We start from the raw sequence: 288,358 nt of genomic DNA on the forward strand, positions 1-288,358 counted from the left end.
AAATTAAAATTAAAATAATCCCAAAGCTGTGCTGTCAGCACAAAAATAAATACATTTTAAAAAGTGCATGATGCATAGGAGTGCATGAGTCATTACACATGCATGGGTATTCGTTCTGCTGATACGGCAGCTCTAGAGTCAAACACGCATGACTGCGCATGCATCATGATGTGGCAATATTTTATTTTTTGCAGAAATTTACCACGAACACCCATCTTGGAATTGTAAATAAATAACACAAAAAAGTGCACCTAAGTGCATTTTTTTCTAGAAAGCAGTGGCCTGGTAAGAAATGACAGCTGCCAAGTCTTCCAAGAAAAGTTTTTTTTTTCTTTTTAGAAAATGAGATAGGAAGGGTGAAGAAATGCTGAAGTGGGCGGGGGATGGAGTGAATGATGGGAGAAGTGTGAGTAATGAAGGAGTTGGTTGGGGAAAATATAAAAATCAGAGAGGGTCGGGGGAGGCAGGTGAAGCAATGGGGGTCAGGCAAGGGAAAAGGGAGCAACAGCAGTGAGGGGAGAGGATAATGGAGGACAGGAAATACAACAGGTTTGATAGGAGGGGGAGAAGATTGAGGATGTCAGGAGGAAAGTAGAACACAAGAAAGGGAGGAAGAACACATGCATTTTTGTGGAGTGTTAAAAGAAGAAGACACAAATAGTTTTCTGAGTGCAAGGATACACGTCATCCACTCAGAAGTATGATAAATAAGCTCTGCTCCGGGGAGGGACAAACACAAGGGGAAGGAAAGCTATCAAGTAAGACACGAGTAAATGAAATTGACAAGGAAGCCAGCCAATGGTAAGCAATGGGCTGAGCAGAAGACCACAAAGTATCGATATTGTGCATAGCAATTCCTCCCACAAGCTGTCTGTAGGTGAGAAGTAATAGATATCTGGACTAGATTGGTTACTCACACATGGACCTGGGAATCGCAAGAGCTGTTCTCATCTTGAATACTGCATCCATTTCTAGATGTTCCATTTTTTGTACAATGTCCAGTTCTGGCAGCCTCCTCTGCATATTTATTGGTTGTGGAGGTCACTCATGTATCGTACGTTGTCCTGTTTGAGATTTATCTGAATGATTTGCTATAGTTCGAGAAGACACACAAGTAGTATTGCGTTCTTGGGACTGCTTCTGGGGTACTCTGTCTAATTTTGAAGATCTCATATGGAGTATCGGGTCTAGTTCTGGAGTTAATACCTGGAGTATTGTGTCCAGCTTTCAAGGTCAGCCTCGGGAGTATTGTGTCGAGTTCTGGAGATTGCATCCTCAGTACTGTATTAATTTCTGGTGGCCACGTATGTATAGGGTGTCTATTTCTGGAGGTTACATCCAGAGTCTTGCATCCATTTCTAGAGACCAGACTGGGATATAGAGTTGCGTTCTAGAGGTCACATTTGGGGAATTGTGTCCAGGTCTGATAGGAGCATTGTGTCCAGATCCAAAGGACTCCATCAATTTCTAGAGATCTCATTTTGATATTGTATCGAGTTCTGGAGGTCATATCCGGAGTGCTGTATCAATATCTGTTGCATAAGGAGAGGGTGTCCAGTACAGGAAGTCAGATCTGAAGCGTTGTGATCCGCTCTGGAGATCACGCCTGGTGTACAGTGTCAAGTTCTGGAGATCACATTTGGAGTGTTGCTTCAGCACCGGGAGGACACATCGGCATATTGTGTACAGTTCTATAGATCCCATTCTTAGTTTTGTGTCCAGGTCTGGAGATCACATCTCGAGCGCTGCATCTATTTGCATCTGGATGTTGTGAACCATTCTGGAGGTCACATCTGGGATGTTGTGACCAGCTCTGGAGATAATTTTGGGAGTATTGTGACCAGTTCCAGATATCACATCTAGAGTATTGTGTCCAGCTCTGGAAGTCATAACAGTAGCACTAAATCGATTTCTGGAGGTCCCACCATGACACTGTGTCCAGTTCTAGACTACTCATGTATTAAGCTGCACCCATGTCTGGCAGTCACATCATGGGGAGATTACTGATTGGAGGCAAATCATCAGGGCCAGACTAGCCGTAGCGGGCACCGGGCATTTTCCCGGTTAGCCGGAAGGGCGGGGCTGGTCTTCGAGCAGTGGGGGGCCAGTTTTGTTACTGGCCCACACCACCTGCCGGGGCCGGTCCAGATGAATTGCCAGGGCTGGTTTGTGTTCCCAGTCTGGCCCTGCAAAAGATAGAAAGGGGACGAACGTGTTTGGTTTAGATGAGGATGACAGGTCCTAGGAGGACAGGCTTGAGGCATGTGAAGCGGCACAAAGGGAGGAATAAAACTTACAAAACCGGCTCCAAAAACAGTAGACAGAGGACTTTGAGAAGTGGGCGGGTAAAGCGGGTGACAACGTTAGCACCCAGTAGTCAAGAATTTTCTGGGACATAGCTGCAGGATCTGATGTCACATTCTCTATATGGTCAACTGCAGTTGCTCTAAAAGAGGTAGTGTCATACAGACCTGCACAAGAGAACACAGATGGGCAGCAAGTAGCAGGAAATTGAGCACAGCTAGTCTGCCTTCCCTGTAAGGTAGGGGTTTTCAAACTAGGGGGCCTCAAGTGATCCCAGGGGGGGGCGTGAGGCTATGACCAAAAAGAAGCATTATGCTGATAACAGTGTTTTGTTTAAGATGAAAAAATGAGTGGCACCAAGGGGCTCTGTAATGGGCCAATACTAACATATTTTGCTATTTATATCCTGGCTGGGAGAAAGTGTCAAAAGGGAAGGGACTCCAAATATTCTTCAAACCCCCCACCCCCACTTTTAATAGTCACGCTGTGGATACCTGTACAGGTTAGCAAGGCCTGCCTGGCCAGAATAGTATGTTTGGCAATCATGTAAATGATTGCATTTTTAAAACAGTAACAGAAAGTAACTGCAATGTTTAAATATGTATAGACCTATTTAAACATTGCCAATTTAATAAAATTAATTGTGAAAAATTCAGAGGGAGGCTATAAAAAAGTTTGAAGACCACTGCTGTAAAGTTATACGGTGATTAATCATGTGCAGTGTGTCCTGTACAAAAACAAAGAGCTAAGAAATGATGACAGCTGGAGTCAAGGAATGATGAAATCTGGAACAAAGAGCTAATAAAACGAGGAGCAAAATAATTTGCAAAGCTGCTGGCAAGTGATGTAGCATTCTGAAACCAAGAAGAAAAACTAAAGTTAGAGCCAAGGATGAAGATACCCTCAGGCACGAAATGATGAAAGGCGAAGGCAATGGATGAGGAGTGCTGTAGAAACAAAGGGGCAAATGTACTATTTACTTCTCACAAAATACTCACTGCAATTTGCGACCAGTATTTTTGAGCCCCGTAAATAATTTTCTGAACCAACCTATGTACAAGTAAGTCGGTTCTCAAAATCTAGATTCAGAATGTGTCACAATCCAACCTAACTCATTAATGTTTATGACAGAGGTTGCAGACTGCAACTCACTCCAATTCTGGAGATAATTTTGGGAGTATTGTGTCCAGTTCCAGATATCACATCTAGAGTATTGTGTCCAGCTCTGGAAGTCATAACAGTAGCACTAAATCGATTTCTGGAGGTCACACCAGGATACTGTGTCCAGTTCTAGACTACTCCTGTATTAAGCTGCACCCATGCCTGGCAGTCACATCATGGGGAGATTACAGATTGGAGGCAAATCATCAGGGCCAGACTAGCCGTAGCGGGCACCGGGCATTTTGGGCATCCAAAGGATGGAAGCCTGCTGGGGTCAGCAGATCACCATTTCTGTGAATACTTTTCAATAAAGTAAAACATTTCTTTACCTTAAAGAAAACATAGATGCGTTTAAAAAGAAAAATTCATTTTATTTTTTGTTTGAGAGTTCGCAGTTGTCTCATAGACCACTGACAACTTCCCAACAAACTTTTTTTTAATTCATAAAGACCCCTTCTATTTTGCAAATGTACACACCTCCTTTGAGTTGACAGTAAATTGTCAATGTTTTGCAATCGGAATTTGGGGGCAAACTGATACCAAGTTGCTATTTAGAAGGGACGCCTACAACATCCCCCTTCCAAACACGAAATCAATATTAATTCAGAATTCCATTTTAGGACTTGTAAATCCTTTTCAGGCGCCTAAAATTGAATTAGTGCATAGCAAAAAGCATTTTAACCTCGAAAACACCGAATTGGAGCATATGCTAGTGTTAAAATGCTTCTCACGCCTAGTTCAAAATTTGGTAAAATTAGCGGCAGCTGATTAGCCTGGCTGAGACACAGCATAATGAAAGTCGCAGAAACCTCTGACAGCTGTGGGGAGACGAGACATGGAACAAGTGACGTCTGAGGCAGCTCTGTGCTCAGCTCGTGACAGCTGTGGGGAGAAGGGACGTGGGACAGGTGTTAATCTGACACAGTTTTGTGCTGAGCAGAAGCAAACCAGTTAGGCGGGCCTAAAAGACAGAGACTGGAGTTCCACTGTTACATGGCTGCCTTTTACTACCCCACCGAGGAACAAGAAGCCATTTTCCCTCCCTGGGACACATCCATGGTATTCTTGCTTCGCCACTGGGCCAGACCCGGTTACGACAGTCACTTAAGAAGCCCGCGCCTCCGAAAGCTTGAGAGTTTTTTTGGCAGCGTCAGACTCGCCTGCTCTTGGTGCCAATTATGGAGGCAGCAAAAGTACATTTTCGTCTCCCTTCCCTCGACCGTATATGGAGAAATAACAGAGAAACACAGAATTATCAGTTAAATATATCTTCCCCAGTGCAGGGGCGCCCTCTGCTGGTCGTTACTGGCAGTGTGGAGCTGATTCTGGTGACTGTACTAGTAGCTTACAGTGAGCCTCACCTCACAATCAAATATAATTGATAGAGATGACCATGCCCGAGACCCTTTCAGCCCCAGGGACCCCGTCTCATCGGGTCCAAAGCATTTTTTTATGGGAAGGTGGGGGGAGTGCGACCCTATCCGCCAGGGCTGAAACTTAACTTTAAAAGGAGGGAACAGCGCAGCCCTCCTCCCAGAGCCTTTAATGGCACTGGGAACCCCACTCCCCAGGGCCAGTTCACATGCTGTGTCCCGGGAAGCCCAGGACACAGTATTGCCCCGGTCTGCACCAGCACGGGCAGGGAAAGACGCGTTTGCTCCTGTTTGGCGGGAGCATTTTCAAATCTCCCGCCAAACAGGAGCAAGCACAAAATCTGCTCTCAGCAGGCAGGAGCTTTAAAAATGCAGACAGAAAAATATATATTGCCTTAGCCTGGATAGGGTGACCAGAATTTTAAAGCAAAAAAGCGGGACATTTCACAAAAATAGAAGGACTATAATTTTACGTCAAGCTAGCTCACAGAATGACAGCGCTCCTCAGCAGAGAATTACAAAACAGGCAGTAAGAATATACATAAGATGCTATTTTTAAACCCAGTAGCTTCCCTGTGAATTAAATTGCTTTCTTGGAACAACTGCTAACTATCCCCACTTTGTAAAACATAAAAAATACCTCCCCCCCGTTTTTAGTCGACCCTCTCCAAAAACCGGGACATGAGCTAAATTTCTCAAAATCTGCCCGCACAGCTGGTGAAAAACGGGGACCGCCCTGGCAAATCCGGGTCGCCTGGTCACCCTAAGACTGGAGGGAGCTGCATGAACCGCAGCTCCTTCTGAGCAATAGCAATGCCGGCTACTGCACCATGCGGGGGTCCCGGCTGGGGCTGTGGGGGCCTGCTTGGATAAAAGAGTTTCCACTCTAAACTGGTCCCTCTTTTCACTGGCCTTCCCTTCACTGCCCTGCCTTCTTCTCACACATGAAGAAATATCATGGTTCACTTTCCCGAGACATTTACCTATTGGTTTTGTTTTTATTTAACTGCATGAGGCTAGGGAACAAACTGCAGAGGCGTGCTCAGACCTCCGCCAAAGGTGCAGGATCAAGAGGTAGGACTACTGAAAACACAGTAGCCGGCCGCCCAGATCAGTAGCTTGTCAAATAGGCAGAGGCTGTTGTGTGTTGGAGTCTTCATGCCCCCATGTGCCCTGTCTGTATGTCTCCAGGCCCTCAATACTCATCTCTAGGATTCCTCTGCTTAACCCTCAGGGTCTCAAAGTTACTTAAATTTTCCAACACTTTTTTCATACCAGTCCCCTTAAGTCCTCAATGAACTTTCACTTCCACTTCCTTCCACTCAGTGGCCAAGAAAATTATCTGTTATTTCCCTGCATCAGTAGGTATGGATACGGGGGCTACAAGTATCTACCGGGTGGGATAAAACCATACTATTAGAAGTTGGACTCCCATGGGCCACTAAGACAAGAGAAATTATTGGGGAAATCAGTAATTTCAGGTCAGTTTCCTTGGCTAATTCCAGATTGTAACCCCAGACTTTCACCTGGAGTAACTCTTGTGTGAAAATAAACATGTTGTAATTCTACGAAGATAATTCCTGCTACCGGCCCCATCAGAATTAACTGAATATTTGCAATGAGGGTCTTAGAAGTCAAAGGAGCTGGACTGATTCACAAAGCTGTAGAGTCTCTCTCTCCTACCCCTTCCAACTCTGGCCAAAGCTCAGACAATCTGAGTAACAACTCACTCTACAACATTTATATTCCTTCATTTACCATCATCAATCTTTGCCTTTTGACTTTTTTGTTTGCACTATTAACCCCCTCGACTGCCAGTTTCCGTGCAGTCCTGTGACAACTTGTCATATTTGCACAGACTTAGCAGAAAACATCTCAAGATCAGTTTCCGTGACATTTTTGTCTTGTGTCATTCATATATATGTACGTCATAAGGGTGTACAGAGTACACACTTTTGATGACATCTCAATATGGTGGTACTAATGCATCCAATATAGGACCTGTGTTTGACATTATGATTTGCATCACAGCAGGTAAACCCAAGCCTTTTGTCCTTTCAAAGTCAATGACACGCGCAATATTAATTTGAGTACTATTTCTTATCAGTGCTAAGATGCCTTTAGGGGTGAACGCGTGCACCACAATACAAATGCACGTTTTTTATTGCAAAATATATATATACGTCAATAGGGAAATAAAAAAGTTAATGTAATATCAAGACCAGGCCTGCCTTTTTTGGCCTTTCCTTTTCAGCAGAAGTTGAATCCCCTGGTAACAAAGTCTTTCCAAGATTATTTTTTGTAGCATCTTCCTTGTCCTTGCAGCTGGGATATTTGACGGTAAGCTCCGGAATCTTAGCGAGCACAACAAACCATCATGAGCATTCAACTTGGCTTGGGTTAGGGTTTGTCATTCTGCGAGATGGTCTGCGAATCCTTCTCCCTCCGAGGCACTTGACATATTCAGGCAGTAATGAGTCATTACTTAGTTACTAATGCTTACTACCCCCTCCTGCCATCCCTGTCCTGGGCTTTTCTTTCAATCTGACTTCACCTGTAACCCATCTCCTTGCAGTCAGCCCAGAGGCCTCGGTGGCAGGTGTTTCTTGGCTTTCCTTTTCCTGATTTACTCACGGATTAACAGCTGGGGAGAGGGCTCATTTCATGCTCAGCATTTTTACTGGTGTCTTTGTCTATGACAGAGCTCTTGTCTCAGCTTTAATCCTGCTGCTGCCTGTGCCTTCGCCCTGACCCTTTCCACTGTCAACAGATATGATTTTGCCTCAAGGCTACCAGATGTTCAAGTGTCCACTTCAGGCTTCATGCTGTGCATCTTATTATCGGTATGAATCCAAAAAAGCAAAGGCACTGCAGAAGGCTAGAACTATCTATGGCCAACAGGTTTTAAAACGCCTGTGAGATGGAGCTAGAGGGAAAAATGCACGGCTACCCCACAGCACTCGCAGCTTCCCAGGTGTAGTACCAGGAATGCCATGTGCCCTCTGCTCTCCGTACCCAAATGTGGAGTTATAGACAGGGTATGACTTCTTGCTGAGGATATGAGGACTACAGAGCAAATTTACTTTTATTAACTTTTTTCTTCTCCACGGGTAAAACATTATTCGCCAAGGAGAAAGCTCTTCTCCTACACACCCACAACGCTTGTATTTTTATGGTCCCTATCCTATCCTGGAAGGGGAGTTATTCCAGTCCTTTGTTGGATTATTTTAGGTTGAGCCTGGGCAGCGCATGCGCTGCTCTGCGAGGCATGCTGTATTGATGTATGGCATAGAAGCTCCACCCATTTCCTGCCCATCTTTTCAATTGGCTACTGTTACTGTCCTTTCGAAATGGTTGTTTTTCATTTGTGAATAGGCTTAGTAGTCCCTCCTTGGTACTGCCTTGTCTGAATTTGTAACTTCACATAACTACTGGACGTTTTACTTGTGTTGTTACAAAGTCTGCTTTATCTAGTTGGTGAGCACTATTTTCTTTAATGATCTTCCCTATTCCACCCATGTCACAGCATGCCGGCACCTTTTATATTGTTATTAGTTATGTAGTTTTTACTTACTAGCGCGGTTCGCTTTAACTATAGCGGCCACGCTTATTTAATTTACGGCGCAGTCCGCTTTCACTTTAGCGGCAGCCCTACAAAAGCTTTCTTTATTTTTACACTTTGTGTAGAAGCACCCCAAACGCCCTTTCACTTTAATGTCGGCCGCGCCCCTTTCTTTAGCCACTGCTCACTGTAACCTGAATACGGCGAGCAGCGTCTAAAGAAAAGGGCGCGGCCACCATTAAAGTAGTCTCACATTTGTGAGAGTTTGAGCTATTAGCATTAGATAGGACAATGCATTTTATATGTGTTGCTTTGAAAAACACATAAATAAGCGGCATTATCATTTACAATGCCAATAGCTTACAATCTCGCAATTGCGAGACCTATTGCATTAAAAATACTTGTTGCACAAGTTACTACTTGTGTAACGATATAGCTGTAAGAGACATTAGTTTGTGATAGATTCCTTACCTTAGAATATCCCCAGGTGTCAGACTGGATCCAGAAAGTCTTTTTGTAGCAGTACCCCTGTGCGTCAGTAGGTGGCGTTGTGCGGCTCCACGTCCATCACTGGCATCATATGCACCTACATGACGTCACGGAGACTACTTAGGCGCCACCCATGCACGCTGACATCAGTTCTGTACACAACTTTCCGCGCCAGGAACGCAGAGCCATGCAAGAAATTGACCACTGGTGCCATGAAACTAGGGCCCTGAAAGGGATTACCTTAACCCTAGAAATCAGTTCGCGGAACAGGGAGGATGGGCGGGGCGGTAAGGAATCTATCACCAACTAATGTCTTTTACAGATATATCGTTACACACGTAACTTGTGCATCTGAAAGAGACACGTTAGTGATAGATTCCTTACCTTAGAATAGATTCCCCAGTAATACCAACCCCGGTGGTGGGTCTGCGAACAGATTACACCAGAAAGTCACGGAGAACAGAACAAAGAAGCCGTCTCTCCGGATCGGACTGTCAAGGCAGTAATGCTTGGTAAACGTGTGCAGCGAGGCCCACGTAGCTGCCTGACAAATGTCCTGCAAGGGGACGCCACGTCCCAAGGCAGTAGAGGCTGCTGTTGCCCTGGTAGAATGGGCACGCAGCCTCACAGGAGGCTCCTTCTTAGCCAACAAGTAACAGGCCTTGATGCAGAGAACGACCCCACCGAGAGATGGTCAGTTTGTGCACTGCCCGACCTCTTTTTGCGCCCACATAGCCAACAAAGAGCTGGTCATCCACCCGGAACTGTTGCGTGCGCTTCAGGTAGAACTAGAGCGCATGTTTTGGGTCCAGACGGTGGAGCCTCTCTTCCTCTTTAGAAGGATGCGGAAAGAAGGTGGGCAAAGTGATGGTCTGCCCGAGGTGGAAGGACGTGACAACCTTTGGCAAGAAAGAAGGACGGGTCCGTAAAACCACCTTGTCCGGATGAACAGAAAGGAAAGGAGGTTTAGAAGAAAGAGCCTGGAGCTCACTCACTCTTCTGGCAGAGGTGATAGCTACCAGGAAAGCCGTCTTGAGAGTGAGAAGACGCAAAGGACAGGTATGAAGGGGCTCGAAGGGAGCGCACATCAGATATGTCAAGACAAGGTTTAAGTCCCATTGAGGCATTATAAACGGTACGGGAGGAAACATGTGCGTAATGCCTTTCAGGAAACGGTTAACAACCGGGGACTTAAAAAGAGAAGGCTGAACAGGAAGCCGCAAAAAGGCGGAGATTGCCGAAAGATAACATTTGATAGTGCCCAGAGCAGAGCCCAGCTGGGCCAAAGAGAGAAGGAACAGAAGGGATTTGGAAAGAGGGGCAGAAAGGGGATCCACAGTCTTAGCTGTGCACCGTGCCACAAACTTGTTCCATCTGCAGGCGTATACCGTTTTAGTGGAGGGACGCCTGGCTGCCAGAATGACATCACAGACTTCGGGAGGAAGATCAAAAACTGTCAACTGTCGCCTCTCAATCTCCACGCATGGAGGTGGAGGCTGGACAGGTTCGGGTGAAGGACCGTCCCCTGCTGCTGCGACAGAAGATCCTCCCGAAGAGACAGTCGGAGCGGGGGAACAATCGCCATGCTGAGTAGCTCGGCATACCAGTATCTTCGTGCCCAATCCAGAGCCACAAGGATGTCTTGGGCCCGGTTGCGCATAATCTTCAGCACTCTGGGCAGAAGTGGTATAGGCGGAAAGGCGTACAACAGACCGCAACTCCACTTGTAACGAAAAGCGTCGCCGAGCGAGTGCCGCCTTGGAAATTCCAACGCGCAGAACTGATGACATTGCGCGTTCTCTTCGGTGGCGAATAGATCTAACCAAGGCTCTCCCTACTGCTGGAAGAGACCTTGCGCCTCGTCCGAGTTCAGACGCCATTCGTGATCCATCAAGCACCGGCGGCTGAGTTTGTCCGCCCTGGCGTTCAGAGAACCTGCCAGGTGTTGAACCACCAAGGTAATGCCTTGATGTTCCAGCCATGTCCAGAGGCGCAGAGCCTCCTGACAGAGTCCAGGACCCCACCCCACCCTGTTTGTTGCAATACCACATGGCGGTGGTGTTGTCCGTGAACACCTGCACCACACTTCCCTGGACAGAGGGAAGGAATGTTTTCAGTGCAAGACGGATCGCCCGAACCTCCAAAAGGTTGATATGGAGCCAGGACTCCGCCGGAGACCAGAGTCCTCTGACCTCCGCCTCTCCCAAGTGGCCTCCCCATCCCAGGAGGGACGCATCCGTCACCACTGTGTGCTCCGGTTGGGGAAGGGAGAGGAATCTGCCACTGACCCAATCGCGATTCGCCACTGACCCAATCGCGATTCGTGAGCCACCACTGCAATTGTTGTGCAGTGCCCTCCGAGATCTGGACATGATCGGACAGGTTGACCTGATGCTGCGCCTACTGGAACTTCAGGTCACACTGCAGAGCCCGCATAACCATCTGGCATGTTGCACTAGCAGGAAGCAGGAGGCCATCAGGCCCAGGAGCCGGAAGGTCATCCTGACTGAAACCCGGGACAGAGGCTGAAAGATCGGAATCATAGCCTGAATATCCTGGACTTGCTGCTTGGGAGGAAAAATCCGAAACAGCGTTGAATCCAGAACCGCTCCGATGAAGGGGAGCTTCTTAGAGGGACTCAGGTGCGACTTCGGCACGTTGATTGGGAACCCCAGCAAATGTAGGAGATCGGCCGTAGTTGGAAGGTGGTTGACCACTGCCTGTGGCGAGCTCGCCTTCAACAACCAGTCATCGAGGTAAGGGAAGACTGACACTCCCGACCTGCGCAGATGAGCTGCGACCACCACCATCACCTTCGTGAACACCCGAGGGGAGCTGGTAAGGCCGAATGGGAGCATGGCAAACTGAAAATGCTCCTGGCCTACCGTGAACCGCAGGTAACGCCGGTGGGCCGGCAGGACGGGGGAAGTGAAAATATGCGTCCTGCAAGTCCAACGCTACCATCCAGTCTCCAGGGTCGAGGGCAGCCAGGACCTGAGCTAGAGTCAGCATTTTGAACTTCTCCTTCCGGAGTAAGCGATTGACGTTCCGGAGGTCCAAGATGGGGCGCAGGTCCCTTTGTCCTTCTTGGGGACTAGAAAGTAGTGGGAATAACAACCACTCCCTACTTCTGGGCCAGGAACTCACTCGATGGCCCCCCGGCCAAGAGGGCAGTGACTTCCTGCTGGAGAAGTACCAAGTGATCCCCCGACATGCGGTGGCACCGAGGTAGCATGGCTGGAGGAGAGGGTTGAAAGGGAAGAGAGTAACCCCTGCGAATGATCCGCAACACCCACTTGTCCGATGTGATATCGCGCCAGTGGGGGAGGTGGTGGCGGATCCTGCCACCCACCGGCGTGGGGTGCTCCACAAAGCTCGGATTAGGAAGGTTTGGAGGTAGAAGCGGCAGGGGCAGAGGCGGACTGACCCCCACGCTGATTCCCAGACCCGCCCCTGCGGACTCCGCGTCCACTCTGAGGCTGGTTCTGCACAGGCTTGCTGAAGGAACATGCCTGGGCGCCTCTGCCGTGGCCACGAAAGGAACGAAACCCAGGAGTGGCCGGGCTTTTTGCGTAAAGACCCAAGGACTTGGCCGTGGCCCACGAGTCCTTAAAACGCTCCAGCGCACTGTCGGCCTTATCGCCAAACAGGCGAGTGCCATCAAAGGGCATGTCCATGAGCGAGCTCTGGACATCCGGCGAGATCCCGGTGGATCTCAGCCAGGCGTGGCGACGAAGCACCACAGTCGTAGAAATCGCCCTGCCCAGTGAGTCAGCGGTGTCCAAACCACACAGAATGGCAAACTTAGCCGCATCCTTACCCTCAGCAACTGCTTGGGACAGCACAGCGTGGACCTCTTCAGGACACTGAGGCAACATCTGAGCAACCATATCCCACACCGCGTGGGAATAGCGGCCCAATAAGCAGGCGGTGTTCACCGACCGCAGCCCTAAGCTGGCCGAAGAGAACAACCGCTTTCCAAACTGTTCCAGCTTCTTAGAGTCCTTATCCGGCGGAGCGGTGGGAAAGGCACTCTGCGACATCGAGGCTTGGATGACCAGGCTCTCAGGCGTAGGATGAGTGGTCAGAAACGTGGGGGCGCCGGGCGGTGACGCCTGGTGACATTCTTATCCACAGGGGCCCCTGTGGCCAGCCTCGACCAAGTGCCCAACAAGACGTCAGTGAGGGCGTCGTTAAGGGGAAGCAGGGGCTCCGACAAAGTGGACGCCGTCTGGAGCACCTCAATGAGGAGATTAGTCTTGAGGGCCACCGTAGGAAGATCGAGGTTGAGGACCTCAGCTGCCCGATGGAGCCCCATCGTGTAGGAGGTGCCCTCCTCCCTGGTAGGCGGGGGAGAGGCAAACCCTGGGTCAGAAGAGACATCAAGGTCACCCGCGTCCTCCAAGTCGTCCACCCAGTCCTGCTCGGAGTCACACTGACGGGCAAGAGGGTCCTCGGACCCCTCCCATTCATCCTCCACCTCTGTTGCATGGGGAACAGACCGCGGCAGCAGAGCCGGACAATGAACATACGGTGGCGGCCGGGGCAGAGCCAGTGCCGCGTCCCAATGCGGATCCCAGGTAGGAATGAAATGGTCCTGGACCTGGGGACAGGGCAGGACAAACGGCACCCACTGCAGCGCCGGAGGCAGCGCTGAATCTCGTGGCACCGGGGCCGGAGCCAACGGCGCAGGATCCTGTTGCGCCAAAGTTGGATCCGCCGGCGGCGCAACAGGATCTGGACACGGGACCACGGGCCCCGAAGGCACGCCGGCGGGAGCCCGAGGCCTAAAAAGGCAGTCCATGGTGGCAAGAAATTCTTGCACCTGTTCGGGAGTCGCCGACGGACCCGGGTAAGGTGGGTAGGCCGCGGGACTCCCAGGCTCCAAAGGAGCTGCAGGGGCAGAACCCCTGTCCCCCTCGTCCGCATCCGAGGACCGATGGGGAGACGGAGAGCGAACACGCTTCTTCGACTACTTTTTATGTCGTCGCTTACCGGAATCAGAGGGCGAAGACTTGGAGCCCGAGGAGCGACGGCTATGGCCCAACGAGCGTTCCCGGGAACAGTCCCTAGACCTGGAACGGCGTTGGGATGAGTGCCGGACCTCCAGCAGCTTCCGGCGCTGCTCCCTCAAGGCCTTCGGGGTCATGGCCCGACAGTCCCGGCAGGACCGGGAGTCATGGTCAGTCGCCAGGCAGTAGAGACAACCATTCGCGGGGGTCAACCACCGACATAATGCGACGGCAGGCCCCACAAGACTTAAATCCAGGCATCCCTACGTGCACCAAGGAGAAAAAGGGAGACAAAAGTCTCTAAAGTGTAGTCAAAAAGTGACAAAGGTACGTGCTCTAACCGGATCTGTGCTTGCTGGTGCGGAAAAAGAAAGAACTGACGTCAGCGCGCATGGTTGGCGCCTAAGTAGTCTCCGTGACATCATCTCGGCACATACGACGTCAGTGACGGACCTGGAGCCGCACGACGCCACCTACTGACGCACAGGGGTACTGCTACGAAAATACTTTACCGATCCAGTCTGACGCCTGCGGATATTCTAAGGTAAGGAATCTATCACTAACGTGTCTCTTTCAGATTATATTTTTTCCAGGGTGGAAAAGGGTCTGAGAGGAGTTTGTGAAATAAAAAAAGTTTGTCGGCATTCACAAACTCAGAAGACGAACCGTGCCTTGACCCATTACTCCACCCTTCTTGCATGGTGTTTATTACTGTGTAGTAGTATGAAGTTGTGGGGTACAATTATATACTCACAATACCCTTAACGTCTGATAGTAATTTGGAGGCTAGCAGACTACGGTAAATGGAGCAATTTTCAGACATAATTATACGTTTATGGTAGTGAACAGCTTTGTCAATCTAGTCATCGTTTATTCATTAGTGCCGAGATACCTCTTCAGAGGTGATTCACGTGCTATAGTAAGCTGTATTAACATAACATCGTTCTTAAGTGGACTTGCCACTCACACTAAAAGTAAAGATAGTACAGATGGATTTTGCAACAGAGTTCACATATGCACCTTTCTTGACAGTAGAAATGGGAGTAGTGGAAGGACAAAAACAAAGGACATTTCCTAGAATTACAAGAGAGTGGAGCAGCAACTGGTCACAAATAGCGATGCAACCAATGCACTAATCAGTCGCATGACATAATTTGCACTTGCAAAGAACAACCTGCCTAATTAATTAGAATGGTCTCTATGTGCAACCCCGTACAATTGGCTACAAATACAGGGATGGACATCCTGCAAGGATAGCAGAACGCCGACCATATGCCTGCATTCCCAAACAGGAAACTTTTTTAAATTCGTTTTTTTAAAGGCAGCCACATTACTTAAAGGAACTTGCGCTGTTCTTAAACATAAGAAAATATATATATTTTTTTAAAACGAATGTTTGGAAAAACATTTTTTTCCTCTGGGTGCTGTCTCCTCCCATGAAGGCTGGTAACACAATTCGCAAGGGAGAAGATAGCTCTAGGGGCCATCTCTTTGAAAAACAGTTGCCTTCAAAACTTTGTGGTTCACATGTCATTAATGGTTTATGATGGCAATTGTGGATAGGAGTGGAACGTTCCTTTCATGGTCCCCTCCTATCTGCGATTTGGAAAGCATTGCAAAAACCCGTTTAGGAGTCAGTAAAATATTGTCCAGCTCGTAAAGAGATAAGGTATATCAAGATATTTGGCGTCACAAACCTGGGTATTTTGCGTATCTCATGGTTTGCAATCACACAATGGCTTTGTACATTTGGCCCAAACATCCTGCTTATGGACCGCGTTATCGCCCTTGTGGGATGTACGGATTATGTCGTGGCCGGAGTAAAAACGAATCCATGGCAAGTTCCAGGACATCCAATACTAACGTGCGGAGGATAAGAGGGGTCTTAAGTCTTGGGTTCCAAAAATAAAAAAAACAGACGTCAGTTTGCAGAACCTAAAAACATTTCTTGAGCTTAATTGACCACAGCTCTAGTCATTCATTACTTTGTGGAACATTATACTGTAAATTTGTATAGCACTAAATGAACTGGCAGGGCCAACTCAAAGCACTATAGGGAACAGGAGAGATGGAACAGAGGAACCATATCAGAATAAAGGAAGTGGAATGGGAAGAAGGTAGAATGGGTCATATTCCAATTCCATGTTTTTTCCTTTTTATGGCAGACTTAAGTAAGAGGCAGTAATCAATCTTTGAATACCTTCGCTTTGCAACTGATTGGAAAGTGTGAAAAAATGCAGTATATGCGGTCTTAATTTAAATGATGAATGTTAAAAATTTAAAACAAGAGTTTTTTGTTTTTCTAAATTAGTCAAGGACTTTACGCATAGGTGGAGATATTCTGTTTAGGAGTGTGTATCACAGGAGAGACAACAACCTCACGTTCCCTGACCCAATTTCTGAAGAGGTGTGTTTATAAAGTAGAATACAAAAATATAAGTGGATATGCTTCCACTCAACTGCCCTAACTCTAAATGTTTGTTCAACATTATACACCTTTGTGACCACAATTTTCCCACATCTTTTACTTTGAAAGATCTCAAGATGGCTCTGCTAATGTGTGGATTCCAATGGTAAACAAGCATTTGCAAAGCCAATAGGTATGGCCTATGCAAGACCTACTGGCGTTGTCAATGTTTTTTTAAAGACGTTGCACAGTAGCGCAAGCTCCTATGCAACATAGCTCAAAGCAAATAAAAACAAAGCTGTATGGCGCAGCCAGGGTTGACCGCATCATAGCGCTTTGTTTACTTTACGCCATGTTTGCACAGCAGCCCGCGTTGTGGTCGTCTTTAAAAAAAAACATTAACAAAGCCAAATAGCTATGCGCAAATTGCAATGTACAAAAACCTTTGTGCGTTTGGTTTATTAGAATAGAATGTTGCTACATGTATGGGAATCTAGAGAAAATATAGGGTACAGAAGACAACTGACTTGCCTCTTCATTTACGAATGACACGGTCATCAGGGTAGGGAAGCATGAATTTCTAAGTTTATAGTTCTAAATAATCCATTTTATTAATTACCTCTCAATGCAGCTTTAATCTGATTTTATAAGGTAAAACGCTTCTGCATGTTGAACAAGTACACTTTAGAATTTTAAAGAGTTTTTAAAGACATTTTCACATGCCAACTATCTGCAAGGCTTGGCTTGCACACGGGCCCTTAGAGCCAAGCCATACCCCTGGCTCGACTCTGGCTCTTCCTGTTAATTTGTTAGCTCGCCCACCACTACAAAGTAGCGCATAAGGGCTTTTTTGACACCTAAAGTTTATAGAGCTCGTTCAGAAACTGACTGCAGTTGAGGTGGATAAACAAGAGGGTAAATAAAGAGTTTGATTAATGTGGAAAGGGGAGACTCCCTTTGGCAGAAAAGAGGGCAACCTGATCTCAGTTGTCTTGGATAAATGGCTTTTATGTGCAGAGAAATGACTGGCATGAGGAAGGGCAACTATCCAGGAAAGGAGCTATAGTGACATGAGTGTAGCAGCTCAAATGGAGACCCAGTTGTTTCAGAACAACATTTATGTCCCATGAGAGGAATTGAGACGTTCGAGGAGGGTTAACCCTTTTGAGAGGTTCCATAAATGTTTTAACAATGGGGATTTTAAAGACCCGGCTGCTTTTACTTCAAAGTAGGGAGCTACAACTGGTATCTCTAACTCTTATCAAGAGACGGCTAGTCCGGGCTTTTGAAGGTGCAACAAATAGCAGATGAGGTCTCACACCTTTGGCTTGTAAGGGCGGATTGTGAAGATGGTTACAATAGTGGACACATCTCTGAAAGTTAGCCTTCTATCATGCCCATGTAGTGAGCTTCTTTCAGGATTTCCATGGCATTCTTCAGATGCTGCAGAGAGACTACTTCTTCAATATTAGGGGCCAAATAAGATTGAACGACCTGGGGTGGGGCAACTTGCCTTGCTGCTACCTAAGAGATCTGAGTGCAGTGGCAGTGTTTCACGAGGAAGGATGGACATTTCCAGGAGTGGAGGGTACCACGTCTGCCGAGTCCAGGTGGAAACTATGAGGTTTAATCTCATTGGTGCTGGTTTAACTTCCTTATTCCATATAGAATGAGTGATTGTAGGAAAAGCCTAGGCAAATATCCCTGTCGGGTGATCCACAGAGCACAGCCTATGGTTTGTGAGTATGGAAACCTGGAGGTGATGCTTTGGCATTTTATGTTCTCGCGTGTGGCAAACAAGCTTAGTACTGGAAAGTATTGAGAGCCCATGTGTGCATAGAATTCATATTTGTGTCTTTGTTGATGTGGTCCGATGAGCCAGTCCGCAACATCATTGTCCACCCCAGAGAGATGTTCCTCCATGAGGAAGACTTGGTGACAAATGGCCCAGTGCCAAGTTGTTCACGCTAGTGCAGACCATTGTGGTGAGTTCTTACCCCCTTGCATTTGTGAATATAACCTGGTGACTATTTGAATAAGCATCTTGTGAAGGAGGTTGTAGAAGGCAGGGGTAGCAGAACTGCATCAGTTCCAGTATATTTATGGGCAGGTGATTTTGCTGAGGTGACAAAGGGCTGGGATTGTGAGCAAGTAATCACTGTTGAAGGTCGCTTAGGGTTGGGGTGTAGGGAACCGTCTGCGCTATAAGGAATATGCTACTTACCAGTATGCATCTGTTCTTGGCATGTAGAGCTGCAGAGTCACACACTGAGGATAAGATCGCCATCTGGTGTTGGGCTCGGATGATTGCAGGTTGTATTTGTCTTCGGAAGAAGCCTTTGGTCACGAGATAGGTGACTCCTCCCCTGGACAACAGTGCGCATGGGCATCCACTCCATCGTCAGATTGTTTTTCGCCATGATGGGAAAAGATGGAGTGTATAGGAATGAAAAGAAAGGATGTCCATGTGTAATGTCTAAGTAAGACAAATGCTGGAACAGATACAGGTCCCGGGGAGGCGGGTGGGCGTGTGTGACTCTGCAGCTCTACATGCCAAGAACAGATGCATACTGGTAAGTAGCATATTCCGTTCGAGGCATATGAGCTGCAGATCACACACTGAGGATAGACTATATAGCAGTGTCTCCCCTTAGCGGTGGTCACCTGTATCCGTTGCAGCAGTTTGAAATAAGGTTTTTAGGACAGCCTGGCCCACTGAGACCTGTTGTTTGGCTTGCACATCAACACAGTAGTGTTTAGTGAAGGTATGCGTGGTAGACCACGTGGCTGCCTTGCAAATATCTAAGGGAATGTTACCTAAGAAGGCCATAGAAGCCCCTATTTTACGCATGGAGTGCGCCCTAGGGGGAACTGTAAGAGTACGTTTAGCCTTTAGGTAGCAAATTTGGATACATTTAACTATCCACCGGGCGATACCTGATTTGGAGATAGGATTGCCTTTATGTGGTGGCGCGAAAGCAACAAAGAGTTGTTTTGTCTTTCGAAAAGGTTTTGTCCTGTCGATGTAATAAAGCAAAGCTCTTTTAACATCTAAGGTATGTAGGGCCCTTTCAGCTACGGAGTCTGGGTTAGGGAAAAAGACTGGTAGCTCTACTGATGATACTTAAGGTGGAAAGGGGAAATCACTTTTGGAAGAAACTTAGGGTTTGTCCTAAGAACTACTTTGTTACGGTGTAGTTGTAAGAAAGGTTCCTCCAGAGTTAGGGCTTGTATTTCACTTACTCTTCGTAGGGAAGTGATTGCGATAAGGAAAGCTACTTTCCATGTGAGGAACTGTAATTCACATTTGTGCATTGGTTCAAATGGGGGACCCATAAGTCTTGTTAGAACAACATTGAGATTCCACACTGGGGAAGGTGGTAATCTTGGAGGAAGAATTCTTTTAAGACCTTCCATAAACGCTTTGATGGCTGGTACCTTAAACAGGGACAGGTGTTGCCTATTTTGCAAGTAGGCTGCCAAGGCTGCTAAGTGTAAACGTATAGAGGAATACGCCAGATTGCATCTTTGTAAGTGTAATAGATAGCAAATGATGTTTTGGATGGAAGCATCCAATGGATGTATGTCATTATTAGCGCAGTAAATGGCGAATCGTTTCCATTTTGCGGCATAACATGCTCTAGTAGTAGGTCGTCTGGCTTCCTTTATGATATTCATACAGTCTGAAGGGAGGTTGAGGTACCCGAACTCTAAGACTTCAGGAGCCAGATCGCCAGATTCAGTGTTTGAGGATCTGGGTGTCTGATTTCTCCATGGTTCTGGGTTAATAGATCCGGGGAGAGGTGTAGTTTTTGATGTGGGATTAGAGATAGTTCCAGAAGTGTGGTGAACCACGGTTGGCGTGCCCAAGTGGGAGCTACTAGAATTAGTGTTAGCGACTGTTGCTTCAGTTTGCGTACCACAAATGGAATGAGTGGGAGAGGCGGAAAAGCGTATGCAAATCTGCCGGACCAGTTCATCCATGGGGCATTGCCCTTCGACTGCGGGTGTGGAAACCTGGCGGCGAAGGTTGGGCATTTTGTGTTTTCGGGAGTGGCGAACAGGTCTATGTCTGGTTGTCCCCATTTTTGGAAGAATGGGAGTAGAACCTTGGGGTGTAATTCCCATTCGTGGATCTGCTGTGTGTGGCGACTTAGGAGGTCGGCACCCTGGTTGTGGATCCCTGGGAGAGGTTCTGCTAACAGGTAGATGTTTTGGGGAATTGCCCATCTCCAGATTTGCTGTGCCAGTTGGGACAGTTGGAGAGAATGTGTCCCCACTTGCTTCTGTATATAATATATTGTCGTCATGTTGTCTGTGCGTATGAGGACAGTTTTGTTCTTTAGGTGTACCTGAAAGGATTTTAGTGCCAGGAACACTGCCAAGAGTTCTAGGTGATTGATGTGGAGCAGTTTTTGTTGACTGGTCCATCTGCCCTGAGTGGTATGTTGAAGGAGGTGAGCTCCCCACCCCGTGAGAGATGAGTCGGTAGTCAGCACAACTTGCGGAAGAGGCTCTAAGAACGGCCGCCCTTTGGACAGGTTGATGGTGTTCCACCATTTCAGTGAGCGACTATCCACCAACACCAGATCGGTAAGTTGTCCGTGAGCTTGGTTCCACTGTTGTGCTAGACATTCCTGTAAGGGACGCATTTGAAGTCGTGCGTGTGGGACTATGGAGATGCATGACGCCATCATGCCTAGGAGCTGCATGACCACTCTTGCTGGAAGAGATTGATGAGTTTGAAATTGAGAGATGAGATTTTGTATACTGGTTATCCTGGCAGTGCTGGGATAAGCTATGGCTTTGGATGTATCTATGGTTGCTCTTAGATACTGGTGTAAGTGGGAGGGCTGTAGATGGGATTTGGGGTAGTTGATAGTGAATCCCAAGTTGTGGAGGGTTTGAATAGTGCGATGAGTGTGGAGAACGCATTTTTGGTGAGTATTGGCTTTTATGAGCCAATCGTCCAGATAGGGGAAGACATGGATCTGTTGTCTTCTGAGGTGCGCTGCCACGACTGCTAAGCACTTGGTGAACACTCTGGGTGCTGTTGTTACTCCGAATGGGAGAACTGTAAATTGATAGTGTTGCCCGTCTACCACAAATCGTAGATATTTTCTGTGAGCGGGATGCATAGGAATGTGAAAGTATGCGTCCTTGAGGTCCAATGTGGCGAGAAAGTCTCCCTGTTGTAACAGTGGGAGGACTTGTTGGAGGGTGGTCATATGAAAATGATCTGATTGTATATACTGGTTTAGTAGTCTGAGATCCAGTATGGGCCTTAACGTTTTGTCCTTTTTGGGAATGAGGAAGTATAGGGAATATACTCCTGTTCCCTGATGTTGAAGAGGGACTGGTTCTATTGCATGTTTTTGTAACAGAGATTGAACTTCTTGTTTGAGGAGAGAGAGAGATGATGTGAGGACATCGGACGTTGTTTGGGCGGTATGTTGGGGGGGGGGGGGGGGGGATTGTATTAATTCGAGGCAGTAGCCAGACTGGATAATTTGTCTTACCCATCTGTCTGTGGTGATGGAAGTCCAGAGAGGTAGGAATTGTTGGAGCCGCCCACCGACCGGAGTGGAATGGTCTGGGGGGAGTGGTGGCAAGTCACTGTTTGGTGGCTGGGGAGGTGCGGGTGTTGTTGTTGTTGCCCCGCCCTCGACCTTTGTTATTGTTTCCCCTATAACCCCCTCGAAAATATCCTCTCTGTTAGGGGATGTTTGTCCAGAATTTTTGAAGGTGGACGTGGTCTCAGTTCCCAGATTTTTGGAGGCTCCTCTATAAAACAAGCGACGAAAGGAACCCCGGGTTTGAGGAGACTGCAGTGCTCCCATAGATTTGGCAGTCTCATTATCTTTCTTCATTTTTTCTAATGCAGTGTCCACTGCAGGACCAAATAGCTGCTCTTGGTTGAAAGGTTGAGCTAGAATTGTGGTTTGAACCTCCGGTTTAAACCCGGAAATACGGAGCCAGGCATGTCGTCTGAGTAAGAAGCTGGTATTGACCGCCCTAGAAGCCGTGTCTGCTGCATCTAAGGCGCATTTAATGGAGGCATTAGATATTAATTTGCCTTCTTGAATGAGGTCAGTAGCCTGGGATTTAAAGGGCTCAGGCAGATGTTGCATAAGGTCCTCAAGTTGGTCATAATGCGCTCTATCATACCGGGCTAACAGGGCTTGAGTATTGGCAATACGCCAGTGGTTTGCCGCCTGTGCGGCGACTCGTTTCCCTGAGGCCTCTAAAAGCTTAGACTCCTTGTCCGGGGGAGGCGTTTCTCCAGTTGTCTGTGAGTTAACACGCTTCCTGGCATTTGACACGACCAAGGAGTCTAAAGGGAGCTGAGCTTTAATGTATGCAGGGTCCTGCGGGGCTGGTCTGTATTTTTTTTCGATGCGGGGGTTGAGAACCCTAGCTCTAACAGGGTCTTTAAAGACTTCAGTGGCATGCTTTATAACCCCTTTAATCATGGGCAGTATGTGAACAGTTTTTTGTGACTGCTCAAAAGTATCGAGGAGAAAGTCCTCCTCAATCAATCAATCAATCAGTGACACTTATAAAGCGCGCTACATACCCGTAGGGTCTCAAGGCGCTGGGGGGGGGGGGGGGGGGTGCCGCTACTGCTCGAATAGCCAGGTCTTCAGCTTCTTCCTGAAGGAGAGGTGGTCTTGGGTCAGGCGCAGGTCGGGAGGGAGGGAGTTCCAGGTCTTGGCGACCAGGTAGGAGAAGGACCTTCCTCCTGTAGTCACTCTTCGGATGCGGGGGACGGCGGCGAGGGCGTGGTTGGCTGATCGGAGGTGGCGCGTGGGAGCGTAGAAGTTGACTCGGCTGTTGAGGTAGCTCGGGCCTTGGTCGTGTAGGGCTTTGTGTGCGTGGGTGAGGAGGCGGAAGGTGATTCTCTTGTTGACGGGGAGCCAGTGAAGGTCTCTCAGATGTCCGGAGATGTGGCTGGATCGTGGGATGTCGAGGATGAGTCTGGCTGAGGCGTTCTGGATCCGCTGGAGTCTCTTCTGGAGCTTGGCGGTGGTACCGGCGTAGAGGGCGTTACCGTAGTCCAGTCGGCTGGTGACGAGGGCCTGGGTGACGGTCTTCCTGGTCTCTGTGGGGATCCACCAGAAGATCTTCCGAAGTATGCGTAGGATGTTGAAGCACGCCGAGGAGACGTTGTTGACCTGCCTGGTCATGGAGAGGGAGGAGTCCAGGATGAAGCCCAGGTTGCGTGCATGGTCTGTCGGTTTGGGTGCGGTGCCCAGGGCGGGAGGCCACCAGGAGTCGTCCCAGGCGGAGGGTGAGGAGCCCAGGATGAGAACCTCCGTCTTGTCCGAGTTCAGTTTCAGGCGGCTGGTCGTCATCCACTCGGCTACCTCTTTCATCCCTTCGTGCAGGTTGGCTCTGGCGGCGGCGGGGTCGTTGGTCAGGGAGAGGATCAGCTGGGTGTCGTCGGCGTAGGAGATTATGCTGAGGTTGTGTTTGCGTACGATGGCCGCGAGGGGGCTCATGTAGACGTTGAAGAGGGTGGGGCTCAGAGATGATCCTTGGGGGACGCCGCAGATGACTTCGGAGGCCTCTGATTTGTACGGTGGTAGGCGGACTCTCTGTGTTCTTCCGTCGAGGAAGGAGATGATCCATTCCAGCGCCTTGTCCTTGATTCCGATGTTGCTGAGGCGCCGTACTAGGGTGCGGTGGCAGACCGTGTCGAATGCCGCGGAGAGGTCTAGGAGGATGAGGGCCGCTGTTTCTCCATTGTCCATCAGGGCTCGGATGTCATCGGTGGCGGCGATGAGGGCGGTCTCGGTGCTGTGTTTGGCTCGGAAGCCGGACTGTGAGGGGTCGAGGGATCCGTTCGTCTCGAGGAAGGCGGCCATCTGCTTGTTGACGGTCTTCTCGATGACTTTGGCTGGAAACGGGAGAAGCGAGATGGGGCGGTAATTCTTGAGGTCGGTGGGGTCCGCTGTTGGTTTCTTGAGTAGAGCGCTGAGTTCGGCGTGTTTCCAGCTCTCGGGGAAGATGGTGGTGTCGAAGGATGTGTTGATGATGTCTCGCAGGTGGGGTGCGATGACAGCGTCGGCCTTGTTGAAGACGTGGTGAGGGCAGGGGTCGGTCGGTGATCCGGAGTGGATGGAGTTCATCGTGCGGGTGGTGTCTTCGGTGCTGATCGGGGTCCAGGCATGGAGGGTGGTGGTGGGTGGGGGTGGTTGGTCGGTCATGGTGTGCGTTGGTTGGTTGTTGAAGCTACTGTGTATGTCCGTGATCTTGTTGTGGAAGTATGAGGCGAGGGAGTTGCAGAGGTCTTGCGATGGGGTGATGTCGTTTCCTGCGCTGGGGTTGGAGAGCTCTTTCACGATGTTGAAGAGTTCCTTGCCGTTGTGTGCGTGGTTGTCCAACCGGTCCTTGAATGCTGTTTTCTTGGCGGCGCGGATCAGCTGGTGGTGTTTCCGGGTGGCAAGTTTGTAGGAGGTCCTGTTGTCCGGTGTCGGTTCCCTTTTCCAGACTTTCTCGAGGGCTCGGAGGTTCTTCTTGGAGCACTTGAGTTCGTCGGTGAACCATGGGGCCTTCTTGCTGCCGGGTCTGCTAGGCGGGGTCCTCAGCGGGGCGAGCTCGTCCGCGCAGTTGCTGATCCACTTCGTGAGGTTGTCGGCGGCCTGGCTGGGGTTCGCTGAGCTGGCAGGAGGGTGCTGGCTCAGGGAGGTGGCGAGCTGGTCTGCTGTGATCTTGTTCCAACTTCTGCGGGCGGCTTGTTGCTGGTGTTGGTGGGTCGTCGTTCTCTTGAAGGTGAAGTGGACGCAGCTGTGGTCCGTCCATTGAAGCTCTGTGGCGTGGCTGAAGACGATGTCTGTGCTGGATGAGAAGACGGCGTCGAGTGTGTGTCCGGCGAGGTGGGTGGGGGTGGACACCAGTTGCTTGAGTCCCAGGTTGGCGAGGTTGTCGAGCAGGGTGCTGGTGTTGTGGTCGTTGTTGTTCTCCAGATGGAAGTTGAGGTCTCCCAGGAGGATGTAGTCAGCGGAGGGGAGGGCATGCGGGCTGACGAAGTCGGCGATGTCCTCGCTGAATTGCGTGCGTGGTCCAGGGGGTCGGTAGATCAGGGTGCCTCTGAGGGTGGTGTTCGGGTTGGTGTGGATCTGGAAGTGCAGGTGTTCGGCGCTGGTCAGGGTGTTGTCGGTGCTGGTCGTGAGACGGATGGCGTTCCTGTGGATGATGGCGATGCCTCCTCCCATCTGGTTGGCGTTTCGGTCCCTCCGGACGATCTTGTAGCCCTCTGGGATAGCGATGGCGATGTCGGGAGCTGAAGAGGCATTCATCCAGGTCTCCGTGAGGAAGGCAACGTCAGGGGCTGTGGCGTCTAGGAGGTTCCAGAGTTCGATGGCGTGTCTGTGGACGGAGCGGGTGTTGAGCAGGATGCACTTGAGGTGGGTGCTGCTGGTGTTCGACTTGGCGGGTGCTGGTGTGAGGCTGGTCTGGGTGCAGGAGAACTTGCAGGCGTGGCAGCTGAAAGGTCCGTGGGTGCATCTTGGTGTGGCTTGGTGGCAATCTGGGAGTCGGCCGGTGTTGAGAGCGATGAGGGTGGCGGCGGAGTACGTCAGGCGGGTAGGTCGGGGTCTTCGTGGGCCAGGGGTCCTGGCGCTGGACGCGATCCGGTCGCAGACGGGCTTACCTTCGGCGCTCCATCGGCGCACCCGCTGCGCGTGGCCGCTGCGCGTTCGCACGGTCGTCATTTAAGACGAAGTGCGCGGGTGGGCGGAGCAGCTGGGAGGCGGGAGCGGGGAGGGTTACAGAAGGCAAAGGGGGTGGGGACAGGCGGCGGGAGCGGGGAGGGTTTACAGAAGGCAAAACGGGGCGGAAAGCAAACACGGGGAAAATGAAAACAACAGAACAGGCAAAAATACGATAAACAAGGGAAAAAAAAGAGAGTTAGACCAAGCAGGCACAGATTCACGTCAAGACAAGGGCAAAAACAACTGCAGCGGCGGCAGCCGGCGGACGAGGCAGCAGCGAGGCAGAGGGCAGGCAAGGGGCACACGCAGCAGCTGGTGGCCGTGCGGCGCGGGGGTGTCCCACAAGTGGGTCACACTCACCTGCGTCGCACGGTCGCCATTTAAGGCCAAGTGCGCGGGTGGGCGGAGCAGCTGGGAGGCGGGAGCGGGGAGGGTTACAGAAGGCAAAGGGGGCGGGGACAGGCGGCGGTGGCGGGAGCGGGGAGGGTTTACAGAAGGCAAAACGGGGCGGAAAGCAAACACAGGGAAAATGAAATAACAACAGAACAGGCAAAAATACGATAAACAAGGGAAAAAAAAGAGAGTTAGACCAAGCAGGCACAGATTCACGTCAAGACAAGGGCAAAAACAACTGCAGCGGCGGCAGCCGGCGGACGAGGCAGCAGCGAGGCAGAGGGCAGGCAAGGGGCACACGCAGCAGCTGGTGGCCGTGCGGCGCGGGGGTGTCCCACAAGTGGGTCACACTCACCTGCGTCGCACGGTCGCCATTTAAGGCCAAGTGCGCGGGTGGGCGGAGCAGCTGGGAGGCGGGAGCGGGGAGGGTTACAGAAGGCAAAAGGGGCGGGGACAGGCGGCGGTGGCGGGAGCGGGGAGGGTTACAGAAGGCAAAGGGGGCGGGGACAGGCGGCGGTGGCGGGAGCGGGGAGGGTTTACAGAAGGCAAAACGGGGCCGAAAGCAAACACGGGGAAAATGAAATAACAACAGAACAGGCAAAAATACGATAAACAAGGGAAAAAAAAGAGAGTTAGACCAAGCAGGCACAGATTCACGTCAAGACAAGGGCAAAAACAACTGCAGCGGCGGCAGCCGGCGGACGAGGCAGAGGGCAGGCAAGGGGCACACGCAGCAGCTGGTGGCCGTGCGGCGCGGGGGTGTCCCACAAGTGGGTCACACTCACCTGCGTCGCACGGTCGCCATTTAAGGCCAAGTGCGCGGGTGGGCGGAGCAGCTGGGAGGCGGGAGCAGGGAGGGTTACAGAAGGCAAAAGGGGCGGGGACAGGCGGCGGTGGCGGGAGCGGGGAGGGTTACAGAAGGCAAAGGGGGCGGGGACAGGCGGCGGTGGCGGGAGCGGGGAGGGTTTACAGAAGGCAAAACGGGGCGGAAAGCAAACACGGGGAAAATGAAATAACAACAGAACAGGCAAAAATACGATAAACAAGGGAAAAAAAAGAGAGTTAGACCAAGCAGGCACAGATTCACGTCAAGACAAGGGCAAAAACAACTGCAGCGGCGGCAGCCGGCGGACGAGGCAGAGGGCAGGCAAGGGGCACACGCAGCAGCTGGTGGCCGTGCGGCGCGGGGGTGTCCCTCAAGGGCGTCTGTGTGCATTGTGACGCCATGGAATGTTGCTGCCGTATTTATGAGTTGGCCAATCCCCAAATGGTCATCAGGAGGGGAGGGCTTGGAAGGGTAGGTAGTGGGGTCAGGCATGTCAGGCACTGGATAAGACCAGTCATCTACTGGTGCTGTGTCTGGGAACGTAAAAGGGTCGTTTGGATCAAGAGGATCATTAAAGAAATCAGGGTCCGCCCCTCCCCCTAGATCATCAGTATCATCCTGTGGAGGAGGTGAATGAGAAGGAGATGGTAAAGGTAAAGGAGGAGGAGGAGGGGGGGATGGGTCAGGAGGTAACACAGGAGAGGAAGGACGAAGCGGTGAAGTAGCACAGTCCTTCTTCCTTATGGGAGCTGGAGGCGGTGTGATGTCCAGCTTCCGTTTTTTGTATGGGACTGCAGTCACATGTCCGGTTTCGGGGTTAATGTAGATCCGCTTTTGAGTAGGATCTGGGCGAAAAAGTTAATCCGGCTCCGAAAGTGGTGGTGGCGATGGCCGTTTCGGGTCTTTATGAACTTTTTTCGGTGTGGACGGAGTTTTCGGGGCCGATGGATTTTTCGGGCCGATGGATTTTTCGGTGCCGATGGAATCTTCGATGCAGATTTTTTCGGTGCCGATGGAATCTTCGGTGCCGAGGGACTTTTAGGCATCGGTGTCGAAGAACGTTTCGGTGCCGGTGGAGACTTCGGTGCCGAGGAACATTTTGGTGCCGAAGGAGATTTCGGTCTTGAAGCCTGTTTCGGTGCCGACAGTGGAGTTTTCGGTGCCGAAGGTATTGTAGGTACCATAACATGAGGTTTGCTCGAGCCCGAGCCACCTACAGGCTTAGATGTCTTCGGAGCCGGGCCCGAGGGCGGGGCTTCTGAAGAGGATTTTCGGTCGCGACTGGGCCCAGCTGGCGGAGTCTTGACCAATGTCTTTTTGGATTGGGTAGGGGCAGGGGGGGTGGTACTCACACGCTGCCCTGGAGTGATGAGGTCATCGGAATCGTCGGCCTCGGACACGATCTCGAGATCTTCGGTTTCATCTTCAGGAACATCCTGAGCAAAGATGTCCTCCGGTTCTGGAGCTGGTTTGGCCATAATATGGCGTCGAGCTCTTCGGTCCCGGAGGGTCTTCTTGGAACGGAAAGCGGCACAAGCTGGACAGTTCGATTGGTTGTGTTCCGGCGACAGGCAGAGGTTGCAAACCTCGTGGTGGTCACTGTGGGGGAACTTCGCTCCACACTGGGGGCATTTTTTAAAAGGTGTCCTGTCCATCAGCCGCTTCCGGAACCGGTCCGAGTTGATTTCGACGTCGATGGAATGAAGATTGAAGAGTTATTTTGATTGCTGGAAGTTTTCTGCTGGAGCGGAAAAAAGTTCATCCGAACCCAATGGCGGAAAAAAACAATCTGACGATGGAGTGGATGCCCATGCGCACTGTTGTCCAGGGGAGGAGTCACCTATCTCGTGACCAAAGGCTTCTTCCGAAGACAACAACAACCTGCAATCATCCGAGCCCAACACCAGATGGCAATCTTATCCTCAGTGTGTGATCTGCAGCTCATATGCCTCGAACCAAGTGTTTTGTTACACTATTGTAGTTTGTGCTGAGCACTGGGCTCCACCTATTACCAGGATTGCCCTACTTGCCAGTCACACGTAAATCATGGTCTTCCAAGGTGCTCTTGCGGAGGGCACAAGTGTAATCACATGTTTAGGACTAGCCCAATGCAAGACACAATCTTTTCCAACATGGATTCATTTTTCTTACTGTCAGGACACAATGACTGGTAAAGAGGAAGCACCTTTGAAACGCCATCACCATCGTGCCGGGGTGTGCTTTGCTAGCCATTGTACTGCATATAGCTACCAAGAATACTTTTGTGCATCGCTGGCAAAGATGAGATTTGTTTGGCATAGACAGTGAATCCTAACGTTTAGAGGTAGCTGCCTGGGTATGGAACGACAAATACCACTGCATTGCAGATTTGCCACTGCTACGGACAAGCATTTGGTAAACACTTGATGGGATGTTGCAACCCCGAAAGATAGTACCATTATAGTTAGGACAGAACTCAAAAGGTGCATTCTCTTTATCCTCCCTCCATGCAAGTCACTTCTATAAGACCTTATCCTGGGACTCTGGATACAATTCAGCTTTGAAGCGTTCGGCTGGGACACTTGCTCCTTGCATGCTGAAAGTCTGCGTTCTAGTGTCTTGGCTTCTGTAACTCGGTGGTACCTGAGCACTTGAAGATACATCCGAATCCGACAGCGGGAACAAAAACAATCTAAGTTGTAAACATACATAAACCTCCACCATGGAAGCAGCTACAGTTAGCTAACAAAGAAAACTTGACTCGGTGCTGCAATTGCCTTTATGATGGCTGCTTCATCATCCAGGGCCTATAAATGTGTACGGCTGCAGCCCTTCCCTAGAAACCACATTATACTACCAAAAAAAAAAAGACATGGAGAAGCTGATTTTCTTAAAGAAATACTGCCTTTAATATGCATTGTGTTTTTCCTTTGGTATAATCAAGGCCCATTAACAAATGAAATAGAAAAATACAAAGAAAAATAAAATAATACCAGTAAACAAACAATTCAAATTCATAAAATCAACTAATAGTCATTTAGAATATATTGTGAAGACAACTACAAAGTGCTGCTATGATATGTAAAGGCATGACAGCTACACTTTGGTATAAGGATGTGCATGCGAGAGAAGTATACAAACTGATTTACACTTCAAGAGGGAAGACGGATGGATGGATCAGGGGAGTGAGCGTGTGGAGAATGACAGTCCTCAAAGAAAATGAGTGTTTTTGCCTTCTGGCAAGCTGTAGACCGGTTCCTCTGGGACACCCCCCACGGCTCCAGTCACAGGGCTACCAAGGGGATGGCCTGAATATGAGTAAAGTGGCCCTTTTTCTTAGCTAGGTTATCGTAAAATGTAATATACTCTGTATGAGGAATGCGTCCCTTCCCTAACATAGAAAACTGGAGTGTAAGGTGATGTTCATATGTGGCAAAGAAAGGGAGGAGTGCATTGAAAGTGTCCTACAGGGTCAATGTCACAAGAGCGATTTTCAAAAGGAGGTGCAACACTAAAACATCCCCTCAGCGAACAACGTCTGAAACCACTCGCGACTGTCCACATCCAGAGACGGACAATGCTCAGCGTCAACTGGAGATTACCTGACCCTATAGCTCCATCTTCGCTTTTGTAGAGTTTACATAAAACAGCAAACCCCGAAGAGTTCCTTTTCGGATGTTGGTTACATCTACAAGTTGTGTAAATGCACATTTAACAAAATTAAAAAAATGAACAGTCAATATTGTGCTCACAACAGCGAGAGGACAACCTGCTGTTGGTTCACTGTGTTTAGATGTGGGGTCCAATGCTTGGGCACAACACCGAAGGGCTTAGGTTATGGAAAGCTTTATGCCAGCTGCTGAAGTAGTTGCACAGCCACCAAGAAAACAACACGTGCCTGCGGGATTGTGGCACGCAACTCTTGGATTCTATTGAACGCATGGTGACCGCTCCTTAGCTCATTCGTCACTATGCAGCTCCTGGTGGGTGACCAGGATGAAGGAGCAGCCACCTTCAGCCCCAAAGTCATCTTCACTGGTTTGCCACCTTCCTGATGAAGGCCACCATGTTGTTTCTTCTTATAGGATAAATCTAGTTTGCTAAAGTGGGACGCTTTTGTGAAAGTAACTGTGCAGGGAATAGCAAAGTCCTAGAGGAAAAAAAAGGCACATGATCTCAGTCACCAGTTGACAGAAATGAAGCAAAATGGGTTGTGCTTTTGGGAAACACATTGCTTTCTTCACACTCAGGAGTGCCCCTTGTACTCACCCAGGGTATACGCAACAAGAAGACCAACCAAGTAGGCATTCAAGGAAACTCAAAATAAGTAAATAAATGCCAGTGCACAGTGATCCACCGTGAAGCCAACAGTCCTGTTGTTCTTGCATACAGTAAGTCCACCGCTAAAACCTGGTGGCAAGTCGCCCACTGCAGAACCCAAAGATACAAGTTCTAATCCCAGCATCAAGTACTGTTGGTACCTACATCTGTCACTGATCCGCAAATGGAAAAGTCATTTAACTTTTCTCGTTTTGGTTTACACTCGCATGCAAGAACTTAGAGAAAAAAATCTCACAAACAAAAAAAGACAGTAGTGTCTTACATCTGGGCTGAGTGGACTCCACAGAGAAGTAAAAGATGCATTAGATGCAACCAAATATCCTGATCAAATTCAATAAAAATGAATGGACTTAACTGGATAATTCATGGATAAAGAGAAAATCTGCAAAGTAAAAGTTTGGCTAAAAGGTTGCAACCCAAATCAGCCCAATTAATTAATTTACACTGGATTCAAAACATAAGCAGCAAAGCAAGTTGGTAGAATTAAAAGGCCACATTGGTCACAAAAATCGACTAAAAAATAAAAACAATAATATCCAATTCGCTGATTAAATGCCTGCAAGCAAAATCGACCAGTCTACTATGCTGAATCAAAGCTTGCAGCGGACGCCAACTAATTGAGCCGATCCGGTTTTTACACTTTGTAGCAGCTTATTTTCATTGGTTTAAAACCAACATAAAAATATCTGAAAACGGCAAACATTTTGTTCAGATAATGGGAAAGGAAAAACAGTACTATCAGCCAGCTGGCAAAAACAGGGGGAATGAATGCCTAGATCTTAAGAAATTAGAATTTCAAACTCGTCTATAGCATGCAGACCAACCAAACACCTAAAAAGTGCCTTTGGATGAAGCTGTGTTGCCTCTGAAGAATCCAACACTTCCAGGCAAGGTTCCAAAGTGTGGAAAGCAGGTGCAACCCTAGTGACATGTGCTTGTGCTAATAACAGAACAGAACTGGTGCGGAGAGGAACGATTTAGTAATCGGAAGGCCTGACTTCCAAATCCATAGCGGGCTAGAGGGTACTCTTTCAATTCTCCCCAAGGTACAAGGATTCTTTCTTTTCTGGTGTTCCATCTCTGGCATTTGGGTTTGAAGCCTCCTTCCCTGGAAGAAGTGGTCTGTCTGGAACATTGTAGCAAGAGAGGCGCCTGGGCTGAGATATGTCCAAGGGCTTCCAACTCTGTGTTGCATCACTCTCTGTGAACAAAAGTCACAGCGGTTTTCTGAAGCGCACTAGAGACTCGGGTCGCTTCTTTCGAAGGAAGTGATCCCAAGAGGAAGATGTGCGAAACTTCTCAACGAGTGCAGGTGTGGCAGTAGAGTGCAAGAAACAGTGACAAGGAAAAAGCACCCAGGTGCACACAGTAAAGTGTCTGGACACAGAGCACTGCTGGGTAGAAGCCGATACTCTTAATCAGCAAAGAGATAGCCGTGGAAGTGTTCAATGAAGATCCCCGTTCCACCAGCCACAGGAGAAGCACACAATGGAGTCACTTCGGCTCAAGGATGGACAGATTCACAAACTCCGCTAGAGTTCATACTCTCCTCTCGACAGGCTGCTGAAGGCTCATTTCACTGCCAGACGAAATGATGGGCAAATGATTGTCCATGTGGTAGCTGATGAGATGACTGACGCTCTCAAACCGGTGATCCTTGGTCCGGACCTGTAATTGGAGAGAATGGAAGTAGTGAGCAGAAAAACCAAAAGGTATTGCAGCCGGACACAAGCCTTCGACACATGTTAGACTGACTCACCACTCCTTCAGGATCCACAAGAAGAAGGTGCTTGTGCTGAGAGTTCTGAAGCCCCGTCAAGACATACTGACCGGGGGTGGTGGTGCTCTCCCGCACCAGGAAATCCCCGTTTCCCTTAAGGAGCTTCTCAGCATCTTTCCGGCTCATCTTCCCGTGGTACCAGGGTTCACACTTTAGCTGTTCTTCCATGGAAGCCATTGCCTGCGCTACAGGGGGGACCCGCAGTGCATCTTCAAAAGGCTCTAAACAAAAAAGCAGGGTCAACAGCTAAAACATGCACACAAAAAAAGCACCAAACAGTAACATTGCCTACACCAGCGACATGTGTATAGCCCATTCTGAAACCAGCATCAAACCATGCATCATCTTTCAAACCTGTAGAATGAAAAAGATGCCCCAATCAAGGGTCTCTTTCAAAGACAAAGAATCGCAAGGATGTCCTCGTCTCAATGTGGAGGAATCGCAACGTTTCCATCCTTTTAATACAGAGGAGTCTCAGTGCATTCTCACCCTCCCCTGTTCAGTGCCGAGTGATCACTAACGGGGAGGGCCTTCTGCCTTTCAATAGTAAAACATCAGTAAGCTTTCCTACAATTTGAGGAGTCACAGACTCGCCTCATACTCCTCCCTCTAATGCCTACTAATCACACAGTGGTCCCACTCTCACTCACAAAACCGCCGGCACTCACTCATATCAAAGATATCCCGTTGTATATTGCCATTGGTGGCGCAGGCACCCCCAGGTGCGGCCTGGCGAGACTTCTCCAGGTTCTGCACGTTCACATAAGATGGATCATCGAACACTTCCCCACGATTAGGTGGTTTGTTAGCAGGCGTTGAGGTGACTGAATACTTCTCTCGCCCTATGCAGAAGAGAAAATGCAGATGTTTTCAGAAGGATCTTTTCAGATCTGTAGCATACACATAGAAACACTCTTAGTTTAGGCACCAATGACTTTTTGGGAGAATAGAACATGTGAAGAATATAAGCCACAAGCAGAAAATACCACTTCAATAGCAGCAGATTATTTCACCTACCATTCAACTGTGATAAAAAGCCATGCATTATACCACACTTCGGTCCAAGCAGAGGTAGTCTTTTCTCCATTTTACACGCCTGGAGTAGTTTCCTCCCTTCTAAACACCAGAGCTGAACAGCGCCTCCTTGAAAACAGGGTTGGAGCATCACCTACCCTACCAATAATTTACACTCCTAACAGCCAGGGGGTGAATGCAGTTTTCCTCCTGCAAACTAGGGCAGGATTTTGTCTCCCATTATCAAAGACACACCCTTCCGAAGACCAAGGTTCGAGTGACAGTCCCAGTCCTGCAGCCTAGAGCAGAGGAGGTAATCTTCCTGTACGCCATTTGATAGTGGTGCATTTCATCATACAAGCCCTTGGAGATATGTCTGGCTATCCCAAGGTGCCAGGCTCGATCCAGAAGCTTTCATAGCAGTGCTCTCGCACATGCCTGACTCCTTGCTGACTTGGTTCCACCCTGGAAGTGACCAGATGTGTTGCATATAAGCACCAACCCAGCCTTTTAATGTCAGTTTATTTCCTGACTGTTTGCAACCTCGAACTAGGACCCAAAAAACAATTAAAGGTTCAGGTCTCTAATTTTGAACCTTTTTAGATGGGAAAAGTGACCCCTCTACAGTGGCAAAGCACTGAGGAATCACCATTATATAGAATATCCATCAGAAAGAGCATTACCGAAGGTGAGCAACTTGAACTGCTGATGGATATATCTAACCTCAGATTCCTCACCTTTAGAATAGATACCAACGTAGTACCTGCCCAGGAAGGGTGGGAGATCTGTGGAATGGGCTCAGATCAAAAGTCCTCCCTTGCCCTCCTAGTCACACCTGGCTGTCAAGGAAGCAGTTAGCAATTTTTGAGCATGTGGAGTGACGCCCAGGTCGCAGTCTGAGAAATATCCACAAAAGGCATTCTACGTGCCAGCGCACTGGTATCAGCTTTGGCCCTGGTGGAATGGACCAAAGTCCTTCTGGAGGCTGCTTCTTGGCAAATTTGCAGTTCTTAATGCAGAGGACTATCCAAATTGATATTATCCACCCAATGGTCTTTGGTGCAATCGATGTATCAGCTAAAAGCTCTTTTGGTGTCCAACAAATGAAGTCTCTCCTCCTGTTTTTTCAGACAGGGGATGGCTTGCCCAATGTGAAAAGGAGTTCCGACTTTTGGCAAAAGGGCTGCCTTGGTCCTTACCAACAGTTTTATCTTGGAAAAAAAAAGGCGTTGTAGGGTGGCTGCACCGCGAGAGCCCAAAGCTCACTCATGTGACAAGCAGAGGTAATCACAACAAGGAAGACAGTCTTCGGAGTCAAAAGACGAAACTAACAGTTGTGCATCAGCTCGGAGGTGATCCACAGAAGGAAAGTCTAGTTCAAATTAAGATTTCCACTGTTGCATCAAAAAAGGTTCGAGAGGAAAAGACTATTAAACCTTATATGTACCTCATCACAACAGGTGATTTAAACAAGGACGGCTGGTCCATCAAAAGCAAAAAGGCATTGAGGGCCAACAAATAACATTTAATTGTAAGCAACCAGAGGCCTTGCTGGGCCGAAAACAAAAGAAAACAAAACATTGAGTTTGTCGTAAGGTGTCCTGTTGCATGCAGACTCATCAGGCCACAAATTTGTCCCAGCGTCTGTAATAAATAGACCTTGTAGAGGGGTGCAGCAAGGATAACATCCACAACCTCAGAAGGTAGATTGAATGCAGTCAACTGCCACCACTTAATCTTCACACATGAAGGTGTAAATTGTACATGTACTGGTGCAGAACCCTGTCCGCCTGCTGGGACAGAAGATTCTCCTGAAGTGGAAGCCTGATCAACGGGACAGATGCTCCTGCCCAGAAGATCCAGGTACCACACTCTCCTAGGCCAATCCGGAGACACAAGGATGACTGGGGCCAGGTCATTCTTGATCATTTTCAGAACTATGGGCTAAGAGGTAGAGGTAGTGGCAATAATGTATACAGGAGTCACATGCTCCACTCTAGCTGGAGTGCATCTCTCAGATAGAGCCTTCTTCGTAACTCCAGTGCATACATTTTTTGACACTGGTCGTTTGAGAGGAGGGGAGATCGAGCCAGGGTTCTCCCCATCATTGGAAGATGGCGGTGGATTATAGCGTTTATTGGCCACCTGCAAGTCTATGCATACTTGCTCATCATCATAACGTGGGGGTAAGTCATCCCAGTCATCTCCCCGGTGATCTCTAAGTGGTGGCAGGCTCTTGTCAGAATCTGAGCCAAAAAGCTGGCGGAGCACCTTCGAACAGCTATGCAGAAGAGGCAGTTTTTTACATAAATCCGACTGTGCTTAGGTCACATGCATCCGCATGGGACCTCAGTCAGAGCCAAGAAAAGTCTGTAAGGAGTCCGCAGCAGCATAGGTAAAAGGTCCTCTTTCAGTGCCAACAGCACATATGGTGCAAAGGACAGATCTGCAGGTGAGAACCCAAATAAAGGCCAAGGCGAATTCTTGGGGCCTGAAGGTACACAAGAGGGAATCGGAAGAGTGCCAAAGATGCAAAACATGGCCTCCCTAAAAGGCCTCGATCTGCTGCGTTGTTGGAGACGACCCAGGGAACTTAAGGTGTATTGCCACCAACTGTGGAATCAGCTCCTAGGTGGAAGATCGGGAGCAAGAAGAAGTAGCACATTGACGCCCTAGGGACTTCTCTGGAGATAGGGAGGGGCAGAATGGGGAAGTGCCCCACTTGGCCTTCTTGTGTTTCCAGTTCGAGTGTGACTTAACAGAAGACTTTGACCACAACAAGAACGTTTTGAAGAAATGGCCTCGGGAACGGGAAGGAGTCCGTGTCCTCGACTTTGAGCTGGAGCAGGACTTGCGCGATTTCTTCCAATGTTTGGAGACTTACAGCTTCGCTCGGGGTCCCAGATCGCCTTTTGGTTGAAGATTGTGCATTCCTCACACAACTTTGAAACATGCCCAGAGTTCAAACACCAAAGGCACTCCTCGTTAGGGGCTGCCACTGCCATTTGTTTAGGACAGTTACTGCATGGCTTGAACCATTAAGTGTCAGAAGGTGACACTGTTCCCTTGCACACACACTGGTTATCAAACCTTTTTGAAGAAAAAAATGTGTCAAACCTATGAGAAATAGGAAGAGCACATCCAAATCCACATTAGAGGGCGTGGAAAGAAAGGCACTGACGGAGCGCACTTGTATGCACCTCCGGTCATCTCTTCTATGTTGGAACAAAGTCAATGCAGTGCCGCACAGCGCCACATAGCAGCACACAGGAGCACCGCTATGAAAGCTTCTGACAAGATTCTAAAAGCTGAGGAATCTGCGGTTACAAGCATCATTCAGAATGCGTGATTTGTAACATACTATATATCTGTGTAGCTGTATATTACAGCTATAGTATTGTTTCTGGCCCATCACTAAATGGCAGGAGTGTGCAAAGCATGTGCTCTACAGCTGCACTTGCTACAAACACTGTGTACCACTGGTTTAGTTTCTCCACTACTGGTACTGGTGTGATTAAAAGCACAAATACATCTATTGCCTCTTTAGGTCTCCACAGACATAGCCTGCAAGGTTCAAGTTCCTCTGGATAACATTTCTGGTAGTAAAGATTTTCTGCTATTGTCAAACAACAAATGACCTGCCTCTCCTCAATGGAGAGTTATGCTACTGCAAGACCAGGATGAAAATATTTCAAGACCAGTGAGAAGTGGGTTGTATCTTTTTAATGGAAGCAGTCAAGCGGTCTCTCGGAGATCCTCATACCTGGCCATACTGAATTTGAACACACCTAGTAGGCTGCTGTGATCAAAAGGTCCCTTTTCAATCCAGCTGTCATTAAGTTAAAGAAAATCATCACCAATTAGGAGTTGTTTTAGACCAATATGATCAGAAACAAAGTAGGGGAACTTCTGAATGAGGCAGGATGCTGAATGGGCCAAAATGCCGATTATCGGTTTCTTTTTATGGCAAACAAATGTGCTTGAGCCGTGCCATCATAAGGGACTCTGAAATATGAAAACAATATTATACATCTGATCGACCAACTTTCAGCAATTACCCTGGGTCACATACCTTGCACAGGAGGGTGCTGCTTCCGGCTATCGTAATCTCCGCCAGACATCTGACCGACAGGCTGCAAAAAAGTAAGGAGTAAGATCATGATCCGTCTGAAACAAGCAATAGCCACTGGGGCCTTCAAATGTAATTGGGCCTAGCAGCAGGTCACACTCACCAGTGTGGCTCCCAGGTGATTGGGGAGCTGTCCAGACGCAGGGGGCCGTGCCTGCCCCACGCCTGGGCCATCTCGCAGCCGCATGTCGACCACACCCCCGATGGGAGGCTCCTTCCCAGGGAAGTCATTGTAGTACTGGTGATCTGGAGGTTCCTCCTCTTCCTCATCCCAGGCAGAACCATCGAAACCTGCCATTCTGGAGAGAAAACAGAATAAGGAATCCCTGAATGCATAAAGGGCTCCTCCTGTCCTGGCATAAAATTGCTTCTGCCACCCCATACATTACAAAACCAAATGCAGAGCCATCCTCAAAGTTTTAGGGCAATCCTTTTACCATCAGAAATGTACGCAATACCCCGAGAGCAAGGCCGCACATCCATCCACAAGTTTCTTATGAGCATATAGAACGGATTCCAACTCGAACTGGACCAAGAATTGCTTCTTTACCACTGTGTGCACAGCTCGCTTGTGAAGGTTGTTCGAGTGAATTCAAGGACATTGTCCAAGTTTCCATCTTAACTGACGGTGTACACCACTCAGCCAGTTATGCATGCTTATTTCTATCTGTGCGTACTTTGCAGAGTGCTGCCTCTTGGCTGTTGTACGCATTGTTTTTGGTACGCACATGTGGTTGCCTTATGTTATCTTTATCAGTGGGTACACCACACCATTCATCAGATAGCACACGAGCCCACATTCTGTGTGCATTTTTTGATGTGCTTGTAAACTGCAGGAAGACACCACGGTTTTCTCAACTGTGGGGATGCATGTCCATGTTTATTAGACCTAATGCTAGTATCTACAGCCTGCACAGCTGCTAGAATATTATGGTGTGCATGAATATGTCGGATGCAGGATATCCTATGCTCTCCCCTTGTGTGTATCAGAGTATGTGCAACTACTGGTACATGTTGCATCCTGTGCTAAGTGTGTCCTTATGTGTTTGCTCTTGTGGCTAGTCCCTATAGGCCTACTGCTTGGTCATGTGCAGCGGGGTGGCCACTATCTGTATGATTCTATGTGCCCCCCTGCAACACTGTGCTCTTTTGCATCCAGTGAGTGCACTGTGTACACTCTTCTGCTTGTGTACAAGCTCTCTGCTAATGAGTGCACACTCCTGAGTGAGTGTGTATGCCTTCCTGAACTGAAGCTGGAGCCTTAGATATGCAGGACATAGAATCCATTATAGCCCAACTCAGAGCCCATTCATGACATTCTGTGGCTATTCTATTACAGCCACCACAGGGAATGTATCAACCTTCTTAATAAAACTGCTCTCCGTGACATAGGACTCAAGCTGCACCCCTAATGTTGTGGCCCAAATAGGCAGGGACTGATCTGGAGCTGCAAGCGTTCGCCATCAGGGGGCATCTGGCTTGGCAGATTGCGCCGGACTCGTCCTATTGAAGCAGGACCAAGGCTGATGGAACTATAGCATAAATTCTCAATTGGTCTGTTTTTTTCCCAAAATGTTCTGAGGGACGAGGTTACTGCCCCGAACTCCCATAATCAAAACCAGCTTCACTCAGGGTAATCGGAGACTGGTATTTCCACCCTGCTGCTTTAAAATGTCATCTGCTATCACAAATGCACCCCTGCCCCTTTCAGTGTTAGTTGCTGTATTGAAGGCACCCCAACAGGCTTCCATTTCTGAATTTTCAGCCTTTGCTTGAAATCCTGCTTCATGAATATTAAAAAGCAGCATAGTTGTGAATCTTCTGAATACCACCGTTGCACGGTGCAGGCTTGGCACATCATTCACGGTGCAAGCAACTCGCCAGGTCGCATCACAAGAGCTGTGCAATTATTGCTCGGTAGTGCGACTCGGCTCAAAGTGTACCTAGGTCAAGTGTAAGTGTTATGAATAGAGGGACATCAGAATAGGGATAGGTCTGTATCCAGAGCCCCATATATCATTCAGCTGGCTCTGGAAGGAAAACTGTTCCAACAGGAACTGTTCCGCAGGTGGCTTCCTGGCTTTCCCACTCTTGCAAGCAAAGGAGCCGGGAGGACCAGTGCGTCTTGGAAACAAGAGTTTTGGAGGGGCTCCTGCATCAAACTTTGAGGTCATAAGCATCACTGCAATGTCACCGAAAAACACAACTGGATAAGGTTATGGTAACAGTGTGGTGAAGTAAGGTGGCCCAAAATTGAATGCACACATTCCAGCTCGCTGCTGGAAACAGGAATAGGACTTAATCGTAGAGGACTTCATAATTGCCTCAACCCGGAGCACACTACATTGTTGAGACAGCAAGAGTTACAGGCTGTTGGACCTGGATGCAGCTCTACTGTTTCCTGCTAAATTGTGATTTCAACATGACTGGAAGACTTCTATTTACCCATAGTGAAAATGGTCAAGAGTTTCTTAAACAGAGGAAAGACTATAATGGGGACTTAGCTGCTGAAACTTGATCTGAATTACTTTTTTTTGTTCAGTGTTACGGGTTACTGCTAGATTTTTGCAAAAACAGGCCCCATACATACCTGGAAAACACCAACAATTAGGCTGCAATGTTATACAGATCTCACAAATTTGGTTATTTTGCAATGCACGCATTACATTTATTTTGAATTTAATATTGTACTGCTCCTCCTTCCCTTAGCCTGCAAACTGGGACCAGACCTTTACTGGATGCCTGGGGCCACCGTGGCAAGGCACTTTATTCATCCGTGTTCCAACAATACCCAGTGCACTCGTCTTTGGTGTACTAATTTGCACATTTTGCAGTGGATTCCTCCTCCTGTTACTCTGATGTCACACACTACGGTTTGCTATTGCATCAATAAACATTGTACCATGGCATCTACAATTAATGCTTTTTTTTTCCTCTGTGAGAGCTTTTGCTATTATGTCACTGATGACCAAGAGAAGGTTTCTGAAGCGCATGCTTACTATTAGAATTCCAGCCCAACACCACTTTGCCTAGATTATATTTGACCGGAAAGCATTTATCATATTTTTTTTTTTAGAGTATTTACGGCAAGTTAAAAACAGCTGACTAGCTTTCTCAATGCAGTAATAAACCTTGACATTAAAAAAAAAAAAATGAAGAACTCCACTTCGGGATATATTAAATATATCGAACAAGTATTTATTAATTTTGTGTGGATTTTAACATGCCATAAAAAAGCAGAAAATATACGGATTCATACCGGCATGGTTACATGAAGGCGTTACTAATCACATATGCGATATTAGTTATGCAGGTATAGATATTAAAAACCAAATGATGCATTCTGTATGGCATGTGTGTTAATCTGCATATAATGAACAAATGTGATGAGAGATGCTGAATGGATTCTTCTGCAGCGCTTTTTGGTTTTAGAGAAGTTTTACTTGCATTTTAAGCTGGACACAAAACCAGAGAAACAAGGCAGCCTCCACACTATATGGTTCATACATATTTTTAAACCCCGGGAGTGTATGGGAGCTCTTCACTACAGGATAGACGCCCAATTCCATTCCAAGACAAGTCATTCACTATTCACATAATATCCTTTCATACGCAAGCATCGCCCTCGCGTCTACCTGTCGTGGGGCGTGACCAGCTTCGGTGGGTTCTTCAGGTACTGCTTGAACCGCAGCTCGAAGGCTTGTCCAATGGTGCTGATCACATCCTGAGCCAGGCCCTCCTGACACTCCAAAATATGGCACGCTGAAAACAGACACCGAACATCTTCATGAAAGACAGCGCCCAATGTTCCTCCTTTCTGGTACATTTAGTTCTTTCTACTGTCTCTTTAAAAATAAAGACTTGTGGCCCCAATCTGAACCCTTTTACCTCTCCCAAAAACTAGAAAATATGGGGAAGCCACAACTCTTTAGGACGGCTAAGGCACTAAAAGCCAAGAAAGTTTGTGCTTTCTATGACTCCTCTCTAAACACCTCTTCCCACCAGGCAGTGTACATCAAGCATCCACCATTCCTCCATTCTAAGCAGTCCATTTTAGGAGTACAAAAATATTAAAAAACCTTGAGCTAGCCGTTGTCGAACCCCCAAGCCCATCACTTATCAACGCACCTCTTTGATTCACTGGATCTTTGGCAACGTAGGCGACATATTCAGCAGTGTCCTAGATGATGAAACAGAAAAACAACATTTAATGCAAGCGTGGTGGAAAGAAGACTTTACTTTCACACTGTGGATAAGGGAATCGGTTGAAAATTGCTAGTATAGACATTTTGGAAGTCACAAATCGTGAACGACTGTCTAGCAAACGACTGGAATACGAATATTTGGCTATGAACATAACCCCCCACATGTAAAGCAAACTACTCAGCGACACACGAAGCCGACATCTTCTAAAGCCCGATACCTGCACCTCAGTTAAGACATACTGCAAAAATGTTAGTTCAGTAAAGGATTCAATGTGGGCACTTTTGGCCCTCCTGGCTCTCAAAACAAGTTGCAGATTATATTTTACATGCTTAAATTCAGTGGCCCACCAACTCATTAAACAAGCACTCGCATTGTGTGAAAGTAAGCAACCCGCATTTGGTGATGGCATATTGAAAAGCAAAACGTATTGACTTTGTCAATGCTTGCTTATCAGTTGATGTAGAGTGCACCAGTACGCAAAATGCAGGTCCCGACTAAAATATTAGTAAAAGACCTGCAGCAATGAAAAAAGCAAAACAAAAAAATAATTTGTTTGCTGTATACAATGTGATGTAGTATTGGTAACAATATGTAGAAGCAGAATGCTCTTAAGCCAGACCTAAAAAGAAGTAACCACAACAACTGAAGCCGGATTAAACACTTAGAAGGCAATCGCAATTCAGAAGAAATTAGAGATATTTTACATTCTCTCTAGCTATTACTTCATCACTCAAATGCAACCACATAGGATTAAGGAGTAAGCACTTGACATGCAACGCACTTTTAAAAAAAAAATCTTATCCCAATTATTCGTAAGACAGCTCAAAATGGCCTCTGGAAGACAAAGGGAACCAATCAGTGTAAGAGGAAATAGAGCAGAGTAGGAGGCTAAATAGAGTCGAAGGTAGCACAGCAGCAAGGAAAGAAAAAAATAAAGGGCTGTTGTGTCCTACTTTGTAGCCAACTAAGTAGACTGCATGGGCCGGTGGATCCTGCTCCAGATGGGAAAGGCAGACTGGACGAACCAGCAGTCCTTCCCTACAGGACATGTCCAGGGAGGGCGGATCCAAGATCCCACACTGGAGGGAATGTATAGACTGGATGGTCCTCAGGTTGTCTTTTGGAAGACATAGGCAGATCAAATGGGCCCGGGTGTTTTTATCACAAGGAAACTGGCAGACTCTCTGAACCTGGTAGTCTTTGAACAATTCCAAGAGTAGGGTCCACAGGTCTATGGCATTCAGACAGACTAGATGGATCTCCAGGGTCTTAACCCTTTTCAATAACCACAAATCCAAATTGTCTGCTCGTCACTGAAATGCTATAAAAACTAGTTGTTTTCACAAACTATTTAGTCTGATTAACTATTCTCCTTTTTACTCACTGTGCTTCTGCCGCTAAATCTGGAGCCTGAATCACTGCTGTTTTTGCATGGGGACATTACTCATTTTCCTGACCTACCATTAGGGCCCTGACAGAGTAGTGCCAAGGGAGGAGGTCTGTAGGGGAATACGTGAAGCGCGTGTCCCTAGCATACAGAGGGCAAGGGCCGGAGAGGCAGCCTCTGAAGTGAAAGTCCTCGAGCTCATCACTGGGCTCATGGGCAGCCAGCGTACAGCAATCGCCATCAGCAGCTGCAAGTATTGTAGCTATTGGTCAACTATAAACCCCTTAAGCCCACAATTAACATCACTATCTCAGACACAGAAGACCTTTATACTCAACAGAACATAACCGGTGTTGGGCTAAAGCAGCAGCAGAACACCCAAGCTCGCCTTATAGAACCAAAATTGTATCCGTAGATACAAAACGGAGGAATGGAGAGCACTCCAGCCACCATCTTGAAACAGCGAATATAAGCATCGAGTCACACAGGTACGTAACAGCAGCATTAAATTAAATTCAGGCAGTCTTGCTACAGCAGAGAGGTTTTCTAAGCACAGCTCTAGAGCATATTTCAAAGAGATAATACAAGTTTATAGACTATTTATAAATGCAAAATATACAAATATATCTTAAGTTCGAGAACGTAAGATTAACAAGACAGTTTACTACATACATTAGTAACAGCAGCCTAACGCTTATTGCAGTTTCTTTTATACGGCAGCCTCTGGAGATTGCAGAGTAGCCCAACTCGACCATAACATCAGAGAACTAGGATGGCGATGGGCAAGAGGCTCATACCATAAGGAAACCACTCGTCATCTATCTGCACAGCAGCTTGGAGAACTGGCTAAAGGTAACCCAGTAGTGGTGTTCAGGGTTACGCCTTACTTGATAACGTATTACTAAGGCCTATTATCAGGTAGTGCCAGGCAGCCCCTAGCACATACATACATTTTATTTGAACATTTGATCACATTGGTTTACTGGAGCCGGTGAGAAACTACACATCGGAGTGATCAAATGGTGTACTTACCGGGTCACCTCCTGAGGCAAAGGAGATGGACTGCATATGGTGGTTAGCAATGATCTGTCAAAGAAAACGCAGAACAAAAAAGTATAACTTGTAAGTTCTTGCATTTGAGAAAAGGGAGTGAAGAAGAAAACAGTCCATGCATTGAGAGGACAAATCACAGGACCTAATGGAACTCAATTTGGGAGGACTCAAACAAAAAATGTATGAACACTCTATGCAAAGGCAGTGGATTTATGAGCTAGCAAGTGGTCTAGGCTTGCCAGGAAAGTGCACAGACCTAAGAGTAAAAGTTGAGACGGATCTTATAGGTTAACACCCGGGCAGAGAGACCTGGTCGAATCACAGCAGGGTCCACTCATCCATCTAAAGTCACTAAAACATGTACCACAAAGTTTGATGAATGAGAATATGTATACAAGAGACAGGCACAGCTGCAGGAGTCCAAATTTGTAGTTTCACTTCAAACTTCCCACCCTCCCTCCACACAACCACCACCACGGCTCACCTGCTTGCAGTCAGAGGCCATAAGATTGAGGCTACTTGTGGAGATGGTGAGCGTGATTGGCATCCCAGCAAACTTCAAGTTACTCTTCCCCAGGATAGATGTGAGCGAGCGTCCGCAGGTCTACGAGGAAAGCAAGAATGTTGGTCAGAGAATAAAGGAAGAGAGAAAACCTGACATTGTTAGACAGAAGATGGAGAAGGTGAAAAAACACAGGACAAGATACTGGATGACTGGAGAATGGAGCAAAAAAAAAAAAAAAAACACACTTCTACAGTATAGAAAAATCAAAAGATGATCCCCGCAAGATTAAAGTGAGCAAGGTTTTGAGGGAACACAAGCACAACAGTCGCAGGTGGCACCGGGGATAGGGAAGGCAGGATCAGACTGGAAAGACAGAAGGATAACTTCAGATTGGAGGATAAAAAACAAAAAAAGAAACAGCTGTGCTTGGTTGAGAGGAGAGATTAAAGATGAAGAGTTAAAAACAGAACCTGGAGGGTGAAAGGAATGAAGTGACTGAAGGTCTACGAGAACAGCAAAACCGAACTCCTGTTCACCCAATGGAAAGAAAGGTCCTTTCCCGTATTTGGCTCGACAACCTCATTGCATTAAACTGCAAATTATCCATCTCCAACTCTGTCAAATCTCTGGGGATTACACTTGACAAAAACCTGAACATGAAAGAGCATATTAATGATTCAGCTAAAAGTGCCTTCTACATGTTGAAAAACCCCTAAAAAAAAAAAAAAAAAAACTTCATCCCCATTGAAGACCTAAAGACTGTGGTGCAATCCTTAGTCCTCTCCAAGCTGGACTATAGTAACGCAACATTCACAGGCGCTATAAACACACACTTAGCCCCTCTGAAAGCTACACTCCACGGAGTGGCCAGACTACACATGGAGAGCTGCTTTGACCACATCACGCCCACTCTCAAGAAACTCAACTGGCTACCAACAGAGGCAAGATGTATACTCAAAACTGCCTGCATAACAGACCAAGCTCTCTACACGGAATAACCAGTCTACCTTGAAAACAAACAATCAAAAACTGGACAAAAGAGGCCTCTTTGGAGCTCTAACAGTCCACTCCTAATTGTGCCCAAATTTAGGAAAGAACAATCTTGCACCTGCTCCTTCTACCCCACACCCTCCATGTAACTTTGTGCACCACTAACTCGGGGCCAAAACTGGGCAGGCCTCTACTCTCACCACCCATGTAACACCCAACCATAACTACCTCAGAACTATATCGTTTACATATCCACTGACTAATGTATACTTCTTTTATAGATGGTTAACACGTATTTTATTTACTTTTTTTGTAACTTGTGCTATTGCTGCTATATCGTTTTACATACCCTACTGTCTAATGTTTATGTATGTCTTTTTTATACCGTTACTATAGATTCTTATTTACTCTCTATGTAACTCGTGCAATTGCTGCAGTGCTAACTCTGTAAAGCGCTCTGATACCTTCGGGTCAAATTCGCCCTATAAAAAAACTTGATAAATAAATACATTTGTAAGAAAAATACACGGGAAAAGAGGAACTCTAGAATGCTAGAAAGGCATCATGAGGACTAGTGTGTAGTGATCAAGGGGACTAAAAGAGGAATTAATGTGGGTTGAAAGGGCAGAACGAGGAGTCCGCGCACGATTAAGGGGACAGGCCGGGGGTTGTTGTGAGAGAGAGGCAGAGGGAATCATTATGAAAGCTAGAGGGCAAAAAAAGCCCTGTACTGTGTGGAAGGGCACTGAATGGGACTTGAGAAGATGAACCAGTTGAAAGAGGATTCTGTGCTGGGTAAGGGTCAGCAAACTACCACAGTGCTGTAGGAAAAGAAAAGGCTGAATGAGGGCTCTATGCAAGGTGAAGGGGCAAAAGGGGGACCCATGAATGGCGAGTGGGCAGAAATAGGCCCTTTTCTGAGTAAAGAATCAGAAAGAAAGCTCCAAACAGGAAATGCTGAACTAAGAAAGGCCCTGTGATGGGTGTGGGGGTAAAATGAAGGCCTTATGCAGCGTATAGGGACAGCGAGAGGGTGATTTAAAAAAAATTTATAGGCATAAGGAGGGCTCTGCTTCGGCTTAAGAATGACGGCCCTATAGATGATCGAGTGGTACAATAAGGTCCAATGCTGGGTGAAAGAGCAGAAAGAATTAAGACACCTGTAGCATTAGTTTTGCTGTAGAACTATTTTCGAGAATCGTTGTTTAAAAAAAACCTTAAAGTACTTGCTGATAGCCATGGGTACAGAGCCATGGGTTCAGCCTAATGTAGGAGTGGAATAGGCTGGTTTTAAACTACTCTTCTGCTAATTTAAATCACAAGAAAAATCCATTTTTTTCATTAGAAAAATGACACAACAAACGGCACAATGACACATCTAAAGATTTAGTTGAGCGAGTAAGGCCACATGGTGCAAGACGAGACTTGTCATCACTTGAACACAGCAGCACCCCAGTCCTGGGTGCAGACTTTCCACGTACATGAAAATTATAGTCCCCCTCTCAAAGATTTATTTCACAAGTGAGCTCTGTAGGGTCCGGTCCTAATAACCCCCGAAATATAACATGCAATTGGTATCATGCGGATTCAGAGGGTAAAGAATTTGGCTCTGGCGTGCGGTCTTGGGAGAAAAAGCCAATCTAATTTCAGTACTGGTAAAAAGGGCCTTGTTCGGGAATAACCTGTCAGAGAGCGAATACTGGGTCCGAATGGGCTGAGAGGGATCAGTGACCCTCTGACACCACAGCATACGATTTGAGTTTAGGCGGGGAGCCGTGCTGTACGGGATTGTGGAGGAAGCTTACTATACTTCCTGAGGGCCTGAGACTTTGGCCCCTACTCAGCGACAAGTTCTGAGTTTTTCCTGCCTGTGTACGAATCAAGTGACCATCTGGCACTTTCTAATCCTACGACTCAAGCAAAGAATAGGAGTAGTTCTATGTTACTGACCTTAAGCACACCACTACGATGTTGACTTCGCCGAGAGTACACGCTTTTGACCGCTGCGTTCAAGCCTTAAAAAAGTCGTAATAACAACGAAACACGTGTCGGCTGTTCTGTTTCACCTACGTGAAAGACTGGGCTGTTCTGTTGTTTCACCTTCGTGTCAACAATCTGTTGAAACGACTCATCTATGATAAAGACTGTGCCATATTGACTGATCAGCGTTTGAAAATAAATCAATATCTGTTTGTCAGTCAGTTTGAACTCTTAAATGTGCTGTGCTCTGCTATTTCAATTTTAAACACCACAGGGAACACTGGACAACATAAATGAGTCGCAAAAAAGGACGCTCTTCCACCACCACAGTCTACCCAGAAAACTGGGCCAGTGCGAGATCCGCGGGAACAGTGCCTGCTACCATCAGTGAGCACTGTGCTACCTCCTTCTGGCTCGGAAGGATACTGAAACTACACTTCTAGGCACCATGCTGGGCACTGGGTCAATGCTGGCTGTTCATGAATGAAGTCCTTCTACCGACGCCGACTGCTGAGTTATATTGGCAGGTTTCCATAGGGCTGTTCTGAAGTAGTTCATCACCCTACCCCCATCACACACTCCTAAAGAAACCTGCATTAGACCACCAGCCCCTCATTTAACTACCTTTTATCAGCAAGATCACTGAAAAAGCAGTCTACGCTCAGCAAGATCACATCAACTTCAACAATCTCCTGCAAGACTGCCAGACTGGCTTTAGACCACGCTACAGCACTCGTTCACAACTCCCACCTGATCACAGATGAGGGGGATGTCTGGCTCCTGCTATTGCTGGATCTCTCAGCTGCCTTCAACACCGTCGATCATCCCACCTTTATCCACACCCTTCAGTCTCAAATGGGTTTCACGGTTAGGGTCTTTCAATGGTTCTCCTCTTACCCTTCCAACCAACATTAGTTTGTTCACATAGGCAAGTCCAGGTCTCAGAAGATCCCCATCACCAGCGGAGTCTCCAGGGGAACCGCTGGCAGCTTCAACTACTACGTGGTCCCCCTTTGGACTCCATTTACTGATGACAGCATCCACATTCATCAATACGCCAACGAAACCCAGCTTTACCTTAAAGTCTCCTCTGCTCCAAATATCAAACACAGCCTGAACCCCATTCAGACCTCGATGTCCAGCAACTACCGGACACTCATCCCAACCAAGACAGACTTCCACTTATTTGCCAAGACAACAAGAGGAAATAACACAAACCTGGATCAATGGTATGAACCTGGATGGCTTTGAATTCTAACTTTCCCCCCAGTGCCAAGTCACTTGTATCCATCCTAGACACCAACCTCACCCTCCAGGAACTTGCTGCCAAGAAAACAGACAGCCTGGTACCAACACTGTAATGATGAAAGTGCAAACGTTCCTCCCAGAAAACTGCTGCTCACGTCCTTGTACTCTCACATCTGGATGGTGGAAACACCCTGCTCCACTACCTCGCAGACAATACTGTTCCGCCTAAAGGTATTCTACATATTGGAACTAAAGAAATATGACCACATTGCCCACATCCTGATGGACCTCCACTGGCACCCCTTGCTGGAACATACCACCTTCAAAAGTAGCCATATAATTTACCAAAACATGGTGAAGTACACCAGGCGGGCAACTAGAGCCAAATTTCGGGGGGGGGGGGGGGGGGGGGGGGGCTGAAAAAGATTTCAGGGGGGTTAGGCGCTAGGTCTTCCAGCCATAGGCAGAGTGGCTGTAAGAAGGGGTGAAAACACAACAAAAGCCACATTAACGAGTAAATGGTCTTTTAAAGACCTGTGAAGTACTCTGGTCCGGCTGCAATTAGACGGACGCCAGCCCACGAGGCTGTCTCAGCCGGGCTGACACACATGACGGGGGGTCCACCATCTCCAGTGGCTTTCAGCACAGCCTTCAGCCAGAACACCATGAGATTGAAGATCAATAAACATTAAAAAAAAGCACACACAACTGTCCTATGCCTGTGAAAAGATCATTTATGTGTTACAATTAACTAAAGTAATGGTTCTTAACCTATAGTTTGGGGATCCCTGGGGGTCTGCCACAACTGCTTAAAAAAGAAGTAATATTAACAGATTAATACAGTGCATGTAAATAAAAAAGCAAAAAGTAAAACTGAACATTTAAAAAAGTTCCGTAAAGTTGAAGAAATTTGAAATTGGTGACTAAAAATGGAGTTGGCTTCCTCAGATTGATTGGTGGGAGCCGTGCAAGTGCATCAAACAGAATAGTATGGACAACCGGAGTCTCAAGTGAATTCCGAAAGCAGCCAGCACTCCCATTAAAATTAAATTTATACTTGCTTGTGAATTGAATAATATATTTCATCATTTTAATCTTTGTTTGATGAATGATTATCCCTGTTTTTGTGTATTGCTTTGCAATTCAAATCATGGAAACTGCTAAGGCTGTGGGCCCAGAATCAATCAATGAATCAGTGGGGTCGCTGGATTCCACTAATGAATTAGTGGGGGTCCTCTGATTCCAGTAATGGTTCAGTGGTGGTCCCCGGATTCCAATAATGATTCAGTGAAAGTTCCTGGATACCAGTAATGATTAGGGGGGGGGGGGGTCCAAAAAAGTCAAAGGTTTAAGGACTACTTATATCCAACTTCCGAAGTCCCATTGAAAACCTGCTTTTTCCCGTAGCTACCTATAGCAATGATGTGCCCAATCCCCTATTTCTCACCTAATTCACCAGCAAAAAAATATTGTAAAATATATAAATAAAATAATAACTTGATGAGCAGGGGGGTGCTAGAGGGCGCATAGCGAGATGGCTGTGTGAAAGCACAGCTCCGCTGGACGGAGCCTATAATCACTAAAAATCCTGCTGTTCCTGCTTTATCTATCGCCCACAAACCACGAGGCTCGGCTGGTAATCGCCCCAGACTGCTGAAGATCTGCAGGTATGGGCGCCGGCCGCCCAAAACAGGGAGAGAAACGAAAACTCATGATGCGGGCCTGTGGTCTCAAGATGGCGGCGCTGATCGACTAGAGCTCAGAGATGGGAGCTATGGCGGCTGCTGTACCCTGCGTTGGAGCTCAGTGAAGGATCCTAGTACCAGCACGCGGGGCTCAATCTGAATGGTAATCACCGCTGGGTAGGACTTGGTACGCACGACCACGGTGAGTGAAGCAGCAAATGTAACGCGACGGATTCGCCTCCGTACTGAAGAACCCCACGGGTGGGTGCAGCCAGAGGTCGTTCATATCGACTCGGGCTTTGGAGAGCGCACTCATAGGGAGAGAATTCCTTCGCGGGTGCTGCCGTAGATAGCCGAGACGCCGGATGTGCTGGGTGAAGCGCGGTCCAGCAGGAAGACTGCATCATAACGGTCACCCGGACTGCAGCCACAGAGCGGCATTCTTACAGTCATGGCCTACGTAAGAGGTGATAGCCAGTCCAGAAACTTGCATGCAATGTATTTGGTGATATACACTTTGCCATCCGCGGTGATGAAACCTAACGCGGGCTAACGGCTCAACGAGCCCAGTGAGAAACGTGGTGTGAAATACCTGGCAGTCCAGGAACTTGCATGCAATGTATTTGGTGATATACACTTTGCCATCCCGGTAATGAAACCTAACGCGGGCTGACTAACGGCTCAACGAGCCCAGTGAGAAACGTGGTGTGAAATACCTGGCAGGCCGGCGCGAACAGAGCCTGGCGGTCGCAGTGGGCGGCTTCTGGATCGGATTTAAGGACCTCGTCCCAGTCGCATCGTGAATAGAACACCTCATTGACTCACGCTGGGACTACGGCCCCTTCGGTGAATGTGGCAGTGCTGGGGCTCATTTAGGTGAGCCACGGAGCGGCTCTTGGCCTGCGAGATCGTATCAGAGCCGAGCGAGGTCGCTGCTAACACCACCCGCCTCCTCCGGATCCCAATCGTGCCGCAGTGATGCCCGGAACTGCTCACAGGTCCTGTGCTAACTAATGATTTACTGGTGCCACACAGCAGGGCATTGTGACACCACACGACCTACTGTCTATGCTGGACACTGAGACAGACCTGCCATCCGAGCCCTGATACTGCAGTGTGTCTGGGTCTGCTCTATAATTGTACCCTTTGCAACTGGCATGAAGCACGGTCGCGGTGAGCATCTGGACTGTTACCTGTTGCACAACTTTTCGTGCCTCTCAGTAACTTACTGCGGACAGGCTTGAAGATGGGAAAAACTGAGCGGAATCAGCCCAGCTTGACATTCGAGCCATACAAATCTAGCAAATCACAACAACAAGCTGCTTCGGATTCAGTAGTTAACGCTCCTTCAGACACCCTAGCTGCAATCGAAAAGACACTTCTTGCCATACAGACCAGTATGCACTCTATTGATGGCAAGATAAACAATCTGAAGCCAAGAATGGATCACATGTCCACAAAATTGGACAAGCACGCGGTGCGCCTGAGAGAAGCGTAAACCCGCATATGTGATGCTGGACTACAACAAACAGCCGAAAAAACCCTCGCCATGGAGAAGGTGCTGGCCGTGATACAGGCCAAGAACGAGGATTTGGAGGCTAGATCCAGGCGTAACAACATTCGCATCGCTGGATTGCCAGAATCCACCAACATTGGCCGTCTCGAGGCATACGTGGAGTCTCTGCTGCAGATGATCTTTGGGGCGGAGAGTTGATCACAGATGCAGACAGTAGAACGAGCGCACTGCTCGCTGGCTGGCCGTCCTCAGACAGGTGTTCCTCCGTGACCCATCAGTGTGCGGCTGCTGAATTAGAGACCGGAATACCATTTTATCCCTGACTAGGGAGAAAGATAACTTAACTCACGAGGGAAACTCTCTGGCCTTCTACCCGGATTTTACAGCGACAGTGCAAGCAGCACGGAAGGAATATCAACCGGCCCAAAAACGTATTGCCAAAAACATCCACTATGCAATGCTGTACCCCGCGAGACTTCGCATAGACATTGATGGCAAATCGAAGATTTTCACCACCCCAAGATCGGCGCTGGACTACGCGAAGACTCTCAAGCGGAAAAAACGTGAGGCCTCCCGCCCATCAAATGACGACATGGATGGGTCCTCGCAGCAAGGCCTGGAATGACAACCGTAACAAATCTGATAGGCATCTGGTACCGAGGCTCGGTTATTCTCTATTTCCGAACTGAGCACTGGTGATACAGACTTCACTACAATTGCAGCGGCTCTCTGATCTGCTGACCTGGACTCTGACTATGCAGATAAGATTTGATATTATTCTTGAGAATGTCCTGACATGCTTGTTGATTGTTGTTACGGGTGATTGGGCGGGAACAATGTCCAAAATGCTCTCGGTCCACCTCCTGTTCAATCTGGGAGGGTACTGGTGCCCCAGTGCTCCCCGATGGGTGTTCCCCAAAACTGTTTTTCAGATATGTTGTATCTTTGGGCGTTGCTTTGGGGGGTTCGGAATGGCTTTAGCAGGTTGGGGTTGCTGAAGTGGGTGTGGGGTGGGGTTCTAGGGTTTGTTTCATGTGGCTAAAATGTAATCAGACTTGGTATTACATGATGGGCAAGAATGCACAAATAACTTCACTATATATGCCGTTAGTGCTTTAAATAGGTCATACATAGACAGTGAAAAAATTGCATGTTTGACCTGGAATGTGCGGGGGATCAATTCGCCAAAAAAAATACGTCAAGTGCTAGCATATTTGGATCGTCACGAGATAAAAATCGCCTTTATACAAGAAACGCACCTTACACGTTCTAATGAAGGGAGCATAGGATCACATTGGGCCAATTATAGACTGGCCTCTTCATATTTATCTTATGCCAGGGGTGTACTCACGCTTGTCAAAAAAACTCTTTCACCATGATCAAGAGCTGCATAGATGCTGTAGGTCGATATGCCATAACTCATGGCTAATTAGCAGGGAAACTAGTCACCCTGGTGAATGTTTATGGCCTCAACTCGGAAGACCCTGAATTCTATGAAGAGATATTGGCCATATTGCGGACTTGGCCAGATGCGACGATAATATGGGCGGGTGACTTTAATACACACCTGGACCCCAGCAAGGACAAGTCAAGAGGGACGGGGGGGGGGGGGGGGGACAATCGCCGAAAGAGGCCAAAGTCATCAATGGTGGGAATGTCAGAGTTATGTCTGACAGATATATGGCGTCTCCACAATTCAGACAAACTAGAGGGCACACACATCTCCACCGCACATGTTAGCTGGTCCCGCCTAGACTACTGGTTAATGAGGGACTACGCAATGGACTGGGTTTCGGAGGTTGCGTGTTTACCCAGAACGCTCTCAGACCATAATCCAGTCAAACTTACACTGCGAATTCCACAGTCTGCGAGTCGGCAATTCACCTGGCGCTTCCACTCTGTGGCGTTACCAGACCCCTTATACACGCACACTATCCGTGAGGCCATCATCCAGTATTTTGCCCATAACAAGGGTTCGGTAGACAGCGCTGCAACTCTTTGGGAGGCGTTCAAAGTCACAATTGGGGATCAATGCATTAGCACGACAGCGGGGCTACTGAAGGACATTAGAGGTCAATTATCTAAGGTTGAGAACACCTCTTCCAATCTCGAAAGACAATACGAGACCTTACCCAGCGTCTCTCTTCTTGCGCAAATTAAGGAGTCACTATTAGAATATAAAGAACTAGCAGACAAAGATTCGCTACCACTCACGGAGACATGTTGCTCGAGCATACGGGGAGGGAGGACGCCCAGGTCACACCTTGGCTATGAAAATAAAGTTAAGGGAAGATAGGCACACCATGACAAAAATAACGGACGCTTCAGGCATGGACTATTACACCACATGTGATATAGTCTCACAATATAGAACAACTTATGCAGCTCTGTTCTTGTCGCAAACTGGGGCGCCTACAGTTGAAATGGACAAGTACATGTCGGACGTTGCCCTGGCATGGTTATCGGAGGGACACCGGGATTATTTAAACCAACCTGTATCAGTGGAAGACATTTGACAGGCTATAAAAACTCTTCCCAATAAGAAAGCCCCAGCCCTGATGGCCTCACTGGCGAGTTCTACAAAGAATAAGCGGAAGAATTATCGCCTTATTTACTTGAGGTTTATGCCGAGGCTTATGAGGCAGGCACCTTACCACCAAACCTAAGGGAGACTCTGATAATCACATTACTCAAAAAAGATAAACCATCCACTTGCTGCGACTCGTATCAACCGCTTTCGCTAAAAAACATTGACGCGAAGATACTCGCTGAAATATTAGTGGCTAGACAACAGCCATTAAGGCTAAGCTGGTCTTGCCGTATCAATCTGGATTTATTCCTGAACGATCTACCTCACATAATTTACGCACCCTTTTCGCAATGTATCATATTGTTGATCCGAAGTTAAAGGCGGCGGCCATGATGCTTGATGCGGCCAAAGCCTTCGACTCCATAGAATGGGGCTATCTTTTTTACATACTCCGCCGTATGGGGTTCCCTCTCATTTTTATTAACCGGATACAATTACTGTACACCGACACCGTCGCAAGGATACGCCTGGAAGGAATCACCTCAGACCCTATACAGATCAGTAGGGGAACTAGACAGGGCTGTCCCCTAACACCACTATTATTTGCGATCACGCTGGAACCATTTGCCTATATTATCAGACAATGACAGAGGCAGCGCTGCGCTTTGCTCACCTTCCAGTGAGCATATCACTTTGGGCAGATGACATGCTGCTGTTTATAAGAGAACCGCATGTCTTCATGGACCCAATACTAAGGGAATATATACGATTTGGGAGGTTTTCTGGTCTTCCCATCAATTGGTCCAAATCAGTGGTGGTGCCACTCATTGAAGTCACTTGTTCGTACGAGCTTGAATTCCCTCTGGTGTGGTCGGTGGAGCCTGTTAAGTGCTTTGGGGTGTGGGTCCATCGTGACCCCGAGATAGTTATTTGTGAGAATTATGAAACAGCCTGCACTCTCTTAGAACAGCAAGTGGAAAAGTGGATACAGTTACCACTGTCCTTGGCGGACCGCATAACGCTAATAAAAATGGTAGCCCTACCCAAGTTCCTTTATCTCTTTAGAAATATTCCAATACAGTTCTCCACTGCCTTTTTTAAAACGGTCCGTTCGTTATTAGTCAGGCTGATCTGGGGAGGCAAACCGGCCCGAGTGAGCTTGACGACGCTCATTTTGGACTATAAAGGCGGAGGGTTCAATGTACCGGACCTATACTTATACTATCTATGCGCTCAAGCTCACTATGCGTACTATTGGTATAATACACACTACTTTATCCCGCATGTGGCCATAGAGGATGGAGATGCGCATCCTATCCCTCTGCGTTCCACATTGACTCGCGCACAAAGAGGTACTCCCAAGATAGAAATGAATTCAATTGACTCCACAATTGCGTCTTGGCAGGCACTGGGCCATAGGGCGCCGAAACTGCCTCTAGACTCCCCACTTTTACCTCAGTCGCATCACGCAGCTGCCTCGGTCACACATGAACTGGGTGCTCTGCGCTTACTGGCGCTAGCAGGGATTGAAAAAATGCAGGACGTCTTTCCTAACGGGACCTTTTTAACGATAGATCTTAATTGTGTGCAAAATCAAACACCACTATTCATCTTCACTCTACACAGGCTGAAAGAGCCTTGCAAACACATTACCCGACATTCCCATCCGAACCACCCCACATTCAATTCCTTGCATGCCTTACTCATTAGCCCCACGAGACACAAAATGATAACTAAGATATAGGGTTGTGAGAGACGAAACACCGCTACCACACAACAGGGCCATGGAACTTGAAACTAGATCCGCAGCTAACGCAACAAGACTGGGAATATTGCAGCCAATTAACAAATTCACTCACACCTAACAGAAACCTACGCATCATAGATTTCCAGTATTTACATCAAATGTACCACACACCACATAGGCTATATAAATATGGCTTAAGAGAACATGACCATTGCAAACGATGTGGACGCACAGGTACGGACTTTTGGCATTTGGCGTGGGAATGTGGAAAGGTGAGGGCATACTGGGAAGGGGACATCAACACTTTACAAGAAATGACTACTTTCCTGCTTCATTGCACTCCTCAAGTATGCCTGCTACACCTGGTGTCATTTCTAAAGGGAAATCTGGGTAGACACTTGTGAAAACTACGTTACTACTAGCCAAAAGGAGGGTGGCCAGGTATGGGACAGCAAACTTAGCCCTACTTCAGAGCTATGGTATATTGTCGTGACACTTTAACGCTGTATGCTGAGGAGCTCCCGGCTACCTCCAGGCCCAAAGACATCTGGGAACCCCTGCTGCAACATCTACGTACGAAAGAGCACAACACACTGACTGGCTCTGCTTCCTCAGACGGATGCACTGAAACTGCCCAATGTATGAACATGTATCGCACTCTCCATCTGAGCTAGTCGGAAATTTAAGCACCACTGTACAAAATGGCCACGGGTGGTTTGTATGTTTTATATGCAAGTTGACATTCGATTGGGTCTATACTATTTGATAGGATGTATGCCATTTGCATAATCAACAATAAAAATTTGTTATAACTAAGAATTAAAAACACTCGATGAGCATTGATTTCCTAGGAAATTACAAACCACTGTTCATCATGAACAGTCGTCATTACCCAGCATGGACTACAAAACTAGGTGACTCATTAACGTTGGGTCAGGAACAGAGACTCTTACCTTCCCGACAGGGCCCTGCAGTCGGCTACCCACTAGTCTGGTAAATCCCATGCCTACTGAATGGAGGGGGGCACGCAAAAGATAGCAGGCAATGGTACACGTCAGCTGGAATCCAATATCCAGGCACTCCATGCTCGCAAATTTACCTGATGAACTTGGTACACTACCTCAAGTCTGTGTCGGCATATGAGGCGGTGTAGCTTCTCGGCTTGACCTTGACTATCAACATGACCACCTCCATTTGGAATTAATCTCGCTTACACCGTGGAAGTAACTGTAAGTAACTGAGTCATGACTGTTACTCTGCAACCCCCTCAGGGCGGGCCGCTTAGCCTACACCTACTTGAGACGCTACAAGACAAACCGGAGACTGCTTATGTAATGAGGAGGCATTAAGTCGACAAATATTGAAATATTGGGGTAAAACATCCTATCCTATCGCCACTGAATATAAGCACGCACATGATTGCCGCTATGTAAAACAGCTCCTGGAATTCCTTCAATCAATCAATCGGGGGTTTGTTAAGCACGCTCACCAGTGGGGGTCTCAAGACGCAACTTCACTCATGAACTAGACAATTTCCAAACTGCAATGTCATCAATCAAGCCCAGCACTCCAATAAGGCAACTAACGATACTTGTTAGGACGTCATCTCCTGGTGGCAGCAATTTATATCAAAGGTTAGAAAATGGCTCCTTTGCGGAGCACCCTAGTGCTTTAAAAGGGCAGGTACTGTCGGGTACGGAGCACTGGCACTTCTTTATTTTGAGAGAGGGGGGCGGGGGGGGGGAGGGGGGGGGGGGGGGGAGTACCTGCACTTCTCAGCAGAGGTGCAATGCTTTTAAGTGGAGAGTAGCGGCATTTCTCAGAAGCAAGAAGGCCCGATGGCACAGGGTACCTGCACTTTTATTTTTCCATGTAAAGCACTGGAGTACACCATAAGCAAAATGGTGGGCTCCCAAAATCATCGACTCCTTACACGCATCAAACGCGCACTTAAAAACAAGCATGGAGGCCCGATCAATAATCAATCGCCCACGAGTCGTATCCCTGCGACCTGGGTGCTATACACGACAAGCATAACACGGACTGAGCTCTTCTCTCCAAGTTCGGGTCCTTCCTCATTCCCCCACGCCATTAAGAGCAGCAACCCCACCCACGCTCGCCCCCACATTGGGTCAAGCCCTTGACAAGCCCCCTAGGCCCGGCCTTCCCGGAAGGCCCCGCCACGCGGCCCCACCCTGCAGTCACAGGGCCCGGGAGCAGGCTCTCCAGCCCCTTCCTTCCTCTAATTAAATCCCTGCTCTGCGTTTATGGCGCGGCCTGCTCGATGCGTCCTCCCCGGCTGCCAGGAGAGGCCATTTTATTACCAGGCCGATCCATTACCTCTCATTAGCCGGGGCCGGCGGGGGAGATGTCAGGGCCGCTTAGTGTCAGGCAGGCGCACGTAGCGCCCACAGGCCTTCCGAGGGGCCGGCTGCAGACACGAGGCGCACTGATGGCGGAATGAGAGCTATCGACCACGAGCTGCTTTATTAATCTAATCCCCGATTGCACGAGGGCGGGGCCGGCGACAAGGGGACGGCGGCGATGGGTGGCGCACCCCGATGCAGCCACGGGGGAGAATATAACTGGGGTGGCACCGATGTGGGGTTCAGACAAACCGGGTAATACATGCACAACCACCCCGCCCGTCATCGAGTAAAAGGAAATAACCGCGTGACGTGTAAATTAGCAAACAGTATGGGGGGGGGGGGGGGGGAGTATTGGTGGGCTCTCGTCAAGACACAAGGGGATTGTAGCTGAACACAAGGCATCAAAGTTAAGCGTCCAATGCAATTACTTGGCCATCCTCAGCGTTGAGAGAAACGCCGATATGTCGCACGAAGGCGTTTGAGAAGTGGCAATATCCAGCCAGAAGCGGAGGATGACCAAGTAATTGCATTGGACGCTTAAGTTTGATGCCTTGAGTTCAGATGCAATATTATACGAAGGTGAAAGAACAGGACTACTGCCTGTCTTTTGCGACAGAAATGGTTGTGCACTGGCATAGTGGGGGACATGCCCAGAGTCACCCTAGCTGGTGGACTCACTGTGTTTTCATATATTTGTGAAATAAACCGACTCAGATTAACCCTAACCAACACAACTTTTTGAAAAAATGTATGAATTACGATTGGTCCTGATGAAGGTGGTCTGCTCTATGGCCCACCGAAACGTGCGTTGACCTACCTGTCACAGACGGGAATCCGGTTTGAGATATAAAAATAAAAAAGAAACTACTGTGACGTATCAGCACATTGTAGTCACAAAGTTACTGATCCTACTCACTGGACCCCGCATATGTTTTAGAACGTCTATAGTACTATTTGTTGGTGTCGTATGTATGATAGTATGGATGAGGCATGTGATGTGGCTGAATGAATGTTTGATGATTGAGTGTGGGGTTATTCTCATTTTTATCGCTATACTTGGGTTGATGTCATGTTGTAATTATCTCTTTTTCATGTGTATGATTATTTGCTTATATTGAATCTGTGTTCTCTGTTCTATCCAATCAAGTTACAGTAATTGAGACACCAAGTCGTTCATGAAATTAAGTATATGAACTATACTGAGAGTGATATAACAGGACTATATTGCTTGTGTGTCTACTTTCAATGTTTGTGCTAAGTTATAATAATGGGAAGAAAAAAAAAATATAAAGAGAAAAAAAAATGTAAAATAATAAATATGGTTTTATGAAATATTCTGGTTGAGTAAATAATTTGGGGACATGTTTTATGCATGCGCCTGAGTGGCGAGCTACTAAGGTGATATAGGTCAGCTTAGAGGTTTTTGCAGACTTTTGTACATTTAAAACAAACCATTAATCATGCTGTCAGTTTGGTAACGTAATTATTTTGATAGTTAATTTAATTTGTATATAGAACATGGCCCCGTTTGACAGACACGACTCCTAAATCCGTGTTTTTCCTAGGGACACAAACCTCGACATGCACCTGCAGCACCCAGATGAATAACAAGCATTTACAATGCAATGGTCTCGGCATTGGTAAAGTTAGAGCTATTGGCATTGCTCATGACATTATTTTTGTTTATGTTTTTGTTTTTAAAACATTTAAAGAAACGGCATTGTCATGAGCAATGCCAATAGCTCTAACTTTACCAATGCCGAGACCATTGCATTGTAAAGGCTTGTTAATTTCACTTTCACGAGTTTAGTAACTGTAAAAACTATATCCTCCAGAATGCAAAGGGGCGCTTGTAACACCAATAGGAAATGAAGTAACAACCATTTGAATACTTAAAGGGGGTGGTTACAAGTGGTCAGCTGATCATGAACAAGACATTTGAAATACCAAAACGCATAGATCGTTGTCTTTGCCTATATCCCTGCAAATGAGGAAGTAAGAAAATCATAAAAATCGATCCATTTGTCCTCTTGGCTGGGAGGGTTGTGTGTAAATATTGAGCGGCGTGGTTCTGCCGCAGGTGACTGCACCAACAGTGAGCGCTGCATAAAACGGTGAACTGGAAACGCTTTGGAGGATTTAATCAAACCGGGAGCAGTGAACGCTGGCGGATTATTATATCTGGAGGTATCCGAAAACGACCTGTGAAACACACCATTCTGAGGCAAGAACCGAGGTAAGCGTGTGTACTGGTCGAGAGAATTGTATTCAATAAACGCATGAGAGCGGATAGCCAGCTAAGTATCGGGGGAGTGTGCAACTGCAGCAAGAAACCGCAATGATGTTTCAATGAGAGCACGCACGGTGTGAAAGCTGACTGGGATGGTTGCGAGCAAAACCTCGGCCGTAGTAAGCAAATTGAAATACTCGAACAGGGTGATCGGAGTAGGCAAAAAAACACTGGGTGACCACCGGGAGGGCAGTGCCGTGGAGGGGAGAGCGAGGAGGGGCCCTTGCCCACCAGCCTCCAGGCAGAAGCTGGATAGAAAGAGACGGAAGGGGAAGAGGCTGCGAAAGACGGAGAATGAGGAGACAGCCAGCGGGTGGAGGGACTGATGGGAAGAGGGAGGGCCCCGTCTGGCCGCAGCCTGGGCTGGGGATGGGGGCGGCGCTGCGTCTCTCCTCCCCTTGTTCCCGATGGGGGGGTTGGGGACCTCACACACCGGGAAGCCGAATCCTTTCGGAGGCTTGCACCCACCTTCTACAACGGGAGTAAAACATACAGGAACAAATAAATAAAAAAAAATGCTACTTTGTAACCAGCCTCAGCTTGAATGTAAAAAGTTTCTTGGAGTCTCCACAAACTTTTTCCTCGGTCACGTCCTGGGCCCCTGTGACGCTTAGAAGGAGGAGTTTAGCGCGGTTTGCGGGGAGGGGCGCCGCTGGGGCTGGGAAAGCAGGGAATGCTCCGGGTTGGGGGTGGTTTGTCCGGAGTAGGTGCTCCAAGTGCCCGATGAATGGCGGCTGTGTTGTTTGGAGCTGGAGTTAGGAGACTGTGGTACGGTCTGGTCCAGTGTGACCAAAACCGGCGGCGCGCGGTTTGAAGAGGCCTCTGGTGGATCGTCCCACAGCCTGCAACCCAGGAGATTAGTTTAAACTAGTCCTTAAAATCTGGTGCAGAGTTAAAATATGACTCATGAGGTCTTGGGCCATCCCACAATATCCGACACTGTTCATTCTCCTGGGCGTTCAGGGCCTGTGTTCGGGGGAAATGGGGTTCATCTTATTTCAGGACATTTCGGGATCTAGCGTGTTGAGCAGGGGGAGAGGACAATCACACCACCGCCTTTCTCCGAGGCACAGCAGAAATGCCTCGGAGAAAGGGAGCGTCCTTTTCGGATTCGGGGGCGTGTTTTGCTGTTGTCTCCTCCCTGAGACTTTTCGCAAAAAACACGCCCCCCGATCCGAAAAGGACGGGGCAGGATTGGAGTGACGGGACCTCTTCTCCAATGGCTGGCCAGCATTTACTAGGCCAGCCAATGGAGTACAGGGTAGAAGAGGGGCGGGTTCAAGCCCCTCTTCTCCGAAGTCATTATCTCTCGCGAGATAGACTGCGCAAGCGCAGCCATCGCTAGCCGAGACCTAAAAAGGTGCACGCACGCCTTTCCTTCCCCGTCGGCAGAGAGCACGTTCAAGCAGAGGCACACACAGAGGATATTAATTAGTGGGGACAATTCTTCGATGCATTTTTTCAGTTTCACTGACAGAAAAGGAAGATCATATATTACTTTAAATTATACGGAAGTACACATTTTAGAACTTGGCAAGTCCATATCTCAGAGTGTTAGACCCGGCCCTCGTAACGTAGTCAGACCTGACCCCTGCACCTCACACCAGCCCCGAGCCCACGGCCTAGCCGATCCTTCCCACCAGAACACACACACCCGACCCGGACTTCCCCCGTCCGTGGCCTTCCTCCTTCGGCCATCCCGGGCCCACTTCATGCACCAAGATGGCCGCCCGGCCCCAGCGCGACCCTAGCCTATAGGCGCCACTCCGGCTGGAGGACATCGCGCTCCCCTTGGGATGAGAAAGGGAGGAGCAGTTTCCATCACACCTCTGCGCTTCCCTGGGAAGGTGGGTTTCGATCGACCCGCCGGCCTCCCCGAGGGCTGGCTCCACGCCTGTTGGGTGTCTGGGACTCCTCCCGACCCGGCCCTGAAAGGATCAAAGGACAATGGCAGGAAACCCCCAACAAGCGACCCCCAGGTGACAAGACCCCTGCCTGCACAGACTCCGGACATCAAAGAGGAGTCGCCCTATAACAAGGGGTGCTCTGGGACTGTCCGGCAGATTCGCCTTGGAACACCTGAGCCCTGCTGAGTGACTCGCGGCTCCCCTGAAGATCGTAAGACCTCCGAACCTGTGCTTGAGCCCTGCTGAGTGACTCGCGGCTCCCCTGAAGATCGTAAGACCTCCGAACTTGTGCTTGAGCCCTGCTGAGTGACTCGCGGCTCCCTGAAGATCGTAAGACCTCCGAACTTGTGCTTGAGCCCTGCTGAGTGACTCGCGGCTCCCCGAAGATCGTAAGACCTCCGAACTTATACTCGAACCTGCTGAGTGACTCGCAGCTCCCACAGACTCTCTTGGTCCCGCCGGACCCCACGACGACAAGCGTATCCCCCAGCTCGAGGATTGTGAGCTGTGCGCCGGGTACGCTCCTGCATTTGATTCTTATCCCCAAAGACTGTCCCGCTACCTCCTAACCCCCCTCCAAGACTTTGTGAGCCCGCGCTCTACTTGTATATATTCTGCCTTGCTGATCATAAAGATCCTACAACTCCGATCTGATAAAGATTTGCTCTTAAGAACTTCTCGTGTACTGTCTCTCTGTCGTGTGGTGCAGAGTGTACGATCCTAGATACGAGGTTCCTCCCCTGAGGAGTTTCCCGCCAGTGCCCGGCTACAATACCTCGAGGGTGGGTCTCAGGGCAGTCAGGGCCCCTTCCGGGCCCCTCTGAGGTCGCCTTCTAACATTGGTGGCAAGCGACGGGATTCGGGCCCATAATCTAGAGATCGTACCGTGAATGGCTGACGCACTACCGACAAAGATGGCAGAAGGAAACGCCGCGGTTCTCATAGAAGACGACGCCAGTACCGTGTTCCAGGTGGAACAGCTGGAAGAGTACACTCACAAAGAACTAAAGCAATTCTGCAAGGAACTCAGAATCGCTACCACTGGTCTCAACACCAAAGAAGATATGCAAAAGGCACTGAAAGCTTGGGTGGATTCTGGAGCCTCCCGCCCAGAAGGAGCGGGGGAGCCCCACGACGAAGCTGGACCCTCCCAAGGAGAAAGCAGCAGCAACCAGGTGCGAGGCTTCGTACCAGACGGGGGCCTATCCCCGGAGGAACTCGCAGACAGAGAAAAAAGTCGCCATCACGAGCTCGAATTATCCAAACTCAAAATTGAGGGCGAGTTGAAATTAGCCGAGAAAATGCTAGCAGTAGAACAGTTGCGAGTACAAGGAGAACTAGAAGAGAAGAAACTCCAACGAGAACACGAGGGAAGGAGACTTCAACTGGAACATGAACGCAGCTTGAAGGAAATAGAACTGAAAGCAAGAAGCGAAGAAGCGTGGCCCCCGGGGAACCGGGAGGCGGCCGCCCCGACGGAGCAGAAGGTCCACATCCCCAAGGATGTGGTCAAAGAATATTACAAAAATGATGACATTCAGCAGTGGTTCCGGGCCTACGAGGTCGCCATGACCTCCCATCGGGTCCCACAGAAGGATTGGGGGGCTGGGTTATGGGGACGATTCCTGAGCGAAGGGAGAGACACCCTGCTCGACCTACCCACCTCCATGCAGACCTCCTATGAACACATGAAAGCGGCCCTCCTCACAAGGTACGGCTTCACCCCGGAGATGTACCGCCAGCGGTTCCGGGACTGCAGGAAGATCCCGGGTACCACCTGGGTGGAATATGTGAATTTCTTCAGCCGCGTCTTCGATGGGTGGATCAAGGGCAGCAAGGTAACCACCCTGGAAGAACTAACAGACCTTATGTTGTGGGAACACCTGGCGGCCAACTGCTTTGTAGAACTCCGCCAGCATCTGCTCGACAGCAAGCTCACGGACCCAAGGAAGCTGGCTGTCGAGGCGGATCGCTGGACCAACACCCGGGTCTCCCGGAGCCCTGTAGGAGAGTACCCCCGAGCCAGTCAGGGACCACCCCGCCAGAGAGGGGGGGGCGGGGGGGGGGGGGGGGGAACCAGGGAGGGCAGAGAATCCCAGGCTAGTCCCCCGAAGTCCCAACCTCCACCTTTCCCGGCACCCCCACCAGCTGTATCCGGCCCCCCCCTGAGACGGGGGCACCGGGTAACCATCACTTGTTTTCATTGCCAGAAGCCCGGGCATTACGCCAACGACCCTGAATGCCCCATGGCCCCACGCACCACCCAGGCAGCACCCCCCGCTAGACAGATAGCCAATGTAGCCCTGGGGGAGGAGGTTGAGGAGTGGGAACCCGCCGCTATGGCCCTAGTATCCTTAGGAGATAGAGAGATGGTCCCTGGGAGCCTCCTGCCCTCTAACACAAAGAAATATGGGCAGCTCGTAACGATCAATGGCCACCAAGTAGAAGCCCTCCGTGACACAGGGGCCAGCATCACCGGGGTCCTCAGCCATTTAGTCCACGAAGACCAGGTCCTCCCCAACGTATTTTGCCCTGTCATTTCAGCCGACAACACAGAAAGCCTATGTAAGGTAGCCCTGGTGCCCTTTGAGTGGGGAGGGGTGGTCGGCAAACTGAAGGTCGCAGTGAGAACCTCCCAGCCCGTCGACTGTCTCCTGGGGAACGACCTGGAAAGTTCCCCCTGGGGACAAGTTGAGCGCAAGACCCACCTAGGGATGATGGGCCTCCCTGAGTGGGTGTGCGCCACCACTCGATCCATGGCGGCTCGACTGACCCCCCCCTGAGGGACGTCGACGACGCCCCGGCCCCTGAAGATGGGATGGTCCCGGCCGAGGGTCCCCACATCCCCCCACCAGAAGAGTCGATCGCCAGTGACGAACCCCCGCCTTCCGACTCCACCCCAGACACCGAGTTAGGCGATCTGCCCGAATTAGCCCAGTGGCGCCACGAGGGGGGCCCCTCCCGGAAGGAGTTCTGCCGAGAGCAGGCTACCTGTCCCTCCCTGGTCAGGCCCCGGCAGCAGGCAGAGGCCCAGGCCGCAGGCGACCAGACGGGGACGCACCAGGTATATTGGGAGAATTACCTTTTGTACAGCGAACAGAAGTCGGTGGAGCTAGGGTCCGGCCGGGTGCTGGTGGTACCCCTACGCTTCCGAACCCTCCTCCTGGGCTTGGCCCACGACGTTCCCCTCGCAGGCCACTTGGGTCAGGACAAAACATAGTCGCCTCGTGACTCACTTCTACTGGCCCAGAATGAAAGCGGATGTGGAAGCCCACTGCAAGTCCTGTCCCACGTGCCAGGCCAGTGGGAAGAGTGGAGGGAAGCGCAAGGCTCCCCTCCAACCCTTCCCTGTCGTCAGTACCCCTTTTGAGCGGGTCGGGATCGACATTGTAGGACCTCTGGACCCCCCAACTTCCCAGGGGCACCGGTTCATCCTCGTCCTGGTGGACCATGCCACCAGTTACCCTGAGGCCATCCCCCTGCGTACCGTCACGGCCCCCGTGGTGGGCCGGGCGTCGATGGGAATCTTCTCCCGCATGGGTTTTCCCCGCGAGGTCGTGAGCGATCGCGGTACCAACTTTATCTCCCGATACATGAGGTCCTTATGGCAACAATGCGGGATGTCCTACAAGTTCACCACCCCGTACCACCCCCAAGGAAACGGCCTGGTAGAGCGGTTTAACCGGACTCTGAAGGGGATGATCGCGGGCCTGGAAGAGCCCCTCCGGCGTAAGTGGGACCTCCTGCTCCCCTGCCTCCTATTCGCATACCGAGAGGTTCCCCAGAAATCCTTGGGTTTCAGCCCATTTGAGTTACTCTACAGGCACCCCGTCAGGGGGCCCCTCAGCCTGGTCAAGGAAGAGTGGGAGGCGGCGCCCGAGGCCCCCCCCCCCCCGAGACGTGTTCCGTTACGTCCTGACCCTCCGAAATCAGACTAGGAGGTTCCGGGAGATGGCAGAGGCCAACCTGGAGGCGAGTCAGGAGGAGATGAAGCGCTGGTACAACCAGAACGCCGCGCTAGTCGAGTTTCAGCCGGGCCAGCTGGTGTGGGTCATGGCCCCCGTGAAACCCTGCGCTCTCCAGGATAAATGGACCGGGCCCTTCAAAGTAGTTGAGCGGAAGAGCCCGGTCACGTACTTGGTAGACGTCCAGTCACCCCGGGACCCCCTCCGGGTCCTCCACGTGAACCGCCTCAAGCCCCACTTTGTGCGGACGGAGCTGAGCCTCCTACTGGCCACTGACGACGGGTCCGAAGAAGAGTCAGATCCTCTCCCTGATCTTCTGTGCACCAAGGAGAAGGACGGCTCCGTAGAGGGAGTGAACCTCTCCCAGTCTCTCACTCCCCAGCAACGTGAGGATTGCCGCCAGCTCCTAGGGCAGTTTCCGGACCTTTTCTCCTTGGTCCCCAAGGTCACCGACTGGTGTGTCCATGATGTGGATACCGGGGACAGCCCGCCAGTAAGACACCAAGCCTACCGAGTCCCTGATCGGGTCCGGTCCTGTATCCAAGCCGAAGTCTCGAAAATGTTGACCCTAGGCGTGATCGAACCCTCAGACAGCCCCTGGGCCAGCCCCGTGGTCCTGGTCCCAAAAGCAGCTGCCCCCGGGGTCGCCCCAGAACTCCGCTTCTGCGTGGACTACCGGGGACTCAATGAAGTCACCCGAGCCGATGCCCACCCCATTCCCCGAGCCGACGAGCTCATTGACCGGCTCGGGGCTGCTCGGTTCCTCAGCACCTTCGATCTCACCTGCGGCTACTGGCAAATTGCGCTCACAGAGGGAGCCAAGGAGCGGTCCGCCTTCTCCAATCCGGATGGGCACTATCGCTTTCGCGTGATGCCCTTCGGGATGAAAAATGCCCCGGCCACCTTCCAGCGACTGGTAAATAGAGTCCTGGCCGGGCTGGAAAAATTCAGCGCTGCATATCTCGACGATATCGCAGTTTTTAGTTCCGAATGGAGTGAGCACCTCCAGCACCTCCGGAGGGTGCTAACCGCCCTACGCCAGGCGGGCCTCACCGTGAAAGCCAGCAAATGCCAGATTGGGCAAGGTTCGGTAACCTACCTGGGGCACCAGGTCGGAAGCGGGCAGGTCGCCCCTCTGCAGCCCAAAAGCGACGTCATCCTAGCCTGGGAACCCCCCACTACCCAAACAGAGGTCCGAGCCTTTCTGGGCCTCACGGGCTACTACCGGAGATTTATCCGGAAATACGGCAGCCTGGTCGGTCCCCTCACGGGACTCACGTCCAAGAAGCAGCCCAAGAAAGTACAGTGGTCCCCTGCCTGCCAAGAGGCGTTCAATGCCCTGAAAACGGCCATGTGTACGGCCCCCGTCCTCCAGGCCCCCGACTACTCCAAAGAGTTTGTGGTACAAACTGATGCCTCCGAGCATGGCATCGGGGCAGTCCTCTCCCAGGTAAATGACCAGGGTCTAGACCAGCCCGTGGCCTTCCTCAGCCGAAGGCTGTTGCCCCGGGAACAGAGATGGAATACCATCGAGCGCGAGGCGTTCGCCGTATTCTGGGCCCTCATGAAACTACGCCCTTACCTGTTCGGCACCCATTTCAGGGTCCAAACCGACCATCGCCCCTTGCGATGGCTCATGCAGATGCGAGGAGAAAACCCCAAGCTTCTGCGGTGGTCAATCTCCCTCCAGGGGATGGATTTCTCCGGTGAACATCGCCCTGGGACGGACCACGCCAACGCCGATGGCCTCTCCCGATTCTTCCGCCTCAGCGAAGAGAACCCCCAAGAAGATGGATAGTTCTCTCCGGCTTTCAGCTGGGGGGGGACGCGTGTTAGACCCGGCCCTCGTAACGTAGTCAGACCTGACCCCTGCACCTCACACCAGCCCAGAGCCCACGGCCTAGCCGATCCTTCCCACCAGAACACACACACCCGACCCGGACTTCCCCCGTCCGTGGCCTTCCTCCTTCGGCCATCCCGGGCCCGCGTGCCCACTTCATGCACCAAGATGGCCACCCGGCCCCAGCGCGACCCTAGCCTATAGGCGCCACTCCGGCTGGAGGACATTGCGCGCCCCTTGGGATGAGAAAGGGAGGAGCAGTTTCCATCACACCTCTGCGCTTCCCTGGGAAGGTGGGTTTCGATCGACCCGCCGGCCTCCCCGAGGGCTGGCTCCACGCCTGCTGGGTGTCTGGGACTCCTCCCGACCCGGCCCTGAAAGGATCAAAGGACAATGGCAGGAAACCCCCAACAAGCGACCCCCAGGTGACAAGACCCCTGCCTGCACAGACTCCGGACATCAAAGAGGAGTCGCCCTATAACAAGGGGTGCTCTGGGACTGTCCGGCAGATTCGCCTTGGAACACCTGAGCCCTGCTGAGTGACTCGCGGCTCCCCTGAAGATCGTAAGACCTCCGAACCTGTGCTTGAGCCCTGCTGAGTGACTCGCGGCTCCCCTGAAGATCGTAAGACCTCCGAACTTGTGATTGAGCCCTGCTGAGTGACTCGCGGCTCCCTGAAGATCGTAAGACCTCCGAACTTGTGCTTGAGCCCTGCTGAGTGACTCGCGGCTCCCCGAAGATCGTAAGACCTCCGAACTTATACTCGAACCTGCTGAGTGACTCGCAGCTCCCACAGACTCTCTTGGTCCCGCCGGACCCCACGACGACAAGCGTATCCCCCAGCTCGAGGATTGTGAGCTGTGCGCCGGGTACGCTCCTGCATTTGATTCTTATCCCCAAAGACTGTCCCGCTACCTCCTAACCCCCCGCCAAGACTTTGTGAGCCCGCGCTCTACTTGTATATATTCTGCCTTGCTGATCATAAAGATACTACAACTCCGATCTGATAAAGATTTGCTCTTAAGAACTTCTCGTGTACTGTCTGTCGTGTGGTGCCGAGTGTACGATCCTAGATACGAGGTTCCTCCCCTGAGGAGTCTCCCGCCAGTGCCCGGCTACGATACCTCGAGGGTGGGTCTCAGGGCAGTCAGGGCCCCTTCCGGGCCCCTCTGAGGTCGCCTTCTAACACAGAGTAAACCTTTGAAAAGAAGCCGGGACATCCACACGCCTTTGGCCAATTGCGTACTGAAGCCAGACGCAAAGGCCAATAGCGTGTGAGCACAACATGCAGGCGCCTTGAAGAAAGCTGAAGTGATTCCAAGAGGTCAATTTCCTATGCAGCCCATGCGCGCCACCATAGGCTTGACCTAAAAAAACGTGGGCAGACCTTTGCCTGCATCACCCAAAAATGACGACATCAGACCATCCACTGATCTGCGAGACATTTTCATCTCATGCCATTCTCTTAGCGTGATTTTCCTAAGAAGGTTATGCGCACATGCAGTGTTCATACAGACATGCTAAAAGTATTTCATGTTAACACACATTATTTTCTTCAAAAGACAGGAAAATGTCCCTTCCTTGCCCACAATTAGTATGCAACTGGCCCCTCGTACTCTGGGGCCCCAAGAGTCACTGCTCCTCCTATATACTATTGATTGCCGATGCCAGCCACCCGACGCAAGAGATTCCTCGCCACACTGCTTTTCCAGTTCCTAGGCAGATAACCTTGAGTTAGGGTTGCCACCTGGCATGTTTTATACTGGCACGACCAGCATTTTAATGTCATGACTGGTACAAACATTTCAGGGGGGGGTAAGGGAGGGGGGGGGGGGGAAAATCACCTAGAGACGGTATTTGTTTCCCCTTATCAATATGCACTTTAAACAGTACATGTAATAAGAAAACATTTTAAAATGCCCTAATGAGCCCCGACTGGTAATTAAAGTAAACAAAGAGAGACAGGCCATGTTAGAATTGAACGAGGCTGACTTCATATAAAGTTCTACTAAAGAATCATGTCCAGGCCTTTGCAGAATGTTGAAACGTGAGCAGATGTCTGGTATTTTTCTCCGGGGAAGGTGGCAACCCTACCAGAGTCCACTCCGGTCTTAATGAGTGTTTAGGGTTGCATTAAACTGATGTGCCCGTTCAATCACTCTGTATGGAAACCTTGGTTAGGAGGGGACTTTAGACAACGCGTTATTTTTGGGGTACTTTCATGCAATTTAGGGGTAGCAGGAATAAGTACGGTATAGCTGGTAAGAGAAAGAGGAATATAGGAACAATTTCAACATGAATCCAATATGCCATTTTCTAAATTCGTGTTCGGAGGCATGTGTAACTATATAAACACAGTTGCGCCTGTAAAACATCGGCTCCTGGGGATTATACAATATTTAACGTAGTTAAGAAGCCACTCCCTTTAACTGAGACTTGGCTGCACAGACCAGAAAGTACTCTCTTTGAAGAATTTGCACCCTTGGCAAACAAACGCAGGCAAAAGTTACTTAACAACCAATAATCGCTACCACGGGCATTGCTGCAGGAAATGTACAGGGTGGAAAGTAAGAGCATTCATCGTGGGCGAGGGAGGACTTTTTTATATCCAAGGGCAGAATTCTCGCAACAACATTTGCAGACCAGTGCAGATTCCGGCTTTAACAACACAGTGTAAACAAGTCCACTGGGATATATATTGGAAGACAAAGTCATTAGAGGGTAGGTGGACTGGGAGGGGCAGGGGTGAGATACATCTAATGCCAAACTTCCACAATTAAGGGGGTGGGGAGGGGCGCTGTTGATTGGCAGGGTCTATTTGCTGAGGTCAGTGCTTAATTTGTAAAAAAAAAAAGTGCCAGGGCCCTTGTCAGGAGCTCCTCAACTTGCACCACCCATCGTCCCGGCCATCCCAGCGAATGACAGAACCAACACAACTACTAACCGTCACACTCCTACAAGTGTGACAATTCAGACTATTCCAGGCCCCCAAAGCTATAAGAATGGCTTAAGCAGCAGGTATTAGCCATTTTTAATGTATATTAAATTAATAAACAACTGTTCCGCTCATCTATAAATTTCATAGTCAACGCCACGGTTTGACAGACTGTCATAAGCTCCGGTGTTGAAAATGAAGTGCCAGTGTTGCGCACCAGAAACCACCGGCTCAAATTAAGGACTGGTTCTGGTAAAGTTCAATTTGGTGTATTTCAACCTCCTTTGCCGCTTATACTACGCCCACAAGTTCCAGGAAAAACAGTCCTTTTTCTCCATTTCATATCTAGTTATAGGAGCAGAAACATGCGTATAAGATGACTGGCAGGAACCAATCCCCTCACCACCACCACCACCCTCAAATTTTGTCTGAATAGTATCATCCTATTTGCTAAACAGTTTCCCACAATTTCGACCACTCCTAAACGGGACGCTCTTTTGGCTAAACATTGGCTACTCTGCCATGTAGCAGATGAATGTTTAATGTGTGTTTCTTTCAAGCCTTCCACCCAAGAAACGACAGCGTTTAATTGGCCACCCAAGACATTCCTGTAGAACAACCCAGGGGTCCCCGACTCACCTTTCTTCTGCGCAGAGCACCCTTGGCGCCAGGTACCGCCTCACACACCAGACTGATGGCTTCCCTAATATTGGAGACACAAGGTGGCACATGAGAGGTTTGTATGCATCCATGTAAATTCAACATTCAGCCTGACCCACCACAGCTTTCAAGGGAGTAGCCAGAAAATTTAAATACCCCCCACTTGAAACATACCTATAATCAGAGCGAGCATATTAAGTGAGAAAATGCGACCTTCCTAAGAAGAGTTCCTTTCACCCCCTTACCTATCCTTTCATCTTCATTCAATTTATCCATCCATCTGTCCATACTATCGCCTTTAGATGTGATGGTCCTTTTCACATAGGCAAGGAAAATGCCAACCTGAGCTCAGCGAATCCACTCCCAGGGCGGATACCACACCCAAAACTGCTGTACAAATCCATTTAATTTATAATCCCCTCCCAGGACTAGGGTGTAGAGCGTTTGACCAAGGAGGCCCAATCCACACCCTATTGTTCACACGATTCATTGAAGAGAACGCCGTCCTCGACCCGTCCCAATCCGGATTCCGAAGCAACCACAGCACAGAGACCGCCCTACTCGCTGCCACAGATGACATCCGCACCCTCCTGGACCAAGGCCACTCCGCAGCCCTCATCCTACTCGACCTATCAGCGGCCTTCGAAACCGTCTCCCACCGCACACTAGATACCCTTGTTTCGGTATACAAGGCTGTCAAGCAGCCTGAATGGAAATATATTTAATGCATGAATGAAACACTAAAAAAATACACAGATGAAGGGCGAGACCGCTTTTCCACTGTACATTACCCAACACTTTAACTCGCCACAGATTCAAATATGCAGAATACATGAATTATCTTGTCGCGAGGAAAGTATACGCCCCACGAAACTTACGCATAGCTCGCAAAACGTCACAGGGGCAGCGACTTATTTGATTTATTTAAAAATGTAACAGACCACACAACTTGCCAAGGCTACGTGAGAACTGTACAACTGAGGTGAAATAGAGTATGTCACACAATTAACATTACTTTTAAATTTTGAAATCCAATAATCAGGGGTGGAAGGGTAATGGATGCGTGAATTTGGACACTGCTTGAAAGGATGGCCCTCTCAAAGGCCTGCATGGCTGAAGCCGAGGCAAGCGGAGACTTCCAAACAGACCCTACTATTACATCAAATGGGGCCTTCTGTTCGCCAACTAATGGAAATTCCAAGGCCAACTCCAAGACTTAAAAAAAAAAAAAAAATTTAAAAACTATATGGGGGGGGGGGGGGGGGGGGGGGTAGAACAAGTATCAGTATACTGCTGTGCATCCAGAAAAGTTGTAAATCAACAGGTCATGAAAACTTACCATATAAAACACTAGGCCTGGATGGAATCTTTAATTAGCTATGGGCGCAGGTCTAGGATTATACCAAACTCCATACATTACAGAGGGAGGGAGGTGGGCGCTAAAAGACAAATACATAGCAGTACGGAGTGGGTGGGATTTGAATTAGTATGCAATGGTTGGGCGGGAGGCATTAAGTTGGTGGGCACGCCCACCTATTTGTATTGTACTTGATTACCTTGTGAAATATTTTTGTATTAAAAACTACTGAACCCATAAAAGTTCTATCTCCCTAAAATAAAAATAGTGTAATGGGTACTTAAGAGTCCTATGTCCATCACTCAGTCAAACTTTCACACAGTCTCAGGTTCCAGGCTCTCTTGGTGTATATATAGCTCAGGAGTATGCACCATGAATTCCAGAATACACACTGAGCCGTGGGGTGATCGAGAGACCATCAGAGATGGCTTAAGATCCTCCTTTCCACAGGATCCAGCTAGGAGGAAGTAGAAGGTGTTACATTGACATAACGTCTCCAGGTGGACTCTCTCATGAGGTTTGGATGCAAAAAAAACAAGCCTTGGCAAAGCCAAAAGGGGTCACCTTTGAGATCGATTGGTTCTACCAATGTAGTTTTTTCATGCTGTACAACATCAGTAAAAATGCTGATGCTAAGTAGAACAAAAGGAGAACGGTGAAAAAAAAAAAAAAAAAAAAAAAAGCTACGTCACTTTGTAGGTGCTGCTGCATCATTTTGTAGGTGAGTGCATGAGTTGTAACATAGCTGCCATCTAGGATCGGTCAATAAAACTATGAAAATGTAGTAGCACGAAAGCACCTTTAACTATAAAGCGGAATAGCCGGTGGCAATTTGCTGGCTGATCTGCAAAGCCCCCTCCCACCCCAAAAAAACAGCGAAAAATAATATTTATAAAGGTGCATTGGGGGAAAAGAGGGAGGGGGTCTGGCTAGGGGGAAGAAGGGAAAATAAGCACACAGGATAGGGAGTAACACAGGTGAAGGGAGAAGCAAAAGCAACATGGTGCAGGACGGAAAAGGCATGGACGAGAGAGAGCAACTCCGAGGGTGTGGGTGAGATGCACATGAGGGACACAGCTGGAAAACACATGCTCTTTCATGGAGTGTTGAAGTTAAAAAAAAATAAAAATAAAAAAAAAAAAAAAGGATTGTCCCAAAAAGGGAGTAGTGTATGGACACAAGTAAAGAGGATATAGTACAATGGAAAGAAACACAAGATGGACAAGAGGACATCGTCCTCTGCAGATGAGGTTTGAACAAGACTGTCATTACGCTGTCATTTTTCTATGGTATCAAACCTTCGTTGTGGTGGAGGAGACAGGTGGAAATTCAGAGAGCACCTTCAAATTCACTGGAAGCTCAACTACCATGAGCACTGGCCTTCGAGAAGCCAAAAGACACGTGTAAACATAAGAATGACTGCTGGCTCAACACCAGTGGTCCACTGATCTGTAGTAGTACATACTCAGGTGTTTTGTGAAGCAAAAATGTGTTCTGGGCTAATCAGCTTTATATCTGCACAAAATGTATGTACTGGAGGGAATGTACGCAAGAATTGGCCTTCTTATTGTACTGCAATTGTATTTACATAGCGTTTACTACCTCATACGAGGTGTCGAAGAGCTTTTTCAGCAAGTAGCACTCTACTCTGGAACCCATAAAGGATTAGTGGTGAATTAGTATAGTGAAATATGAAAGTAATTTGAGTGGTGGATAGGTTAGTCAGTTATTTGGATTGAGAAGGATAGCGGAGGGATAGAAAAGGGAAAATGGTTTGCATTTATAGAGCGCTTGTTACCCCTGACTGGGTGTTGAAGAGCTTTTTCGGCGAGTAGCACGCTACTCCGGAAACCATAAAGGATTAGAGGTGAATTAGTATAGTGAAATATGAAATTTATTTGAGTGGTGGACATGTTAGTATGTTATTTGGAATGAAAATGATATCGGAGGGATAGAAGAGGGAAGGATTAAAAAACATTGTGTTTGTTTTGGAGCTCATAGCAGTAGGAGGAGGGTTGGGATAAGTAAAAGGGAGGTGGAGGGAGAAAAGTCCGAGGGAAGGGTTGAGAAAGGCTCGTTTTGGGGGGAATCGGAATAGTTAGACGTATAAGATGATGCAAAGAGGGGCAGAGTAGGGAAGAGTCGAGAACGGGTTACTTTGGGGATCATAGCAGTGGTATGGGGTTTAGGATGAATGAGAGCAGAGGTAGAGGATACATTGATAGAGGTATAAGGTGAGAAATAGGGTAGTGCATTGGATATGCTTAATTAGAAAAAAAATAATAAGTATATAGATCCAATAAGTACATGGAAGGTATACAGGTATATACCGAAAACCACACCACCTACAAGGACGCCATGACTGACTACCACAACCAGATCAGAGCCACCAAGAGGAACTTCATCCACAACAAAATCCTGGCCAACTCCACCAACTCCAAGGAACTTTGAGTGTCATTCAAGAATCGACCAACCCACGCAGCAAAGCCACAGACATCAACCCATCCCAAGACCTCTGCGGCAAGCATGGAACCTATTTCCACCTCAAGATCAAAAACCTCTTCAATAACTTAATCGACCCTCCACCAGGCGCCACAGATGGCCCCCTTCCACCCAGAAACACCAGCCAGCCCACCATCTCCAACTGGACACTGTTCACGGCCGAAGACCCTGCCTCGACCATGAAAAGCATCCACTCGGGCCCCCCACTGACCCCTGCCCCCCCCTCACATCTACCACAGAGCCGCGGCTGCCACCACACCCGAACTACAACGCACCATCAACACCACCTTCAAAACAGGCACCTTCCCAGATGACTGGAAGTGCGCAGAAGTCAGACCTCTGCTCAAGAAGCCCACAGCTGACCCCACCAGCCTCAAGAACTACCGGCCCATCTCGCTCCTCCCCTTCGCAGCCAAAGTTGCAAAGAAAACAGTCAACAGGAAACTGACACGATTCATTGAAGAGAACGCCGTCCTCAACCTGTCCCAATCCGGATTCCGAAGCAACCACAGCACAGAGACCGCCCTACTCGCCACCACAAATGACATCCGCACCCTCCTGGACCAAGGCCACTCCGCAGCCCTCATCCTACTCGACCTATCAGCGGCCTTCGACACCGGCTCCCACCGCACACTAGTCGCCAGACTACACGACGCAGGCATACAAGGAACAGCCCTGGACTGGATCCGATCATTCTTCACCGGAAGAAGCCAAAGGATCAGACTCCCACCCTTCCTCTCTGACCCCACGAAAATCACCTGCGGAGTCCCACAGGGTTCATCCCTGAGCCTCACCCTCTTCGACATCTACATGGCCCCCTTCGCAACCATCGTTCGACAACATGGCCTCAACATCGTATCCTATGCCAATGACACCCAGCTTATCCTCTCCCTCATCAAAGATCCCACCACTGCCAAACTCAACTTCCAGAAAGGAATGCAAGACGTCGCAGTCTGGATGACCAACAGCAGCCTGAAGCTCAACGCCGAGAAGACAGAAGTCCTCATCACCACCCCTTCTGCATGGGACAGCACCTGGTGGCCGACCGCCCTCGGAAGCCCACCAACCCCCTCAGACTACGCCAAGAACCTCAGCATCGTATATACTCATCACTCACCATGAACCGACAGGTCAACGCCATCACCTCCAGCTGCTTCAACACCCTCCACAAGACCTTCAAGTGGATCCCCTCTGGGTCAAGGAAGACAGTCACCCATGCACTCATCACCAGCAGACTGGACTATGGAAAGGCACTCTACACCATCATCAACAAGTCCCTACTCCGCAAACTCCAGACAATACAGAACACCACCGCCAGACTCGTCCTCGACATCCCCGACACAAACACATCAGTTAACACCTATGAAGTCTTCACTGGCTTCCCTTGGAGAAAAGAGTTACTTTCAAAATCCTCACTCATGCCTACAAATGCCTACACAACAACAGACCCAAATACCTAAACGACTGAATCAACTACCACGTACCCAAAAGAAACCTCTGAACTTCCAACCACGCACTGGCCGAAACCCCACGCATACACCGAGCCAGAGCAGGTGGAAGATCCTTCTCACATTGCAGCCAAGACCTGGAACAAGCTACCGGCAGACATCAGACGCACCCCCTCCCTGAACACCTTCAGGAAGACCCTCAAGACCTGGCTCTTTGGCTAAACAGATCTGCGAACCCCCCCCTCAGCACCTTGAGAACCTCACGGGTGAGCAGCGTGCTTACAATTCCCTGATTGATTGATTCATAGAGGAAGGTGGTTGAAGATTTCCATAGTTTGGCTGCTTGAACAGAGAAGCATGTGCCACCCATGTGTTTTTTTCTTCTATCTTGGTATTTTGAGGCGAGGTGCCACTCTAGAGCGGAGGTTCCTTTGTTGAATGGGTTTAGTGATTTTATTCCTGATGAAGAGCAGTCCTGTTCCATGTATCGCTCTGTGGGTTATACAAAGCAGCTTGAACACGGATCTTTAGGCAACCGGTAACCAATGCAAGGCTTTCAAGGCAGGGGAAACGTGGTTTTATGGTTTTATATCAAGAGTAGTCAGGCAGCCGAGTTCTGAATCTGTTGTTGTCTTTTCATAGTGGTTAAAGGTGATCCGTGGTAGAGGATATTGGTGTAATCAAGTTTGGACAGAACAAGAGAGATGGTAGCCTGGACCTTGTGTGGAAATCCCAAATGGGGGAAGATTCGTCGCGGAGTTTTTATAGTAACAAAGCTTGATCTTGTTAGTTTGTCCACTCAGGCATTCATTGATAGCTTGGAGTCCATGTTAATTCTGAGGTTTCTTACTGCCTTCAATATTTTAGGCGGTGTTCCCAGATCATCAGGCCACATGGCGAGCGGGTCATAATGTTTCCAATTGCCACACCGGAGTATTTCTGTTTTGGAAGCATTCAATTTGAGATGGCTCCATGTCATCCGTTGATACGCAGCTCTGAGACAACTGAAAATTGGCGAGATTCCAATGTCTTTGGGGCATTCCAGTTGAAGGAGTATTTGCGTGTCATCTGCATAGTTAACGCACGGGAGGTGAACTTGATTGATCAGAACCAGTAATGACTTCACGTAGATGTTGAAAAGCATGGGTGAGATGATAGAGCCTTGAGGGACCCTTCCTTTTGTGGAGTATGGTTTGGACGAGAAAGGTAGAGTATGGATGACATTAGCTCGGTTTCAAAAGGTAGGATGCTCTGGAGTCTAGAGCAGTTCCCTCTATGCCGGCTTCATAGAGTCTTTGCATCAGGGTGTCATGGTCCACTGTGTGAAAGTCAGCAGAGAGGTCCAAGAGAAGTTGCGGTGAACTGTGTTCTTCAGGTTATCCCAGATGGCAAAGAGGGCAGATTCTGTACCTCTTTCTGGACAGAATCCTGTTTGGAAGTCTGAAACTATGGCATGATCTTCAATTATATGTGACATCTAGGCGAATCCTGCTCTTTCTATCAGTTTGCCCAGGAAAGGTCCATTTGTAATCGGTCTGTAGTTGTCAAGCTTCAGTGGGTCCAAGTTTGTTTTCTTCAGTAATGGGCGTATGTATGACTTCGTTCTTCTGGAAATATTCCAGTAGTTAAGGAGTAGTTGAGGATTCTTCATACTGGAGTGGCAGCAGAGGTCGTTAGAAGAATTGTCTTGAAGGTTGAGGTGGACACGGGTCAGAAGGGCTGCCAGCAGGCGTACTTGCTTTCTTTTGTTCTGTGGTTTTTAGGTTATCAAAAGATTCCTGTAGCCACTCATAGGTTTTTAACAGAATTTATCATTTCTAGATGTGTAATGGATGTTAGTTGTGTTTCTAAGTGTTCCAAGTTGAGTTTATGACGTTGCAATTGTACTATCCACTATATATTGAGGTCTGGTCATCTAGAGATTGCTTTAAGCTGAATCACTAGCCTTATGTAATGCAAAAATCATAATTAAAAAAAAAAAAAAAAAAAAGATCATGAATCAAATACTTGAGTACATACGAGGGGCTTCAGTTCAGACCTACCCATTGGTCTGCTTGCTTGTCTTTCACATTCTGCTTCCATCCAGCCAAGCATACAGCATGCAACAATGGATTAGCCCACTTCAGGCATTGGCTCTCCTGCACCTTTAGTGACTGCATTTTACTTGGCACATGTGCACATCCGCCTCAAAAGAAGCAAACTTCAGTGCAGGTGCAGAGATGAAAAATTTATTTTGCCATTTTTTTTCTTTTAATTATTTATGCTCTTTTAAAAAAAAAAAAAAAAAAAAAAAAACTAATTTTGGTGTTTAAACTACGTATTCAGGTTATACTAATGTAAAACCAAAAGTACCTTTTTATTGCGCCAAAATAAATCCCATTTTCCTGCAATGTGCATTAAAGCTAAGTTTTAAAGCTGCTCAAAGTACGCCTACATGCAAGAAAACTGTGCTCCATTAAAACTATATGAAATGGTAATGGTTTTGTTAATTCACAATTTTTATTGCAATTATTTGGCTGTCAGATTTAGGCGGTAGTGTTTCTTTTTCTTCTTGTTGCGTATGCATCAATAACAAACAAAACAAAAAATGAACATGCTTGGCAAGGTTAGACATCATGGCCTTGCCAAAGCCTGTTGACTATTTGCAGAAAGTTGTGTAAATGGATTGCCATGTGTTTCTTTTAAGAATACAGGAAATACCAGCTGTCTGTTTTGGAGAGATTTGAACAGAAGTGAACTGACTGAAACATTTTCCCAGTGTAGGGGCTTGAAGATTTTCCAGTGGCAAATTAATTTACCAGCAACCTACACTAAATTTCCTGGCTGCGCACGGGAAAAGTGACCATAAGGTTTTAAAACCCACAAGCGTAGAGACATTGAAGAGCAATCCATGCAGTGCTGTTAAGTGTCTCACATCCAATAGTTTAATATTTCATGATTTGTCTCTTCCTGTCTGGTAGACTTTGGACAAGTTGAGGCAGAGATGTTCTTACACCTCAGCTGCTTCCTGGAAACAGCAGCTCCAACAGACGGGAACATGTGGCACCAACCCAGGTCCCTACATCCGGTAACCGCGCTGCCTGCGGAAGATGGCTTAGAAAAGTGTAAGCGATATTCTACACATTGACGCACTTCAAGAGTTGCTTCTAAGAAAAGGATCACCAAAGAAGGCCAGCAGGGATTATATTAATTAGCTTTGCAATGTGGTGAAGCTCCCTTGACCAGTTTTCAAAACTTCTAGCGGTCTTCCATGATAATAAGATCATTTGTAAAGTGCTTGGTTACACCACAACGTTGTGTCCCTGCACTGATCCGTAGATCAAACTACAAGAGAGGAACCCTCAAAAGAAAACATGAGAACACGAGACAGCGGACCTGATTAGAATGGAGCAAGATTGCTAAAAAGTTTTCAGTTTTATCCTGAAGTCCATTTCCGATGGAGAATCACGGAGGGTCCTGGGAAGGGAGTTGTATAGTTTAGCCGCTATGTAGGCAAAAGATTTAGCTCCCATTCTCACCTTCCTGATCTTAGGAATAGCTGCCAGATTGGCAACAGAGGATTTGAGGTTCCGAGTAGGGACATAGGTTGAAACCAGAGAGTGAAGGTAGCTGGGACCTTGTTTCTTTAGAATGCGGCCGCATATGCATAGAGCTTCAAGGCAGATTCTTTTAGTTACTGGGAGCCAGTGTAGCTGGTCGAGGGCGCTAGAAGTTGACGATCTCTTGGGGAGATGCAGAATCAGTCTAGCTGCCATATTTTGGGCTCGTTGCAACAGTCTAAGATTCCCTTTGGAGGCACCCAAGTATAGTACATTCCTGTAGTCCAGCTGGGAGGTAATGAGTGCATGAACTATGGTTTTCCATGATCTGGTAGGAATTAGATCGAGGATTTTCCACAGAGTCTTTAGAGTGCCAAAACATTTCCCTGCAGTTTTTCTAATTTGATCTTCAACGGTTAGTTTTGAGTCAAAGATTACTGCCCGCCATGCGGATGTCAAAATTGAGGGAGTTATTCCAAATAGTAGAATCTCCATTTTGTTGGCATTCAGTTTTAAGCAGTTGTTAGTCATCCAAGATGCAACATCAGACAAACAGGGCTTAAACCTCTCGGCCGAGATGGCAGTGGAATCCAACAGATTTACTATTAGTTGGGTGTTGTCGGTATACAATACAACTTGAACAGAAGGACTTTTAATGATCTCCACCAGGGGTTTCATATATACATTAAATAAGGTGGGGCTCAAGATGGAGCCCTAAAGGACTCCTTCTGTTGAGTGAAACAGGTCAAAAACACAGGATTTGAGTGTAACATGGAAGGATCTGTCCTGTAAAAACGAACTAAACCATTCAAGGGCATTGCCTCTAATTACGGAATCCTGAAGCTTTTGCATCAATATGTCATGCGACACCATGTCGAAGTCTGCACTCAGATCGAGTAGTATCAGTGCAGAGGTCTAGCCCATGTCAGCATTCTGTCTCAGTGTTTCCTCAGATAGGAGGAGGGAAGATTCAGTGGAGTACGTTACCCAACAAACAGAACGCGTAGGGGGTCTAGCAAGTCATTGGATTCTAGGAAACTAGTGAGGCAGGTATTGACGTGCTTCTCCAATATTTTTGCCCCAAACGGGAGAAGCGAGGGGGGGGGGGGGGGGGGGAAGGGGGTCTTAGACTGTATAGTATGGAAGAGTTAATTGAGCGATTTGTCCTCCATCATGAACATATATATGGGGGGCTGATTCCTTAGCTTTTCTCCATCATGGGACAGTGATGTTATGCTTGCATAGACTTTGTTCAATCTAGGTTCTACCACTTTTTTTGTCCCCAGTTCCTTTAACCTGAACATTCTTGGTGGCTTGTGTTCACCGAACTAGGCTCTCTGGTGCTTCTGACCTAGGCAATTGACCCAAATTGGGGCGCGTCACCAATACAGATGAAATTCAATAACTATACTTCTCTAATTAACCCTAGAAGTACCACCTGCCACTCTTCACCTGAGACCCCCACAATTTACCTACCGACATTTGGGTACTCTAACCTTAATCCCCCACACCACCCCCCCACAGCCTTCAAGACCATGAACTAGGTGCACCATACCCACCATATGGAGGACAGCGATTCTATTTTTTAATGACAGTCCATCTAGGATAAACTGGATATAATCGGTCACAATATATCCTATACTAGTTCATTATCTGATCCCCCATTTTCAACGGGGCAGCAAATAATCCTTGAAAGGACCTGTGAAGTCTTCCAGACAGACACATCTAAACCAGCTTGATTAAATATAGACTTCACATTAACTAGATAAGCTTGCTGAGACCAAAGTGATCTGCACACATTCTTGGTCACTGGAGGACTTTAAAGATATTCCACCAGGCAGGTCTCAAATACTCACACACTCCAAGCACTGACATCCTATCATTACAAAAATGACAATAACAGTCCGCTTTGGCAAATCTCCTTCAGTGACATCTCATAATGGCAATCCTGTACAGGAGGACTGTAACAGTCTATTCAAACCGATCTTTTAATCCCGCATCACTCTTTTTCAACACGCATTACCTTTCTCAGATCCATAAGATCACAGAATAGGCAACTTCCCATCACACCCTGCATATGAAATTGATTGAGAACATAAAAGATCAACTACCAACTCAACAAAGAGACCTTCAGAGCTAATCCGTGCTGCCAGCACAACACACAATATAAAAATGCATGTCTGTCTCACACTTCCTCATCCACCACGCTACTAAGTGCTGCATCCAATAACACGATAACTGCACCTCCGCGGTCACCATGTACAACATGAAAACACTTCTCAAACATGCTTAAAGCAAGACAACACTTCCAACCACATGGTGTGGCATGCTAACCACATAGACATGCTCTTCAGCACCCCTCAGAACGGTAGTAAGTGCTATACAAACACAATAATAGAGTATAATGTGTGAATTGCCTTTTCCACACACAACTTGGCTCTTAGTACTCAGTGACAGTTTTGGAAGTGTGCATGCAAGAAGATTCCCAGGATGGGAGCACGACTGGGAGGTGGAGGCCAGTTTGCTGGGAGTGATATTAATGGCCTAGGATGGATAGAGTGCAAGAACCTTGGTGGACTATCCTTATGCCACTGTGGTAGAAGAAACGTGGTCATCCCTGCACTTCTGGCACACATTGATACTTGCTGGAGGTCCAGATAGTACTGTGTGAAACTTTTTGTAGTATGTCCTAGTGTGCAAATAATCATTTTGTAGATTAGTGGACATTTTTTAAACAGAACTGGTGTGTTTATTTTATTCTTTAGACATCGTTTAAAGCTCGTACACCTTGGTCAGTCATAAACCCTCAGGTAAATCTTGTGCTTGGCTGCTGGGCAAAAGCTGTGCAGTGTGAGAGGCTTAATCGCTATCGCTTCTCTTAGGGTTTCTCTAAGAAATCCTGGATTAGACCTACCCTTAAAACTAAATAGTTGTTGGGACTTCTGGTCAGCCCCTAGACAAGAATTACAGGTACTAAATGTGGAATTTAGGTGACCATACACAGTTTTCAGGGGGCGAATGATCATGCGGATCCGTTTTTATGTTGAAAAGTTTCATATCACTGTTAAATATTATGTAAGACATAAATGATAGATAACGGTGGCCCTAGTACCAGTTTTGGTCATCGCTGGTGCTATGAAAATTAATGGCCACCGTCCACCTCGACAATCTGCTGACAACCTAGTAGAGGGAGGACAACCGATTCCCACAAACCGCTTTACAGCAACAAAAAGTGTAAATGAAAACAGTCAGTTATTGGCTATGTTCCTAGCTTGCAATGGACTATTGTCTTTAGGTTTAGATAGAGACCGATCTTTCTTCAGAAATGGAAACAGCTAGTTGTGGATCAGGTAATGAACCCTTTGAGTTGCCTGTATTTTTTTTCTCTGATGAAGATGTGCATTGGGTGGGAGGGGCGTCGATCTATGGAGAAACCCTGGATACATTCCAGCAAAGTTGAAACACCACCTGAGAGGGCACTGGTTAAATACATTAGAGAGGCCTGCATAGAAAAGGAAAGAACTATACAAGTAAACATCTTTGTCCGTTTTTAGTAACACAAGCAAGATACAAGTAATATACATCTAGAACCATGCCACTTATTAGAACCTGTTCTAGCTCTCACTACCTTTTGCAGGTACTACCAAACAAACTGAAGAGGATGGTGTTGCTGAGATCATAGATTAGTTTTCATCCATTCCTCCTAGTTTTCCAAGTTGTGACTACACAGATCTTCTGGCCTATGATTTCGGGTGGATATTGAAGCCGTGGTTTGTTTTGAGTCTGGTGTATAAACCTACACCAGTAAGATCACTGATGGAAGGTCGTTCTTCAGTAAATGAAGCAAATGGGCTCAGCAGTGTGTCTCGAACGAGCTTCATTCAGTGGTAGACTCTACCTCTGACAACAAGCACTGGCAATGCCAACAGGACTGGCTTTAAAGGAGTGCTGCATGGTAATGCGAACCATTACAAGTAGTTAGCATGGAAATACATACGTATTTGACTGGAAGCAAAAAACGGTAGAATAATATTGATGTAGGTTAAAAGGTCAGGTGACAGCTGCACTGTCAAGCCAGACCTAAAAATCCATGAAGGTTTCAGACTGCCCTCCTCCCATCTTTACTGGTGTCAGAGAAAAACACCATAAATTATCTAGTTATCTAAGACACTTTAATAGCATTACAATGTGCTCCTGAAACTTCGAGCTCAGGCAGTTGGATAAATAAACAAAAGATCAGAGCTCTGTGGACAGCAAGCACTTTTTTTATGGCAGCACACAACATCTGCTCAATAAAAAGATGTACTTTGGTCTCCCAGCATGTGGAAGGAGCAAATAAATGCCCCTCTCTGGTGATGCATGCATAATTGGCTTGCGACAGCTGCGCTGTCAAACCAGACTATGAATAGGGTTACCATGCCTAGTCACAAGTTCAGTGCCAAAACTCTAAAACAGACACCCTTGAAGAATCACTTCTTTATGGGATGCCACGGTTATGTTTAGAGTGGTTGTGTCAGCTATACCAATGTGCAGCATCTTGGGGCTGGATAACAGATGTTTACTGTTACCCAACCTGATGGTAGTGTTTGTATCAACTTCCAAAGGGTCAAAGGCTCACTGAGGTTTGAACCTGTGACCAGAAGGCCAAACACAGCTTTCTGGAGTGGATACCCAGGCCACTGAGTCCCCTATTATTCCTCTCAGCCCTCATCACAAGCTATGTGCTGTATGAATTCTCTGCTGGTAACTGACCATTCTGCACCCTGTGTCAATTTTCTCTCATTTCAGATCAGTTCCAGGTCTGACAGTAAAGAGCACTGCAGATTGCACCACTTAAGACTGCTCCCCCCCCCCCCCATGCAACTGTGCTTCATCCAATGGCGTCTCTTCTGGTGGGCGGTTGTCCCTCTCAAAGAAGAGTCCTCAGATGGGAAGCGACCTCTTCAGCTTTATGTGCATTGGGAGGTATTAGCTTTGTGGTACCATGTTATCTTTTTAATTCGGTTTTACAGATATTGATGGCACGGTTTCTCCTGCATCCTGAGGCAGTTTTATTCCTGGAACAGATTAGGTGGTGTGCTTGCGGGTGTCCTGGAGAGTATGAATAATAAAAACATGTGGATGCTACTCAACAGCAATTAATGTCAAAGTATCTCTTGGAGTCCAGGCGACTGTTAGTCATGAACACTGCCCCCCTCGTATATCAAGCGGTAACAAGTCCACCAACATCAAAGCCTAAACACCAAAAGCAAAAAGTGTGTCTAAAGACAAACAGGAGATCTAAATACTTGTTCTGCAAGAACAAAAGAATATTTGTTCATTGAGCCTCGGCATCTTTAAATGTGGCTGATTCACTCCACAATGACACACTGGTGGAAGGGAGTAAAGGAAGGGATTCGTTTCAGAACTGAATCTCCAATGTGACCCAATGTGACCAATAACTCTGATACTAATGGCTTAAAAGTTAAATTAGTTTTGCCTGTGGAAGACTTATGAAATGGTTATTGCTTGCATTATGACTTCCACTGTGACCGCTGATGAGGGGTCAGGAACCGGTGCACCACGACAGCTTTGAGTGCTTTACGCTCATCTTTCGTTCCCTTTGATTTCTGCGTGGACCTCAGCTGGAGGGCTTTACAGTAGGTGCCTTTACATACAGGTTACTGGAGCATTGGGCAGATCATGTTGCATGCTAATACAGACCACTATTAACAATTTGAAAGCAAGAATACATATATTTACAGATGGTGCATCAGATATTATAGACGGTTGGAAGTTGGCTATATATGTAAAAAAAAAACGTACAGCTCCGATACAGGTTACCAACGAAGTATGAGCACAGTCAAGTTAGAGTTTTAAGGGAAAGCCAGCATATGGTGGCAAGAGGCGGGTGGATTGTGGGGAAGGGAGATTAACTTTAACTACATATAGCAGAATAGAGGAAAAAGTAGGGCGCTCAGTTATTTCTCGACAGTAGAGCGCGAGCCAGTCTCAGATGAGTAGGAAGCTCATGCCCGACTAGGGAGTCCAAGGAGGAGTGGTTACAAGGGGAATGGGAGTGAAATCAAGCAGGCTGATGAGTAAATATTGACAAGGTGACGACAAGGGCTTTCGCAGTGGTACACAAGGTGAATGCAGGGATAAATATTGTATCTTGTGCACAAACTAATCTGGTAGCAGGCTCTTTGGGTGTTCCTGTTTACGTGGTCTTTGATGGATGGAAATGGCTCAATGTAGAAGCCTAGAAATTTAGCACCGATCATGTCAAAGTGTCTGTGATGCAACAAAGAGCGCTTTGTTACACTACATGGAAGATTTCTATTAACCCTGCTAATTTGCACCCGACTATCTTTGGCACTTACTGCACACAGCAGTACTAGTGCTGGAACAACATAGTGAGCAACAGTTTTTCAATACTCTAGAAATTGTACTACCAACACTTTGGGGGATTCCAAAAAGTGAAAAAAAAATGGCTTTTATGATGTACTAAAGATTCTGCACAGCGGATAAAGCCACATGGCGCAAAATGCCCTATCTTTTTAGGCATAACCAGTACAATCGGATTCTATACATCGCCCAATAAATGCCAGGATTTAAACTCTTATCTCCCTCAAATGCATTCAAATTTCATGCAATTTGGTCAATGGTGGCAAAGTTACAGAGTGCAATCAAAAGTACCATTTCCCATTTCCAACCCCAGAAGAAAGTACACTAAAATTGGCATCAAGTTATAACTTTACTCAAAATAGATCCTGTTCTGAGTTCCTTACACACCTGTAGTTGTTTCTGAGAAACCAGTGTTAAGAAATTAGCCAGGATTGAAGGGTTAATCGATTTTCAAATTTGTACCAATATCCTAGTGAAGAGTTTGCGGCAGCAATTCAAAGTTGCAACAAAGTTATTTGCCTTATACAGGTTTTTTTTAAATCTTCAACCACTTAAGGATCGCTTACTTAAGGAGTTCGATGATCCTCACAATATGGCTGGCAGCCATGACTAGAAAATGTTGGCGGCTGTCACGGGCCTGGAACCATACATGCATTGAAAAAACAAACCTCAATGGGGGCATGAAGAGGAAATTGGACTTAGGGCTGTAGACCCAGCTATGAACTTTGCTAGCCATAACCCATACCAAGATGGTCACAATAATAAGAGCGCAGAACGTGAAAAATGTATGTATGGACACTTTAGCAATCAGAACACTTCACAGAACTAATTATTTCAAAAACAGCAATCCAATGTGTAATCTTCGAATGGATGTGGTTATTCAAACCTGGCACCTGTAGTTCGCAGACCATATAATAATTCCATGAACTTTTTAATAAAAAGAAAAAAGTCCAAAAAAATGAGGAAACGTTCACTGTCAAAATAGGCATGGTTGATCGGTGCAGGGTCAAGCCTAAAGCGAAGACCGAAAAGGCCAAGACCTGCATGGGGGACCTGGGGCATATGGCCAATGATTGTTCTTTAAAGATTCTGAGGCAGGTAGACTGGAATTTCAGTGTGGACAAAGGTCACACTAGGGGTCTGTAGGTCATGCTCTGCATTTAGATCCTGCTGTGCTTGGATGAAGGTGATATACTTTAGGTTTTATGAGCATCATACAGGGCTCAAGGCATGCCTGTGGCCACAGTCACTGCACGTTTAAAAAGGCAGCATACAGGGGTTTGTATGCACAGGGTCTGACTGAAGGCTACACCTTGCACATAAAACCCACTGCGAATAGCTCAGATATGTTCTTGGTGCATTCTGGGGGGCATGGGGACTTGGCAAATGGAACAGATCCGAGACCACGTAATGAGCGTTGTGCCCAATGCACAAGACAACAGGCTGCAGACTGTGTGTTTTGGAGATACAGTGACAGGTCATGAGGAGAGGACAGAGGTTACACTGTGAATCTAATGCATACTGTACATTGCAATAGGCCAACACAGTTGGTTATGAGGGAATGGACAGTGGACATGTAGCATGGCCGAAGGTACCGTACATCCGATGCACACTGCCTAGGGATTGGGGGGGCTGAGACTGGCCACAGGACAGGACGCAAGACCATGCTCTACAAACAAAGCCAGTACAAGTTTGCACTCAGACACTTCTGCACGACTAGGCAAGGATGCAGCCTTATAACCTGCTCCTCCAGGGACAAAAGTACAAACCTTAAATAGTTCACAGAAAACAAAAATATAAAAAGGAAGCTAGGGTTCATTACTGAAATCTCAATGTACTATTTTTTAAATCTACCTGTGTATATGTAAGAACACTAGGTGCAGTAGCACCGTGGCGGGCATTACTGCCACACAGTTGAGCAATTACAAAATGCCAAACATGTAACATTTCTGCCACTCGCAATTGTTTTTAACAATGATGACAAGGACAATTTCCACAAAGATCAAACGCAAATCTCAGTTTTTGACCATGGTTAGGCAGAAGACATACCTGGTGACCTGCGTCCTGGTGTTGAAGTCCAGGGCCCGCATGGACTGCAGCACTTCTACGCATCCCATGTACTGCATGAACGACAGAGAGAAACACAAATCAGAGGGCAGTCAATCACAGCCTGGGGCTGGAACTGAATGCAGCACATGGATCAAGGCATAGCAGGCAGAATATGGGCGTCCAAGAATGATCTTATGAATGCAACATCCAAACCACCCACTCACGGCAGGGACCAACCAACAGTGCGAAGACACAAAATACAAGATCGCCACACGTGTGGCACCTTGTGCACTACTGAAAGGCTAGACAAGATGTTTGGTGTCAGAGTGCACTGTGGGTTATGGGGCAGCGACATCAAAGGTGATGTTGTAACTGTAATGTCCGCTATGGAACGGAGCTGGACGAATGTTCAGACATGATGAATTGGTCTTTAAGCTGGACGCAAATGAACACTAGTACAGGCAGTACTTTGTAATCATGAATTGGCCAATGATCAGGGCTACTGGGAGATGTGGCCATTGATCTTGTCTACTGAGAGAGGATGTGGCCATTGATCAGGTCTACTGGGAGATGATGTGGCCACTCATCACGTCAAATGAGGGATGATGTGGCCATTGATATTGCCTATTTGAAGATGATGTGCCCATTGATCTTGTATACTGGGAGATGATGTGGCCATTGATCTTGTCTACTGGGAGATGATGTGGCCATTGATCTTGTCTACTGGGAGATGATGTGGCCACTCATCACGTCAAATGAGAGATGATGTGCCTATTGATCTTGTATACTGGGAGATGATGTGGCCATTGATCTTGTCTGCTGGGAGATGATGTGGCCATTGATCAGGTCTCCTGGGAGATGATGTGGCCATTGATCAGGTCTCCTGGGAGATGCTGTGGCCATTGATCAGGTCTCCTGGGAGATGATGTGGCCATTGATCAGGTCTCCTGGGAGAAAATGTGGCCATTGATCAGGTCTCCTGGGAGAAAATGTGGCCATTGATCAGGTCTCCTGGGAGAAAATGTGGCCATTGATCAGGTCTACTGGGAGAAAATGTGGCCATTGATCAGGTCTACTGGGAGAAAATGTGGCCATTGATCAGGTCTACTGGGAGATGATGTGGCCATTGATCATGTCTACTGGGAGAAAATGTGGCCATTGATCATGTCTACTGGGAGAAAATGTGGCCATTGATCATGTCTACTGGGAGAAAATGTGGCCATTGATCATGTCTACTGGGAGAAAATGTGGCCATTGATCATGTCTACTGGGAGAAAATGTGGCCATTGATCATGTCTACTGGGAGAAAATGTGGCCATTGATCAGGTCTACTGGGAGATGATGTGGCCACTGATGTGGTCTGATCGATGGTGTGGCCACTGATGTGGTCTGATCGATGGTGTGGCCACTGATGTGGTCTGATCGATGGTGTGGCCACTGATGTGGTCTGATCGATGGTGTGGCCACTGATGTGGTCTGATCGATGGTGTGGCCACTGATGTGGTCTGATCGATGGTGTGGCCACTGATGTGGTCTGATCGATGGTGTGGCCACTGATGTGGTCTGATCGATGGTGTGGCCACTGATCTGGTCTGATCGATGGTGTGGCCACTGATCTGGTCTGATCGATGGTGTGGCCACTGATCTGGTCTGATCGATGGTGTGGCCACTGATCTGGCCTGATATATGGCCATTGATCTTGTTTAATGGGAGATGATGTGCCCATTGATCTTGTCTATTGGGAGATGTCTCAGAGTGTAGACTTCAGTCCCTTCGAGCTTTTCTTTGGCCATCTACCCCGGATTACCTCAACTTTGTGACAAAGGGGTGGAATGAATATATGGGGTGTGGGAAGAGTGACCCCTGATGGTATATTTGTAATGATTAGTTCAAAAGAAAAAGGGGGGGCACAGGATGTGTATAATTCAAGATCAGAGGGACTAAGTGGCCCCAGTGCTGGCTCAGTGAAAAAAGAGTGAAGTGGACAAAGAGACTAAACATCTTGTATGTAAAATATCTAATTTATATATATTTGTGTTCTTCCCTACAGAAGGCTTACATTATTTTAATTTCCTGAATTCTGCAGAACATACTTCAGGTCTATTGTACGATTGTGTGGTTATACTATCCTAAGCAGTATAGAGCCAGGCCTACTCTTGCATGTCCCTTGTTGAAGCTTTCATTGCTTACTAGCCCTTCAAAAGCTGGATCCTTTTCAAATTATGAGGTCACCAAGGCACCTTTCCAGACTAGCCTGGTAGCATAAATGTTTTGGCAATACTCCGTAGCTCATGAGATCAGTCCCAATGTCATATGTGAAGCCCGGACCACAGCAACAAGGTGCTCCAAGGCTTTCATATCTTTGGGAACCATAAACGTTTGTATCCTTCACTGTGGAACTGGAATAACTGGACTTTTAGTGAGCTTTGATAGAAGCAGACTTGTGTTTATATCTTCAACTAACTAGAAGACTAGTTAAGACTTTGTGGATAAGCAGGTTCCTTAGCAGAACACTTAGTAATCCGTCTCTTGGCGATAGTGATGGATTGATAAAATACTTTTATTTGATCTGTTAAAATCATAAAAGGAGTGGAACATACCACCATGATGAAAGCATCATAATTCAGATACAGAATAAAAAATTACATTAAAACATTTTTAGTTGTCGTAACCCTCGTGTGGGATGAAACCAAAGAGCAGCGGATTATTTTAACACCAATGTAAACATGTCTATGCTTTTTGTTGTAATTAAAGTGCTAATGTAAACGAAAAGTGAGAAGTGAGCAAAGTTCAAGACTGCTATGCATTATTTTCTATCCAGTTTCTTAAGTCACTATGGTTTCATATCCTGGAACATTTACTGTTATGATCATATTTGTGCCTGGGGCTCATCATAGAAAGGGGTTTTGGAGAAAATGGAGTACAGGGACAGGTCTAAAAAGACTTAGGCTGGCTACTTTATACCCTTCTGCCAAGTTCTTATTTTGGGGTTTCATTCTTTCCAAGATTTTGTGCGGTTTCTTTCTTTTCTAGCTCTTGTGCTGCTAGTGACAAGAATTTGACGGTGTTTCAAGACAGTTGAACTGAAGAACCACTGAGGCATTTTATGACAGCCACTCTGCAAGTCCGAATTTGAGTTTCTCTTAGGATTGGCCTTAAAAGTGACGTCCTTAAGTTATGCAGTGCCGGACAGATGCACAATAGATGTAGTAGTGACTCTGTTCCGTTACCACAGAGGCGGCAGTCCAGGGATGGCCAGGTCTGTAGCCATTTTGGGGTGAGATCTTTATTTGAAAAATAACCCAATCTCAATAAGGTCAATTTCCACTTGTAGTGGTCTCTGAAGGTTTCTTGCAGATAGAAGTAATTCCTTGACTTCCACACATCTCAACTTGATCAAAGAGGTGCCATGGTGTAGGTAGGTGGACACTCTTCTGGCACCCATGCAGAAATCAGGTGCAGGACCTGTTTTCGAGCAATGCTTGATGAGGTAAGTGGTGCAGGGGATGATAACGAGTGGCTCTATGCTTTAAGAAAAGGGTTGCTCTGTGGTGGAGAGTGCTTTCAGCAGGATGAACTACACTCCATGGGTTAGTTCACCTGCACGTCATCATTGCTGGTGTTGCTCTCAATCATTTTTGATGAAGGCTCTCTTGAGAGCTTCATGGTGCTGGGTGCATTTCCTCTAATCTTATTGGCTTGGGTCTCCTCGTTTGAGCAGCACTTCCATTTTGGGTGCAGGAGGGGGTTCAGATAGTATCCGTCTTGACCCTATCCCGAAGGGAAGCGGACAGAGAGTGCGCTTAAGGCTTCCAATTGCTGCAGAGGGATCCAGCTTGTAGCACCAATCTGTGGAAGCAAGGCCATCAGCACTGCAATCATACTCTAGACTGGGTTCAAAGAGCTGGCACTAGCCAATCAAGGTGGATTTTTACTGAGAAGGTGGACCGTATTGGCCTGAATGAAATAGAGTGGGTAAACAATAGGGCCCCGTGAGAACTGAGTAGACACCCCCTGGGGTTGGGGTTAGGCATCCCAGCAGGTAGTATCCGGTGTGTGCATAATACCAATTGTGTATATACTTGAGTGCTGAAACTATTAATCGCACTCAATGGGGCTATCAGCAGGGTCTACCGGTTTTTTGACCACCAGGTTCTAAGTACTGCACAAAATGAACGATCAGAGATTTTCTTGATAAAGTATTTTTATTTTCATGATATACGTAGTGGATTAAGAAATTACGTTTTTGTGGCAGTTTTTTTTAAATAAAACTCATCCCTTGGGCCAATAAAGTAAATAAATAGGCCCTTTCCTCTTGAAATGACCTGGCTTTTATTATAAAAATGAATGATTTCCTTTATGTGTCAAGCAATAGAAGACCACTCTAAAATGGCCGCTGACGCACAGAGGAAGTGGTCGAGACGTGCAGAGCAGTACCGGGAGTCGACTTCTGGGTCATGAGTTTCTGGTGTCGGCGCTTTTTGGTTTAAAAATCAGATGGTCGCCTCCCTCGAACACCATCGGGACGGAGCACCAAGTTGCAGACACGCCGCGGATGCGGTAAGAGGGAACCAGTGGTTTTTACGGGGGGGATGCTCGCGGTGAGAGAGCGAGCATGGAGGCGCCATCCCCCTGGTTCAAGTGCCGTTTTAATAGTACGGGCAAGTGGTTGAAGGTGGGATAGCCCGACTTGACCCGGGTGCAGGCATGATAACGGGCTCACGAGTTAAAAGAGAGTAGGTGTCCATGATGTGATTATTACAGCATGGATTTGATTAACTGTCGCTTTAAACACGGAGCAGAGATTGATGGGGACTGAATGGTATCCAGGAGACGGAGCATGAGGGTGATGCAAACAGTATTGTTTTTATTGAGACACAGGTTACATTCACTATGTTGTGATTTCAGGTGATACTGACGACTGCAGCCATCATTGGAATTTGCGACCGGTTGGCGCATTATTCCACATAAGTGGTTCGCAGGTACGAAGAATGACAGCAACCACTCGGTAATTATGCAGCTCTAAGGAGTGGGCTTGAATGAAGGCTTGTGTATACCCTTAAGTTAGGTTTTATTTACATGTGACAAGTTCTTTTTTAATTACGTCATATAACCACAGGTCTGGTGTGAATGATAAGTGAGGTGAAGACTGGTTTACCCATCAGCCCCCAATGAAGTTGCCGTGAATGATTAGGCAACGAAACATGTTGGTCTTTCGTTTCCAAATGGCCAAGCATACGCCAATCTTTTAATTTGAGGACGCTCACGGCACCTAACAAAATTACGTTTCGCATGCGAGTCGTACCCCATTTTAATTCTGAGGATTGCATTTCTTTTCTCACGGGGACCAGCTGGGCACTGAGTGACATTTGCACTGACAGTGCACTTACACACGCTTTCACTGATATTCTGTCTTCGATTTCCCACCTCTGAGGAATTTGACAACACACACTTTTCTTTTCCAGTCAAGAAGGTTACCGATGAGGACAACGTTGGCAAACTGGTGAGTACCAACCAGCAGCCCCACCTGGTGATGCTAACGTTAGGTGCTTTCGGACCTTTCTCACACTTTTTCACTAATTTTGGTCACAATTCTTTGTGGTTACTAATTTTGGTCACAATTCTTTGTGGTTATAAATTTCCTCTTGACGCTTGTATGGAATGTGGTGTATTGACGCTTTTTTTTAAAAAATTGAACAGTTGGACTAACAGTGGCTGTGCGCCCGTCCTGTGAGGGAAGTTTTATGTTTGTTAAATACTCCCCCTTTCATCTTAAAAATACAGGTAACTGTTCTGAGTAAGTCTGGTCTTTGTGTGTTTATACTAGCCAATCATACTCTAGACTCTGTTCAAAGAGCTGGCGCTAGCCAATCATAGTGCCTTCGACCTTGGGGGCTTTCTTCTGCACTTGGCTGGCCAGAAGTACCTTATAGTCGGCACTCGCTAAACTGAGGTATTCTGTTGCTGGGCGTAAGAACAAATGCTCTACTTCTAGTATGCTCTTCAGGCCACAAGCATGTGTTAAAGGACAAGTTCCAGGATTCCTTTTCATTGAAGTTGGTTGGAGAGGATATTTGTGAATTTCCTCCAGACAGCAAAGAGGACAGAAGGAGGCACCTTCTTATGTTGTACTAGGTTGGGGTTGATTTGATTAGAGCACACCACAACACATCTAACAGCCACGATTTAAAAAATAAAAAAAGCTGATGGGACAGCTAGTATGAACAGTAGAGAGCTTCTGTCCCTACTGTGACCCGCAACGAGATACAGCAGCATATCAGAAGAAAAGTGTGCCTGAAACAGCCATAGAGTTCTGGTTCTGTGGAAAGAGTGCCTCTGCTACTAGATGCAGTACTGGCACAGAAGGCAGAGTGGCCCTGGGATAGAGATACAGTTCTGGCACAGAAGGAAGAGTGGCCCTGCGATGGAGATACAGCACTGACAGAAGGAAGAGTGGCCCTGGGATAGAGATACAGTACTGACAGAAGGCAGAGTGGCCCTGGGATAGAGATACAGTACTGACACAGAAGGAAAAGTGGCCCTGGAATAGAGATACAGTACTGACACAGAAGGAAGAGTAGCCCTGGGATAGAGATACAGTACTGACAGAAGGCAGAGTGGCCCTGGGATAGAGATACAGTACTGACACAGAAGGAAGAGTGGCCCTGGGATAGAGATACAGTACTGACACAGAAGGAAGAGTGGCCCTGGGATAGGAGATACAGCACTGACAGAAGGAAGAGTGGCCCTGGGATAGAGATACAGTTCTGGCACAGAAGGAAGAGTGGCCCTGGGATAGAGATACAGCACTGACAGAAGGAAGAGTGGCCCTGGGATAGAGATACAGTACTGACAGAAGGAAGAGTGGCCCTGGGATAGATATACTGCACGGACAGAAGGCAGAGTGGCCCTGGGATAGAGATACAGTACTGACACAGAAGGAAGAGTGGCCCTGCGATGGAGATACAGTACTGACAGAAGGAAGAGTGGCCCTGGGATAGAGATACAGCACTGACAGAAGGAAGAGTGGCCCTGGGATAGAGATACAGTTCTGGCACAGAAGGAAGAGTGGCCCTGCGATGGAGATACAGTTCTGGCACAGAAGGAAGAGTGGCCCTGCGATGGAGATACAGTTCTGGCACAGAAGGAAGAGTGGCCCTGGGATAGAGATACAGTTCTGGCACAGAAGGAAGAGTGGCCCTGCGATGGAGATACAGTACTGGCACAGAAGGAAGACTGGCCCTGGGATAGAGATACAGTACTGACAGAAGGCAGAGTGGCCCTGGGATAGAGATACAGTACTGACAGAAGGAAGAGTGGCCCTGGGATAGAGATACAGTACTGACAGAAGGCAGAGTGGCCCTGGGATAGAGATACAGTACTGACACAGAAGGAAGAGTGGCCCTGGGATAGAGATACAGTACTGACACAGAAGGAAGAGTGGCCCTGGGATAGAGATACAGTACTGACACAGAAGGAAGAGTGGCCCTGGGATAGAGATACAGTTCTGGCACAGAAGGAAGAGTGGCCCTGGGATAGAGATACAGTTCTGGCACAGAAGGAAGAGTGGCCCTGCGATGGAGATACAGTACTGACAGAAGGAAGAGTGGCCCTGGGATAGAGATACAGTAGTGACAGAAGGCAGAGTGGCCCTGGGATAGAGATACAGTACTGACAGAGAAGGAAGAGTGGCCCTGGGATAGAGATACAGTACTGACAGAAGGCAGAGTGGCCCTGGGATAGAGATACAGTACTGACAGAAGGCAGAGTGGCCCTGGGATAGAGATACAGTACTGACAGAAGGCAGAGTGGCCCTGGGATAGAGATACAGTACTGACAGAAGGAAGAGTGGCCCTGGGATAGAGATACAGTTCTGGCACAGGAGGAAGAGTGGCCCTGCGATGGAGATACAGTACTGACAGAAGGAAGAGTGGCCCTGCGATGGAGATACAGTACTGACAGAAGGAAGAGTGGCCCTGGGATAGATATACTGCACTGACAGAAGGCAGAGTGGCCCTGGGATAGAGATACAGTACTGACACAGAAGGAAGAGTGGCCCTGCGATGGAGATACAGTACTGACAGAAGGAAGAGTGGCCCTGGGATAGAGATACAGCACTGACAGAAGGAAGAGTGGCCCTGGGATAGAGATACAGTTCTGGCACAGAAGGAAGAGTGGCCCTGGGATAGAGATACAGTTCTGGCACAGAAGGAAGAGTGGCCCTGCGATGGAGATACAGTTCTGGCACAGAAGGAAGAGTGGCCCTGCGATGGAGATACAGTACTGACAGAAGGAAGAGTGGCCCTGGGATAGAGATACAGTACTGACAGAAGGCAGAGTGGCCCTGGGATAGAGATACAGTACTGACACAGAAGGAAGAGTGGCCCTGGGATAGAGATACAGTACTGACACAGAAGGAAGAGTGGCCCTGGGACAGAGATACAGTTCTGGCACAGAAGGAAGAGTGGCCCTGGGATAGAGATACAGTACTGACAGAAGGAAGAGTGGCCCTGGGATAGAGATACATTTCTGGCACAGAAGGAAGAGTGGCCCTGGGATAGAGATACAGTTCTGGCACAGAAGGAAGAGTGGCCCTGCGATGGAGATACAGTTCTGGCACAGAAGGAAGAGTGGCCCTGCGATGGAGATACAGTTCTGGCACAGAAGGAAGAGTGGCCCTGGGATAGAGATACAGTTCTGGCACAGAAGGAAGAGTGGCCCTGCGATGGAGATACAGTACTGGCACAGAAGGAAGAGTGGCCCTGGGATAGAGATACAGTACTGACAGAGAAGGAAGAGTGGCCCTGGGATAGAGATACAGTACTGACAGAAGGCAGAGTGGCCCTGGGATAGAGATACAGTACTGACAGAAGGCAGAGTGGCCCTGGGATAGAGATACAGTACTGACAGAAGGCAGAGTGGCCCTGGGATAGAGATACAGTACTGACAGAAGGAAGAGTGGCCCTGGGATAGAGATACAGTTCTGGCACAGGAGGAAGAGTGGCCCTGCGATGGAGATACAGTACTGACAGAAGGAAGAGTGGCCCTGCGATGGAGATACAGTACTGACAGAAGGAAGAGTGGCCCTGGGATAGATATACTGCACTGACAGAAGGCAGAGTGGCCCTGGGATAGAGATACAGTACTGACACAGAAGGAAGAGTGGCCCTGCGATGGAGATACAGTACTGACAGAAGGAAGAGTGGCCCTGGGATAGAGATACAGCACTGACAGAAGGAAGAGTGGCCCTGGGATAGAGATACAGTTCTGGCACAGAAGGAAGAGTGGCCCTGGGATAGAGATACAGTTCTGGCACAGAAGGAAGAGTAGCCCTGCGATGGAGATACAGTTCTGGCACAGAAGGAAGAGTGGCCCTGCGATGGAGATACAGTACTGACAGAAGGAAGAGTGGCCCTGGGATAGAGATACAGTACTGACAGAAGGCAGAGTGGCCCTGGGATAGAGATACAGTACTGACACAGAAGGAAGAGTGGCCCTGGGATAGAGATACAGTACTGACACAGAAGGAAGAGTGGCCCTGGGACAGAGATACAGTTCTGGCACAGAAGGAAGAGTGGCCCTGGGATAGAGATACAGTACTGACAGAAGGAAGAGTGGCCCTGGGATAGAGATACATTTCTGGCACAGAAGGAAGAGTGGCCCTGGGATAGAGATACAGTTCTGGCACAGAAGGAAGAGTGGCCCTGCGATGGAGATACAGTTCTGGCACAGAAGGAAGAGTGGCCCTGCGATGGAGATACAGTTCTGGCACAGAAGGAAGAGTGGCCCTGGGATAGAGATACAGTACTGACAGAAGGCAGAGTGGCCCTGGGATAGAGATACAGTACTGACAGAAGGAAGAGTGGCCCTGGGATAGAGATACAGTACTGACAGAAGGAAGAGTGGCCCTGGGATAGAGATACAGTACTGACAGAAGGCAGAGTGGCCCTGGGATAGAGATACAGTACTGACACAGAAGGAAGAGTGGCCCTGGGATAGAGATACAGTACTGACACAGAAGGAAGAGTAGCCCTGGGATAGAGATACAGTACTGACAGAAGGCAGAGTGGCCCTGGGATAGAGATACAGTACTGACACAGAAGGAAGAGTGGCCCTGGGATAGAGATACAGTACTGACACAGAAGGAAGAGTGGCCCTGGGATAGGAGATACAGCACTGACAGAAGGAAGAGTGGCCCTGGGATAGAGATACAGCACTGACAGAAGGCAGAGTGGCCCTGGGATAGAGATACAGTACTGACACAGAAGGAAGAGTGGCCCTGGAATAGAGATACAGTACTGACACAGAAGGAAGAGTGGCCCTGCGATGGAGATACAGTACTGACAGAAGGAAGAGTGGCCCTGGGATAGAGATACAGCACTGACAGAAGGAAGAGTGGCCCTGGGATAGAGATACAGTTCTGGCACAGAAGGAAGAGTGGCCCTGCGATGGAGATACAGTACTGACAGAAGGAAGAGTGGCCCTGGGATAGAGATACAGCACTGACAGAAGGCCGAGTGGCCCTGGGATAGAGATACAGTACTGACACAGAAGGAAGAGTGGCCCTGGAATAGAGATACAGTACTGACACAGAAGGAAGAGTGGCCCTGCGATGGAGATACAGTACTGACAGAAGGAAGAGTGGCCCTGGGATAGAGATACAGCACTGACAGAAGGAAGAGTGGCCCTGGGATAGAGATACAGCACTGACAGAAGGCAGAGTGGCCCTGGGATAGAGATACAGTACTGACACAGAAGGAAGAGTGGCCCTGGAATAGAGATACAGTACTGACACAGAAGGAAGAGTGGCCCTGGAATAGAGATACAGTACTGACACAGAAGGAAGAGTGGCCCTGGGATAGAGAAACAGTTCTGGCACAGAAGGAAGAGTGGCCCTGGGATAGAGATACAGTACTGACAGAAGGAAGAGTGGCCCTGGGATAGAGATACAGTTCTGGCACAGAAGGAAGAGTGGCCCTGGGATAGAGATACAGTTCTGGCACAGAAGGAAGAGTGGCCCTGCGATGGAGATACAGTTCTGGCACAGAAGGAAGAGTGGCCCTGCGATGGAGATACAGTTCTGGCACAGAAGGAAGAGTGGCCCTGGGATAGAGATACAGTTCTGGCACAGAAGGAAGAGTGGCCCTGGGATAGAGATACAGTTCTGGCACAGAAGGAAGAGTGGCCCTGGGATAGAGATACAGTTCTGGCACAGAAGGAAGAGTGGCCCTGCGATGGAGATACAGTACTGACAGAAGGAAGAGTGGCCCTGGGATAGAGATACAGTACTGACAGAAGGCAGAGTGGCCCTGGGATAGAGATACAGTACTGACAGAAGGAAGAGTGGCCCTGGGATAGAGATACAGTACTGACAGAAGGCAGAGTGGCCCTGGGATAGAGATACAGTACTGACACAGAAGGAAGAGTGGCCCTGGAATAGAGATACAGTACTGACACAGAAGGAAGAGTAGCCCTGGGATAGAGATACAGTACTGACACAGAAGGAAGAGTGGCCCTGGGATAGAGATACAGTACTGACAGAAGGCAGAGTGGCCCTGGGATAGAGATACAGTACTGACACAGAAGGAAGAGTGGCCCTGGGATAGAGATACAGTACTGACACAGAAGGAAGAGTGGCCCTGGAATAGAGATACAGTACTGACACAGAAGGAAGAGTAGCCCTGGGATAGAGATACAGTACTGACAGAAGGCAGAGTGGCCCTGGGATAGAGATACAGCACTGACAGAAGGAAGAGTGGCCCTGGGATAGAGATACAGTTCTCGCACAGAAGGAAGAGTGGCCCTGGGATAGAGATACAGTTCTGGCACAGAAGGAAGAGTGGCCCTGGGATAGAGATACAGTTCTGGCACAGAAGGAAGAGTGGCCCTGGGATAGAGATACAGTTCTGGCACAGAAGGAAGAGTGGCCCTGGGATAGAGATACAGTACTGACACAGAAGGAAGAGTGGCCCTGGGATAGAGATACAGTTCTGACACAGAAGGCAGAGTGGCCCTGGGATAGAGATACAGTTCTGACACAGAAGGCAGAGTGGCCCTGGGATAGAGATACAGTACTGACACAGAAGGAAGAGTGGCCCTGGAATAGAGATACAGTACTGACAGAAGGAAGAGTGGCCCTGGGATAGAGATACAGCACTGACAGAAGGAACAGTGGCCCTGGGATAGAGATACAGTTCTGGCACAGAAGGAAGAGTGGCCCTGCGATGGAGATACAGTACTGACCGAAGGAAGAGTGGCCCTGGGATAGAGATACAGCACTGACAGAAGGCAGAGTGGCCCTGGGATAGAGATACAGTACTGACACAGAAGGAAGAGTGGCCCTGGAATAGAGATACAGTACTGACACAGAAGGAAGAGTGGCCCTGCGATGGAGATACAGTACTGACACAGAAGGAAGAGTGGCCCTGGGATAGAGATAGAGATACAGTACTGACAGAAGGAAGAGTAGCCCTGGGATAGAGATACAGTACTGACAGGGAAGGACGAGTGGCCCTGGGATAGAGATAGAGATACAGTACTGACAGAAGGAAGAGTAGCCCTGGGATAGAGATACAATACTGACAGGGAAGGAAGAGTGGCCCTGGGATAGAGATAGAGATACAGTACTGACAGAAGGAAGAGTAGCCCTGGGATAGAGATACAGTTCTGACACAGAAGGCAGAGTGGCCCTGGGATAGAGATACAGTTCTGACACAGAAGGCAGAGTGGCCCTGGGATAGAGATACAGTTCTGACACAGAAGGCAGAGTGGCCCTGGGATAGAGATACAGTTCTGGCACAGAAGGAAGAGTGACCCTGGGCTATTGTTCGGGCCCTGTGAGAAGAGTTGTCCTAGAACTGGAATAAGGACTGACTGAGTAAGAAGAGTGCCCCAAAGACCGGGATACAGTACTGACACAGAAGAACAAGTGGCCCTGGGACAGAGACAGTACTGACATGGGCAATACCTGGGGATGTTACAGGCCAGGATTGGAGTACTGAGATAAACTGTCTGTGCCACCCATGGGCGATACCTAGAGATGCTGAAGGTCAGGACTGGGGTACGGAAAAGAACGGCCTGTGGCCTCCCCCAGTGGGCATTACCTGGAGATACTTTATGCCTGGATCGGGGTACTGAGATGAACTGTCTGTGCCCGCCACCCATGGGCATTACCTGGAGATGTTGAAGGCCAGGACTAGGGTACTGAAGAACTGCCTGTGCCCTCCCTCCTCGTGGGCAATACCTGGAGACACTGTAGGCCAGGACTGGGGTACTGAGATGAACTGTCTGCGCGCCCCCCCTGGGCAATACCAGGATATGCTTAATCAGGACTGGGGTACTGAGATGAACGGTCTGTGCGCCTCCGCCCCTCCCATGTGCAATACCAGGAGATGTTGAAGGCCAGGATTGGGGTACTGAGATGCGATATCTGTGGACACCCCGTGGGCAAAACCTGGAGATGCTGCAAGCCAGGATTGGGGTTGACACTCTTTGTGCTGCTGGAACACCTAGTGATGCTGCAGGTCCCACTGGATTTACACTGATCAGAGTTGGCCAGTGCCCACGCGACAGAACAGAGGATGCGGAAGTTAAAAATAGAGGTACAGTGATGGGAAAGTGTTTTGGAAGGAATGATGCATGTCGCGATCGAGGCACACTCGGCGAGCTGTAGGAGAGACCAAGTACTGGAAGAGTGAGGAGTGCTAGGATTAATGAGGGGTGCTGTGACCAATGAGGGGTGCTGAGACAGAGCTAAGGACGAGGTTCCTTAAGCAAACCTTTGCATAACAGCAGACAAGGCTGTAGGCCAGAGATGAGGTGCATTAGCAGAACTTTGTACGTCACCAAGCAAGGCTGCAAGTCAAAAACGAAGAGCAAAAAGCAGAGCCATTTGGGAATCCCAAAACTGGACCAGTGTGGGCTGACCGATAAAGAATTGAGGTGCATCACGAGAGCAACGTCTGCGTCTCCTTACTCTGACTCCATGATGTGCAGGAGGTACGTATCGAACCTGTTGTAGGGCAGCGATGCAGGAGTTAGAGGCATTAAAAACTGCTCGTCTTATCTGCAGTGAGGAGCAGGACTGCTGCCTGCCTGGGCTGTGGCCCTCTGGTGAAGCTGTGAGTCAGTCTCATCGCTGACTACAAAGGGGGCCCTTGCTGTGAGGACAGAGGTGCACTGGCTGAGATGCCATTTGTCTCACAGGGTGCTCTGTAAGAGTAAAGGCGACTGGCTCAGGTGTGAGTGGGATGAAAGCGGAGGGATGCTGTACGTTGGGATGGAGGTGTAAGGGACGAGCTGTGCGCGGTTCCAGGAAGTGGAACAGCAGGTGCTGATGGAGGACAACATGTAGGCGCAATGGCAGAACTATCAGAGTCCAAGGTAGAGGTGGCACTACTAGAAAAGAACCAGCCGCTTTATGGCCCAGCTTTGGTAGAGAATCCTCATGTTGGGGTGTACTGTGAGGTGCATTGGCCGAGCAGTGCCAGAACACCAGAAGGTACTGGGGGTCAATAGCGTGGGTGCGGTTACCTACAGAGGGGGAAGCACTGGACTACATCTCAAAAATTCAAGTGCCAACACAAGGAGGCCAGAAAACACATGGCATGCAGAGACAGATGTATAAAAAGAGGTGTACTCACCCGGACCAGGTAGGAGACTCCAGGCCCCATCACTTGCTCGTCTGGGTGCAGCCACCCCCGGGTGGGCTTGTTCACGAAGCTGCCGTGTCGGGTCCACTCATCGCCGCCTAGCTGGCCTCCTTCCACTCGGCTCTTCCGCCCACAGTTCAGCTTGTTCATATCCTGTGAGAAGACAGTGATAGTCCTGGCTGAGTCTGGGCTGGAGTCTAGTGCCGGTGCAGGCCCGCCGGTGTCCCCTGGGCTCACACAGTCCTTCCCACCCGCCGAAAAGCCCTTCAAGTTCAGTAAGTTGGCCGGGTTAGACAGTTTGATGTTGCCCATCTTGGGAAAGAAGGAGCATAGGGTGGTGGGGCTGTCCTCGGACTCGGAGAGCTCACCGATGGGCAGCATGGGGGTCAGAGAAGATGAGGAAACTGAGCTGGGTAAGGACTGGGGATCCATGAGCTCTGACCCAGACGGGGATACAGCCCCCACCATCAACACATCCTCCACCGAGCTGACCGACTCGTTGCGCAAGTGGTTGTACTTGCTTTTCTGTAGGAGATCCATGGCAGGTCCGGCCTGGGCCCGGTTTGGTAACGGGCAACGGTGCAAATGGCTAGTGGAAGGCGGCTCTCTCATAGTCTGGGCTGACACGTCGGCAAGGCCTAGGTGGCAGGGCCCAGCGGGACCTCCCAGTTTATGGACAACAACTTAAGATCATCAGACAACGAGCATGGTGGACGTGTGGATAATGAAAGTCAACTGGGGATGCCCCAAATCCCAGTAGAGGCACTCAATATCCAGGGTGGCAAGCAATGGTGGCCTACAAGAAACCCTGGAGAACCACAGCTGAACTCAATTTCAACATCCAAATGGCGTATGAGCTGGTGCAAGACGTCTGGGGAGGACAAAAGAGGACATATGCTCGAAGAGTTTGAAACTGGTCAAAACAACTCCACAATACGGCTCAGAAAAATGCTTGACCTCCTAGGGTGCCATCGCAGCCTCACAAAAATAAATCAGACTGTCGAGGGAGCTTCCTGTTGCAATGGCCGGCTTTCCATCTGCCGGATAGGTAATCAATAGCCACGCAGTCAGGGCTGAGCTGCTGGAGGGGGAGGCACTCTCCTCCCACGTCAGCCTGCCCAACGTGAAAGTAGGCCATTCGCCATCCTTGCAGTGTGGCCCGCCACTAAACCCTTCCCGCAAGGCTGCCTGGATACTTTCCAACCCCTCTTTGCAACTAGCCGAACTCTCTTGCCCAGCCCACAACTCACCGACCCCTCTGTCAAACACAACTCACCGACCCCCTCTGATTAGCCCCCGACTCACCGACCCCTCTGCCCACCCACAACTCACTATTTAGTGACCTTTCAGTGTGCTCACAGCACCCCAACTATTCTCTCGACCCTCTGTTAACTAACCCTGCTACTCACAGTTCCCGTTAGCCCACAACTCGTTGGGGCAGGCCCAATAGTTAACTTGGTACTCCCTACCCATTCTGCCCAGCTAGCGGTTATCACCCCCACCCACCCCACCTATTTGTCCTACTCTCTCCCCAGCCAGTCTGCTACCTCCTATCACCAGTCTGCAAGTGTGGGGCACCTGGGAGGGAAAATGTGGGGCTCTCCAGAGCGGGAGACACAATATGGCGGCAGACCGTGTGGGATTCCCTTCCACCAGAGATATAAAACTCTGCCCGGCCCCTTCTACGCGCCACCCTGCAGCAAGATGGTAGAGTCGACCTACCAATACAATGTGGACGATGACCGAGGTCAAAGCACAGTGGGGGTTGGTTGACCCCCCCAAGCAGAAGTATTCACCGAGGGCAGGGAGGAGGTTGAGGCAGCTCGCTCCGCCCCATCACCCCGACACTGGGCCCTCTCACCACCCCCACGCAGCTCTCGGGGAGGCTCACGGATGGAGGAATCAATATTTAATAATGAAAAGACAAGAAAATGCTGAGCAGAGCCCACCTCCCAGCCAACCACTCTTGATGTGCACACACACACACAGGCTCCGGCTAAGAGGAGGCCCAGGGCAGAGCCAATGCCCCTAAAATAGAATGTAGAAGTGATGCCCGCCCCTCCACCCCTCGCCTGTTCCTCGAAGTCAGGGGCAGACCCTCCCTGAAGCTTCCGAGGCCTTCCCCTTTCGACTCGGTTCCTTCCTCAACGTGAAGGCGGAAGCAAATGCACTGGAAAGATGTTCTTCTCAATGATGCAGAACTCAAGCCGTCGCTATTTGTGCCGCCCGGAGGGGATGAACTCCCAGCAGTGTTGGAGACAGCGCCACACCGTGTGATCCCCGGCACTGCCCGGTAACCAGGACTGGATCTTCAATTATATTCCGATTTGTCAAACCAGATCCCCGTCAAAACAGGATGCGTTCAGCAGAGCTTCCTGGCAGTGCCACGGAAAGATTAGGAGGGACAACAAAGGGGCTCGACAGCCCTACGCTTCTGTTCTCGACTGTGCAAAGGAAACGCTTGTAGTGGCTAGTGGGCTGCCTCCCAGCGCTACTCCCGTTGGTGGCACAAACACAGGCCTGCTAGTGCCTGGAGCTCACAGAGGACGGTCCCATCCGTGCCAGGCAAAGATCTTGGAGTGCTCCAAAGTGTCCCCGTGCCACGGGGGCCGGAGCTCCCTCGCCTCTGCTTTGCTCCTGGCTACGCCACGAATAGATCTCTGGCAGCGCCTGGTGCCGACTTTGCAGTGCTGAACTAAGGCCGTGACCCTGCAGGCCCCGGGTAGTGCCTCGAGCGCTCCAGCAGTCCTCTAGGAGCTCCTTGGTGCCCACGAGTGCCTGGCCCGCTTCTGGCTGCGTTCCTGCCGGTCCAGCAGCAGTGGAGGGGTCCGGTATAGTGCCTGGCGCTCCGGGGGTGACGTGCTTGTATTCCTGGTAAGGCCCGGTGACTCTCCAACGGTGCCCGGGCAGTGGCTGGGTCTGGTGGGTCCCGGCGCTCTACGCTCTCAGTAGTGCTTTTTGTGCCCGGTGCCCTGGGGTCCCAGCGGTGCTCGAGTGCTCCAGGCGCTTTTTATTCATCTGGGTTCTCCAGTGCGCTCCTGGTGCCCGGGGCTGCCCGCGTGCCCCCGGTCTCCCCTGCGCTCGCTGCCCTTAGGTGGTGTTCCCAGCAGTCCTCGCACAGTGATCGCAGGCGGTGCCCTCTGCCAGTCCCACTGCTGGTGCCCGGTGTCCGTGACTCGCACAGTGATCGCAGGCTGTGCCCTCTGCCAGCCCCGCTCCTGGTGCCCGTGACTCGCACAGTGATCGCAGGTTGTGCCCTCTACCAGCCCCGCTCCTGGTGCCCGTGACTCGCACAGTGATCGCAGGCTGTGCCCTCAGCCAGCCCCGCAGCTGCCACCGAGGGAAGGGAGGCGTGTGCTCGGCTGTGTGATCACCCCTTGGGCTGCCTCTCCCGCACCAGGACACACGGTCACTTACAGCGGCGGACGGTGCCCGCGCCGTGCCCTCTGCACACTCGAGCGGATCTGGCGCAGACTTGTACCCAGAAGGTTTCAGCTTCCCGCGGCGATGCTGGGCGCAGCCCGGTGCCTCGAAGCCCCTCTGCAGGCGGTAGCGCCTCCCTCTCGCACCCCCAGCGGGCTTCACTCTGGGCAGCGCCCGCAGGTTTTATGAATGGGCAGGTGCGCTGCAGCCGGCCTGGCACGGCTCCTCCTGACGCTTATTCATGGACCACAGGCTCCCAGTGACTGCTGCATCTTGGAAGCGGGCGCCGGCCAATCAGGAGCGCCTGCTGACTCACACGCCGTTCTGTGAGGAAGAGCGGCTGCGCCAGCATCTCCGAGAGCAGCTGATCCCACAGGACAAGGCGCACGTGAGCGCAGCATCTCCAGGAGCAAGAGCATCTATGACTGGAGCATCTCTCCAGGAGCATCTGGAGCAGCATCTCTCCAGGAGCAAGAGCATCTATGACTAGAGCATTTCTCCAGGTGCATCTATGAATGGATCATCTCTCCAGGAGCAAGAGCATCTATGACTGAAGCATCCCTCCAGGGGAAAGAGCATCTATGACTGGAGCATCTCTCCAGGAGCATCTATGACTGAAGCATCCCTCCAGGGGCAAGAGCATCTATGACTGGAGCATCTCTCCAGGAGCATCTGAAAGCAGCATCTCTGCAGGAGCAAGAGCATCTCTGACTGAAGCATCTCTCCAGGAGCATCTGAAAGCAGCATCTCTCCAGGAGCAAGAGCATCTATGACTGAAGCATCTCTCCAGGAGCAAGAGCATCTATGACTGAAGCATCTATGACTGGCGCATCTCTCCAGGAGCGTTTATGAATGGATCATCTCTCCAGGAGCAGGAGCATCTATGACTGGAGCATCTCTCCAGGAGCATCTGAAAGCAGCATCTCTGCAGGAGCAAGAGCATCTCTGACTGAAGCATCTCTCAAGGAGCAAGAGCATCTATGACTGGAGCATCTCTCCAGGAGCATCTGAAAGCAGCATCTCTGCAGGAGCAAGAGCATCTCTGACTGAAGCATCTCTCCAGGAGCAAGAGCTTCTATGACTGGAGCATCTCTCCAGGAGCATCTGAAAGCAGCATCTCTCCAGGAGCAAGAGCATCTATGACTGAAGCATCTCTCCAGGAGCAAGAGCATCTATGACTGAAGCATCTATGACTGGCGCATCTCTCCAGGAGCAAGAGCATCTATGACTAGAGCATTCCTCCAGGAGCGTTTATGAATGGATCATCTCTCCAGGAGCAGGAGCATCTATGACTGGAGCATCACTCCAGGAGCAAGAGCATCAATGACTGGAGCATCTCTCCAGGAGCATCTGAAAGCAGCATCTCTCCAGGAGCATCTATGACTGAAGCATCTCTCCAGGAGCAAGAGCATCTATGACTGGAGCATCTCTCCAGGAGCATCTGAAACCAGGATCTCTCCAGGAGCAGGAGCATCTATGACTGAAGCATTTCTCCAAGAGCAAGAGCATATATGACTGGAGCATCTCTCCAGAAGCAAGAGCATCTATGACTGGAGCATCTCCGCAGGAGCATCTGAAACCAGGATCTATCCAAGAGCAAGAGCATCTATGACTGAAGCATCTCTCCAGGAGCATCTGAGAGTAGCATCTCTCCAGGAGTATCTGAGAGTAGCATCTCTCCAGGAGCAAGAACATCTCTGACTGGAGCATCTCTCCAGGAGCAAGAGCATCTGACTGGAGCATCTCTCCAGGAGCATCTGAGAGCAGCATCTCTCCAGGACCAAGAGCATCTCTGACTGGAGCAACTCTCCAGAAGCATCTGAGAGCAGCAGCTTTCCAGTAGCATATAAGAGCAGGATCTCTCCAGAAGCAAGAGCATCTGTGAGCAGGATCTCTCCAAGAGCATCTGTGAGCAGGATCTCCCCAGGAGCAAGAGCATCTGAGAGCAGGATCTCTCCCTAGGAGCAAGAGCATCTGAGAGCAGGATCTCTCCCCAGGAGCAAGAGCACCTGAGAGCAGGTTCTTTCCAGGAGCAGGAGCATCTCTGACTGGAGCATCTCTCCAGGAGCAAGAGCATTTGAGAGAAGGATCTCTCCAAGAGGAAGAAAATCTATGGCTGGAGCTCTCACCAAAAGCATGAAGATCTACCCAAGAGCAGGAGCCTCTGACTTGAGCATCTCTCCAGCAGCAACCGTTTCTCAAAGAGCAGGATCTCTCCAGCAGCAACCGTTTCTCAGAGAGCAGGATCTCTCAATGAGCATGAGCATCTGAGAGCAGGATCTCTCCAGGAGAAGAGCATCTCTGACTGGAGCATCTCTACAGGAGCATAAGCATCTGAGAGCACGATCTCTCCAGGACCAACAGCCTCTCCGTGTAGTATCTCTGCAGGAGTAAGAGTATCAGAGAGGAGCGTATCTACTAAACTTACAGCATCTCTGCAACAGAGTCTCGGAGAGCATCATCTTTCCAGGAACAGGAGCATCTCAGAAAGCATTTACTCTTCAGGAGCAACAGCATACCTGATGGCAACAGATCTCCAGGAGCATCCCAGAGGAACATCTCTAACAAATTTGCAGCATATCCTCAGGAGCAACAGTATCTCTGAGAGCAACATCTCTCCAGGAACAAGAGCACCCGAGAGCAACTTCTCTCCGGAACCAACAGTAACTCAGAAAACACCATCTCCATAGTATCGAGAGCACAATCTCTATAGGATGGAGAGCATCTCAGAGAGCACCATATCTATAGTATCGAGAGCATCTCAGAGAGCACCATCTCCATAGGATCGAGAGCATCTCAGAGAGCACCATCTCCCTAGATTAACAGCATCTCAGAGAGCACCATCTCCCTAGATTAACAGCATCTCAGAGAGCACCATCTCCCTAAGATCAAGAGCATCTCAGACAGCGAGAGCATCTCAGACAGCACCATCTTCGAGAGCATCTCAGAGAGCACCATCTCCCTAGGATCAAGAGCATCTGTGACAGCAGCACCTCAGGAGCACCACAATTTCTCCGGAGAAAGAGCATCTCTGAAAGAGTATCTCAGTAGGGACCATTTCTCCAAGAGCAACAGCATCTTTGTAGAGAACATCTTCTCGGGCGCAAACAGCACCTCTGGAGAGATAATCCCACCAGAGCATTTCTGTACGGATAATCCCTCCAGAGATCATCTCTCCAGGAGCAACAGCATTTCTGAGAGATGCTTTTGTCCAGGAGCAAGGGCAACTTTTAGAACAACATCTCCCCAGGAGAAAGTAAATCTCAGCAAGCAGCATCTCTCAGGGAGCAGTATATATCCGGGGCTAACAGGGTTCCCAACAACAGCAGCTCCCTCAGGAGAAGGTGCACAGCATAGCAGCATCTCTCAAGGAGCAACAGCAATTGTGGAGGGAAACACCTATCCCTGATCAAGAACATCTCTGAGAGCAGCATCTCTCCAGGAGCACATCAATCAGAGAGCAACATCCACCCCAGATCAAGAACATCTATGACAGCAGCATCTCTCCAGCAGTAACAGCTATCGCACAGAGCAGCATAGAGCACAGGAGCACGCTAATATCTGACAACAGTTCAATGGTATATCTGAAAAACAATTCCCACTAAAGAATCTCTATGGTGCACCATCTCTCATAGCAACAGCAGCATCCAAAAGGTTGGCCTCTCCAAGAGAAGCTACGAGTAGAACTCCTCCTTGCCCCCCCCCCCCCAATAGCAGCAAGGAATTTGCAGAAAACAAAAGAAGTGATGGATGCAATGCCTGAATTCAACTCAGCCACTGGTAGCTACTCAGGAACCAAAGGACGAGGTTACTCACTGGCGAAGCTGCTTGGGTTCTCGATCAGACGGGAGGGACTTGGACTGGCAGTCCGGGCTGTAAAGTTCCCCTTGGAGCAAGTATGAAATGCATATTGTTGGTTCCCGTCTTAGAGTGAAACGTCGATCAAAAAAGAAAATGGGACTCAGAGTAATTACCAGTGGCTGAAATTAACTGAAGCATTCCACTGATGACTTTAGTAGTAGCTCACACACAAGCAAGCAAAACGAGAACATCATCGAAGCATGGAGCAACAGACAAGTATTTTCTATCAACATCTTTATGAGAAACAAAAACCTCTGTGAGAAGATCACCTTCTGTAGTAGCAAGAACATTTGAGAGCAGCATTTCCACAAGAAGAGAATTTTACGATTAAATATTCCCCTCAGGGGTACAATCATCTAACACTAGCATCTATCCTGTGCGGAAGGATATCGCTTTGTGAACATCTCTGGCAAAAGAAGCAGATTACTGTGAGATTCAGCAGTCCATGACCAGTAGCTCTAAGAGGACCTCTAAATAACGCTTTTCATGAGGATCAAGTCTCCATCTCACCTCGATCTAGGAGCACTGCACCCCCAAGAACGCACATCATGTCGAGAAAGGAAACAATTGTCCTCTGCACTAATGAGTGCATCTCTCCAGTGAGACGAGACAATATTGCCACAGGGTGAGGTGCACCGCCACTCCAGTAGGAAGCTTAAGATCCTTAGCAGTACCACTAGCAGATCTCCAGCAGGAGCAGCATCTCTAAAATGAGAGCAGCAGCAACTCCTATGGAGGAGCGGCTGCATAATCTCAGCAGCAGCCTCTCTTCAGCAACGGCATTTAAGACATCTCGTCCCTATAGGCAACTCATCAGAGGGTAAGAGAATCCTTACTTTAAGAAAAACTCAAAGCATGGAGAATGTATTCAACAGTTCAATCACAAATGGTTGCTCCACACTGAAACTTGGATTAAAGTTCCAATGGGGGCGATACACTTATTCATGGATAATATAAAAAGAGAAACAAGTTGCGTCAAGTTGCATTTTTTTTTAACTCCCCTTTTTCTCGTAGATCCTAGATTTGCAAGCTGGGATACCGTAGCTCCCATCCGCGGATTAGGAAAAATCCTCACATTCCACGGAGGATATAAGTCTAACCACTGGATAGGTCGTCAAGAGTAGTACGGTCTAGGAGTCATTGTCTAGCAGTCTCTTGGAAACCCCAAGCATCCAGGCAGAAGATACGGATGAGAAATTCTGGGATAGGATTACGGAAGTTCAACTAAAATTTAGGGCACCTTGGATGCAATCTAAAGAACATGAAGATAAACTTTCATCTATGATATAACGAAGTGTTATCCATTACAACATTTGCAGTCCCTGGAACCCAAAGAGTTAGATCCTAGAAACACTTCCTAGTTGTTCACTAGTACCTTCCCATCACTTTACTAAGATAATATACAGGGATGACATATACACTTTATAGGGGCTTTGCTCCGAACATTCAGTACTCAGTCGTCTTACGTTTTTGCAGCTCAGGGCTGGTGTAAGGTCTTTAATATACCTGTGCTTGAATAATAACAAATAATGCATTACCGTATAAACAAATGTGTGATAAGTTAAGTTACAAAATTGACTTCCGTATGGTAGCAGAATATTGTTAGAAAAATATTGTCTGACAGAAATAGTTTCCTAAATATAGTTGTCTCATTTAAGTTAATAGAAACCCTCCACCCAAAAGACCCAGATTTTATTAAATTAAATTTAGGACATAATTTGTCACACAAAAGTTTTGAAAACAATATTCTGACAATCGCCTCTGTAGGTCATATACATTAATACCTGCTCTCAAAATGTGGATAAAAATAGTCCTATAAACAGAGATACAATCTTGACTTAAACCAATGCTGTTTCTGTTGCCTAGTACTTCTCACTGTAATACAAGAGTACCGCCATCATATAACTACTAGACGTATGCAGAATTGAGGGTAATGTTTGGGCAAGAGCAAAATAAATTAAATGGAACTTGGTTGCAGAAAAATGTAAAAATTACCAGATCTGCAACTTGTGTAACTTGAGTAGCATGTCTTTTGTTTAATCTGCCTATCTTACATTATAGGAATCCAGAAGAAATTCGGAACAATCTGTGTTTTTAATCGGAAAACAGAATAATTGCAGTAGCTTTACAAATGTTATACTATCCAGATTTAGCAAATAATGTGTTTTGCTTATATAATTATTTGAAATCCTTTTTATCCATGTAAAAAATAGCCTTTTGTTATAACATTATCTCCTATACTCAAATAGATTAAAAAGCCCCTAAAGCAAAATATTGAACAAAAAAGAAGCCGCAGCCGGGGATCTAAATACATGGAGCCTCCAGACAGGCCTAAGGCAGCCAAACATCTCGAGCTAGGAACTTCAATCAGATCATGCCAGACAAGGGGCCTAAGATGGCCATGCTAGGGGCCAACTAAGGCCATGTTGCCAGGTGTAGTACAAAGCAAGTGACATCTGACTAGGTAGTACTGCTGAATGAACAATATTGTAGCCAAGGGGCCATATTTAGGAATTTATCTTCTCTATGGTAGGGAACCCTAGTAGTCTACCACACTCACAACAGTCGTGAACCTCACAAGAGCACCTCGGAGTACTCCATGTTCTGACACGGGACTTACTGGACTCGACTCTGCGATTCATAATAATCCTTGCTTCACCTTTGGCCATTTGTGTTTTTTTTCTAGTTTACAAATCAATACCCCATTAACTACCATCTGTTGCATTCTCACCTCTCATCTGACATGGATGGCTGTATCTACAATCAGATTCTCTGCGCCTTCTCTTATGAATGATATATCTCTTACCTGCACTCACGCGTCTGACCTCTCCCAAAGGCACCTTGCATGTGGCTGCTTAAGACGTCCAGTATTCAGTGAGAGGAGTGACGTGGAATGTCATATTGTGCCAACAGAACTGCTGGGTGTGGCAGGGGCAGACAACAACGCACAGAGGGAAACACCTGGCAAGGAGGCACTCTTATCTTTGTATAAAGCATTTGAAGGTTGCTGTAAACCATTTCCCCACATTTACAGGGTGAAGAAAAAAAACAGAATTCCAAGTTAAGGGCGGAATACTGGTATTTCGTTTTAATATCCCAGAATAATGCCAAATGAAAGTTAACCAGGTCAGATAACCAACCAGAATGTCAATGGTTTAAACCACTAATCCTCCAATGGAGAAGGAATAAGAATCCAGATCTATAATCACTAGACATTTCCAAGAGGAGTGTAAACAGTACAAGAAGATGTGTGTCAGAAGTATTAAAAAAAATCTGACATCACAATATGAGGAGGATTTAAAAACATTCACAGAAAGATCAGTAATGTGATGGAGCAGACTCCAACACATGTAGAAGAGATCGAAACAGCTCAACTGAAAAAGTCCCGATACGACACAGCCAGACAGAGGAAGACGGCGGTGAAGCTGGAGACCACATGCTAACCATCTTAGCCTGTAGGAGGGCTAACTGTGTGGATTAAGACCCTCTGGCCTAACTAGATTGGCCTGCCAGAAGTGGCCAGAGTGCTCACTTGGTGGTCTTTAATGATCGGTTCCTGTCCACCACTCCAGTGTCTGGCCTCGCTCTTGCTAAGTGGAGTCAACAGAGAAGACTAAAGATTAACCAGACTGTTTTACCAACCTCTTACTTCCCGGGCAGGGCTCCTGGGGAAGGCCGTCCCCTATCCTAATATCACAGTCCCTAATGATGTACGGTCATGGAAACCATTGGCAGGAAGGGTGCCAGAGTGGGATCCTGCCTGTGGGGTATTAGCAGCAAGGCAGGCAGCAAGCGTCCAATTATCGCTGGAGCTCGAAAGTGGTAAAGGTTGCTGATGGTACGTGCGGTCTCCAGTGATGGTCAATCTCTTCACCCGGTCACCGGAGTCATTGAAGTTGTTCTCTGATGCCTTTGGCAGTAGGCACTGTCAAAAGAATTGTTGCGCACTCTATCCTGAGATAGTGCATCAAACATGGTAGCCTAAGCAGGTGAGCTAGTTTGGGACTCTAGGCCTGGGGATTACTGGTATGTGTATTTAATCATTATTGCTGAATTTCTTAATAGACTATCAGGGTAAGCTAGTGATCCCGCTTTAGCGAGTCCCTTAAAACCCAAAACCATGATAAAGGTAAAACAGAAAAAAAGTGTCCTTGTATCCTTGGACCCAGTTACAAGAGGTCCACAACTCCAGATTCAGTCCATAGCAGGAGCCAGACGGAATCAGGAATTACAAAAACCGTGGGAAAGCCGCAGCTTTCATTATTTTCCGTACAGCCTTTACTTTCTAAAAGCATGTGCAATATGTGGGCGAAAACATCCACAGTAAAGTGGATAAACATAGGAATCGGTGCAGAAGCACTTACTCTCACCTGGTAGTCCCCATTCCTGAAGGGCTAACTTGTACTGGCCTACATACGGAAGTACTGGTATCTGCGGTATCGCTACTTCCGGGTGCGGGAATACAGATACAGAAGTCCAACTGAGTTACAATTGCATCCCGACAGAACACTTCTTCACGAACCCCCGCCCCACCATCGGCCACTGCACCAAATTCCTCATCTGTGGTCAAAGTTTTTACTCTTGAGATAGACTGATCGTAGGCAATGCCTGCTTGGCAGCCGATCAGGTCTCTCTAGCCCAGGTCACAGATGTTTTACAGACCAAACCACTTTCAGGCACCATTATTCAGCCCCCGCAATGGCAACGCATGGTTCTGGAGACGGAAGAGGAGAAGCAAGGGAGAAAGAAGCTTGCACAAAAGGATGCTTCCATTCACAATGCACTTTAGGCCTGGCTTGACAGAGCAGTTGTCACCAGCCCTTTTGTTATCGGCCTAAAAAAAGAGCTTCCAGGAGTACTACAGAGAGGGCTTCTTTTCCACCCACATGCGGGTGGACAGGAGTACATTTTGATCAGGCAGAAGTTGTGAGCTTCCACAGAAAAAGTGCTTAACATCCAAGAGCTGTAAGCATTTGTTTATCAAGTTGCCTCATCTAGAGCGCTTTAGCAAGTCTAGCCACAGGGTTACAGCAGAGCTCAAACTTTAGCTCAAACACTTGTCTCTGTAATGCCATATGTCTCCAGGATATCTATGGTGTTTGTTCTTCTCTGGCAGTGATTACGGTCCCAGCCACCTTCGACTACCCTTTCCATCGTTAATGTCGGATATACCCTACCATGGAACTCATCTAGAAAATTGTGTTTTTCTTCCTAACTCCTACTTTTCGGATTTGTGGGCTAGAGGGTCTTTAAGCTGCTGGGATCTAAAATTTTAATTTATTCATTTTAAAGTATTTGATTAAAAAAATTCTAATATCTTTAACGTGCTTCAAATATATTTAATTACCCATTTAATATAGCACAATGTTAAATTACCCTTCTCTGAACCATAAAAACCCCATAATGCCCCTTAACGCTAACATTCCCAGAACCCTTTCTTGCTACCCCTTACCACTAGCCTTTCCTGATTTCTAAAAACCTCATTAACCTTTAATGCTACCCTTCGGTAAACCCTCAAAACTTCTTACTACCTCTCAACATTACACTTCCTGAACCCTAATAACTCTAGTACCCATGACACCACCCTTCCGTAAACCCTAAATACCCTATCCCTGGATGCTACCCTGGACCCTAAAAAAATGGTTATAATCAACAAAATTATACCCTTCATGAACCCTAAGAGACAATAGTACATCGTAATACCATTAACGCTGTGAAAGAGAAGAATGGTATAATTTAATGACGTGGGTATGTATTATTTAGTTACATTTTGCTTTTAGAAGTTTTTTTTATTGGTTTACATGTCGTGAGATCATAAAACACCTAATTTGTTGTTCAAGTTATAGCTTGCATGGATGAGCAAGTTCTGAACTGAAGTCCTAACCATAGCTTGCAAATTTCAATGTCTTTTTGATTTTTATTTGTAACCAGAACTACAATTTAACTGTGTATTTCTCTATGAATGTCTTGAGGTTTAACATTGTTTAGTAGTTTTACCCAAAAGCAGCCTTTACTTCACTTTAACCTTATTTACAGAGGTTTTTTGTTTTCATACACCACATCCAAGTGTGCAACAGCCTGAATGTCCATAGATGGCCAACCACTGATGCGCACTGCCAGAGGCTGTGCAACAGGGGCCGGCTTCAAGACCAGACTTTCTGTACAGCCTTACACGCACCACGCTGCTGACAGCCAACCAACAAGTGTGGCTGTTGGCCAAGTGCAGCTCTAGTGCACTAAATTGTTTTAAAAAAGAAAAGAAAAAAAGTAATAAAAAATTATTCGGGATTTGTGATTCCGCTACTGGATTCAGGAATCCTCAGACTCCATTAGGCTCCTCATTATATGAGGGGAGTGGGGGATTCTAGGGGTTAATGATCCTGTGCTGGACTGCTGAATCACACAAGACAAACAAAATCATTTGGGCCCCAAACATAGGCCCTGTGTCAAGGTAGGCCCATCCTGCCCCCGTATGTGATTTGTTTTTATCCCAAGTCAGTGCTTGGTGCACCGCACCGATATAGGCTGCTGCAACAGAGCACAACACTTGCAAATCTGAAGTCGGATTTGCGACAATGGGCGAAAAAGCTTCCTCAGCTAATGGCTTGCCTTTAGTTCTTTTTAATTCGATTTAATTGGATTTGCAAAATCTGCCATGGATCCACAAATTCACAAAGCTAGCTTCATCTTTGAACCTTGTCATGCCCACCCAAAAAAAATATTTAAACACCAATTGCTTGAAAAACTTGCTGAACAGACAAAGCAAAAGAACTTCATTGAGTACATTCTACATGTATTCCAAATTTAGTGTAATTCAATTCAGACATGAAATTTTTTTCTCTATTAGAAAGCAAAAAAATTCTCATTTGACCCTCGACCCTATTTCTTTGACCCCAATTTTCAGAGCTGCACAGAATTTCCCATGTAATTTCCCCAATCAGATAGACCTTTTTATAGGTACCCTTTGTGCTGATTGATCAAACAGTCCCAAAGTTAATAAAACAAAAAATGCTATTCCAATGGAAGCACCGACCTAACCAAAACAACACATATATATGAAAGGCAAAATGATAAACTGCCAGTGCGCACCGTATACCAGAAAGGGTGAAAAGCTTGCGGAGGACAGCTTCCTGTACACTTGAGTAAAGTCCTCTTCCACTCACAAAGAATGCAAAATTGATTTGGCTTAAAGTACCCACTTACCCACGTGAGTCACGATAAACATACTCTGTAGTTGTATACATTACATAATACGTAACCGTGCAATATTTTGCAACTGAGGGTTCTGGTGATTCAAACCACGAGGCCGAAAGGCAAGTGATACACACACTGATGCACACACACACACACACACACACACACACACACACACACACACACAGATATACACACACAAATACACACACCCCCTCCCCCCCCCCCCCCAATCACACACAAATTTTCTTCTTAGGTACTGAAAGGAATGAAAATGTTTATGTTTGCCTTTCATAAATAAGCTGTTCTGGAGGAACTAGCATCTTACAGCCAACACATGGAACTACACAATCCACCAAAGACATCAAATGCAGTAAGAAATCTCGAAGTGATCATGAACTCAATTTTGTCCTTTAATACCTCTAATGAATCAAGGAAAAAAAAAGAAGAAAAAAAAAAAAGACTTCTATACAATGCAAAAATAAGCTGCCTCTTACTCGAGCTAGGCCATCCACAGCAAACTGCATGCCCCTGTCTCCAGCAAAATGTTCAAACAGTCTAGGAAAATGGTCTTTAGGTAGAACTGTGCTATTCCCGCTACAAAATAAATTGCAGCACATGCCCCAAACCAATATTCAGTGTCTCCTAATCTCGTATCCATAAAAATATATCTCAGCAGTTCCTACAAGCACTTTACTGGCTTCTTATATCCAGTGGCTCAGACTTCAAGGGTCTGCATGCATTAACAAAGTAACAAAGACCCAAGATGGGACTCACATCCAAGCGAATTTAAAAAGAAAACTCTGTTCTAGCCTAGCACCCTGGCTGGTCTCTCCCCACTTGAAGAAAAGCATCAATGAAACCTTCTCCTACCTACAAGAGCAAAATTACAGCATTCCCCCTGGGCCAAGATAAAAAAAAAAAAAAAAAAAAAAAAATCATGGACCACTCAAAACTCCAGAAAGAAGCTAATACCTGGCGCTCTTCTAGCAAATGACATACAACCCCACTCCAGTTAGAGCTCTGGGAGGGTAAAACATGTCTATCATCAGAAGAGTAGACAAGTTTCCCTCTCCAGAGCATTAGATGCCTATTTGGAGATTCTCAGGATACATGCTGGTAATATCCCACACCCCATTTACATATAAAAAAATGTTTCCATCGTCTCCTGTAGCATTTTACCGGCAATGGAGATCTGCTATAATGACAGTCGGAAACAATTTGTCGAACAATTTTCTCCCCAAGCTTTAGCGGTGTTTAAAATACTGCATAAAGGACTTCAAGTTATGGCGAAAACAGACTTGCCATTTCTGTAATATTTACAGGAGTTTTCAAATAGGGCCATAGACGGACGGTTAAATATTAGACCAGCTCTAATGCCTAGCTTTAACTGACTGCGTTCAACAAGGACCGGTGTTAAGACCACAGAGAGTGACCCTAGGAGATGGTCACTTCTGGAGAGGTCACATTTCCCCACAGAACAACATTTGCCCTCTTCCATCCCTATATACAAGGCTGACCAGATGAACTGTTAGTGAGAACATTTCAACAATCTTTTTTAGATCTTTACTGTACATTGTTTTTGTGGTTTCTAGTTACTTCTTTTGAACTCGTTTCATGAAACCCTTGTTCGGCACTGTAAGATCTTTGGGTATTTGGAACAGGCTAATACGACGAGTCGCTCAAAGCCAACTGGCAGCTCTCCAGCTCCCTACAAGACGCTCTCCTGTGTGCAGCTCAACCAACCAAAGTGGAAGCTTTTGTTTGGTTAAATTAATTAACGTAGACCAAATTTGCAAAGCTTATATCCAAGATGAAAATGCATGCATCCTCAGAACTTATCAGCTGATGTTTGGAGAACAATGACTGAATTTCCAAAAGACAGTTAAAGCTGGTATATGAGGAAAAAAATCATTCGGCGTTGCAGATTTTATTAATATGATGACCTTGGTGCCAAGAGCATTGTCGCTATGGCTTTTATGCATTACCCATTTAGGGGCATCCCATATGAACAAAGATTTTTTTTTTTTTTTACATTACTGTAGGCAACCACTCTGGATGATCTGAGGTGATCACTGCTTGTGTTTTGCATTTGGTGGCCACTAGTGTAATCTTATCTGATGTGGTCAGTCAATCAATCATTACACTTGTAAAGCGCACTACATACCCGTGAGGGTCTCAAGGCGCGGGGGAGGGGGGGGGGGGAGGGAGTCTTCTGAAGGCCAGCGGGTCCTGGATCTGCCGTAGGACGGTGGGGAGCGTGTTACAGGTTTTGGCGGCGAGGTAGGAGAAGGATCTGCCACCGCCGGTGGTTTTCCGGATGCGAGGCACTGTGGCGAGGGCGAGGTCACTATTACAACACTAATAATGGGGGGAGAAGATGTAGCCTTACCGCTAGACCGGTCGACTTCGAAGCTGGGGAGCTAGGTTAGAGTTTCGGCAGGGACGCTCAACATCCTGTGATTCTGGGAAAATCACTTAAACCCTTCAGCGCGGCGCGGATTACCGCGCTGTGCTGAAGGGTTCGTGCGCGGGCGGGGCCATGACGGAGCGGTTCCGTCATCCGCACAGCGCAACTGATGCGCATGACGGAACCGCTCCGTCATGCGCATCGAAGGGGTTAATCTCCCCGTGCCTAACAAAAACGAATGTGTCCTTGTGTAACGAAACTGGTGCTCATGTAAAGCGCTCTGATACCGGATATCTTCGGGTTTAGTTCGCGCTATATAAAACTGTAAAAAAATAAATAAATAATAATAATATTAGTAGCTAGGGATGGTTTTCATTCACCATGAGTTGCTCCCATCACAGAAAAGGTTGGAGACTCCTGTTTTAGAATTTGGAGGGAAAAGTAAAATCTTCTGATTTCAGCAGAAAACTGTAAATAGGAAGCACATTCAACAGATGGTATTTCCTCGACCAAAGCTATAATATTGTGGAGAAAATTCAGCAGTGTTTTCTACTCTTTCTTTAAAGTTATACTCCACAAATTGGAGGATTTTGAGTTACCTTGTTGTCGTTTTGCATTTACGTCGGTATTATTAGTGAACGTGAACGTTTCGGCAGGCCAGTGATAAGAGTTACACATTGTTTTATGTTGCTGTTTTATATAGCGCTTACTCGACCCGTGGGCATTGGAGCGCTTTACATGGGCACCAGTTACATTCTTAACTGTACACCGAAGGCCTCTCTGGATAGATCTGTGGAGGTGTGCTCTCGGTGAGAGGGTGCAACCTCTCCCTGCGTCATATCAAGACGGGACTCCATGTTAAACCACACTAAACCCCCCCCCCTGGAGTGAGTTTGCACCCAGGGCGCCACCCTGAAGAGGCTGCTTCAGGACACGGCCTCTGCTGCTCTCCCCGCCCGTCCTGCCACGTCGAGTTCTCTCACCCCCACCCCTCTGTCCCAGGAGGGCTTCCTTCCTTCCTCCCCTCTGCCTCTCTCTCTATCCTTACTCCGTCAGTGTCTATGGCTCCATTGCTGCTGTAGTAAACTAAACTCCTTCCTTTCTGTTTCTGTCCCACTCCTGTCTGCTCGAGGTCTCCCTCCTCCTTCCCCTACGCAGCTGCCTTCAACCTCCACTTCCTTCCTCCCCTCCCTCGCTCCGTTCGTGGTGCGCCCCCACCTTCCTAAGCGCCCTTTCTTCATACTCCCTCTCTGGGGTTCTCCTTCTCCTCGCCCGGTTTCTCGCGGACTATCCCTCTCTCACTCCAGGGCCTCCTCTCCTCCTCTCCCTCCCTCCCTCCACCCAGCCAATGCCCTTTTGAACTGATGTTCTATTTATTGACTCGCAGGGGTCCCCGGGGGCCGGCGCTTCCTACAGAGATGGGTTCGGAGCACTCTGGAGCAGGATGAGGGCCGAGGCAGACCGCGCACAGGAAGCAGCCGGCTGTGTGGACATGGAAAGTGTGTGCGCGCGCTCACACATGCTCACAAACACCACAGACGGGGGGGGGCGGCTGCTACGAGCAGGGACGTCTTAAGGATTGTGGGGGTCCTGGGCCAAAGATATTGTGTGGGCCCCTTTTCAAATAGCTTTGAATTTATGATCCAGTTTAGCTCTTTTATGCCCTCTTTGGCCAGGTCACTCACAATGCACACACACACTGGTCCAAATTCTAAACCGGTCTACATTCTAATATTTAGGATAGTGATGCGTTTTCAATATTGTAACACAGCAGTAGCTCACTAATATTACTGCAAATAATCTCTGTGACATACGAATATCTAAGGTCCTTTTTTGATCTTAAATAAACTTTTTATGTATGTTGTATGAGACAAAAACACATTTCTCTACAAAATGTTTCTAATAGACTCTCACACATCACCCACATTAAAAGTAAATGAAAGGAAAACGGTATTTGAAACAATCTGTTGAAGAAGTATTCAAGGTCATCCGGGAATGAACAGAGCTGGCTCTCTCAGGGGGCCCCCCTGACAGGCTGGGGCCCTGGGCCAGAGCCCACTTTGCCCATGCCTTAAAGCGTCTCTGGCTACGAGCACCCACTCTCACCCACGCCCTCAGACAAGTCGGTTCACCCGGCCCGTGCACGTGTATAGGGGCTTGAAAGGGTGTCGGGGTTTTCTGATTTTGGAGGGTGGGGCTGCACAAAACACACTGTGCCCCCGTTCATTACCGGTGGGACACCATGAACTGCCAGTCAACAGTAAGGTTAGGGGGGGGGGGAGAAAGAGGTGTGCGTTAGTGTGAGTAAGTGGACATGGCGGGGGGGGGGGGGGCAAGCACCTTACACGTTGTTTGCATAGTAAAATGGCCGGCGTATCACCGGATTCCCATTTGCTGTTCAATGCCGGACCATTTTGCGGCACCTTAATTTCACAAGAAATTTTGGAAATAGCTCCATGAATGTGGTACAATCCCGTGTCCGTAGGAAGCGCTCTGTTGCAGAATTATCCTCGCTTTCGCAGCAGGATACTTGCTCCTCGTTTAATGACCCCAACTGTCTAGAGTACAATAACCACGTGACGGCAGCTGTAAATGATCTAGCTCCTTCAAGAACCAACAAGCATTTGCAATGCAATAGGTCTCGCATTTGGGAGAATTTGAGCTACTGGTATTGTAAACGACAAACCTTTTATCTATGTGTTGGTTTTGAAAACAGATCAATAAAAGGCATTGTCATTTACAATACCAATAGCTTAAAATTTCGCAAATGCGAGACCTATTGCATTGAAAATGCTTGTTATAGCGTTTGTAAACAGGCGCAGGGCCCAGGCGCAGAAGGAAGGCCGCTTCTCAGCGCCGAGTGTCTGCTCTGCTGCACTTTTTTCCCTGTAAGTGGAGAGATGGTCTTTGACTCTGGGATGTACCTAAGTACCTTCCATTGGTGCAGGGGCACCGGGGCCCCTGATTATTGATGTATTTCACAGTTCAAACAAACTGCTATAGGGCATATTTCCTTCCTTGCACTAGGGCCTATAATAACACACTATCTACGTCACTGCTTTGACGTGTTTTTTCTGTTTATTCCCCAGGTCCGTTCGTGATGAACACTCAAGAGGAAATCCGGCAAACCATTGCCGATTTTCAGAACGGGACAAACGGGTTCGAAAGAGCCAAGGCTTGGAGGTCAAAGATTGGAAACAAATGAGGGGTTCGTGGCCTCTTGCGTCATCGAAGGAAGGGTGCGGATTGTGTCTACAGAGTGGGCATTATTTTACTTGCATAATGCACTATATATTAAAAACGTGTAGAATCATAATCAAGTGTGCAAACTGCACACCTAATAACTAAAGTCTAGATGCCGTTGCTGAAATGTGTTGTTACTCATCGAGAATACACGTTTGTGGTGTTATGAATACGCACAACGTTTTGCAATTTACATGCATAACTTCCAGCTGATCCCATGTCACAAGGATGAGTTAGTCAGAATGCTCCAGCCCCACTGAACGAGGCGTGTTGGAACTCGTAGTTTTAATTTTCTCATTATACGGCTTGGCCTGCAAGAACCAGCATGCCTTGTGATTTTGTGAAAATACAGGACTGACTGGGAGTCATCTTCGGGACACGAGGCCCGGTGACAACTGTGCAGAAATCGTGCTTATGGCTGCACGCTTTTAGGAATGTCGTGTATCGTTTTAGCAACTGTAATGCCCTAACCTTAAAATCAATTATTGGTGTATATATACTTGTATTTTCTATCACTCTGAATTCCGTTATACCAACCATGTGTAATAAAGTGCCTGACTGCAGAGCGCATCAGCTGTCCTCCGCTACATTTTATGAAGTAAAAAATCGTTAGAGGAGTGAGTCGCTTTCGAGGCGCTTGTGGAGTTTGGTGGCCGGGATTTTGTGTTTCAGGTAATCTGTTTTGGGGCAGCGGTTGGCGGGAGAAGTCGTTTAAAGCGACCGCGCTATTGGTGGCTAGGAGTGCAGCCTGTCAGAATGGGATGAGAGCCAACATGGGACTGAGTTCTACCAAAGTCTGTGTCAGATTTAATTCACGTGCTTCTCCTAGCTCCCCTGGAGGCTGCAGAGTACGGACGGGCTCAGAATTGGGTTTCAGCCCTCATGAGCCCAGGACATCGGGGGCTGCCACCGAGCATCCTTCAAACAAGCTGCAACCTTGGAACTTCATTCAAAGCGGTTTTTATCCTTAAAGGTTTTTGGCAAGAGTTTCAGGATTACGGCGGCTCGCTGGTTTCACCTGAAAGATACCTCAGAGCTCCAGTCTGCACCTAGCTCCCCCAGATGGAATATGTAAACAAACGAAGGGAGACGCAAACAAGTGTTGCAAAACTAATCGAAAACTAAGCCGGTGCATGCAAGTGATTGGACTGAACAGTGCTTGCTCCCCGGATTCCATTTCCAGCGTGTTTCCTAGTGGGGGTTTCTTGCGTTGTAATTATTTTATTTTTTTGCTGCTACTTTGATATGCATCAGTGTGTCGGACTAATCTAGTGAGGATATCACCGAACACAATGAGTAGCCTCTGGGCTGTTGTGCATCTCTGCATGCTGTCGTTTCTGCATTTGCTGCTGGGCTTTGACTGCGAGCACAGCTCTCTGAAGGTCGGTGGATTTTGTCTGCCAATCTTATAATAATATTGTGTCTTATAAAGCGCTCAACGCTTGGGCTATCCAAGCGCTGCAATAATAGGTGCTGCTGGTACCCACCTCAATTGTACTAATGGTATGGTCTGCGCGGGATGGGTGTCCAGGCCTGGTGGGGTGCCGTGTATGGAGAAGTGCGACTTGCAGGTTAGGCACACATTTCAGCAGTGAGCACATTAACCAACTGGGCTCTTTTGCTGAGAATTGGAGTCTGCATTAGCCCCCACGCGTCCTACGATTTTGCTATATATCTTTTGCCAGATAAGACATTAGCGTGTAGATCTTAAGAGACTGTTCAGGTTGATGCGAATATGCAGTTTTTTTATGTTGGTCTGTGTACAGGTCACAAAGTACGGATGGAACATTGTTTGCATGAGCGTGGAGGTACTTTTACATAAAGAAGAAAGAAAAACAAAACATTGTAACAAACACAGTTTCAAATAAAATAAAAGTTCTTCCGAAAACCAGGGTAAACAAAACAAGTCCTCGAGTGGTGCACGCGCGCGCACCACAGCGAGCAATCTGTTTTCAATTATCGCGCCAGTGTCTGGGAAACCACATGGCCGGCGGTGCGAGTACCCAACACCAATAGGCCATGGGCGAAGCAATGTGCCCGCCTTTGACCAATTGTGTGCTATCTTTGTAAAGAAAACTCACGCAAAGACCAATATCGTGGGCCAAAATGAAAAGCACACGCTTGTGCGATTCCTAGGTCCGTTACCAAACCCCCTCCAAGAGGTATCGCGCTGCGCGAGCAGTGCTATGCACTGCAACGCTAGGCGCGAGACCTAAAAAGCAAGGAAAGTTCCAACCTATAAATGGTTGGTTCAACGGGCACCTAGCCCAGATGACTTTCTGGACTGTTCCCACTGGTACACTGTCGAGACGGATGTGCATATGGCTGGGTCCAAACTGAGGAGTCATGGTGTGTAAAATAACAATGGACTGGTAGGTGGCCTGAGTAATTACTACTGGCCTAGAATAAGTCAGCATTCCAGCCATCACTTTTTGTAAAACTTCAGTTAGACGCCCTACGTGGGACGGGTATGCCCAGAAGCGGGTCCCGTGCACACTGTGGCACTTGAAGCAAGCTGTACCGCTGATGAGCGCCAATGAGGGCAAAACCAGTTCTGATTTGCTTGTGTTCTGGTTCAGGGAGGACCTAGTTTGGCAGTTCGAGCTGGACTGTTCCCATCGGAGCAGGTCAAGCCTTAGTTGAAGATGGCTAAGTCCAAACCAAGGTGGCGTGCAAGGTGGTTAGAAAAGGCCAGCATACTTCGAAAATGCGGAAACTACACATCTGTACATAAAAAGACAGTGTTGGGGACAGCATGGGTTCTATGGTACGGATTCATGCCCGGGCACCACTCAAGGGTAAAATAAAGGGAAATGAAAATTGAAAAGGATATATTTAAAAGTAAAATATATGTTTTCAGAATGTATAAGCTGGTTCTAGAAAAATATATACATTTAATCTGATATTTAAACAATAATTCATGCTGTTTTGGGGGATTTTTATGTTCTTTCTATGCGACAGGGGCATTGTGTATACATATCATTGCTTTGACATGAAGAGGCAGTCAGAATTTGAAGTGATTATATTTTTGTTACATATTGGCTTGTAATCCTGATTCCTGCATGCATAAGTGACTAATGGAACCTTGTTTGAAGTGGTTAATAATGTAAAACTCAGAATGTGCGTTAGTAGCTCAGGGTGTTTTTTTTGTTTTTATTTTCTAACAGAAGTATTTCTTGCTACAGAACAGGTTGCAGATCCCTGGCCTTGAGTGACAAAGAAGAAAGGAGTGAATTCCTTTCCTCACCTTTGAGCAGGAGCATCCGCCTCACTTTATGTGGGCGAGGGAGGAGATTGTTCTCTGGAGGACTGATCACAAGCTACTCCCTTGTGATGTTCTCCTTCACCCAAAGTCTCATTCGGAGCCAAGTCCTCACTACGCATCCATACGGACACTTTTTCCTAAACAAGCAATTTTTCCGGCAGCTTTCTCACCATCATGTGATCTGCAGCCATTTTCTCAGAAGGTTCAGTAGAGGAACCCTTTCTGCATCCTGGGTTTCTACAGGGGACCCTTCCTGGCTGATGGTCTGGCAAGTACCAGCGGCTCAAGGTCTGAATGCAGCCCCATCAGCACCTACTCCAGGATCTGCAGAATAACGCACTATTCATAGAGGGTACTAGAGAACCTCTGAAGCTTAGAGGTTTAGGCTGCTAGAGAATCTTCAGAAATGTCAGCACGAGTAGCTGAGAGCATTTTTTGCCTTCTTTTCCTTCCATTACCAGATTTTTGACCCTCCGCCTATTTATTACTCCGAGACCGGGCAGGGCAGCATTCCCAATGTGTACCACAGAAGCTATTAAGGCAGCTCCAGTGCATGGATATTTGGAGCCCCAGACAAAAATCAGTTTGCCATTTAGATGCTCCTCACTTTTAGCAAGAAGGCAATTTTGGATGTCACTTGTTGCTATTGGGCGTCCTGGTCATCCAAGTACTAGCCATCCGAGCTCTAGTAATATAATTTGCCTACTTGCAAGGTGTGGAGAGATTCCTATTGGTCTGGAGTCTGTTCTCGTAGGAGACATGGTATTGTTACTCCAAGATACGCCACAGTTCCCTCCCGAGTGAAATCCACACAGTCCCTTGCTAGCCCACCAAGCGGGTTCTATATTAGTTTTACTATGTAGCTCTTGATCCTCGGATAACTGTGACCTACCCTCCAGGATACCATACAGGTTTTGGAGAAGACACAAGTTGTCAGAGTTTGGCGGGCCTAAGACGGATATGTTCATGTGATGAGTTCCAACCAACATTATATCACATTAGAAGAGAGATACAGGGCATTAGTGAGTTCACATCAGCCCTTAGTTACTGATCAAACAACAAAATCGGAGTGACACCCCAGTGTTTCATTCAGTACGCTATTAGGCGAGAGCGAGACAGAGAGCAAGACTTATTCATCTCCCAGCTAGTGCAATCTATTTTTCTCCCAGATTTTTGCCAATTCCAAGAATTGGACAAGTGCCTCACTCGCATAATGTGACATGCTTCATCATTTGCCACCTCGTCCCACCCTGGTAAGGCAGTACTACCAGGCTTACCTGAGGGAGTTCCAACCACCATTCCCATGTTAGTAACATACCCTTCAAGGTATATAGAGGAGAGTCCAACTGCTTCTCCAATAGCAGTATTATTCTCGCTATTATGCCTTTGTGCCATGCTAAAATATTTTATTTTCAAAACCCGAACCTACCCATTTTCAGACAGGAACTATTTTGCTGGCCGCTTCAGATAGCCTGTTCAGATCATCCACCACTAAAAAATACAAAGGAAACCGCATCTTTTAGACATAGTGCTTGTCACGGTGTCAAAAAGGTGTTCTAACTACATGCTCATCCGATCCATGGCCTCTCTGAGCCTCTTGGTCTCAGAGCAATGGTGACATGTGCCAAATGTAATAACTATTCTGTGTGAAAGGGTGCACAGTTGTCAAAATATTATCACCACCAAAGGAAAAGAAAATTCAACATTTGCACAAATAGATATCTATCTACTTTACCACTTCCGGTCTCCAACTTCTCTCGGCCAGAAAGACGACACCGCAAACCGAAGGTCAGTTTCCAATATTTATTTGTTAATTGCAGGCGAGACACAGATCCGCATAAAAATAGCAAATTATATGAGACTGTCAAAGGAAATACAGACAGAGATAGGTCTAGAGCAAGGCTGCGTATTAGCGCCCCATTTATTTAATCTCTTTATGGCAGACTACTCACCAAGATTAAATCAAGTAAATTCCCATTCACCACGTCTGGGTCCATTATCTATAACACACCTTTCCTATGTCGATGACAGTCTTGTTCAGCCTACCAAGAGTTGGTTTACAAAAATCGCTAAACGAGTTATCAACGTTTGCCAAGGACAATGCCTTTGGAAATCAACATTACAAAAACTATGTCCATTGGGAACCAGCTTTGACATTGAAACCCAATTAAGCTGGGAGAAACAGCTCAAGGGGTAGTAAAAAATTACAAATGTCTGGGGATATACATAGATGATCAACTACACTTTCCTTTTTTCTCGAGGCATGGTTTATAAAAATTGAAATGGTCTAATCTACGCATTCTGTCCACTTGCAAAAAAGTTAAGGGGGTCGATCCTTTAAGTTGCTGCTTGCAGTTACAGGCGCCAAACGACTGCCAACAGTGGCTTATGCAAGCATCGTTCTAAATGGTAAACACACACTTCTACAAACAAAAGCGTACAAAAAAAGTTTTCAATATACCGCGGAATGCATCCCCAGCACAGGTAAGATTGGAATTTGGTCTTACACAACAAAATATTGGGAGAAGATACACCACCATTAAAAGCTGGTATAAAATCTGGTTAAATCATGCCAATGACTTGCATGATTCCTTGTGGCGGGCTCAGGAAGAAGATCTGCATTCAAGTTATGGCAAATTTCTGAAAACTCTTCTGGAGGAAACTCATACTACAGAACTCTGGGCACAGAACTCTTCTTTTTATGTCTTCCGTAGAGTGATAACCAAAATGGCTAAATCCCACACCATTACTAGAAGACAATAGCAAACTAGCTAAGCGGTCTCCTGCCTGGATGGTCCTACAGTTGTACACAACAGTTCGTCCGGCAGAATATCTATATACAACGAACGCATTCCATTTACAACGACAACTCATGGCCGCAAGGTTTGGGGTTTTATCAAGTCTAGCTGATCAGCCAGCATGGAAGTATAATGGTCCTGTGACATGTAACCTTTGCGGTGCAGTGAAGCAAGACTTTATTCATTTGATCTGCCTATGCCCCTCTTTAAAAACAATGTGGGTATTGCTACAAAAAAAGAGCCTTTAATGATCGGGTCATTCGGTCGTGTAGACCAGCAATAATTAAAGGCCTGGACCCAAGTGATTCCATTCTGAATTGTAAAATGATGACATTTGACATTTTAGGAAAAGTTAATCCAGAGAAAGGAAAAACGTGTTTTTGATCCATTGATGAAATAATGTTTTCAGACACTCTCGATTGCGAATCCCCGTTCCCCGGAGGACTGCGTCAATCGAGTATCCTTCCCTTTAGTAATAAAAGTATTTAATAGACAGGATTTTTAACTGTATTAATGCATTATATTTCGGGACTTGAGGTGATAGTAATATACAATTGTTTTATTTATATATTAACATGTTCGGAATGACTTCGTCCATTTTTTATTAAACTTCCGAGGTATAAAAGTGACTTACAGACTTTTTTTTAACTGAATAAATGCACTTTACATTGAGATCTGAATGGTGAGCAATATTGTAGACTGCGAAATTATGAAACTATGAAACTGAACTTTAATTTAGCAAGATGGGAATTAATTGTCGTTTGGAAGATTGTTTTGGTTTTTATTAACTGAAACAAAGTTTTGTATTTGCAGTGCTATCATGTGTTAATAAAACCGACAGGTCTGGCTTACTAAACCAATCTGTCTTGTTCGAAAGTGTGCAATATTCCTGGGTGCAGAAAACATATGTTGGCATCTGAAAACAGAGTAGGTACTGTGGCATGTCAAGCGCAAGATTGGAGTTCAGATGTTTTAGGCCATGCTTGTAATTAGATAGGGCACACCTTTTGTTAAGGATTCCTAGTTACATTTCTTCGGCCAGGAACATTTAAGGGGATCTCCAGCCCACCTCTCCCTCAATGCTTGTCACTCCCCTTAAAGCACTGCACACAGGTCCAAGCATGCAGAGGAACAGTGCTACTGCTAATGCTGTGGTGTGACAATATCTAGTCAGCACAGCAAAAGTGAAGAGACAAGCTCTGTTTCAGTGCCCCCAGGGTACCAGAACGTTTGTGCAAGGTAATCAAGGATGGCCTCATTGGCCCCTAAAAGTTGTCCATATTCTCACTTCTAAAGGTCGTGGTAGGGTTTTTCTGGTGAATCAATACTCCGACAGCGCTTTTGGAGTACTGGACTTCAAAATGGGTTGCAGTAGAGTTTTAGTAATTCCATTCAGGCACCCTGGGCCTTGACCTCTGGATGGGAGAATCTGGAAGACAATCTTCGCTAGCCAGGTTCTTCTTGACCCCGCAGGCACCTTATAAGGTTCCACCAAGTGGAAGGACTGTTGTTCATGAGTACTAATCCTGGAACTATGCCTACATTTTTGTGCACCTCAACACTACTGGCTGTTGATGCTGGGTCCAGGCCAAAGGCTAACAGTTACAGAACATCTATACCTGCTGGAGAAGATCATATCAGCGGGTCACTAAGGATGACCCATACTCCTGTAGAACAAGTAACCTGGTAAAAGCTATAGCTCAACAGCACACCAAGCACAGATGTGTTCTCTATCCACAACAAGAGTTGGGGTGTGGTGGATCGGGAAGTCCGTTGGTCCTAACCAGGGCTGCCCAGCTACTCTTAGTCATCTTAGCGAGCCGGGACAGTGCTCTCAGGTGCTGCTAGCCAATTCACTGACCAGCTCTTTGGTCTCAAGTGGTCTAGTAGGCTAACCCTTGGCTGATAAAGGTTTTTTTGCTGGGGGCACACTACCCGTCCATAGCCAAACACTTCAGTGGGAAGAACAGAGTCTTTCGGGCCCAATCTAACAAGTAGAAAACATCACCAGACTAGGAATGTAGAAATACAAAATTAAGTTAGGAAGGGAAAACAAAAAAAACAATAACAAAACAGCATTTAAGATTCACACCATTGCTCAATTTGTAAAAGAACAGAAGTACAGTATTTTGAACGAACATCTATTTCATCAGCACCTGGGGCTTCCCGCCCATCAGAGCATACACTCAGAAGAGATTATCAGTTTGCCAGCTATCAAGCTTTTTGTAGACAATCCTGCATCTCAGTTGGAGGTACATAGGAGGCCACGATCTACACTGTCAGGCAGCACCATTATGATCTACGTAGGTGTCCCGGGAGTTGCTCTTTAATGTACTAGTTCAAGGAATAGATCCTGATTTGAAATTTCAGGCAACTCCACTCCTGAACTTCAGAAGCCCAAGTATCAGAACAGCAAGCTCAAGATCTCACTTGATTAATGAAAAACTATTTCATCCTGGCCTTGGATGTTACCAAAACATGCACGATCTACAACTGCCAAAAGTTGTATTTATTTAATCTTTAAGGTATCAATTTCGCCCCCCCCCCCCCTGTGCTGTGCACCATTGGTTTATGTTAAGTGTGTGCTAAAAAGAAACCTGTATACATTTAGCTTCTGAGGTATTGGAGCATTTTCAAAGACAAACATGGGGGATATTGGGTTGTCAAAAAAAATAAAATGTTCCAGCCTAAAGTCAGACTTTAAACAAAGAACTACTTTTAAAAGCACAGAATTACAGGTAGGGCTTTAGAGAAGTGAGCTTCCCAGACGGAGGCTGCCTTGCAGTGTGGAGACCACAATACTGCTGGCACATACCTCCTGAGCAGCGAATCTCAATCACACACTAAAACATTCCCAGCACACTATCTGGGTAAAAGGAAGGTGTAGTTTTGAAAGACCCTGTGTTTTACACGGGGTGGGGGCAGGAGGAAGCAGCAGAAAAACTCTACTGCCTTCGGTGCAGATCTTGGTGGCCGTAGCAAATATTCCATCAGACAATTTCCTCCATATCAAAGCGAGGGATTATTCTTTTATCGAGAATCTTGGGAACTGAGTTTCTATAAAGCACAATTTTTACACCAAGCACTGAAAGAAACAAGGGCGCACAGCATAAAATGTTGATTTGAAGTCTTCACTTAACCCCTCCTGACGCACATAAGTTTCATGGAAGACCTGGAGGATTTGAAGTCATGACGCCTCAGGCTTGGAGCAATCCATGCAATAGAGTGCATAGTATGCTACCCAATGGGCAAAGTTTTACTGCCAATGGTGCAATGTCAGAATTACAATTCCCAGCAGAAGACTATTCCAGACGTACAATACCACTAAGGAACATGCAGTAGTGCCAACTTCATTATATAATTAGCTTAGGGCATTTCACACAAGTCTGCAATCCAAAATGCTGTTTGGATGGGCAAGCCTTGGATGCAAAGCCAGCAAACCCACATCTCCTGTACCCCGTCCCAGATGTTCTTCACCCACACAGAATGCACAAGAGCTGGACGGAAAGCACCGAGAAGCCTTCACCATCCTATCAAAAGACGGTGTGAAAGTGCTCTGTGTGTGTACACATGTATGCATGCACGCTTCTGTGCACTTCACACATACCACCCATTATTGCAAAGACCTATTTCAAACGGATTATAGCTTAGAACTCCTACGGGACAACATATTCCAACAGCAGCAGCATTCCCAAAATATTTAATTTAATACAAATGGGTTTCTTGGTAATTCCGATCCTTCATTCGTTCAATGCCAATTGTCATTTTTTTTTTTTGAGTTAATTTACAAAAAAATACATTTGCAAAAAAAAAAAAAAAATGTCTGAAGTCTATCCCAATTTTAACTGCCTTTTTGGCTGTATCCATTTGATTGCAGGGTGCCAATTGATGTGCAGTCAACCAACCTCAACTTCATAGACAAGAGGAATTACTAAGCCAATACTGGTGCAAAATACAGTGAGCAGAAAAGCTTAAAGGTGTCACAACATCAAGGTGCAGCTACTTCTACAATGCTCACTACACCAGGAAGAAGAAATAAAGTGTGAAAATTGTCTCATGGAGTCCCCTTGTTCAGCAATGGAGACCGATGAATGGAAGCCATCTTGAGAAGCGGACATTTTGTGGTACTCTGCTGCAGTCACTGGAACGGTCCCCCCATCTCAATCACCGTCCCTCCACCACCACCACCAAACCCACCTCCACCACATGCCTAGATTGTGTAAAGGTGAGGTGCCTTACCATGTACTCCATTCCTCGGGGTCAACGGGCTGCGCAGAGAGCCTGAAGCGCTAAGACGCTCTTCACCAAGACAGACCTGAATTTCAGTGACAAACAGGGAGTGGAGTGTTAAAGCTGAATGTCAGGCTGTGAGGGGGCTCATTTCAGGTAAGGGGCAAAGTCACAGAAGAGAAAATAGTCCATTGGCGACTACGACAAAAAGCGATGAGCGCAAGAACCAAACCTCTACTACTATGGAGATTAAACATTAATCACAGAATTGTTTTTCGGATGCAAAAAAGTAATTAATAAATAAAAAACACAATTGACAGAATTCTGACAAATAATAATCTCGCCCTGATCATATTTTTCTCTTAGTATCACCATTATGATTGAACCAAATAATTGCCCATGTTGGCGCCCGTAGTGCTGAAGCCACTGTTTGAAGGGGCATACATAACTCATTTTGTTACTGCATAAAGAAGACATGTCACAGAGTGAGGTGGCATTAGGTGCCAGTGCACGGAGCTGCCACAGGAAGAGGAGAACGAGCAGCGGACACCTCTTTGAACGCTGCTGGACAATACTTAAGCTATGGTTTCAGCCTTGTGTCACCTTGCTATTCTTATCCCCTGAGAGTGCCAAAGCGCCGTAATGTAGCTGTACCAATGGTTTCCTTTCTTAATTTGTTGCCCTGAAACTTTGCATCACTGAATTAGAAAATCCTGCTTTTGATCCACCAGAAAAAAATGCGAGTCAAGAAGTTTTGTATTCCGTTGGTATGAGGAGCTTTTGTTGGAAATCGGTGGAGATAAAAGTGTGTGGGTGAGGGGGTGTAAACAAGTAGGTTTTGAGTGGCCTATGGCCGGCGCTCGCATATCAATCACTTAAATTCAAGGGGGGTGTTCTTTCCTAGCAGCACGTTTCCTGCTCCCCAGTTGGAATTTGCCTCCCCCGTGGTGTCGCCCCAGCAGCCTGAAGTTGAGACGTGACGTCACGTAAGGGCGTCACCGCTCCGTAATCAGCACGCGGGGGCCTCGAGGTGCGGGCGGGCGTGCACGTCTGACGTGCCTGGCGGAAGCGGAGGGCATTTCGGACATACAATGCAAGTTGTAAGAGAAGAAACCTTCCGTTATAGACAGGGGCCCGGTCATTTCCCTGGAGATAATAGGGGTTCCGTGGAGCTATCAAGTCACCTAATCACTCACGCGGAAAGGTGCCCCAGACCCACCCTCCGACACCATTTATCTCCAGAAGATAAGGGCAGTATATATACTTGCTCAGCGTATTTCCGGCCTCCGCTTAACAAACAACCCGTCGTGATCCCCGACTTTGCTCTCGTTTTTTCAGTAATAGTACACCCCCTCTCCCCCCCCCCAGTATTTTTTTTAATTATATACTTTATTTTTGTTTTTCTGCTTTCACGAGAGGGCTATTAGCTGCATGCAACGTACGCTCGGATCTTTTGGACTATATTGTTAAACACTGTCCCCCATTCTAGTACTAGATTTTAACCTTGATCTCTCTCGGGCGTCTATGCCACTCAGACCCATGCTCCAGTCTGACTCTTGTGCTTCGGGTCACCCAACCTCACATGGCGATACTTTACTCCTGCGCATCTCTTCACTCGGGCTCATTTGTGATCGGACCACAGTCTCATTAGGATCTCTCACTCCTGGGCCTCTGACCAACCGATCTCATTATGACCCCCCCCCCCTCTACTTCTGGTTACATATGGTCCTCTGCCTATCTAATCTCATATTGTAATCCTTTATTCCTGATCCTCTGTCCAGCCACTCATATTGTGAACGCTTACTCCTGCTTCTCTGTCCAATCAGTCTCATATTAGGACCTCTTACTCTTAGTCCTCCGTCCAAGCAATCTCATATTAGGACCTCTTACTCCTGGGCCTCTGACTAACCAGTCTAATATTGTGAATATTTACTCTTGCTTCTCTATTCATCCAATCAGATATTATGACCTCTGCTCCGGGTTATCTGTACAACCAAGATCATATTGTAAATGCCTCTATCCACTCTGCCTCATACCAGCACCTCTTACAGCTGTGCCTCCATCTGTTCAGCCTAGGTGTCAACCCTTACTCCCAGGCCACTGTCCAAGAAGTCGCACTCCTAAATTGTGGTCTCCTTCTGCAGGGTCACATGTGACTTCAGAACGTGGGCTTCCTTACACCGAGCCTCATATAGTTTCCCAAGCCCTAGAAGTACTCGAGAGAGATAGGTAACCTCCTGAACATGTTTGATTCCCAACACATCAGATTATCCTCTACATGCCCTCTTCCGTCTTCTGTAAGCATCGGTCCATGCTCGAATGTCTCTTCATAAGCCTTCTAGTTTAAACATATATCAATTCAGTAACCAGATTCTGAACTCTTTCCAATCTACCATAGCATTCTAAAGATGTGGCTTCTAAAACTTGACAACTGTCCACATGAGCTGGATAACACCAAATATTTCAAAACTTGGTCCATTATTCTAAATGGGGATATCCTGAACAAATCCTGATGTGGCCCGTTGTCCGGGAACTGGCCGTTGACTTAGATGGGGGTTCAAGAACAGGACAATATACCAGAAGAGACCTATACAGCTGAATACAGTAGTCCGTAAGTAGTGGTGGCTAACGCTGAATGAGATTTCCAATCTAGAACTATAGCCAATACCGTAGATTGGCTATCCAGAACTAATCATTACGTGTCCCTACAACTGAACCATATTCTAGATGAGGGCTCCAGAACTAGACAACACGCCAGATGACACTCCCAGAACTGGAGAATACATGTCCTCCGGACAGAATGATCACAATATGGATTCTATAACTGTACACAATAAGAGACAATATTCTAGCTATGGCATTTAGAGCTTGTTAATATTATAGGGATGGCACTCAGAACTAAACAATACACCAGATGTGGCCTCCCGAACTGGACACAAAACTGCACATTTGGCTTGAGGAAAGAAACCCAGCAGTCTAGATATGGCCTTCAGAACCAGATCCATATCACTCAAGATTGACTTAAGAAATAGTCACAATATGTCACATGTGGCCTTCAGAACTGGGTGTCATAAAAACTACCACTGCAGAAAGAAAAGGACAAAAATTCTGAATGCGGCCTCCAGAAATGGACTATGCTTACAGAGAACCACCAAAAGTAGAACATTCTTCAGATAAGGCCTCCTGACTTCAAAACGCTGGACGTAACAGTTAAAATGCCTCACCCAGAATACTTCAATTAAGCTTCTTTCTGGAACAACTTGTTCTCTTCACTCCAACGTCCCCTATCCTCCCCCTGAAGCCACTTCTCAGTTTTGTAATTTTGAAGGTGTACGGTATGATAACACAAGAATCACTCTTTTAGGTAGCTTTTGATACATCTTAACTTGTAAGACTCCTCGGAATTTCTGTACACTATGTACAGGAAAAAGCAACTGGTTGAATTGAATCCTTGGAGTCCATACCAGTACTGAGAACCAGATAAATACTTTAACAAGACCTGGCATTCTCATCACCTTTAATGGTACCTGTGCTAAAGGGATGCATTCATGGGCTCTGGAAGCGACTAGACCAGTGGTTCTTAACCTGTGGTCCGGAGACCCCTGGAGGTCCGCAACGCTTAGTGTTGGGGGTCCCTAACTTCTTAGAAAATTAAATAATATTTGCAGAGTAATAACGTTTTAAAACGTTTTGCAAATGTGAATGGATTTAAAATTGGAGGCTAAAAATAAAGTTTGTATTGTCAGACTGATTAGTGAGAGCAGTTCAATAGCATCAAACAGAAAGAATATAGTATGGATGAAGGGTGGTCTCAGTGGAACTTAAAAAAGCTCCAACCTTCCAGTTAAAATTCGGATTTATATGGGTTTGTGAATTAATAAATTAAACGTCATAATTTGTGCATTTTTTGATGAATGCTCGTTTCTGTATTTGAGTATGGTTTTATGGTTTAATTCAACGAAACTGCTTAGACTGGAATCTCCAGATTTCAATAATGATTCAGTGGGGGGTCTCCAGATTCCCGAAGTGATTAAGTGGGAATCCACCGATGTCAAAAGGTTACAAACCACTGGGATAGCCTGACCCAACATCACCAGGAGTGGGCGCAAAAAGGAAAAAGAAAACAAAAACAAATTCATAGCTAATGAGTGGATACAGACTAATACGTGAAGTTTTTCAGATGGAGGAGCATTCTGTGTGCCTGGAGTTTTATAATTCATGATATGTCGTCAGAGCAGACACCACATGGAAAAGCTCTTAGTGCTTCCCACAACCAGGCTGAGACAGAGGAGCCCTCCTAGGCACCCCAGCACTAGCAAGAATGGCAGTGCTTCTTACTACACTAGCAAAAGCCTGGTGGGGTGCAATCCACAATGGCACTTTCAAAGGTTTCCCACAAAAATCTGCAGCCTCATCTGAAAAAGCAAGGTGTTTAAGCCTGCAAGGCGTCTTAAGGTGGATTGCTTGCTGCAGGTGTAATCCATCAGTGAAGAGCTCCAGCCCTGTCAAGGCATCTGAAGTTCCTTGTATGGTCACTGGGGATCAAGTTCTTCATCTTATCTGCCCATGTTCATCCAGCGTCTAGTAATTTCCGTTCACATGCCATGCAAGCTGCTCACGATGTCGGTCCACAAGGCCCAACTCATCGTAGTCTGCCATTGCCCCCCTTTGTCCCTGTTTTTCACCAGCTGTCCTGGCAGATTTCAGCAAATTTGGCCCATGTCCCGGTTTAAGAGAAGTTTGACTGAAAACAGTGGGAGACACTTTTTTAGGTGTTCCACAGCAAGGCTAATTAGCAGCTGGTATGAGTAAGTAATTTAATGAACAGGTATAAAGCCGGTTTAAAAAAAAAACAACAAAAAAAAACGTTTTATTTATTTTGTTAGTGTCTCTAGTGTGTTTCTAGGTTGATGAGGGTTGTCATTGTTTGCCGCTCTGTTGATGTAAATCCGTAGTCCTATTCTTGTGAAATATCCTGGTTTTTGGTTCTCACCATCTGGTCACCCTACCTTGGTCTTCATCTCCCGACACGGTCTGCCTGGGCACAGCATCACTGTGACCCAAGCTCTGAAAATTACTGTCCTCTCGCACTCTGCTCGAGTGACACAAGTTTCTCACACCCTCTACCAGAGTGCCAACAAACTCTTTACATTCTCTTCCCGTGTTTAATAAGCCCCTCACACTGTCCGTGTGCCACAAGTTAAAACACTGCCACCGTGCCCCAAGCTCCCTCAGCCAGTGTTATGCAAGCTCCCCCACTCTCAGCCAGTGTGCCGCAAGCACCCCCACACCCTCAGCCAGTGTGCCTGCCACAAGCACCCCCACATCTTCAGGTAGTGTGCCACAAGCTCCCCCACACCTTCTGCCAATGTACCACAAGCTCCCCACACCCTCATCCAGTGCACCACAAGCACCCCACACTTTCTGCCAGTGTGCCCCAAGCTTCCACACCATCAGCCAGCGTGCCCCAAGTTTCCAGGTCCTCAGCCAGTGTGCCCCAAGCTACCACACCCTCAGCCAGTGTGTCCCAAGCACATGTTTCTCTGCCACCGTGCCACGAGCACCCGAGGCACTCTGCCCACGCGTCTCAAAGACACCGAGCTGCGTGTCCACGTGCTCGAGGCGTGCCCACGAGAGTGAAGGCATTTTCATTAAGGCTCCTTCACTAGCCCTCCGCTGCACCCGGAAACAGTACTGCGGGGGTGGGCCTTGCTGCTCTTCCTGGTGCCACCCTAGCCCCGCCTTACCTTGTCCTAGATCCGCGGACAGGCCGCCCCTCGTTTCATGCCCAGCATATACCAAGCCAGCGCCGTTAAGAACGGGATTCTCAAGTGGGCATCCACCGCAGGCCGATCGCTGAAATGCGGCCCTCGACCCCTTCTGGGAGGTGAACTCGCAGTCCCAGCTTGTCCCAACCTGACGCCGCCGGCCTGGCCGCATGCTCCGCATTCCTCGGCTTACCTGTCTTGGGAGAGACAGGAAATATTGGGGGTGTGGGGAGGCGTTATCTGGAACGTTGTGATCTCTCTGTTCGCCCCACCTTTGCTCCCAAGTGATCATCCATCCATCAATAATGAACCCTGCACACAGTGCCTACTGCCGCCGACCTAGTTTCGAAGCGCTTCAAATGACAATTGCAATGGTCATGCAAAACCAAAGGAATCGATTTTTTAGGAAGGGCGAAATGTCAGAATGCAGTAACCAATGAGCCCCATTAGAAGCCTGCATTCCGGAGTCGCAAAAACAATGGGGGGGGAGGAGAGGGTGGGGGAGGGTAAAACCCAATTCCTGGCTTGATAAATACTTGGCAGCAGAAAATCCTCAAGGTTTAAGGTTTGTTTGTCACGAATGCGCATTCATGACAACTCTAAGTAGAAAGCACGGAGATGTTGTTCCATGTAGGAATGAAGACTGATGGGAGCAGGAAGAAAGGTAGGCGGATATGACGTGTGGGGTTTAGCTGATGTAGCACATGTTGTTTCCTCTCATAGGGCTGTTAAACCATGATAAAGTCAACCGTTCTGGCTAGTTTCGCAAGGTGACGTTGGGATTTAACTTGATAGTTACTGGAACATGGGCAGCAGCAATGCAAACAGGAGCGTTCACGCATGCGCAGATGCAACGTTAAAAAAAAGTAACAATCTGTACGCAGACACAAGCATTTACACCAACGACCTTTCTTGGTACTGGAGGCACAATAACCTGCACCAATTCCTAATCTTGATGCAGACACACGGCACACTGCCCTTGCCACTAAAGTTGCAAAGAGTCTCACACCAAATTTTCATATGTCAACGTGCAAGAAATACAGAAGAGCAACTGTAGAAGAACTTTCTGCACTAGAGATTGAAGGCCAGGGCAATGACGTCAAAGCTTATGCTGAACCCCATCACGTAGTAAGTAGCATGAATCTGTACACATAACCAGGCATGGGAATAAGGCAGTGAGTAGAGTTGTGCTTCGGTTGAGGGCAAGGCCCAGCTTCTGCTGACCGTGACCTTGAGGTGAGGAGGAACAAGGGTGCCATACGGTTGAGGTGACCGTGATAGGAGGAAGGTTTGGTTGCAAATCTACCTCCTAAATAAGCCTTCTTTAGTGGGAAACTACTTCCTGTAGGAAAATCTACTCGCTCAAAATACTCTGAAATGACGGATTCAAACACACATAAGTTATAAAACAGCCCAATAAAATCAGTGAGGTTCTTCTCTAGGCTTTGAATAGGAAGGCAAATTAGACACGCTTATTTAGTATGATGATAAGTGTTTGACACCAAGGGATCATAGGTCAAAGGTAAGGTCAGGACCTCCTTAATAAATAGGTTCAATTAGAAGCAATAAAATCCTTATATGACCATTAAAAAAAAACAAAAAAAAAAAAAAACTAAAGGAAAATAATTTTATATATATATCTCCTTCAGAGCCCTCCATTTACGAGTACCCAGACACATCATCTCACCAGTTTGGCATACCCAATTACTTCTCAGAGCTAGACACTACACAGAATACTCAACTGAGTAGCAATATAACCAGAAAAAAAGACAGGCTGTTGAGTGTCTCAAAAGCACAGGCGTACGGATGGGAGACTCGGTCATAGTTACAAACGGGGATGGGCAGAAATCGTCGACACCAGGTACTCAACTTAACACAATATAAAGAGTCCTCTCCTAAAACTGTCCGGGACTTTGAAGAGTCCCCCAGAAACCCCCATCATACATCCACTGTGACCCTCACAAAGATTGTATGCAAGAAAGTGGTTCTACCTATAATGAAACACAGAACTGTACCAAAGACTAGGAAAGATTTTGCATTGTGTATAAAATAAATGGACAACTGGCACAGGAATGAGTAATAAGACACTCTACTTAAGGCTTATGACATTGATCCAGAAAAGTGTACTCCTCACTCTGGACAGTGACGAAAAATGAGCAGTTTTAGCCCTTAAACAGTTTTGCACTACTTACAGATCAGCTTTCCTTTCAAAGCGATCATACAAGTATAATTGAAGGAAAACTTGGTTGCATAGAAGTGACCCCAGAGATGAAAGAGTCCACAGGTTGGTTCCCTGGGCTGATTCCACTCTGCACTATCTACAGAGGACAATTTGGGTATTCGCCAAGATAACCAACTTCGCGCTGCACACCAAATCGAAAATGTCGATCAATGTCCTTGCGGTTAGCCTGCTTCCTGACAGCATATCTGCCCTGTAACAGTGGTTTACATTTTTTCTCAGCGGCAGGGACCATACCATGGAGTGCACAACCATTGATGTAGACACCAAATGCTACTTTCAACTGAATAGAAAGTTTGAAAAAATCATCTGTTCAAATGCTGAAGTAACCTGCATGATGTGTGCCAAGTGGTGCAAGTATCTATTAAATATGTTAGCATGCCCGCTACAAAACATCCTAAATTAATACATACTTGACGTGTTTAAAGCCTTTGTCTTGCTTGGTTTCCTACAGATTTTAGGCAGAGGCCTGCGCCTACTATACCGTTAACAATTGAGAACATTTTGTAATTATGTTTATATCGCATGCCTTTAGTGAACTATGAATTTACTCACACTTTCTACACCGTAGACACATTCTCATTTGCCAAATCTCAAAAATAACTATAGATCACTAATATATATGATCACAAAGTCTAGCCCTAGATTTAGTGAGAGAAATATTGATATGATCTTCAGGTATATAACGCAGAGTTGGAACCGAACCACCTCTCCGTTTCCCGCTGTTGGGCATTAGCAACAAACCCCATTGCATCAAATTGTTCAAAGATGTCAATCAATACAACAGTGGCTACGTAGTCCATTTCTACAGATATTGTGGGAAGGGCAGTTTAAAAATTAGAGGACCGTTACATATGGATTATTAACAAGTGATTGCATACAACCGGTTTATCAAGGGCATCTTAGCTGCTGCATAAAGTGTGTTTAGAAGTTAGTTTCCAACATCAGCCCAGAAGTTTCAAGATCTCTTAGAATGCCTATGGCAGAAACAAAGTTCAAGCCTAGTGAGAAATAATGGCCATATGGATCAAAATGTAGTAGGATGTATGGTCTAGATTAGAAAGTTGTATATGAACCTATATGCTTTCAAGCCCGTTTTCAACCACGATAATAAGGGGGTGATTTATTGTTATTTTTTAATGCAATCTTCTTCTCTTACTACTTTGTTTTAAAAGTCTTCATTTAATGGAGGATTCAGTGGACTACCAATTCATATTAATTTTTGCACATACACACATATAGCGCTGCCCATCTCAGCTTTGTTAAATATGCCCCAATACATACACGCACATTTCCAATTAGAGGCCACATTTTTGTTTGCTTTTCAGGAGGTTTAGATATTTTAGTGGCTATGTTTCACAACAATGTAGTGTTCAAAGCGCTTACATTTTCACTCTAATATTAATACTAATCGACCCTACACTTTCCAATAAACTGTATTAAACATACAGGATACTTGACTTGTTTTTAGTTTATAGATGTTAAAAGAACAGCGAGTCATTTATAGGCCATCAGGTTCTTACTGCTTTTTTATTGCTTTGCTTTCATTTGATTGATTCCCAGCTTTCCGCTTTGATTTCTTTCTTAAATTCTGCACTTTTCACGATTTGCTTTTCAGCTCAATTGGTTGATTGTGACAATTGTTCCCAAAATAGGTGAAGTGGAAACAGCAATCTGGTGATTTGATCTACATGAGAAGTGCCCTCCAATTTGAATTCCACCCAAATCCAGGAGGCGAAGAAGACTACATCGGCCTGAAGAAAAGAGTGCACCATACTAAAATTAATCCTCAATTTGCTTCTGAGACTTCTGAAAATTCATGGGTTGCAAACAGTGTGTGACTAAAAGTAATCCATATTACCCATCACCTTTCATACTTCTGGTGTGTGTGCGCAACATCAGGCCCCTATGTGATGCTTCGGAAGACTGTGGTCTGAAACATGAATATATTCCCTATATTGCTTCCACCCAGCTGCGATTAATACGCTATATAATCCGCCACTAACCGGCTTTCGCACTTAAAACTGCATAATCCCGGCCCTGCACAGATGTTCATGGATGGCGCTCAGCTGCCCGACTGATTCAGCCCTGCACATGTACAATGCATTGACAAAACCTCAACTAAAACAATAACAAGCCAAAAAGAAATACCCACTCAATTGCTACACATACTTTCCATGGAGAAAGAGATTCAGAGGTTCTACCCTGGTCAGGGAGCACATGCTCGCAAACAAAAAATAAAGATATCAATAAGGATCAAGACCACAAGTTTCCAAATTCGATGCTTTGCGTCTTGCTAAAACACCAGACAACTACTCAGTTTGAAGGGGAGCCTTCTACGAATTAGGCCTGTCACACTCACCCAGGTTCAGTGTTTGCATGAACTTAGTGAACTCTGACCTCTAATGGGAATTCAAGCTTCAGTGCTTGCACTAAGGGGGGCTGAAACCATCATGAGTCACCAGTCCAGATCAGGCGGGCCATAAAATGAGGTCGGGAAGGAGATGCCTTGGAGGAGTGAGCTCACAGTGACTGTGCAACACTGACTCACTGGCTCCCAGTTACAGTGAAAATCTTTAGCCGATCTATACATTCTGTAATTGCATTCATGTGGTTTAGAGAAGCAGCCGAGAGGAGTTTGTCCTTGGTTGTACCTTTCAAGGTTTTACCGCTTCAACAACCACCCGGTACCCTCAGTCCGCCTGGTACTCTCAGGGTATAGCTAATGCTGGTTCTGCGGGGTATAAGGGAGCAACCCCTAACTGAGGCCTTTCCCAACAAGTGCAAAATGTAAACTCATTCGCATAAAGGCAATCTTTAAGATCTTCGGATAGGGATATTATTCGCTCATATTACTCCCTAAAGTCAGGCCGATACTACCAACACAAAACAAGAACCAAAGGCATCTGCTCCTGCTTCCACCACCACCGCTCTGTCGAGATCTTCAAACCATAGCACTGTGCCACAGGGGCAGCTGTATTATCTGCCTGATCCAAAAAGGTCCATAGAAAGTACATTTTTACTGCCTAAAAAGACAGTCTTTCAACTTCCAAAGAAGGGAGTTACCATCTCCGGTGAGCCATCACATTCTTGTGCAGAAAAAGCAAATCTGATCATGTCCTGATGCACAGTGGAAACAACAACAAGCTGAAGCACTGCACTTGGGCATATCTGCATCATTCACACAGTCAACCTTCTGCTAAGCGCCAAAAAGGCTATTCTACAGTAAACACTCCCAAAACACCACATTGTTTTGCACAAGCCACCCACTACTAAGTGGCACACCAAAAATGGTGCTCAAATTCCGCAGTGGCACTCGAGATTATTTTTCTCCTCTCCTCTCACTGCAGAACTTGAATCACCTGCGGCAAAAGCCCAGGCAAATGGTTTGCACCTGCAGCTTTTCGCAAAGTATCACCAATAAATCTAACACTACAATAACACCACACAGGTCCTTCAAATGCAACCCACCAATGAATACTCAACGAAGCAATACATCGAACATACTTCAACCTGAACGTCGCTAGTAGCAGCTGTAAGGTGAAGCTCTATTCGAATGTATTTTGCAGTTACCAGAGAGCAGCCAAATTGCACATCTGCGCGAAAGGACAGTCAACATCAACAAATTGTCTTTAACTCTACCTCACATGTACTATTATGACCAGGTCTACCAAGCACCAATAGTCAATTCACTGGCGATGTGCTGCAAACAAAATCCATACAGCCTTTCTCCAACTTGCCAGTCATTCCTCCATCACCACACGCAAACACTCCCACCTGACCTACCTATTCACGTCCAATTTTTATGCTCCCAAAACTGCACGAGCCGTCAACTCAACACACTGGCTTCATGTCACTTGAAACACCTCTCTCCCACCTCTGACTGTCCCAAGCTTTGTCATGCCCCAAAATCTCACCTTACAGCTTTTGCATGCATGTGCCAATACCGGATTGATCGAACCTGCCATACACTAAAAGCAATATTGCTCAATGCAAAGGCATTAACCGACAAACCTCAGGTCACAAATGGATCAAATGATGGAGTAGAGTGTAATTGTTGCAACCAGGCCTCACACACCCCACCCAAGTAACGAAGCTCAGAAAAAACACATGTCACAGAAGAAACACACAACATCCAACATAACACCATATAACCACACACTAATCTCCATACTCAAAGTAATCCCACTGGCTTGCATACCATTTCAAACCATGGCTTTAAAATATTTACCCAACCATCTCGCTTATTCAAATCGCAGCCTACAAAATTATGTAATAGAAAAGCTTACGACTGTATTTAGCAGCAGAAGATTAAACAAGCATTGGCAAAGCCAAAAGGTCTCACCTATGCAAGAGCTATTGGCTTTGCCAGCGTCTCTTAGCCATGTGGTAGAGCAGCGTGGCTGCTGTTCAGGATGGCTAAAAGTTAGAAAAAAAGTGCCATGACGGGGCTAGTGGTGGCTGCATCATAGCTTTTTTCTTTTCTTAGGGTGGGTGGAGGGGGCAACACAGAACAGCAGGTTGGTTGGAGGGAAGAAGCAACACTGACAGCGTAAAAGTGCGAACTGCAGGGGATAAAGCAACATGAACAACAGGGAATAGTGGGGAGGAAGCAAAATGCTAAGAGAGAATGGGAGGCGGAAGAAGCAATACAGACAACAGGAGCTGGAGGGGGACAAAACAACGCAGGCAACAGGGTTTGGAGGGAAAACGCAACACGGACAACAGGGACACGGGAGGTGGAAGAAGCAACACTGACAACAGGGGTTGGAGAAGGAAGAAGCAACACGGGCAATGGGAGGGAAGAAGCAATCAGGAAGAAGCACCATGGGGGGGGGGGGGAAGAAAAATACAGGGGTCGGGGGAGGAGAACAAACAAAATAGTACCCCAATTACAGCGCAAGCAGACTAATCTAGATGAGTTAATCAGCACTTAATCCATGTTCCACACGAAAGAAGATTGAGTAAAGCCGGAATGCGCCCGCCAATTAGGAGGCAGCAAATAAGAGTGGTCATGAGCCAATGAATGGTAACCAATAGACAGGCTATGAACCCCTTGTTGTATACAATCTCCCTTGCAGGCAACAGCGCATGCATGCTATCTAAGGCAAGACCTAAAAAGAATGGTCTACAGGATTGTTGGACCATCTCAATTAGAAATGATTTAAGAAATTAACTTCTTTGTGCTGAATAAAATTTACAAAAATAAAAACAAAGTTTATATGAATATATATATATATATATATATATATTAAGTCCAATCCCGCTTAACACATTACGAACAGGCACTGACACCGTGGGATGATTCCAAAGATATTTATTCCATCAACAGCGGTCCAAAACCAAGACGCGTTTCGGCGGACGAGTCCGCCTTGCTCACTTTCCCAATTTTTTCACTATATATCTATAGACATATAGATATATATATATAGACATCACATGGACAGCATGAGCATTGACCTCTGGAGTTCAAATCTTGAAAACTAAAATGAGCAGATAAGAGCCCAACTTGAAAATAAAAAAGATCAAAACAGGGAAATAACAGAAGCAGATATAATGCAATCCCATTACTGCTTTGAAGAGGGGTAAAGGATTGGATGGAGGGTTTTTCAAGGTCAGCAACTTCCTGCTCTAGACTCACTAAAGAAAACAAAATTCACTACATCCTGGCCAGCAAATATTTCTATTTATATAATTATACCGAGAAATGAGGCCTACCTTAAACTAAATTATATGATTTAGAATTAATCTGGAAAGAATGGCAAAGGATTTATACAAACCTCCAGCCACAGTGCCATGGGCACCAAATTAAAATAATTTCATTCTCTAAAGACCTTACTATGTGTTCTTCATGTCTTACAAAACTGGAAGATGTAGTAAAAAAAAAAACTAAGTATAAAAATAAAAAAAAAGGAAGGATTCCACCTACAGCACCTTCATGCTGTATTTTAATTGCATTTGTACTGTGCTTACTACCGCTGACAAGGTGTTGAACCACTTTGGGGAGAGTAGCATGTTACTCCAGAACCCAAGGTTAATGTTTAATTCAGTGGTTATTGGAATTAATCTTCTGCGCTCAATGAAAATATTCCATGCAATTATGCTCGACAATCCCCAGATACCAACAATATATGCCACGGATGTAACACAACTGGCGTTGTGCATCTTTAACACAGAAGGCACATGGACACCATGATCCTCAGCAAAACTATAAATGGGCTCGTACTGCTGATAAAATATACGAGCAACTCGTTCTTACGAGTAATGAGCCTGTGTATGTATGCTCACAGGACGTGTTCTTAACAGTATCAGTGATATTCTGACCATACCTTTTGTAAATGTACTTGTGAGTACTTATACTTGAACGCAGTATTTAATAAAAGTTAATATATATATATATATATATATATATATATATATACACACACATATACACACACAACTATAAATGGGCTCATTTATCTCAACTGCCCTGGTCCACATATTCTGAGAAGAAGAGTAGTAAGGGAATTTTCTATCAAAGACATGCCCGAAATAGGGAAAGAAATCTACTCTCTAAAACATGTTTTATTAACCAAGCTGTCCTTAAGTCTTTTTTGTTGACTGGCAAAGCACTCACTGACAACCCACAAACACAAGTAAACTCACATTCTCAAAGGCGTACAGTGTTAAGTGCCCACGTCAGCGGCAGACACACACCATTTGTACCATTAACACACCAGAACACTTACCCAGTTAGTATACAGTAGATCATTTTTTCCCCTCATATATCGGTTGTGTCAGAACTGGCGATCAGTTGATCTCCAGTAGCATTTCCCACTCAACAAACTGCTACACTCAATCATTCCAATACTGCCTTTATAGTTCCCTTTACATCTGAAGATGTTAGACACAACCTCCCACAAGCTTAAGTAAAACTTGGCACCAGAACCATATATTGTCAAAGTGCTTCTAAATCAACAGCACTTTTTTTAACACCACAACTTGATAGGATTCCCAAACCGTACGAAATGGCGCAGAGATTAACAAATTGCTACAGTGTTACGCTATTAGTAGAAAGCACTTCACACATGCTAACACAATATTATATAAAATACCCCTCTGAGGTCTGCCTAAAGACAAATGTCGGTAGTCTCATACGTCTCATACTCCAAAAATAACTTGGAATGAAACATACCTACATATATACATACAAAGAGAGTCACCCTTTTCATCCATTAGTTTGTTCAACTCATGTTTATATATTGCTTCCTCCACCATAGCAGAAGTTGTCCTCTCTGATGGAGGGGTGTCCCCCTACAGGAAGAGCTGCAGTGATTGTCTCCTTGTGTGTTTTTAAGTCTCGCCTAGTGTTGCAGAGCATGCGCTGCTCGCTCTGAGAGATCTATTGTAATCAAGGTGATTTCGGAAGTGGAGTGGAAGCTCCACCCATGATTCTCATTGGCTGCCGTCATCACTTTATGCTGAACGCTAGCCTCCGATTGAAAATAAGGCTTATTCGTTCCTGCCCTGTCACCTTTTGGCCCCCGCCCACCCGGACTGGATCTTTTGCTCACGCAAGGCGCCTCTTAATTATCCGCTAAGCACTCATTTACTAGGCAGCTCGGATGTCAGGAAGGGGAGAGCGGGCGCCCGGCGGGAGCCAGTATGATGCTGAGAAGTTCCTGTGACCTGCAATGGACACCGACTGCAGCACGATGCTTGAAGACTAAATGACAGGCTGCTACCGTCAGTAGCTTTGTATCCATGCTCCATTGATCAGGCCAGTATTGCTCATGGTGCAAATTGGCAACCGATGTCATTACTTTAATTTGCGGCCATTACTTTAAATTTGCGGACGCGCGTTTGATATGATGAATTCCTCATCTCAGCGGCATGACAACAAGCGCCTGACTGGAGTAATCATGTGCGCATGCGAGGACACCTCATGCCTTCCCTCAGAGATGAGGCACGTGCCGGGAGATGCCGCACGAGCTGTGGCCCTGGGAGAGACAGTTTGGCTTCAGGGGTATCTTGAATTGCTTAGAATCAGGCATTGACTTTCTCAAATGCATTATAATGCACACACTGCTAAATACATAGTATGACAGACAACTACCTCTGCCCTCCTCCAGCGCCCCGCGCATCCCAAGTGGTAAACATAGCATTTCAAGCGACTTTTAACCTCCATTCCGCTCCCTATATCGATTGCTTCCAGTCTGCGGTTTTACGTAGCAATCGCTGCTGTGGTTTCTGTTCATGCAGACCAATGTTCATATCGCACTGATAGAGGCTGCTACCCCAACTCGCTCTTTAGTGTCCCTGGTTCCTTTCAGTAATGTCCACTCCTTTCTTGTCTTACCCCTAAGCCATTAGCAGCCAATTGATGTTTACTAAGGTGCTTAGTGTGAGACAAAGGGATAAATCCTGTAATGACATCAGCAGTAAAGGGTTTTTATGCCACTTCTTCTGTCTCGGGCATTTTGATATCATGTAAAGCGCCTCAATACCTTCAGATAGAGTTTGCGCTATAAAAAAGTGCCGAAAACAGCTTCCTCCTTACGTAGGTTGCCGAGCGCTGGGATTCACTATGTCAGTGAACGGGAGGTGCTTTCTTCATTTTGTTATAAACAAGAGAACTTTGCCGCCGCGGCTATGTAATAACCTGCCGCTGGGGTAGTTAAACTTACAGACTGCTAAGATGTTGTTACTCAGCTCCCCACCTATGCTATTCCCATGGCAGACTTCTACCATAAACTCCATGTGCTTACCTGCTACGGGTTCCCAAGCCAGCAGAATCCGCCCCTCCCGATTTGGCAACTTTGCTGGGAGGTCACTTTTTCCACTACCGGGTAAGAGGCCGCTGTAAGGTGACTTTATATATGCATGCCATGTGCTTAAGCAGCAAAACCTGTGCATGAAATAACTAAGTGTAACTTGTTATTGATTTAATTGGGACACGTGACCTGTACTTGTATGGCATGAACCTAGCTACACAGCTTGTGCCGAATGCTTAGTATCCCCTCCTCCATTGCCACCCATAAAGTTGAGAAGATACTTTGTGTACCTTACCTGTGATTGCTGCAAAAGAGAACCAAACCCTACACATTTAGCATACAAGTAGTATGCTTCTCGAGACGTTTAAGAATGTATTTGTGTAATAGCATGAAGACGGTATACTGCTGGTTTCCAACAATCTTCACCATCATTGTACATCTTTAGTATGCATTTGTATATTTGAACCTTGTATGGATTTTTGAGATTGGCTCATTCAGTTAGAAAGCTTAAAAAGATGGCACTGGCATCTCTGATTTTCCTCTATTTGAATTCAGTGAGAGCATGAAGTAGGGTCATGTGGAAGGCAGGGAGGGCTGGCCTGTTTGACCGTGTATTGGAACTGGTGCTATTAGCCTTCCTGCCCACATGCTGCTGGTGTTAGCAGCTAATTGCCCTTCCCTTTCATTATGCACTTGGACTGTTTGCTAAGGCCATAATTGCGGATGGGCAGTTACTGGTGGCTAATGCACTTTGAAGAGGATCTTAACCATTGTTGTGAATCTGACCAGGTGCAATAAAGCTTAAATAAGTACAGCATTATATTCTTTCATTGTGCCTTGATGTTGACCCTTGCTGTGAAAACTGTATTTTTTTTAGTTTGCATTCATTCTGACCATTGTTGTATATGTTGTTTCGTGTTTATTGTCCTGAACATATCCAGCAAACACCACAAGATGATGGATGGAGTGCTGAAACTTTACAAACATTCACCCATAGTCAAGAGATCTGGGTTAAATCCATTGATCTTTAGGTCACTTCACCACCCCACTTTGGATCCAGCCATATGCAAATTAGTCTAGACCCTGTCCTACTCCCCCCCCCCCCAATGGGGAAGCCGGATACTTCTTGAGAAAAAAATACAAGGTTATCGTACAGGTGCGAGTTGGCCATCCCTGCGTCCATTCATGTTTATACTGTCTTCCACTTCCCAAACCTCATGAATCTTTTCACTCCTCACCCTACCTTCTCAGTTCTGAGTGAATGCCGTGTCTGGTCATCACCGCAATAACACACATTGATTGAAATTAACAGACATAGGGCAAATTACAGTTTCTGCCTCTCTGTTACCTCAACTGCAAAAGTCCTATCTGATCTTTTGGGACTGTAGATGCTGCACCCTCTCTATTCCACTTCAGGAAGACCAACGCCAGAATGCAGCTTTGCTCTTGGACTCTAATCTGAACATCTCACCGCCTGGAGGATGTGTATACTCACCTTACGTTGATAGTGCTGTCCAGCAGAACACCTCCCCTCTCAAACAAGGGGGGGGGGGGGGTGCTGCTTTGGAATTTCCATTCATCCACAGCTAGGTTGCACTAAAGCACTCTGCATACGAAGTCTCATGAATTGTTTTAGTTTGGTATCAGGAACAAGTAGGTGAGGATGGTGCTTTGTAGATGTAACCCGAGGGAAGAGGAAAAAACAATCGGTCTATCGCTGGCAACCAAGATGCTCTCTTAAGAAAGAGTTATTTCTTAGCTCTTTTTTTAAAGGAGTCATGTGTGCAGCACCTTTTTAGTCCAGATCTGCAAATGGTGTGTTTAGGCCAGGCATGGTAGCGTGTTACTATTTTCTAGTAGCAGACGGCACAACAGATCTTGAAGGCGGTGCAAGCTTGCAGTAGGGTGCCAATATAGGTGTGCATTGGTGGGGATAATGGGTCAGATTTCTCTTCTTTTTATTGCATAAAAGGTGCCCTTAGTTGGGGGTGGGTAGGAAAGTTAGCAAACTGTCCAAATTGAAAAGGACCAGAGGCGTAAGCAGTGAAGCCCGCATCCAGAAGGCTATGCTTGATTTTGGGGAGGGGCAACTGCAAGTACAGTATGGTTTATTACTTTGTGGATCTGTCAGCTCTGAAAAAAAGCTTACTGTCACTCATTAAATAGGCAACACTGAGCTATGAATCTTTTCAGGTTTGTGAGCCATTTCAGACCTGGGCTTGCTTGGCGCTGTTGGCGATTTGGAGAGCAGGCAATTGTTATATTTGGTCGACTTTGCTGATTGTCCAGACTTTTATGTAATGTAGAGGGTCCTCAATTTACTGGAGTTTTCATAAAGTTGCTGGCTAGGAACATGCCTTAGATTTTAATAGACGATTGGGAGATGGATTCTTGACATACTGCACAGGGGACTTAAAAGCACAGGATTCTAGTTGACAACTCGAGGAGCATTTGGATATTGGAGAGGAACAAAGTGAACCTTTGTGGAATGTACCACATAACCCATGGGATTCTACAGAATTAATCAACGATGGTCAATGCTTCTGAAGGCTCATAGTAGATTAAGAAGGGCCGGGAGTGAGGAGTCACCATTGTCTTTGACTAGGGCATCATCTACGGCTGGAAGGAGGGATCTGCTGTTGGTTGATCTATGCTTGCTGTGGTAGATGGGAAGCGAATTTGGGGTGAGAATACATTTTTACTGCATGGATGGACCAATCAGTGGTATTACTGTTGTGAGTCTGCATGACGAGGACGAGGAGAGTTTGTTTCCTGTTGCATTAGGATTGCATAAAGAGGTGCTGCGTGATGCTCACAGTATCAAGGTGGTTGCCAAGAGCATTTCTCATGGCTTTGATGCTGCAGCTTCCGGATAGGATGATATCACCCAAAAAAAGTTTTTGGTCCAGCGGGTGTCACTAAGATGAACGTAATTATCTTAAATAATGAGGTAGGTCAATATGAGTTACTACCCTCCACTCGATTAGCACAGTATTCTTCCCTTTGATGCCAAAACTCTACTTATTATCAAACATATTTGTTTTATAAGTCAGGACTTAAGTGTGGCAGTCTGCAAAGGAGTTTCTCACTGATATTTGATTTCGTTCAACTACTTATTCTCTAGAAACTATAAACCACATTTGAATTTGCCATTCTAGCTTACCAACTCCGTGATGGAAATATATTCTAAATACAGTAGTAGGCGCGCACAAGAAATTAAAGGAAACCATGTTAATATGAAGCCTCAGTAAAAAGGCTTACAAACATAATTTTTCAAGCCGCAAGAAGGCTGATGGAGACCACTTCTTCCTGAAACAGACATGCAAACGATGGCAGATAAGACACAATAGCTCTGAGCACTTCCTGTCACATTTTACAGAACTGAGAAAAAAATGCCAAGTATTGAAAACTAAGGCTGGGTACTGTGGGGCAGAGAGTAATAGCAAATATTCGATTTAATAATGCAAAACTCAGCGTTGCATAAACATACATATGAACAGAAGCAACCTCACTGAAGACAACGTAGTTCCGTGGCTCTGCAGATTGACCGATGCTAATCTGCAGTGCTGGTCACAGTGTAAATACGGCCAACAAGTACAAAGCAGGGTGAGTCAACACAGAGGGATATTCAGGAGGAAGTGAGGAATGACTCAGTTGCAGCACCTCGAGGAACTGAGCCAGGGACCAGCCCCGAGAACAGCTGTAAGGACGTGGGGACTCCACTTTCGGGCTCTTAAGTTGTACAAGGAAGCAGCTGAGTAAAATCAGTATGGTGAAATAAGGAAGGAAACAAAGGGTAGAGGGAAAAGAAAACATTTTGGGAGGCTTTGAGAACAAATAGCAAGGAGGTACCCTCAATCCATCAGTGAGGCCGTGATGGCGAGGAAGTGAGACAGGGACAGGCAAAGGGCTTAGAGTTGTACAAATGAAAGCTGTCAAGAGATCTCGGGGGAGCTCTCTGCAGAAGAAAGAATTTTAGGATAGAAAGCACACTGGTGGGGGGAGAAGTGGGTATGACCAGGTTCACTGGAATTATGCGATTGTGCTAATTAAGTAATACTACTACAAAATATGCAGCAAAATTTGCCTTTTATTGCCACAATTTACTCAATCCTGCCGCATAATTTGGCCCTCTCCTGCTGCATAATTAAAGTGGCCCTGGGTATGACTCGGTAACCCAAAGAATGAGAGAGAGGAAGACATTTTAAGAATCGGGCATGACTGGCACACAAATAATTGAAAAAATGAAGTATAAAAAAAAAAGAGTTAAGAGCTCATTGTAGGGAGCTGAACACAGTTGGTAAGAAAGGACTCTGGAGCAAGTAAAGAAAAATTAAGGGAGGAAACGACCCAATAACATGCAAACAGCCCGCACAGTAAGGTAGAGAGCAAAACTAGGACCTGTAATACGACTCGATGGGCCCTAAGATATATATTTGTAGGTAGCAAGGAACCCAAGATTTGGGAGAAGCTTATGGGTAGAGACTCAATGCAATTGAAGAACTCACCGCAGAGAAGGGAGAATTAAAGTAGTCTTAATGGAAAAAAGAACCAAGGGGAGTTAAGTTCACATTTAACGATAAGAGGGACATTTGGACCGGTGATGAGCTGCATCGAACGGGCAACATCACACTAAAGAGAGGGGTACTTCTAGGATAAGAAAGGGGTCAGGGAGAGTAAATGACCCTTGATAGGAAAAAGTTCTGCAGAGAGGAAAAAAGCCCCTGATAGTTAAAGAGCTATGGCAAACAGTGAACTAATAACAAAGAGCGACTAAATACTAGCGAGTGACCCAACAGGGAAGGGGGGAGGGTTTCACCAATAACAGTAACACGTTACCGGCAGAGAAGGGAGCAGACGCAAAAGGAGGGTCTAGCGGAAAGTGGTAGGGACCTTAGCTAACAAATAGGGGGAATAGCAGACAGGAAAAAAGGTTTCTGACAAAGTACATGTCACTGTAAAAAAGTGGAAAGTCCACTAACAGAGACGTAGCCGACTAGAGTAAAGAGTCACACCAAAAAAGGGGATCACACGCAAAGAGAAGAGCATCCGTTGAATCCTTCTTTTCAAAGATCCCACTCCCTACTCTCTTTTATTCCATGCTTACCAGGGCCGCATGGATCCCGCTCCGCGATCTAGGGAGGTCTCCTCCCTTCCCACTGCCTCCCAGGGCTTCCAGAAACTTCAAGCCAGGGGAATATTAAACTTTCTGTAGCTTCTCTCTAGCCAACTCCTGGCCACTTCCGGTTCACCGCGTCATTTCTGACGTATGAACTGTGCTGAAACGAGAGACACCCCAGTTAACAACATCAAAAAGCGCATGCGCCTGATGTCAAGTCAGACGACCACAGTGAAGTCAGGTAATCAACACTGTGAAGCGGAGCGACACTTGGAATCTTGAAACCGAGAATGAACGTCAACGGCCGAGCCCTCCATACTAAACAGGCTTAAACAATTATCTATTTAGTGATAATTCCCACAAAGTCGATGAAAAGCTTAGAAGTGACCAAGAATTCCTCAAAAGATAAACGTAGGCCAATAATTTATCAAATAATAAGCGATTTAAAAGAATCTTAAGAACATTAAAATAATTTATTTACAGAGAGAAATATGTTTCCTATATCTTTATACGACAAAATATATTGCAACCATGTAAGACATTTGTTTTCTCTATAGTCAGCAAGAACCACTACTTCAGTGAAATGTTTAGCTCCTGCGCGTCCGTACGCCACAAGATATAGAAGTTCCTCTCTGAGATGGCCGCTGGCTTCCATGGCCAAACCTGCACAGCATCCTCGCGAATAGTATCGTGTTACATGCCAGTGGCGCCGAGGACGTCACGTTTTTTGCTGTCCAATGGCCAGCTGCGGCGCGAGCGTGTTTGAAAGTGAGGCTGCGCGCCGGGTTCTGTCAGCGGTTGAAGTGGTGAACGCGCACCGGCACGATGTCCTATAAACAGATCTACTACAGTGACAAGTACGACGACGAGGAGTACGAGTACCGGTGAGCGGTGTGGGCGCCGGGGCACTCGCGCTAGTGCTTTATTTATTGTTATAGAAGTTGATTTGTTGGCGCATGCGCAGCAGCCGGCAATAGTCCCATTGAACAGACTATATCTGACAACCTTAACAGCCTTTCTCACTTTTTATTTTGTACTCTGGCTGCCTACGTTTTGTGTGCGTCGTATTTTATTTATAAAGAAAACCATAACGTTTTACCACAATCTAAGCCCGACCTCGATAGACCTCCTTTGTGTCACACAGTTTAGGTGACCTGAGAACCGTGTTCCTTATTCTCGCTCTTCATTAAAAGTTTTATGACTCGTTTGGCGCCTCTTTGGCTTTTTCGCAGTGTTTGACAAAACCCTATACATGTAGGGAGATTGGTAATCCACCCACTGCCCTACACTGAATTAAATTTAATAACTTCATTTTTTATGGCGCTGCCTCAAGTGGCTGCTGTTCAGTTTTACCATTGAATTCATGCTAGTCCACTTACTGGGGCTTTTTGACCTTCCTGTATCGGCCTTTGCGTTTCAGCTACTTTAAGCAATTTCAATTAGGAATGCATTTGTACTCTGCGGGTTCATGGGTCTTAACCTCTTCCAGTGCATAACCTGCAAGAGTGACTGCAGTAGTGTTGCCGTCCTAGCCTTGAGGTTCTTGATTTTTTTTCCCCTGTGGATGTTAAGGCCATGCTGTACAATGTGGCTTCCACTTTGTCGGTCTTCTCTTGCATTTGCAGATGAATATGGTAAAGTAGGGCCAGGTCGTCTGCAAAGTCCAGGTCATTGAGCTGCGTCCAAGGTGTCCACATAATCCAATTTCTTTTCATTGCTGTGCATATCTCATGATCCAGTCTATGGGCGGCAGGAAGAGAAAAGGCGAGAGCAAACAACTCTGGCCAGTGTTGGGGGAATCCTATAGCCCGACCAATGTCTATTTTTATAATGGGCAAGAAGATTTAATGTCTATTGTGTCTGATGTAAAAGTGGACATTAAATCACTAAACACGGGTCTCTACCCTCCAGCTCACTGGCTCCATGACCCGGTAGCGTGCTGTCGCTGCCCTAGAAGTGGAGCTGCGGAGCGGACGGGACATAGAAACGCAGAGCGCAGTGTGCTGACTGCAGCTGCTGGCAGGTTGAGGCCGGTGAGCGCAGGAGTGGAGGGACCGGCACAGGGCCCCAAGAGCGGAGTGGGACAGGGGCCACAGACATAGTACAGGCTCGGGAGAGGAGGCCCAAGAGACAACAGACACAAGCTTGCAGAGGACTGGAATCCGGGGGCCTGGGAGGGGGCTTAGAGACAGACCCCAGAGAGAGGAGTGCCAGGCCTGCGGATACCCAGGGGTAGAAGCTGTCTGGGGGTAATTAGGACAGTGGGCCCCCAACACTGGGAGAAAAGCTGGTCAGCAACAGAGAGAGGCTGGCCACGAGGGCAGAGACTGACCAGACTGTGGGACAGGGAGAGACTGCCCACCTAGTAAAGATGGAAGGTGAGATGGACTACCCTGCATTAGAGACAGGTTCGCAGTATCTCTGATGTGTGCAGACTGCTCAGAGGGGAGGCCTGAAAGATCCCCCTCTGAGAGTCAGAGAGTGGTGCAGGGGGATAGGCAGCTCGGGGACTACAGACAGGATGGGCCCGGCAGAGAGATGCCTGTGAACTGGGGTAGCTGTGCCTCCCTGTCAGGGCGAGGTCCTGGGAGGGGCAGAGCCTGGGGAGGGAGAAAGGGGCGGCCACCAGAGGAGTAGAGCCTGCAGCATGGGACAGGAAAGAGAACAAGAGGTGGCCGCTCTGGCCCTGGGCACCAAGCAGAGAGAAGAGGCTGCAGGTAAGGGACTTCCAGGGATGCAGCTGTGAGGCAGATAAATTACTAGTGCTAGTATCACCCTGAGGCTGCAGATGTGGGGGGGCATAGGCTGCACCTCCTTTCACGGACCTTTCTCACTTGGCACCAGCCCACCTTCCATGACCTGCCACTCGCACCCCAGTCATGCAATCTCCCCTTCTCAGGGGTATTGCGCCCCCCACGACTCTCCCCTCTTACCTGCCCTAACCAAAGAACATACTCCAGCAGCCCCCACCTGAAACCCATCTCTAGTGACGGCTGCATTCCCCAATTTCAAATACTCTACTATAACCCGAGCCGTAACAAGGCCTACCCTAGCACTAACTTCTTCAAACGTCCCACAGCAGAAGTTCTCACTCGTTGAAAGACTCCTCCCAGCATACACATGTCTCCCTCTCCTGCAATTGGCACAAGGGCTTGTTGGATCTGTTCTTCCCAGTACAGAATTTAATCACGCTTAAAATGATTAGAAACTCAGTGATGTACAGTCGTCATGTGTCTTTCTCTATCCTGTGTATCCCTGATTCAGGTGGGTTGGGCCCCTTAATTTGCTTGTATTTTGGGTGGAGAGAGTAAGTCTTCCCCCTACTCTCTATACACACCTCATACCTCCTCTCTAGGGCTCAGGGAGATGGTCCCTCCCCCATACCTCTCTGTACGCATCACATTCACCTTAGTGCAGGGATGTAAGCTTCCCTCTTTCCACTCTGTGTCCGTCCAATTGACCCCTCTGATCCAGATAAAGGGAGAAGGGTTCCCCCTTCTTCTCTCTGTGCGCTGCATATACCCACTACTGGGTGCAGGGAGACGAGCTTCCCCATTACCTCATATACCTCACAAACCTTTCTCCTTAGCATAGGTTGTTGGTTGTCCGCTTTTACCTGTCTCTAAAGTCCTTGTATGCATCCCTCTCTAGGTCCACGGAAGTTAGCTGTGTCCTTTTTTCCTCTGTTACTTTTCCTCTCTGTGAACGTACCTCAGTGGCTTCTTGGTCCATTGGATGGGCTCTATTCTCCAGTTCTCTATGCTCATTCACTTTTACACCCCTTGCTTGTGGTATCGCATGCAGTTTCAGTTGTGAGATTTAATAAGTTGTTGCCCCCCAACCCCTTCCCCCTTTAAAGGGTGAATTCTGCGTTTGGGGAATGCTGTGGGAGTCTTGTAGTTTACAGCTTTTTTCAGTGGCGGCTGCTCCTGGGAAGCAGCAGTGGGGCGGAGAGAGGATTAAAAAAACACTTGCCTACCTGCTGGCATCTGCCGCCTCTGTCCTCTTCCTGGCTTCCTCTGTGGAAACTGGAAGCTCCCCATAGCCACTGATTTGTCTGAGCACCGTGGTTCGGCACTCAGCCCGGATAAAGGAGCCTGGGCATGTTCTCCATGCAGGCGTAATTCAGCCTGCATGCAGAACATGCATGTTTTGCCGGCCTGAGAGGGCCTGTCCAACATTCATGCACTCTTACATAGTGCCCACCACTCCTCCCCATGCTCTGAGAGCAGAGCAGATCCACCCGCCCGCCGAGACACAGCAGCAGAAACAAATAAAATGATAATAATGCTAGATATTCTAATTATATTTTTCCTTTTCCCTGCGAAAAGCAGTGGGGTGATGCTCCTCCGCCTAAGTGGAGGAGCCGCCTCTCTTTTTTTTCAAGGTGGAATTACAGTGATGTCAAGAGGGACTACACCCAAAAATAAGTGGGAGTTGAGGTGTGGTTTATGCTTTTTATCCTTCCGAAGTTGTTGGATTGAGAACTAATTCCCATCATAGTTGTAATATGCACGTACTTCTGATTATGTGCAAGTATGCAGTTTATGCTCTTGGCTGCTTTTCCCACTTGCAGAAGTTATCTTTTCAGCTGCAGCCACCTGTGCTCTGGAGTAGCTGGACTTCAGCTCTTTTCTGTGACAAGTGGTGAGTTTTCTGTCCAGTATGCTTGCCTGCCTACTCTTCTGTGGACCTGTGCACTGTGCAGACTGCCCAGCTGTAAATTATTTATGCACATCGCACCATCTGTGACTAGTTTAGAGGCAATTCTTGCTCCTGGGCCGGGTGTAGAGGCAACTCTTGCTTCTTGACCTAGTGTTTAAGAGGATTTAAAGAGTGGCAGATCAGCCTGTTTTAGAGGGCTGGCGAAACTGGCTCATGGGTCTTGTTTGACTCTAGGTATATTGGCTTGTGAGCCTGTGTTATTTGGGTGTTAGTGGGGTGCTGACTTGTGGCCAGGTTTGGGAGGGAGGTTGGGTGCTGATGCTGGCGTCTGGTTTAGGGACTGCAGGCTCAACTTTGTTGCATGGTTGGAGACTCCTGGGTCTTGTCTATAGACTCCTGGGTGCGCTTTAGAGGGCTTTGGCTCGTGGGACAAAATTAGGGAGGCACTGGTGCATATGTTCAGTTTAGGAGTTGACTGGCCTACGGGTGTTGTTTTCTGAGCTGAGTTAATATCGCAGGTTCTGTTTTCTGAGCCCCGTTTAAGTCGAGAGTATGCTGGTTCTTGGGACCAGTTTAAATGTGGGTGTGCCTGTTCCTGGTCTCAATATAATAGGGAGAGGTTGCTGGTTCCTGGAGCAAGTGTATGTAGCATTAATTCTGCCCTCACATAAAGTGGACTGTGATATCATCCTGCGTGTATGGCTAGCAGTAGTAAATGTACATATTTTCCCATAAACTAGACACAGTTGTTTCTCTGTCAGCCCTTCTAATTGATGTATGGAGTAGGTGGTACAAGTGGATTTTACAGGATATGTAGACCTCAATATCACTTTGTCCCTTGGCCAAGTAGATTATTTTAAAAATTCCACACCCCCTGCCTGGCAGACTCCGGTCCTCACTACAAAGGTTTCTGTGAGCTGTTCTCCATGAATTATCTTGCAGGTCATTTCCTCATAGGTGTTCTTGATGATTCTTATGAGTTTATATGGAAAACCTTTGTGGCAGAGGAGTTTCAAAAGGGTCTCTGTCTTTTGCTGTCGGATGCCTTCTCATAGTCAATTAAGATGACGACATAAAGGAGGGAGTTCCATTCCATCAACTGCTCAACAATGATGCTTAGTGTTGCAATTTTGTGTGTGCAAGTCTATCTTTGTGGAAGCCAGGTTACTGGTCTCGTAATTGAGCGTTAACTTCTTCCTTCATTCCGTTCACAATGACTCTGCTGAACACTTTGCCTGGGGCTGATAGATGAGTATTCCCTCTCTAGTTTGCAGAGTTACTCATGTCACCTTTCTTGGGGTCTTGATGGGATATCCCTCCCAGTCTGACGGTAACTCTTCTTCTTTCCAGATCCTTCCAAACATGTGGTAGAACATGTCTACTGATGTTTCAATGTCTGCCCTCAGTGCCTCTGCAGGAATGTTGTGGGGTCCTGCTACCTTCCCATTTATCAAGATGTTTGATGCCTTGATGTATTTCATCCTTGATTGATCTGCTGCAGTCGATTGGCAAGTCCTTATCTGTCTGTATGTCTCGTGAAGACTGCAGCACTTGTTGGTTCAGCAGTTCTTCAAAGGGCTCCACCCGACTTTGTTGTTGGGCTTCGTTACCCATTTCTTTCCCCTGAAGTTTTATATAGCCCGAACTTGACCCGAAATCAGGTATCGGAGCGCTTTACATGAGCACCAGTTGCGTTACATGAGGACACATTCATTTTAGTTAGGCATGGAGATATTGTGATTTGCCCAGAATCACAGGATGTTGTGTGTTGTTGCAGAGACTCGAGCTCGGTTCCCCAGATTTTAGGTCGACCGCCCTTGTCGCTAGGCTACATCCTTTCCCCTCAATGATTGTTTTCCCAGCTTTGTCTTAAATAGGTCTTTCTGGCTTGCTGTATCTGCCAGAAAGTCTCCTCGTTATGTTCCCTGATTATTTTTGGAAATACTAGCCTGTGTCAACACATTTTACTAAATTATGCATCAAAAAATGGTACCAAAAATTCCACAGTAGTTTCGCAAAAATCATTTTCCTAGTTTCATTTTTTTAATGAACTTTCATTTTGAAAGTAAAGACTCAATCTTGCTTTGCATCTAATCAGAGGGCATTCTCGGAGCATTATATTTAGCCTCATATTGTTAAACTTAGCAAGCGTGTGTATCCTCCTTCTTCTTTTTTTTTTTTTTTTTTTTTTTGTGGAACAACTGTCAGTATTGCAGTCTGAACTTGCATTTCCTTAGAGTGCTCACCCCATTAATAAAGACTTTCTATTAATGAGCCATGAATAAAGTTCCAACAGTATTAACATATGGACACAAATATTACTATAACTGCAGACTATGCGTTTCCCTGATCCATAATGTGGTACTGTAAACTGGCAGTCCAACAGTTGTACTGCCGGTGTTTGGGCCTACATGTCCCAAGGACAAAATAAACATGAAAACGGGCTATGCATGATATGTGGAATGCGGTGCTTAGCAGTGTTGTAGGTCAAGAGAGATAGACACTTAATGGTTTTCAATTGGGTGGCAGCTTTGAGTAGCTCTGTAGGTCCCTTTATTGTGTTCCTTATGATCATAGTCAACTTGTTTACTGCATTGTACAGTCTGGGCACATTTATTTAATAATTTTCTGATCCTGAGGTGGCGTGGTTGGAGAAGGAAATGGAGGGAAGTTTTGCTGTAATGAAGTTTACGCTCATCTGTTACGTCACTGTCGATGTGAGACATCAAGGAGCAGTTGTAGTATTTAGCTAGTTGGGAAATGTGGTGGTGGACTACATTAGAGTTCTCCGATTGGCCAGCAATATGTCTCAGATCTCTTTATTCCATGCCTGTTCAGTTGGTCATGGCTGTGTCATGGGAGGGTAGAATTCTTGGTGATGAGCAAATCCCATAGCAGATAGGTGTTGTGAGTGTAAGATGATTGAACAGTCAAAGGAAATTATTGTGCAGTATGTATGAACTTCAATTGGTTGCCGTCCTCTGAGTGTTATGTTAGTATTCATGTGGGCCAAAAGGGTAAACTATGAATTGACACAAATAATATACTGCGTGTTTGGTCTGCAGATGACTTGGTTAGCAGGGCAGAGTAACTTGCATTTGATCATTGCATGTCCTGGAAGCCTTTAAAGAAATTTCAAATCTGTTTTTCAAATATTCACCCGTCATCTAGCTCCAGCGCATTCTGACTGCATGATTTTGTAGCCTTTGCAGTATGTCAGTAAGTTTCTTTGGGAGCCTTGTAGTGCTGCTGTTGCTGCTTTTGAGAATGGTTTTGTTTGTAGGAATTCTTGCTGGTGTTGATTCTGGGCAGAGGCTACTGTGCTTGGTCCTCCTAGCACATGGTATGGATGTTAGTGAAGTGGTGGGGTTTGCCAATTAATGTTTTGAGTAGACTTTTTCAGTTGCAAGTAAACTTCCTTTGCCTAGGCTGGAAATGGGTTCCAGAGATATGCGCTGCAACTTTAAAGAGGGTTTCCAAGGAAGCCATTAACTCACAGTAGTGAGCTGAGTTCTCGTAGTACACTGAGCAGGAGGAGCAGCTGCTGGAATGGGCAGACGGTACAGACTGGAGCTGATGGAGACAGAGCTTCTAATGTTAGTTACTGCCCTCACGACCTGTGCGCACCCTCTGTGGCGCGTCGTGGTTGCTGCTTGCTGGGGACCCTTGCAGACGCTTTTGGTTTCTTGTTCATGCGGCAGCGGTGCAAGTAGCCGTGCAGTAGCAGCGCAGCCTAGCAGGAGGCAGCCGGGCTCACGCTGCAGGTGGCCCCCAGGACGCCGTAGGGGGAGGATTGCAGTAACTTGTCAGTGATGATCTGGAGGTGACTGGGCTCATGCTGGAAGAGGCCCGCAGTAGAAAGCATAGGGTGTGCCAGCTGTTGCTTCTGTCTTACGGCTGTTTACTGTCTGTCCTGTAAGACCGGGAGCAAGGGGGCGTGGCGGCACCAGGTTATGATGAGTGTAGGAGAGTAGGATCTGCTTCTTATGGTTATCCCCACTTTTTGCTGATGTTTCACTGTTTTTTTCGACTTTAGTCTGGCTGGGACCCTGCTATCCAGGGCCTCAGCCTAGCTGCTTCCTCTCTAAATTGATTGCATGTACTTTAGGTACACCACAGATTGGATTCTGGGGTACCCTTATAAGTCCCTAGTACATGGTATACTATGTACCTATGGCATAGGTACCCCAGAAGCCTCTTAGGGGCTGCGGCATGTATTATGCCACCACTGGGAGACCATTTAAACGGACACAACAGGTCTGCTACAGCAGCCTGTGTAAGGTGGTGTAGGCACCCCTTACTTAGATATAGGTTCCCTATATCTATCCATATCACTGCACATATAAACCTATCAGTCACTCCTATGGCACGCCTTCTCAATCCTGAAGGCAGGGTGCTGGATTTTATGTGAGAGGGTCCCCATGCATGAGCAGAGCCCCACTGCAGCCTTCGAAACCTTTATTCCGGGGTTGTTTGTGATGCAGTCAAACCATATACTCTTAAGTGCATTATAACCTCGCGGTAAGTGCTAACTTTGGAACGGCTGCACGGAAACATGTTGTGTTTGGTGTCAAACACCTTGCAAGCATACCTCCGCACCAGTAACTGGAGTGGGAGGTATGATTCCACCCTACTAGAGGGAGAACCATGACTTCACCGGTACAGCCGGTACCAGCTTCACAGACCCTGGCATCACAAAATGGATGCTTCCAGCCACAGACACGAGTCTGCCCGCCTGCTGCTGGACGAAACTCCGTCAGGGGAGGCCTGGACAATAGGTTTCCTGTCACAGGGAGGTGTGACCACCTCCCAGACAGGCTTTAGTGTATTGGGGCTGGGTGGGTTTCACTCCAAGAGTGCTTTGATGTCTGCACTGGGGGCACATTTGGTGTCACTGTGCATAGTCCAGCTCAAACCGGTTGCAGGGGCTACCAGCCCCTGCTCTGGTGTGAAACTGGACAAAGGATATGGGTGTAGCCACCCCTCTGTCCTGACCCTCCCATAGGTGGGTCCCCAGAGTTTGTCCCACCCCCTCCTTGGGTATAAAGTAGGAACCCCTGACTACAGGACTTTAGATTTACCTGGACGAAACTCTGCTAACAGAATCCCAGAACTTCTACTATCTTCCCCGAGGCTGATCCATGCTCTCAGCAATCCTGAGATCCAAAGCCCTAGTGGGGACCGTGCAACCCGAACCCCTGGCCACCGTGCACATTTGCAGCAGCATATGCTTCTTGCCAGTCCCTGAGACTGTGCTTTGGGCTACTTGTAGTCCAGACCCCGAGCAGTGATTCCACCGAAGATTACTGGCCTACACTCCTCGTGACCTGTGGGCTGGTATTTAGTGATCCCTCTCGAGGTCCCGTCGCGATACCTTGTCCATCGACTTGTGGGTCCCTGAGAAAGGTACTTTGACTTTCAACGGTCTTACCTGGTTGCTCTAGACGTGCCCTGACTCTCCATCGCATGGGGAGTCCACAGGACCTTGCTGGTCCACACCGAAGCCGTTTTTAGTCTCGCCGCGTAGGTTGCTGTTGCCAAGGCTTGTTGGTCTCCAATCCGGACACCCCCAGCACTAGACATCCTTCGTGGGACAGCTCGCTTGTAGACTGTGGTCGTCGTCGACGCCTCCTGGTCACTGTTGCAGTGGAGTCAAGCTTCACCTCATCGCACCTGAAACACCAGACATCCGTGGCCATTGGTCTATCGTGTCACTGGCAAGTGACCCAGACTCTGTCCCCTCTCCTTCCAGGTTCTACACATCTTCTATCCAGGCTTCTCCTTTCCACAGCAGCGGCACTTTGCAGCAAATCTCCAATGAAGACAGCGAAGATTCCCAACAACATTTGACACCTATGCACCCTGCTTCCCTGGGTTAGGTAACACGAGTACTCTGGTGCTCATGTGGGTGCTGGCATTGGAACCGTCTAAGTTTGAAAGGGTTTGCTCCAAGTCCTCTCCTAAGTGTCCTTAATCTCTAAAATTCCAACTGCGACTTTCCCATAGGATTGTACGGAGCTTGCGGCTGTGTTCTCACACTGCACTCGTCCCACCGTGGGTCCCCTCTGTCACTACCTTGGGTGGTTCCTTGGGGTCCCAGCGATTCTACGTGCTCTAGGCACTGTCTAGTCAAGTCGTGGTTCTTGTACCACTTTCTTAATATACAATGGGCCCCAGGGGGAGACCAAACCATATGTTGTGCTATTTACTGTCGTTTTAGAACTGCATTGTTGTGTGCCTTGCTCTCTAATCTCATAGAGGTTAGTAGAGTGTTTAGTGATAAATATATACCTTGTGTGATACTCCTATCATTCAAGAGGTTATCTGGTAAACCAAGCTGCGTTAAATTCCTTCGAGACTTAGCCTGAAGGCTACCACTAGGATAGCTTTCAATAAAGGTTGTCTTAAACCTAATCATCAATAAGGGTTGTTTGGACTGGGGCGAGGTGCCTACTATAACTAGTGGACAGCATATACCAGGCCAACTTCTCTCAATGGGGAGCTGCAGTAGGACTAGGTCCTACTGCTTCTTGTCAGAGCTCTGGGATTGTGAAAGCAGCCCGACTAGGTTTGGGTGCAGCTTGCGGCCAGGGTGAACTCCCGCCCCCTGTCAGGACTGCATGCATCTGTGATTACACGCATCCTGCATACTACCATGCTACATTACCGCGCAGTACGCAAGTCCTGCTTGAAGGGGGTGTTACTAATCCCTCCCAACCTCTGTACTAATAACTTTCATCCAATTTTTACTGTACTCTCTCAGAATTGTATTCTATTGTTTTATAAAGCAATATTGTAAAACAATGGCTTGCATGCTCATGCCCCTCGTCAACTCGCTAGTTGTTAACCATAGTGGAGGCGTGGTGGTGCTGAAGAGAAACCGTAATTGCCTGAGCCTATTGAGACAGTGGATAACTTAATTAAATTACTGCTAACAATACGGGTGTGCTAGGAACCTGAGACACATGAGGTCCTACAGTTTCTGGTAACCCTAGGATTGGCAAGACACCTTGTAACATGGCTCTACAGAGCCCTGGTTACACTGGTGTGCAACCCGCTACTAGCCCTGGCGGCCAGATGGGAGAGATTGCTGGAAAGAGTTGTCACTCTCGGAGTGGATAATTCCGGCCTCGGAAGATCTCTAGATATACAAGACTAAAACACAATTCAATTATATAAATACGACGTACATGATGCTACACAGACTCCAAGTAGTATATGGTGGCGAACCCAGTCCATGTCCCAGATGCAGGCACCTCAATGCCGATTTTGCACACATGGTGTGGCATTGCCCTGATTTCAAGCCCTACTGGGAGGAGATACTTGAAGCTCTAGAGACAACTCTGGTGCACCCCCCCTTCCCTCCCGTACCTTGAGGCATGCATTCTGGGATTGTTCCTGAGACTGACCCCGTGAAAAGTGGGCACAAGGTTTATAGACTTGGCTCTGGCACTGGCTAGGAGGAGAATAGCCATGACAAATCCCCTAGAGGTCCTGGAGTGCAGAGTTGGACAAAGGATGGTCTAAATGTACAAATGTTTTGTTGTTTATATGTCGCATAAAAAACACAGTAAGAAGGTTAATGTTTAGCTGGTTCTGCATAAGGGCAATGTGTTTTGGGAAAATGAAAATAAAAATAATTCCATATATTTAAATATAACCCAGGGATAAATAGAAAATCCGACTGGAGTAAAAGTATATCTGGATTTATGGTGTCAGAGGTTTTTTGTTTTTGAATAGAGTTGGACAAAGGATGTCACCAACTGGGCAGAAACTGAAGAGAGGGCATTGACTAGAGATGAGGCTAGAGGGATACGGACACGCCCTATTGCAGATTTATGGACGGAGATGGTGATCATTTGGGAACACCCAGAGATGGGTCATTGTTAGACTTGGCATCTTTTGGTGCGTTTCCCTTGAGTTTTTGCTTTCTGACGTCCCGGTTTTGACTTTTTCCTGGTGTAGTGTTTCTCTGCACTTTGCTCACTGCTGATCAGTGGTAAAGTGCTAGTGCTCCTGTGGTAAATTGTGTTATGGATTGGTGTTTCCATTATTGGATATTTGATTTACTTTTTATTCCCTAGTAAAGTGCACGGAGTGTGCCGGGGCCTATGAATCAAATGTTACTAGTAGACCTGCATCACTGATTGTGCCACCCACGTGAGTAGCCCTGAAAAGGTAACTCGGACCCGCCATTGCGGAGTCTGTGCAGTATGTAATTGCCATGTCGACTTGGCCAGTGCGCACACTTGCCAGTCCCTCACCTTTCCTTTTCTTACATGTCAACCGCCCCTAAGGTAGGCCCAAGGTACCCCTGTTGGCCGGGTGCAGTGTATGTGAAAGGTAGGACATGCCCTGGTATGTGCAGCATGTCCTGATTGCGAATTATGGCCAATTTCGTTTTTCGCTATTGCAAGGCTAACTGTTCCCCATAGGACAGAATGGGGAGTTTGTTTATAACCTCTTATAAACATAACTGGCCCGGGTAATTGGGTAGGAAAAAAACTTTAGTATGCCTGAACTCAGAATCTAAAGCTGCATCTTTTAGTGAAGGTGATTTTTACATTCTGTGGTGAAAATACCACTTTAAGAAAGTGGGTATTTTCTTGCTCAGTCATTCCGTGTGCCTCTGCTGGAATGTGGATTGCCTGTCTGGGTTTTGGATTCCAGAAGGCTGGGGAGCAGTAGTGGCTCCAAATAGTCTAGGTGGGTCAGGAAAGGGCTGAATAGACCTGGGCTGCAATTGAGGAAGGGGGAGATTTCCCCGCAACTCAAAGGGCCTGGTCTGCCTCTGACCATGCCATCTCCACCTCCTGCCAGGAAGTCACACCAGAGAAGATGGAACTGGTTCTGGCTGGGCACAGACACTCTCTGCGTAAGAGATCAAAGGATTTGGGGATATAATTATTGGGGCCCATACCCCTGAACTTTAGAACTCTTTTGTACCAAGAAGACTGCCAAGAAGAGCCGGAGAAGCTGTAAGGAGGAACTACCACTGTGCTGGGTGCTTTGCCGTGTTGGCCTGCAGTGGCTGATTCTGTCTTGGGCAGTGAAAGGACTAGACTGAACTTTCTGCAATCTACTTTGTGAGTTTCTCCAAGGGCTTGAGGTAGAGCTCTCCCCCTGTTCAAGAAGTCTCAGGAACAGCAAAGACTTCAAGCTCTTCTGCCCTCAGCACTGGGGACTGTGTTTTGTGCTACAACAGAAGAAAAGCAACCCGGCGACGTCTACAACGCCGCTACCAACTCCGTGTCCTGAAGACACCGCAGAGGGCATCGCCACAACTCTGCACCGCGACCCTGGTCTCACTGACGACACCTGCTGACGCCGCTGCTCGCACCGCGACCTGTGGGCACCGCCTCGCTTCACCACCATGACGCTCCACGCTGCAATCGACGCCGCTGCTCGCACCGTGGTTCGAGAGCACCGCTCGTAAAGTTACACGACGCACCTCTCATCCAGCACCGCAGCCTTGGCCTGCCGGCGCCATCGGCTCCAGTTCGTCATACCGACGACTGCGCTTCAGCAACGATGACTATGCCGCTTGCACTGTGACCTGCCAGCACCGCGACGAGCACCGTCTTCACCTCGCACAGCAACCCTGGTCTCACCGACGATGCTATCTGACGCCGTCACCGAGCCGCTGCTCGCACCGCGACCTGAGTGCACCGCACGCAGCACCGCTGCCCTTCGCACCGCAGCATCCGACCCCTGCTGTTGACAGTGCTCCTGACTTCAACAGGGAGATCGATCTGCAACGTGTGGGACTTCGCGAGCCCTGACTACTCCTGCACCGACCTCCGGACCCAACGCCTGCGAACGCCGTGCTTTCAGAAGCTCAAGAGGTCGCCGATGCCCTGCATTTCTAAAAGGTACTCTTTGCGTGTCTTCCCGACACGGTAGCTGGTCTGCGACACTGTGGTCAGCCAGAACTGTTTGGATCTGTTTGCTCATGACGCTGTGATAGCCTCGGATGGAGCCATCGACGTCAAGGAACTGTTTTTCAAGCATATTTTGATAACCGAAGATATTTAACTACTGTATTGGGGATTTTTATCGTTTTTGGTCTCGTCTTAAGTTTAGAAAAATATTGGATATTTTCCTAAACACTGTGGTGTCCTTTTGTAGTGCTTACACTGTATTACTGTTGGTTATGTGCAAATGCTTTTACATGCTACTTCTAAGATAAGCCTGACTGCTCGTGCCTAGCTACCAAGGGGGTGAGCAGGTGTTTTTTTTTTTTTTTAAAGACTGTAACTCCCTTATCCTGACTAGAGTGCTGGTTTCTGCCTGGCCTTGGCACATGCCCTAGCCTACCAAAATCCCATTTCTAACATTGGTTGTCAGCGGTGAGGATAGGACTTTGCACTTGACTTACAGTGATTGGTGTTCACTACTACCATTACGTGACACATGCTGGTTCTTTTTCTTTTTGGACTATTTTTGATCTTGCCAGTTTGAACTTGCTACTTCATCATGCCTGAATCAAGAGCATCATCTGTTGCATCCCCGGAATTTGCATTTGAGGAGGATAGGTTGGAATCCTACAATGTTAGGGAATTGAAATCCATTTGCAAAAGTCTGAGGTCTCACGAGGAAGGAGGAGCTACAAAAGGCACTGAGGGCCTGGGTTGCAGCCAGACATGCCAGCGAGCAGTCTGGTGATCTCAGTGAAGAGGCCGAAGAGCCTATTCCTACGGTGGATGTGCTTACGGGAGGGTAGGGACACTCCAGGCCAGGCAACAGTGACCTGTCCCCAGGAGACCTGGAGGACCGTCGGGAAGCAAGGAGAGTTGCAGTAGAACTGGAGAAGATTAAGTTAGCCATGGAGGAGAAAATGATTATGTTAGAGCATGAGTTCAGGATAAAGGAGCTGGATTAGAGGAGTAGAGCCAGTTCAGATGGTGGCAGCAACCCGTCAAGACAGGCAGACAGGATTGTTCACATCCCTAAGCATGTAGGCAAAGAATTCAAGAAGTGGGATGACATACAAAGGTGGTTTCAGGGTTACGAGGCAGCGATACACATGAATTGGGTCCCTGATGAGAATTGGGGAGCAGGATTGTGGCCTCTCTTCCCAGAAGAAGCAAGTGATACTTTAATAGCTTTAGGTAAGGGGTATCACCTCACCTATGCAGACATGAAGGACGCTTTTCTCACGAAGTATGGTCTCACTCCTGAGAAGTACAGGGATCAGTTCAGGTCCAGTAAGAAGTCAGATGCCAACACTTGGTTGGAATGTGTAGATATGTTTTGCAGGTCACGGTATAGCTGGGTGAAGGACAGTAATGTGACAGATTTTCAGGGGCTCTACAATTTGATTGCATGGGAGCACTTGTCTAGTCTGTTTTGCAGATCTGTGCAAGCACCTAGTTGATAGTAAGCTGACTGACTTCAGGAAGCTTGCTATGGAGGTGGACGGCTGGGTGAGTACCAGGGTTCACAGGAAAGCGTATGGGGGAGACTCAGTCAAAGGTGGGCAGGGTCCCCAGCAGAAAGGTGGGAGGGGGGACAAACGTAAAACACAGGAGTCCTCTAAAGGGCCCCAAACTAACACCTAAGGTAAAGGTTCCCATCCCCCAGGAGATGATAAACAAGGGGCCTCGTTGGGAAAGCCTGCTGAGACCAGCCCCCGCAAGTGTTTTGCATGTGACCAGGTGGGTCACATGTTGGGGGATCCAAGTGCCCTAAGGGGGCACAGCCACCCACCGGTGGGCAGTCCAAGGTGTTGGCTAGTGTAGCGCTTGGGGAGGAGGAGTACACACAGGAGGGTGGGGAGCCTGCAGAAATGACCCTCGTCTCACTAGGGGACAGTGAGATGGTCCCAGGAAACCTGGTGCCACCTAACACAAAGAAATACAGCACCTGGGTGACCAATGAGAAACGGGCAGAGGCTCTCGGAGATACTGGAGCCAGCGTGACCTCAGACCGGTGTCACCTGGTCTCTGAGAAGCAGGTAGTCCCAGGGGCATTCCACCAAGTCATTGCAGTGGACACTTCAGTGTGCCAGTGACTGGTGGCGCAGGTTCCCTTCGAGTGGAGAGGGGTCTCCGGTCCCTTGAAGGTGGTTGTGAGCCCTTCCATGCCTGTAGATTGTCTGCTAGGTAACGACCTGGAGCAGTCCTTATGGAATGATGTTGAGCTCAGGTCTCACTTGGAGATGCTTGGGTTACCAGAGTGGACATGCGTGTCCGCTCGGTCAATGGCGGCCAGAGAGGGTGATCAAGAGGACCTGGAGCCTGAAACAGTGGCCCAAGTCCCTGCCAAGAGAAAGGGGCACGGGAAACCAGCCCCTGAAGTTCCCATGGACCAGGAGGAGGTGGACCTTGAGGGGGACGCCCCGGTGCCTACAGGGGACCAGGTAGCTGAACTGGGGGACCTCTCTGAGCCTACCCATTGGCAACAAGAAGGGGGTCCCACCAGGGAGTAATTCTGTAATTCTTCTCTGGAGGGTCTGACCAGTCAGCTGGTGATCAGTCCGGATCACATTGGATCTACTGGGAGAATGATTTCCTGTACAGTGAGCCCAAGGTCGCTGAGCCTGAGTCAGCTTGTGTGCTTGTGGTACCCTAGCCCTTCAGGACCTTCCTACTGAGTCTGGCTCATGACGTACCTTTTGGGCAGGACATTTGGGCCTGGACAATTCCTTTGCAAGGCTTGTCACTCACTTCTTCTGGCCCCAAATGCGAAGGCAGCCAGATGGACATTACAGGTCTTGCCAAACTTGCCAGTCAATTGGTGAGGGTGGGAAGAAGGTCAAAGTTCCTCTCCAACCTTTTCCAGTGGTGGAACGCCCTTTGAAAGGGTAGGGATGGACATTGTGGGGCCACTGGATCCCAAGACAGCCATGGGCAACAGGTACATCCTGGTGGACCATGCCACCCGGAGGCAATCCCTCTCGGGACAACGACGGCGCCAGTGGTGGGCCCGGTGTTAATGGGGATCTTTTCCCGAGGGGGGTCCCCCAGAAAGGTGGTTTCTGACAGGGGGACCAATTTCATATCCAAGTATGACATTTCTGTGGAAGGAGTGTGGTGTAACCTATAAGTTCACCACTTCTTACCACCCACATGGTAACGGTCTGATGGAGAGATTCAACCAGACCTTGAAAGGCATGATTAAGGGTCTAACAGAACCCATGAGGCGTAAGTGAGACGTCCTCTTGCCGTGCCTTCTCTTTGCATACAGGGAGGTACCACAGAAGTCTCTTGGGTTCAGTCCCTTTGAGCTTCTGTAAGGTCACCCTGTGAGAGGAGCTATGAGTTTGGTGAAGAAAGGCTGGGAGGCAGGTCCCAGGAAAACTCCCCAGGATGTGTTTAGTTACATGCTGGCCTTCAGAAACCAAACTGCCCGCTTCAGGAAACTCTCAGGCTAACCTAGAAGCAAGCCAGGAAGAAATGAGGAAGTGGTATGACCAGAATGCCCCTCTGGTCGAATTTCAACCTTCGGCATAAAGTGTGGGTCATAGCCCCAGTGGAACCTTGTGCCTTGCAGGGCAAGTGGACTGGGCCATTTAAGGTGGTGGAGCTCAAAAGTGATGTCACCTACCTGGTGGATTTGCTGGCTACAAGGAATCCTTTGCGGGTCCTCCACGTGAACCGCCTCAAGCCCCACTTCGAGATGTCCGAAGTGAGCATGCTCTTGGCGACAGATGATGGGGTGGAAGAGGAGATTGAACCTCTCCCTGATCTCCTGTCTACACAGGGGCGCGATGGGTCAGTAGAAGGTGTGATCCTCTCCCCTACACTGACTCCAGAGCAGCAGAGCGACTGTCGCCAGTTGTTGGGACCGTTTGTCACTGGTGTTACTCACTGGTTGTACCCATGATATGGACACCGGTGACAGCCCTCCTGTGAAGCACAAGATTTACAGATTGACTGACCGGGTCACGGCCAGCATTAAAGAGAAGGTCTCTAAGATGTTTGCTTTAGGGGTGATTGAGCCTTCCAACAGTCCTTGGGCCAGCCCAGTGGTCTTGATCCCAAAGGCTGCTGCACCTGGTAGCACTGCGGTTTTGTGTGGACTACCGTGCGCTCAATGCCGTCACCATAACTGACGCACACCCCATCCCCAGAGCTGATGAGCTCATTGATCGGTTAGGAGCTGCCAAGTTCCTCAGCACATTTGATTTAACATCTGGGTACTGGCAGATTGCCTTAACTGATGGGGCCAAGGAAAGGTCCGCATTTTCAAACCCAGGACATTACCAGTTCCGGGTGATGCCCTTTGGCTTGAAGAATGCCCCTGCCACCTTTCAGAGGTTGGTCAACCAGGTGTTGGCTGGAGGATTTCAGTGCCGCCTACCTGGATGACATTGCAGTGTTCAGTTCCAGCTGGGAAGAACACTTGCAGCACCTCAGTGAAGTGTTGAAGGTGCTGCAGAGGGCAGGCCTCATGATCAAGGCGGTAAGTTCCAGATCGGGCAGGGTTCGGTGGTGAAGCGGCCAGGTGGTGCCCCTACAACCCAAGATTGACACCATTCTGGCTTGGGAGCCCCCCCCCCCCCCAAGACCCAGACAGAGGTGAGGGCCTTAGGACTCACCAGGTACTACAGGAGGTTTAAGGGGTATGGCACCATTGTTGCCCCCTCAACAGAGCTTACTCCCTAGAAACGGCCCAAGAAGGTGATCTGGACTGAGTCCTGCCGGAAAGCTTTTGATGCCATGAAGGCTGCCATGTGCACAGCGCCTGTGCTCAAGGCACCAGATTTCTCCAAGGAATTCATTGTGCAGACCGACGCTTCAGAGCATGGTGTGGGAGCGATGCTCTCACAACTGAATGAAGAGGGCCTAGGCCAGCCTCTAGTCTTCCTTAGGAGGAGACTACTCCCCAGGGCACAGAGGTGGAGTGCCATAGAAAGGGAAGCTTTCGCTGTGGTCTGGGCACTGAAGAAACTGAGACCATACCTGTTTGGGACTCACTTCCGGGTTCAGACAGACCACATGCCCCTCAGATGGTTGATGTAAATGAGGGGTGAGAATCCAAAACTGCTTAGGTGGTCCATCTCCTTACAGGGAATAGACTGTACGATGGAACACCGTCCTGGAACAGAACACGCTAATGCAGATGGTCTGTCCAGGTTCTTCTGCCTTAGTGAAGAGAACTTCCAGGAGGGTGGGTAGTTCTCCCTACTTTCAGCTGGAGGGGACATGTGTTAGACTTGGCATCTTTTGGTGTGTTTTCCCTTAGTTTTTGCTTTCTGACCTCTCAGTTTTGACTCTGTTTTTGCTGGCGTAGTGTTTCTGCACACTTTTCTCACTGCTGATCAGTGGTAAAGTGCAAGTGCTCCTGTGGTAAATTGTGTTATGGATTGGTATTTCCATGATTGGATATTTGATTTACTTGTTAGTCCCTAGTTAAGTGCACTGAGTATGCCAGAGCCTGTGAATCAAATGCTACTAGTGGGCCTGCAGCACTGATTGTCCCACCCACGTGAGTAGCCCTGAAAAGGTAACTCAGACCCGCCATTGCGGAGTCTGCACACAGTTTGTAACTGCCATGTCGACTTGGCCAGTGCACACACTTGCCAGTCCCTCACCTTCCCTTTTCTTACATGTCAGCCACCCCTAAGGTAGGCCCAAGGTACACCCTGTGGGCCAGGTGCTGTGTATGTGAAAGGTAGGACCTACCCTGGTGTGTGTGGCATGTCCTGATAGCGAAAAACTAAATTTGCTGTAATTCGCTATTGCAAGGCTACCTGTTCCCCATAGGACAGAATGGGAAGTTTGTTTAAAACCTCTTATAAACATAACTAGCCCGGGGAATTATGTAGGAAAATAAAGTTTAGTATGCCTGAACTCAGAATCTAGAGATGCATCTTTTAGTGAAGGTGATTTTTACATTCTGTGTTTGAAAATACCACTTTTAGAGAGTAGGTATTTTCTTGCTCAGTCATCCCGTGTGCCTCTGCTGGAATATGGATTGCCTGTCTGGGTTTTGGATGACAGAAGGCTGGGGAGCAGGAGCGGCTCCAGATAGTCTAGGTGGGTCAGGAAAGGGCTGAATAGTCCTGGGCCGCAATTGGGGGGAGGAGATTTCCTTGCACCTCAAAGAGCCTGGTCTGCCTCTGACCATGCCATCTTCACCTTCTGCCAGGAAGTCACACCAGAGAAGGCAGAACTGGTTCTGGCTGGGCACAGACATTCTGCCTAAGAGATCCAAGGATTTTGGGATATAGATATTGGGGCCTAGACCCCTAAACTTTAGAACTTTTTGGGACCAAGAGGACCGCCAAGAAGTAGAGCCGGAGAAGCTGTGAGGAGGAACTACCACTTTGCTGTGTTGGCCTGCAGTGGCTGCTTCTGTCTTGGGCAGTGAAAGGACTGGACTGAACTTTCTGCAATCTACTTTGTGAATTTCTCCAAGGGCTTGAGGTAGAGCTTTCCCTCTGTTCAAGAAGTCTCAGGAGCAGCAAAGACTTCAAGCTCTTCTGCCCTCAGCACTGGGGACTGTTTTGTGCTGCAACAGAAGTAAAGCAATCTGACGTCTACAACGCTGCTGCTGACTCAGAGTCCTGAAGGCACTGCCACAACGTTTCACCGCAACCCTGGTCTTACCGATGAAGCTTGCTGATGCCGCCACCGAGCCGCTGCTCACACCGCGACCTGTGGACACCGCACCACCTTGCTTCACGACGACGCCTTGGTATCCCTGATGACGCTGCTCCACGCCGAAATAGACGCCGCTGCTTGCACCGTGGTTCGTGGGCAACGGTAGTAAAGTTACACGACGCACCGCTCTCATCCTGCACCGCAGCCTTGGCCTGCCGGCGCCATCGCATCGACTCCAGTTCGTCAGCCTACGACAGTGCTTCAGCAACGACGACACCGCTGCTTGCACTGAGACCTGCCAGCACCGCCTTCTCCTCGCACCACGACTCTGGACTCACCGACGACTCCATCGAGCCGCTGCGTCCTGAGGGCACCGCAGCACCCGACTCCTGCCGACGCCAGTGCTCCTGACTCCATCAGAGAGGAGATCGATTTGCAACGCGTGTGACTTCGAGGGCCCCACCGACTCCTGCGGATGCCGTGCTTTCTGAACCTCAACGAGAGGTCGCCGACTCCCTGCATTTCTAAAAGGTACTGTTTGCGGGTCTTCCCGACACCGCGGTCAGCCACAACTGTTTGGATCTGTTTCTCACGACGCCGTGCTAGCTCGGGAAGGAGCTATCGACATCAGGGAACTGTTTTTCAAGCATATTTTGTTAACTGAAGATTTTTAAGTATTGTATTGTGGATTTTTATCGTGTTTGGTCTTTAAGCATATAAAAATATTGGATATTTTTCTAAACTGGTGTGTGGTCCATTTGTAGTGCTTACACTGTATTACTTTTGCTTGTGTGCAAATGCTTTACACATTGCCTCCTAAGATAAGCCTGACAGCTCGTGCCAAGCTACCAAGGGGGTGAGCCGGGGTTATTTTAGGAATGTAACTCCCTTATCCAGACTAGAGTGGTGGTTTCTGCCTGGCTTTGGCACATGCCCTACCCTACCAAAAATCCCATTTCCAACGGTCATGGGGAAAGGTCAGACAGCGCTGCTGAGGAACCCGCCCACATAATTTTAGATAGAGCATGGAGAGTTACTGTGACCCAAACCCGCCACACATGGGACATGAACCAGAAAGCATTGAGCTCCTTCACGACTAACGGAAGCTCATATGGTGTTGAACCCCTACCCCACAAGCCCAAAACTCTTGCAAAATTGATAGATATTACGCTGTGTATGCAGCCCCTCAGTTTGTCCATTCATGTTTTCTTGAAATGTTTATCATTGTTTTTCACACAAGATTTCTTGTTGTATCTTCGGTATGCTTGAGCTCCTGATATGAACATTTTTAGCATAACAGTGATGATTATATATCCGCTCGTAAAAGTAAGTGTCTCTCCTTTCGCCGTTCTTGTGATCATATGAAGTTGCTCCTAACTGTACCCGATATGGTCCATGACGAAATATGTCAACACAGAGGCCGCATAATGACCCATAACAGTATAATTTACTATGATATGTATTTACATAAAATGTCAATTTTTTTTTTTTTTAAACACTACGGGTGTGCTAAAACTCGGAGATATCTGAGAAATCAAATTCCAATGCGCTCTGGGAGAATTCTAGGCACTGACCCTCAAGCAAATAGTAAGAATGGGGGGCCGGGGGGGGGGGCAAGAAAAATGCAGCCAAGGGGCCTAGAGAGGAAGATATGTCCTCTTCTACTGGTGATCAGACAGGAGACACTTTGATGTCACCTGCACTTTCTGCATAAGTTTGAGCAGTCATCTGCTTGTCTCCAAGTCTGTTTTCAACTGCAATCCACCTCTTCTAAAAGTTAGATGATCAGAACCATAATAGTCAGACTGGGACTACAAGCCTCAACACCACCTACACCCCAGCCGGCAGTAGTGATGAGACCCAGGTCAATAAAGGATCACATTGTGCCATGCTCACAGACTGCTCAGGTTCCTGCATCCACCACAGATCATCAGGAACACCAGGAGAACCTATCGTTTTTAGAGTCTGCTTTCAATCATTCCACCTCCTTACTTTTGAAACCATTCACAGCAGCTGGAGGTGAGATCTTAAAAAGCAAGCCGTTCAATGAGGCGGGTAGTGCGGTATATCAGATGACACATCCAATGCAACCCAGCTTATGTCCAAGCAGCAGATTGGACCACACCTCCTGTAAATTTCCATGCCATCTGCTCTCCTCTAGCCCATTAACTTCTAGAAAGCTAAATCTTCTGTTTGGGATGCTACTGCCCACTAGCGCAGACAAGGAAACGCCTGGTCACCTCCCCACAGAAGAGGATTACAAACCTCAACCCTTTGGTTTTTCGAGTCACTCCGATTTAATGTTCTTATGGGAAGAATGCAACTCACAAATACAAGTCCTTCAGCAGTGAAACAGAAGGGACTTGGCTCAAAGTAGCGAGCGTAATCTGGCCATGGACACACTCCATCGATCCGATTTACCGGATGACAAGATTAATCAAGCATGAATGGAATAGTGCTCTCAACACCTGTGAAAAAGGAGCGTAAAAGGCTTCGGAAAGCAAGAAACGAGCAAAGGACTAGCTGCATCTCAGTTTCTCTTACAGCTACTATCCAGCTGGGCTCCACTGCTAACAAGGTTTCAGGAGCAAATCCGGATTTGCCTCCGCCCTTAAATATACAGCCTTCCAGTGAGATTAAAACATACTTGTTCCACTGCAATTTAGCACCAAAAATGAACATCAAATTGGATACTGCTATGAGTTAGATTTTGTTGCCCTCAGCTCATCAGTCTTGGCACCAACTGTACCTGACCTATATTTCTCAATATCAAGTACCCCGCCCCCAGTAACATAGTATCAGTGCAGTGAGCCAATACAACTGCTGGCCTAAATGTGCTTGAAATGAGAAACAGACGAGGCTACAGTCACAAATGGAATTACAAACGGTACGGTCATCCAAGTTACCAGTCCTGCCTGGGCCATCTCAACAACCGTCGCTGTCTAATACCCCCATTCTGCCTGCCCATTCATACATAGACTATGCAGCCTCAACAGTCAACCCTTCCTTCCCTTTTGGAAGACTTCATCTGACTGTGTGAGGGCCAGCAGAATTGACGAAGTGGAAGGGGTATATCCGAAGTCTGCCACAACATCCAACTTTCCCACTACTAAGCTGGAGTTTATACTGCATTATGTTTCCGGGGTTAAGCACCATATCCTTAATAAGCATACAATGTTGAAATTGCATGGGGGTAAGTGGAAAGTACCACACATATTGAGTTTGCACTTGGAATCTGAGTTTAAGGATAATTCAGCCCCAAGGGGCAGCAACATTACTATGTCTATGCTGAAACAATAACCCCTACTCTGACCAATATTTTTCAGCGTATGTTTCAATCTGGTTTCCTCCCAGTTAGCCGGAAAAAGCATCAGTTCTCCCTCTACTAAAGAAACCTCAGTTGGATCCTTCCGGTCCAAACCGCTATCACCCTATATCCTGTCTCCCCTAAGCTAATCAAGAAGGAAATACATTCTCAACTCGTTCATTTCAGATAATTTGCAGGATGCTACCCAAGTTGGTTTCCGCTCTTGTCACAGCACAGAAACTGCGCTAATCAAGGCAAAAGAGGAAATTAGGGAATTCCTCGACTGGGTGGCAAAGATGCTCTGCTACTTCTAGATCAGTCAGCGGCATTTGATACCGTGAACCATGGCAGACTGCTAGCTTGTCTAGAACGTATCTGTATCACAAGCACTGCCTGGAATCTTCTCAGTTCATTCCTACACTGCCGCGAACAAGCTGTCCTTCTTGAAAAATTAGTTTCTCACTCTTTTGTTCCCTCCCGTGTGGGTCCCTCAAAGGTCCTTACTAAGCCAGACGCTGTTTAACATCTACTTTAAAACACACAAGATGATGGACGGAATGTTGCACATTGGCAAAACATTCACCCCCAGTCACAGATCTGGGTTTAATCCATCGTTATTTTGCTCACCATGCCACCCCAGTTCATCTACGTTACCCTTCTGGCAGAACTCATTTATTCCTTCGACTTTGCTCTTACTTCCTACGCAGACGATGCACAAATTGTCTCCCTTGCTGAGACACATCTGGTACAGTAACCAATTTCTGTAATTATATGCAGGCTGTCAATTGATGGATGGCAGAGAATTGCCCCCAGCTGAACTTGGGAAAGACGGAGCTCCTGCTCTTTGGAGCGCAACCCTCATTTTGACGCCTGCCTGGTGGCCCCAAGATAGGGGTGCCATCTCGTCCCCTGTCAACAAAACCTGCAACTTGGGTGTCCTGATCAATAACCAACAGTCTCTTACTGACCAAGTCAGTGCTGCCACTTCAAAGGTCTTTCACGTTCTCAGACTGATAAAGATACTCTTATTCCTCCTCTGCTTCAGAAGACTAGTTACTTCTCTTGTTCTGTCCAGACTTGGTTATTGCAACAGTCTGTTTCTAACTGCACAGTAATATGTGCTAAACAGGCTGCACACTTTGCAAAATGCAGCCGCTCAGCTTCTTCTTAATTTCCCCAAATATCAATCGGTGGCTAAACCTATGAGTAAGTTGCACTGGTTGTTCATCAGGCAGGGATTTGCCTTCAAGGCTTTACGTACTGTTTATAAAGTCTTACATGATCAAGGGCCCGTGTTCCTCAAATACCGCTTCAACTGGTACTTTTCCAACAGGCCACTAAGATCTTCTGTCACCAACTGTTAACCTACCCAGATTGAAACGTGCGACATGGGGCGGGCGCAGCTTTGTGCGTGGAACCTCTCAGGCTTTGAATGAGCTTCTTTAACATATCAAAACTTCCCTGAGTCTTCTGATTTTTCAGAAAGACCCTCAAGACTTGGCTTCTTAATTCTTCATAATGAGGCTTCCTTACCGTTCCGGTCTACCTGCCACAATGTTGCTAGTGCCAAGACACCCTATGGGTATTAGAGCGCTCAATAAAACTATTTAACATAACTACCTGGATCGCACTGGACTTCGCAAATCTTGCCTGCCAACTTGAAGGCAAATGCTCTGTGTGGGGAAATTGAGTTGGTATCCGTATTACCCCCTCACTATTTCAGCCCCCTACTGCCTGGCAATACTAATCCAAACAAAGGATTGGGTTCACTGAGTGGTGCCATCTGTTCGGATTTCTTCAAACGCTTAACAACATCTCTAACAGTGATAAGTAGGCAAACCGAGGGTCAACTTTAAGATATATCACATACACAGCAGGCAGAAAGTGACTTTACAAACTCAAGTTCCTCAACCCTCCACAGGTATGTGATGCCATGAGGATGATGTACAGTAGCGCCTCTCACCGAAACTCCAGCTGAAAGCAATCTGACCCGGTGGGGTCTTTCCGCTCTTTAAATAAAATGTATCAAACCAATAATCAGAGGGTCTACTGAGCTCAAAACAGCTCAGATGGCAACAATCCGTACAAGCATATATAGTTGAGGAGTCCTTTTAAGAGGACTGAATCCCATCACCCACCGAGGTGGCATGCTTCATCATCTGGGATCTCCTCTTGGTTGCAATCCCTAGTGCAACCAAGGGCTACAACCCCCTCACTATGAGGGAGAAGCTCAGGGATATTTTATTGATTGATTAATTAATTGGATCTCCTAAAATCCACTAGGTGTGAAGCGTAAAAAGTATTGAGGATGATGGTGGCAGTGCAAGAGATAGTGATGTGAAAATTGGCTACCAAGAGAAAAAATAATTTATCAATTAACTCTTGGTGTCGAGGTTAAAAAACAGTGCATGTGCAGTTTGAGAACTAATGACTGCACTGGTCTGACAAACGGGTCTACATGTTTCAGCCATAGCAATCATAGTTTGATCGTGGCCTTCCTCAGGACCTAGATAGTGATTGCTACTGCGAAATGGGTGGTGCATATGATGTAATTGGAAAAATACAACCTACATAAACCTGTAATTTGTATGGGAAGACCTCACGAGAATGTTGAGGTCACCCATAGAAGTATGGGTGAACACCTCACCTCACCTGGCAACAGCTCAGGACATGAGGCACTGCTCTCTCCGTCGGTACACCGGACCTCACACAAGCTGTATTCCGTCCTCTTTAAAAGGACTCCTCAACTATAGGCTTGTACTGATTGTTGCCTTCTGAGCTGTTTTGAGCTCAGTAGACCCGCTGATTATTGGTTTGATACATTGTTGTTTGTGGGGAATTAATCTGCGCAGGTCTTTCAACATTTTTCCCTTAGACCCTCTACCCAGCAGTTTGTGGTGTTTGCTCCTTGAATACAGCCAGAGAGCCAGATCAAGCCATTAATGACTACCTTAAACTTGTAGACAAAAAAGTCACCACTGAGGCTGACATTCATAGGACTCAGAAATTTGACAACTGCCCTTTCTGCTATAACGTCAACATAACATCATCCCTCAACGTCATAATCTAATATCGGACAATGACATCAAAAGTAATACATTCCAAATGTTTACATTCTGGTTTGGAATGTTGCAGGAATTAAAGCGAAAGTTGAAAATCGGACATGGTCCTACTTTGTTAGCTCATTTATGATGATATGCTTACAGGAAACATGGACTGTGTCCCCTGTACATATTAATGGTTTCAAAACTTTTAACTGGCCTGCAATCCCCTTTACATCCGTCCGTTTTGGGGTGGGGCTTTTGTGCACAAAAATCTATGGTTTAACTAAAGGAAACCTTCTAATTCAATTAAATTTCGGGATAACCTAATTTGCTGATGACATTTTAATGTGTTGTGCTAGCAAGTATAGTACTATGAATGGCTTGTTCCCAAGGACCATTGTGGAAGAGGGGGGCCGCTACTGATTTTTATCTTACCTGCAAATTTAGTAACCAAGGCAGGGAAATGCCATTTACATAACCTTGTTTTTAGCGAGCACCTCCCTCAAGCCTTTCGTTAAATATTTTTAACTGGTTGGATCCGGTGTGCCCCCTTAGGAAAGTTACTGGCATTACTGCAACAACAAAAAAGGGGGGGGGGGGTGCACATTAAGTGGGAATATGTCAATACAGGTACCTTGTTATCCCAGCTGGTTAAAGGCAATCACTCCCTGTTTGAGGTCTGTCTAGATGAGGCTGCTGAAGCAAGTATAAAGCAAACCTTCCTCGCTCAGAGGCATTTGCAAGGTCACTATGCAAAGAGTTCTATGCAACAAAATGGCCCGGTGCGATGCTGCATGCTCCAGGACCCACAAAGAGCTGATTATCTCACTTTAAAAGCAACCTAGGTCGTCTATGGAGGTTACACGCTGTAGGAAGGCTTATTATAAAAAAGCGATTAAAGCAAGTAAAGACATCCTTGGGTTAAAAAGGAAGATTTCAGGAAGCTGCCTCCAAGAGGGACCAGAAAGCCTTCTGGAGCTTTATCAACCGACCGTTCCTCAATTGTGTAGAACCTGCAGTAGAATCTGCTACAACTGGTCATGAGTAGGTAACCTTTTTTTTGGGGGGGGGGGGGGAATATATCTATTCAAATTGTGATACCATAGGCTGCAATGGTGATTCCATGACACCTGCAAGGAATGCTTTCTCCCAAGGTATTGCCCCTCGCTGGAACAGATGGTATCGGGAGCAGCTCTAGTGGTTAATCCCTAGGTCTGGATGGGGTGCCCCTAGATCTCTTTTAAGAGTAATCTAGACTTGTGATCCCCCTCGGTAACCAATGTCCTTAGAGCTGCTAGCTCCTCCCCCAAGATGTCATGGTCCAACTCTGTGATTGTTTGATTTAAAAAAAAAAAAAAAGGGCAATAGAGAGGATCCCTGCTGCTATCGCCCAGTCTCTCTCCTGGACTCCACTGTGAAGGTCCTGGGCCGTGTCTTACTATCCCACCTGGACCTGGACCTGGACCTGGGCTGAGGAGAGCGGCAGTCTATCAGACATTCAGTATGGGGTTCGGAGAGGGATGGGGACATTAGACCAATGCCTTAATCTCTGCCTTGTTGGGAAATATACTATTGCAAAGCAGGGGGCCTTGCATTTGGGTTTCATGGACCTGTGTCTCGCACACTAGATTCTGGAGCATCATTGAAGACCTGGGCGTTGACAAATCTGTCATTAATATCTGAGACTTCTATTGCGACTCTAATGCTGTTGTAAGGTTTGGGATGGGGCGAGTGCTCCAAGAGCTTCAGGGTGTGCAGGTGCGTCTGGCAAAGATGTGTCCGCGTGCCTTTTCTATTCTCCCTCTATATTAACTATCTGGTGATGTAGCTTGTGGCTATGTGCGGCGATATGCCCCAAATAGTGAAACGCCCAATACCGGCCTTATTGTATGCTGCTGATGCTGTTATTATGGGCTGCGCACCTGTTGTGATAAAACTGCTCCTGGAAGCCTCTCTATCCTTCATGGCTCGATATGAGGATTAACATCAGCAAATCCTTCATAATGTCCTTCGGACACAGGAAGGCTCAGAAATTTACTTTTATGCTCCACACCACTCCCGTCAAACATGCGGAAAATTCTAGTTATTTAGGGGTCACACTTAACTGCATGGGATCCTGACATCTACAGCTGGAAACTAGGAACAATCAACTGGCAAGGAGCAATTAATGCTGTATTCTCCATTTTGGCTAAGTTAGTTAAAAGATCACTTGCCCATATACAGCGCAAAATGTGTTGGCGCTGCGACATGGGGCTAGAATTTGGGGTATACAGGCGGTACCCCTCCTACAAGTAACGGTAAACATTCGCACAACACTTACTGACTCTGCTAGCGTTCATAACATCCTTTATTACTCATAGGGAACTAGGGCTTCTACATATTGAAGACTCACTTAGAAACTGCCCTATGAAGTTATGACTTGGGGTCTGGACTGTTTTAAAGCCATTCTTGTTTAAGTACTACTTATGCCACTCAAATGATGCACTACACTTTCTTTAATCAGCTGGTTCAGAGTAGATTGTTTACGTTCTATACTTTTTTTTTTATTATTATTTTTTTAAGCTGGTGTTAAGAGGAGATTTCTTAGGTAGCTTATCAACATGAAGGTGCTTCTCTGCAGGACTGATTTAACATCTTATGTATGAAGTCCAGATAACTTGATAGGGCTGTGCTGTACCATGCTAATAGAAATCGACTATAAAGAGGGAATGTGCTTCCGGCCAAGATCACATTTATATTGTGTGAAGTAAAAATTATCTTGATTGTTTCTCATACTTGTGCATACATTTCAGAAACTTGCTTGTAGTCCTCCCAATGGATGCTATTTTATATTCTGTTTTTGTTGACAGTATTTTAATTGTAGGATAAGTGGGGATTTTATCCATGGATTTTTAGATGCATTTGAACTATTCTGTGATGTCCTGTTGTATGTTATTGCACTGCACTTTTATGGTCTATTTCAATAGGACCAAATAAAGTTAATTGAACTGAACTAATGAGCTCATTTAAAGTCATTTTGTTCTGGCGAATATTCAGTTTCGCTAAGTTCCTTCTTGCCTGTTTATGCCAGATCAATATGTTTGACCCCGCTATTTGTGAAAAAAAATGGATCATCCAAGCAGGGTTTAACAGTATGCTTTCTTTCTTTCGCAGACATGTGATGTTGCCTAAGGACATTGCAAAGCTAGTTCCCAAAACGCACTTGATGACGGAGACAGAATGGCGGAACCTTGGAGTTCAGCAGAGTCAGGGTTGGGTTCACTATATGATCCACGAGCCAGGTTAGTCTTTATTTGCAGATGTGATGCTCCTTTTGTGCTGTTCGAGTTACACTTGTGATTGAGGGTGAAAAAAACCAATAATGTTCATTAAAATTACATTTCTTGCTGCAGATTATTCCATAAGAAATACTGCTGGGTGCTAGACTGGTCAAATGTAGCTAGGTTCCTAGGTTACAGTGAGCTTGGAAACCACATCCGTGCATAAACATTGTACTTGGGGTGTTGTACTAAAGTATACAAAAAAACTGATGGGTGGAAGTTTGAATTAATCTCAGTCACTGGTAATTGTTCTGAGCCGCATTTCAATCCATGGTTTTGAATTCCATGCGCACTTGGTTTGGGCATAGTCGTATGCAAATCATTCTTGGCCCTGCTATGATGGGAACAGCCCAGCCGGATCTGCCAAGCCAGGTCCTCTTTAAACAGAAATATGAGCTACCCACGACTGCTTTTGGCCTGGTTAAGGCTCTTCAGTCTGGTTTAACTTCGTTTTTAGGTCTCGCCTGACGTGGGCTGTGCACATGCGCAGTCTCGCTGGTGAGATTTAACGATTTGGGGTATTTTCGGTAAAGGGCGTTAAGCCCCGCCCCTCTTTTCCATTGGCCGGTGTCACGGTTTATGCTAAACGGTGGCCAGCCATTAGAAAAGAGGTGTTGGTGACGTTTTCGTTCGGCTTTCTGAGCCGTCCCATTTGGACGGGCTCGTCTGCCTTCCTTCTGCCGTGCAAGCTTTCTTATCTTTATGGGGCCATTTGTTTCAAAACACATGGCCCCATAAAGACAAGAAAGCTTTCACGATGGACGAAAGTGAAAGCAGACCGTGCTTGTTTGGATGGTGACAAAGTTCTGAAAAGCGGGTGCTTCTATTTAAGTCAATGGAGGCATTTTGTTGTCAAGGGAGGAATAGAGCCTGGGATCCCTTAGTATGAGCGCCATCTGGCGCAAATGATGGGGCATTGCAGGCGAGATTACCCACATGGGAGGAAGAGGGCGGGTAAAGAATAACTAGGAACGTGCCCTGAGCCTCTGACTCCACCCAGTGTGATGGTAATCTTTCCACCTCTGTGTGCACGGCCGAAAAAATGGAGGGCGGAGAGGAAAGAGCAACCTGGCAGAATTAAGGTGAGAGTTTAGAAAAAGTCCCAGGAGGCCGATGGCTGAGAGAGAAAGTCTTGTACGGCACTTTGGAGGGAGGCTGTAGGCAGAGTCAGAAAAAAGGGGAGGCCGCTTCAAGGCTACGCAGGTGGTGCCCCTGATCTCTCCAAATCTACCACAGGGCAAAAGACTTATTCAAATTTGGAGCTTCATCTTAACAGCTGCACGACACAGATTGAGGTGGAATCTTTACCGGGTGCGCAATTGTTTTTGCGCATCAGACTTTAGGGTCAGTGAGTCGGCGAGCACCAGGGGCAGAGAAAAGCAAGGGGCGCTTCCAGCAACTCCACGATGTCTGAGAATGGTGAGAAAGACAAGGAGCGTAAACCCAAAAAGAATAAAGGAGGCAAGGACAGGAAGTAGGGAAAGCAGCCTCCGAACTAAGGCGCTGCGCCAAAGCCAGGTAAGCCGACGCTGCTGCTTGCTGTGCTTCCCTTCTCCCATGCTTTTGATCGGCCCCTATGCGCAGCTCAGGTGTGCTTCCGCCCCTCTCCCAGGGAGTTGTGTAAATCGCTCACTTCCCAGCTTCCCCGGAGGGGTGTGCCGTGGTGTGGGCCACTGCTCTGGGATTGTCTCTTCTGTGAGAGAAGAGCTAGGAGTAGAGAGGACGCCGAACTGTCCGCGCTGCACGCAGCTCCCCCGGGCTCCAGCCACGCTGATCTCCCGGCCAGACAGCAGATGTCCGTACCCGATCTTTGTAGGCGTGCATGCAGATCCCTCGTGCACAGCCTGAGCAATTTGCAGTCGTAGTCAGCACTAAAGAACAGATACTACCTACGAAGGCTGTGTGTCTAGCTCTGCACCCTGTTGCAGTTTTTAACGTCAGGCACCCAAGATTATATTATAGCAAAGGTGTGGGCAGTGTTAAGGAATAAACAACAAGACTGTTTGTTTTTTTAAAGTCCTCTGATGTCCCCAGCCTGCTGTCACCTGGTCAGTTGGCGTGTCACAGTACTCCCTGTAGTAATAGAGCCCCAGAGGTACTTGACATCCCGATTGTTGGCGCCCTAATAGACGCGTGGAGCTTCCTTGTTTAGACGTACCATCTCCTCTTAAGTGCGTCGCAGGACTAGAAAAGATCGTGTTTGCTCCTTAGTCTAGCACGGTCATATCACATTCGACACTGGTGTAAAATCAGATTAGGAGCTGTCGTCACAAACAAAACTGTGTTTAATTACTTTTTGGAATTGTTTTAGCCAAAACATGATAAATGCATGTTTATGTGCACTGTACTTTTTCTGCAGTGTGGGTTATTTTTGAGAGGGGGATGCCAAATGGGTATGGAACTGTTGTCACCTTTTCAACCCGAGGTGAAACATTCTTTTCTACCAAATATCAAATACAATAATGAAATTATTCTAAGAAAAGTAATATAACTGGTTGGTTCTTTACGTGGGAATTGAATGAATTGCATGTGATTAAGGTATGCACACTTGTTTTGTATATTTTAGGTAGCTTTAATTAGTATATTGGTTGAATAGAAATCAAACCCAAAAGACATTTAAATTGAACTAAAAATTTGTAAACCATGTTCATTAGCTTACTGCGTTCAAACACGTGTGCTGTAAGAAGATGCACAAAGGGATAACCCTTTACTCATATGATGTACAGAGGCTCTTACTCCCACCCCTTAATTCAAGAAAGTACAAACCTCATAAAAGTATTTCCAAATCAAACCAGCATTAGCATAGCCAATAGGTCTTGCCTTTGGGACATTATAATTGTTTAGCCATTCAACAGTTGATGTTGCACCAAGGATGTGCTGCATAGTTAAATACTTATAAGGTCCCAAAGGCGCGACCTATTGGCTATGCCAATGCTTGTTTATGGTTCTTAGCCCATCAAACCTGTGTCAATACAAAATGAAGTTCTGATGCATCTCACGCTGTCCGTAAAAGACACTGGCCTGCTTAATTCAACACCTAGTAAGGAAGTGGTAACGTTTGTATGTAAATTGTGCAGATAGAGGCTAATAAGACACCAATTAATAGTCCTATGCGAATTGCAAAAGAATCCTGTCCCTTTAATTCCTATGTCCATCCTACGACAGACTCTTCTGCACTAGCACAATGACTTAGCAAGTCTGCAGCATGGCTCTGTGATTCAAACTAGTTTCATGCTTTACTGCTGCTCTAAGTAATAACTAGGAGCAGAAGCAGACCTCTCGTTGCCGGAACGCGGTAGCGGATTGAAACGGTATGAGTAGTCCAAATGCAGGAGCATTGGGAGAAACAAGAACTGGTGCTCATTGTTATAATTTGGTACTGATAGACAGTGCACAGGTTTAGCAGTTTTTGAATCGGCCTGACGTGTGGCAATGTGCGGATAAGGCACCGGTAGACAGTGCGAGGAATTCAAACGATTGATTGTGAGTTCTATATAGTTTACTGATACCTTCATCAGGGTGTCATGCTACTGTAAAACTTAGTGAATTCAAGTAACAGGGCTATCACACCAGCCTCTTTCATGGCACCATATTGGTTACTAACCTTCTCCCAAATAATGGATTTTAGCGCAGAGGAGAATTGAGAGGGTCACAAAGGCCTGTATTGGAAATTTAGCAAAACATTTATCTCACTTAGAGAATGTATGATCGTGCACTTTGAAAGTTACAGAAGTCCTATTGACCATGTGCATCATTTTATGAACTTGTAGTTACTTTGCTGTAGTCTGACTTCCTAACCTTAGAAGCAAAAATCCATTCTTTTTATATTTTAGTAATTAGATGTAACTGGCAACTCTGTTCTTCTACGTTTGGTGAGGATGAACCGCAGATGTCGAACCCTATACCATAGATTATTATGGTTAAAGTGCCATAGAAATGTTACACCTTGCTCACAGATGTGCACTGTGATGGACCTGAGCACATTAATTATCTTAGCAAAGCGATGTGAACGTTTTCTAACTTCTTGCTTCAAGGCCCCTTTACTGAATACAAATAAAATTGTTTATATCTTGTCGCTTAAAATGCGAAGTTTAGAAAGAAATGCAGATCTGTTTTCTATGAACCACAGTTACAACACAAATGTGCAGTCTCTTTAGAGCTTGCTGGTTTTATATTTCTTTTGCAAAGACCTGACCCAATGTGTTTATCTGCTTTTCTCCCACCTCACCCATGGGTGGGGCATACAAGGGCAACGTGGATCTTTGGGTTTGCAGAGCTTTGGCTTGTAACAGCATAGAGAGCTGGTTCATGGCATGCTTCCTATATCAAAGCCCTTTGGTTGATAGCGGGAGAGAATACAAGATGTTCGAGGCATGTGGGCTGCTGAATTCATATCTGTGCATAGATCGCCGCCTAGTGTTGGGTCCGGATGTTTGCATGTTGTTGTCCTGGAAGAGTCTTCGAAGTATCCTGGGATAGGTGACTCCTCCCCTGGACTACAGTGCGCATGGGCATCCTCTCCATCCTCAGATTGTTTTTTTCCGCCATTGGGTTCGGATGTGCTTATCTTGACTCAAGTTAGGAAAAACTTTTTACAGGCCAAAAGGCCTTTAGTTCGCGTCGGTACTGTTCCCGATCGGTATCGATAGTTATTTGTTAGTTTACTAACTTCAAGAACAACTTTTTCGCATCATACCCGACCATCGACCCGACATCGACGATGGAATCGAGGACACCATTCAAGCGGTGTCCTGTATGCAACGCGAAATATCCCCATGTCGACGTCCACCCGGTGTGCAACAAATGCCTTTCACCGGATCACGACGAGTCCACATGTATGGCCTGTGCCCGATTCCGATCCAAGAAGACTCTCCGGAATCGACGAGCAGCGAGACTTGAAGCGCAGCAAGCGGCACCGGCCCCGACCAACATCTTCAGCGCCGAGGACGAAGAGGTCGAAGACGTGGAGAACCTACCCTCCAGCCCCGCTTTCGAACACGACTCCGGATCGGAAGACATCGAAGATCGACTCTTTCACAGAGACGAAGCCGACACCGAGGTAGGAGACTACAATGAGGCCTTAGGGGCCGAAGAGAGTAGCTCCGGTGACGACCAAGGCCTACCCGTACAGACTGAGGATATCCCAAAGCATCAGTCTATGGCTCCGGTCGAGGGATCGCCTTCGGGCCTTACCCAAGACCTATCCCGCAGTTCTTCGGCCCCGCCCTCTGGCCCGGCCTCGGACATTCAGCAGCAGCCATTACTACCCAAAACGACTGGTTTCCCTTCATCGAAACCGAAAGCCGTATTGGTTCATCAGAAACCGAAACTGAAAGTGTCACTGGTCGGATCGAAGCCCACCACACCTTCGACGCCAGCCAAACCCGTCGGCACCGACCGCACCAAACGGGACTTCGGTGCCGAGCTTGCAGCAGCCGACGTCGGCGCAGACACACGGAAAAAGACCATCGGTACCGCCAAACCGCCTCGGCTCCCGGCACCGAAACAATCGGCTCCGGCCACAAAGGTCAAAATGGCTGCTGCGTCTCACACCGCTTCGAAAGCAGCACCAAAGGCACAATCATCGACGCCGTCGACAGCTACCACCTCTCCTCGACTCGATGACCCAGTGGCGCCGAAGAAGTCCACGCCTGCCTCGACAGAACCGGTCGGCGCCAAAGAACCGTCGGCGCTCCAGGTGCGGCAAGTTGCAGCGTCCTTGCAACGCATCAAAGACAAAGCAGCCCTCCAGGACACGTCAGGGTCCGAGCCGAAAAAAGCTCAAAAAGCTTCTCCGGCACCGGCCAACATTACTTTTGGCCTGCCGCCATCCACGGCCCCAAAACTATTCGAAATCAGAACACGTGTCACCCACACCAGGATCACACCTGCCGAACGCTCTCCTGTGGAGACGTCACCATCGCACATCATCGATTCCGACACCGGCAGAATGATGCTCCACAAGAGGAGAATAACTTCCGAGCCAGCTTTGGACTCCTACCGGATCCCGCTAAAGAAAAAGCTGCCAGTGGATTCGGAACCAGTTCTTTACGAACCTCTCCATACCTCTTACCAACATCCACTGTCCTTCTCTCCAACACACTCCGAAACCGACGTTTTGGAGGACTACATGGGTGACCACGTCCCCTACCCCGGAGAGATGGACCCTCAAGGCCAACAGGACCCTGACCAGGCTTGGGATGACCCTGTAGACCCGGGTGCACCTATGGATACACAGGACACGCAGCTATATGGCGCAAAAACGTCTCCCACAGAGGACACTGCCGCATTCAACGCCCTCATTGAACGCGCTGCGGCCAATCATGGTGTGCAACTCCACTCTGACACCATCAAGGACGATTTTCTCATGGATACTTTCGCATCCTCCGAAAGGAATATCAAAACTCTACCCATGTTGAAAGGTGTCCTCAAACCAGCAAAGGACATTTTCAAAGAACCCACCAGGGCAAGAGTAATAAACCCCAGGATCGACAAGAAATACAGGTCGGCGCCTGGGGACCCTACCTACATTAGAGGCCAGTTGCCTCTGGATTCCATAGTAGTCACGAACGCTCGCAAACGGGCGCACTCTCAGACAACAGGGGATGCTCCTCCCCCGGACAAAGAGTCCAAGGTACTAGAGACCTCCGGCAAACGGGTTGCAGCCCAAGCAGCTAACATATGGCGTATTGCCAATACTCAGGCGCTCCTAGCTCGCTACGATCGCGCACATTACGACACATTAGAAACATTACTCCAACATCTCCCTGACCAATACAAAGAGGGAGCAGAGATCCTCATCAGGGAGGGACAACTCCTCACGAACGCATCCATTAAGTGTGCACTGGATGCCGCAGATACAGCTGCCAGAGCCATAAACACTAGCGTCATGTTACGACGACACGCCTGGTTACGAATCTCCGGATTCAAACCTGAGGTACAAAATAACATCCTCAACCAGCCGGTCAACCCCGACTACTTATTCGGGCCAGAGGTTGACACCACCCTAGAAAAAATAAAAAAGGACACAGACACTGCAAAGTCCATGGGGGCTCTCCAAACGCAGACCTTTCGGAGCGGCTCCTTTCGTCGCCCCGGAAATAGAGGAGCAGGTAGAGGACAGGGGTCACAGCAAACCTACAACAAAGGAAACACACAAAGTTCCTACGATAAAAACACCCGGGGTGGATATCGTGGCTCAAGCACAAAGGGCAGAGGACGCGGATATGGCAACACCAGGTCCTCCCCCCAAGAACAAACAGTGACGCCCTCTCCCTTCCTCCCGACCACATAACACCTGTCGGGGGAAGGCTACAACAGTTCCTGTCCACGTGGAACTCCATCACCACGGACAGGTGGGTCAAAGATATTATCAAACACGGTTACTGCCTAGAATTAACCTCCACTCCACCCACAATACCGCCAAAACACCGTCCTATGTCCTCAGAGCACTTAACGCTATTACAGCAGAAAGTGCTAAATATGCTACTAAAAGGCGCAATAGAGGTCGTACCCGTCCACGAGCAAGGTACGGGGGTGTACTCCCTGTACTTTTTAATACCGAAAAAGGACGGGTCGCTCAGACCTATACTAGACCTGAGACCCCTCAACCGCTACATTCTCTCGGAGCATTTCCACATGCTCACCCTGCAACAAGTCCTACCACTGCTCAAATAGGGAGACTTCCTAGCCACGCTAGACCTCAAAGATGCGTATTTCCACATACCCATTCACCCATCACACAGGAAATATCTCAGATTCACTATTCAAGAGCAGCACTACCAATTCAAGGTTCTTCCCTTCGGCGTGACAACAGCGCCCAGAGTTTTCACAAAGTGCCTGGCTACTGTGGCCGCACATTTACGGAGGCAACACATTCATGTCTACCCCTACCTGGACGACTGGCTTGTTCAAGCAAAGTCAACCCAGCAATGTGCCAGCCACATGTCCCGCACCATTCACCTTCTTCACAGTCTGGGGTTCTCACTAAATTACCCAAAATCCCATCTCCAACCCGCACACGTACAACAGTACCTAGGTGCGACCATAGACACTCTGGCGGCCACAGCTCAGCCGAATTTAGTGGGAATCAACAGCATGCAAATGCTGATTTCCAAGTTCAAACCCCAACACTCCCTTCCCACGCGAGTGTTAATGCAGTTGATAGGCATGATGGCCTCCTGCATTTTCATAGTCCCACACGCGAGACTACATATGCGCCCGCTTCAGGACTGCTTAGTACGTCAATGGAATCGGGCTCAAGGGCAACTAAAAGACCTAGTGTTGGTGAGCGGTCGGGCATACAACTCTCTGCATTGGTGGAATCCACAAAACCTTTGCAAGGGCCGACCGTTCCAAGAGCCTGTTCCACAAATAATACTGACAGCGGACGCGTCTCTCCAGGGATGGGGAGCTCATGTACTCAATTACACAGTGCAGGGACTATGGACAATACAACAAAAGAAGATGCACATCAACCTTCTAGAACTGATGGCAATCTTCCTGGCTATGAAAGCATTCAAAGTACACTTGTGCAACAAAGTCGTGTTGATCCGGACGGACAACATGACCGCCATGTACTACATACAGAAGCAGGGAGGAACACACTCTCCACAGTTGTCTCATCTGGCTCAGAGCATGTGGAAGTGGGCCATTCAGAGGAACATGTTCCTCATGGCGGAACACTTCCCCGGCAAGGACAACCAGATGGCGGATCTGCTCAGCAGACACAGCCACCAGATGCACGAGTGGGAGTTACACCCATCAGTACTCCAGCCGTACTTCCAGCAGTGGGGTCATCCAGACATAGACCTATTCGCCACAAGCGAAAACGCAAAATGCCAAAGCTTTGCCGCCAGGTTCCCACATCCGCAGTCGCAGGGCAATGCGATATGGATGAACTGGTCCGGCAGATTTGCGTACGCTTTTCCCCCAGCACCACTGATACCGCTGGTGGCACGCAAACTCAGACAACACTCACTGACACTCGTCCTGGTTGCTCCAACGTGGGCACGCCAGCCATGGTACACCACCTTTCTCGAACTTTCCGTGGTGCCGCATCAAAGGCTGCGTATCAAACCCGCGCATTTGACGCAGAACCATGGAGAGATTCAGCACCCAGATCCGCAACAGCTGAACCTGGCAATCTGGCTCCTGAAGTCCTAGAGTTTGGCTACCTAAACCTGCCACCTGACTGTATGGACATCATTAAGGAGGCCAGGAGACCCACTACCAGAGCTTGCTATGCAGCCAAATGGAAAAGATTTGTCATTTATTGCAATAATAATGACATTAACCCGCTAGACTCATCCATCCAAAACATAATTTGTTACCTCTTACACCTATACCGATGCAATCTGGCATTCACCTCAATACGTGTCCATTTGACCGCAATATCAGCCTATCTCCAGAACAGGCAGCACCTCTCTTTATTCAGAGTGCCGGCCATCAAAGCATTCTTGGAAGGACTCAAACGAGTAATTCCTCCAAGCCACCCACCAGCTCCAATGTGGAACCTCAACTTGGTCCTCACACGACTGATGGGTCCACCCTTCGAACCTCTACACTCATGCGAGATTCAATTCCTCACCTGGAAAGTAGCTTTCCTAGTAGCAATCACTTCTTTGAGGAGAGTTAGTGAACTCCAGGCACTAACCGTTCAAGAGCCATTTATACAGGTTCACGCCAACAGGGTCGTACTACGTACCAACCCCAAATTCATGCCCAAGGTGATATCGCAGTTCCACATGAATCAAACTATTAAACTGCCCGTTTTCTTTCAAAACCCACAAACTGTCGCAGAAAGAGCACTCCATACACTAGATGTAAAGAGAGCCCTCATGTACTATATCGACAGGACTAAGGTCTTTAGGAAGACTAAACAACTTTTCGTTGCCTTTGCCGCACACCACAAAGGTAACGCTATCTCCAAAGCAGGTATAGCCAGATGGATCGTTAAATGTATTCAAATTTGCTACCAAAAAGCTAAACGCACATTAACAATTCCCCCACGAGCCCACTCAACACGTAAGTTAGGGGCCTCCATGGCTTTCCTGGGAAACATTCCTTTGCATGATATATGTAGAGCAGCCACCTGGTCCACTACACACACATTTACCAAACACTATTGTGTAGATGTGCAATCAAAACAGCAGGCAGCTGTAGGACAGGCTGTTCTCAAAACTCTTTTTCAGACCGCTGCAGCTGGCACTGGTAGCCGCCGCTAATAGGAGGTACTGCTATGTATTCTATGCACAGATATGAATTCAGCAGCCCACATGCCTCGAACTGAATATGCTACTTACCAGTATGCATCTGTTCTTGGCATGTAGGGCTGCTGACATTCATATCGCCCTCCCTCCTCCCCGGCGCCTGTAGCAGCTGCAGCTCTCAGAATTACTGTAAGCATGGTCATCACTTTCTGTATCTACTCCATCACTGCCACAATGGCGAAAAACAATCTGAGGATGGAGAGGATGCCCATGCGCACTGTAGTCCAGGGGAGGAGTCACCTATCCCAGGATACTTCGAAGACTCTTCCAGGACAACAACGTGCAAACATCCGGACCCAACACTAGGCGGCGATCTATGCACAGATATGAATGTCAGCAGCCCTACATGCCAAGAACAGATGCATACTGGTAAGTAGCATATTCATTTTTCAAGATTATATGCTCTAAATTTTGACACATTGTCCGCAACATTTGGGTAAAAAAATAATTGGTTATAAAGTTGATAATTTCATTGGCAATTAAGAAAAGAAACAACGGTATATACAGGTGAGTGGTGGCCTTCAGAAATTTCTCTGTCTCACTAGATGTGGGCGGGCACAAGTGAATTAATGTACAACACAACTAGCTGCAAACTAAGTCAACACAACTTTATATCAAGTTTCAACTGTCCTGCTCACACAAATGGAAAGACCTTACATGTAATTGTCAGCGGAAAGTGAACCGTCTTATTGTTTTAAGTGAGGTGAGCCAACAATTTTATGAACATACGCTCACTATACACCCTAACACACACCTGTCAAATTAATCTTTAAAAACTAATTTAGATGCTTCTCGGGTCCCCTTTGCACTTTGTGACTAAAAGATGGTTCTGAAAACACTATTTCTTAAGACCTGACTGCACCAGGTACAACGATGCAGCACAAAACTCTTTTGAATCGAACACACCTATTAAAGTGAAACATGTTCTAAAGAAAGGTATCTCGTGGCTTTTAGTAAAAGAAAGGAAATAGAAAAGACCATAGTAATTGAATAAAACACCCAACTTTTTGTTGGCTCAAAAGGTAGCTAGGAAGAAATAAATGATTGAAGTGATTGTGACAAAAGCTTAATATCTCCAATCAAAAAATACTAAACTGTCCAAAGAATTCTTCAGGCTTCTCAACGTCAATTCAGCACACTCCAAAATCCATCTGCACCCAATCTCAATCCAAAATGCAAATAATTTCTCATGGTTTTTAGTAACAAGTTAACTTTTCTCATAACTATAATCATGCACTTTAACCTCACACCACATTCTTCCAACAACAAAAAATCCAGATTCAACAACATTCTAAGTGGCGGTCCAGTTTTTCACCACTCTGTGGACAAATCTAGAAAGACAATACAATCTAAACCCAACCATCTTTTGTGAAGAAAGTACCCCGCCCACCGTGATAAAGCAGAACCTTGAATCATATGGCAATTAATGATGCTGCTGATATCCAGCTCTCTAAAAGAGGGGCATCTCCAGGTTAGACAATTCACAATGACTTAAAGTAACACCAAGATGTTTAAATTCTAGTTGAAAAATATTAGCCAGAGACTAATCTGTGTAACTAATCAACTTCACAGGAAATGTCTGGCTACTCAACAGGGGGTCATTCTAGCTTAATGCATAAAAACATTAGGATATTATATTGTTCAGGTTAAGCAATCAAGGTGCAAAAAACGGATTCTCTTTTCCTACATCTTAGAGTAGCAAGTTGTCTTTGCAATTATGCTTTTTTGTAAATGAATTGAAGAGCTATTTGGATCTTGGAGTTTATGCACTGATATGTAGAGCCCAACATATGCTAATGTCTAGTGAATTGTCAGTAAAAGTAAATGATGCTGCCTCATTACCTGGCTCTTGGGGAACAGTGTTAGCGTCTTCAAATAAGATAGTCGCTCTGTACACACATTTTTCTTAAAATTAATGACTGGACTAATTCTCTTTCCCCCAGAAAATTGGAACAGTAATCTGTTTACAATTGGTCCCACCAGTTTCAATAATTTATCTTGGTATATTAGAGTTCAGTCCAATCCTGTTTTGGGACTTTTTCTATGACTTTGACATATGTTTTACCATTTGGATGTTTAATTTGGCGTTTTGAATGGTCTTTTTAGACTGCTGCATATATAACAAACAGTGAAATAACGACGTAATCTTTAATACTTAAGATTCTGGGGGTTGGTTATATGGTGAGGCACTACACTCTCCTTTAGGAGTTGCAAATGTAATCTTAACCAGCCTTTTTTCCTCCAAGACCAGTTCCAAACAATCAATGGCATCTTCAGAGCGGGTCACATAAACACCACCCCCTTGTTTCATATCTTGTCATGGTCAAGTCGTGGCTTACCTTGAGGTTGTAGCCTTCTTTGTTCGAAGTGTACCTTTTCAGCCATTTTTAAGATAAATTAAATTTCAGACCAAATGCTAGGCAGGGTTGTGTGAACATCAAAGTAATGAGCAGAACAAGCAATCCTACACAACACTATATTACTTCTTTTGAACCCATGAATGCAGAGTATTTGTCTCTGGGTGGCAGTTGGCGAAGAGACTGAGTGGTTTTCAAAACTCATTTGGAGCTGCAATCCCGGTGTGTGGTTTGCTGCAAAATCCCACGGGACTCTGTCTACCGTGAAGCAAACTTTAAAACAGCAGTATAAAATAGACGTCAAGTTGTTCTCCAGCAGGCCCTTGATACTAGCATGGAGTTATTGATGAACCCTAGAACACATAAACGGCAACATACATTTCAGGTTCAAAGTCCTTTTTAGGTCTCGCCAGAGCCAGCGCATGCGCTGCTCTGGTGAGACTTATAGTTAGTGGGCTTCAAAAAGCCCGACGACAGCTTTTTGAGAGGCATAGAGTGTGCGCCTCGCTCCGCCTCTCCGTCTTGCGCTTCAACGCTCCTCCCCCTCCCCCACCATAGAGCGCGTCTTCTTGTTGCTTGTTTTCACATTTGCTTTTCGTGTGTCTGAATAAAACTGTGCACTTCTTTATTAGATAATCGCCGGCATGTTTCTTGATTTTGGAATCGCTGTCTCTATTGGGGAGATCTTGGTCGTATCACCCTTCCTCGGGCACTTTGTTTATTCAACGCGATCTGGGCACAAGGAGGAGGTTTCAGCGGTGTACTGTGACCGTAGGGGGCGGCTTCCCTGCCGAGTCTAAAATTGCGCCCCTTTTCATATAACTGCAACACAGGATTTCAGTATAGTCCTCTTTTGATTTCGAGACACACACTCGTGTCATCGATGATCCGGAATGTTGCTGGAGCTTTAAACATTGGACGGCAAGGAGGGTGCGTGTCTTATGGTGAGACTGGTCCCAGATTTTGGCATTTGGATGTTTGCATGGCGTTCGAGCAGTGACTTCTTCGTAAGTCTTTGCATTTAGAATGCATTACATAACTGGGGCAGTTGGTTTGGAGTACCTTGTTTATATTATGAACTCTTGGGCCGGCCTGTCAATTTACAGACCTGCTTAGTTAACATATTTTTAAGGAAGTGCAGGAAATTCAACCGGCGGACACTAGTGTGCATAACGCATTCCAAGCAGGTGTTGAAACGTGTTTTTTAGGTCTCGCCTACGCAGTGCGCATGCACTGCATAGGAGACCTTTAGCCGTCGTGCAGCTTTTTTTTACAAAGCACATACTCGTGCTTGTAGCGGCATACGCCTTGCGGGAGTGCGCAGCGGCGCGCCACAAGCACGAGTATGTGCTTCGAAAAAAAGCTGGCTTGCGCATGCACGCACCACTGCACAACGAGCTCTGTCCACTCTTGCTGGAAGCCTCCCGTAGGTCTTGGTCTAATGCTGCCTCTGTTACCATATTAAACAAACCTACTGCCACTGCTTGTTGTCAGAGGTGCCATCTGTGCAGGTAAAATAAGTTTTCTTTAAAATGGGCATTTACGAGCAGATCTTTGAAATGATGATTTTTACTGGGTTTTTGGGAACTACAGTGACAGCATTCACCCCCTGGCACAGTTAATGTTTTGCCACGATCAGATGCATGCCTTTTAACCACAAGCCTGCTTGTTTGTATCATACACCCGCTACTCTAAGTAGGGACTGCTGGAACCAGTTAACACAGATGCAAAGAAAAAGTACATTAGGCCAATCCAATCTACATAGGATGATTTGATTTCTGAATGTCTCTTGTGAGCCCCTCGAAAACCAGGACCTCTTATTGATTTAAAAGCAGCACTTTCAACCTTCAAAGTGTCCTGTTGAAATGGGAATGACACTGCGCCACGGGACTGTGCAGCTGTCGCTGGCATTCTCGCCCATCACATCCACTCCTTTGAAGGCAGAATATCTTCTCTGGAACAGTCACAACTAGAGCTTTCAAGCCGCTCGGATGGCCAGTGCAGCAGGACAAACGCGCATTCACTGTCCTCGTTCCACTGGCCCTCCCAATTGCACTATCTTCCGCTTGCCTGGCGTTGGTCCCGTTTGCAAAACTGCTCCGGACTCCTCCCCCCACCCCCACCCCCCCACCTTAACAGTATAATTTGCCTCATCTAATTCCCTTTCACATGTCGTGCCAATAAAGAACCTGGCTGGCAATCTAACACTCGTCAAAACCACCTTATTTATGCCCGATTTTCAGACCACTTGGAAATATACAGAACATTCAAGTGTAAGAAAAAATACAAGTTCGAAAAATACACTCTGCTTTCAAGGAGGACTGATATATGCCAGAAAACTACTACCACGTGTGCCCAAAAATTTGCCATCGCCCAATACAGGCGCCCAGGGCAGCATGCACGCTGCAGGAAATAGAAATATGAAGCCACTCGAATTAAAAGAAGTAAATGCATACCAGCAATCTAAAACTCTAGCTTTTCTGGCATGTCCGGTATTTCTGAGAGGCAGTGAACAAATGGTTACAAGAACTCGGTGACTAACCCTTCAAGTGCTCCGTGCTCAAGGAGGCAGAGCATAGTAGAACCATCTATGACAACCGCAGATGCCCCATTAGCTTCCATGGCCTACATAACGCTTGCATATCGCTTACACTCCATTCACAAAGCCAACAATATCTAGTGTGCTATATTCTAGACAAGAATGCCGCATACGTGTACACATTCTTCACTGCTACTTGCTTGGCATAGCCAATAGACCTTGCCTTTTGTACCTTAAGTATTTAGTCTTCAGCACAATATCCTTGGTGCAACAACAACTGTTGCATGGCTCAACACTTATAAGGTCCCAAAGGCGAAACCTATTGGCTATGCCAATGTTTGCTGATTAGAGGGTTAAGGTGGTATATTTACAAAGATGGTAGGATTTAGATTTTATTGGGCTAGGGAGTTACTGTGTTTGCTTTTCACCAAAACAGACATTCCCTATTCTCCATTTGTGGGTCATGCCTCTTTATTTAGCCTAATTGATCGTGTTAATCTAGGGTGTACAAAGCATTTTTCAGACAGAATGGTGATCACGAAGCAAAACATGCAGTACCTGCAAATAAAATGATGGAAAACCCCGTTTAAAATAACCAGCAGCCTACATTCAAGCCTCCATGGTTACATGTCCTGGTTTAGGGTGATATGCTTTGACAGAAAGAGCAGCAGAGAACAAAACTTTTTATTTTGAGGTGCTAAAATAGAAAGTGTTTAACATTTGTATTTTTGTTTTTTTCTTTAGAGCCACATATTTTGCTGTTTCGACGACCGCTACCGAAGAAACCAGAAAAATGATCTCCCTTTCTTGTACTATACATGCCTATATATATATATAATGTTCATAATTTTGCTCTTAGCTGCAAGCACCTTTTTAAAAGTGTTGGAACTGTTTGTATTTCCAAACTACTCCTTTTTCTTTTGTGGTAGGAGGGAAAATATTTGCAATACAACATAGTTGTGCCACACGAGAAAACTAGATGAACTTTTCAATGTGCCCCTAAAATATGGGGGGAATTGGACTCTTTCCAGGTTGACTCTTTCAACCTAGGATCTGGCGGGCCCAGAGAAGTCCTGGTGAGCTTGGCTGGTCCCTTGGCTGCCTCTTACAGTGCTCATTGCTCAAGAAAATGAAAGAAATTGTTTGGACTTTGGCTGCTTTTCTTATGTTTAATATGTCTGTGCATTGAAACCAGTTTCATTCTACCCCTCCTTTCTGCTTCAATGAGTGTTATACATGTTTTCTTTGCTCCATAACTTGGAATGCATAGACATCCATTTAAATAATCACTTGAATAAAGTGAAATGTTTTTATAAAAAAGGGTGCGAGTTATCAATTTTGTCTGGTGACCAACCTGTATGTAAACTTCATGGGCCCTTACACCTGATTGACCAAGGCAAAGTCAGATAATGTCCTGCACTTCTTAGCTTGGCTAAACCCGTGAATCTTCCTGCTGGAAATGCCTACAGGTTGGCGGTAAGTTTGGGGAGAAGATTGATTATTCTCTTCCCCAAACTTCCCTGCTGCCTCCTTTCCATTCTGCCCCCTCCTCTGAGTAAGATAGGATGCCCTGCAATCTATAAAGGTAAATGCATTGTGTGGAATCTTTCTATTGTAATCCCTATTACATTATCTTTTGAAAAGTCCTCCCAACACTGCACCAATGCCAAGCCGATCAGTATATCATGTCAATTAAAGCGGAAATACAGTTAGTATGTTTGTGCATTGGTGCTGAGAAAGTAAAATGAATTCCAATGCTGTCGTACCACGTCCTCATTAAGAATATGCCAATATTTTATTATGCTTTAATATGTGCTGATCATTTATTTCTGAATTACATTGTTCCATTTACTTCCCCACTGCTCCACGTTACCCATCAACCACCTGATTCCATATTTTAGACATGCCACCCCATGAGTGTCGCAATACTCTAAAAGAAAAAAACTGAACATATTTCATAAACTTTGTTTTTAACATAAATGCTCTGACTAGGTCAGTTAAGCCCAAAGTTACAATGCCCCTGCATGTCCAAAGACTCGCAGCATGTTATGGTTTTAGAATCGGCCCACTTAAAAAAATGGAGCAAGTTGAAACCCCTTGCTGATCAGTTTTTAGGTCGAGCCTAGCAGCAGCGCGCATACACTGCTCGCTCTGTGAGACTGCTTTAGTATAGTATGGGAGAGAAGCCGCACCCACTCTTCTCCCATAATTTTCATTGGCTTGTGTCATTGTCTTTCGTAAATGCTGCCTTCGGATTTGTAAATTAGCTTGTTAGTCCCTCCTTGGTACGGCCTGGTCTTCATTTGTACCCTCCCATGGCGACTGGCCCTTTTACTTCGGTTATTACTCAGGACCTGTCATTTAGTCTGTTAGCACTATTTACTTTATTGAGTTTCTCTTACTGCAGGCCGGACATTTGCTGCTTCCCCTCCCCCCCCCCCCCCAAGTAAAATGGATTTAGAATTGATTTATGAAAGTCATGTGAATTCTAGGTAGCACATAATCCTGTGCTAATGGGCTGAAGCTGACAACAGCACATCTGTGTTACATGTCATCTGTACTAAAGCCACCTGACAGGTTGTTTTCAAAAACCTGTTTTATTAACAATCCCACCTCCGCCAATGCCACTGCTGCCAGTACCACTACCTCCAATACCACCACTACTACCAGTGCCACCACCAATACCTCTACCATCACCACCCCCCACCAATACCACCGCGCCTCTCGCTCACTGGTAATAGCAGGGGCACTGTACGAGGCTGGAGCTGCAGTCGAGACCATACTTTCCTCCCTCCATGCCTGCCATAAAGCACAGCTCACCCTGCACTATCGGGTGAAGCCAGGGCCCTACTACAGCTGGACTGTTTATTAGGCCAAAGATAGCAATGACATTATGCAATGCCACACTGCACACTCAAATCACGGAGAAAGCAGGCCCCCTGCTTCAAATCGGCTTTTATCTGTCATTAAAAAATCATTGCCTCTAAGTGGCTAATTCTTGCTGCCTGTACCACCTTTTTGTCAAAAGTTAACTTCCATGGAGTATGGCCGCATGCCTATGTACAACGAGCACTTGAAAGTGTTCATGTTTTGTTTTCTCTCTCAGCGCTGTGTCTATTTCACACGTGCTGTGCTTTATCTACTTGTTTTTAGCGGAATTTAGTATTTTTAGCCTGACCCAACCAACTCATTTTCCTGTCTCAGATGTGTGAACAGCGCAGCACCTTCTGCTTTTACCTCCTTGGTAATTGACCAGGGCCCGTGGCTCCTTCCCACCTAGGCTGCTATGACAGAAGTGGTCAGTTACGCAAATCACGCCACCGACCCCCCCGTCTGGGGTTCACCATTTCACGGAGGAATCGAAGATAAAATGCAGCAAAACCAGCAGGATAAGGGTAAGTGAGTTAAAAGAAGAGGGGCATAAACAAAAAACAAAACACTGCCTGTTCTGGGCTAAGCACAGGCTGCCGAAAAGCAAGAACGGCATGAAACATGTCCACAACTGGGTTTGCTTAGGACTCCGAAGGTAGGAGGCATCCTTCTGCACCCGATGGCTGCACAGGAAGCGATCAGTCCCCAGCAGAGATGGGTTGAGGCTGGTTTTATTTCACATCTACCTTTAAGACGACGTTTCTTACGCGGAGCTGGAATCAACTCAATTTCATATTTGATCATTTGTGCCATTTGCTGGAATATAGCCTAAGCGCACTTTGTCATTTTGTTAATATCTTCTGACTATTTTAAATGCTTGTTTTACCAGTTTTTTTGTTTACACTTTGTACTTTACACGAAAGGTTAGTTTGTAGTCTTGGAGACTACTCGTACGTTGCTTTGTCAGAATGAAAGCTTGGCATAACTTTTCCGAGTGATATCCCCACCAAGAAGTCTGCCATTTTCAATCTGTGGAAAAGATTCTTTCTCCAGTATTGGGGTGTCTTTCATAGATTCACATGCTTGAATATTCCCCGTCGTCGGAGTGGGAGTCCCACGGTAAATAATATAGCAATATATACAGCCATAATATATATATATATATATATATACATATACATAAGTAATCATATAAAACAGAGATATAAGTAAGTAATAACATCAAGAATGTCCCTATATGAAATTTCCATTGAGATACATGGAAAGAGAAAAAAGACATTCGTAGTCTATCTCTGTCATTATGTTAGTCCGAACTCCGGCCAATCAGGCGCCAGCTCCTCTCTAGAACCTTCTCCTCAGAGCTCCTCACCTCAGATTTTCTACCGCACGTCGTGTGAAAGGGAGTCTCCCTGAGCTCTGCTCAGTTTTTTCTCTTCAGGATGACTTCAAGTAAGAAGTCTTTGTTTAGACCTTGTTCTTTTGTGGAAAGCTACGTTCTTCTCAGAAGATCCACACAGTAAGTGTATTTACTGTCTTTACCCTACCATGAAGTGGGTGAATATAAATTCTGTAGAATTTTTTCTACAAAAACTCTGAAAGACAGGGAAGGCCGTCTCTTGTTGTGGCTCCAGAGACTTAAGGATAAATATGAAGTAATTTTCTGAGGTAGAAAACTTTACTTCTGGCCGTTCCCACACAGCCTCAAAACGCAGTAGTGTACAGGAGTTACCTACTCCTTCCTTAAAAGAAGAAAATGTCTCTGACTATGACATCTGCCACTTCTTCTTCTTTGAATACTGCTGTGTCGCCCACGAGACATAGTTCTCAGGCTAGTGAGGTTTTCAACTTTCCAGTTTTTTCAAAGATGGCTTCATCGTCTACGATGGCTCCGTCTACGGTGGCTCCGTCTACGGTGGCTCCGTCTACGGTGGCTCCGTCTACGGTGGCTCCGTCTACGGTGGCTCCGTCTACGGTGGCTCCGTCTACGGTGGCTCCGTCGACGGTGGCTCCGTCGACGGTGGCTCCGTCGGCGGTGGCTCCGTCGGCGGTGGCTCCGTCGGCGGTGGCTCCGTCTACGATGGTTCCGTCGACGGTGGTTCCGTCGACGGTGGTTCCGTCGACGATTCCGTCTACAAAGATCTCTTCAATAGCCTTCTATGCCTCAGAGCCCGTCGACTGCAGTTTAATCGGTAAAAATAAGGGTTTAAAAAAGACGACTTCTGCACAGAGGTCATTAAAAATCCAAATCTCTTCGACATATACAGCGACTACTTCGTCCTTTGCTGCTGTTCCTTTATTACCATTACCACCGAGTACTTGACAAGAAAGGTCGGGTAAAGTTATATCGGTGGAGGATTCCCGCCTTCCTTAACCATTGTTTTACCACTGACTCAGATCAAGATTCAGAAGAAGGTTTAGCTGAATCGGTTGTGACCACTATAATCGGCGGTTTTTCCTTTATCACCACAAGTGTCTGTGGTTCCGCTTACTCCAGTGGTGCCAACAACTATATCGGAACCGGTACCGGCTCCAATACTTTCTGTGGTAATACCTACAGTACCGCTGAGACATTCTTCAACTCGGACAGTACCTCCTCATGATACTGAAGAAGAAGAAGAAATTCCTCAGGACAGGAGGGATGGTGAGATTCTCGATGATGGTGGCGATGCTGATGATGATGATGATGGTATGGCGGAGTGGGATAACTATCATGCCCAAACACCATCTCCCTCTCCGGTGCTACCTGGTGATTCACCACCTGTTGATATGCAAGTTCCACCAGTTAAGGGATAGGACAGCACTAACGTTCAAATTAACGAAGGATTATTTCCTGTACGATTTCAAAGATCAGCCTGTTAAACAAACACATACAATCCCTATAATCGAATTTATTGGGGAGGAAGGCAAAAAGATTATGGAGGCCTCATAGTCTTCCAGCACGGGTGCCTAGATTGGAGAAAAAGGTACAAATCACCATTAGGAGCACCAGCGTGCCTCACTGGTCAAGCGAAGCCAGATTCTGTAGTCACACAGGCAGAGCAACGCCGGGCTAGAAACCCTGCATCTACGATCACTGCACCACCTGATCGTGGTGGATGTCGTTTGGATGCCATAGGGTGAAAATTCTCTTCGATGGCTTCCACCATGGTGAGAGCGGCTAATGCTTTGGCCATCCTGGGTCGTTAGGACCGTCAAGTATGGGCGGATATGTCAACACTAGTTGAGCAACTGCCGGAACCGTCAAAGACCATGGCATATGACGAAGAAGAGGTTTTATTCGGAGATCAGGTGGATGAAGCTCTCCAATCGATAAAGAAAGATACAGATACTGCTTGCTCTCTGGGCACATTGCAATTTTGATAACAACCCTTTCGGGGTGCACGCGGACGCGGCACCTCCTCTATTTTCGAAGAGGAATCAATCAATATCGACCTTATAACCAGGGTTCAAACCGATATTCCTCTAACCAACAGCAAACTTCTCGACAGCAGTCTTCCAAGACTTACAGAGGAAAATCCTCTTACAAGGGTTACACTCCTAAGAGACATGACTTCCATCAGTCCCAGAAAATTGGAGATCGAATCTATAGGTACTATTTTCAATGGTCCTCCATACAAGGAACCGTTGGGTTTTGGAAATTATAGCAAGAGGTCACACTTTGGAGTTCATCGAATTCCCTCCACCCACACCACCTACCGGACTGCCACCGGCTCATATCAAAGAACTGTTACAACAAGTTCAATTTCTATAACACAAGGGAGCCATAGGAGTAGTACCAAGATTTCAAAAGAGGGAAAGGATTTATTCCCGATTCTTCCTTATCACCAAAAGGAAGGGGGAATGGAAGCCCATTCTAGATCTGAGGGCTCTCAGCAGGTATCTAAAGAAACATTCTTTTCGTAGGCGAACGCATGTAGAGATCTTGCGATTATTTTCACAAGGAGATTTCATGGAAACAATCGACCTCCAAGATGCATATTTACATATCTCCATACTACGACAACATCGGAAATTTCTTCGTTTTCGAGTGGGTCGAGGGGATTTTCCAGTTCAAAGTTTACCATTCGGACTGCGCTCGGCCCCTCGAGGGTTTACAAGGGTGCTAGCCCCTGTGGTAGCGTCCTACGTTCCAGGGTGTTCAGATCTTTCCATTTCTGGACGACTATCTCCTAAAATCACAATCGAAAGTTCAACTTCTACAACACACACATCTTTGACAGGAGGTGTTTTCGCGCCTTAGGGCTCTCCATAAATACCACAAAGTCCCATCTACTGCCTTCTCATCGCACGGATTTTCTGGAAGCAACTTTAGACACAGTGTCAGCAAGGGCACTTCTCTCCCAAGACCGTCTTCAAAAAATTCTCCGACTGGTAACCCTTATCAGATCAAAAAGACCCGTTTCTGTAAGAATATTGAAGTCCTTTCTGAAAATGGCGTCATCATGCATTGCATTGATCCCTCATTACAGATTACAGACACGCCCCATCCAAGGAGTACTGGATGTCCAAGAACGCCAGGTTACAGGTTCTTTGAACGATGTTGTAAACGTCACAGATCGGATGAAGTTGGCGCAAAGATGGTGGACGCAACCGTTAAATCTAACGGAAGGCATTTCTCTTCTGACAATGGTACCAGACATGACAATAACAGACGCCTCTCTGGAAGGATGGGGTGCTCATTTGGAGGTTTTATCAATAAAAGGAAAATGGTCAATATGTCAAAAAAAAAACAAAAAAACCTGGCACTTCTACAGGTTGGATCTCATGGCTATATATTGCTGGCTCTCAAAGCTTTTCATCCTTTAATCCAAGGAGAATCAGTCCTGATACAGACAGACTATACAACCTGCATGCACTATATAAACAAGCAGGGCAGGATAAAATCTCCGAAACTGTCTCGACTAGCTCAGTCGATTTGGGATTGGTTATCAACCATCGCATCACGATATGCAGCAGTTAATCGACCGGGGGTATCCAATATCCTGGCGGATTCCCTGAGCGGGTCCTCCTCATCGACCCATGAATGGGAGTTGCATCAACCAACTCTAGAGAGGATATTTCAACGATGGGGTCGCCCACAGCTGGATCTCTTTGCCACACTAGAGAACCGGAAATGCCGAGATTACGCAAGCTGGCTTCCCCACAAAAGATCTCTGGGCAATGCCTTTTGATGGACTGGTACGATCTGTTTGACTACGTTTTTTCTTCCCCCAATCCCACTCGTACCTCGAGTTTCTGTGGTAGATGCGGAGGCAACCTTGCCATCTACTTCTATAGCCCCCCGTTGGCCTCGGCAGGCATGGTTCTCAGAACTACTCCTACTGTCTCAATCCGAACCAATCATTCTACAGCCTCGTGCAGATCTACTCACGATGGACAAGGGGAAAATTGGTCATCCGAATCCCTCCTCACTGAGCTTATCAGCTTGGAACCTGAGCACTGTGAATTTGCCCATTTGGATACTCCACAGGACTGTAGAGACATTTTAGCTCAGGCGAGGGCTCCTTCTACGGTGAAAACGTACAAATTAAAGTGGAAAAGTGTTCCCCACTGGTGTGCATCTAATGGGGTGCACCCGTTTTCACTCCACACCAGAACAATTGTTACCGTTCTTCTTGCATTTAGCTAACTCCGGGTTTCTCTCATGCAACCTTTAGGGGTTTTTTCTGGCGGCAATTTTCCGTTTCCAGCAGGATGGTTCAACTTCCCTTTTGTTTCTTCAAGGATTATCCATCAATTCGTCTAGGGGTTATTTTGTAAATCTCCTCCATTGTGGCATCTGAACATCGTATTGGCTCAACTAATGAGACCACCGTACAAACCGATTCACAAGGTCGAGTTGTAGTATCTAACATGGAAGGTGGCTTTTCTTCGGGCGCTAACGTCTTCACGTCGCGTCCGTGACATTCATGCATTTACAATAAATCCACTTTTTTCCTACAGTTCAAACCAGATTCTGTAGTATTGCGTACAGATCCAAATTTCTTGCTGAAGGTGCCTTCAGACTGTCATATTAACTAACCAGTGATTTTAAGAACTTTCTTTGCTATCCGCAAACTCCTACGGAGCAGAGATTACATTCCCTGGATGTGAAACTAGGTTTAACATTCTACATCAGCAGAACGGCTGCTTTACGAAGGATTGATCAACTATTCATAGTTTATGGACGCTTTCACAAAGGTCGTCCAGTGACGAAACCAACTATTGCACGTTAAGTTTCAGCTGCCATCGTCTTCTGCCATCAAAAGGCAAACAAGCCATTGCAGTCACCAGTTAGGGCTCACTCCACCAGAGCAATGTCTTCCTCAACTGCTTTATTTGCTGGAGTGCCTTTGCATCAGAGCTGCAGAGCAGCTACGTGGTCGAGCAGACACACGTTTACAAGACACTATTGCTTGACAACTTTAAACGAGGAGGATGCTGCAGTTGGGCAGGCAGTGCTTCGCAATCTTTTTAAATAAGATGAGCCTCTTCCTTCCCTCCTCCATATTGTTTCCATTTATAATTGACATAATGATGCATTTATACTGTTACAGTTATTCAGTACTGTCATATGCATAAGAAGATTGATTGTCATTACAATTTCGAAGCTGTGTGATCATGGAAACAATGATATTGTTACTGCTAGCTATTCTATATTCAAGCATGTGAATCTATGAAAGACACCCCAATACTGGAGAAGAACAATTGTTACTTACCTGTAAACAGGTGGTTCTCCAGTATTGGTGTCTTTCATAGATTCACATGCGACCCTCCCTCCTCCCTTCAGAGGCTCTCTTCTCCTCATACACTCTGAGTCACTATGGTGCTACGAAAATCTAAGGTGAGGAGCTCTGAGGAGAAGGTTCTAGAGAGGAGCTGGCGCCTGATTGGCCGGAGTTCGGACTAACATAATGACAGAGATAGACTACGAATGTCTTTTTTCTCTTTCCATGTATCTCTATGGAAATTTCATATAGGGACATTCTTGATGTTATTACTTACTTATATCTCTGTTTTATATGATTACTTATATATATATATATATATATATATATATATATATATATATATTATGGCTGTGTATATTGCTATATTATTTACCGTGGGACTCCCACTCCGACGACGGGGAATATTCAAGCATGTGAATCTATGAAAGACACCAATACTGGAGAACCACCTGTTTACAGGTAAGTAACAATTGTTCTTCACCAGACTTCATATTGAGCTGTGTACTACAAATCCCTTGGAACTGTTTTGTCCTCTCTGAAAGAGATTAGTTTATGGATTCCTCACCTTAGAATTACCCCCAGGTGTCAGACTGGATCTGGAGAGTTTTTTCTTCAGCATTACCCCTGCGTGTCGGTAGGTGGCGTCAGTCGACTCTGCGTCCGTCTTTGGCGTTGTGGTCGTCGGAATGACGTTGCAGTATCTACTTGGACACAGTCCCTGTGCGCTGACGTCAGTTTTTTCTTTTTCTAAACCAGCCAGCCCAGATCCTGGAGTGAGCAATACCTCGTCACTTTGACTCTATTTTTGCGACTTTTTTTCTACTTTTTTATTTTTTGGAGTTGTTGCGACTCTTTGTGCACAGGGATGTCACCTCGGCAGACTGGCTTCGAGCCTTGTGGCTCCAGCCACAAGCTGATATCTGTGACGGACCCCCATCTTGTGTGCCTCTGGAGCGTGACCATGACCAGAAGTCGTACTCCTACTTCTGGGCCATGGCCCCAAAGTCTTTGCGGGAGCGGTCCCAAAAGCTTCTGGAGGCCTGGCAGTCAGCTCCGCTCTGCTCGAGGTCCTAGTCGAGAGGGAGGTCTCTGGACTGGTCGCGGAGCCATCACCACCATTCCTCGTCGAAGTCTTCGCCTTCAGTTAAGTCTAAGCTCAAAAAAGACGAAGAAGCATTACCGCGTTCTCCCTGTCCCTCTGCCAACGCGTGATGCAGATGGCTGGCATCCGGCTCCGCCTGCGGAGCCTGTTGGGTCGACTCGGAGCCTCCCTCCCTTTCCGGGAGCCAGAGCAACCCCTGCCCAACTTCGTAGGTTTTACGAAGCACTCCATTCTATTTTTGGGCAGCCAGGCTCCGCCGGCGCACCTTCGGGCCCCGTGGACTCAGCAGCGGGCTCTAGGGCTTTGATGCCAGCAGCTTCGGCGCCACAGGGCCCCCAGGGATCCAGGCCTGGATCCGGATCGATGCAGTCGACCTTGTGACCCCCTCCGGCGCAGAATCCACTGGCGACTCCTCCGCCCCCTCCAACGCCGGTTGTGTCCATAACTGACGTCGACCTCCGGTTTCCCCTTAATGTGGACAGGAAGCCGGACCAACATCACCCGACGTCTGGACCGGTGCTGACTGGTATTTCTGTACTCCTGTTCTCCCCTGGTATTACCTATCGCCCTGAGTGGCTACCTGAGGAGGACTGTGAGGGGGTCTGTGGGACCTCTGGCAGACCAGTTGGAACAACCAGACTGGAGAGAGGAGTTTGGTGAGGCCAGTGGTCTAGACACTTCTCCAGACCTTGTCACGCTTCCCCCCCCCCCCCCCCCACCCACCCCCACTGTGGCTACGGAGGAGGATGCATCGTACGCAGTGGTGTTGCGTAGGGGGGCTGAACCCTTAAACCTCGAGCTTCCTACGGTGGCGGTTAGGACTAACCTCCCGACCGAGGTGCTTGCCGTTATAAATAATGGGGTAACTCAACCGACAACAACGGACCTGGGTACAGTACGGGAATAGAAAGAATGGTCCGAGTCTGTCTTAAGTATATGAAATCAATTCAATTCTACTAAATATGTGTTGTGTCAAAGGCTACAACATTGGTGTTAAATCACAAATGTAGACCACTACGATATTACAATATATTATAAATCCATATATTATGTGTTCGAGGCATATGAGCTGCAGATCACACACTGAGGATAAGATCGCCATCTGGTGTTGGGCTCGGATGATTGCAGGTTGTTGTCTTCGGAAGAAGCCTTTGGTCACGAGGTTGGTGACTCCTCCCCTGGACAACAGTGCGCATGGGCATCCACTCCATCGTCAGATTGTTTTTTTCCGCCATTGGGTTCGGATGAACTTTTTTCCGCTCCAGCAGAAAACTTCCAGCAATCGATTTAACTCTTTAATCTTCATTCCATCGACGTCGACATCAACTCGGACCGGTTCCGGAAGCGGCTGATGGACAGGACACCCTTCAAAAAATGCCCCCAGTGTGGAGCGAAGTTCCCCCACAGTGACCACCACGAGGTTTGTAACCTCTGCCTGTCGCCGGAACACAACGAATCGACCTGTCCAGCTTGTACCGCTTTCCGTTCGAAGAAGACCCTCCGGGACCGAAGAGCTCGACGCCATATTATGGCCAAACCAGCTCCACAACCGGAGGACATCTTTGCTCAAGATGTTCCTGAAGATGACACCGAAGATCTCGATCGTGTCCGAGGCCGACGATTCCGATGACCTCATCACTCCAGGGCAGCGTGTGAGTACCACTGCCCCTGCCCCATCCAAAAAGACAGTGGTCAAGACTCCGCCAGCTGGGCCCAGTCGCGACCGGAAATCCTCTTCAGAAGCCCCGCCCTCGTGCCCGGCTCCGAAGACATCTAAGCCTGTAGGTGGCTCGGGCTCGAGCAAACCTCATGTGATTGTGCCTTTAACACCCTCGGCACCGAAAAAAACACTGTCGGCACCGAAACAGGCTTCAAGACCGAAATCTCCTTCGGCACCGAAACGTTCCTCAGCACCGAAGTCTCCACCGGCGCCGAAACGTTCTTCGACATCGATGCCTAAAAGTCCCTCGGCACCGAAGCCATCGGCACCAAAACATACATCGGCACCGAAAAATCCATCGGAACCGAAACATCCTTCGGCACCGAAAACTTCATCGGCACCAAAAACTACGTCCACACCGAAAAAAGCTCACAAAGACCCGAAACGGCCGTCGCCGCCACCACCTTCGGAGCCAGATGAACTTTTTCGCCCAGATCCTACTCAAAAGCGGATCTACATCAATCCCGACACTGGACATGTGACTGCCGTCCCATATAAAAAGCGGAAGCTGGACATCACACCTCCCCCAGCTCCCATACGGAAAAAGGACTGTGCCACTTCACCACTTCGTCCTTCCTCTCCTGTATTACCTCCTAACCCGTCCCCCCCCCCCCCCCTCCTCCTCCTCCTCCTTCTCCTCCTTTACCCTTACCTTTACCATCTCTCTATCATTCACCTCCTCCACAGGATGATGATGATGACTTGGGGGGGGGGGGGGAGGGGCGGACCCTGATTTATTTAATGATCCTGTTGATCCACACGACCCTTTTACATTTCCAGGCACAGCACCAGTAGATGACTGGTCTTATCCAATGCCTGACCCCACTACCTACCCCTCCAAGCCCTCCCCTCCTGATGACCATTTGGGGTTTGGCCAACTAATAAATAGGGCAGCAACATTCCATGGTGTCACTATGCACACGGACCCCCTTGAAGAGGACTTTCTCCTCGATACTTTTGAGCAGTCACAAAAAACTGTTCACATACTGCCCATGATTAAAGGGGTTATAAAGCATGCCACTGAGGTCTTTAAAGACCCTGTTCGAGCGAGGGTTCTCAACCCCCGCATCGAAAAAAAGTACCGACCAGCCCCGCAGGACCCTGCATACATTAAAGCCCAGCTCCCTTTAGACTCCTTGGTCGTATCAAATGCCAGGAAGCGCGTTAACTCGCAGACAACTGGAGAAACGCCCCCCCCCCCCCCCCCCCCCCCCCCAGACAAGGAGTCTAAGCTTTTAGAGGCCTCAGGCAAACGAGTCGCTGCACAGGCGGCGAACCACTGGCGTATTGCCAATACCCAGGCCCTGTTAGCCCGGTATGACAGGGCGCATTATGACCAACTTGAGGACCTTATGCAACACCTGTCTGATCCCTTTAAATCCCAGGCCGCTGACCTCATTCAAGAAGGCAAGTTAATATCTAATGCCTCCATTAAATGCGCCTTAGATGCGGCAGACACTGCTTCTCGGGCGGTCAATACTAGCGTCTTACTCAGACGACATGCCTGGCTCCGTATTTCCAGTTTTAAACCAGAGGTTCAAACCGCAATTCTAGCTCAACCTTTCAACCAAGAGCAGTTATTTGGCCCTGCAGTGGACACTGCATTGGAAAAAATGAAAAAGGATAATGAGACTGCCAAGTCCATGGGAGCACTGCAGTCTCCTCAAAACCGGGGTTCCTTTCGTCGCTCCTTTTATAGAGGAGGCTCCAAAAACACGGCAACTGAGACCACGTCCACCTTTAAAAATTCTGGACAAACATCCCCTAACAGAGGATATTTCCGGGGAGGTTATAGGGGAAACAATAACAAAGGGCGGGGCAACAACAACACCACCCGCACCTCCCCAGCCACCAAACAGTGACTTGCCACCACTCCCCCCAGACCATTCCACTCCGGTCGGGGGGCGACTCCAACAATTCCTACCTGTCTGGACTTCCATCACCACAGACAGGTGGGTAAGACAAATTATCCAGTCTGGCTACTGCCTAGAACTCATACAATCCCCCCCAAACATACCACCCAAACAACGTCCAATGTCCTCACATCATCTCTCTCTCCTCAAACAAGAAGTTCAATCCCTGTTACAAAAACATGCGATAGAACCAGTCCCTCTTCAACATCAGGCAACAGGGGTGTATTCTCTATACTTCCTCATTCCCAAAAAGGACAAAACATTACGGCCCATACTGGATCTCAGACTGCTAAACCAGTATATACATTCAGATCATTTTCATATGACCACCCTCCAACAAGTCCTCCCACTGTTACAACAGGGAGACTTCCTGGCCACATTGGACTTAAAGGACGCGTACTTTCACATCCCTATGCATCCCGCTCACAGAAAATATCTACGATTTTGTGGTAGATGGGCAACACTATCAATTTACAGTTCTCCCATTCGGAGTAACAACAGCACCCAGAGTGTTCACCAAGTGCTTAGCAGTCGTGGCAGCGCACCTCAGAAGACAACAGATCCATGTCTTCCCCTATCTGGACGATTGGCTCATAAAAGCCAATACTCACCAAAAATGCGTTCTCCACACTCATCGCACTATTCAAACCCTCCACAATTTGGGATTCACTATCAACTACCCCAAATCCCATCTACAACCTTCCCACTTACATCAGTATCTAGGAGCAACCATAGATACCTCCAAAGCAATTGCTTATCCCAGCACTGCCAGGATAGTCAGTATACAAAATCTCATCTCTCAATTTCAAACTCATCCATCTCTTCCAGCAAGAGTGTTCATGCAGCTCCTAGGCATGATGGCGTCATGCATCTCCATAGTCCCACACGCACAACTTCAAATGCGTCCCTTACAGGAATGTCTAGCACAACAGTGGAACCAAGCTCACGGACAACTTACCGATCTGGTGTTGGTGGACAGTCGCTCACTTCGCTCACTGAAATGGTGGAACACCATCAACCTGTCCAAAGGGCGACCGTTCTTAGAGCCTCTTCCACAAGTTGTGCTAACTACCGACGCATCTCTCACAGGGTGGGGAGCCCACCTCCTTCACCATACCACTCAGGGCAGATGGACCAGTCAACAGAAACTGCTCCACATCAACCACCTGGAACTCTTAGCAGTGTTCCTAGCACTAAAATCCTTTCAGGTTCACCTAAAGAACAAAACTGTCCTCATACGCACAGACAACATGACGACAATGTATTATATACAGAAACAGGGAGGGACACATTCTCTCCAACTGTCCCAACTAGCACAGCAAATCTGGAGATGGGCAATTCCCCAGAACATCTACCTGTTAGCAGAACATCTCCCAGGGATCCACAATCAAGTGGCCGACCTCCTAAGTCGCCACACACAGCAGATCCACGAATGGGAACTACACCCCAAAGTTCTACTCCCCTTCTTCCAAAAATGGGGACAACCTGACCTAGACCTGTTTGCCACTCCCGAAAACACAAAATGCCCAACCTTCGCCGCCAGGTTTCCACACCCACAGTCAAAGGGCAATGCCCTATGGATGAACTGGTCAGGCAGATTTGCGTACGCTTTTCCGCCTCTCCCACTAGTTCCATTTGTGGTACGCAAACTGAAACAACAGTCGCTAACACTAATACTAGTGCTCAAGTGGGAGCCACGTCAACCGTGGTTCACCACACTTCTGGAACTGTCTTTAGTTCCACATCAAAGGCTACGCCTCTACCCGGATCTATTAACCCAGAACCATGGAGAAATCAGACACCCAGATCCTCAAACACTGAACCTAGCGATCTGGCTCCTGAGGTCTTAGAGTTCGGATACCTCAATCTCCCTCCAGACTGTATGAATATCATAAAGGAAGCCAGATGACCTACTACTAGAGCGTGTTATGCCGCTAAATGGAAACGATTTGCCATCTACTGCGCTAATAATGACATACATCCATTGGATGCTTCCATCCAAAACATCATTTGCTATCTACTACACTTGCAAAGATGCAATCTAGCGTATTCCTCTATACGTTTACACCTAGCAGCCTTGGCAGCCTACTTGCAAAATAGGCAACACCTGTCCCTTTTTAAGGTACCAGCCATCAAAGCGTTTATGGAAGGTCTCAAAAGAATTCTTCCCCCAAGATTGCCACCTGCCCCAGTGTGGAATCTCAATGTGGTTCTTACAAGACTCATGGGTCCCCCATTTGAACCTATGCACAAATGTGAATTACAATTCCTAACATGGAAGGTAGCTTTCCTTATCGCAATCACTTCCCTACGCAGAGTAAGTGAACTACAAGCCCTTACACTAGAGGAACCTTTCTTACAACTACACCGTAACAAAGTGGTTCTTAGGACAAACCCTAAATTTCTTCCAAAAGTGATTTCCCCTTTCCACCTTAACCAATCAGTAGAGCTACCAGTCTTTTTCCCAAACCCAGACTCCGTAGCTGAAAGGGCCCTACATACCTTAGATGTCAAAAGAGCCTTGCTTTATTACATCGACAGGACAAAACCTTTTCGAAAGACAAAACAACTCTTTGTTGCTTTCGCACCACCACATAAAGGCAATCCAATCTCCAAATCAGGTATAGCCCGGTGGATAGTTAAATGCATCCAAATATGCTACCTAAAGGCTAAACGTACACTTACAGTTCCCCCTAGGGCGCACTCCACGCGTAAAATAGGGGCTTCTATGGCCTTCTTAGGTAACATTCCCTTAGAAGACATTTGCAAGGCAGCCACGTGGTCTACCACGCATACCTTCACTAAACACTACTGTGTTGACGTGCAGGCCAAACAGGCCTCAGTGGGCCAGGCTGTCCTAAAAACTTTATTTCAAGCTGCTGCAACGGATACAGGCGACCACCGCTAAGGGGAGGCACTGCTGTATAATCTATCCTCAGTGTGTGATCTGCAGCTCATATGCCTCGAACGGAATATGCTACTTACCAGTATGCATCTGTTCTTGGCATGTAGAGCTGCAGAGTCACACACGCCCGCCCGCCTCCCCGGGACCTGTATCTGTTCCAGCATCCGTCTTACTTAGACATTACACATGGACATCCTTTCTTTCATTCCTATACACTCCATCTTTTCCCATCATGGCGAAAAAACAATCTGACGATGGAGTGGATGCCCATGCGCACTGTTGTCCAGGGGAGGAGTCACCAACCTCGTGACCAAAGGCTTCTTCCGAAGACAACAACAACCTGCAATCATCCGAGCCCAACACCAGATGGCGATCTTATCCTCAGTGTGTGACTCTGCAGCTCTACATGCCAAGAACAGATACATACTGGTAAGTAGCATATTCCTATCAAAGCGCCAGGAAACATATGTCATTTGTAATGCATTTTTTTTTATCAACAATGAACTTTTTACATGGGGTAATAGGTTGCATAGAAAAAAGGAAAGGGTTTGGGACGTGCTTGTGTGGGGGTAGTGAAGAAGAGGATCGTGAGTTCACAGAGAAACCATTGAAATTATTTGTAACAATCCACTGGTGGTAAAAACCAGTATTTACAGACCTGTCCGTAATACAAACATTTTTTACACAATTGTTTAAATTTAAATCATGCAACCATGCATGTTCATGTAGGGAAAGGATGGGGTAACCGGTACAGGTCTAAGGTAGAGAGCGTCGATGTTTCGACTAGACTAATGCATGGAGGTCAAGTGGAGACCACAGCTGCGAGTCTTCATCAGGACGGGGTAACGCAACCAATTCCTTATGCAAGGCTGGCCTCACAGGTAAGAAACATTCTGGTCGACCACAGATTCCAATCATCCGGCCAACCGGAAAGAACCAAGGTGCGACAGTGCCCAGGGAGCCTACTTGTAATAGACTAGTGTCGTCCCGTAAGAGGGCAGTTCAAACATGTGAGTAAATCACAGATCCTTGATCCATAAGCTTACATTCAGGAGGATGCCTTTTGTGAATGAATCACCATTTCTGCACGGTGCCAGTTCCCTTCTCCCTCAGTCTCTTACGCCTCCATGCACTAAGATTGGCGACATCCAGAGGCCATTGCTTCCTCTCTTGCAGCGTCCTCTTTGGAGCCCCTGCTGCCGTTCAGTGAGGCCCTCACGGACATCCTTTTGGGCACTTTGTTCAACCCCCAACACAGGGGCTGCTGTGGATAGAATGATTGCCAGATCCCACCGCCCGACCAACCCCATTTTCCTCTCCTAACACCCCACCCCTGAGAGCTTGGTGGTCCAAGCCTCGACTTCCAAGGGCACATTCCCTACCGCACCACCTGATAGGGAATCCAAGAAGCTGGACCATCTTGGGAAGAAAAGGTTTTCTTCTTCCAGCTTAGGACTGCGGTCGGTGAACACCGCATGTCTCTTGGGCCATTACTCCCATTCTGTGTGGGACACTGTCGTGCAGGTGCTGCCACAGTGCCCGGAGAAGGCCCAGGCCGTGCTCTCCCATGTAGTGGCCGAAGGGAGAGATGCAACGAAGTTTGCTATACCATGTGGCCTGGACACCACCGACTCGCTAGGCAGGACGATTTCAACGTCAGTAGCCCTACGATGCTACGCCTGGCTGAAGTCCACTGGCTTTTCGGGTGATGTCCAAGCAACACTTTTGGACATGCTCTTTGATGGCCGTCGCTTGTTTGGCGACAAAGCAGACAAGGCGCTCGAGCTCTTTAAGGACTCCAGGGCTATGGCCAGTTCCTTGGGCCTCGCTTCCACTTCTCGCTCCGTGCAGTCTGCTTTTGGCCCCTTTTGTGGCTACGAAAGGGGTGCCCCGCCACGTTCCATTCAGAGCCTGTGCAAGCTGTCCAGCCTCTGCGTGGCCGGGGACATGGGGCCTACCGTTGTGGGTCTGGGGGCCAGCGGACAGGCCAGTCCACCAGTGCCCCCTCTGCAGCAGCCTCCTAGTCCGACCTTTTAGGGCCACCATTCGCCAGTGGGTGGCAGGATTCGCCATCCCATCCCCCACTGGCTCAACATCACGTCGGACAGGTGGGTTTTGCAGATAGTCCGAAGGGGCTACTCCTTCCCCTTCGAGACTACCCCCTCTATCCATGCCACATTAATTCCATTGCATGTCAGACGATCACTTGGCCCTTCTCCAACAGGAAGTTACGGATCTCTTGGCCAATGGAGCCATTGAGTGGGTTCCTGCCCCAGAAGTAGGTTGTGGTGGTTATTCCCACTACTTTCTGGTACCCAAGAAGGACAAGGGCCTGCGGCCTATCTTGGATCTCGGAAACATCAACCGCTTCCTCCGGACCTGCAGGATGCTTATTTTCACAGCCCCGTCCTGCCGGCCCATCTGCGTTACCTACGGTTCACGGTAGGCGACAAGCACTTTCAGTTTACCGTGCTCCCATTTGGCCTTACCAGTGCCCCTCGGGTGTTCACAAAGGTAATGGCGGTGGTCGCAGCTCATCTGTGCAGATCAGGGGTTCCAGACCCCCCCCCCTCCCCCCTCCTATCTCGACGACTGGCTGTTGAAGGGGGGCTTGCCCCAGGCTGTCGCCTCCCACCTCCAGACTTCGGCCGACCTGCATTCGCTGGGGTTCACCATCAACATGCCGAAGTCACCGCTGATTCCCTCTCAGAAGCTCCTTTTCATCTGAGCGGTTCTGGACACTGCGCAGTTTCAGGTTTATCCTCCCGAGCAGCATGTCTGGGATATTCGGGCTATGATTCCGATCTTTCAGGCTCTATCCCGGGTTACGGTCAGAATGACTCCGCGGTTACTGGGCCTCATGGCATCCTGCTTGTGGACTATGCTGGGTGGCATATGCGGGCTCTGCAGTGGGACCTGAAGTACCAGTGGGCACAGAATCAGGGCAATATTTCCAATTGCATCCAGATCTCGGAGGGCACTAAACAACAATTGCAGTGGTGACTAACGAACCAGGATTGGGTCAACGGCAGGTCCCTCTCCCTTCCCCACTCAGACTTCACAGTGGTGACAGATTCATCACTTCTGGGGTGGGGTGGCCACATGGAAGAGGCGGAGAACAGAGGCCTCTGGTGTCTGGCGGAGTCTGGGCTCCGCATCAACTTTCTGGAGCTTCGGGCGATCCGTCTTACACTGAAGGCATTTCTTCTGTCAAAGGGAGAGTAGTGCATGGACAAGACCATCGCCATGTGGTACTGCAACAAAATAGGGCGGGGTGGGGTCGTGGACATTCAGGAGTCACTTCGTCCCCGACAGTGGCTGGAACATCAGGGCATGTCCCTGGTGGTTCAACACCTGGCAGGTTCTCTGAATGCCAGGGCGGACGAACGCAGCTGCCGGTGTATGATGGATCACGAATTGAGTCTTCGCTCGGCGGTGATTCAAGGTCTCTTTCAACGGTGGGGAGAGCATTGGTTAGTTCTATTCGCCACCGAAGAGAACGCACAATGTCAGCAGTTCTGCGTGTTGGAATTTCCAAGGCAGCACTCTCTCGGCGGCGCTTTTCATCACAAGTGGATTGGTTTCTTCTATACACTTTTCCGCCTATACCACTTCTGCCCAGAGTACTGAAGATCAAGCACGACCGGGCCCAAGTCATTCTTGTGGCCCAGACTGGGCATGAAGAGTCTGGTATCCCGAGCTCTTGCACATGGCTATCGATCCTCCGATCAGACTGGGCCTACGGGAGGATCTTCTGTCGCAGCAGCAGGGGACGGTCTTCCACCCCAACCTGTCCAGCCTCCTCCTCCTTGTGTGTAGATTGAGCGGCGACAGTTGACTGCTTTCGACCTTAATCCTGAAGTCTGCAACATTATCTTGGCAGCCAGGCGTCCCTCCACCAAAGCGGTATACGCCTGTAGATGGAACAAGTTTGTGGCATGGTGTGCAGCAAAGGCTGTGAATCTCCTTTTTGCCCTCCTTTTAGAGGTTTCCCTCTTCATTCTTTCTTTGGCCCAGCAGGGGTCTACTCTGGGCACTCTAAAAGGCTATCTTTCTGCCATTTCAGCCGCCATTTCGGCTTCCTGACCAGCCTTCTCTTTTCAAGTCCCCTATTGTAACTCGCTTCCTTAAGGGCATTACTCATTTGTTTCCTCCCATTACTTTCGTAATGCTCCAGTGGGACTTGAACCTGGTTCTGGCCTATCTTATGTGTGCTCCTTTCGAGCCGCTACATAACTGTCCTCTCAGACTTCTGACACTTAAAACTGCCTTTCTGGTTGCCATCACCTCTGTTCGCAGGGTGAGTGAGATGCAGGCTCTTTCTTCTAAACCTCCTTTCCTGGCTGTTCATCTGGACAAAGTTGTCCTTCGCACTTGAACTTACTTCCTTCCCAAACTGGTAACCTCTTTCCATTTAGGACAGACAATCACTTTGCCCACCTTCTTCCAGCCCAGCACTCTTCTAAAGAGGAGGAGAGGCTCCACCGTCTGGATCCAAAACGTGCACTTTCATTCTATCTGGATCACATAAAACAATTCCGGGTGGATGACCAGCTCTTTGTTGGCTATGTGGGTGCCAAGAAAGGTTGGGCTGTGCAAAAACAGACCATCTCTCGATGGGTCGTTCTTTGCATCAAAATCTGCTATTCCTTAGTGAAAAAGGAACCTCCTGTGAGGTTGCATGCCCATTCCACTAGGGCAACGGCAGCCACAACTGCTTTGGGACGTGGAGTCCCCTTCATGGCATCTGTCAGGCAGCCACGTGGGATCATTGCACACTTTTACTAAATACTACTGCCTACACAGTCCAGTCCGGAGAGACTGCTTCTTTGGCCGTTCAGTTCTCCAGGACTTTCTGGTGTGAACTTAGTTTGCAGACCCACCTCCGGGGTTGGTATTGCTGTGATCTATTCTAAGGTGAGGAATCCATAACTAATTGTCTCTTTCAGATGAACAAGTTGCTTACCTTCGGTAACTATATATCTGTAAGAAACATAGATTAGTTATGGATTCCTCACCGCCCCACCCATCCTCCCCGTTCTGCGAACTGACTTCTAGGGTTAGGGACTCCCCTTCAGGGCCCTAGTTCTGTGCATCAGTGGTCAGTGTCTTGCATGGCTCTGCACTTCTGGCGTGGAATGTCGTACAAACAACTGAGGTCAGTGTGCAGGGGCGGCATCTAAGTAGATACTGAAATGTCAGTCTGGCGACGACTAACGCGGAGTTGACAGACGCCACCTCTTGACGTGCAGGGGTACTGCTGAAGGAAAAATTCTCTGGATCCAGTCTAACGCCTGGGGGTAATATTTAGGCGAGGAGTCCAACATAAGGCAGACATGGTAAGACACTGATATAGAGACCATCGCCTTTTGTGTGAACTTTTTTGAAATATCAATAAATATATAGAATGTGAATAATTTAAGCGGAGTTAAGGAGATGGGTTCAATGATCATGTTGAAATGGGAAACATCCTGAACGAGTTCCGGAGTCACGCAAGCCGAACGACTCGGCCTTAACCACGCATTTGCGTCGTTAAGGCTGATGCGGTCTAGTGTTCGGGCAGGAGGGAGTTAGGAGGAGCGTCGCAGAGCAACAGGTAAGAGAGGTTAAGTTTTAGGGGTTGGGGTTTAGTTTTTAGGGGGTATGGGTGTTCATTTTTATTTATTCGTTTTTAGGGGGTGAAGGTTATCGAGATTGTTTTAAGGTTAGTTTGGTAATCATGTATATTTTTAAGGTGGGGAAATAAGTTTAGTGTGTGTGGGTAATTTCGTGATAAAGTAATGCGTGGTAAAAAAATAAATCGTGGTTTAGACGAGGTCGTGGTTGCGACCTCGTTAAAGAAGTCGTGGTTGGCAAACTCGTAGTTCGAACATAAAACCTGTTGAAATGTCTTTGATTCAGGTTGTAGTGTAATGTTCAGGGATGTTAAAATTAGTTTTATTTCCCTACAGTGGATGTGTTCTAGTGTATGAAACCATGTCAACCCTGTATTGACCCTCTCAATGGTTGCTTGTGATGTCACAGTGCTTGTCTCTACGGCCTCTTAATTGGTCTGGCACGGGTGTCTCGATTTTTGTGGCCCTAGAGTCAGTAATGCTGTCTTGGGTGCCCCTGCCTGGCCATTTGTTTTGGAGATATTTTACATTGACATGTATCGGTCACACATCCACTATCTCTCCATGTTGATTTTTCAAGTTTGTTGCGTCTCCCCAGGTGTATTTTTTTTTCCGTTATTGGTATTATTTTAATGATTGTGTATTTTCCAGTGTTCCTCTGAGGTGTCATTGACATGAGCACTCCGGGTGTCTTTCTTTGATAGTGCTGCTGTCTTTTTGTGGTAGCAGTAATACTGTCACTTTAGTGTTTTGTTTCTTGAGTCAGTGCTGCTGTATTTCTATGTCGTAGCTGCTGTTTCACATTGCTACTCACTGTACACGCTTAGCTGTCCCTCCGTCTCAATAGTATTAGTCAGACTGCCTCTCCCACTTTTCTGTACAGTGTCCCTCTTTGTCTCCTCTATTTTGTTTTTTTAGCAGTCTGTTTTTCAGTGAAGGGAACAAATCCTAATTTGCCAATGCACATCTTCAAATTAACTTTACCGTTTGAAATACAGTATCCACAGTATTTCTCCGTTTTGTGCATTATAGATAGGTCTTTGAGGCGTTTTATTTGCTTTTTTTAACGAGTTTAATCAATGTGATTGTTTAGTTTTTAATGCTTTAATGCTTTAGGGTTTTGAGTATTTAATGTCATGGTTAATGTCCTTATCCTGTATAGAAGCACTTCAAGATATACAAGTTCAGACTACCAGTTGTACCCCAAACAAAGTTAAGTACTTCTCAATGCAGTACTATATAATGTGCCTATTAGTGACAACTTTTTGTTTAAAGAAATCCACTTTTTTCAATTTTGAAGAGACTATCATATTTTCATTAAATAGCATGGAAGCCCACCCTTGGGTGGGTGGCCGTTCACCAGTGGCACGTGAAGTAACAGTTAATGTTGAAGCACCCATGATATTGTGCTGAGTGGCTAAATACTTATAAGGTCCCAAAGGCAAGACCTATTGACTATACCAATGCTTGTGTCCCTAGTGAATAGCGACTGTAAAGCAGCAAGGGTCACATTCTTTCAAAGAACATAGTTGCACAAAGCTTACATTTTAGATCTTGCCTGAGACTGCGCATGCACTATTGCTTGCAAGACATTTATTAACTTAATGGCTTGAAGAGGGCTTGGAGCCTGCACATTGCTTGCTGTTCATTGGTTTCATTGCCACGTATTTGCTTGCTCCCGATTGGTCAGCATATGTCAGTTTCACTTTTTGTTTTGCCTCTCCGTGGAGCATGAACCAAGTGCATATTGCTTTTTTTTATTAGTCCTTCTGCCACTCCTGCTGAAATTCATGCACTTTTTTTTTCTTCCCTTGATGTTTCCAAAGCCATGAATTGCAGTCTTTAGTCACACAAGCTTGTTTCACTTGTGCAATGCCACAATACGTCCTAGAGGTGGTAATAAAAGGGGGTTTTGACGCAGCAGCGTGCTGAAGACGTAAATGGGAAACCAACAGCGCACACAAGAGGGGTTTAAAAGCAGAGTTCCCCACAGACCAAAGCAGTCTCTTATCGTTTGAGTAGTAGGTTTCTTAAATGTGGCTCTTGGCAGTGGTCGAGCTAAATACCATGCACAGAACTTAATATAAACTCAGACGCATTTCATTCTGTAATATATAGTATGTCTAAAGCGCTTGCTGGCTCAGTTCTTCAAATACTTTGCACTATAAATTACATGTCTTGGTCTCATGTAAAATGTCTGTACTGACGTGCTGCACCTGCGGTTGGAGGTACACATCCCCCAACATCATCCTTTAATAGCTGCCTAAACCAGCTTCTGATGCTGGAACCTAGTAGTGTGAGATGCTTGCAGCCCAGAAAGCTGTCTGCGGAGCCAGATACTTGATGGTGAGATGTTTGATGCACAGAAGACTGAGACAAGCGCAACAGTCCAAGATGGCAACTGAGCACCACTGATCGGAAGCCAGCATTGCGCTGTCTGGGCCAGCTGCAGAAAGCCTGTTAGGTGAGGCGGAGGACCACAGAGGAGAAAAGGGAGCTGTAGAGCAAGAAGCGGGCGATTGGCGAGTGTTGCTAGAGCAGTAGGGCCACAGAGCCGGGCCCGTTCTGAGGCCAAACGCTCACCTCCACAGTGAGCTGAGCCAGCGCAGAAAGAGTTTGGCTGCTGATACTGGGACCTCATTGAGCGTGATGGATTCAGCCAGAAAGCTGCTTCTTGTGCCCAGTGGCTGGTGCTGAGACGTATGCTGCACAGAAGGCTGGGCGCTGCGGCTTAGGATGGTGACTGAGCACTGCTAATCAGAAGGCCGTGCTGTGGTGTTCGGCCAGCTGCAGTAAGCCTGCCAGGAGAGACGGAGGATCTCCAACGAGAAGGTTGGGACCGGCATGGGGGCACCGAGCAGCTGAGAGCCAGAAACAGGGGAACGAGGAGTGCTGCTAGAGAGGTGGACCACAGAGTAAGGTCGGCTCTGAAGCCAATACTGTGCCCCACAGTGAGAGCTTGAAGGGAGTAACCGCTCCCCCTTAACTCTTAATACCGCAATGAGTTCCGCAAAGATCTGAGGGGCGCATACCGACACCTCAGCATGTCAGAGAACAAATTTTGAACCTACGACCCCCCCCCCCCCCCCCCCCCCCCCCCCTCCTCGAGTGACGCAAAGAAAGCAGACACCAGGGCTCTGAAACAGATCACATGTGTTTGCAGGTAGGCCAAGGCAGAAGGCTGATGCCTTGGAAACAAACTTATTGTTCCCAGAGTCACTCTTGTGTGGCCTTTATATACTTTTAAAGAAATGCAACCCCTATCGTAAACCAAGAAAGACAGTCCAAACATAGAAAATATAATTGCCACATATGCACAAAACTGAATCAACACAGTGCAAAATATACATAATGCAGTGTAGACAAACAAGAGAACAGAAAACAGAAAACAGGTCAACATAACGTGCGTGACAGGAGGCCTCTGAGTGGTTTGCATTGACAGCTGTTGGAGGTGTCTGAGAGTAGGAAGGGCCTCGGGTCGGGCCTGGAATAGATTTGTAAAGGAGGGGGGAAACTACTTGGGGGGGGGGGGGGGGGGGGGGGAAGCGAAGCACTGAGCCGTATTTTGGAGGAACTGGTTCAGGGATAGAAATAAATAGCTCAGTAGGTTTGAGAACAGGAGATATTTGGAGCTGATTATCCGATCTATTGGGTACATATGGATATATTTTTTTTTTCTCCAACAATACCTGCCCTTTAGTGTATATATTGTGTGTGTGTGTGTGTGTGTGTATATATATATATATATATCTCCCATAAACATTGGCTATAGGTTGTGGGCTAGTTCTAGCTCCTTTTTTTATTTTTAAGGTTTTGTGCACTCACTGTTCGCCACTGCTACTGCAGAACAGTTCCCGGACTCTGTCTTAGGAGACTGTGGTTGTTCCACATTTTCCTGGCCTTTCTCCTTTGAATGGAGAGCTCTTTTTTTAGCAGTTGAATGCCACTGCTGCAAACAATCACTTACATAATGTGATCTCAGGAGAACCCAATCTAGGCCACCTCCCTTCATTCCCTTTCAAGTCCAGACTAGCAAGGAAAAAAGGTGTTACATATGCTAAAAAATGTCTCTTCTACAACTTGAACTGCAGGGCTATCTGGTTGCAATTTAAAACCTTTCTCTCCTGTCGGCAGTTTAACCGACTTTTTAGACATTTTAGACATTTTCAACATATAAGGCATTACAGCCTCCCCGTTTCCTTAAGGATTTCCGTTGCCCATTTTGACCTTTACTCATAATTTACATCCCGAAAGATTAATGCAACAATTGTATCCTACAAGAAAAGCTGTTGAACAGTGGATAGAGAATGAAAAATCAATAACTATTGACAGCTCAGAGCCAATACATAAAACGTTTGCTACTCAAATGCAGTAATATGCTACTTCACATGTAGTTCAAGGCAACATAGCAGCTCATTACCATCAGTCAACATATAATTCAAATAGTCATTGATCATTAAGTAATTTTTTTTGTGCACATTTCAAAATCATTTGCCTGTGTCACCTGAGAATCAAAAGCTTCCCATGCTACTCTCCGGAAGGTTTAGTCCCTATGGTCTTAATAAAAAAACTTTTGCAGAGTGAATCTATTCTGGATTCACATGTTATGTTATTCCGCCACCTAGTAGTTTGGTATGGTGTTCTTCTCTGTTCTACGCTCTTCCGTGAGGGGTTAAGATTTCCCCGAAGGGATCAGCCCCTGTCCAAAAATATTACTGACACAGAGTAACTGTAGTTACTCCTGAGCCCCCTTTTTCACTGCCAGCTATATTGTAAGCATTGAAGGTCCACGGTGGCAAGGTATTTGGTTCACTTACCAGGGTGACATTTCATGCTATCCGAGTCACGGCACCATTTGTTAGCGAACAACTTTTCCAACCCTCTTCGGAGTGATGCAAAGGAAACCGACACCAGGGCTCCGGAACAGATTAAATGCATTTGCAGGTACCAAAGCTTAATGGCAGGCCAAGGCAGACTCACATCCCTGTGTTAAGCCTTAGAAATGGGCTGCTTCTGCCCGAGTCACTCTTGTGAGGCCTTTATGTAATTTTACAGAAATGCAACCCTTAGCAGAAACCAATAAGACATAATACAAACCTGGGCAAACATATAGAAATGTCCATCTGCACAAAACTGAATGAACACAGTGCAAAACAATACATAATGCAGTGTAGGAAAATAAGAGAACAGAAAACCGGTCGAGCTAAACTTAACATGAGACCGGAGGCCTGAGAGTAGTTTGTATTGACAGCTGTTGGAGGTGTCAGAGAAGGCTTCTGGTCAGGTCTAGAATAGGTTTTTGAAAGAGGGAAACCACTCTATGAAAGGAGCAGCACTGAGCTGTAGCGTGGAGCAACTGGTGCACGGATGCAAATAGATCAGTAGGTTTGAGATACTGCTGGAGAGATTTGGAACTGATTATCATATCTATGTGGTACATACATATGCCCCCCCCATCCAAGACAGCACACTGTAAGGTTCTTCCTACCTCAGGGCAACTAGCATTACCTGGCCATGAAGGACCAGACCTACTCGTACCTCTGGTACATCGTGTAATCAATAGGGGGACAAAGGAGCTAATATTTATAGAGGTCCTGTCCCTATGCACATATATAAGACACTAAAGGTAATCAGTTCCTCTGTTGTGGCAAGCATGTGAAAGATGTCACTGTATGCCTGAAATGTTTGTCGCTGGGAGATCTGTATTTCAGATCATAATGCCCTCACACACCTGTTAGGGTGTCATGCTTCATCACAGGGTGCTCCTCGTCAGACCGGCGCTGCAATGTCCAACGGGCCTGGTGGCTTCTTTAGCGGAGTTCTTTTGATCTGAGATCGCCGTATGTGAAGGGTGTATGTGGGCAGCAAATACTAGGTGTGTGCTAAAGTGAATAGGTGATTATAAAATAGGTTCCAGACCTATAAATATTTTAATTCGAAATAGGGCTGGGACTAAGTAAAAGCAGTGGTGCCACCAGCAGGTCGTAAGGTACCTAGGTAGCTAGTGAGTATGTGTGGTCGACATGTTTCGTGTCATCTGAGCTCCAAAATGGAGCAACACTTCTTCAGGACCAAAGGTAGATAATAGTGATCCCCAGTGGAGAACACTAAAAAAGACAAACCCAAATTATGGGGATGTGATTAGAAAAAATGTAGGTCCCAAGTAGGGAACCTACCATGTCTCTCCACCTTAGTGGGTGGAAAGTTCCACTTCATGGAAGGGGGGGGGGAGAAAATTGGCCCAAGTACTGATGGGTAACCAACGAATAGAAGGAGGGCAATGCCTGCTTATCTCCCCGGCTTCCGAATCTTCCTCCGGTACATCACCTGGCACACCCGGGTCAACAATATTACAAAAGCGACAACACCGAGACCATTATTGTGAGGTGGTAGCCACACAGTTCGGTGATAACAAGAACATGACAGGTGTGCTCGCTGAACTGAATACTGTCAGCAATCACAAAATATAATCAGGATGGGGGAAATCAGCTGCTCGACAAACTAAACTCACCTTTGACTCCAAACGTGGTGTCAGGACCCCTAGTGGTAGTGAAGCCATGCAGGCAGATCATGAAGATGTGTGCACCTTGCTGCGCGTAATGCAGGTTAGTCTGTGCTCCATAGACCACATAATGGACACACTCTCCACCCAGGCAAACATGATGTATGCCTGAAAGAGGCGGGTCAGAGACTATCCCAAGCAGAAGACCGGCTGAAAAAGGACAATGACATTGCACATAATATTAATAAAGCCCTGCATATAATCACCACAAAAACTGAGGACTTGGAGGTTCCCTGCCGCCAGAACAATCTCTGCATACTGGGGATACCATAGTCTATCAAACCGCAGTAAATTTTAAGACTACGTGGAGCGCATGCTGACTTCACTGTTCAGATCGAGGGCCTTCTCTAAACTATTCATTGTGGAAAGGCACACAGAACTCTTGCGCCGGATGTATGACGTTACAACGCATGCTATTACAACGCATACCTTTACATCGCATTTTTTACAACGCTAGTACTATTACAACGCAGTACTTTACAACGAATTCTGTTACAACGCCAAACCTATTAAAATACTGAAAAGTGCTGTTACAACGAAGTATATTACAACGCATACCATTACAACGCGATTTTTTTTTTTTTTAAATAAAAAGTACAATACAATCTGGCACGGGATGCAGGGAAATTAGGGGTTTTAGGGTGGGGAAGTGTATTAAAACGTGGAGAAGAACTGTACGTAAATCGACTGAAACGCATTACCAAATTAATACTTGGGTATTAAAATTAATACTCGAGTATTAAAATTAATACTCAAACTTCCCCATAAAAATCCGTTTTCACACATTACTAAGTTTTTAAAAAATAACGAAAAATTAAATAACAGAACAAACACATTTGTAACATGATTAGATCGCAAAGTAAGTAAACCAACTAAAACATAACACACATACACATAGGCGCCATTTTAACCATCTCACTTGTAAAACTTGTCCTACCACAGTTTCTATGTAAACAATACCAAAAGACATGTTCCAAAATGGATGCCAAAACGGAGCAAATGAATGAAAACAATATTTGTTAAAAAGCATTTTTAAATTATCATTTTCCACAGTAAAACAAAGCATTAAAAAAAACACAACGAACGCAGTTTTTTAAAAAATTATTAGTGACACACAGTAAAACTTATAAATACAAGTGAGACACCATTTTGCACTCAGTTGATTATCAACTAGCAGAGAGAGCAGACGTAATAAGCTGACCCTCTGTCACCTGCACTGCGACCTCCTCAGAGAGAGAACGGAATTCACAACAGAGCAACTACTAGTAAGTTATTAATATATTTGAAAGCAATAGTTTTTAGAAAAATATATTTTCTTAAACCACAAAAAATATTTTTTCACTTAGTAATAAAAACTTAAGAAATGAACTGTTTCAAATATATTATAAATAAAATAAAACACAAAATTAAAACAAGTAATTTATTTCCCTCAACCAGAAAATCGGAAGACTGTTACATTCCACATCAGCTGAACCTATTTGGACATCCCCACCACGTAAACGACTGACAAACTCAATTGTTTAGGTAAATGTAATTTTTGTGTCATGGTTTTACTTGTAAAATGTATTTGTAAAAATTTCATTAAGTTATGTATGCCAATGGTGTTTTTTTATAATACTCAATCACACCGCATAAAAATCAAAATTTACAGTTTATAACCAACGTTGACAAAGGAACAATATTATTTTTTTTTTTCTCCAACAGTGAACATCTGTTCCCAAAAACCTATTAACCTCCAGCAAACATCAGGATAAAGGCACGTTAACAAAAAACCTACTAGAAAAGGTATTTTTTCTTTCCCATTTTATTTTAACGGTACATTATTAATCCTTACTTTTGCATTTATTCCTCTTGTATCGTACCTAATTTGAAAAATAATGGATAGTTTTGAGAAACAAAATTCAATTTCTTCTGTAGGAAAGAACACCATCAGTGATAATTTTTTTGTAGGCTAGGGGTAAATATCTCTATTTCTACTACAGTAATGTGTTTTAATTATGACAGTATCATGTAGTACTAGTTATATTGTTTGTCTGTTTAATTTTAAAGATACTCAAGTACTACATTTCTACCCACCGTTAATTATTTTTTTATCGCCTTTTCTTCAGAACAGAAAAGATTTTTTTTCTCAAAACTAAAATTTTGAGTCAACAAAGAAAAACATCCTCTACCACCTCATCCACAAAAACGAATTCTCAAAAACAAGGTATTTTTTTCCTGCACGCATTCTTTACCTTCAATATATTTGACTAACTATCACATAGCTAAATTTCAAAGAAATAATCAATGCAATTATGATTATATTTTCAAATTTTAGATTTATATTTCATGTCTAAAGAATGGTTTTTCATTACGGAAATAGTTATGTGCATCAACTTATATCACATGTGCAATTTTTTTTAGAATAATTTTACTAAACACATTTCTCAACATCGTTCTGTGTTCAAATTTTTTTCATTTTTCACTTTTCCAGACATTTATTTATCCATTCCCCAACAAATCACCTCAAAAGTGTCTACACAAACCGACTCACCAATACCACTGAACAAGAGTCTGCCAGAAAACCAATTCGGAACAAAAGGTAATTTTGACCAACATTGTAAGTTGCAACAATTTTTAAAATGTACCATGCTGTAGATGTAACAATTTTCTTTTCCAAAATCTGTAAGGTGCAGCAGTAGGGTAAGTGTTGGATAGTGTAGGGGTATCAATTTACTATTTTAACTCCCGGAAGGTGCAGCAGTAGGGAAAGTGTGGGATAGTGTAGGGGTATTAATTTACTATTCTAACTCCAGGAAGGTGCAGCAGTAGGGAAAGTGTGGGATAGTGTAGGGGTATCAATTTAGTATTCTAACTCCAGGAAGGTGCAGCAGTAGGGTAAGTGTGGGATAGTGTAGGGGTATTAATTTACTATTCTAACTCCATGAAGGTGCTGCAGTAGGGAAAGTGTGGGATAGTGTAGGGGTATCAATTTACTATTCTAACTCCAGGAAGGTGCAGCAGTAGGGTAAGTGTTGGATAGTGTAGGGGTATTAATTTACTATTCTAACTCCAGGAAGGTGCATCAGTAGGGAAAGTGTGGGATAGTGTAGGGGTATTAATTTACTATTCTAACTCCAGGAAGGTGCTACAGTAGGGAAAGTGTGGGATAGTGTAGGGGTATCAATTTACTATTCTAACTCCATGAAGGTGCTGCAGTAGGGAAAGTGTGGGATAGTGTAGGGGTATCAATTTACTATTCTAACTCCAGGAAGGTGCTACAGTAGGGAAAGTGTGGGATAGTGTAGGGGTATCAATTTACTATTCTAACTCCAGGAAGGTGCTACAGTAGGGTAAGTGTGGGATAGTGTAGGGGTATTAATTTACTATTCTAACTCCATGAAGGTGCTGCAGTAGGGAAAGTGTGGGATAGTGTAGGGGTATCAATTTACTATTCTAACTCCAGGAAGGTGCAGCAGTAGGGTAAGTGTTGGATAGTGTAGGGGTATTAATTTACTATTCTAACTCCAGGAAGGTGCATCAGTAGGGAAAGTGTGGGATAGTGTAGGGGTATTAATTTACTATTCTAACTCCAGGAAGGTGCAGCAGTAGGGTAAGTGTTGGATAGTGTAGGGGTATTAATTTACTATTCTAACTCCAGGAAGGTGCAGCAGTAGGGTAAGTGTGGGATAGTGTAGGAGTATTAATTTACTATTCTAACTCCAGGAAGGTGCTACAGTAGGGAAAGTGTGGGATAGTGTAGGGGTAATAATTTACTATTCTAACTCCTGGAAGGTGCAGCAGTAGGGTAAGTGTTGGATAGTGTAGGGGTATTAATTTACTATTCTAACTCCAGGAAGGTGCATCAGTAGGGTAAGTGTGGGATAGTGTAGGGGTATTCATTTACTATTCTAACTCCAGGAAGGTGCAGCAGTAGGGTAAGTGTTGGATAGTGTAGGGGTATTAATTTTGTATTCTAACTCCAGGAAGGTGCAGCAGTAGGGTAAGTGTGGGATAGTGTAGGAGTATTAATTTACTATTCTAACTCCAGGAAGGTGCTACAGTAGGGAAAGTGTGGGATAGTGTAGGGGTATTAATTTACTATTCTAACTCCAGGAAGGTGCAGCAGTAGGGAAAGTGTGGGATAGTGTAGGGGTATTAATTTACTATTCTAACTCCAGGAAGGTGCATCAGTAGGGAAAGTGTGGGATAGTGTAGGGGTATTAATTTACTATTCTAACTCCAGGAAGGTGCAGCAGTAGGGTAACTGTGGGATAGTGTAGGGGTTTCAATTTACTATTCTATCTCCAGGAAGGTGCATCAGTAGGGAAAGTGTGGGATAGTGTAGGGGTATAAATTTACTATTCTAACTGCATGAAGGTGCTACAGTAGGGAAAGTGTTGGATAGTGTAGGGGTATTAATTTACTATTCTAACTCCAGGAAGGTGCATCAGTAGGGAAAGTGTGGGATAGTGTAGGGGTATTAATTTACTATTCTAACTCCAGGAAGGTACTGCAGTAGGGAAAGTGTTTGATAGTGTAGGGGTATCAATTTACTATTCTAACTCCAGGAAGGTGCAGCAGTAGGGTAAGTGTTGGATACTGTAGGGGTAACAATTTGCTATTCTTACTCCATGAAGATGCATCAGTAGACAAAAGAAAGGATTGAGTACATGTTATGTTTTGTATACAAATATTTAAAAATATCAAGCTAAATGTTTTATCTTTTCTCCTTTTTTCAGATAATGTCTAGCCTTGGAGCAGCCAACTTCATAAAATCCAGGAAGGGCAAAAATCTGTTAAACCATGCTGGATACATATATAGTAAGGAAAGAATAAGTTTAACTAGAAATCATTGGAGGTGCGTGCAATACTACACTACCCATTGCAGTGGCAGAGCGGTTACTGTTGATAATTTGGTTGTGAAAACCACAGAACATAACCACTCTGCCTCTGCAATGGATGTAGAAATCAGAGAGACAATTAATGAGATGAAAGCTATTGCAAGCACCTCCAATGATTCTACAGGATCCATTTTAAGGGAGGTTGCACAGCATGTCCCCAGTCATGTTGCTAGCAACATGCCTATAATACCCAATTTGAGAAGAATTATTCAGAGACAAAAGCAGGCAAGTAATATTCAATTGTCTACACCACATACATTCTCTGACATTAGAATTCCTCATGATCTTTCTATTTCTTTTTCTGATGAACCTTTCCTTCTGCATGACAACGAAAACCCTCAGAAACGTATTTTAATTTTTAGTACCCCCCGTAACCTTGCTAAGTTAGAAAGTAGTGAAATTTGGATGATGGATGGGACGTTTAAAAGTACACCCCATCCTTTCACTCAAATTTACACTATACATGCTAAGATTAACAATAGTGTAATTCCCTTAGTGTATAGTTTGCTACCTGATAAGACTTCTACAACATACACTGAACTTTTATCAGTGATTAAAAGCAAAACATCTGCAAGTCCTCGAAAAATAATAATCGATTTCGAATTGAGCATGATCAATGTGATCACCAAAACGTACACGGATACCCAAATTCAGGGATGTTTCTTCCATTTTTCGCAGGCATTTTGGCGTAAACTACAAAAAACATCCCTAGTTGCAGAATATTCTCGGGATAGCAAATTACAGTTTGAACTAAAAAAATTAACTGCACTTTGTTTTGTTCCTCCCGAAAGTGTGGACGAGTACTACACTGCAATTATAGAATCTGTTTATTATACGAGTAATGAGGAAAAATTGGCACCCATTCTAAATTACTTTGAGGACACATGGATTGGACACCTAAGCAGATCGGGTCGCAGGAGGAAGCCACGATTCCATGTGGAGTGGTGGAACTGCTACACGAGTTGTTTAGAGGGAGAGGCCAAAACAAACAATGCCATTGAGGGGTGGCATAACTCCTTCAATCATACAATTGGAAAACCACATCCTAACTTCTACTCATTTTTGGAAACTTTGAAGAAGGAGCAAAGTTTCCAAGAAATGAGAATAGCACAAACACTCGCAGGTAGTCTAAACCCACGAGTAACAGTCAAAACAAGGGAAATGTCTGAGAGACTATTGGCAATTTTACAACAGTTTTCGTTGTGTGTGGCTATAGACTACCTCGAAAATCTTTCTAACATTCTTTCTTTTTAAAACAATGAATTTGCTTACTTTCCTGCTTTGCTAAAAATTATAGTAATTACAATGATTCAATTGGCATACAAAGTTTTTTTTTTTTAAATTTTTTTCAAATTAACAAGTCGGGTTTTTTGCATTTTTTCAAACAAATCTTCATTTCATCAAAATTAAACCAATGCTACAAAATTTACTGTTCCATAGTATTCGAACCATTTATCATTATCGGTACGCCATTTTTCAAATTTTCAACAAAAATCCTATTTAAATTCCGTCAAAACCAATCACCAAAACTCAATTCGAACTATAAAATAGAAATAAAACCATATTCCTTAATACACATTGCAGCTGAATTTTCATTTGTATTTCAATTATACATTTACAAAATATTAAAGTACGCACAATTTTTGTACAAAGAAATGAAGATCGACAGTACATCTTTATCTTCGGAAACAAAGAAAACAACTGTCTGAACCGTAACTTTTCATTTAGAAAGAGTTACATACTTTTTTGAAATAACTAACTTACTTTCAGCAACCCGACATAGGCATGTATTAATGACATTAATGTGGACATGTTTAAAAACTTTTAAAACATCTATTAGTTTTCCAGCAACCTCCCCTTATTCTTTCCTTACTATATATGTATCCCTTAAAAAGGTTTAATCTATAATATCAACAGAAAATATTTCCTACCTGGACGCAGATCAGCTTCCTGCTGCTTCCTCCTCCGATGCTCTGCAAAATGGCGTATTACGTCGACGCACACGTCCTTACGTCATCGCGTACTTCTCTATTTATGGCGGACTACTTTTTTACATTCAACTGTAAATAAATGTTAATATATGTAAATAAAATATTTATATTTTGTTTAAAAATTAAAACTTACTTTGAAAAATTAATAAAAAATATGTTTATTTTTTTCATGTTTAATAAAGCAAATAAAATTGTGAAATAAATAATTTTTTCCTGTCATTATTTTTAATTAAGTTTTTAAATCTCCAATACTGTATTTATATAAATGTTAAATTACTTAATATGTTCCTTACCTTGGCTCTATTCTCTTTTCCTTGCAAAACTTCCTCTTACTTCACTTTCTGTACCTTATTTTCTTGTTCCGCGGGCTGTATATGCTGAGGCTGCCAAAATAAATAAAGGACAAACACGCTCATAGACTTCAATTGAAAACCGTGGGAAATAAATTCAAAAAGTAAGTTATAATTGTTATTTCTGATATTTAAATTTTTAAAAAGTTAAATTGGTATAATTATTACTGTAAATATTTTTTAATGTTGATATTAATATTTTTAATATATTATTAATTTATTTAAAAAATAAATTATTCATAAATACACTTACATTTAATTATAAAAGGACACTTTCTTTTAAACATATAAATACTCTTGTCTTTTCATATATGATAAAAATACTCTAGTATTTAAAAATAGGTACTCAATCATTTTTCTATATATTTAAATATTATATACTCTTTAATGTTTAAGAAAACTAATTTTTATGTAGATAAATACACAACATTTAAAATAATTTTTTATGAAGTATCTATTTTTTATATTTTTCAACACTATACTAAATGTTCAAGTATTAAATTTAAAAAAACTCAAGTATTAAAAATTTATACATAATAAAATACACATGCATTAATAATTTGATTATCTACTCACTTTTTAGAAACTACTATAGAAACTAAAAATACTAAAGTATTATTTTATCACCAAACAAACCAATCTTTTCTACTAGTCACAATACTCAAGTATTATTATTTTTATAAACTACTCACTTATTTCAAATAAATATTGCATTTTTTTAAATTATTTTAATACTGAATTATTTATTTTACTGCTAACCAACCAAACCTTTCTACCACAAATAATACACAAGTATTAATTTTTTAATTAACTACTGCCCTTTCTTTAATTAGAATTGCTATATTAGGGGGAGGAGCCAAGATGGCGACCGAGACGGCAGCGTAGATTCCCGGCTCCGTGAGCCTCCGCACCCCGCACGGATATCCTGCAAGAGATCCTTCTTCTGCACCACGAGAATGTGTCCGTAAGTGAACGTGGCAACCGACCGCGTGACTCCGAGGTCTCTGACTGCCACACACCCGGAGAAATCAGCGATCGAACTTTGCGGCCCGTGCGGTCCCGAAGCCGGGACCTCGAGTGGGCACCTTGGCCGGGTGGCAGTTGAACAACAGCGGCCTGTGGTGCCTGGGTGGAGCCGGTCCACCGGAGTGGAGCCCCTCTCGGCCTGCATTTTGCCGTGGCCGCTCCCCTCTACTGAGCGCTGCGGACTGAGGACATGCCCGGGTGTACGATTTCCGGATTCTGTGGCGTTTGCCCCTGCCTTTGTTGGTGAGCTGCCTGGGCGCCGTCCCTAGCCCGCCTTGATCCTCGCGGGCTGCTCCCGGCTTTTTGCGGGAGATGGTCCGTGGCGGAGGCGACTGTTGCCTGTGACCGCGCAACGGCTGGATCTGTGCCTGTCCCGGGATCTCTGTCTCCAGCGACGTGGCCCTCGAGGCGTTGTTCCCTTGGTCCTGGCCCCTATATGAGTCGGGCCTTCCCAGCGGCCATCTTGTCATTATGCAGCCGGCCATCCTGTCCGCTGGGACGCAGCGGGACTGGGGGTGTGTGACTTTCGGGAGTGTGGCGGAGCGATCGGAGGGAGCCGCTCTGGGATATGGCGACCTCCTGGAGGCCCTGGGTGCCCTCCATTACTCCTTCGCTCATGGCGCCGGGGTCCTGGGGGGGAAGCTAGATGGTGTGGTAACAGCGTTGGGACAGTGGCGGCATGCTGGTCCACGGATACGCAGTGGCTTTCCACACTGCCCACAAGAGAAAGATGTTGTGGCCCCCCCCGCGCTTAGTGTACAGCCGGACACTTCGGACCATGTGCTACCGTGTGATCGGCCAACGGTGAACTTGATCTGCTCCGGAGGTATTGGACCTGCGCGGAAGATGGTGGCCTTGTCCCGTGCGCGGTCTCTGGCGGCCCAGGGACACTTTCAGCACCGTGTATCTCATTTGGCTGCTCCGGCCTCTCAAGTCCTTGTGGGCAGTGCAGATCCTCGGGCAACACTGGAAAAGATGCCCCTCCATGAAGCGGTCTGTTCGGATGCCAAGAGACTTCCACCCCACCTGTGTGCGGCGTTTCCCAACTGTTTTTGGACACTTCTATACCTTGGGACATTGGACATGGTGCTGGGTCAAGGGGCAGGTATGGGCGGAATCGCAAAAAGTGGTCAAGGCTGAGGCTGATCCTTCGAGGGGGGTCACTTCATAGATAGGCGGACTCATGGTTGTGCGCTCCCGGGGTCATTCGAACAGTTGGTGTGTAATGCCTCCCATCCCCCCCCCCCTCTCCTATTTTTGTTGATATACTCGGCTTGGTGCCGCTGCTTGTTTGTTGGGGGGAGACCTCACCGTGCGGGAGGGAGAAGCCGGGGATATGTTTTGATGGCCCTCCTCCAACTTATTATGTTCTCTCCGCCCACCCGTCTGGGTGGGCCCTTTCTCACTCTCTTTTTCCCTGTCTCTTCTATATTTCGGGTCTAGTTCCAGGGCGACAGGCACACTGCTGGGGGGTGGGGCCATACTCATTTGCAGAGGTGCAGGGTGGGGGGATGGGGGAGGGGACTCTTTCGTCTTTATCTTCTTTTCCATGGCCTCCTTTTTCTCCACTGTCTTTTTTTGCTCTTTTTTTCTGGGATCAGTGCGATACACCACCCTGCTTGTGAATCGTTTGCTCTTCATGTGTGCCACAGTTTCTGGGGGGTTCGCTGGGCTTTAGGTACGGGGACCAGTAGGCGCAACTCTCTTTGATGTCTTTCCCCATCCGTACTTTCTCGCGCCTGCACCATCGCCTAACTGTATTGCTGCTAATTGTTTGTCTCTTATCCTGGCCCTTCTCACTGTTGGTAAATTGTCTGGCACCTGATCCTATTCTTTTGTTTCATTATAAAATGAAAAACCTTCTCTTTCCTGGTGCCCTACCTGCGCGGCTTATTGGCCGGACTATATTGAACTTAAGACTTTGCTCTCCGAGGTGCCGCCTGTGTTGACATTCGCTTGTTATTATCCTGATTATTTAGCGGCCGGCCCCGGGGGGTTGTAGGCCCATACATGTAAATGATTGAAACATCAATAAAGGTTTTTCAAAAAAAAAAAAATATAAAAAAAAAAAGAATTGCTATATTAAAAATAAATAAATACTCAAGTATTAATTTTAATGCTACCCAAGTAATAATATTTTTTAAAAAAAACAAGATAAATATTTTGCAAAAAAAAATGCGTTGTAATAGTATATGCGTTGTAATAGTACTTACAATATAACATCTTGCGTTGTAAACACATGCATTGTAAATACATGCGTTGTAAAAGCATTTCCACAAAATGCGTTGTAAAGGTATATGCGTTGTAAAGGTACTTACCATATAATGGAACGCGTTGTAAAAGCATGCGTTGTAAAAGTTTTAGCGTTGTAAAAAAAGCGTTGTAATAGCACAGCGTTGTAAAAGTTGCGTTGTAAAGGTAGTTCCCCTCTTGCGCCAAGGCCCCCGACCCCCTGCCCTAACAATCCTCCCTCCAGACCTATCCTGGTACGCAACCTCAACTACTGAGATTGTGATGTGGTGCTCCGGTTGGCCTGAGAACTACAAGCCACCACATATCCCTTTTTTCTAACTTTACACACCAGGTACAGGAGGCAAGTGGAAAATACACCGGCATTAAGCAGCAATTGATAAATGCAAAAATCCCATGCGCAATGCTATACCTGGACCATCTTTGCATCACCTACAAGGGAAAGGGTATAAGGATGTCGGTAACTGAGGAGGACTTACTGGAGCCTGCTTGTTATACACAAACACACTAACTACATTGGCTACGTCACACAAACTTCCAACCCCCCTTCATATGAAAGAGAGTGGGTGCAAGAACCAGGCTATTGGCTGCCCCTCATGCGTAATGCCCCCACCTTAGGAATAGGTCAGGAAGTTGGGACGGGGATTGACCTGGCTTTTTTTAGCACCAGTGTGGGAGGGAGGAGAATTGGGAACATTTTACGACTCAATGTGTTCCTTAATATCGACACACTCGATGACCATATTACTCAAATTTAACTATTGCTTCTAACTGATGAGATGACCCCTCCTCTTGCCTGGCTGACTGACATGCTCACATAATTGAGACTGCAATAAACTGCCTCACATGGAATGTGAGGGGCCTTTTAACTCTAGGCAAGTATGCCAGATACTAGCATACCTTAATAGACACTTCATACAGATAACCCTACTGTAAGGGACACACCTAGACCTGAATACACTCCTTTGCTTGCAGCTGGGATAAACATAGAATTGCCTCCTCATATACCTGCAGGGGTTCAGTATCCTGATAAAACGAGGCACTACCTTTCATCTTAAGGGTGGGTGGGTGTCACTTAGCCACACCCAGGACAGATGCGCCCTTTTATAGGGTTACCTGGGCTCCGCGCAGATAACTTATGCTGTTATTGACCCACTTTGGAGGACCCCAACTTCTACTCAGCCCTCTGGGGTATTATTGCTAGCACCAAGCCACAATCACTGATATTGGGTGGGGACTTTAATTGATTCCTTCAAACGGACATGGACAGACACCCACTGACCTCACATCACACATCGGAACCGGACACCGATTGGTGGCTATAAAGCAGGTGCAGGGACTATTAGATGCCTGGATGCACAAACACCCGAGAGGACAAAAAGGCACTTTTTTCTTCCTATTCGCATATTATATGGTCCCGACTGGACGACTGGCTTATCGCACCAGATGTGGGGGGCTGGACAGTGGGATTGAGACATCTAGCCCATACCCTCTTTGATCATCCACCAGTTCTTTTACAACGCTGCATACACGAAACAATATGCTTTTGGGGGGGGATGGCGACTCAACCCGAGATGCTGCTGGATCCTGTGTTCCATGACGAGGTGCAGGGTCCGCAGCGTTGTGATTGGTCTGAGTGCTGTGACATGGCGCTCAGTCAGGGGCAAGAGGGGTAGACATGTTCTCCACACAGGCTGTAATGCAGCCTGCATGGAGAAGCATGGCTGTTTTGGGTGGCCCGGCAGAGCACTCATGCTCACATAGGGAGTTCAAACCACTCCTCCCTCTGCTCCAAGAGCAACCTTGCCCCACAAAGATGCAGCAACAGGAAAAACTAAAATGATAATCTTATTTTATTTTTCCTTTTTTCACACTGCAAAAAGCAGTGGGGCAATGCTTTTCCACCTTAATGGAGGAGCTGCCACTGAGGATCGGATACTGTAATATTTTAAACACAACATGGAAGGGTGTGGCCAAGATGGCGGAGTGATCAGACGCTCCGTCTCCGCCAGGCCTAACCGCATCTACAGAACGCTTATATCGGCTTCACCGAGCTGGGGGATGCCGAGTGCAAAGAGGAATTGCCTCCTGCCACAAATCAGTACCTTTCTGTGGCACGAGGATCAGAGCCCAGGCCTCTTGTGAGCCGTCGTCTTGAGCAGTGGCTAGTACCAGAGGCTTCCTGCAGAACGAGCCGAGCATGGCTAGCGGACTCGGGGACCCCTATTGGCGAAACGAAGGGATGGTTGCCTAGATTCTGCCTGCACTATCCAGTAGACATGGAAACGCCGGTTAGGGCAAGCTGAGCCACCTCGAAAATACACGACGGAGACGTAGGCCTAAGTCCGGTAGGCCGAGAAAGAAGCGGCAAAGAACTGGAGCTTTGGAGAAAGGTACGTTCAGCATTGCCCAGACCGCTGCCTCGGAGCTGGCGGTTTTGACTTTGGGGAGTGGGGGCAGCAAATTCAGCTGAGCCCGGTGCCACCTCAGGTCGCTTGTGGCGCGGCCCAGACCAGCAGCCTGACACTAAAGAATTCTCCTCCCCCCTTTTTTCTTCAAACTGATCGCGGCCATATTGCTGGTGAGGAATTGCTGCTTAGGGAGGCAGCAGTAGCTTCCGGCCGGGGCTGGGGGAGGAGGGGCATGAGACGTGGCTGGCGCAATAGCCCCAGATTTGATTTAACATTGGGCGGTTGACCTCCGAGGGTCCATACCGTCTGGAGAGGAGTATGAGGCCGTGAGGTGCTACACCAAGGAACATTTACAAAGTATGAAGGGGCTATTGGGAGATGCATCAAGTCAGGTCTTACATAGCTGCTTCTCCAGATGCCCAAGACTGGGCATTATAGAGCACGCCGAGGCTGAGCTCAGCTCCTACAGCGTGGTAATAGCAGGGCGGCTGCCCCCGTTCGCCTTCCCCGGAGATGTTGCCTGAGGCGAGGCCCATATGGTGGAGAGTGAGAGCCTAAAACAAGAGAGCTGTATGCGATTGTAGGATCAACCACTCGCCTGGTACAGGCTGGCCTGCAGGTGGATCGGACCCAGTCGGTGGTCTATGGGAACACAGCAGCTGCGACCTAGCTAGTACAGCACTGTTCCATTGTGGTCCAGAGCCAGTGCACCATCGCATTGGCCCTTGTTTAGTGGTTTCGACATTCGGAGACATCCACCACCAGTGTCCTCCTGTATTGCTGATATTGCCTATGGGATACCTAGGGTGGAGCTGTCTCGGAGTCGGTGACGTTTGGGACCTTGAGGTAAGGGGGGGGCAGACCTTGCCATGGGGGGCAACCCACGTGGGAGCTGATCCAGCAGCACAGCGTCTTGTGGAGGTTGGATGTGCATTGTGTGCAGAGGTCTACTCATTGGCGCCACAAGTAGCGGCCTTGAGGCACACAGCTACGGAGCCGCTCGCTGCTTCGCTTGCTCCTCTGTGGGGTTACTTATATTGCTTAACACACAAAAAGTCTCCACTGGATCTGTGGAGGGGGGAACTAGAGGCATGGGGGTATTAGGAGCTGGCAGCCTCCACTATAACTGTTTACCACAAGAAGCCGCTCCTAGTGTGATAACCCAAACGAGTTACAGGAACGTCGTAGGTGTGGGCATCTCACAAAAAATTACGGACTGGTCTCACACACCACCTGGTGTCATGCTTCATCATTGACCAGTCCTCGCCCTCTAAAACCTTCGTTTGATAGAGGGCGGGCATACACTTGACGACAAGGATGCACTTTCTAAATGGCTGAGTGGGGGTCCGTGAAACTGTGAGTGAGGTTAAAAATCATTATAGTTGTCAAAAGTGATTTTAATATGATTGACAACTATATGATATTAAAAATTATGTGTGACGGTGCATGGGGTAGTTAGTGTCCCCTAACCGTCTTATGTGTGGTCAACATGTTTCTGCCGGAATGGCCCTGTTGGGTCCGTGGCATTCATCAGGACCTAATTATGAATGAGGGCTCCGTTCTTACCAGGTGTTGGTAAGACGCTACCACTGTGTGAGTGTAGCATAGGCCACACTTCACTTCCTATGGTGCTTCCAAAGGTGAAGCCTATGAGAGAAATGTGAGAAACAAGATTTATTTAGAACTTGTTGAATTGGACGTACCTGTAAAGGAAAGGGAGAGAGAAGAAATACAATGCATGCATTGAACTCTAAGAGTGAATAAAGTGTTTGTGACTTTGTGACACTCTATTTGTGTACACTTTTGTGAACAATTTCAGCCTGGGAGCAGTAAATACTGCTGCCAAACTTACCCAACTTGTCCCAAGGGGGGAGGAGGGACGGGGGTAATCCACCGTTTTGTCACTTCTGTTGGAAGAGAAACACAGAACCTAGGTCTTCATCCAAACTTCAGATAAAATGCTGCACAGACAGAGAAAGGGTCTATACAAAAGATCTATCATTGAGCGAATCCCAACAGAAATGGTGGGAAACATAGTAAGTAAAATGCTTTTATCGTGAGGGTTAAGTTGCACAATAATACATTCACACGCTCATTAGTCATTCGCACCACCCGTACTCTTACTGTGACACGACGCAGAATGTTCCTGTGTCCTAGGCGTCCGCTCGATCCTCCCGATAGCGAGGAATGGAGGGAGCGGGCGCCGTCTTAAATATGCAGTTTGATTGTATTAATCGGACGTAAAACAGAAATCGGGTGCGGGGATCCCGGTGTCGAGAGAGCGCCGAGCCTGTACTTAAGATGGCGGTAATGCTGTAAATGAAAGGGGGAGCCCCATTCGTTGAAAGCCTGGGGGTGTGTGTCAGCCGTCCAGTTGTAATCGAAGGATCATAAAAGGAAGCCGGTCATAGGGCGCGCCTATGCCTGTCTGAAGAGTTCCGTGAAACGGGAAAGATTTCATTGGTGGTGAGGCTGGCCAGACGAGGGTTGTGATAGGTCTGTGCTCTATTGAATCGGAATACTTAAGGTGTTTTCGCAATTTTGGTCACGCGTCAATTGTTGGCACGGAGACGCCAAAATAAAACTAATTTATGCTAAGGCAGAAAATACACCTAGATTATCTAGTACGATCTTGGGCTAAATATAAAATAACGTACGCTCAGTTGACAACTCGAGAAGAAACTGATTGAACGCCATTATCCAAGAAAACTGGTGAGAAAGGCTACAAAAGAGCTAGAAACAACCCAAGGGATGCACTTCTGGAAAACGTGGAGAAAGACAAAACCAACAGACCAGTCTGCGTCTCTACTTTCACCCCAATATCAAACTCAGTTCAGAAAATTATCCAAAAAAGATGGCACATACTTAACAGCGCTGGAAAACATTGGGAACCCCCCTTGTTTGCGTACAAACGCAATAAAAATCTCCGGGACGAACTGGTCCACGCCCAGATGACCTCCAATGAGAACATAGAACAACTTAGACTTTGGGATCAACCACCCGCAGTAGGCCATTTTTCCTGCGGCGGATGCCAATCTTGTAATCTCGCAAAGAACACCAAGATAGTGGACATTGGGACAAACAAACCATGGCAACTCAAATCGTTCAGCAACTGCAACTCGGAAAACGTGATATATTTACTAACATGCCCTTGCCAACTCCAATACGTAGGGATGACCACAAGGAAAGTAAGAATTCGAATCAATGAGCACCGTAGCACAATCAGGTGCAAAAAAACTAACACCAAGCTAACACGACATTTCACCGAAAAAAAACATACAGACTCAGACCTACGCTGGACTATCCTGGAGGTCATGAAGAAAAAGAAATTTGACCTCACAAAAGCTCTCCATGTGAGAGAACAACGTTGGGTGTACCGCCTACGCTCTCATGAAAAAGGTCTTAACGATGACATTCCATGGCTGCAGCTGACAAATTGATGGAAGGGGATATGATTTGGATATAAGCCATTTTTCTTTTTCTTTTTCCTTTCTTGACCCGGGTTGCAAACGGAACCTTGCCTTAACATACAATACAACTGCTCATTTGGACACATATAAGTATATCACGACACTGTAGCCGTTTATTGTCACGATATTTCTCCCTATAGATGTTAAAAAGCGGCCAGAGCTAGCCAAATGTATCTTTGTTTATCTGGAGAAGTGTTCCTCGCTATACTCACAGATACTCTGCACCGTGCCAATGCACGATGGGGTAGCAGGAAAGATATGTGTCTCAGGAAGGAAACATTATATAAAAGACTCTCCAGTTTTTGAGTCAAATTTTAATTTGTATAACAACTTATAACTCTGCATTAGCCTACATGTGCCACCACTTAATTTCAAAAATCGGGACACAACTGAGCGTACGTTATTTTATATTTAGCCCAAGATCGTACTAGATAATCTAGGTGTATTTTCTGCCTTAGCATAAATTCGTTTTATTTTGGCGTCTCCGTGCCAACAATTGACGCGTGACCAAAATTGCGAAAACACCTTAAGTATTCCGATTCAATAGAGCACAGACCTATCACAACCCTCGTCTGGCCAGCCTCACCACCAATGAAATCTTTCCCATTTCACGGAACTCTTCAGACAGGCATAGGCGCGCCCTATGACCGGCTTCCTTTTATGATCCTTCGATTACAACTGGACGGCTGACACACACCCCCAGGCTTTCAACAAATGGGGCTCCCCCTTTCATTTACGGCATTACCGCCATCTTAAGTACAGGCTCGGCGCTCTCTCGACACCGGGATCCCCGCACCTGATTTCTGTTTTACGTCCGATTAATACAATCAAACTGCATATTTAAGACGGCGCCCGCTCCCTCCATTCCTCGCTATCGGGAGGATCGAGCGGACGCCTAGGACACAGGAACATTCTGCGTCGTGTCACAGTAAGAGTACGGGTGGTGCGAATGACTAATGAGCGTGTGAATGTATTATTGTGCAACTTAACCCTCACGATAAAAGCATTTTACTTACTATGTTTCCCACCATTTCTGTTGGGATTCGCTCAATGATAGATCTTTTGTATAGACCCTTTCTCTGTCTGTGCAGCATTTTATCTGAAGTTTGGATGAAGACCTAGGTTCTGTGTTTCTCTTCCAACAGAAGTGACAAAACGGTGGATTACCCCCGTCCCTCCTCCCCCCTTGGGACAAGTTGTCCAACCAATTAGGGTAAGTTTGGCAGCAGTACTTACTGCTCCCAGGCTGAAATTGTTCACAAAAGTGTACACAAATAGAGTGTCACAAAGTCACAAACACTTTATTCACTCTTAGAGTTCAATGCATGCATTGTATTTCTTCTCTCTCCCTTTCCTTTACAGGTACGTCCAATTCAACAAGTTCTAAATAAATCTTGTTTCTCACATTTCTCTCATAGGCTTCACCTTTGGAAGCACCATAGGAAGTGAAGTGTGGCCTATGCTACACTCACACAGTGGTAGCGTCTTACCAACACCTGGTAAGAACGGAGCCCTCATTCCTAATTAGGTCCTGATGAATGCCACGGACCCAACAGGGCCATTCCGGCAGAAACATGTTGACCACACATAAGACGGTTAGGGGACACTAACTACCCCATGCACCGTCACACATAATTTTTAATATCATATAGTTGTCAATCATATTAAAATCACTTTTGACAACTATAATGATTTTTAACCTCACTCACAGTTTCACGGGCCCCCACTCAGCCATTTAGAAAGTGCATCCTTGTCGTCAAGTGTATGCCCGCCCTCTATCAAACGAAGGTTTTAGAGGGCGAGGACTGGTCAATGATGAAGCATGACACCAGGTGGTGTGTGAGACCAGTCCGTAATTTTTTGTGAGATGCCCACACCTACGACGTTCCTGTAACTCGTTTGGGTTATCACACTAGGAGCGGCTTCTTGTGGTAAACAGTTATAGTGGAGGCTGCCAGCTCCTAGTACCCCCATGCCTCTAGTTCCCCCCCTCCACAGATCCAGTGGAGACTTTTTGTGTGTTAACTTACGTACAGCTGATGGCTGTGGGAACAAACTAAGGGGTCACCATCCCAGTACAAGGGATTTGTTCTGTTATACAAACTCATGTAAACAGAAAAGAACTACTACAGTCACCTTTGTTGTCGATACTGTCCTTTAAAATAATAAGGATAGATTTAGGATTATCCTTAACGTTACCCTAATTATCATGCATGGATACCGAACTCTCATTTGGGGAAGAAGTCCTAGCAGAGATCTTAAACACACCATCCCTACTAGCAGAAACTATAGTGACGCAAACAGTACAGAATTCAGATGAGTGGGAAGCACTATCCTCAAAAAAAAAGAACAAATTCGCGCAGCCCTACATGGGGCGTTTATGACGGAATATCTCCGCAAAAACACGGCACCCAGGGGATTGATTGTTACTAACGAACCCAGATTATTCCTTAATAATAAGGAATTTAGAATTAATTGGTCCAGCATTGCGTGGAAATGCACAAAAGATTGGCTCATCCTTATTATCAACACTGCAAGACAACTAGCAGATGCTCTCCTAGTTGAGATCCAACAGAGCGAAAGTAAACTGAAAACTACAGTGCAACTTTCAGTCTTTAAAAAGAAATTGGACGAAATTAATAAAGAACACTCAGAATATAAGGAATATCTAACACAATCCAAGCTGACTAAATTGAAAAAAATGTACAAAAGTTCAGTAAAGAAACAGTCTACCCATACGTGACGGATGAACATTACAATAAACCAATTCCACAACAATCAGGGAGAAAACAACGCTTCCGACCCACTCCCCAAAACTGGACGTTCAGCTCTGGAGAAGAGAGAAGTGACTCCAGCAGTGACGAAGGCTCAGGACCACACTATGGAAAACCGTCTGGGTACCAACCTCTGATGCAAGTACCTCAACCACAACCACCTCAACCTCCTCCCTTTGGCTATTGGCGACAGCCCTACTTTCCACCGGGCTTTGGTTATCACCCAGGCCCACCGTCTTTTTTATTCCAGGGCAGAGGCAGAGGGCGGGGCAGACAAAAAAGAAGAAACACAAGGGTCCAGTGGGAGGATCAACAACCACCGCAAGGAGTAACAACCAGGAGCAGAGGGAGAACGGAGATGCCCTCAACAAGCAGGGACTCAGGAGGAGGAGCCTAGCGCGCTTCCAAGATGGTCGCGTGAGCACAGGGCTCCCCGGACCCTTTCTGCTCCTCGGAATATATCCTGAGACTATCCTGATTTGGTGTATGGAATCTGGGAGGTGAAGACCAGCTGAACATATATCTCTTTTCAAAACTCTAATCGGACCTGGGAATCCTGAGTTGTCGTCGTCGGAACTTTTGGGACCCACCCGACGGAGGTGGCCGGGGTGAAGGTGACCCGTGGGGCCGGGCTGCAATTGAACAACAGCGGCCTCAGCGCGGTGCCAGTTACCGCTTCAGCACTTTCGGTTTCGGTTTTGGCCTTCAGGAGATCAGCTGGCGTGCGTGCTCAAGGTGGCGAGGTGCCTCCTGGGCCTCTGCCCGAGGCTTGCTTCCATTTGCTACTGGTGGGCCTAACGCCTCCGACCCCTACACCGACGGTTTCTGGTCCTTTCGCTGGCGCCCGCACACCCCTTGATCGGAGGTCCCATTGAGAGACTGCGCTCACATGGCGGGCAAAGGGGGTCCGGAGGGGCGCAAGACCAAGGCTTCACTGCGCGGGGGAGCGGTCCAGAGCAACAACATGGACCGCTATACCCAGGGCAGGGGGTCCCCTGGCGCTGCTGGCCTCTCCCCGGATGCTGCAGGGGGAGGCACGACCGTCTCTGCGGAACCTTCCCTACAGGACATTATGGGCGCCATCGAGGGCATCAGGGAAACTATCGCGACGCAATATGAGGCCCTGGCCCGTAAGATCGACACTGTCGCGATCGACGTCACCTTGATTCGGGCCGACCTCTCTAAAACCAACGAGAAGGTCCAGGCCCTTGATACACGGACCTCCACCCTGGGTGCGGAGGTGTCGGATCTGCGGGCCGCGCTTGGGGACATTAGAGTGGTCAACGACCATATGGCCCGGCGGCTCGAGGACTTCGAGGGACGGGCCCGACGCAACAATATCCGCATCATTGGGGTACCGGAGTCCTCCGACAGCCGCCCGGTGGACCTTGTGGTCGAGGAACTCATCCTGCAACAGCTGTCCCCGGTTGGCCTAAGCAAATTCTTCGCTGTGGAGCGGGCCCATCGGGTTCCGGGCGGCCGGCCGCGGCCGGGGGCCCCCCCGAGGCCTATCGTGGCTAAACTGTTCCACTACAGGGACCGCGATGCTATTCTGCAGGCTTCACGGACCCGTGGCCCGGTCCGCTACGAGAACTCGACCATCAACTTTTATCCGGACTTCACGCAACTGGTCCAGAAACAGCGGATGGGATTTCAAGGGGTGAAGCGCCGTCTCCGCGAGCTAGGCCTGAAGTATTCGATGATCTACCCGGCGAAACTTCGAGTGGAGCATGCAGAGCGGACAGTCTTTTTTGACTCTCCTGTGGCCGCAAGTGACTGGCTGGACTCGCTGCCGGACGGGGGTGGCCGGCCCGGGCCCTCGGGGGGCACCGCAGGTGACGGGTCCCCTTAGACTGACCTTTGGTCCTTGCTTTTGCGGTTTTGCACTGTACAGTTGGGTCTTACTTCTTTTGCATACTGTGTCTTACCAGGACCCGTGAGGGGTGCGGGCGGGTTCGGGTCCCTTTCCTCCTCCGGGGTCTTTTTGTAGAATGGGGTTAGTGGGGCGACAGGCACACTGCAAGTTGGGGGGGGTCTTTGGCCCGCAGGGGTGCAGGGTGGGGGGCGTTGGACTTGGGGTGGGGTTGGGGGGGAAGAGGGGTTGTTTAGTTGTGTGTTTTTTGTTTACAGGGCGAGGTATTGACTTTTATCCATATTTGGGAGCGGTGCTGCGGATGGGGGCCTCTTGATCTATTGGAGGGGATGGGGGGAGACGGGTTGAGGCTTATGTCATGGAACGTCAATGGGTTGGGGGACCGTATTAAGCGGGGTGTTGTACTGCAATATTTGCGTCGTTTGACTCCTGATGTGGTGTTTCTCCAGGAGACGCATTTGGTCGGCAATGTCTGCCATGCGATGAACAGGGGGGGATACCGCCTCGTAGCCCATTCTGGTTTCACAACTGGCTCCAGGGGGGTGGGCATTCTCCTGCGAACTTCCCTTCCGGTGGAGATCACGAGGATAGTCTCGGATGACAGAGGGCGTTATGTGTGTTTGATTGGGAGGTGGGAGGGGCAGCCCCTTACCCTGGTTTCAGTCTACGTCCCCCCGGGCCTCCAGAACTCCACCTTTACTGACTTGGGTCGAATGCTGCTTGACCTTCCGGACGGCCTCCTGCTCATGGGCGGGGACTTTAATTCTGTGGTTTCGGGTGAACTGGATCGTCACCCACCGAGGACCCTCCCCGCTGCCCAGTCATGGCTGGGTGGGATGTTGGAGACCTTCGGCTTGGTGGATAGTTGGAGACTAATGCATCCGACCCAGTGCCAGTTCACCTTTCATTCGGGGGCGCATGGGAGTCTCTCCAGGTTAGACTACTTCCTTATGCCCGCGGCGCAGACTGGTCGGATTCGAGAGGTCAGACACCTGGCGCGTGGTATCTCCGACCATTCTCCGCTGTGGCTTCTCTTTGACACCGGGTCGCGGTCCGCAGGGCGGATAGCTCCCATTAACCCCTGGTACCTGCGGGACCCTGTGACTCGTGACAGCCTGGTTAAGGCCATGGACCAATACTTCAGTGAAAACGAGGGGTCGGTGTCGTCTGCGTTGTCCCTTTGGGAAGCCTTTAAAACTGTTATACGTGGACACGCCCTCGCCCAGATAGTGGTGGCCAAGAAGGTTAGGAGCGAGGCGGTGGTGAAGCTGGAGGCTGACATCTCGGGGCTGGAGTCGGCCTTGGAGGCGAATGTTACTCCGGATGGGCTACATGCCCTTAGCCTGGAACAGTTCGAATATAGGTCCCTGGTCACTGACGCGGCCAAAACTATGTATAGGGAGCAGCAGGGCCGATTGTATGGCGCGGGGGATAAGGCGGGGAAGTTGATTGCGTGGCTGGACAAAAAGGAGAGAGTGAATCGTGTGGTCCCCGAGTTGCGTGCTGCGGATGGTGTGTGTGTGACTGAGCCGGATGAGATTGTGGAATGCTTCGCGGACCACCTCCGGGCGGTGTACTCCCCGGTGACTGACAGGGATGAGGATGACTCTCGCCTCCTACTGAGAGATATTGCTCTGCCCGGCCTGTCCGTTGAGGACCGGGAGCGGCTGGACGCCCCCTTATCGTCGGATGAAATAGCGACTGCGATTCGTTCCCTTCGCTCGGGCAAGGCTATGGGTCCTAACGGTCTGCCCATTGAACTATACAAATTGCGTCCTGATAAGCTTGCGCCCTTCCTCAGCCGCATGTTCCGCGACTCTCTTGCGGCGGGTTCCCTTCCGGCCGACCAGCGCTTGGCCACTATAGTCGTTATCCCCAAGGAGGGCAAGCCGCGCGACCGCTGTACTTCTTACCGGCCTATTTCACTGCTCAATGCGGAGCCTAAAATCCTGGCGAAAGTCCTGGCCAATCGATTGTTGAGTGTCGTGTGCGACCTTATCCATCCGGACCAATGCGGCTTTATCCCGCACCGCAACACCGCTCTTAACTTGCGGCGTCTGCACGGTGTCCTCGCCAGGGCGGAGTTCCTCTCCGAACCGGCTGTGCTGGTTTCTCTGGATGCCACGATGGCATTTGACACTATTGAGTGGCCATTCCTCTGGGCCGTCTTGGATAAATTCGGCTTTGGAGAGGGATTTATTGGCTGGGTGAGGCTCCTTTACACGGGACCCATGGCTCAAGTGGTGGTGAATGGGCGGGTCTCTCGGCCCTTTGCCCTCGGCAGGGGCACGAGGCAGGGGTGCCCGTTGTCCCCGTTGCTTTTTGCTCTCGCCCTGGAGCCACTCGCTGCCTGGCTCCGTTGGGAGCCCTCGCTTAGAGGGATCCGGTGGGGCCCGGGCTTCGAAGATCGGGTCTCGCTGTATGCGGATGACATTCTCCTGTATCTCACCTCACCGCGGCAGTCACTCAACGTCCTCTTTGACGTTCTGACCTCCTTTGGGAACAATTCGGGTCTCACGATCAATTGGTCTAAATCCTGCGTTTATCCCATCTCTGGTGGTCCTCCTCTCCTGTCGCCTCGGCTCCCGATTCAAATATCTCTGAGCGGCTTCAAGTACCTGGGGATATACGTTTCGCTGGACCCGGTGGCTCGCTATGAGCAGAATCTCCTGCGTCCACTTCGGCGACTGCGTGAGGACACGGCCCGGTGGTGCAGGCTGCCCCTGTCCCCGCTGGGTCGGGCCGCGCTGTTTAAAATGATGTCCCTTCCCAGGTTCCTCTATGCACTCCAGAACTCCTTCGACGTTATCCCGGTGGCCTACTTTCGGGAGGTGGAGAGCCTGCAGAGGAGACTGGTGTGGAACGGGCGGGCGCGTATTGCTCTCGCCAAGCTCACTCTCCCCTGGTATGACGGGGGCATCGCGCTTCCGGACATTCGCAGGTACTATTGGGCCTCGCAGCTAGCTGCCATTAACCACGCCACGTATGCGCCCGGCTTGAATCCGGCGTATGAGATGGACAAGTTCCTGCTTCCCGGCGGGAACTACAACAGGGCACTTTATTCCCGCCTGGCTGGCCGGACCCTTACGGGTCCTACTAAGATTGCTGTGCGGACCTGGAGGGCTGCCACTGCGGCCATGGGCTGGAGTGAGCGAATGACATGTGCTACTCCCTTGTTTGCCTCCGACCGCCTGGGCAGCTTGTGGACCACCAAGGGGTTTGACCAGTGGGACACAATTGGCATCAGCAAAGTGGGAGACCTGTGGCACAAGGGCGCGGTCAAGACTTTCGCGGTGCTCCAGGCCGAATACGAGCTGACCGACAGGGAGTTCTTCCGCTACGCCCAGGTTCGACACGCCCTGCTCTCGGTCTTCGGGGAGGGGACCAAGATCCCTGTTTCCTCGCCCCTCGAGGACCGCGTGCTTGACGGACATGTCCCTGATAGTACTATTTCTTTAATTTATAAAAAATTGATTAATCACCGGGCGGATCTCCTGGTTCGCCTTCGGGAGGCTTGGACTGGGGATGGGGTTGAATTGGACGACGAAGACTGGCAGTCTGCACTGTCGTCCCCCAAGGAGGTTGCCATTCCGGCTCGTCTCCGGTTGGTACAGCTCAAGATTCTCCACCGGGTGTATGTTACGGGTCCGCGCTTGGTCGCGATGGGATTCTCCGACGACGGGCTCTGTAAACGAGGCTGCGGGCTCAGCGCCACCTTTCTTCATATCCTTTGGGAGTGTCGCGAGGTGGCGGACTACTGGCGCCGGGTCCACACGGTTATGGGACAGGTCACCGGGGTTGTGCTGCTGCCGGAGGTGCGTCGCTGTGTCCTGAATGTGTGGGAGCCCAATGACTACAACGCGGCTCAGACTCGGTGGGCGGCCCTAGGGAACATGATTGCCAAGAGGGATATAGCGCAACTTTGGGGCGCTCAACGGCCGCCCACCGTGTCAGTATGGAAGGAGAATATGGACTGGTGTATGTTTCGGGAGAAGACAGTGTATGTGGCCCGTGGCAAGCCGGGGGCATGGGGTAGAATTTGGGGTCAATGGAATGCGTATCGCGGAGGCATCTGTAAGCCCCCCCTGGTAGACACTGATATCGCCATGTCCCCCTGACCCTTGACGGCTCCTGGCGCTTTTTGTAACAACTACATATGGACGTTCATCTCCCTTGACCCCCTTCCCCCCCCCCCCCCTCCGTCCCCGGCCTCCCGGTACTCCTCTCTTTAGCGGATTGCTCAAATGTTCTGACTGGAGTCTCCCGGGGGGAGCCTGATCCGCACTGGTATCCCTCGTAACTCGCCTTTTGTTTTTATTGTTTTTCCTTTTGTTTCTGTTATTATTGGACTGACGCTTGCTGTTCTTTGAGAACTATCTTGAGCCACTGCGGGGCAGTGCCCTGGAAACTGATTGTAGCCTGGATATGTGTATAATTCCTTATGTACCTAGCGGCCGGCCCGGGTGGTTGTAGGCCCATACTTGTAACCGTATTATTGTTCAATAAAAACTTTTTCAAAAAAAAAAAAAAAAAAAAAAAAAAAAAGCAGGGACTAACCAACATCGTTAACATCAGTACACACATCCTAACGCCTGATGAAGAAACCATTCTTAACAAAGGCTTAGGTTTCGTCCCCACTCCCAGAAATGACCCCTTCACTCTCAATATAGAATTGGCCCAGTTTTTTCGAAAACTCAAGCTTCGAGACTTCTTCGGAGACACGACAGAAGTTGATGATGATAAGAAGAAATCAACCGGGCTGCGCAAGAAGTCCACCTTCCAACCTCCAAATCAGAACATTTCATGCCAAATACTTACATTTGAACAGGCAGTGCTTAGGGATATAGAAAACATTGACTTCCATAACACCAAAGGGTTCAACAACCTCTCAGGGAAGGAACGGATGGCCCTACAAGCACTCAAAAATAACCATGATGTCGTTATCAAACCAGCAGATAAAGGGGGCGCGACTGTCCTTATGGACCTCACGATGTACCGAGACGAGTGCACAAGACTGCTAGCGGATACGAACAGCTATGCCATACACCAAACGGATCCTACGGGCCCAATCAAGATCAAAATTAAGAACATAGTGGAAGAAGCCCTAAGTAACAACTGGATAACGAAGCAAGAAGCTGACTTCTTAATCAACGAAGAACCAAGGATGCCGCGCTTCTACATTCTACCCAAGATCCACAAGGGACGTATGCCACCGCCAGGCAGACCAATCGTTTCTGGCATCGGATCGGTGCTAGAACCCTTGTCCCAATTTTGCGATTGGTTCTTACGGCCCATTGTTAAAGAAACGCAATCATACCTAAAGGACACAAAAGACGTCCTATGCCTCCTAAGAAATTTGGAGGTTGATACCACAAATGACTGGCTTATAACGATGGACATCGAAGCCCTGTACACAAGTATACCGCAACGACTAACATTGGAGGTCGTAGAAAATATCATCTTACGAAGGGAGTGGGATTTTGTTACCCCCCAACATTTTGTCATGGAATGTGCCGAACTGGCCCTCACAGAAAATTTCTTTGAATTCGAACAGGTCATCTATCACAAAATAACAGGCACTTCGATGGGGAGCACATTTGCTCACAGCATGGCCTGTCTATACGTCCAGCAATTTGAAGATGATTTCATCAACAACGCAGTGAACCCATTTCGAAACCACATAAAGATTTGGAAACGTTACATAGATGACGTTCTTATCGTATGGAATGGAACAGAAGAGAACGCAATAGCCTTCGTCCACTGGGTTAACCTACAAGACAGTCATCTCAAATTTACTCATACCATCAATAAAAATCACGCAATCTTTCTGGACTTGGATATAACACTCACAAATGAGGGGATAACAACCAAGGTTCATAATAAACCCACTGACAGAAATAGCCTACTCTTGTATGAGAGTTATCATCCTAAGGCCCTCAAACAGAACTTACCTGTTGGCCAGTTCCTCCGTATCAGGAGAAACTGTTCCGAGAAAGACACTTACACAGAGCAGGCAGAACAACTCGAGAAGAAACTGATTGAACGCCATTATCCAAGAAAACTGGTGAGGAAGGCTAACAAAAGAGCTAGAAACAACCCAAGGGATGCACTTCTGGAAAACGTGGAGAAAGACAAAACCAACAGACCAGTCTGCGTCACTACTTTCACCCCAATATCAAACTCAGTTCAGAAAATTATCCAAAAAAGATGGCACATACTTAACAGCGCTGGAAAACATTGGGAACCCCCCTTGTTTGCGTACAAACGCAATAAAAATCTCCGGGACGAACTGGTCCACGCCCAGATGACCACCAATGAGAACATAGAACAACTTAGACTTTGGGATTAACCACCCGCAGTAGGCCATTTTTCCTGCGGCGGATGCCAATCTTGTAATCTCACAAAGAACACCAAGATAGTGGACATTGGGACAAACAAACCATGGCAACTCAAATCGTTCAGCAACTGCAACTCGGAAAACGTGATATATTTACTAACATGCCCTTGCCAACTCCAATACGTAGGGATGACCACAAGGAAAGTAAGAATTCGAATCAATGAGCACCGTAGCACAATCAGGTGCAAAAAAACTAACACCAAGCTAACACGACATTTCACCGAAAAAAACCATACAGACTCAGACCTACGCTGGACTATCCTGGAGGTCATGAAGAAAAAGAAATTTGACCTCACAAAAGCTCTCCATGTGAGAGAACAACGTGGGTGTACCGCCTACGCTCTCATGAAAAAGGTCTTAACGATGACATTCCATGGCTGCAGCTGACAAATTGATGGAAGGGGATATGATTTGTATATAAGCCATTTAGACAGTACAACTACCAAACCATACACCTTTTTTCTTTTTCTTTTTCATTTCTTGACCCGGGTTTCAAACAGAACCTTGCCTTAACATACAATACAATTGCTCATTTGGACACATATAAGTATATCACGACACTGTAGCCGTTTATTGTCACGATATTTCTCCCTATAGATGTTAAAAAGCGGCCAGAGCTAGCCAAATGTATCTTTGTTTATCTGGAGAAGTGTTCCTCGCTATACTCACAGATACTCTGCACCGTGCCAATGCACGATGGGGTAGCAGGAAAGATATGTGTCTCAGGAAGGAAACATTATATAAAAAACTCTCCAGTTTTTGAGTCAAATTTTAATTTGTATAACAACTTATAACTCTGCATTAGCCTACATGTGCCACCACTTAATTTCAAAAATCGGGACACAACTGAGCGTACGGTATTTTATATTTAGCCCAAGATCGTACTAGATAATCTAGGTGTATTTTCTGCCTTAGCATAAATTCGTTTTATTTTGGCGTCTCCGTGCCAACAATTGACGCGTGACCAAAATTGCGAAAACACCTTAAGTATTCCGATTCAATAGAGCACAGACCTATCACAACCCTCGTCTGGCCAGCCTCACCACCAATGAAATCTTTCCCGTTTCACGGAACTCTTCAGACAGGCATAGGCGCGCCCTATGACCGGCTTCCTTTTATGATCCTTCGATTACAACTGGACGGCTGACACACACCCCCAGGCTTTCAACGAATGGGGCTCCCCCTTTCATTTACGGCATTACCGCCATCTTAAGTACAGGCTCGGCGCTCTCTCGACACCGGGATCCCCGCACCTGATTTCTGTTTTACGTCCGATTAATACAATCAAACTGCATATTTAAGACGGCGCCCGCTCCCTCCATTCCTCGCTATCGGGAGGATCGAGCGGACGCCTAGGACACAGGAACATTCTGCGTCGTGTCACAGTAAGAGTACGGGTGGTGCGAATGACTAATGAGCATGTGAATGTATTATTGTGCAACTTAACCCTCACGATAAAAGCATTTTACTTACTATGTTTCCCACCATTTCTGTTGGGATTCGCTCAATGATAGATCTTTTGTATAGACCCTTTCTCTGTCTGTGCAGCATTTTATCTGAAGTTTGGATGAAGACCTAGGTTCTGTGTTTCTCTTCCAACAGAAGTGACAAAACGGTGGATTACCCCCGTCCCTCCTCCCCCCTTGGGACAAGTTGTCCAACCAATTAGGGTAAGTTTGGCAGCAGTATTTACTGCTCCCAGGCTGAAATTGTTCACAAAAGTGTACACAAATAGAGTGTCACAAAGTCACAAACACTTTATTCACTCTTAGAGTTCAATGCATGCATTGTATTTCTTCTCTCTCCCTTTCCTTTACAGGTACGTCCAATTCAACAAGTTCTAAATAAATCTTGTTTCTCACATTTCTCTCATAGGCTTCACCTTTGGAAGCACCATAGGAAGTGAAGTGTGGCCTATGCTACACTCACACAGTGGTAGCGTCTTACCAACACCTGGTAAGAACGGAGCCCTCATTCATAATTAGGTCCTGATGAATGCCACGGACCCAACAGGGCCATTCCGGCAGAAACATGTTGACCACACATAAGACGGTTAGGGGACACTAACTACCCCATGCACCGTCACACATAATTTTGAATATCATATAGTTGTCAATCATATTAAAATCACTTTTGACCACTATAATGATTTTTAACCTCACTCACAGTTTCACGGGCCCCCACTCAGCCATTTAGAAAGTGCATCCTTGTCATCAAGTGTATGCCCGCCCTCTATCAAACGAAGGTTTTAGAGGGCGAGGACTGGTCAATGACGAAGCATGACACCAGGTGGTGTGTGAGACCAGTCCGTAATTTTTTGTGAGATGCCCACACCTACGACGTTCCTGTAACTCGTTTGGGTTATCACACTAGGAGCGGCTTCTTGTGGTAAACAACTACTTATATTGCTGCCTTCCCTGGCCCTGATTGCTACTTGGCTTATTTGAACCAACTGAGTTGGGACCATGGCGACTGCCAAGGCAAGAATCCTTGTTTGCTTCTCTTCGTGAGGATATCCCGACGGTGAAGACAGATTTGCAGTCTGATTTGAGAGAAGTACGACGTGATGTCGACGCGGTCGGAGAAAGGGTGGCTACGCTGGAGGAAAGCTCGGTGACCAAGGAGGAGGAATTTACATTGCTTCAACAAGAAGTTATCCATTTGCAAGACCAACAAATTGACCTCCAATGACATGCAGAGGATCTAGAGAACAGATCAAGGCAGAACAATATTCGTATAAGGGCGTCCCTACCGTGATGGAAGGAGCAGACCTAGAAGGGTACGCGCAGGCCTTGTTCAACGCTTTTATGGGCTCCTCTGGGGAGGATGTGATTAAAGTGGACCATTGCCATCGGGTGGGCCCCCCTCGTCAAACTAACCTAAGATATCTTAGTCTGCGTACAGGACTTTAAAGTAAAGGAAGCCATTCTGAAAGCGGCACGATCCACCCAATCACTACAATATAGAGATCACTCCCCACAACTATTCCAGGACCTCGTGGCAAGTACACTACAGAAGCGAAGAGACTTTCGACCAGTTACCAATCATTTGCTATCTGCTGGAATAGCTTACTCTTGGGGCCGCCCCTTTAGCCTCATCTTTCGATATGAGGGAAAACTTCCCTGGTGGAGACCTGCAAACTACTTAACCTAACCCTCGATGACCAGGCACCGCAGAGCTCTTCTACCGGAGATGGGATCCCACCTGGCCGCCGATTGGACCGCCTGCACCCTGATCCAGCTACCATCATCAAAGAAAGTCAGCGGTGATCCGCTCACTCTCCGGCTCTGAGGGTGATGTTGCTAATCCTCCCAGCTGAAGATTCTTTTGGCGAAGGGGAACTTTGCAGCGATGGGCTTTGTGGGAACGGGGTCAGCTTACTTCAGTACTGGTGAGTGTCTCTTGCCTTCTTGGTTGCCCCCATTTGTATGGACTTCTTGTCACTGATGGGCTTTGAACATTTCTTGTTAACTCGCGTATTTTTTTATTTTTTTTGTAATGTTGGGGTTGTTAATGTGTTGTATGGGGTCCTTCTCCAGTGAGCCAATACCTCTGCACTCTTTATTCTTGCCTATTACTAGCAAATCGTCCCGTATTTTACACTGCCTTTTTACCTCCTTTGGGATTTGCATAGTACGACCTCTGCCTTTCAAGAATTGTTCCTCTTTACATGTCTGGAGAGACTAAGATAGTTAGCCTTAATGTGCGAGTCCTTAACAACCCAACCAAGAGAATGACGGTATTATCTTTGTTAGAGCATACCTCAGGGGGATATGTTTGCTTCATGAGACTCCCTCCCTAAAAATACACATAGAATGCACGCTAGGGGGTTCCCGCAGCAATTCTGGTCTTCCGGGAAGGGCAAGAAAGGGGGGGGTAGCCATTCTGTTTTCCAAGCACTTTCTTAGCGCCTGTGGTTGAAATCAAGGGTCGTTTACTGGTCCTCAGGGTACAAATTAATACATTCCATTTTACGGTGGTCTAGATTTACTCCCTAAGGAAAACCAAGAGGCCTTTTTATTGGATGCCCTAGCGAAGGTACCTCACTCCCCTGACGTGGCTGTAGTGGTAGGAGGAGGCTTGAATGTAGTAATGGATGGAGAGTTGTATCATTCTGGTCAGAGGGTTGGTGGCACGGGGGCGCCCAGTCCGTAGGCAGCCAGGAATGGTTGGAAGAATGTGGACTTCGAGATGTGTGGCGGCTTTTAAACCCTGGTGAACCGGATTACACCTATTTTTCCCGAAGCTCACAAGACCTACGCCCATTTGGACAATTTCCTAGCTTCTCCCTCCGCCTGGAAACATGTCCGATCTCTACTATTGAGGCTCGCTCACTTTCAGCCCATGCGCACATAACATTATCGATATATACTTCCCCTGCCTGCAGTAGGGCTCCCCAGTGGTGCCTTTGGGATACTATGCTGTTGTTACCAGCGACAATGACCGCTCTTAGGGATACCATACAGGAGTATCTTTTGCTAAATGATGATGGCACCACCGATTTTGTCTGCAGTGTGGGAGGCGCTGAAGTTAGTAGCCTGGGGCGCTCTTACAGCTAGGGCTGCATATGATAATAAAATGAGTAAAGACAAGAGGGAGGAGCTTGAGCTAAAGGTAAGGGAACTGGAGGCTATTCATAAACGCTCTGGTGCCCCGTGGATCTGGAGACAACTTGAAAAAGAGCGGCTTTACCTCAAACACTTGGATTTAGATAGGGCTGAACATGCGATAGTATGTCTGAAGCATAAATATTACGTAGAAACTAATAGACGGAGGCGCTTGTTAGCGCACTGTCTCCGCAGTAAACAGCATGCACAGTCGGTTAAAACGATGTGTGGCAGAGCAGAGGCCACTAAAGCTACTGGTATTGTAGACAGCTTTCAGGCTTACTACTCGGATCTGTATACTCACGATGCTTCAATCTCTATAGATCCCCAAGCCTACTTCGATGCGGCTGCGATTACACCCCTTCTGGCTTGCGGTGCTGCTGCCCTGGACAAGCCTATCCTCTCGAGGAAGTTATCTAGGCGATTGCCCGTTTGAGACCCCAAAAAGCACCTGGTCCAGACTGGTTCAGTGCCGCCTTCTATAAGACCTTTTGTCCGGAGCTAGCCCCCATATTCAACCACCTGTTCACTGAGACTGGCACACTTACTAAAACGATGCTCCAAGCCTTGATCACAGTCATACCGAAGCCGAATAAGGACCCTAAATTCTGTAGTTCTTATTGCCCGATTTCTCTATTGAATATAGATGCAAAGTTGTTGGCTAGTATTTTAGCCCAGCGTCTCAATTCCCTGATGCCTAGCCTTATAGATCCAGACCAAGCGGGATTTATCCCGGGCTGACAGTGTGGCGATAACACCAAACGCCTCTGCCATCTGATAAAGTTCAACGCTCCCGCGAGGAGGCTTTGCTCTTCCCTGTGGACATAGGAAAGCTTTTGATAGGGTGCACTGGCCCTATCTGTTTGCAACTCTTAAACACTTTGGCATGGGTATAACCTTTCGAAGCTGGATTGCGATTATCTATAGCTCGCCCTGGGTTTCGGTTAGAGTAAATGGGGTCAGATCCACCGATTTCCATATTGAACGAGACACGAGACAAGGGTGCCCTCTCTCACCCCTTTTGTTCGCACTTTACATGGAGCTCGTTGCTCAACGACTTCGCAATAACCCTAGGGCTAAAGGTATTCCTTTTGGAGCGGATCAACATCTGATCAGTCTATATGCTGATGATGTCATTTTCTCCATTACCCACCTGGTTACCTCCCTCCCGGCTATAGTAGTGGACCTCCAAACAGATTTCGGGCTTCTGAGTTAACTTGCAAACATCTCAAATTTTGAACTTGACTTCCAACACGCTTACGGAGAGGGCTCTGCGCTCCCAGTTTGACTTCGATTGGGTTGAGAAAGACCTGCGTACCTAGGCTTGGTGCTCAGTAGAAATTTGGCGAAGACTGCTGAGTCTAACTACTACAAGTTGCGTGACCTTATTCGCAAGGATCTGCTCCACTGGCAGCGACTCCCATTGTCGTGGCTTGGCAGACTCGCCACGGTAAAGATGAACATCCTTCCTAGAGCCCTTTATATTTTTCAGACTCTACCGCTAAAACCACCCCTTGGCTTGCTTCACAGGCTTCAGAGGGAGACTGAGCGCTTCATTTCGGGGACCATAAAGCCTAGGTTGCAGAAACAACTTCTGCAACGACCAAAACGGGACAGATGACACGCAATACCCAATGTGACTCAGTACTATCAGACCGCTCAGTTGCGCTTTTTGGTGTAGTGGAATAGACCACTTATGAGGAAGCGCTGGGTCTTTATGGATCAGACGGTGGTGGGAAGACACATCTGGAGAGAGGTGTGGCTAACTAGGTCTTCTAGAGCTTGGGGGCTGTATTCCTCCCCTGTCACTTGTCTGACATTCCAGGTCTGGTATAAGGTAGCAATCTCTGCTGGCCTCACCACGTTCCCCTTGCCCTGGCCCCCTTATTCATGAACTCTGACTTTCCTCCTAGCATTGCAAAGGGAGCTGATAGGCGATGGGCAGAGGGTGGGTGCAAACGGCTTGGTTGTCTCATTGACCACAATGGCCCTATTCCTTTTGCACAACTTAAGGGGGACTATGGTTTGATAGATCGGGACCAATATCTCCATGCACAAAGGCTACACTGGGTGCTTGGCGCGGCAACAAGACCCCAGGTAAGCAGACCTATGTCCCCCTTTGAAAAATGGTTGTTCCTCAAGAAAGATGATAAAGAATCATTTCAGAAATGTACTCTCATCCATCACTGCATTTGCACATAGGTAAATCCCTGGGCCAGATACGATGGAAGGAGCCAAGTTGAGATTTGTCCGAAAAGGAATGGAATTAAATTTCTTTCAAGAACACATCATACAGCATAAACCATGGGGCATACAAAGACTTCATACAAAATCACTTCCTATTGGTATAACACCCCCGCCCGAATGTAGAAATGGAACCCTCAGTGCGATGGTCTGTGCTGGCGGGGCTGTGGCAGCCCAGGCACATTACTTCATCTCCTATGGCAGTGCTCGAAACTCACTAGATACTGGGAGCGGATTTTGGACGAGGTTGATCAGGCCTTTGACACTAATATCCCCAGATTCCCCGCATATACACTCTTGGGCCTGCCTTATGCTCTAACATTCCTGCTTCGCTCTATAAAGAGTAGACAGATGGCCCTGGCACTTAACGTTGCCCACCGAGTATTATTGTCCAACTGTAACACGGACAAAGTTCTGTATCACCAGCAGTGGCTTAAATAGTTGTGAAGCTTGTTGGGTGTGGAGCGTTTGTCAATGGCAACCTTAGGGGATAACTCAGATTACACTAGTGTATGGGCTCCTTTTATTTGCATCCTCTCTTGGGAGTTCAGGGAATTCACCTGTCCGAAATACCTGCGTATACTGAGGTTGATCCCGACTGGCCAGGAGGAGGAGGAAGCTATAAGTGCATCTGATGATCGCTGCGATTCTCCTTAAGTGTGCTACATCTATTCTTTGGGTTTTCTTTTGTTGTTTAAAGTTTTGAAACCATATCCTACAACAACCAGCAGCTACTTATATAAGAGGATTATTGGGGGTGGTCCAGCAAGTCTCTCGGTAATGACCGATACTATTGAATCTCAGGGGCGGTGGGTGAGATTTTGAAGTGGTGGGGCGCAAACGAATTAGCATACAGCACCGTAGCGAGCGTGCGCAGCGAGCGAGCCCGAACCCCAAAAGGGGGGTTTGGGGGGATAACCCCCCCCCATGAAAATTTTGAAAAAAAAGAAGAAAAATCGTGCATTTTCAAGCAAATTTGAGAAAGCAGGAAGGTTAATAAAGCAATTGTGAAAGTGCAGTTATTACATTAATAGATGGCATAACATAGGTAGCTGCTTATTCAGTATTACCACAGAGCTTCATACATTCTGTCCTATTATGCTCAGGTGCTGAATTCAGACTATAAGACTCATGGAAATCTCAGCTCTAAGAGTAGAAGAAGTTGCACAGCAGTGTAATGGTTGCCAGGCTCGTTCCGCAGGAGCGTCAGGAACTTGAAGAAAAGTCCACAGTCTTCCCCTACGGCCTTCCGACTCTATTAGACTCTAGAGTAACAAATGGCACGCAAGGGGAAAACAGGGAAACAAAACAAGGAAAGGCGGGGGAAGAAAAACAGTCTTACAACATACTGAATATAAAAGAGGCAGCGCAATGCGCTGTTACCGTGATTCTGGTTGAGCTGAGCTTTGTACACACACTTCACATAGGTCCACGCAAGTACCCCAAATATAAATGGTATAAAGGTTTTCGCAATTTGCCAAGGGGAAAGGTTTGATAGGCAACACAAGCAACGAATCGTTCACCCTGCGGGAGACAGGTCCGGCCAGTGAACAAAGGTGAGCAAATCTGTGTAGTCTCCAAATAGAACAAACACTACAAACAGAGATAACAATGCATTTCTTACCTCAATCAGAATTTTTTGTATTCAACAAACAAGTAGCAGCATTCACAATCAAAAGCAAGGGCCCCCAAGCTCATAATATGTATGCATTTTAATGTATTGGAGGTAAAGTTGTCTGGAATCAAGATCGAAAAAAGGAAAAGGGCAAGGGGAGATCATCCATGGAATTCACAGGAGTCACCAAAGCTCTAACGCTTGGGCTAGCACCGACCCATGCTGGCACTCAAGAGAGAGGTGGAGCCGGCATGGGAGTGTAAAGGCTCAATGTTCTTGCCAGATGTGACGAATATGAATGAAAAACCAATAAAGCATGTTAAAAAAAATGAAGCACGAAGAGTTATCCAGTTTGTCTCCTCTCCCCTGCCCCCACTTCTCTCTAACCCTCCCTCTTTCCCTTCCCGTCTGTCTTCCTTTCTCTCTTTATTTCTCTCGAACTCTTTCATTCCTTACCTCATTCCTTTCACTTCATAGCACTCAATCTCGCTTTGCATCTCATTCTTAGTGTTTCACTCTCACGTTTCTTTTCTCCATCTATGCCCGTCGTCAGCCCTCTAGCGTGTGACTAATTATACAAAAGGCAACCGCATTCCGATACCAATCTCTGCCCTCTATCTGTACTCATCCCTTCTAGTTCTGCTTTTTTCACTACACCTTGCTTTCCCATACATCTCTGCCTTTTCATGCGCTCTCCCTCCAGTTGTTAGCCAGTTTACTACCTTCCTTCTTAAACTTCCACTTACAATCACTCTCTCCCTACTCATCCCTCAATTGCTATTTCCAGACCTCGTTCCCGAGTAGCTTATTCTTCTTTGCCACTCCGTTCGGGTCCGCGCGTGTTTGCGCGCACAGTCGCTCACGCAGGTTTCTCGACATCTGCGTCGATCTGGGCAAGTGTGTGGTTCCTCAGCTCTGTTAATAATCGTGTCTCTAGTGTAGTGGTTTCTCTCGTAATATGCATGGCCGCTGCGCGCCACTGAATGGCTGCAATTAATGAGGGTGTAGACGTTTCTTTTTATTGTTGAAGCGGCTGTTAATTCCCATTTTAAGGTTAACCTCGACAATCGCCTTGCATAGGTGTATGCTCACTTGCTTTTATTGATAATGTTGTTTCCCTTCCCTGATCACCCAGGGCTTCAGATTACTACTGTTTTAAGAGCCAATGCCCCAATTAAAGTTCATCCGATTTTTTAAGAGCCAGGTGCACATGTTGAGAGTTCTCCCAACTTCGTTACCCCCTTATTTCATAGATACATCTGTTTCTTTTATTTGACCTTCGCAAGTGCACATTAAAACAAATCTATAAAACTTGCATAGACCTTAGAGGCGCTGACCTCTGACTGCAGAGCTATCCCTCATGTTGCATAGACCTTGCCGGCTCGGACCTCTGACAGCAGAGCTATCCCTCAGGTTAGACAGACCTTGCTTACCCAGACATCTGACAGCAGAGCTGTCTCTCAAGTTACATTGCTATGACAGTCACGAACAGCAGACTTATCCCGTGAGTTATAGGCAGAGCCACTGGAATTATGCAGCAGGGTTGGACCAAATTATGCAACAGCATTTACTAAACTATGCAGCAAGAAAAGGCAAATTATGTGATGTAATTTGGCACAATTTCGGACAGTATTTGCTCATTCTTGTGTTATTTTTAGTTGTGTTATCAGTATCTGGGCAAAGGTCTGGGCTCGTTACTCCCAGCCTGGCACCAACAGACAGATGCCAGCCAACCTCTGCAAGGGTCTCGCGCCCCTCCAATGCGGCACGTGCTGCTTCTTTCTAGTAACTTTACATCTGTTTGAGTTAAAAATGTTTATTGTTAAAAACTGCAGATTATGCTGCAGATATTGGGTTATGTGGCAACTGTGTCAGATCCATAATTATGCGGACAACGTTGCAGCATAATTGCAGTGCCCTGTATGGGGTTCCCGAGCCTCGAGCATCACAGCTCCCCTGTGGCTGTGCAGCTCCGACAGCATCAGATGTGTGGCCGCCTCCCTGCAGGTCACTGCGCGCTGTTTCCACAATAGCCCGATGCATTGTGGGGGCTGTAGTCTTATTTCGCTTCCGTTGGACTAAACTACTCTCAACCGATGATTTGTGGGTGAAATGTTGAGGACTGGGAGCAGTGTCCATGTGACCAGGGGTGAAGGGGTCACCCCACAGTAGCGCCTAGGGGCCTATCCTGCACAGCGCTTCTTACACATGGCAGCAAGGAAGCCAGCCGCCACCAGGTGTGTGAGACTGACCCCAAAATAGCCCCTCATCCTGGAAGGAGAGACTGTAGGTCAGGTGTCTCCCCCCCCCCCCCCCCATATGCCCTGGGCCTTATAAGGTCGGACCTCCCAGGGCCCCTCTGCGCCCACGGAGACCAGTTGGCAATCTATAAATCTATCAGCACTTGAGGGGGAGGGGGGGGGGGGGGGGCGGCAGAGGGCACCCCCTGGGCAGGGGGCAGAGTACCCCGCTTTAGCAGCTGCGTGAGGCAAGGACGGGGAAGTGAGGACTGTGAGAGGAGACACCTGTGATTGGACAGTGGGGCTCTGTGTACGTCACCCGTCCCCCGAAGGGCTCTGTGGCGTCATCAAGCGCCTCTCCTAGGGATCACCCTGGAAACCCCGCGGCCCCTGAGGCAAGTCCCGGATACTAATGCTGTGTCTGACGCTTGAATAGGACAGGACAGGGGCATGGAAGAACGCCTGAATAGGACAGTACAGCAATGCCCGAACACGACCCTGAACCGTCTGGGACCCAAAGCGGGAGGAGAAGGCAGGGAAACTTAGAAACTTAGAAAGCAGCACTTACCTCAGTCTTCGGGTCAATGTCAATCATCCCCACGAGGTCCACACCACGAGGCGACTCTCAGGCGAGTGAACCGTTACCTAACCGTAACCAGGCTGAACCGGGACACTGCAGCGCCGCCCGCCGCAAATGGCCAATCACTGCATGACTACATTAAGTCAGAGACAGTGATTGGCCATTGTGCAGGGCGGCTGAGCCACCCACGCTCGGCATCCAATATGGATTGCCCCTGCTGTGCTGCGTGGTGACCGGCCAATCCTGGCGCTGCATGCAGCGCCAGGATTGGCTTGGAGGGCACACTAACTGCTCGCCCTGTCGCCCTTTTCCTGCTAGGGGCTGCCGCCAGCATAACCTGCACCCCCCCCCTACTAGCTAATGGGGCCCTGGGGACTCATGCGCATGCTCGGGGAAGTTGCTGCCCGAAGCATACATGCGGATGATGCGGGAAAACAACTACCGCCCCCCCTGCGCAGTCCGCACTCCCGATTCAGTCGGGTGCTGCCCGGCGGCGCCGGATAAATATCGTGCTGCTAAGCACGTAAAAACCAGGGCTGGTAAAAACATTTATTTTAATTGTTTTAGTTTTACGGCAGCCGCGGCAAGCAGGGCTGGTGGGGCTACGCCCCTACGCCCCAATGGACGCACCGCAGCTGTTGAATCTATGGGATACGTCTGCCTCCTATGTTCTCTAGATGATGCGGCCGGCCCTGGATGGGTTGTAGGTGACTTGCTGTGTAACCTGTAGTCCATCTCAAAACCTTAATGATTTGCTAATTGCATTTATCTTGTTTGTGCTTCTGTTGCGGCCGGCCCAATAGGGTTCTTGGCGGCTGGCTGTGTATTGCGTTTATTACGCGTATTGTCAATAACAACAATTCAATTCTAAACACATGGGCACAGTAGAATACTGTAACACTACATGGGATGCATTTAAGGACACAATACAAGAGGTGTATATGGCTAGGCAGTATGGGGCAGAGAAGACACTGCAACAACACCTCGATCGACTGGCACTAGAGATCAAATCCCTGGAAAAGGCACTGGGGGACACTCATGACGCAGGGATACTAGCAAAGATTCAGAGACTACTCTCAGAACATGCAGAGGTGGCAGAGAGAAAACGGAAATACAGGGCCAAAGCGCGTGTCTATGGGGAGGGCGAACGGCCGGGGAGGTCACTGGCGCTGCTGATGCTAAATACACTAGCTGCCGCTGATGTGGCAGAGACTGGGGACACAACAGATGAGCTCCACCAAACAACTGATCGCATTTGTCACATATTATGCCACCCTCTATACATCACAACCTATTGTGATTGTGTGGCTATGGTATGGTCGAGAATATATGTGCCCCAGTCATTTAACCTGGACAAACTAAGCATAGCTGTCAAGGGTCTCCAAAACGGTAAAGCGCCAGGAACTGATTGCTTCCCAACTAAATTTATGAAAGATATTTTGACCTCCTGGGCCCGCACCTCCTAGTAGTATACGATTAAGCCCATAGGTAACACATACTACGCCCCAGATCCCAATTTGTATTAACTTTGCACACAGACACACTTCGCGTACTACTGGCACTATCCCATACCACATGTGGCGATAATCGGGCAGTGCCGGCCTCACACCCGTCACCTCTCTAGTGGACATGCTGAAACACGCAGCTTCGAGATAAAACCCCTACAGTTGATTGCATCATTAGGTCATAGAAAGGCCTACATAAGAAAGCAGTGCAGCATCTTGTACTCGCCTGAACTGCCCTTGCGCAACTGTCCGTTGCTAGTGGCAATACAAGAATCAAAGGCCCAGTCGCCATTCGATATATTAGGTGTCAGGACATGTGGTGACTGCTACCAAAATGCTACATTCCATATGTTAGAAGACTTCGGCGGAACATCTCACCTGCGCCCATTGGATTTATTCCTCTATTACAGACTAAGGGGGACCTGCAGGATGCTGTGCCACGAGTTCTCTGCTGAGCTGGTGTCACTTCCAGCATTAGACATGTTACTCACCAATCTAGTCTTGAGATGCCATCAATTGATGCTTGAGACACTGCCAAAGGTAGCACACTCTGCAAGGACCAGTTAGTAAGCTGAAACCAGACTGAAAATCACCCAGAAAACTGCTGTACCCAAACAAGCACGATAACGGCTAGTAGCAGATTAAGAATTATCCACTTTAAGTTCCTGACTACAGTCTTTAACCAAAAGGTTTGCACCGCTTTGGACTACGGGCAAACTCTGAATGTATCCGCTGTGGAGCGCCAAAGGCAGGATTTCTACATCTGCCTTGGGACTGACCACAGGTACTGGTCTACTGGAACAACATAATAATTATCTGAAAGCAAATGCTATTATGCGATAACCTACTCGACCCCATAGTGGCCTTACTGCGCTGGATGGAAAAAATTACTACAAAGCGAAAGAAACTTTTAATTCTAGCTCCCCTCTTGGCCAAGTGGCAGGTAGGCTTTCAATGGCGACGAGGCCACTGCCCAAAGCTCAAATAATAGATCCAGGATAGGACCTATGAGATTACGTAAAACCAGAGGAGTTGTTTATTAATTAATTGTAATGAACTTGATGATTGTGTATTGTATTGACTGGTTGTGAGGTTTTTCTTTTAAATGTATTGCTTTTATGATTTAATTTTAAATCGAAATAAAGCTTATTGATTGATTGACCTTCTGTAATGAGCAGCCAGAACTATATGTAATGCTCCTCCCCCGGGCCTCCAAACCCAGAGACACATGGGGCCCATGTAGGTACTACAACCTTAAGTAGCAATCAGTGGAACGATTGGTGGCACAGATGGCCCCGGTTGTACTCCCTTTCCTACAAAACAAGAAAGTGAGCACCACAAGGACTAGAACTGATATTATGCATAGGACAGAGGAGAGCATGAAAGGTGCACTGCTGAAGAACATCTCAACACGATGCAGCCAGGGCAGTAGAGGCCTGATCAACACCTGTGGCAATAGCGACCTTTCCCAGACGGAGACCCGCCCAGGCATTGAGCTACTGACTGTTGCTTGGCAAGAATATAGGAACCAAAACACTCTCCACGTATAGACTGGCGAAGGTGGTTGCTGAGAATATGTGGCAGATTGAGTCTTGGTATGGTTGTTGTTAATTGAAATACTGGAATATGAAAAATTGGTAGATAAAGAATAATATAAATAATTAAATTACAGGCCTTGGTCAAATGAGCAGTACTCCTTCATTGAACAGGCATTGGCAAAGCCAATTGGTCTCACCTATGCCATTGGCTGTGTTTTTATTTTGTAGCCATGGTGTATGTACAGCAGTGCTGCTGTTGTGCAGCATGACTGAAAGTAAAGAAAAAAATGCTGTGACACAGTCAGCCCTGGTCGCTTTATAGTGCTTTTTTCTTTCTTTACTGAGCCAGGCTGCACAGCACCTGCACTGCTGTACAACATGGCTAAAAACAATGGCAAAAGGCTGTATAGGTGAGAGCTATTGGGTTTACCAATGCTTGTTAAAGCTGAACTGACACCAGCTTACTGCAAATTACTGAGCTGTAAAGATGCTGCCCCTCCAGAGGCTGATCTCTGGATCGCGTTTATATGGCTGATGGTGTAACATTACTTTTATTGAAATCTGAAGTTTCGACTCAGCAGAGATAGTTTGAAAAATGTACTCTCCTACACCACTTGGACACATTGTGTTATCCTGGACAAATCTATTTGTGACCCATTCTCACAGCCTTTTGGGCCCATAGGTGCAAAGTGGACAGTGTTGTGGCAGGGAATAGGATAAAGTAGCGGAATTCCAAAGGCATTTATCGCATGGAGTTTATTTTGTTAAAGAAAGCCTTCTGGCATTTCCTTTTGTAGTGGAAAGTGATGGCGTATTCAAGAAACTAGTCTTTATTGACCTTTATAGCCAGTCAGCTTTATGGTTCTTACCAAAGATAAGATGGGAGCAAAAAGGGATGAGCAAAGGTCAAGAGCACTTCGAATTTCACAAGGGGCAGGTAAGTGCTATATAAGGCCATTTTAAACATACTACAGCTGAGCGCTAGGTGGCGCTAACCAAGATGTCCGCACTGATGTTAGGCTCCTGGATGCTTGACCCCTTGCATCCGACCTGAATCCGCCACGGCTGTCCTAGGTGCGACCCAGCGGTCCCCGCATATAGCAGAGCTGCTGCCCTACCCTCGGCGAGATTTCCGGCCGATTCTGAGCCACCGGAGCCGAGATGGGAGGCCCGTAAGCCGCACCGGGGAAAAAGGACGCACCCGGACGGTTCCACGGCCGGCACTGCGAGCTACGAGAGCCCGCGGCGCACCACGAGGGGCGAAGGCCGTGTGACCGGCGGCTGGCCGCCGGTCGTGGGAGCTTGTGGAGTGGAACCCGCGCCTTCATCGGACCTCCAGTGAGTTGGGGGGAGCAACGGCTTTGTGAGCGCCCCCAGAGCTGCCGGGAAGTGGTAGCCCGCGACCAGTAGCGGGGAGACCCTGTCCGACGGGCGGACCGGCCCGAGCTATGTGGGCTTGCCCGAGAGACCAGACCCGGCTTTGCTGTCGCTGACGCCCACTCTCCGCTTACGCTGCCGGCCATGGATCGGAGCCGACCCCTGGCCCCTCATCGGCCTACCCTGGGCGCCCGGTGGGGGAACTCTTGGCTGGGCGATCCCCGAGGCGGTGACGTCCCCGCCGGACCCTGAGGGCGGCCGCCGGACACGGGGCTGCGACGTTTCCTTGGTGCCCACAGCGGCGGCCGGTTGGGGACGCTGGGACGAGCCTGGCGGCCGCTGGAGACCACGTTTGCCCTGCACCATTGACCGGGAGGCACTGCCGGTAGGAGCGCCCCCCTTGACTGTCTTGAGCGGGTGGGGTGGCCCCCGGCGCTGTGCTTGGCCTGGCGGGGGCGCCCTCTGACCCTTGCGCCCGGGGAGGTCCGGCTGTCGGCCCCGGGCCGAAGGTGGATGCGGAATTGCCCCGCTGATTGGGACGGCCCTGTGGACTGGGGCGGACGACAGTGATTCGACGGCCCGTGCGCTGTGCCTCGACTGGTGACCACCATGGGTGCGGACTACAGCGGGGTGCCTACGGCGAGGTGAGTGAGGCCCAGTCCGGATCTCACTGGGGAGGTGGCGTGCTCGCTGGATTCTGGGCCCTCCCTCACCCTTTCCTCGATTTCTCCGTCCCCGGCGCGGCGCTGGGGGCCGCTTTGCCTGGCGGGTGAGGACCGTCTGACGGTCCACCGCGCCCGACCTCTGGCCCGGCGCCTGTTCCCCGGGGGCCACCATGGGCAAAGAAAGAGGTCCCAGACTGCCGTCAGCGTCCCACCAAACGAAGATTGACCAATTTGCGAGCTCGAACCCGCCGGGCGCGAGCGGGGGGGCGGCCCCGAACAAAGAACTGGCCATCATCCTCCAGGCCATTGACGCCTCCCGCACCTCCTTGGAGGGGATGGTTGGGGAAGTGAAGGTGGATGTTACACTCCTGCGGCAGGACCTCCGCAACGCCACGGCCCGCATTACGGAAACGGAATCCCGGATCTCAACGGCGGAGGACGACATTTGCCAGCTACAGGACCAGGTCCGGGAGCTCACGACCCACTCCAAGGAACTGCATAGACGGGCAGAGGATGCCGAAAACCGCGCCCGCCGCACCTTCGCCTGGTGGGCTTTCCGGAGGGGGTCGAGTCTGGCCGAGCTGACGACTTCCTGGACGCTTGGTTCAAGTCCTGGATGCCGGTGGCTAGTTTGTCAACTTGGTTCGTGGTGGAGAGGGCGCACCGGTCGCTGGCGGCCAGGCCTCCAGTGGGAGCCCCCCACGCCCCTTTATTCTTAAGATCCTCAACTTCAGGGACAGAGACGCTATCCTGCGGGAGGCGTGGGTGAGCCGCCCCTTGACTTTTAATAACCACACTATTATGATGTTCCCGGACTACACCCGGGAGGTCCAAGAACAACGCCGCTCCTACACGGAGGTGAAGCAAAAGCTGCGCTCCCTGGGCCTCCAATACCAGCTCCAGTTCCCAGCTCGTCTACGCGTCATTTTCCAGGGCAAGACACTGTTCTTTGACACTCCCAGGGCAGCATGGAACTGGCTCACCGAGGAAAAACCTATGCGCCAGTCCGGAGGGGTGTCGCCCAGTACTGTGCCCCGGGGCCCTGTTGCAGTTGGGTCCCAACGATCACGGCGCAAGAAGCGCACGCACTCCTGGCAACGCAGAGGCGCGGCAAGGGCCAGGATCCGGTCCGCGAGCCTATTTGGAAGAAAAATGAGAGACTCCTCTGCCTCGTCTGGGACATCATCTCTTGCGGCTGGGGGGTCTCGGCGCCGTCTGTCGCCTCAGCCGGATGGGCCTCCGACCCCCCTCCAAGCGCCAATCGACCTGTCAGACCTTTCTCGCAGCCCTGCTATATGACTTTCTCTTTGTTTTCTATATCCACAGGGGGAGGCGGTGACCCTGCCCGGTAGTGGGGGTGGGGGGCGCTGCAACCTCACGTTTTTCTGTAGCAACCTAGGACAAGACATTGGAATCCGTACTTCAGGAGGGGTCCACCACGCTCTTTACACCCGAGCGCCCAACCTTGGGGCTTTGTAAATGTTGGTTCAGTTAGGGCGACAGATGCTTCCTTTCTTGAAGTGTAGGGTGGGGGGTGGGGGGTTGGGGTTGGGTATTCGTTGGTTGTTCCTCCTTGGGAGGGTGTTTTGTTTGGTTTGGGTTTGTTCTCCAATGAGCCTCTCATGCAGCACCACACCACGAGTGTCGTCACGCTACTCCATGCAGACACTGACACGCAATCCGCCGTCGCCAGTTTTCCACCGCCGTCCACTGGCTCTCCCTAGCGTGAGATCCGTCGTAGGGTGTCTTCCTAGCGTCCCTTGGCCGCTTCGCTCCCAGAGCGTTCCGCTCCCGCCGCTGTCATAGAGGACCTAACTCCTAAGGCCCAGGTGCGCATCCTGTCCTGGAACGTGAACGGCTTGCGGGATAGGCTCAAGCACACCGCCGTACTTAAATATGCCCAGCGCGCAGAGGTAGACGTGCTCATGCTTCAGGAAACCCACCTGCTTGGCGAGAAATGTCCCTTTTTGGCGCGCTATGGGTATGACCGGGTGTGGCACTCCGGGTTCTCGCGGGGGGGCGCCGTCCTGCTGCGCCGCTCCCTCCCTTTTGTCCTTACCCGGGTGATCCATGACCCCCACGGAATGGGGATTGCCGTTTGCGGCACACTTGAGGGTCGGCCGCTCAGCTTCTTATCGCTCTACGCACCGCCCTCTGGGCTGTCTCAGGCTTTAGCTCAGGTCGCCTCTCAGCTGGCAACTCTCCCTCCGGGCACTATTGTTCTGGGGGGGGGGGACTTCAATGCTGTCTCTGCCCCGCAGCTCGACTCCTCGGGTCCGGTTTCAGACTCCCGCGCCGGCGAAGCAGCTGGCGGGTTGGGCGGAAGCTCAGGGCTTGTGTGACGCATGGCGGACCTGGCACCCGCACACACGGCAATATACTCCTACTTCGGCCGCCCATCACACCCATGCCCGCATTGATGCGATCTTTGTCCCCCCCGCCGACTGCGTAGGCATCCAGGACATCCGCATCCTCCCCAGGGGGATATCCGACCACTCTCCGGTCCTCCTAGGCCTAGGCCCCCGCCAGATGTGGCGTTTTAACGCTTGGTTCCTCCAGGATAAGACGCTCCGTAGGGAGGTGGGTTCCGCATTGACGCATTACTATGGTGACAACGACGGGTCGGTCTCCTCGGCGGGTACCCTTTGGGAGGCCTGTAAGGCCACCATTAGGGGGGCTGCCAAGGCACATGTGGTGCGGCACCGCCAGACGCAACTGCAGCAGCTCACCGCCTGTGAGGCCCGTGCGCTGCGACTGGAGCAGTCTCTCTCCGAGTCCGATGATCCGGCCGGGACTCGGCAACTGCGACTTCTGCGTGAGGAGATTCGTCAACGGTCGCTTGACGCGGCTAAGCTCCTCTGGCAATCCTCGCTGGCAAGGGTGTACGGGTGGGGCGATAAGAACGGTGCGCTGCTGCACCGGCTGACCACGTACCCCAGGGCATCGCGCATCATCCCGGCGGTGGCCGACTCTGATGGCGTGCTCCAATCTTCCTCCGTGGCGATAGCGGAAGCCTTCGCTCAGTACTATTCGCAGCTATATCGGGCTCGGGCGCCGGACCTTTCCCTGGCCTCTCTGCTCGCCGCTAGTAACTTACGACTTCCCCAACTTCGGTCAGGAGACTGGGAGAGTCTGGAGGCGCCCATTTCTCCTGAGGAGATTGGAGATGCGATAGGGCGCACGTCCTCGGGGAAGACCCCGGGACCGGATAGCTTCCCCCAAGAGTTTTATGCCACCTATAAAGATCACCTGGTCCCGCGGCTGAGTGATCTCTTTGCTGAAGCGGTCAAAAAAGGCTCCTTCCCTCCAGAGGCCGACATTGCCACGATTGTGGTTCTGCCCAAGTCTACGCCGCCACCTAGTGACAGGTCGGCCTACCGGCTGATCTCTCTTATTAACACTGATATCAAGCTTTACGCAGCAGTCCTGGCCCAGCGGCTCCGGCCCTTTTTGTCGTGCTTGGTACACCCGGACCAATGCGGCTTTATGCCGGACCGGGGCACTCGCCACTGCCTCCGTCGCCTTCACGTGGCCTTGGCTCACCGCCATCGCTTACCTCCATATCATCTCCATATCTCACCCTCCTGCTCGCTGATTTCGAGAAAGCTTTCGACTCGGTTGGGTGGGCCTACTTGTTTGATGTCCTGACCCACATGGGTTTCGGCCCCAAGTTTGTCGGAATGGTACGGGTCCTCTACGCGTGCCCCTGCGCCAGAGTGTTGGTTAACGGGGCGCTGTCGATGCCATTTCGGATCGGCTGGGGAACGCGGCAGGGGTGCCCGCTATCGCCCCTTCTCTTCGCGCTTGCGATGGAGCCCCTTGCTGCCCTGATCAGAACGGATCCTCTCCTTCAGGGCTGGGAGTGGCCGGGCCTGGAGGCGGACAAAATCGCCCTCTATGCAGACGACGTCCTGTTGTACCTTGGTGATCCGGCGCGCTCGGGCCCACGCGAACTCCACATCTTGGGCCGCTTTGGCCGCGCATCTGGCCTCTACTTAAACCCGCGGAAATCGGTCCTTGTGCCTTTGCACCCCTCCCGGGAATGTTTTGACTGGCAGGACACTATTCCCCTCCGTGGTTGTCCTTCAAATACCTGGGCATCTGGGTCTCCCTTCTCCCGGAATTGAGCTGGGCACTTAACGTGACCCCCCTGGTCAAGAAAGCCAAGGTGGCCCTGGCAAGATGGCAATCACTCCCGCTCAATCCGCTGGGGAGGGTGGCCTTATACAAAATGATGATTCTCCCCCGGTTCCTTTACGTGTTGCAGAACACTCCCGTGTCTTTCCCGAGGCCGTGGTTTCGCGAGCTGGACGGAATGGCGACCAGATTTCTCTGGGGTGGTGGGAGACCGCGGTTGGCCCTGTCGATATGTCGCCTGCCCACCTTTGATGGAGGGCTAGGCATGACTGATCTCTACCTCTACTACCTGGCTACCCGCCTTCTGGTCGTCCATGATTGGGTTGGGGGGGATGGTCTGACCCGGCCTATAGAGTGGAATTAGAGGACCTGGGTTTCTCCTGTATTCAGAACCCCCTGTACGCGCCCCCGTCCCCGCCTCCTGCCCAGCCATCACCAAAGCGATCTTCCTGGCCTGGCGGGCGGCGCTTCGCCACACCCGGTGGACCGGGAAGTTGACTCGCGCCACCCCCCTCTGGCACGGGACATGGTTGCGGGAAGTTGCGGAACTGGAGGGCTTTAGATCATGGGATCTACTCGGCATCTCCCAGCTGGGAGATGTCTGGCGGGGGGGACGCATGTGCTCATACTCAGAACTGCAGGCGCGCTTCTCCCTCCACTCATCCCAATTTTATAGATACCTCCATCTGCGCCATGCCATATGCACTTACACCCCGCTGGACATTAGGCTGCCGGATCACAGCCCCCGGAGGCTCAGGTCATGCTGGGCAACCTAGGGAGGGGGGGTATTTCCAGGATATACCGTTCTCTTGTTAATAATACCCCCATGTCCCGGGAAGGCCTGAAGGAACGGTGGGAGGTGTGGGTGGGTCCCCTGGACGAGGCCGACTGGCGGGACGCCCTTATGGCCCCCAGGCTGGTGACGGCCTCCGCCAAACTGAGGCTTATTCAAATTTATTACCTCCACACTGCCTACCTCACACCGGCTCGCCTGCACCGCGCGGGCCTCTCCGTTGACGCAGCTTGCCCCCGCTGTGGCTTTGAGCCGGCTGACTTTATACACATGGTGTGGTCTTGTCCGGATCTGGGGGGGGGGTACTGGAGGGGCATAGAAGCCGAGCTCACGGAGGTCTTGGGGTGGGAGGTGCCACATGACCCTAGACACACCCTACTGGGCATCACTGACGGCCTAGATGGAACACGCGCAGAGAAGTTATTCCTCACGACAGCGTTAATGGTAGCGAAGCGAGACATTGCAGCGGCCTGGAAACAACCGCAGCCACCTAGCTTGGCCAAATGGAGCACCGGAGTGGACTGGTGTGCGGCACAGGAACGGACTCTCTACCAGGCAAGGGGTTGCCACAAGAAATACCGTAAGGTCTGGGGGAAATGATTGGGCAATGTATTATGAGCAGGCGGTTTGGGGGGGAGGGGGCGGGAGGAGGGTTTCGGGGGGGGGGGGCGGGGATGTGGCATGCTCTCATGCTGTGTTGTTGTAAGCTGATGGATCGACAGGCTCAAGGTTTTTATGTTGTATCACTCAAAACAATAAAAACTTGTTTATCAAAAAAATAAAAAAACATACTACAGCTCTGAGTGACTGCCCTCAAGTAACATTAATTGCAGTCTGATTTAACTAGTCCTATAAATTTTTCCTAACATAACATTCTAAATAAAGACTACCGTCTAGCAGCAAGCGAGGTAAACAAGCAGGATAATTACACACACTCACTATGTGTGTGCTCAAGGAATCTTTGAGTAACCCAATAGCAACCCTGTGGTTGCAAAATGGTGTCTATCTCAAGGACTTGGAGTTTCCTTCAGTAATTGGGATTGGGCAGGGTTGTGTCCTGGACCCATTCCTCTTTTTGATTGATATAAATGCCCTTGGTGACCACCTAGTAAACGCTGGAAAATTTATCCCCAAAATAAATTCACAAAACATTCCTGTCCTGCTCTATGCAGATGATGCTGTCCTAATTGATCGAACAGCAAATGGTTTACAATCCTTGTTAGATGCTTTTAATAATTTTATGTATAACCTAGGACTTAAAACTAAATGAACCAAGTCATCTATAATGAAATGTGGCCCAAAAATGTTGAAGACTAAAACGTTTTTGCTCGGTGGAGAAGAAGTGGAAAAAAACCTCCCACTTTACTTACCTGGGCTTCCCTATTGATACTGATTTTAATTGGAGGATTAATTGAATGTCAGAGGTTTACAATTTCAAAGAGTAATTGATGTTTTTTTTAGATATGCAAAAAGGTTGGGATATAAACCCACAAGTGAGCTGCTATGTAATTTTAAGAGCCAATGTCTATCGGTTGCAACATATGAGGCAAGGATCTTTGGACATGTACATTGTAAAGCCCTCCAGACAGTACTAAATATGTTTATAAGAAGACTCCTGGCTATCCAACACTCCACCCCAACATCATCTTGCCACGAGGAGGTAGTGTTAAACTACCTGGAGGATTTTATAAAATTATAACCCCTCTTACTGTGGCAGCGTATTTGGGGAAAAAAACAAGAAGCCCAATTATGTAGATCAGTGCTGTCAGATTATATGAATATGGACAATTGCATAGACATCCCTCAGCTTAAATATGCTAAAAAGGGCTTTGAAAGTCTGGGCATCCCAGCTGTTTAGGTCTCGGCATGACGTAAGCAGCGCATGCGCTGCTTTCGTCATCCGAGGCTTCTTGGAATCGATACGACTCCAGAAGCCTCCTCCCAGCTCCGCCTTCAGCTTTCATTCGTGTGCATTGTTTGGCGTCACAAATTATGCCAAAGGCAATGCAATGATTGCACTGAAGGTATGCCAATCCTTCCTTGTTACCACCCTCCTTTTAGGCAAGCCCACCGGGATTGGATCTTTTACCCGCGGCGTTACACTATTGCCTTTAATTACTGGGGAAGCACTATTTGTTTCCCCTTCCGTCTGTCTATCTCAGAGACACGTTGCTTAAATATTGCTGTCTACCAGAATACCAATTTCTCGCCCCGTTTCCCCCTTCTTGCGATTTCGCCTCTTTTCCTTTCAGTTCCTGTCACGCTGTAATGTCGTCTATCCCCCTCCCTTCCACATCAGTCCCACAAACGGTTATTTTATTAACGTGTGGTATGCATTTTTTTTTATTTAACGGTTCGTGCTCTCTGAGGCATTTCCTGTTGCTGACCAGACCGAGAGTTGGTTGCCGTGTCAATGATGTGGCTACAAATGTACATGGCGCTAGTGCACATAAAGGTACAGTTTGGGGCTTGTTTGTGTTTACCCCTGAGCTGCGTCATTCAACGTAAACCCCAGCCAAGGCACAGTTGTGCTCCGTAAAAAAGAATAGCCACCCCCCCCCCCATCTCCTCCCCCATCCATTAAGCAACCCTGCCCCTCCCTTTTTTGGCCTTGCTGTGCTTTCACTTCCGCTCTTTTCGTTTAGAGCTGCTGCCGTGGGGCAGTGACACAGATGTCCCTCGGAGACAGAGGCGCGGTTTCATCTTCAGAGCCTGTCTCTATCTACCGCTCTCTACTACTCGCTCTCTACTGCTCGCTCTCTACTGCTCGCTCTCTACTGCTCGCTCTCTACTGCTCGCTCTCTACTGCTCGCTCTCTACTGCTCGCTCTCTACTGCTCGCTCTCTACTGCTCGCTCTCTACTCGCTCTCTACTCGCTCTCTACTCGCTCTCTACTCGCTCTCTACTCGCTCTCTACTCACTCTCTACTCACTCTCTACTCACTCTCTACTCACTCTCTCTACTCACTCTCTCTACTCATCACTCTCTCTACCACTCTCTCTACCACTCTCTCTACCACTCTCTCTACCACTCTCTCTACCACTCTCTACTACTCTCTTACTCGCTCTCTACTACTCACTCTCTACTTCTCTCTACTACTCACTCTCTACTTCTCTCTACTACTCACTCTCTACTTCTCTCTACTTCTCACTCACTACTTCTCTCTACTACTCACTCACTACTACTCTCTACTACTCACTCTACCTCTCTCTCTACTACTCTCTACTTCTCGTTACCTCTCTCTACCTCTCTACGCGCACACATATGCATATATATACATATATATATATATGCATATGCATTTATATATGTGTGTGTATATATACACATACATACATAAACATATATATACATCTGCATATCTATTTAAATACAAATATAAATGCATTCATACGTATACATATACATATATGCATACATATGCATGTTATGTACATGAAAGTTTGAAAAACACTAATAAAAGCAAAGCTAAAAAGCCACCTAATTACAAACAGAATTGCTTTAACTTAAACGAGGGCGAGACCTATTGCATTTTCAATGCTTGTTATCATAGTCCCGCACTTTTATCAAACGATTCCTCAGCACACGTAAAAATCTTGTTTATAAATATGCGCAAAAAGCACGGCAGGATGATAGCTGGAAAGAGCGCAGAGTTAACTTTTAGGCTCCACTATTACGCCCAGTACTTTACTTACAGTTTATTGTAGATGAAAGACCAAAGGCTCTACTCCCAAGGTTTCAACTACAAACCATACACTTTGTGGTGGCCTATCCCTCCAAAGGTCCTTGGTTTTCATCCTTACCCCTCTGTCATTGTGAGATCCCTGCTGAACAAAGCACTTTACATTATTTTGCACATTTTACCTACATCAGAAGTTCCTGCGCCACATATTGTGTGCTTTGGATTCAAGATCCCACATAGCCTTTTCTTACTTGCAGTGCCTGGGAAATAAAACTGATATTATTGCTGTTTTAAATTATACCTTCAGTTCCCTTAGACTACGATCTAAATATTGAAATTTTTTGGTATCGTGCTGCTATCACATTATTTAATGGATTTTATCTGAAGTTTTTATAGTGTATTTTATGATATGACTTTTATGGCTTGCTAGAGCTGAATAAAGAGGTTTGATGACTTGGAGTATCAAATCCTGGGCCTAGCAGAGACGGTTAAAGTACAGACAGGATGAAATAAAAGCTTTAATGTGCAAATGTAATAGCATTACCTCAAAACATTGCAAATAATACTTCCAAACGATTAGTTTTAAAAATAAATACATAGAAAAAAGGTTAACATGTAGTAAGGGGTTTTGAGTGTTCAGAGGTGGGTGGTGTTGAGGAGTAGTAAGGGTTTTTTGGGTTCAGGGATGAATAGTGTAAGGGTGTAGCAAGGTTTTTGTTATGGGTTCGGGGTGGTTAGTTATAAAAAATCAGGTTATTGGTTGACAGGGTGGAAATCCTACTCATGCAACAACCACAGTCCTTGTCAGGGTGAACCACAAAAGTCACTAGATCAACTGTGCTTAATCATCTGGTAGCTTGATACAAAAACAGTAAGGCAGCACACAAACGGTAATAAAATCAAAACATCACAAGAAAAATTGCAAACAATTTAGAAAAACTGAGTACATTTTGATAAATAAAATGATACCAGAATGACAAATACCCAATCAGTAGAACTGGAGATGCAACTTCAATATTTTAAGTAAATATAGTGCCTAAAAAGCACAAGGTCATCTGGTTGTGCTGGACCAGCGGAAAGTCAAAAGTTCAGGCTGACCACCATAGAGCCTTGACCCGATACAAGGAACAGGTTAGTCTTGCTTAAAAAGTTACCTTCTCAAATTTCTGACGCGATGAGTCCAGTTTGCTGTGAAGAAGGCCGTTAGGAGCAAGTACAGCGTTGCAGATGGTCACCACTGTAGCACAAAGAGCAGGCTTGGGCGTCACAGACAGTTGTTGCTGGTAATTCACATTGGCGGTCACAGCGGGCTGTAGTGTGAAGTGCAGATCTTGCGTTGGTGGTCGCCCCTGGTTGTATCTGTAGCACGAAGAGTCAGGTTCACCAGAACTTCGTGTTGCCAGTCATTGCTGGTGGCAACGTCTCGGCACGAACAGGCCTGTTTGCTGTCACAAAGAGCCTAAAACTTCAGAATTTCTCCTTTCTTCACAGAGGAATGCCAGTCAAGGGTCAAGGACTTGGGGAGGCAACTCTTGGGGATCAACAGGTTCACTCTAGCAGAAGCCACCAGGGCTCAGGCACGTTCAGTTGCAGCAGGTCAGCTGGACAGTTGCAAGGAGGCCTCTGGAGCTTGTTGTGTCCCAGTAGCTCAGAAAAGGAGGTAAGGCAACTGACCCTTTGTGTCACTCAGGTTAGCCTGGGATGAAGGGGAGCAGGTCCAGTCTTCCTTCTAAGAGAACAGGGCAGCATGGCAGTCCTCTGTAGAACAAGGCATGTCCCAAGCAGCAGGTCAGTCGTCTGGCAAACAAGGCAGTCCGTCTGTAGTCCACAGGTCCGAGAGTGTACTGAAGAGGTGATTCTGGAGGTCCAATGTTTATAATTGGTGCCAGCCTTTGAAGTGGTTGGAAGTCCTTATACTACCCTCACATCTGGTTTTGGACAGTTCTTCCCTTCCCCTGTGAAGGCTCCAAGCTGTCTGGGGTGACAAACAGCAGGTGTCATGTTCCTTTGTATGTTTGCTGGAGGCATCCCTTTGAAATGTAAGATGGGCATGGAACAGCTCCACCTCACCCATTATGGCAGGATCTATCCTGCCAACACTTTGTACCTCTGTCTCACTGTCTGGGAGGAAAACAAAAAACAAAAGCTAAGCTATTCATAGTCATGTGGCACAGGCAGCAGGCACCTAATGGTTGGGACAAGATTAAAAAAAAAAAAAAAGCCAAGTACCGCTGGAACCTTGGACTCAGTGTGCACAGCTTCTGAGTTTATCATACAGCATAAATCAAATTATACACTTTTTGTGAAGTCTCAACTTTTAATCTTTGTTCAAACAGCAAAGTAATTAGACCCATTACTAATACAAAGACCAATCCTTTCCTTTGACTATACATTTACATAATTGATTTTTCCACACCAACTCCATCCGCGATCGTGAACAGCCATGTGGTTTCTATTAAGGAAAAGATTAACAATTGTTCTCCATATCTATTTTTTACAGTAGTGTTTTGAAAAAGTTAAGTCAACCAGACCTATACCAAAACTTAGTCTGATAAGTACCTAACGATCCATTCCAAGATGGCACTCTGCTATGACCATTCTCCTTAGAAGCACCCGACAGTACCGCCCGCATCCAGGCAACCGTGACTTCCGGCGTTACGCACCGGAGTGCAACTAGCTACCCTGCGCTGGAGACAGGGTAGGTTGTCACGAGAATATCACACCTGTAAATACTATTCCCCTTTTTTGACAAATTCCCACAAAGGGCGAAGACGTTCTATACCATGCCCTTCAGCCCATTAGGACCCTCACTGAAAAGTATCCTCTTTTGTCATAGTATGCAGTAACTTAGCGTGCCTCTCAAGACGCCCTCGAGAAGCAACACACATAACCCTAATTGGGTGAGACTCCAATGCTACTCCCAAATGTTTGTAAACCTTTTTAATATCTTAACGGTTCATG

The 288,358-nt window shown here is 47.5% G+C and overlaps 2 protein-coding genes across 6 annotated transcripts; one reads left to right on the forward strand and one right to left on the reverse strand.

Annotated features, from left to right (window-relative positions):
* Positions 1 to 30,107: 30,107 nt before the first annotated feature.
* SHC1 (SHC adaptor protein 1) lies at positions 30,108 to 157,695 on the reverse strand. Of its 5 annotated transcripts, none has more exons than XM_085638750.1 (14): positions 157,527 to 157,695; positions 135,666 to 135,741; positions 105,224 to 105,385; positions 90,582 to 90,652; positions 73,279 to 73,342; positions 45,617 to 45,736; positions 45,112 to 45,165; positions 42,615 to 42,666; positions 42,122 to 42,248; positions 38,590 to 38,785; positions 38,430 to 38,490; positions 34,012 to 34,185; positions 33,323 to 33,564; positions 30,108 to 33,231 (listed from the first exon to the last, which is right to left on the reverse strand). In XM_085638750.1, exons 2-14 carry the CDS (start codon positions 135,675 to 135,677, stop codon positions 33,103 to 33,105), a joined length of 1,464 nt encoding a protein of 487 aa, XP_085494876.1. In that variant the 5' UTR covers positions 135,678 to 135,741; positions 157,527 to 157,695; the 3' UTR covers positions 30,108 to 33,102. The 5 variants fall into 5 exon arrangements, with proteins under 5 accessions (XP_085494876.1, XP_085494877.1, XP_085494878.1 ...); XM_085638751.1 differs by lacking the exon at positions 157,527 to 157,695 and adding an exon at positions 141,404 to 141,524; XM_085638752.1 differs by lacking the exon at positions 135,666 to 135,741 and having other exon boundaries at positions 157,527 to 157,692.
* Positions 157,696 to 158,256: 561 nt separating this feature from the next.
* Positions 158,257 to 204,911, forward strand: CKS1B (CDC28 protein kinase regulatory subunit 1B). The gene is made up of 3 exons (XM_085639667.1): positions 158,257 to 158,422; positions 188,258 to 188,385; positions 204,336 to 204,911. The coding sequence occupies exons 1-3, from the start codon at positions 158,364 to 158,366 to the stop codon at positions 204,386 to 204,388; spliced, it is 240 nt and encodes a 79-aa protein (XP_085495793.1). The 5' UTR covers positions 158,257 to 158,363; the 3' UTR covers positions 204,389 to 204,911.
* Positions 204,912 to 288,358: the final 83,447 nt, after the last annotated feature.

The sequence above is a fragment of the Triturus cristatus genome, chromosome 12 (assembly GCF_964204655.1).
Source record: "Triturus cristatus chromosome 12, aTriCri1.1, whole genome shotgun sequence".
NCBI classification, from domain to species: Eukaryota; Metazoa; Chordata; class Amphibia; order Caudata; family Salamandridae; genus Triturus; species Triturus cristatus.

Bases quoted from the DNA above. Each gene is read 5' to 3' on its own strand.
- SHC1 (XM_085638749.1), bottom strand. From the start codon at position 105,844: ATGAGAGAGCCGCCTTCCACTAGCCATTTGCACCGTTGCCCGTTACCA. The intron at 42,249-42,614 runs GTGCGTTGATAA...GTCTGTTTTCAG, and splicing joins AGATCCAGTGAATCAAAGAG to CGTGCCATATTTTGGAGTGT. The intron at 38,491-38,589 runs GTGAGTGTGACC...ACTTTTTTGCAG, and splicing joins ATCACCTGGGAGCCACACTG to CCTGTCGGTCAGATGTCTGG.
- CKS1B (XM_085639667.1), top strand. From the start codon at position 158,364: ATGTCCTATAAACAGATCTACTACAGTGACAAGTACGACGACGAGGAG. The intron at 158,423-188,257 runs GTGAGCGGTGTG...TTTCTTTCGCAG, and splicing joins GACGAGGAGTACGAGTACCG to ACATGTGATGTTGCCTAAGG. The intron at 188,386-204,335 runs GTTAGTCTTTAT...TTTTTTCTTTAG, and splicing joins CTATATGATCCACGAGCCAG to AGCCACATATTTTGCTGTTT.